The sequence below is a fragment of the Mirounga leonina genome, unplaced genomic scaffold (genome assembly GCF_011800145.1).
Source record: "Mirounga leonina isolate KUSES-001 unplaced genomic scaffold, KU_Mleo_1.0 Mir_168, whole genome shotgun sequence".
NCBI lineage: Eukaryota > Metazoa > Chordata > Mammalia > Carnivora > Phocidae > Mirounga > Mirounga leonina.
The window spans coordinates 70,672,080-70,960,437 of NW_023270426.1; the positions used below are offsets into that span (position 1 = coordinate 70,672,080).

Sequence of the window (288,358 nt, forward strand, 5' to 3'; positions counted from 1 at the left end):
ATCATGGAACACTGCATCAAAAACTAATAATGTAATGTATGGCGACTAACATAACAAAATAAAATTTAAAAAAAGTATAACTAATGGTGAATAAATAGTACAATGTTACTTTTGGGACAACTTTTATTTCTTCTACTTTTGAAAATGATAAGCTGATATAAGAAGAAGAAAGGTAAAAATAAAATAGAACAGCTTTATTATTGACGAGGATTCTTAGAGAACTTGATTTGTACATACAGCCACATTGGCTTTCTAATTCTTTTCTCCTGTTTTGAACTTGTTTCCCAAATGGAAACCTTCCTCTGCCTGTCTCAAGGTGAGTACTGCATAGATGACCAAAGAATCCAGGATTCCAAATGGTAAGTGGTTTTGAAGAAAAGTACCCCAGAAGGGGGTGATTAGAGCATGCTTAATTCCTTATCCTAAACTTAGCAGTTTGATGAAGTAGTAGCCATAGTCACATGGTATTGTAAACTTGGAAGTCTATGGAAATGTGAGGAATGAGTAATAAAGTTATACCTTAATAGATTTTATTGAAGCCAGGAACAAGGTGGTGATTCCTACATTATATCCACTATTTGATATTGTACTAGAGAACCAGGACAATAGACTAAGTCATCAAAAATAAATGGTTTAAGGAAATGAAAGACACAAAGGTAACAGATGCAAAATCAAGAAAAATAGATAAGAAGTTAGAAACATTAAGAGAGTTCCATAAAGTTGCCAGATATAGTATAAATATTGAATATTGAAAAAATAGAAGAATATTGTAAAAAGGGTAAAAGAAAGCTTGAAAACTGGAGAAATATATTATGATTATTAATGAGAATACATATTTTATAAAGGTGACAGTTTTCCTTCAAATCATTCTATACATTAAATGCAGTATCAATTACAGTCCAAAAGTAATTTTTTGTGTAAATTTACAAACTGATTTAAAAATTTCTGTGGAAGAGTGACGGCCCAATAATAGGTCAATAAGAAAAGGTAAGAATATGGAGATTTGCTGATAAAATATACTAGGAACTCAGAAACAACTCGTGGATCTCATGGAAATTTGATGTATTTGATATGAAATAAAGGAAGAGAGGTAGATTATTCAATAAATGGTGTTAATTCTATTGATTTTCATGTGAAAAAAGAAACATTACCAAACTGTGTACAAAAAGGAATTATTTAAGTTATAGAACTAATGTAAAACATAAAATTTTAAAACAATTCGAGGAGATTATGGGTGGATCTTATACTTTTTTGTAGGAAAGTATTTATTAAACCAGACATTAAAAATATCAAACAAAAATGGAAAATTTATAGGTATGTCTATTTCACAATTTTAATATACTGAGAATATATTTCAACATAAATGAAAAAAGATTACAATTAAAATTTTATGCATTTTCATGGGCCCCTGAATCCTTTGAAAATTATACAGAATTGCAAAATTATGTCACAGGCATTTTATCAGTCTGTAAAATGGGTGTATGACCCCCAAAATTAATTATAAGAATCACTATTTTAGGCGATCTGTACTAAGCTATACACGTATTCATGTATACTCAGGAGAACAGGAGAGTGCTCTTTAATCTATTTGTTCCTCAAATTCTAACATTTTTTGGCACTTGTCTTTGCTCTTCCACTGGTCCTTGGCTTTTAGACTCAGTACATGTATACCACTCTCCTTTTTAGGAAGAATTTGATTGACTTTTCAAAGGTGTACCTGTTAATGATAGTCTAGGAAAGACATCTGTTTCCCTCAGTTTTGCGATAGAACTATGGTGAGGTCATTCCCTCTGAGAATTAGAAATTAGGAGCAGATATATCTGACAGCTGTACCTGATAGCTTGAGTGTTAAATTCAAATTTCTTATGAAATTAAAAAACAATGAATACTTCTTAGTATAAGTATATCCTATGAAATATTTTGAGCATACTTCTAAAAATGTGTGGCTAATGTGAAATTAAAATTTAAGTGGTATGATACATTTAGCAACCCTACCTTTCTATGGTGTGAAGATCCTTATCATTGCCCACTCCTAAGTAACTTGGATAAGACCAAGGTGTCCATTCTTTGCAACATAAATAAGGATTTTATGAATATTGCTCTCTGACCCAGAAAATGATTCAGCCCTGGACTTCTACATTAAATTTATTGCAGAAGACCAAAACCATTCATCATTCATTAAGTCTATCTTCCTAGGTGATTAAAAACAAAAAACAGAACAAAACAAAACAAAAAACCATGATTTAGCTCACCAGGATTACCAAAAGTATTCAAATCATTTAAAACTGTAATTTGAGTCAAGTTTCTAAAACACCAAGAATCCTAAATTTACAGATTCTCTTTGAGAATGTTTCTTCTCTCATCATTACCCATCATGTCCCCACACATACACATTGTTATTATCTCCAAGTCTGTTGTTTGACTTTCAAGTTTTACATTCCAAATACATTTTTGGTGTGTGTTATGCAGGAAATCAGGGAACTAATACATAAAAGCAAGCCTTAGAAAAATCTAGTCAAAACTGAAGAATTTAACTGTACAATACCTTTTGAGTACAAGAAATTTAAGGTTCCTTTTAAATCTATGCTCTCTGATCCATAGCGTTTTAAAATATTGACTCAAATTATACTTTATGTGATTAAATTCTTTTGGCAATCTTGGTATTCTGTAGCATGATTTTATATTTTCAAATCATCCAGGAAGGTAAATTTATGAATAATGAATAATTACATATTTGAACTTAATTACTGTAGGAGTCCAGGGTGGGTGTGTTTTCTGGGACTGTAAGAAACATGAATAATATGATGATTTAAGGTGAATTGTAGAAACTGTCATTTTGCAATTCAAAGAATAACTTTAAGGATAGATGTTGTGGAGGCAGAATAATGGCTCCTCAAAGATGCTTGTGTTCTAATACACAGAAACTATAAATATGTTATTTTACATGCAAGGAGGAATTAAGGGTACAGATGAAATTAAGGTTGATAATCCGTTCACCTTAAAATAAAGAGGTTACTTTGGATTATCCAGTGGGCTATGATCACAGGGGTTCAAACTATAAGAGGGAAGCAGAAGAGAAATCAGAGTCTGAGAAATATTTCAAGATTCTATTCTGCTTGTTTTAGAGACGGAGAAACTATAAGAGGGAAGCAGAAGAGGAATCATAGTCAGAGAAATATTTGAAGGTTCTATTCTGCTTGTTTTAGAGATAAGTCAAGGAGCATAGGCAGACTGTTGAAGCTAGAAAAGGAAAGGAAACAGATTCTCCCCTAAAGCCTCCGGAAGAATGGAGCCCTGTTAATATCTTGGTGTTAGTCCAGTGAGACCCTTTTTGGACTTCTGACCTTCAGAACTTAAAGTTAATAAATTTGTGTTGGTTTAAGCCATTACATTTCTGCTAATTTTCCACAGCAGCAATAGGAAACCAATACAAATATATAATTTATATAACACAAAAGATTTTCAATTCTAGGCTAAAGTTTCTCTCTTCTTTTTTTTTTTTTTTTTTTAAGAATTTATTTATTTGAGAGAGAGAGAGTGAGAGAGAGAGCCCAAGAGGGGGTAGGGTCAGAGGGAGAAGCAGACTCCCCGCTGAGCAGGGAGCCCGATGTGGGACTCGATCCCGGGACTCTGGGATCATGACCTGAGCCGAAGGCAGTCGCTTAACCAACTGAGCCACCCAGGCGCCCCTAAAGTTTCTCTCTTCTAAGATAGTGCATTAAGATGGTATATTTACTTTTTAGCCATCATTTATTGGGCTCACTATATGTGAGTACTTTGCTAATGCACTTTACATATTTTACTTCATTTTTTCCCCAACCAATTAGGTTGGTTATTATTGTGCTCTCTTCATGGATAAAGAGGCTGAGCCTCAGCGAAATGAATTCATGTGCCCATCTTTGAAAAGCAAAATAGATCTATCCGAATTTAAAAGCTCCTAAGTATTATATTTCATCTTCATTAGTGGAAATAGCTAATGTGTGATATGCCCATTGTTAAAACAAATAAATTTTTTGGGGGAAAGGATACACTGTTCTCAAGGGCAGAAAGATTAAGGAAGATTTTGGAAGAACTTTGGGTTAAGAAAAGTTTGCGTGTATTGTTTATAATATAATCTGGGTAGACATTTCTAAAATTTTTTTTCAAGATTTTACTTATTTATTTGACAGAGAGAGAGAGAGAGCACAGCAGGGGGAGTGGCAGGGGGAGAGGGAGAAACAGGCTCCCGCTAAGCAAGGAGCCTGACACGGGGCTTGATCCCAGGACCCTGGGATCATGACCTGAGCCGGAGGCGGATGCTTAACCAACTGAGCCACTCAGGTGCCCCTGGGTAGACATTTCTAAAGAGACACTATGCGTGTTTTCTGGTGTGCTAGTACTGAAAGAGATATATTTTACATGGGTTGAAAGTTGTGACTTTTCTTGCTTCATGCTAATGTTGGCATTTTGTTATACATTTAAAAGGAAATTCTGATATTAATTCAAGTTGTGACCTTAACTAATATTGGTTGTACTTTTGGTCCTGATAAAAATATGAGTTGTGAACATGACACTGGATGTAAGATGGCTAGAAGAGAAATTGAATGATCTAAGCAGTTCACAGGAATAGCATCATATTGGCCTAAATGAAACAAAACTTAATTTGCCCAACCTTAACTATATATCAGGGCTTGCTAATGGAACAAAAGATGGGGGAGAATCTGCTTTATCAGTTAATTCTAAAATTCTCTGATACTACTTTTCTACTTTGTTTTATTCCATTTGACTTTATTTTAAAACAATCAGGAACCATGAATAGAATGTCTTCTGTTTTATTCTTTGCCTTATTTCCTGCCTGAAGGCAAAATCCCGTTCACTGCTGGGGTTTATCTCATCAACTCTTTTTCCAGGATGAGAACTTAGTGGACCACAGTTAATGATAAATAAGTGTATGCTGTATTTAGATAAAGTTTATATTACTTATAACTGGTATTTCAGAAAGTGTTCAGACTCTGGGGGGGGAAAGGAATTGACTGAAAACTAAGAAAGCAGTTAAATTGCTTTGATAGACATCTTTTTTTTCCTTTTCTTTTTATTAATTGAATATTGTGATACTTCGCTTTCTTGTGTCTAATGTTTTGCATCTGATGGGTGATGTCTCTATCTTTACCAGAGTAGATTTCAAGAACTTTTTGTTTTCCAATTGTGTGGCCCAAAGCATTCCTACTATTTCTATGAAAGAAACTCTGACCCGATCTGGCTGAAGCAAAGAGACTCAGCTTACTGAAAAGTCCTAGTGTACAGCTGTCTTCATGGGCTGAAACATCATCATTAGAATTGACTTCCTCCCATCTTTTAGCTCTATTTTCCACTGTTTGGGCTTTAATCCTGTGGGGGCATCAAATTCCTATCATCGCAAAATCAGTTTCAGGGGAAAGAGAGCTTGCTTTCTAGGTTTGAGATCTGTTGATATAACTGGTTTAATGTAAATCTTGTGCCCTCCCTGAACCAGCCCTGTGGTTGAGCAGTGGAAAATCCTAAGTAGCTAAGCAGAAGTTATGTATTTCATTTGTGGGGGCGGATTCAGCCTCAACAGATCCAAATAGTAGGAGACTAGTGGCATCATTATCGTAAGAAGTGGAAATGGATGCTAGGTCGAAACCAATGAATAATCACGAGGTCTTATTTTTCTAGACCCTGCTTTACAACCAAAGTGTGAGGAAAACAGTCATCCTTGATTGTTTTGACAAATGGTACTGTGCATTCTCTTTGCCTGGTTAGGATGAGTTGAGTTTAGTGTTTCCTTTGAGGATCGTGGAAGTGACTTGACCTTTGTAAGAATAAAAGTAACACCACTGACATCAGCTCAAATGAAACTAGTTCTCCATAGTCAAGTGAAAAGTTGCTGAACAGTGCCTATTCTAAAAGCAGATTACAATGAAAGATGACACGCAGAAGAATTAAAGTAGCTGTTAATTTTAGATTCTTGCTAGTTTTAGTTACAAGAAAGAATTTAATTAACTTCAGTTTAGGTAGATAGCAGAAGAGAACATCTGCTTTCTTGATCTAGAGGGAGTTAAAATCAGTTTTGAGCCATTAAAATAGAAGGGTTGGGAATCCTGATTGAACTTTATAGCAGATGAACAAGTATAGGAATATAACTTTCCTAAAGCTACATACATGACTAGCTCGAGTTTTTTTGGACTGGTTTAATGGCAGGATAGGTTTATTATTAATTGAGTGAAACCCTAAACATGTTCAACGTCATATATAAGTACCACATCATTTAAAATTATGAGTAACTTTCTTAGAAAAAGATTCGAGGAAATCAAGTTTGATAACTTGGATGACCACGTATATTTACTCACTGAAGTGAACTTTTAATCAGTTTGTTTTAAATGACAATGCAGTTGGGATCCAAGGAAATGAATCTCATTTACCACTCCCATTATCCAACTAATTGAAGTCAAATGAGTCAGACTTAAGCACTGCCTTTGGTGCTCTGATGTGTATAGTTTTCTGGTTTGATTTCTAATCCAAAGAATTCATTGATGTGGCAATTTGGTATGCTGAGAGCTCAGCCAGCTAACAGAAAAATGGTACACAATGTATAAGAGACTCCTCTGAAATCCAGTTCAATGAAAGATAGTGTTTAGGGCTTCCTGAATGAATTACAGCCTGGTAAGATACTGCTATAAAAGCGGCGAAACCATTAGCATAGACAGTAGAGATGCTCGGCTGGAATGCTTTTATATGCCAATTTAATGTTTGTGATTATGCTGCACAGATTCAGTCCTTCATAAACCCATTTCTATGGCAACAGAGAAATGTTGAAAGCCCATGGCATATAACTAAGACTTTTGTGAAAATTCTGACTAATCTAAAGGAATACGTTATCTTCTTTTAATGCACAAATTTTGAGAAATTGAAAATTACTGAATAACACATGAAGCAGAAGATCTGACATCTTATAGTTAAGCCTGCTGAAAGCCTTATTTGATAGCTTATTAAATGCAGCTGGTATATTTAAAAGTAAGACTAGAGGGGGAAAAAAGAGTTGAGTCTGTAAAATGCTTTCGTCCAAATAAGCCTTTAACACCTTGGTGATAGTAAGAAAATTCAGCCAATCTTCCTGCAGCAGTTTACTTTTAGGATTCATTTTCAGTTTTTGAATGGGATATTGTGAGATGCAGCACAGAGATTTCAATAACAAATAAATAAACAGAAGATAACCCATGGAAACTTTTAATAATCTGATAGCCTTGTAAATGCTTTCTTCAGAAATCAACTTTGGGGACTTTGACATTTATTTTCTTATAACAAGGGTGAATCGATTATTGAATGGTTGAAAGCACACAATGCATATTGATCTGTTCATGCGTAGCCACTTTCTCCCAGCAGGCACCTTGCTGCCTGCAACATATTTTTAAATAGGATTACTACTCATTAAATTACAATGACCTGAAGCAATGGTCAATGAAAATGAAATTGCCTCGGTTCATCATGGTTTGGAGCATTGCCATGGACATTCAGTGGCTTGCTTTCCCTGGTGGAAGTCGACCTGAAGAATGTACATAGATGACTGCTTCAATGTCTAGAATTTAGCTAAGCAAACCCCAAATTTTGTGCCTATGACCAAGACTGAAATATGATCAAAGCATTATATCATAATGACAACTAGTTTTAAGGAATCTTTATTAAGCAATATATATTTTTAATCAGATATCTGATATTTTGTATAGCAGTTTACCAGCTACTGATGCAAGAGATTAGAGTTTAATTTTAGTCAATATCAGAATGCTGATGAATACAAAAACCTGTTTTCTTGCTGTGAAAATAAAGCATGTTTTGTAATCTGTACTATACAAGGCACTCTTTTGAAAAACAAAGTAATTGTCCTCCCTGATTTTATAAGCTAAGAGGAATTTTTTCCTTTTTTTTTTTTTTTTATGGCAGAGAAAGCATATAGGCAATCACTTTAAAACAGTGTCCCAAGATATTAATGGAGGCATCTAGATTAGATGATCATAAGAGGGTAGGAAGAGGTATAATGCGGACGTAGTAACATTTTTCCAAGGGTTATGTATTATTCACATAGTAATTCTTTTTTTTTTTATTTTTTTTTTAAAGATTTTATTTATTTTTTTGACAGAGAGAGACACAGTCAGAGAGGGAACACAAGCAGGGGGAGTGGGAGAGGGAGAAGCAGGCTTCCCACGGAGCAAGGAGCCCGATGCGGAACTCGATCCCAGGACCCCGGGATCATGACCTGAGCCGAAGGCAGACACTTAACCGACTGAGCCACTCAGGCGCCCCTCACATAGTAATTCTTGACCATCAGGGATAAAAGGCCTTAAGTGTCTTGTTACTCTTTTCCTGCTTATATTTTATTATTCTATGACTTAACCTATATTTACACATTATAATCTGTCTAATAATTTCCACCTTCTTAATTCATTTGCTGATATATGAGGACTTGGTATTCGTATATGTTTCATATCTTTCTCTGAGAGATACAGGGCCTAGGTTATGATAAAAATTTGGGGGTCCAAAGCCCTCATTCAGGTATCTTATAACTCTCTGTCTACTAGGACTTCCCATTGTATACCTTTATGCATTGGGAATTTGTTATTGGTAGATCATGTAATCTCTTCATTTCCTCTGAGAAATTGGGGCCAAGTTCAAAAAGCTCTTCTGATAAAGTGTCAGGACCATAAGGTCAGTCACAAAGTGTGAATTTTCTTTTCTTTTCCCCTTTCTTTACTTTTTTCTTTTCTCTTCATTTCTTTCTTTCCTTTCTTTTCTTATCACATGTAATATAGCTAGTTAAACTTACAGAAGCACATTTAGTTCCACATCTTCTGTCTCTCTAAAGTTCATGTTATTGCCACGTTATCTTCATTCTGGTGTGACTCTGACTTCTATGTCTACTTGAACTATTGTAACTCTTTGGAAACTCAGAGACTTCACTATTGAGTTAAGGCCCTCGGGCTCTGGGCTGGGGTAGCTATGAGCTTAGAGTTCCTTGATGGCACATTAGTGACCTTACTATCCAGGCGTGGTCTTAGTGTTTACATGTTGTCTCTGTATCCATACTATTTCTTTACATTCAGAGTGAGCTTCACTTTTTTCTGGGGTATCCATAATAGGACCTTTAGCACCCCACTGACTGTCCTATACAAAGTGACACCCTCTCTCCACTCCAGCATTCCCTGTTGTGTTACTCTGTTTTGCTTTCCTCTATAGCACTTCTCATCTGACATACTATACATCTAATTATATATTTATTTATTGTTGGTTTCCTTCCATCTGAGCCCCTTTAGGGCAGAGACTTTGTTTACTGTGGTTTCTCCTGTTCCTAGATATAAATGCTAAGTAAATATTAGTTGAGTGATTGATTATATGCATGAAGGGCTGAGTTTTGAGGGTTAAGAGCCTAATCGCAGTCTCATCTCTGCTATTAGGAACAATTCATTGACAATGAGATTCATGGGTCTTTGAGGAGGATATAAAACTGAGAGATCAAATTGCATTCCTGATATTTATAAAAATGTTATAATTACTTTAGCTTAACAGTTTCATGTTTTACTGATTGGCACCTTCTGATTATTTAGATCCGCATAAATTGATATTATCTGTGTTGCAAAGAAACAAGAAAAAGTGGAAGGTTAAAAACTGATTTCTATCTAAGAATGATGTTGCCCTTTTGGAGAATAATATTAGGTAATATAGGTAAGAAGTTTCTGTGTAATAGCTTTTGCTTTATTTCTGGTGCTGAATTAAGCTATTCACTTTTATTGTTCAAAAGTGTAACTACTGTTTGAATGCAAATATAAATGGATTATGACCTTGATAATGTAATGTTTGGAAAACTTAACAGTTCTTTCACCATAAATCCCAGGAGAAACTAGCTCCTCGTGGTGGGTTCTGTGCAACCTTTCTGTTGTGGAAATAAATAACATGACCACTTATGAGAAAGAACTATCACCATAAAAGAGAGATCATTGCTCAATCAGGGTGAATTTAAGGATGGAAATTTAAAATGCAATAAAAAATGTCAGCTGTTTAGGAATAATTGGTCAAATGGAACATTCAGCCTCACTTGAATGATTTTAGATTATGAGTCATGACTTCATCTCAAAAGTTAAGTATTGCAAACCCCTGTGAATTTTAAAGTCTAGTAAATAAACCAAAAAAAAAAAAAAAAGGAAAACTAAGCTGGTTGGAGTATAAAAAGATGTTAACAAATGAAAGTTCGCTTGAGGATATGAGCAGATGTGAAGTTCCGGAAAATATCTAGAATTGATGATCTTTTCTTTATGCTGTTCATCATTTCCTTCTAGAAATTGTGCTGCTTCCCTTCTTGGAATTCTTCTCTCCCTGATTTTATTATCCAAATCTTACCCATAACGAGGGCTTCCTTCTCCAGGAAACCTACCCTGTCATAATTTACGCTGAGGAATCTCTTCTTTTATAAAATCTGGGAGACTTTATATTTATATATAATATTTCTAAACTTTAGTTCTTTGATTCTTCAATAGGATTTTCAGTAACCAGGGGGCAAGGACCACAGTGGTTTTGCTTCCTCATCCTTTTTCTCCTTCTCCTCTTTCTTCTCTTTTTTATTTCATTTGACTGCTGGCCCATTGATAGAGTTGAATGTGTTTTCTATTTCAAGGTGCTTGATACAGTTTGGGGAACGTGTAGTACAGTTGAAGGGTTTGGAGTCACACAGGTGTGGCATTTAATTAATACTCTGCCAAAGATCTAGTAGGTTCTTTGACCTTTGGCTAGTTTCTTCCCTTTATTTTTAAGTGACCACTTTAAAATGATATACCTGTTAATGTCATTGTGAAATTAAACTCGATAATGTATGGAACCTGTTTGACATACAGAATGTACTCGATCATGTCCTATCTCTTCTCATCTTTATTTTCCTCATTTGACTTTGTGTTGATCCTAATTTTTTGTTTGAGTCATGAAAACTTGTATGGCAATTCTAAATGAAGATACTCTGCCTGATCACTGTGGTGCTACCTAGAGGTGCTTGGTAAAGTGGAAGATAGAAAGAATTATTTAGTCAAGTAAATGATCATTTTGGGGGTATAAATATTGTTCTTTCATTTCAGTTTTCTGACTTTTCTTCCTCTCTTCCTCCTTCCCTTCCTTCCTGCCTGCTTTTTTCCCCCAAAAGCTTAACACCTATATCCAGAGATAAAAAGCAATTTTTAAAAAAAAATTTTTTAAATTTATTTATTTGACAGAGAGAGACACAGTGAAAGAGGGAACACAAGCAGGGGGAGAGGGAGAGGGAGAAGCAGGCTCCCTGCAGAGCAGGTAGCCCGATGCGGGGCTCGATCCCAGGACCCCGGGATCATGACCTGAGCCGAAGGCAGACCCTTAACGACTGAGCCACCCAGGCGCCCCAATAAAAAGCAATTTAAAAACTTTAATATAGTGGCTTATAAAGTGGGTATAGGAATATAATTCATTTTATAACAGCTCAGGAAAAAAATGGTATTTCATTACTTCAATCCTTCCTTAGTTTGACAAACAGAAGCAGTATACACATAATACATTCTTTCCATTGATGAAGATATTCTCCAGAAGCTCACAATTGTGAATTTGAAACTATACATGACTCTGATTAGGCACATCTTGCTATCATTTCAAATTCTTATCTAATTCCGGTGGTTAAACTTGACATTTCTTTCCTACATTTCCCACAGGTGATTTACATTTCATATGATATATAAAATTAACATCAGTTTTCCTAAACTTAATCTAATTTTATTTCTTGTCCACATTTCTTTTTACTCAGGTCCATTTGTCTAGCTTTTCTGTCCTTACTGAAATTTGCAACACCATCTAATTTATCATGAACTGAACATTTCATTTCCTAATCGTTCTTCCAAACCATTACCGATCATGTTAAATGAGACAGATTCATTTTCTGTCCACTCATCAATTCCTTAGTGGGCTCTATTTTCATTATTATTTACCTTTACTTTTAGCCCTTAAAATAGTTTTTATTCTCTATTATAATATTTTTATGGAGGCCATTTAAAATTTTTGAATAAAATTTTATGATACACAAAATGTTACCAGAACTGGAATTTGTTATGTCTCTGGTACTTCATTTACTCTCTCTCACTTTATATATATTTATATGTATATTTTTTAACTAAAATTAAAATGTGAAGAAATTGCACTTTTCTCTTACGATGAACCAGTGTTGTTTCTTTGTACTTTTATTTCTTAGTATCTTTTCAATTTTTATCTTGCTTTTTATTTGCTCATTCCAGAATGGAAAAGCTTTGTGCACTAGAAAATATGGACAGGATTAGGCTGTTTATTTGCTTTATTTCACTTTTGAGCAATATGTTTAGTAACATCTTTCTTGAGAAAAATTTATTTAGTTGATTTTTATAATAACTACTCTGGCATAAGAGAGAAATCTCTATACTTTTGGGACCCTAAAATAACCTTGTATAATTTAGAAACAGTATTTCTAATTACTGAGCTTTTTGTAACTTTGATGATAATATTTATTTCTAAACTTTTCCCATATTCATATAAATAGATCTGTACTTACTATTGATCTTGTGACCTAATTTTTCTCTCTGGGCCATTTTTTTTTTCTTTTTGTCTGAGAAAAAAGATGCATTTTCAAAATACCTAAGGATCAGATTAAATTTAAAAAAATATTTCCAGCATTAAAGTTTTAGTTGCATCTACAGTCATTTTTTTTTTTTTTTACTAACCATTTGAAATAATTTTGCCTAAAGCAGCTCCTTTTTATTACTTTCTTACTGGCACTTAAAAAAAAATATACGTGTTGCCATCTAAAACTGGCATCCCTTCCTCAACCTTAATGTATTCACTAAGGAGTGGTTGTAAAATTTTAACTTAAAGTACTTTGGGGTTGTTTCCCATTCCAACAAGCTCTACTGGAAAAGAAAATATCTGGGAGGGGAGCATACCTAGGAATGATTTAAATATAAATATGGTAACTAATGTTAGTCTCACTCTATGAATATATTTATCATTTTAATTGCTGCATAGGGATTCTAATTATTATTTGTCCTTGCCATTATTAATAATTTTTTTCATTTGGCTTCTTTTGATACCAATTTAAAGAAATGTTTTCTAAGAAGTAAGGCTCTTGTAGGATATTGTGATCTTTAATAATACAAACAACTATTCAGACAGATTTATAATCAGAGATTACTTTCAATTTCTGAATTCCTTGATGTAAATTGGCACTTGACTATATATTTAAGTTTTTTAAAAAATTTGGGTATAGTTGACACACAATGTTACATTAGTTTCAGGTGTACAACATAGTGAATACTCGACTATATTTAATAAAGCTTCTAATTTTACTGCTCCAGGCTAGTCTTATTCAAAATTTAAAATTAAACCTACTTTTCTTTAAGGCTCCTAACCTCTATTTAAATCATTTCTTTTGAATGTTTAACAACTTAGTAACCAGGTACTAGGGGTGTTTATTTCTTGTATCCAGTAGATCTGGCAAAGACTCAAGATGGTTCCAAAAGTTTCAGCAAGAATAAAACTTTCCTGTGTTACATTTCTTTGATTCCCTGAGCCTAGCTATAATAGATTGTGTTAAATTATATGGTCTAATTTATGTTAATGTGTAAACTAGCCAATATGTTGTAAACTAGCCAATATGTTGCAAACTTCTCCCCAAATAGTTTCTCCTCTATCTTATCAACAGAGAGAATTTCAGAAAGTGCAATTTAACAGAAGAGGTAAATTTTGCCATCTTGATATATATTGCATCTCCCACATCATAAGGCTTTTTTATCTGCCTATTTTTCCCACAAGTAAAATCAGTTCTGTTGAGGAGACTTCAGTGTTAGGGCCTCATCTGGGTTAACTGAACCTGATCATGTTTATCTCATGAGATTTTAATTGGTTTGATACAAGTATGATGCATTATGCATTCAGCCCCAAATTAGTGATAATCTATCTATGTAGTACAGTATCGTTATTGATTGCATTTATCACATTTTAATATACTAGCAATGTAATATTTCTAAAATTTTAAAATTTAACATTTTTGAATAGGTAATCATTTACATGGCTTAAACATTCAAAAACTGTAAAATGATAGTAAAAATTTCCCTAAAACCAATGTTTTTCAACCACCTGATTTTTCTTCATATAGACAACCACAGGTATCCTTTCATTTATATCCTTCTGAAAATATTGTATGTATATGTAAGAAAGTACATAAATTCACACACATCCTTATTTATCTTTTTTAAACCAAATGGTTGAATATTATACTCATACATATCAGATATCATTATTTCATATTAGTACATAAAGATGTAGGTTATCCTTTTACTATGGATGCAATATATAGATGTACCACGGTTTATTTAACTAGACCCCTATTAATGGATATTTAGTTTTTTCCCAAACTCACTCTAGTTTAAACAATCCTACATTGAATAACCCTGTACATAAGTTATTTGTACCCATCTGAGTTGAATTATATTTGAATTAGTTGAATTAATAATATTTGATCCTGATTTAATAATATTTGGTGCCTTGCCTTAGTTTATGGAAGTTTAACTTCCCTTTTATTGAGTTAAATTTATAAGCATTTCCAATTAAAACATTTTGTCACTGAAAATAGAAGGATGTTATACCTTTTTTAAAAATTACCTTTTAAAGAATGAAGTATGAAATGGTTGATTTAATTAAATTTAAGAAAAAGGACAACACATTCAGTGTTGGATCTGACTTATTCAACTAGTATAGCATGAAAATATTAGAAGTAAAAGGATTTCTAGGATGCTTTTCTGTAGTAAGCCAAAGAATCAATGAAGGGGGATAAAACTGCTTTTCTTCTTATTTCTAAAGCCAATTACAGCATGAATTTGAATCTGGATATGGCAAAGTTTTTGGTTTTCTTGCTTCCCAGACTTGGTGTTTACTATGAGAAAGAAAAGCAGGCACTCATTTGAGGCTGATTACATTTTGGATACAGGGACAAAATCATAACATCTCTCTTCCTATAATCACATTTTCACCTCCTCATGCAGTGCACACCTGTGCCTTGTTGGCAGTTGTACTCAATGGGAAGTCACACATCACATAGCTCCAATAAGGGAGGAAATTAGTTTCTTGCAATATGTGTCTTTTCAGATGACACTGGGTGTTTCTTACTGAAGACCTGCAAACTAAATAAATAAAAACTCAGAAGAGAAAGTTTGAACAGAATTCAGTGCAAAGAGCTTCTGGCATGATGGGTACAGATCTCCACGCCATGGGTAATGGAATCATAATGACTTTAGTAAATGCTCATGCCTCAGTTTATTTAAAATTTAATAGCAATCCAAGGAAGAAAGTGTTAGTATAAAATTATGTATACTAACTCTGCACTTTGCATGAATTTTCAGGCTGGCTCAGCTGAACAATTAAGATGTGGCAGTGCATTCATTTGCCATATGAGTTCAACATTGTCTTCCCCTACCCCACCCCCTGCCCAGCCCTCACTGGAAATATTTTGCAGCTGTGTGACTTTCACATTGTAAGACTCTGTCTGAATTTCTCTTGTGAAGCCAAGATAGTTCTTGGAACTTTTACTTTGCTAGATCGTTTTCAGCTTGCCAATTATTTAATCTTCTTTTCATTTTTGTCTTATTGCTATTAGCTACTTTCAAGCTATCTTTGCTATCTATGACTTTGTTTTACATATTTTACAATCTGGACTATCACATGCTTGGATGTGTTTTGCTACCTCCTTAATACAATTAATGTCTGTATATAAAGGGAAATTACTGCATTTATGTATTTAATTTGTCAAGTTGGATTACTCAACAAGCATATTAGATATATGATTAGGGCAAAAACAGAGTGGGAAAATCATTCAAAATTTTATTTGAAGTCATATGTTTATTTCACAATAAACACAAAAGTAGTCATAATTAGAAAAAAAATCAGGATTTTGATGGAATTATTTATTCTTATTTTGTGACTTAGTGTTGTTTTATTTGGAATTATATCCAGGAGACCATGAAGTCTCTTGAGATCCTTAGGATCTTTAATAATTTTAATCTGATCCTACTCATGCATTCTCCCAACAATTATTTTGTCTTCTTCCCAAGTTCCCAGATATTAGAAAAGAGAAAATCTATTTTTCTTTTCATTTGTCTACCTCATTCTTTTTATGGGCAGGTTATTGTGTCTACAGAGCAAAAATGTTCATAGTTCTAAAAGCTTGATCTATTTTAGGGGTTGGCAATGATGGCACATGAGCCAAATCCAGTTTGCCACCATGTCTGTATGGCCTACCTGCTAAGCAGGGTTTTACACCTTTTAATGGTAGGAAGAAAATGAAAAGATGAATAGTATTTCGTGATAACTTAAAATTATATGGAATTGGGAGACCTTTACTTCCAGGAAGAAGGAGTACTCCTCCTGCTAAGTATATCTAAAAACATTACATATGAAACAAACAAAAAGACCCTGAAAAATAGAGAGGAAAAGACAAACAAATTAGGGTCCTCAGGACCCAAACAATAACACTGTGATGTTGTGATGAGTTTCTTTATTTTTCTTTTTGGCTCATGTAGCCTACACTTGGAGCTGAAAGAACCAGAAGCCTGGAAATGTCATTGGTCACACAATAACAAAAGCTTCATCTTTCTAGCCAAACACTAGGAAAGGGACAGCCTAGGAAGAAAATTTTCTGACAATAGCTGCTATACTTCAGCCAAACACCACATAAAGATTAGTCCAACTCCCAACTTTTCTGGCAAAGGCTGAGTATGAAACCCTTGCAAGGCTGTAATGAGGCATCCCAACCTCAATGGTTTTTCTACCAGGGTCCATGTGGTGGTTCCCTACTTCCATCTCCCTAGCATCTGTGGAAACAATGTGGGGAGCCTAGACTCTTATCTAGTAGTAATGAGATGCGTCTCCTCCTTCCCACTGTGGTGGTGTCAGAGGAAGCTTAGTGATGATTCAGGATTTTCACCAGTACCCAGTTGTAATGAGTCCACCCCTTACCAACCCATGGTGTCAGTGGAGGCACTCCTGTTCCTCCCAGCCATGATAGTATTAGTGGAGGCCTAGAGGGGATCTAGAACTCCCACCCTGCCAGCAGTATCAAGGAGGCCTTTCTGCCCTTGAGAGTCCGTGGATGTCAGGTGGAGAACTTGGATTTCTACCCTCACTTTGAAGTAATGAGATGGTAAAACTCCACATTTTTCCTTTGGAGCAGTGTCTAAAAATAGAGGATTTAAAGAATATCTAGAATCTCATAGGATAATACTGAAAATGTCCTATTTCCATTTGAAAATCTCAATTTGAATGAAAAAAATCAGTATCAATATCAATATGACAAAACCTTAGAATATCTGACAAAGATTTTAAAGCAGTCGTCATAAAAACGCTTTGATGAGCAGTTACACAGTTGAAATAAATGAAAAAAACAGAAAGTCTTAACAATGAAATAGGAATTCTCATCAAAGAAATAGAAGATATAAAGAAGAACTAAATGATAATTTTAGGATTAAAAAGTACAATAACTGACATAAAAACTCAATGGGAGGACTCAACATCAGAATAGAAAGATCAGACGAAAGTCAGTGAACTTGAAGATAGAACAATAAAATTTACCCACTCTGAACAACAAAGGTAAAATTGCTTGAAAAAATAAATAAAGCTTAAGGACATGTAGGACTGTAACAAAAGATCTAAGACATCACTGGACTCTCCAGAGGAGAGGAGAAAGAGGGTGGGTCTAAAAAAGTATTCAAAGAAATAATGGCTAAAATCTTCCTAAATATGTTAAAAGTCAGCAAGTTGTTGTTCAAGCCCAGAACCCAGGGAAATCCACACTGACACATTATAGTCAAACTTCTGAAAATTAAAGGCAAAAAAACCCCCAAAAAACAAAAAACAAAAAACAAAACTCTTAAAAGCCATGGGAGAGAAATGAGTGTTTATTAATAGGGACAAACAATTCAAATGGCAGTGTGTTTTTCATCAGAAACCATGGAAGCCAGAAGAAAATAGTACACATTTTCTAAATCCTAAAAGGAATGGGGTATTAACATAGAATTCTTTATCTGGTGAAAATATCCTTCAGAAATTGTAAGGAAATCAAGACATTGGTAGATGAAAGAAAATTAGCATAATTTTTCACCAGCAGATTTACTCTAAAAGAATGACTGAAGAAAACTCTCTAAACAGAAAAGAAATGATAAAAGAAGGATCTTGGAATATCAGGAAGAAATAAACAACATAAGATCAAAAATATGGGTGAGTACTATAAAATTTTCTTCTCCTCTTGAGGTTTCTAAAGTATGCTTGATGGTTAAAGCTAAAATTATAGTACTGTCTGATATGGTTTTACAAATATGTATAGGGAATATTTAATCTAATTACATTACAATATAGGCAATTTTATCTATAAATTATAAATTATATTATAATTGGTAAAATGTTAACACCAGTAGACTGTAATGAGTTACTTATATATAATGTAATACATAGCACTACTACTACATAAGCAATGCAAAGAGCATCCTGAAAAACTGTTGGAAAATCAAAATAGAATTCTAAAAGAATGTTCAAGTAACCCATAGTAAAACAGGAAAAAGAAAAAATGAACAGAAACCAAAAAATAAAATGGCAGACATAAGCCATAGCATATCAATAATTACACTGAATGTAAATGGTCTAAATATATCAGTTAAAAGGCAGATTGCATAGTGGATTAAAACACACACACACACACACAAACTTGACCTTGCTTGTATGTTTTCTATAAAATCTCACATTAAATGTAACAAAACAGTTAGGTTGGTATTTATAGATCATGTGACTATTAGTATATGAATAGCATATATAATCCTAAATATGTATGCACCAAACAACAGAGCTACAAAGTATGTGAAGCAAAAACTGATTGAACATGAGGAAGAAATAGACAAATACATAATGATAGTTGCAGACTTCGACACACTTATTTAATTTCCTAAAATGTCCATAACAAAGAGGGTGAGACTAAAAAAGTATTCAAAGAAATAACAGCTAAAATCCTCCTAAATATGTTAAAAGTCAGCACGTTGTTTTTTGAGCCCAGAACCCAGAGTCATCATAAAAATGGTAGCTTAAAACAATAGAAACTTACTCTCTTTGAATTCTGGAAGCCAGAAGCCTCAAATCAAGGTGTTGGCATTTTTTTTTTTTTTCTGGATGTTCTAAGGAGAATCTGTTTCATACCTCTCTTCTAGCTTCTGGTAGTTGCCCAAAATTCTTGGCATTACAGACACCAATTCAATTTCTGTTTCCATATTCCCATGATCCTCTAGTGTGTGTCTCTGTGTCTCATATCAATCGCTCCCTTTCTCTATTAAGGACCCTTGTTGTTGAATTTAGGGCACATCCTCTCTTCAGTATGATCTCATCCCAAGATCCTTAACTTAATTACACCTGCAAAGAGCCCCTTTTACAAAATAAGGTCACCCTCACAACTTCTGAGGGAAAATGTCTTTTCTGAGGCCACAAATTAATCTATTACAACTCCTATATCAGCAACTGACAGAGAAAATAGACAGGAAATTGGCAAGGATAAAATGATAACACTGCTAGCAACCAGTAAGATATAATCAACATTTATAGAACATTATACCAAACAGAAGAGTACACATTCTTTTTAAGTGTCCGCAGAACATATACCAAGATAGATCACTTTCTGGGTATAAAACAAACCTCAAAAAATTTAGAAGGATTGAAATCATACAGAATTTGTTCTTTTATCACTACAAAACTAAACTAGACATAAATAACAGAAAGAAAACAGGAAAATCTCCAAACACTTGGAAACACAGAGTTCTAAACAACACATTTCTAGATAATTTATGGGTCAGGAGAAAGACTCAAGAGAAATGACAAAAGGAAACATTTAATTAAATGAATATTAAAATAAAACAAATTTGTGGGACACAGGTAAAGCAGTTTTGGGAAGGACATTTATAACACTGTTTAAATTAAATAAGCAGAAATGTCTCAAATGAGTAATCTAAGACCCTATGTAAAGAGCCTATTATATAAGAAGACCATAATTAAACCCAAAGGAAGAAGAAGAAAGGAAATAATAAAGATAAGAGCAGAAATCAAGGAAATTGAAAGCAGAAAAACAATGGAGAAGATCAATGAAACCAAAACTGGCTCTTAGGAAAAAATAAAATCGACAGACCTCTAGCAATATTGACAAAAGAAAGAGAGAAAAGACAAAATATTATCACTACCAAGAATGAAATGGGACCTGTCACTACAGACACTTCAAATATCAAGAAGGTCATGCAGGACTAATACAATTATATACACATGTATTTGACAACTTAAATGATTTCTGAATTCCTCAAAAAGTACAAATTTCCACAACTCACCTAATATGAAATGGGACATTTGTATATCCCTATAAATATTAAGGAAACTAAATTTGTAATTTAAAAACTTCTGAAACAACATATCTAAGCCCAGATGCTTTCACTGGAGAATTCTAGTAGAAGTTTAAAGAATTAATGCCATTTCTATACAATCTTCTTCAGAAAATAGAAGAGGGAGAACATTTCCTAATTCAATTTATGAAGCTCTTATTACCTAGATACCAAAACCAAAAGCAGTTAGAAAGATAGAAAAACTATAGAATTATATCCATACCATGCCATACTACTGAGCAGGAAAGAGGTACAAATGTGACGCATGCAACAATTGGGTGACTCTCCAGAAAATTATGCTATATAAAAAGAGCCAATTGCAAAAGGTGTATTATAGCATTCTTGAAATGACAAAATTATAGGATGGGGAATAGATTAATGGTTGCTAGGAATTAAGAATGGGGGTTGGGGGAAAATGAGTGTGGCTATAAAAGGACAACATGAGGGTTCTTTGTGGTGCTGTAGATATTCTGTATCTTGACTATATCAATATCAATATGTTGGTTGTTATATTGTACTATGGTTTTATAAGATGTTACCATTGGGGAAATAGGGTGAAGGGTGTATGGGATCTCTCTGCAGTATTGTTTACAACTTAAGTTAATCTACAATTATCTCAAAATAATCAAAATTATAGAAAATTCAAATTTCAGTGTCCATAATTAATTTTTTATTGGTACTCAATCACATTCATTTTGTCTATATATTGTCTATATGTGCTTTTGTGCTGAAATAGCAGAATTGTTTAATTGTGACAGAGACTTATGACCTATAGAGTCTGAAATATTTACTATCTGTGTTCTTATAGAAAATGTTTGCTGAGCCCTGATCTATTTGATGAACTTCCCTCATCTCTGCTTCAGCAGCTGTCTTTTTTTGCCAGTCTTTAACATTTTCTTGGTGGCTCAGTCCTGCCCCATACTTACCACCTGATATTGTTTTCAGGCTGAGAATGTAATGCCCTTTGGCTCTCTTGATTAGTGCTCTGCTGTTAACTTTACTTCTGGTCTATTCTAGAGCTTACCTTGTATTGTTGGTCTGGAAACTCATCTTTTGCTTTATTTCTGAGGACAAGCCTTTAAATTGTATCCCATTTCTAATAGGTGATTGCTATTTGGCTGCCTCAAGAATATTTGTTTTTGAAACAGGATAGTACCTTGTTTGGATTTCTTCATTCAATAAGTACTTATTAAATTATTGTTATGTCAGACCCTAGAAATTCAGGATCAACAAGGCAGACAGTTTTCACTCTCATGTAACTTAAATTCTTGTGGGATAAACAGACAACATTCAAGTAAGCAAATAAATAAACAAGATAATTTCAGAAAATAAGAAAGTGTTGTGAAGAAAATAAACCAGTGCGTGAAGAAAATAAACCAGCGAGAGGTGGTATGGGCGGCTGGCCTTAACTAGGCAGGTAGTGGTGTTCTGTCTGAGGAGGAAGCTGTTTCACTGTGCCCCTATGGAAATATAGAGCCAGCAAGAGAATATCCTGGGGAATAGCATCACAAACCCTTTTAATAGCAATTACCAAAGGCCTAAAATGCCATTTGCTTGTAAAGCTTAACTTGTTTGAGCAACAGATATGTGGCCATTGTGGCTAGTATGCAGTGGGTGGTATATGAGATGAATTTGAAGAGGTAGCAGAGGCCAGATCAACTGGAGCCTTATAGGCCGTGATGGCAATGAGTTTAGATTTTACCATAAATGAAGAAAAGTCATAGGAAGATTTTAAGTAGAGGAATAACATGAACTGACTTATGTTTTTAAAAGATCATGTTGACTACTTAATGGATCTTGTGATAATCTGGACAAGAGATGATGTCTGCCTATGTATTCTCAAACTGAATTAATTAAAAGTTCACGTTAAGTAAATAAAGGAAGGGGAACATTAGAAGTGGTTAATTATTTCAAAAGTTCTCCATGGGAGCAAGAACATGAATAATGGAGTCTTAGCTCCTTGGTTATTTGATCAGTTGAAGGCTGAGTATCCTGGGAAACTGGAAGAAAAGGAAGGTTCATGTTATCATTAAATATTAAGGGTTACTTCCAGAATAGTCAGGTATGTGATACATCTAGTGTGGTGTAGTGGTAGGGTTCTTCAGAGAAACAGAACATATATACATTATGTATATGTGTATATACATATATATGTATATGTGTGTATGTGCATACATATATACATATGTGTGTGTGTAAGAAAGAGAAAGAGAGGGAGAGAGGGTGCAGGGTTGATTTAAATAATTGGTTTACACAATTGTGGAGGATGGCAAGTTTGAGATCGGTAGGCAAGCAGGGAAGAGCTGATGTTGCAGCTTAAGTCCAAAGGTAAACAGCAGGTAGAATTCCCTCTTCCTCAGGAGTGATCAGTCTTTGTCTTAAGGTCTTCAACTGATTGGATGAAGCCCACTTGTGTTATAGAGAGTAATCTGCTTTACTCACTCTACTGATTTAAGTACTAATCTTAAAAAAATAACTTCACAGCAACATCCAGATGTATTTGTTCAAATATCTGTGTACCATGGCCTAGCCAAGTTGACACATAAAATTAAACATACCTAGAAGCCCCAGTCGCCTAATGGATAAGGCTTTGGCCTCCCAAAATTAAACATACCTAGGGAAGTTGGACTGTAGATACCACAGCCCTGAAGAGACCATGTAGGCCAAAGCATAGGAATCTCAGGAATAATAGGTGGAGTCAGATGCTTAATGACGAGACGGAGACACCTTGACTTTGGGGCTGTACAAGTCTTGTCATAACTATTGTTGAGGTATGACTAGAACCTTGGAAGTAATAATTAAGATTAGATTTATCAGCTGTTTAGAGAGATGAAGGCTTAGAACTGGATTTAAGTTGATTCAAAGAAAATAAAAATATAAACATGACATAGAATGCCAAGGAGGTTGAGAGTAGTTCATAAGTTACATTTTAATTTTATGAGAAAACACCAATTTAAGAATTAAAAAGGCACAGGTAAAACCTCTATTATTTGTGCTGCTAGTATTGGGGTAGGATGTCTCTTTTACTGCTAATTCTAGTCAACTTTGGTTCCTGTTTCCCCTCTGAGACTTGGAGCACTTCAGGAGGCAAAGAATAAGAAAGACCACTATCAGAGTTTTTATGATTAATTTTCAGAGTTCTCATTACAACAAATATACATTAGTCATCTTCTATTTGTAAAACACGGGCTGTATACTCAGGGCAACACAAAGACATAATTTCTGCACTGAAGGAATTAACACTGTAGGTGGAGGTCAATAAGGAGGCAGTGTATATATTGGCCACTTTGGCTTTTGGGTCAGACCAGTAGGGGTTATAATTCCATACTTTAACTACTAGCTGTATGTCCTTGGGCAACTAATATATTCTCTTTGAGACCATTGTAAAATGGTAATAATACAGTGGATTCACATGTTATACTTGAGTTACTTTCTAAAGTAAAAGATAAAATGATAATCCCATCTAATCAATATTCTGCTTGAAAATATCTCATCGCTTATGAAATACTGCATCCACAGTTTCATATATACAGAGCTACACGGTACCTCTTATGTAGTAAAATTTGGCAATTTCTAAATTGGACTTATGAAAGAATAAAAGGATAGTCTGTAAATAAGTGTCTGAGCATTCAACCATTTTTCTTTCAAAATGGCCATCAATCCCCAGGGAAAAAATGGGGAGTTATGTAGGGAATTATTTGTTTCTGCTTTCTTAAAGCATTTTCTCCATAATAAATCTTTTTAATTATGTATGTGTGCTTATAGATTTGATTTCATTGTGAGAAGTAAATTGAATAGTGAAATAGCTACATTTTTTAAGGAGTCGAGGGAGAGGAGATTTACTGGGAATATGTTCTAAAGCAAGTCTAACTGCAACTCCAATGTTATAAGACCATTGTGCAGAGTAAATAAAATACTTAGATAAATCACCTATTATCACACATGACATAGGGTAAACACTCAAATGGTAACTATTTTTGGTTATTTTAATTGATTTATATATTGTAGATATAATTTGATCATCACAAGTTTGATTGAACTAGGTGATGTTTATAGTTTCATTCAGCCTTAAATTTTCTTAAATATTTTTAAAGTCTAATACATGATTGATTCTGACAATTCACACAACTGTTTAGAGTATCTTGAAAAGGGAAAAAAATGATGCCTGGTTTGGAAATCAGGAAGGGTCTCATGGAAGGTGGAGGGTTTTTGAGACACCCTTGAATAGTGGTGTTTAAAGGCTAAAGAGTGATGTTGACAGCCACCTTTGGTCGAATATACAATAGTCACTCCTCTCCCTAATCTAGCCTTTCCCTATGGCCTTGCTGGTAGAGCCCTGACTCCACAACAGACCAGAAGCTTTCTTTCCCAGCTTTCCGTGCAGCTAGGCATAGACATGATTTATAAGTTATGGCTGTTGGGTAGCTTTGAGGAGATCTTTTATCTCTGATTATCAGAGAGAAAGGAGAGACAGACAGACAGACATTTTCCCATGAGCACAAAAATATAGAAAACATTTCTGTAATTCTATGTGCCACATGCCATTTTACAATTTTTACAGTTTTTCATATTAGAATATTAAATCCTCACTTTACATATATTAAGCCATTAGACCCTAGAAACTATTTTTATCTCTATTATAGATGAAAAAAATAAAGCTTGGAGAACTTATATGTATTCTGAAGGTTATAAAGCAGTAGATTTTATTTTTAACTCAAGTTGTCTAATTCCAGCAGCTGTGGTCTTGACTATTAGCTATGTAATGAATCCCAGCAGATTGAAAGAAGGAAAACACTGGCTCCTTGAAAACTGTTGGGTCAGAAAATTAATCAAAACATGCAACTGAGTTCCTCTGCATTTATAGAATTTAGGAATATTTAAGGTCTTTATTGTTTAACTCATGGTTAAGTGGATTTTCTATTATTTGCAAGTAATAGAGATAATCTAGGGATTCCTTAGGCAGTACTGGTGGTAGTGTTGGAGTGGGAAATGAACATTTCAAGCAGAGCAGCATGGACAAATTCAAGGATGGGTTGGGTTTAGGGATAGTTATTAACCTCCATTTGCTGGCCCAGAGTCCATTTGAGAGAGGCGTAGGCAGTGAGTCTGGAACTACAGGATGAGTTTTAAAGTAACAGCATCTAATTCCAATCTTCACTAATTCCAGGTAGCACTGAGAGTTTCTTTTTAAGGTCATTAATGTGAGAGCAATGAATGGAGAACATTGCTTTAGGAAAACAACCAGATAATGCAGAAGGTCTTTCTTCCAGAGATAGGGACAAAGCAGCAATTACATTTCATAAATATGGCTACAGAAACAAATTTCTCTATGGCATCTGTAACTGAAGAGTTATCTCTGGCCCTGAATTGTAGTTATATATATGCAAACTCCTAAGAAATATCTGTGCCAGGACTATGTGCTGCCCATTATGTTTGCGTGGAGATGTTTGATTTCTCACTATTTTCTCTTTAATCTATTGCAAAATGTTTTAGAGCAAAATTACTTCCATTATCAAGTCCTCTAATGCTTTTTTTCTTAGAATCCATATAACGTATGCTTTGTAGTTCCCCTGTCTAATGAAACACTACAGCAAAGGCTCTAAATCAAACTTGGGCTTCTCTTCAGTCCTCCCATTTTGCTGAAACTGAAGGACAGATCATCTGTATTACCAAGATTGGCTGTTTTCTTTTTAACATTACCTCTATTCTCCTGATAGTAGAACATTCTTTCCAGTATAAAGTAAAAAATGGGTTTTGATTGAAACAGAACTAATTTCAGATGTGGCTCTAACATTTCTATTTTATGTCCTTGGATAAGTTCTACTTAGGCACTCCAAGCCTCAGTTTTCTCATATGTAAAATGAAAATAACAGTTCTTTCCTTGTAAGGCTGTTGTGAAGGATAAATGAGTCCATATATGTGTTCAGTAAATGCTAGACATCTTATCCTTTTTTCTGACTCCTAAAGAATAAGTGGAAGTAATTAAGAGTTTTTGGAATATATCCTGGAAATGTGAAAGATTAAAATTATTTTTAAAAAAGGAATTAATCATTTTGAATCTGTTTAAATGTTACTTTATATTATATAATTCAAGATAAAGTGTCTGCTTCTTTTGGAACTCTTTGTAACTTGTTTCTTTAAGATTCTTGTATTACATTGATTTGTAGAGAGCTTAACCCATAATTTTTATATCTAAAAAAATATCTGTTTCTTCTATAGTCATCTGCTACCTGTTTATGATATCAACAAGGCAGTCACTATCAAATGGTAGCAAAATGGAAAATCAAATGAAACATGGAGGTCATTCTTTGTGTCCTATTTGTACTGATTAGTTCTTTGAAAAACAAAGATTTTATCATAGGTTCTCAAGGAAGTTCTTACTAAATTTGAATTTATGTTCACAGATTGATAGTAACAGATTTTCACTTTGTTTTGACAAAAAGCAACCATGACATTTAACAGTGACTCACCTGCAAGAGAATGATAAAGAAATCAGGCAGTAGATCAAATGAAAATCAGTCACTAAGTCATATATAAATCTGATTCACTCTGATACTCACCTTTGGTTGGATTTTCATGGGTATCTCTGTCTGGAAATTCCAAATGTATCTACTAAAAGCAGATACTTTAATGGTTATAAACTTAGGGATACTCTGAACGGAGAAGTTCAGGAACTGGGAGACCCATAGGCAAAGGCATGAGATAAATAAGTCTAAATTCAGGACAGGTCCAGGACAAATTTTCTTAATAATGTGATATTTTTCACAGAACTGATAACTTCTAAAAAGAGCAACAAAACTAAAATCATCCTTGGAAATTGAAAGCAGTTTCATAATTTCCTACTAAATAAGTATTGATTTAATTTTGACATTCAGTATTTAAAATTGGTTTCACCATGTGTCATTCAGAGTTGAATTTATCCCAGGGACATTTAAGTAAGTTGCTGGTAAGTGTAGTGTCAGTACAGTAGTGATAATGGGAAGAAAATTATAAAAAATCCATACATTTCAAACTTTAAAAAATTTTGTAGCACAGTTACATTACATATTCCAGATAGAGCCCTTACCATCCCTGTGTCTTCCCTTAAACATCCAAGGGAATTATAGATGCAGTATCAAGATTTAAAGAAAGGTCCAAAAAGCATTTTAGATCCCCCAAATAACACAACTGGAAAGGACTTTTTTGATCCAACATACTCATTTCACAGGAGCAGAGACTGAGGCACTGAATTGACTTATGTTGAATGACAACAATAACAAGGTTTAGGAAGATTTTACAATCCAAGTAAACAGGCAATCACTGTAATCACATTATTTGCATGTGAACATCAATTATAAGGAGAAACTTGGAGGTGATGGTCTTTCCGATAATACTTGACATAGAAAAGAGAAGAGAAGATAAAAGGACCACCAAATATGACAAATAAACATGTAAAAAATGCTTCACATTGTGTGTCATCAGAAAAATGCAAATTAAAACACCAGTGAGATATCACTATACACCTATGGGAATGCCCAAAATTCAGAACACTAACACCACCAAATGCTGGCAAGGATATGGAGCAATGAAGGGGGACTCTTATTGCTGATGGGAATGAAAAATGCTACAGCCACTTTGGAAAAGAGTTTGACAGTTTCTAATCTACTAATCATACACTTACCATGTGATTAGCAATTGCACTCCTGGTATTTCCCCTAAGGAGTTAAAAATTTATGTCCATATGAAAATGTGCACATGAATGTTTATAGCAGCTTTATTCATAATTGTCAAAACATGGAAGCAATCAAGTCCTTCAGTAGATGAATAGTATATAAACTGGTGTATCTACACAATAGGATATTATTTAACACTAAAAAGAAATGAGCTATCAAGCCATGAAAGGACATGGAAGAACCTAAATGCATATTACTAAGTGAAAGAAGCCCATATGAAAAAGCAACATACTGTATGATTCCAATTATATGACATCTGGAAAAGGCAAAACTGGACACAGTAAGACCCAAGTTGCCAGGGGTTGGGGTGGGGAGTGGAGGAAGAAGGGATTAATAGGCAGAGCACAGAGAATTTTTAGGACAGTGAAAATACTCTGTATGATACTATAATAATGTATACATGTCATTATACGTTTGTCCAAACCTACAGAATGTACAACACCAAGAGTGAATCCTGAGGTAGACTATATGGACTTTCGGTGATTATGATGTGTCCATGTAGGTTCATCAGTTGTAACAATTGTACCACTCTGGTAGAGGATATTGATAACAGGATGCAAGGCCTGTGTGGGGGCAGGACATATATGAGAAGTCTCTGTATCTGTCTCTCCATTTTACTGTGAACCTAAAATTGCTCTAAAAACATAGACCTGAGGATAGAAAAGTTTGAGAGAGATAGTAATGGGTTAGCCTGATCCCAGATTGTCTTGGTGGAGTTTGTGATGAGCTCAGTCTAATCCAAAGGAGCCATTGTTTTCACTCCTATAATTTGTTAAAGACAAATTGCACCAAACAGGTTAAACTGGCAAGGAAGACTTTATTCAAGACTATTGTAATAGGGATTGAGGTTATTGAAATAAGGGAGACAGTGAACTCAATTCTGTTGAAACAAAAGGTAGAAGAGTTTTTAAACACTGGGGTAAATTATTGGAAAACTACAGGAGGACACACTGGTCAATGTGATTAGATCATCTGTGTTTGCTAATTGTTGCTTATCAAAGTTAGGCTCCTACCTTCCCACAAAGACTCAGAGATAGGAATACTATCTTTCTTGATGATTACTTCTCAAGGGGATGGTTCCTGGGTCTTAGAGGAAAATATCTTTGGGTTACAAGAGTCTCAGAGAAGATTTATATCTGAGAGGCAGAGAAAGAATTTACAATTGCAAGTTTTCAATAAAAAGGGGGATTGGGGCTTATATTCAGGAAGACACCTGTCTAAAGTATTATCAAGGTAAGGGGAATGGTAAGGCTCTCTTGGCATGATACCACTATTTTGTAAGTCACCTTTTGTACATATTCACATGACATTTATGATTGTCTAGATGAGTCAGATGCTCAGGGAAGTACATGCTTAGAGTCTCACAATAAAGACTTGAAGGAAGTTGCATTTAGACTTTTCACTAGTACTTATTCTACTGTGTTAGCTTGTTTCTTTAAAATAACAACTAATATTTGGGTAATATTTACAGTTTCTATAGCACTTTCATGTAGATTATCCAATTTGCATTTCACACTGAAGCACAGGTAGAGAAGCAATAATTACCTTTAATTATAAATGAGGTAATTGAAACTCTGAGGAATTAGGAGACTTTCCAAATAATGGAATCGGAATCCAGATCTCATGATCCCATTAACTAATGAATTAAGCACATATTTAGACAAATACCCAATATGTGTTCAAGTTCTATGTCAAGAGCTAGAGATTCAAAAGGAAGCAATGTTTCTGCCCTCGTGGAGCTTGCATCCTAATGAGAGATGAAAAGACAGAATGAAAGGAAAGAAATATGAGAAGGAGATTATGACAGGAACCAGTGAGGGCATTGAGGGAAAGGGTATCCTGTCAGGGAGGCTAGTTTTGCTTCTTTGAATGAGATGTTTGGGAAGGCTTCTCTGAGGAGTGGACATTTGAGCTGAGAACTAGCATGATAACATTCCTAAGAGAGGGGACAGTAACTATACAAGTCTAGAGGGGGAAGCAATCAGCAAAATACTTATTATGTGCCAGACATACTTCCCAGCCCTTTATGAATATGAACTTCTCTAATGCTCAAAGCATCCTTTGAGGTAGCTTTTTTTTTTTTTTTTTTTTTACTCCAAAGTTATAAATGGCCACTAGAGGTACTGGAGGAAGGCTGGTGTGGCTGCTGCATAATGGGAAGGTAGGAGTATAGATAAAGCTGAGGTCAAAGAGGGACATAAGAGTCAGGCTGCTCAGGGCCGTGAGCCATTAGAAGGACCTGGGGTTTTATTGTACAAACTATGAAATAAACTAGAGTGTTTTCAGCAGGGAAGTCATGAGGTCTGACTTACCTACATCACATCAAACATTTGTTTATAGACTCCAGGGTGCCTGGGTGGTGCATCCGTTAAGCGTCTGACTCTTGGTTTTGGCTCAGGTCATGATCTCAGGGTCATGAGATAGAGCCTCGTGTCGGCCTCTGCACTGGGCTTTGCACTCAGCACAGTCTACTTGAGTTTCTCTCTCCCTCTGCCCTTCCTCTCCATGCATTCTCTCTCTCTCACTCTTTCTCTCTCAAATAAATAAGTAAATCTTAAAAAAAAATAGGTATTCCTTCTCTCTAATGTTTGCTATTTATATTCAGGAACTACTCCTGAGGCCAACTATTATAAGCCCTCTACCTTAGAAAATAGGTGAGGGGAAAGAGTAAAAGGGTTGGTTGGAGAGAGGTGGGGCTGAAGCTAGACCATACCTTATTGTGTGGAAACCCTCCAGCAAAACACTGGGGCATGTGTTACAGTATTGATATTGACAGATATCTGTGTCTTGTCAACATGGGAGAGCTTTGGGGTATAAACATTATAGTGGTCATTTCATTTTACTTATTTTTTTTTTTAAGTTTTTTATTTATTTAATAAATCTCTATGTCCAACATGGGGCTCAAACTCAGGACGCTGAGATCAAGAGCTGCATGCTCCACCGACTGAGCCAGCCTGGTGCCCCTCTAAATGGTCATTTCATTTTAATACACTTACTGCAACTCCTTATCACTAGTAGCATCATTCTGGATATTTTTTCAACAAGCACATTTATCTCTGGTTATTCAAAGTAGTTGGCATGTTGATCTGCAGATTTATGCCTCTTTGAAGAGACTGTGTTTATTATTACTATGTTGAGACAGTTTATCAAGGTTAAAGTATAAATGAAAATAACCAATATCTTACACAGGAGATTCAGGAGGAAAGTTGCAATTCGTTCTTGATTCTGAGTACATGGAGCTTAGGTTGATACTTGATATATACCTGGGAAAGAATATGATGGATGTATTGAAAGTTAATGGGAATAAAAAAATAAAAGGTATATAAACTGCAGTCTTAAAAATGAAGTTAAAATTTTTTCAGCAGTTTGTATTATAGATTTTATAATCCTTTAACATCCTGAAAATAGAAGAACTTACACAGAGATTTAGTGACTTTCGAGTCAAGCAAATTAGTTGATGAACAGGGATCATACAAGAATATCTTTCTTAATAGAAAAGCCTGAGATGAATAAAAACCCTTAAAATCAAAACACTAAAAAGATTAAGCCAATTGAGTTCCAATCAGCATACTTCTCAGTAGGCAGAAGAGTATTTTCAGCAGTGTTCAATGAGTTCTTTTTAAAAAATGATATCTGAGTGATGAAGTGACTGATACTATTACAATATAGGGAGAAACACTGATGGCACTTCTCTCCCTCCTTATTTGCAGCACTTCCTTCAGTGCAGTTGGTGGTCTTGTTACAGACAGAAGAGCCCACTCAGCATATCCAGTGTTAGATATTTCCAACTTCTAACCTTGCATCTGGGAGAGATTGAGGATGAATGCCCTGAGAGCTCTGAGTGTCACAGGATGAAGCTCACGTGAGTGCCAGTGTGAATACATTTATTCCTGGGAGTAAACATTCTTTTCCCTTTCTCCCTGGACTTTGGTAGAATATCTTCTTATGAACTTCTAGGTGGGTACTGTCCTTACCTAACAAATCTGGATTCTGGGTCGTCTGTTTAGTAAATGCTCTCCGAATCTCCAATGTGCCAGACCCATGCAGCTGTTCTTGTTTGATTGTCGACTTAACTGTGAACTGTGCCTCCTGACATTTGCTTGTGAAGATAACTTTGGCAGAGTTGTTAAGAAGGAGAGAAGGAGATTTTGTGTCAGTTAAAATGCATCAACATTTTAATTGTTTTAGTTCATTTTCTGTCCAGAAAGCTCTTGAAAGTTTGCCCATTGCGCCTGGAAATCCTGGACATTTATTCTGCCCTGGGGGCTCTTGGTGCTCGGGTATATCCATTTGGCCCTATTTCTCTTTGGTATGATTTCATGTTTATAAATTATTGTTTTTCCCTTTTGTAATAAGGCACAGGACAAGATACTAGGGAGGAAGAGGGAATAATTACTATTACCATTCATGGGGAAATAGAAATATGGCAAAACTGTCTTGCTTCCTTGGAGCGTTTGGGATGAACTACCATGATTTGGAAGCATTTTGTGAATTTGCAAAGATCTTTAAGACTAACCATAGGTTTCTGTGTTAATTTCATATTGATTTTTAGCAATTTCAAAAGTTTGAGACTTAGCTTAGTATGTGCTTCTAGGCTTTTTAATTAGATCTGTATATATAATTCCAAACTGTTGATGGAAACTTTATGAATTGTTTTAAGGTTTAGGAGAAAGAAAAAGAAAGAAGCATTTTATCCTTTTACTTAGTGGTGATTTTCCTTATGGTGATTGAAGTGAATACAATGGAGAATTTTACTCTTGTTAGAATATTTTGAATATTTTAAAACTTTTATAATACTGGGCTTTCATATCATTCCACTGTGTTAGAGCATGACATTTTCATAATCCAGTGTTAAAATAAACTTCATAAAATAAGAAATTGTTAAGGCTTTATTTTGTTTTAGAAGGAATGTGTATATTTTTCACTTAATTTTCTAGGCTGCTAATTTAGTTACTAAGAGCTTCATAGATTCTCTTTCTATAAACTAGAGAATTATAGGATGATTTACTAAAGGCAGTGCATGTGGAACAAAATCTAAAGGTTTTACAATAGCTGCTTTTCAGTGAAAAATGTGGTTTAACTTTTTTTACCTGGATAATTTTGCTTCCTGTATCACTAAGACATGTCTCATCTTGTCTCCACTTTGATCATCTTTCACAGGGATTAATTCACAACCTCCCCGACTTGTCATTTCCTCTTCATTCTCACACACCACCAGCTAGTTCATTCTGTATTTTAGTAGAAAGCCTGCTGTACTTTAGTAAAGGCTTGGCTCTGAGTCTGGTTTATGCCACCAAATAACACTATGACTTGGGGAAGATTATTTGATAATAATCTCTTCATGCCTCACAGAGTTTTGTGATTAAAGACATGAGATAAAATACATTGGGACGCTTTTTAATGTTTAAGTGCCATATAAGTAAGAGGCATCCCACCCTTATTTATGTCATTCCCTTGCTCAGAAATCTTCAACTGTTTTCTGTTCTTAAGTAATCAATTCAAACCTTTCCTATCATTCAAGGACTCCAATCTCCTACCTTAATATTGCCCCTTAATATTACTCCTTCTTTACTTTTCCAATCCTCTTCCATTCCCTCTCATGCACTATTGATTTCAGTGATGTTTTCCAAATTCTGAGCTTTTGTACATGTTAGTTTTTCTACATAGAATTTTCTGGCCCAAATATTCAAATTGTTGTGCATTCAGGAGGTTTTTCATGACTGTGTTCCTACATATGGAAGCAATCTTTCTATTATCTGAAAAACCAAATCTGTTTTTCTTTATTTCATCACTTTCTATGTTATTTATGGTCAGACCTTATTTCCTGTACTTTAGTTTCTTGAAAGGTTCTTTGTACCCCAAAGTACCTAGAATTTCCCACTGCACATTTTAGTTGCTCTGTAATATTTGATGAATAAATATAAAAGAGCATATTGTTTTTCTTTTTTCTCTCTCTTTAAAATTTTTTTTAAGCTTTGACGTATAATTGACAAAGTAGTAAGATACTTAACATGTACAGTGTGGTGACTTGATATACATATACATCATAATGGGATTCCCCTCATTGAGTTCATTAACATATCCATCATTTAACATATTTACCATTTTTGTGTGTGTAAGAATATTTAAGTTCTACTCTCTTAACAAATTTCAATTATACAATATAATATTATCAACTATAGTCACACATTAGATCCTCAGACCTTATACATCTTATATTTGAAAGTTTGTACCCTTTTATCAACCTCTTTCTATTCTCCCTCTCCCCAGCACCTGGCAATTACTTTTCTACTCTGTTTCTATGAATTCGACTCTTTTTTTTTTTTAGATTTCACTTATGAATGATACCCTGCAGTATTAGTCTTTCTTTGTCTGCCTTATTTTACTTAGCATAATACTCTCCATTTGCAACCATGCTGTTGCAAATAAGATGATTTCCTTTTTTTAAAGGCTAAATAATATTCCATTAAATGTATATTTGTGCGTGTGTGTATATACATAGATATATAATATATAGATAGATAGATATATCAAGATACAGATATTCTTGATCCATCATCCGTTGACGAACTCTTAGGCTGTTTCCATACCTTGACTATTGTGAATAATACTGCAATGAACGTGGGAGTACAGATAACTCCTCGAGGTGGTTTTGTTTCCTTTGGATATATATCAGAAGTGAGATTGCTGGATCATATGGCAGTTCTGTTCTTAATTTTTTGAGGAAACTCCATGCTATTTTCTATAGTGACTATACCAGTTTACATTCCTGCCAAAGTGTATCAGGGTTCCCTTTTCTCCACATTCTTGCCAATATTTATTGTCTCTCATCTTGTTCATACCCATCCTAACATACTGGTTTAGGATAACTTCATAGCGATTTTGATTTGTGTTTCTCTGATTAGTGATGTTGAGCACCTTTTCATGTGCCTGTTGGCCATTTGTATGTCTTTTTTGGAAAACATCATCTGTTCAGGTCCTTTGTCCATTTATTAATTTGGTTATTTGATTTTGTTTTTTTTTGCTATTGAGTTGTATGTGTTCCTTATATATTTTGGGTAATAGCCTCTTATTGAATGTGTAGTTTGCAAATATTTTCTTCATTTCCCATTCCATAAGTTGCCTTTTCATTTTGTTGATGGTTTCCTTTGCTGAGCAAAAGCTCCTAAGTTTGATGTAGTCTCACTTGTTTATTTTGCTTTTGTTGCTTTTGATGTCAAATCTGAAAAATCATTGCCCAGACCAATGTCTGTGGAACTTACCCCTATGCTCTCTTCTAGGAGTTTTACAGTTTCAGATCTTACATTTAAGTCTGTAATCCATTTTGAATAGATTTTTATGTATGGTGTAAAATAGGGGTCCAGTTTCATACTTTTGCATGTGGCAATCTAGTTTCCCCAACACCATTTATTAAAGACACTTTTTTTTTTAAAGATTTTATTTATTTATTTGAGAAGAGAGAATGAGAGACAGAGAGCACGAGAGGGAAGAGTGTCAGAGGGAGAAGCAGACCCCCTGCTGAGCAGGGAGCCTGATGCAGGACTCGATTTTGGGACTCCAGGATCATGACCTCAGCCGAAGGCAGTCGCTTAACCAACTGAGCCACCCAGGCGCCCTAAAGACACTATCCTTTCCCTACTGAATATTCTTGGCTCATTTTTCATAAATTAACTAACCATATATGTGTGGATTTATTTCTAGGTTCTGATTCTGTTCTATTGTTCTATATGTGTATTTTTATGCTACTAACATACTGTTTTGATTTTGATGGCTTTGTAATATAAAGTCAGAAGTGTGATGCCTCCAGCTTTGCTCTTCTTTCTCAAGAATCCTTTGGCTCCTCAGGGTCTTTTGTGGTTACTTACAAATTTTAGAATTGTTTTTTCTATTTCTGTGAAAAATGCCATTAGAATTTTGATAGGAATTGCATCATTGAATCTGTAGATCGCTTCGGATAGTGTGGACATTTTAACAACACTAATTTTTTGTTTCTTCTTCAATTTCTTTCATCAGTGTCTTATAGTTTTCAATGAATAGATCTTTTACTTCCTTGGTTATATTTATTCCTAAGTATTTTATTCTTTTTTAATGCTATTGTAAATGAGATTGTTTTCAGATGAAGATTTTTTCAGACTTGAAGGATTAATAAAACATTAGTTTCAGAGAAATTAAGACTATCATTTTTCTTATTCCCCGAACTCCTTTCAAGAAGTTTCTGTGCTTAATGGACCCTAAAGAAAAAAAAAATGTTACTATGATGATGATTACAAGTATGTACAGATTGCAAAAATATGTCAACACTAATTTTTTAATTGAAAGTTAGATAATGAGCAAATTTTTCATTAAAAACTACTTTTCTGTGTAGAGATTTGTCATTGAAGGTTATCAATTTCTTCTGACAATCCCCTCAAGTTAGTAATATCTCTTGCTTAGACTTTACTTGCAGGGACAAAATGCTGGAATATTGTGAAGGCAAGGAAAAATTTTTTCTGTACCCTCAACGTCTTCCAGAGAGACAGATTAACAGGAGAAAGAACAACAGCTTTAGAACATGTGCACAGAGGCCCAATAATGAAATTGAGTCCTAAAGAAATGACCAAGGCAGGCAGTTTTTGTACTTTTTAGAAAAAGTAACAATAAATCTGTGAGGAGGAGTTGACAGGACAAAGAAAACTTAACTTTGTGATCTTCAATTAGTAAATAATTCGAAACAGAATTTGTGTTGTGTAAATTAGTAAGAAGTAATAAGGGTTGTTTATACAGCCTTCTCAGCTCTAAATTTCCCATCTCTGACAATAAGGATGTCTCTTTATTTTCTAGTACCTGGAGAGTATCGTTCACGTGAGAGATTTATTTCCTGCTTTCAGGGGGACATAGGAGGGTCCAAGTGTCCTTCTTGCCTCGACTGTCTCTTAAGTTAACTTTTATTTGAAATAATCGATATGCCAAAGTGGCCCAATTGCGGGTAGCCTACCCCTGACTCCTACATTTGGAAATAAGAATGAGGAATAAAAGGGACATGTATCTATCCTATTATTTATCTCTTGGCCATATTAGGGATAGTGTGTGTGTGTATGGGAAGGGAGGTGTTGGGGTTGTCCCAGGAAATGTGGGCAAATGACAGGACTTTGAGGCTCATTTGGGAAGATTTTACATTTCATTTGATCTTAATGATAGTTCAAAGTATTTAATAGGCATTATGTTATTTGTATTTGTATAATTGATGGGACATGCTCTTCTCTTATTTCATTAAGGAATTGAATACCTATTTGGAAATGTTACACCATTCCTAAAAGGCAGTAAAAAATGAAGGGAAGAGTTAGATTCACTAAGTGGAACATTTGTCCCAAGTTTACTCTATATTTCTTTTATGTGGGTGTTCTAGTCACTATAATGGCATAGTAAAACTTCCTAAAACTTTAGTAATACAAAACATCATTTATTATTTTCAGAGATTCTGTGGGTCAGAGATCTTTTCAGGACATGATGGGCTGCTTTGTCTCTGCTCCATAATATGTAGGGCCTCACCTGGAAGATATGAAGACTGGAGGCTGGAATTATTTGAAGGTTTCTCTGGGCATCTCTGTCTCTAGTCTCTCTATGTGACCTTGCTAACTTGGTGGGTTTAAGGTAGTTGGACTTCTTGCAAATTGGCAGAAGACTCCCAAGGCTCATGCCCAGAGAAAGAGAGGGAAAGCCAGGAGAAGCCAAATTGCCTTTTTTGACCTACTCTCAGAGAAGTCACACAGCATCTCTTCCTGTATTCTCTTCGTCAAGGCAATCACAGAGTCCTACTCAATTTCAAGGGGAGGAGAAATAGACCACACTTTTGGTGAGAGAGCAGCAAAGTTCCAGAAAAGCATGTGGGACCAGAAATCTCACACTGGCCATTTTTGGAAGACTGTGATGTATGTGTTGAACTTTCAACTTAAACTATGGTATAGGATTCCAAAATTTAACATGAATTACAAGGCCTTGGTTTGGGAGTGTAGGTCTATTTCACACTACTATTCTAGCTTTATTTATTTATTTATTTTTTTGGAGGGTTTTAGAATTTTTTAGTTTTTCTTGGTAAGTTGCTTCAGCAATGGTCATATGCTTGACAGCAAAAAATAAAAATTAAATGGCCATATTTAAACAAACATATACTCCTACAATGATTTCCCCAGAAATAATGACCGTGTAGAAGTAATTAGAACTTCAACTGTGTTAAAGTTGGCTTCCTTTTGCTGACTTGGTTCAGCAGATGCTAATCAAGCTTAGGAGATGCTAATACAAGCTTGTAATTTCAGCATACAATATCCAGAAATGAACGTGAAGAACTCTGTGACCTTCAGAGATGGAATTATGCCCTTTCTAGCAAAGCCTTTTATTTCTAGAATGTGTGCTGTTTTCAGCAGGCCTGAGTCATTAATGTCTGTCTCCTTTCCATGTTGTTCTGGATGGCCAAAGCATCATTATTGAGAAACTACTTTGTGCAGGGCACACTTTTTTCCTAATTGCTTTGCATGGAGATGAGTGCTTTTTCAAGGTTGAAGCCTTTGGATGAGATAGACTGCTACTGAGCTAATCAGAGCATATGTGAGGAGGGTAAGGGGGTCAATGATGTTCTAAGAACAGAGCCTTTTTCTATTTACCTTTTTCTCTTTTCAAATACAGATCTATTCTACAAACTTTAACATTTTCTTATTGTTGTTTTGCTTTATTCACACCTGTATATTAATTTTCTCTGTCACAGTAATACCCCTTAGACACACACATGCGCGTGTGCACACACACACAAACACACACACATATTAATTCTAAGAAAGATTAAAATCAGTATTTCCATGATATGGGCCTTATTTTAGAAAACGGTTCTTTTGTGTTGTTATGAATATTGCAATCAGTTGGTATATTTCTGTTAGCCCACTCTAAGTATACACTTTATAGAACTGAAGGCAGAGAATACATACTTCGGCCTGCAACTTTATGCTTCTAGAGTAGTCAAGATTTTAGTATATGTCATGATCTAACTAACTTTTAAGGCATAGTGGTAGACCACTTTTTTTTTTAATAGACTTTACTAGGTTGATAGTAAAGTAGTAAGTTGATATGTTGACCGCTTAAGTCTATACTTCAAGTGCCATTTTTTTATTCACTAATTTTTATGCATTTTGATTTAACTCATTATATTTTTGCCCTGAAATAATTCATGCAAAATGTGCCATTCAGAAAAGCAGAGTATATCCTGCATGATTGTTAATGTATTTTTTACATGGATTTAGATAGCTGAAGTGCAAAATGAAAATGGACTTCTTGCTTCAATAATGAATATTTTAGTCCTTGTCCTCAGGGAGGTGAAAGTGCTGATGATGTAGCTTCATGACGTGCAAGTCTTGGTATTAGCATTACTTGGAGTGGAGAAACTCAAATGAGGTATTTGTGATGCACTTTTCTTACCCACACCCATGTTTGTGTGGCCCAGTGACATCTGTAATGAGGTGTCTCTCAGGGTCAGGGTGCAATATTAGTTACCAGCATTCTGTGATTTCTCCAATGGTTCAGTGAACCAATGGTGTTTCTAGTAATAAAATAGGAAAAGAAAAAAGGAAAGAGGGACAATGCAAAAATGAATAAAGGAAAATACATCTATGTGTAGGCAAGAAAGCGAAGATTAGATTAGCCATACGGAAGCAATTCCTGTCTGATTTGTTGAATAATATAATTTGAAAAAATGAAAAAGGAAAATTGAGCCAAAGGAAATAGCATGGGCATATGGACCAAATTGAGTCAAGATTATAAAATTAGAATTTAATTTTTTTTTGCCATCTTCTGTTTCTCTAAATGTTTATTTCTGTTCAGAATCTATGGCTATAAAGACATATGCATCTTTTCTCTGCATGTTTTGAAATGTTTTTCTGAAGTCTGGGCTATACCAAAATTTTAGTTGTTTATTATGAACTTTAGGTTGCTTAGTAACTTTCTATATTCAATAATAATAATGCCAACAGTATATTAAATATCTACTCTGAACCAGAAATTGAACACACACACACACACACACACACACACCCCTTAAGAGTAGATGAAGGTGTGCAGAATTTACTACCTCAAAATATTCCTTTTTGGCATATGGGTTATTTTAGGCTGATTATTTTTAGGAAACAGAAGACAGGAAAAGCTCTGAAAATAGTAAAACTTACCCTTTTGTAAGAGACATTTATATATATAGGGGAAATCCCTCTCTGTACCATGAAGTGAAGGATGACCCCAAATCCCTAGAGACTGCTATTAATGAAGAAGGTAATGACTTAAATCTGCATAGAAACCTTACCCTTGTTCACTGTGCTTTTCTTGGTAACCTCCCATAACTGGCCCCCCACTACCCCAACATGTTCTTTTGTCTTTAGCTGGAGATGGTATTTAAGGTGGTAGCTTGGGCCATTTGGGGTAGTTACTCAGCTTTCCAGGGTGTCTCTCATGTATACTGGAGGTACACATGCTATTAATCTTCTGTTTGTTTTTCTTCTGTTAATCTATCTTATTTTACAGGGGGGTCTCAGTCAAGAAACTTGAAGGATAGAGGGAAAATTATTTTTCCTTCGCCACATAGATCATTTTGATTTCATTATACATATGGCAAAACTGAGATTCAGAATGTTTGCCCAGAAGTACATATTTTTTAATTGGCAGGCCCCAAACTACATCTTCATAAAAAGTCTGTCCTTTCCCTACTGTTCTGTCATATCTGTTGGTCACAAGTAAGTCATAAAATTTAGAATGATAGTTCTTAATGTAGCTTCTGCTTACCAGATGCAATTATTTATAACTCTGGTCAGATTTTAAAAGGAAGTTCCATTGTAAGTGGAAAAAGGCTTAAACTTGTGTCAGGATATTTGAAGTTGCCCATTGATATTATGGTTTTGTTTTGTTTTGTTTTGTTTTGGTTCAGTTATGTCATCTTAAAAAAAAATGTAATCTTTATCTTTTACCGGCTAATCTACAGTTAAAAGGTCCTTTTAGAAGAATGAATTATAGATCGGAGGTTTATATTATAAGCAAAAAGATCAGAAAAAAGGGAATTTAGTTGTTGCCTTAATAACATTGATAGCAAACAGATATAGTCTCTATGCTTCTGCTTTCTCCATTTTTCTGCTTTTACTAATCACACTAGAATTTAATCTTGGTCGTATCCTCCTTCTCTTACCACTCAATTTTCAAAAAGACCTAGTTCAAATGCAGCCTGTTTCCAAAGCTTTCCTTAATACCTTTCTTCCTTCCCCAAATAAAGCAAGAATCTAGTTTCTGTTTTCCTGTAGCATGTTGCTTGGCTCTTACAGCACGGTTCTAAACTAACATCGTTGAGCAAGAATTCCTGTCCCCTCAGTGACCCTTCTAGCTGGACTACGAATCACACTGACATGAGACAGATTAACAGGAGAAAGTCAAATTTAATAGGTGTACGTATGGGGAATCCACATAAATATGGAAATTCCAAAGACAGGCAAAATGAGGTATAAATGTGATTCTGAGGGGTAGGAGTCTGGGATTTCAGATGAAAGGAATGCAATTCTTGGGCCAAAAGAAAAGTAGTATTTGGTAATTAGATGTTTGCCCTGCCATATAGGTAGGTCACCCAGATAAAGTTTATCTCTGCTAATAACCCTTATTCTGGGAAAGACCCCCAATTCAGATTCTTGTGTGTGATTAAGAGAGGGACAGAAGTTTCTCTTGAGCCTCCAGGGTTTCAAATGCCTTCAGCTCAAAATAATCCGTATTCTGGGGGAGCTGTCCTGAACCCCTTCATGGTTGATTAATTATTAGTTATTTATAAAAGTCTCTTTTCTGTCTTTTAAGAGTAGCCCTAGTGTCCTCCCCAAAAATTCATCTTACTGGTTCATCCTTGATAACATCTCAAAAAAATGTAGGTTAACCAAAATATTTGTTACCATCTCTCTGTGACTTCCTTTTATCCTCATACTCTTAATTATGTTTCTGTTGATGTGAAAATAGCAAATAGCCTGTTGGCATTTTTAGCATTTGCCTAGCACACCAGTAGAAGAACATACTGGAGAAGAATTATTAATTGAAATTTCAAAATCTAATATAAGTAGTCATTATGGGGGGAATCTATCTCTGGATAATTTTTATACCAAGTGTATAATTTAGTATTATTCATGAATTACATATGGAGGGGATGAGGCTGGAAATGAGGGCTAGGAATGACACCTTTAGGTTTTATTTATAAGATATTAATTCCTCCTTGATTCCCATTCGTAGGTTCACAGATTTCCATTCAGTTTAGATCACAGTTCGTACTACTCACTTCTCTCCTGCTTGATTTTCAATGTGGGTTTTCTCCATCCTATATCCTATGAACAAAATAAATCCTTCTATTACTTCATTCAATAGATCAATGTCCTATGCCATTGTATTTATTTCCATATGTTAGTATTCGCAGCTGCCTTTGTTCAGTACCAGCAATCAGGGCAGTTTGATATTGTTTGGTTCTCTAGCACAGAAGGGAAGTGGCCCTGTGGCTAACTAGAATGACCTGGTGGTAACTTGTGGATATTTATTCAGGAAGGTACGTCCTTTAGGGGCTCCCTCTGTTCGTCTCAGTGCAGAGCTGGACTTCCTATTTAAAACTTGGGCTATAATGGGCTGCACTGTAGTTATTCTTTTAAAAAGAAGTGTTGATATTTCATTCAATTCCTATATTTCTGAGAAAGGCCAACAAATATTTCTCTTTTCTATAACATTAGTTTAGTTGTAATTTTAGTGGGGAAAATGCCTTAAGTAATTTAACTTGGGATTTACAAAAATTAGATGAGCAGGAACAGAGCTTGAAATGTAAGTGGAGAGCTGAGCTGCTGTACCGGGTCTTTGTTCTTGAGAAAGTTGCCAGACTGCTTACGTGTGAAAGAGAGAATGTGTTAGGGTCCCATGGTGCCTATTAAGGCTTTCAAAGTAACAACTGAACTTCACTGGGCTCTGAGTGCTTGAGGTAGATAGATGGCTGATGCTCGGATTCAAATGCTACTCCTGCCTGAAGGCCCTATTTTTTGAAATACTGAGATAGCTTGTAAATTCGCTGAATGCAAGGGAATAAAAGTGACTGTTATTCACCAATTAAATTCCTTCCTCCCAGTGCAGAAATCAATCCTGTACTTTAGTCAGTGGGGGAGATAAAACTCTAGGACAGCAACCAGCTGTGGTGGCAGAAGGAAAGGCAATGAGAGTTTAGAGACAGGAGCCATGCTTGGCTAAAACAGGGGAAGAGAATGGACTCAAATTGGCATTGGGTGTTCACTCAAGGGCATGTATCCTCTGTCCTCGGCATAAGCTGATAGAATAAAAATAGACCACATGGGGCAAAGGGCTGACTTAAAAAATTAGTTCAAGCAGCTTGGTTGCCTCCCAGAGATGTGGAGGGGCATTCTGCGGTTACATCCCAAGGGTGGACAGGAAGCAATACTGTTTTCACTTTGTTTGCCATGACTATTAAAGAAAAGTCCAGGAGATGGCTGTTGGAGTAATGAAACCAGCGTATTATGGGTGAGTGGATACCAGGTGACTGGGAGCATTGTGGACTGAATGCAAAGTACATTAGAATGAATAACCCAAGGCAGTGATTGTAATTGAGTGAGATTAAATTGGAAAACTTTCAGGGGCCATGACGAAGGCATTATATTGCTCACAGCACTAGAAGACAACATGCATGTAAATTAATTGAGCTCATGTAGGCCAGAACCTGGATCAGAACATCTATATTTCGAAAATGGTATTTATGGAAAATTATGTATTTGATGGGTAGTTATGAGTAATTAGTGGTAGAAAAGAATTCTTTCCCTCTTGAGTGAAAAAGCAACCCAGGAGTCCTGGAATAGTGAATTCGCTCTAGAATTTTCCCCATGTTCAGTTTCCCATCCCTAGCGGATCCCTGCCTTACAGAAACAGGGACTGTGATTTATCCCTGCTGTGGAACAGGTGGCTCCACGTCCTTCATTATACCTGAGCAATTTGTGATGGTTCTGTCACACTCTCAATTTGCTTGCCCATGGATTGGTGGGTCTTTTTGGGTCACAGTAGAAAAAAAGCAATCCCAGAAGTTCCTCCTTTTAAAATGGTATTCTTAGGATAATCTAATGTTTTCACTATTTTACATCAAACGCCATTGCAAGAATAGCTCACAGGATTGCAGCCTTGAAGAAGCATGGGGTTGGAGCTTCAGAAGCCCCAGCTTACCTTGTGTTCTTTTTTGTAGGGCTCTGAATAAGCCATACACAGGGAACATCACAGTGGTAACTCAGCTTAGTGATCACAATTTCCTGCTTTGTATTTTTGAAAAGTTTTACTTCTCAAAGGGCCTAGATCAGTAAGCCCTCTACATCAAACTTGGACAGGATTTTTGAAATTTCATTTAAGCACAGAAATTTAAAGTTGCCTGTGATTGTAGCGTGCATTATCCCCAAAGTGAATTATTTCACATGTTGTGCTTCTGTGCAAAACAAAAATGCACATGTCCACACATGTGTACATCCACACACATATGTTTAAAAGGGTGTTTATTGATGAAAGTGTTTTTGGTGACCACGTTTTCAGGCCATACGTGTAGCAAAAGATGCAGTCATGTTTTACCCTGTGAAGTGGGGTAGGTAGCCCTATTGTGTCTATTTGCACTTTGGGGGAAATGAGTTTATTACACAAGATAGCCAGTTATGAGCAAGGACGTGAGTGAACAAGAGGCAGAGGATGATACGTTGAAGAAAGAAAGGAGAGAAAAGGATGGTAAGGAATGTGTCTTACTTGGGGGTAGTGCTTATATGACCTGAGAGATAACATCATGGGAGGTGGGAATGGAATTTGGGAAGCCCAACTCTTGACAATTATATGTAGCTTTAAATGATCTCTTGCTGTTAGTCATCTATACTTAATATTGAAGGGGAGCAGAATTTGCCACTCCAAAATATCTCTTTGGCATGAAGATCTTGAGCTGCTTATTTTTAGGAAACAGCAGACACAGGAGAAGCTCTGAAGACTGAGTAGAAGTTATCCTTTTGTAAGAGACATTTAGATTTATAAGGAAAAAAATCTCCATTTGTAAGAGTGTTTCCCTCTCTGTCCCAGGAGGAGGAGGATGACAAAATCTACCCTCATTGGTGGGGCAGGCAACTAACTTAAATCTGCAAACAGCCAGACCTTTATTTACTGTGCTTTGCCTGATATCTCCTATACCTGGTTTCCCTCACACACAATATCTTTCCTCTTTAGCTGGAGATGGTATTTAAGGTGGTAGCTTGCTTTTCTCCTGTTAATCTGTCTTGTATTACAGAGGAGTCTCAGTCAAGAACCTAGAAGGGTAGAAGAAAAAATTATTTTTCCTTCCTCTAATATATTTTTCATTCATTGCATTGGAAATTCAAAGTCCACCACCTTTCTCTTTCTCCCTTTCTCTTTTTGGTGAGTCACCCCATTGTTTTGTCTTTCTTAATCTGGAAACACAATAACCAAAATAACATCATCAACAAAAATAATAATTCTTCTCTTTGCATTTTTAAATTCCTTTCATTTTGCTTATTTTTACTGCGTCTTTTGGTGTTCTTCTGAAAAAAGGTTTGCATACAGGAGGTAGGTAAATATGAAACTGGCTGCATCAGGGGTCATACAGTTGAGTCTAGTGATCATGAGTTTCTGATTTCTGGCCTGTTTCTTATGCTTCTTCTTCTTTTTTTTTTTTTAAGATTTTATTTATTTGACAGAGAGAGCACAAACAGAGGGAGAGAGAGGGAGCAGGTTCCCTGCTGAACAGGGAGCCCGATGTGGGACTCTATCCCAGGACCCTGGGATCATGACCTGGGCCGAAGGCAGCCGCTTAACCGACTGAGCCACCTAGGCGTCCCACTGTTTCTTATGCTTCTAAGCATAATGGCAGAAAACCTGACTTGTCTTTGCTCTGTTTCCTATACATGAAAAGCCCTGTTGCAATGACATTGGTTTGATGTCTTTAAATCACATAAAAGTTACTAAGTGTAACACATTTTTCCAAATTTTATTTTGCTTTTTAATTCATTTTCACTTTTTTTACATGATGCTGTTCAAGATTTTACATATGTGCACACACACACATGCACATACACATAAATATGTTTCTTTTCCTGAGTTATTTACTGTTTTTTAAGTCCTTGCTGTTTCTGAACCAGTTCTATAATAATGTCTTCAGTTTTTTGATACACTTTTTTTTCTTTAAATTAAATTGTCTGAGATTTGTATCAAAGTATGCTATGAAGTGTAAATGTGCTTTTTAAAAAAAGTAATTGTTTATACCACCTACTGAATAATTTACCCCTTTGTTATTGGTATCCATGATCCTTTATATCACATATTAAATTCTTTTGTACACAGAGGTCTATTTCAGGGTATCTTTGTGGTTTTCATTATGTCTGTAAATTTTCTTGCCACTATCACACGATCTTATTATTATAGATTTTAAGTACACTTTTATATTTAGCACAATAAATTTACCTCCATTATTTTTCTTTGTCAAAAATATATTAACTGTTAGACATGTCAATTCCAGTTTATATACAGGGAACCACTGTGATAACTTCAAAAACAGTTCATCTGAATTTTATAGGCAGTGGCATTAAATCTATATATTAGTTTAGAAGAATGTGTATTCATAAATAAATCAATTTTCTTTTTAAAGATTTTATTTATTTGTTTGACAGTGAGAGAGAGCACAAGCAAGGGGAACAGCAGGCAGAGGGAGAGGGAGAAGCTCAATGTGGGGCTCGATCACAGGACCCTGAGATCATGACCAGAGCCAAAGGTAGACACCCAGGTGCCCCAGTAAATCAACTTTCTGATTTATAGTAGTGGAATAGTTTATGATTTACTCAAATTTTAATATTTTATATGTTTTTTATGAAGATCCTACTGAAATTTTGCTTGCTATCTGAAAGGAATTTTTTATTATAGTTTATAGTAGCTAATTTAAATTATTTGCTTTTATTATTTTTTTCTTATAAGAGGCTACACTAATTAATTCCATTGTTAACTATAAAATTTTATAGATCATATGGGGTTTTCTCAGTATAGAATTATACTAATGAGAACACTGTTTCTTTGTGTATTTGTTAGAGCATTTAGAAAAATGTTAAATAATATTAGGAAATTCAATATGTTAATCTCATTCCTGAAACCTTTAGAATTTGATCACCAAAAATGGTTTTGGTCTGATTTTAAGATACATTAATGGTGAATTGTTCATTTCTTAAAATATGTATTGATAGTAAGTATTGAATATTATCACATGTCTTTTGGAGTCTATTGAGATTATTAAAAGTATTCTCTTATTTGAATACTGCTGTTAAAAAGATTTTCTATGATTTGTATTCCTGAATTAAAACCGGCTTGGTCATGGTAGAAGCACTGTTGAATTTAATTTGCTTGTATCTTATTTAGAAATATTCATACCTATATTCATAAATGAATTTTCTTTAAGGTTAGTTCTATGTGTCAAATGTAATAATATTAGTCAAATTGAAGTTTAATATTATAACAGAATTTAAGTGAATATAGAGTAGCAGGACATTTTCAAACTTTTTATGCCATTCTCTGCAAGGCACCTGACCATGCTTTTCTTAAGGCAGCATAGTTTTGAAAAGCCACACATTTGCATAATGTCTTTGCTGTTGTTCCTTTGTTCTTTGAGTTGTACTGAACTAATTGCTTTAGAAAGTTATTTCCCAAATTCTTCCCACAGGAAACATTTAGGTAAATCAGGCTCTTCAAAGTTAGAATCAGGGACTTGGTACTGCTGGTGTACATCCTAGAACATCAAAGAGCAAGACTAGAGACTCTGAAGAAACATAACATCAAAAATTCCTCCTCCCACCACTCCTTTGGTTAAAATGTCCATTCTGACTAGAAAGGAATCAAGAAGGAACCAGGAAAAAGGCAATATTGCTGCTAACAAAGGCTTAGGAAAAGGCATTCCTTCACATTGATTCTGATGAGGGACTTACATGCATCAGACCATCAAACTTTCTTCAGATACTTCCATCCAAAGTCCCTTTTTCCTAGCTTCTTTCTTTAATGGTGTGTATTGCAATTATCTATTCCTTAGGAATGTGAAAGAAGTTACTGAACTGAAAGAAGTTACTGAAAGCTACTGAAGTCACTTTCTTTTGAGACATTTTGTAATCTTTTCCACAATTCCACTTTTTATTATGGCTTTTTTTTTTTTTTTCAGGTTTTCTACTTCTACTTGAACTAGATTTTGTAACTGTGTTCCCAGAAAGGAGTACATCTCATTGACACTTTTAAATTTACTATTGCAGAATTGTACATACATAATTTAAAAATCTTCTCTGTTGTTGCTTATATAGGTCCTTTGATGATTAATCATTAATTTGGTAAACTATTTCAGGTGGATCCCCCTGAGCTATAGTTCACTCTGAAGGTTTTGCTGAGATTTTTCCATTAATTTCTAATTACAACAGTAGAATTAAATTTCTTTTTATAAGCTTTCTTGTACTATATATGGCAGTTGTAACTTTGACACTCTTATCATGTCACTTGGATTTCTGTGTCTGGGTGCTCTGTGGGCACAGTGTCTTTTCTTCATTCAGAGTTCTAAATTTGCCCTTGGCAGTGAGCTGTCTCTATTTTATGACATGCTGATCTATGAGCTATATCTCTCCTTTGTCTCTTGTTGTAAACAAACCTGAGATGACTGGGAGTATTTCTCTAGTGAATGAATAGTCTGCTTAACATTCTACAGTTTCAAGCATGACAATATAAGACACTCATAAATACCCTGGTTGTCTTGCCTCATCACTGACTTTCAGGAAATCATACTTAACTTTCATATCTTTCCTTTGGAATGAAAACTTGGAGGCCTTCTGAGAAGCTTGAAAACAATTTCATTGAAAGATGAAGGACTTCTTTGTATTAGCCAGGTATGGAAGTAAAGTATATCTGGTTGTTTTCTACTCTTTCAGCTTTCTATTGACCTTCATTGGATATGAGATTTAATTCCCTCAGACTCCTCACAACATATGGTAAATGATTAGGAACCAGTGATTCCCATCAATTGTGGAAAGTGACAGGACAAACATCTGAAAATGCGAACATTTTTTTTTTTGTATGTGTAATGATTGATTTGCCATGAGCCACCTACATCTCTCTGTTTTCCCTTTTACAAAGACATGGATCTGCCAAGCAGCTCATCTCTCTATTGGGGCATGGAATAGAATTTTTCTTCCAATTGGTGATTAAAAACCTACTGATTGCTTTTACTTGAATCATTCTGTAGTATAGAAGCATAGACTCTACTTAAGACTGATCTTTTTTAAAGTAAACCTATCATCCATGCTATACTGTTTTATTTAATAATAGCCTTTCTCACTAGCTGAAGTCATATTTTATATTTTAATTTATTGATTGGTATTTATTCTATGAAAATATAAGCTATATCAGACTAGGACTTGTCTGTCTTACTCTCTATCATATCTCTGTTGTCTAGAATAGTGCCAGGCATTCAGGAGTAAATCGTTCCAAACTTTCTGATATATTTGCCCTTCTTTTTATTGGCGTGGATTAACATTTACATTTTAAGTTGAATAGTCTCATCTATATGTATGTTAATATTATAAGCTACCTCAAATCTTTTTAAAATATATTAGAGTACAAATGAATAATAATTAAGAAACCAACCAGCATAATGTACTTAGAGATATGGCCTGAATTTTCTTAAATTATGTTGTTATATTAAAAATATGTCAAGAGAAAAGGGAAATAGATATTCTCATGTACTGTTGTTGAGCATATGAATTGGTATAACTTTATGAAAGGCAGTTTGGCAGTATCTAGCATAATATAAAAAGCACACACCTTTTGACATAGTGATATCACATTATCAGTGTTAGAAATGTTTATAAATATAGTCATGCCAGTGCACAAAGATTTTTGTAAATGAATATTTATTTCAGCATAGTTTTATTTATTTTATTATGTTCAGTTAGCCACCGTATAGTACATAATTAGTCCTCGATGCAGTGTTCAATGATTCATTAGTTATGTATAGTTTTAATAGGGGCACTGGGTGGCTCAGTCATTGAGCGTCTGCCTTCAGCTCAGGTCATGATCCCAGGGTCCTGGGATCGAGCCCTGCGTAGGGCTCCTGCTCGGCGGGAAGCCAGCTTCTCCCTTTCCTACTCCCCCTGCTTGTGTTCCCTCTCTTGCTGTGTCTCTCTCTGTCAAATAAATAAATAAAATCTTTTTTAAAAAAAGTATAGTTTAATAACAAACAAAACAAAACAAAATCAACCCCTCCCCTCCACCAGACAAATCTGGAAGAAAATCTAATGACCAAGAATCATTGAAAATTATTATGGGGTATGATCTGATGTAAGATTATGAATCAGTTAAAAAAAAAAAGGAAAAGAAGTAGTTCTGCAAGTTCTGACATGAAAAGGTGCCCAAGACACAAAATAAACAAGTTGCAGAATAATGAAGTAGTATAATTTTTTTAAAGATTTTATTTATTTATTTGACAGAGAGAGAGCACAAGCAGGGGGGAGCAGCAGAGGGAGAGGGAGAAGCAGACTCCCTGCTGAGCAAGGAGCCCGATGCGGGGCTCGACTCCAGGACCCTGGGATCATGACCTGAGCTGAAGGCAGATGCTTAACAGACTGAGCCACCCAGGCACCCCGCGGTAGTATAATTTCGCTTTTAAAAGGTTTTTATTTTCATATATACATAACAGTAATTTAACAAATACTAGTAGAATTACCAAAGTAGTTAGATTTTGTATTTTAAGATTGAGAGCCAGTTTGTCAGAAACATAAACCAAGTAAAAAGAACAGTGTAATGACTTAACTTTTGGTGAATGTATCACAGAATCATGGATATTCTCCAGGTGAGGTTCTAAGAAATCATTTAGTTGAAGGAGTGGAAGAAATTTTCCTCAGTCCAAGGTTCTTCCAGCTGGACAAAGAATTAAATTTACATGAGAAAGATTAACAGGAGGAAAAAAACAAAGTTTTATTATGTGGGCATGGAGGCCCAATAATGAAACTGAGTCCTGAAGAAATGACCAAAGCAGGCAGTTTTAATACTCTTTAGACCAGGAGACAATAAATCTGTGAGGAATTGACAGGACAAAGAAAATTTAACTTTGGGAGCTTCAGTTAGTAAGGAATTCTGAACAGAATTTGGGCTGGGGTAGTAAATTAGTAAAAAGTTATAAGGGTTTGTTTTGTTTTGTTTTTTTTAAAGATTTTATTTATTTATTTGACAGAGAGAGAGATAGTGGGAGCAGGAACACAAGCAGGGGGAGTGGGAGAGGGAGAAGCAGGCTTCCCGCAGAGCAGGGAGCCCGATGTGGGACCCGATCCCAGGACCCTGGGATCATTACCTGAGCCGAAGGCAGACGCTTAACGACTGAGCCACCCAGGTGCCCCGGTTTTTGTTTTTTTGTTTTTTTTTTTTTAATGCACCATTCTTGGCTCTAAATTTCTTCTTGTTGGTGATAAGGATGTCTCTTTACCTTTTGGCACAGGAGTGTACCTTTCACGTGAGAGATTTATTTCCTGCCTCCAGGAGGACAGAGGAGTGTCTGAGTGACCTTCTTCACAGGCTGTCTCTTAAGTAACTTTTATTTAAAATAATATCCCCAGGTGGCATATTTGGGGGCAGCCTGCCCTTGACCTCTACATAGTGTAGTGGAAAGGAATGTGATTTGGGGACTATAGACAGGGTTGATTTTTAGCTATGACCTTTGATTGCTATGTAATTTCAGATCATTACTTACATTCTCTGAGCCCCACTTTCCTAATATATAAATCGGAGATACTAAGAATGGTTGATGTGCATTGAGGGCTTACTATGTGCTTGAATACTTATTTAAAGCCTGTATCACCAAGCCCGTAAGGAAAGTAATTATTTCCGCTTTACAGATAAAGAAACTGAGGCACAAATTAAGTAACTTGTCCCAATAATATAGTTAAGCAAGTGTTAGACTTGACATTCTAACCCCTGCAACTGGACTTTGTATCCTAGCCACTTAAGCAACATTCCATACTATTCCCTGTTGATACTCATAGCTAGTTTGCTAGAAAAAAGATATTTTATTTGACTGTCATAGCAGAATGCCTGACATGTGGTAAGCTGTCATTAAATAAAGTTATTTTCTTATTCCAGAAATTATGGTACTGTGTTCTGTTGGGTCTAGAGAGCAGAGGACTGAAGAGCCAAGCCTTTGTTTAGTATTTTAGACTTCAACAATTTAATTAAATGTATGCTTGCAAAATATAAATTGTACAAAACTGATTCATATGTTACAACTAAAAAATAATTAATACCCAGGCTGGTGAAGTTTTTCCCCATAATCAACCAGCTAATGAAAAGCAGAACTTTTCCTTCATTTTCCTTCCTTCCTTCCCTCCTTCCCTCCTTCTTTCCTTCCTTCCTTCCTTCCTTCCTTCCTTCCTTCCTTCCTTCCTTCCTTCCTTCCTTCCTTCCTTCCTTCCATTTCTCTCCCTTACTCCAGTCTTCTTTCTTTCTTTCCATACATAGGGTGTGTTGGGATGGCATATACTTGGAACAGGGGTATATGCTACCTTTAACATTAAAATCTGAGCACCTAAGTTAATGAACTCTTAAAGAAACTGCTGCAAGTTTGGCAAACCCATAAAAATAGCAACATGATTTGGAGCTTGATCACAGACAGCCAGAAGTGGGGATCTGAGGGTGGGAAAGGGTCACTCTACGGCTGCCAGCCAGATGACTGTACACCTGCAGGAAGGATGGGTGCCAAATAAACTCAGATGGAATCCTGATACTCAGCAGTGGAAGATAAAATGGATCCCTAATTAGAAATGTACAATTGGGGGCGCCTGGGTGGCTCAGTTGGTTAAGCGACTGCCTTCGGCTCAGGTCATGATCCTGGAGTCCCGGGATCGAGTCCCACATCGGGCTCCCTGCTCGGCAGGGAGCCTGCTTCTGCCTCTGACCCTCCCCCCTCTCATGTGTTCTCTCTCTCTCATTCTCTCTGTCTCAAATAAATAAATAAATAAATAAATCTTAAAAAAAAAAAAGAAATGTACAATTGGGAGAACATAATATATTGATGGTAAGCATACAGTGATGTAGCGTGTGAGATTGCAATGTGCCACGATTATCACACCTCACATTTGAGGGAGGTTAGCAGAGCCATCTGAACAAATTGAAGGATGGAAGGGCATAGCTACTGGAAATGTAGTCTTTTATTAACATAGACTATTAGGTAAAAAGCAACTTAGAATCCATGTTGGTTTTGGTGAGCACCAGGTGTTTTATGCAACTAATGAATCGTTGAACACTGCATCAAAAATTAAAGATGTACTATGTGTTGGCTAACTGAACATAATTAAAAAAAATAAAAACAATGGTCACCAAAAAAAAAAAAAAAAAGGAATCCATGTTGGTTCTTAAACTTTGCCCAGTAGCAGAGATGAATGACTTTATAGTTCTCAGGAATTCATTCCTGGAATGCTTCAAAAATGTTTTAAGAATTTCTAGCATGAGGGTCTGCGGTAAGCTCAGAATGTGTGTGTGTGTGTGTGTGTGTGTGTGTGGTAGGGGAGGAGGCAGTGAAGCGACGATCCTATAGTAGTGTTGGGCAGGAGCAATCCAATTTTATTTCCCGATTCTTATGAACCATATTGGTAATTTGACACAGAGCTCATGTGATGGAATTAATAAACTTAAGTGATGCTCTTATTTCAATTTTGGTTTATAGAACTTTGAAACCTTGCTATTTTATTATTTTGCTGTCAGTTTTCCCTGGAGTAAACCTTGGCATAGGTTCATTTGATTTTTTTGTAATGTTAATACTATTACTGCTAGATATTTATTTTTAGCAACATTGTGAGCTTTTATATGATGTATTTTCTCTGCATCTTTGCAGGATACATTTTGAGTTTTTAAGGTATATTTTTGGTTGGCATTGTATCATTGTCAAATGCATTATCACACTGCCATCCCAATTCTTATTCAAAATGTACAAGGTAAAACAATTCAGTTTGTTTTCTTAACAAACTGAACAACAAAACCAAAAAAAAAAAATACCTAATTTGTAATAGAGTGATCTCCAAATTGAGGAGGTCAGGAGGGAGAAAATATTAATGCAAATTTGATGTAATTTAGAACATTGATTAGCTTAATCTGTGAGCTGTCACTCAGGTATTGAAAGTAAACTTTTCCAAACACTAGGATAAAATAGAATGTTGCATATTTGCATTAGAATTGTTTTTTTTTCCAAACTGAATTTCTATGCAACTTTTCTTTTAATTCAAAAAGGCATAGTAATTAGCTCAGCTGATGATCTCGACGTTGGTCACACTAATTTTTCTTAAGTGAATTAATTTTTGAGTTGTGTAAAAATACTCTCAAGCCTATGGTATATTTTTTAGCTTTTTAAAATTGAAATAATACCAAATTTTTTATTGTTTATTTTTTCAAAATAATTTTTGATGTTATAAAATCAAATCCTTTCTACCTACAAGTGTGTTATCATAGAAATTGTATAGTTTTGCTCTTTTGTACATGAGGATTTCTAATGAAGAGTGTGACAAAGTGTCCATTTCTCTGGGAACAGTACTGTTTCTAAAACAAAATGTCTCCCCTCCAGGGTCTAAGGGTCTAAAGGTCTGAAAAGGTCTATGGGTATGGGTTTACCTAATGAAATGTAAAAATAAAAGAATCAAAGCTAAAAGCTATGTAAATGAAACAGGATGGCTTTTGTTAAAAATAAAACCAATATGTGAAACAATTAGCAAATATAAAAATAGACTCATGAATAGAATCCCCTCTTAAATTAAGCCCCTTTACCTAAATTTTAGTATCAACCATGTTGATATCATGGAGAACTGTCAGGAGAGCTGACATTCTTAGAAGACATAACATCCCCTGTAACCTTTAAAGAAAGCTGCTTTCTGAAAGCCCTAAAGGCATACTGGTCAGACTGGCATTTGTATAGTGTGGTAGGAGATGTTAAAATAGCAACACATGGAACCCTTTCAAGCAATTTTTATGCCATGGGCAGTGAGGCTTTTGGAAAGAAATCTATAAGTAGTGATTTGTCACCACTTATGTAAAGTGGAATAATTTCAGACAGTCTTTTTTTTTCTTCCAGATCAGAAAGTGCTATACCCAAAGTGAATAATAAATCAAATTTGAATCTTTTTGTCTTGATATATACATCTCTGAGGATATTATTTTTAAACCTAACATTTATTTCTTCATTCTCCACAGAACTAAAGTCCAATTTTATAACTTTGCAAATTTTTTCAATCACTTCCTTTGGTATAACAATTACAAGTGCAACATATTTGTAATAAAACTGTCAACCATGGTTCAACTCAAAATGTATCATGGGGAAGTCAGACTTCTGAAGTGGGAAAAATCTGGTACTTTTCTTTGAGAAGCAGTGAAGGTAAACTCACAGGACACTTCAGAATCAAATAGAAATTTCCCAAACTCAGGGAAGTTTGGAATCCAACTTTTCAAAATTACAAAGCAGACTTTAAGGGTACTTATAAACTATTGTCTGCACCTTTTAGAGCCAATATGGTGTGCAACTTCTTCAATTGTTGTCTACCCTGAGAAAAGATTGACTGCATATTAGAGAAAAAGATGAATATCTATTAATAATTCACCCTCAGTCAGCTGTATTTTTACTATCAGTGAGGCTTTTGAGATCATTGTGACTTTTGTGTGTGTTTGTGAAGTCCAAAAATGAAGCTGTATCTCCCCACCACCTAAAATATCCCTGGAAGACTTGTAAGTCCCCTATTTTGTATACTTTATAATCTGAATATACTCTGTAATTATTTACTGAGATTGTCCTCTTGAGTTTTACATCAGAGATTTAACTTTATTGCTCAAGATTCTACATTTGTTCACAGGATTCACAATTTCAGTTATTCATAATTGAGTATGTGATGATGTGTAGTATTGATTTTGTTTAATACTTTCATCTCAACAGTAGTTTATAAGGTAGATGGAGGAGATATTATAGCTGAGGTTTTGGTTTCCTCGCCATCAACATTTTGTGCTACAGTAGGAGAACAAGCTGAGATTACTGATGAACTTTTTCTACTTAAACCAGGTTACTGATGAGGTTCAATGCATAAGAAGAATTTGGGATCTGACAACTCAAGAATACATTAATGGCTAGGGTTCAAACCATAGTTTAATAAATATGCATAGTTAGGGGTTTTACTGTTTGAATGCTGTCTCTTAAAACAAACATCTATTTGTAATTTTCATATTTATGTCTTCTACTGATTAAATTTTAATTCCTAAAGTGTAGAGGTCTTATTTGTGCATGTTGAATATATATATATATGAGTAAGTATTCAGTTCCCAAAGTAAAACTCCATTTTTCTATCGACTCTGAAGATTTACTAAATTGTGATATGGGTATTTCGGTAGGGCATATGGAATTGCTGAGTATAAATGTCAGGATATTGTAAGATTAAATGTAATGGCCTCATGCCTTCTAAAGTAACCAGGCAATAGTAACCCTATGTAGACGTTTCCCTGGGTGAACAACCCATCGATGGCGAATAAGGTTAATTATCACTTCTTCCTTGCCTCTTTGATCATTCTAAACCCCTGAGTTATGTATACTTTACTCTGAAGATTCATCATCTGGGAAGCTTTCCTGAATCATCTTTAAAGAACTGAACTTCCCAATATGTGATTCTTTAGGTCATCTTCTTACGTTGGAAATGTGACCAGTAGCAGTACATTAGTACTAAAAGATAGAATGAAAATTCTTTTATATTGAAATCCTTTAGGAGTCATTTTGGAAATTACTTGTGAGTGAAAAATCTAAAACATGGTTTTTTATTTTTGGTTAAATTTTTAGTAAAGTAAATTCTTTTTTTCGCAAAGTAGGTTTATTTACCACTGTGAAGTCCATAATTTAATTTCGATAGAGGATCCTATTTACCAATAGCAACATAATGTTTTGAAAACATTTATTAAATTGAGTTCATATTTCCACAAGTGACTCGTTCAACACCAAAAAAGATCATTACATACTAAGAAATTCTTTATCCTCTGAAGTTGGAATAATGTAGAATGTCCCCTCATTCCTAGATAGTGGTGACACAAATCTGATCCTTTTAGTTTTCTTGTCAGAAGGAAAAAAACCTAGGCGAGAATTTGCACATTAGTGAAGTTACTTTTCTGAGATAAGCTTATATAATAAAGAACAGCCTTTACTTGAGATATTTGAGACAGTGCCTTTTTCCTAAAAGTTAGACACACACGCACGCGCACGCACACGCGTGCACACATGCATAGCCTTAGAAAAAATATGTTGATCTTATGACAAACTTTTAATTCATTAAGTTACTTTTTTGGTAAAGTTCATTATGATCATGTGAAAGAGAGAAAGTGATGTTTCCTGACTTTGAGATAGCTATATCAACTCTTTTATGGCATCCAAGTAAGATATAAAATTAAGTGAGAGCCAACCGGCCCTATCTGCTTTCATGTTTCCTACAGTAGATCTCAGTCTTTTGAACCTTAAACTTTTAACTTGACTACTATTTCTGTTATATCTGGGCATACTTCTTGCATTTTTGGTCGCATTTCAATAATTCTAATTATTGAATGCTGTCTCTTAAAACAAGCATCTAATTATGTTGTTTTCCTTCAAATTGAAGGGGACTTAGCCAAAAGCAATTTGCTCAACACAATATTTTGTTAGAAAATACATATTCCTAGTTCCAGGGTTTTTTTTTTTTTTTTAAGGCTTTTTTAAATTCTTCGTTGTTTCATATTCCTCTTTTAGTAATTTAACTTTACCTTGTGCTCTTTCAGTACTAAAATGTTGTAGTACGGAAATATAACATGTAAGTATACTAATCAAAAAAATCTATTAGAAAAACAATAAATACATATATTACATATTAGAAAACTACCCTGAAGAGTGTGACTTGTGTATGTGAATGTCCATACATATGTCTGTGGACACAAGCCAGTAACAGAAGTCGACACTGGATAAGTTAGAAGAATTATGGGTATTTTAGATTTTCATATATTGATTTCTCTTGAATGAGCCTGCATTGCTTTCATAAAGTGAACTCTGCTTCCATTTCTCATTGCTTCAAGAGAAAGAGGGTCTAGGCCTAGACTTTGCAAGATACCTAAAATGAGAGTTGCAAGACAGAATTGAGTTTGAGGTAGAGAATGAAAATACCACGGGGAAAATGCCAGTGCTACACAAATGTGAGCACACGTCCATATGTGCACATACACACACATACCACATACACACAGAGTTTGCTTTTCTCACATATCATTCTGGTCACATAATAAAGAAAGCAGTACTTTGAGAGAAAGATTCAGCTAATAATACTCAAATGCTTTGTAAATATTCACAATGGTTTGCAAACTGGATGCTGATCCATTAGGCCCAGTAGTTTATTCACCCTGTGCCTGCTTTTCAGTACAAAGGAAAAGATACTTGACTAAGCAGATGGGATCAGCATGATGCAAGTACTGGTAGGAAATGCATAAAAGAATGTCGCTTGAAGAACAAAGTCATACCTCATTTCAATTTCAAAATATTTTTAAACATTCTGTAATTTTGGTCAGTGTGTGGTTTCGTATTTGCAGTTATAAAGCATTATATTTACACATAAATTGCAGACTCAGCACTTAGTGAGCTATTGGCTGGCATAAGACATTGACAACACTTTAGAAAGCTTGTGTGTTTGTATGTAAGATAGTCACATATAAGGGATGAGTTCCTGAAAACCAAGCACAATTCAAAGTTATCATATTTCAAGAAAATTTTCTTAGAAGAATAAAGGTAAACCGTGAGGGCCTCCTTTGAATGCATAAATATTCAAGTTTGTAGCCTATTTTATTTATTTTATATTTTTTTATTTTTTTAAAGATTTTATTTATTTATTTGACAGAGAGAGACACAGCGAGAGAGGGAACACAAGCAGGGGGAGTGGGAGAGGGAGAAGCAGGCTCCCCGCAGAGCAGGGAGCCCGATGTGGGACTCGATCCCAGGACCCTGGGATCATGACCTGAGCCGAAGGCAGTCGCTCAACCGACTGAGCCACCCAAGCGCCCTCAAGTTTGTAGCCTATTTTAAAAATTATTTTTATTTTCTCTAAAATAGTCGGAGTAATTTCTCTGATAGTAACATTAGGGAGAATCATAGTCTTTCAGTCATCATTTGTATCAGTCAGCGTCCATTCAGAAGATAAAATCTATGGAATGATTTGAACGAGGAAAGTTGTGTTAAAGGGTTTGGTAGTTAGAATTCTAAATATTATAGTATTACTGATACAAAGAGCAGCTCCTACCCCTAGGGATGAGATAGAGCACCCAAGGAAGAGTTGCCTCTGGATGACTGAGAGGCAGACATTGAAGGAGGTGGCACAGGTGGGGCTCACTGGGTGACAGAAAAATCATTGTACTGCTGCACTGGTAAAACTTGCTAGAAACCTGCCTTCTAGAGCTTGCCAGAACTCCACCTCTGAGAGTGCTGGGGAAACCTCTTCACCATGAGGTGTCTCTCCAGAAAGTTCTCAACTACAGGACTGCCTGACCCAGGTGCTATGGAAGCTCCTGCGCTCTGGGTGCTGGTGGCTGGTACTAAGGAAGCTGCCTGCAGTGCAGGACCCTGTCCAGGAGCACGCCAGAATCAGGAAGGAACACACTTTTCTCATGCAATGTCCTCCTAGCACCCTCCTGACAAAGCTTAACGTTCTGCCAGCAAGCAGAGGAAAAAAAATACTTAAAGGGTTCTATTTTTTCATTGAGCAGGCAATGAAAAATGTATTTGGAGCGAACAGACAGTAAGTTGATAACAGGCACAGTCTTTATCTTAACATTTCATTGCCTCTAAATTTTACTACCAAATTACGGATTTCCAGATTTTTTTCCCCCTACCACCAAGCACCATTATGGCCACTTCATCACTTGAAAAATAAAGACTATAAAAAGATTTTATATTACATTGAAGGTGTACATTAAAATAATGGCATGAGATGCACTCAAATCATTAATAGATGTATTTAAGCACATAAAGATGTGTTGCCCAGATAATAGGAATATTCACCCAATGAAATGAATTTATAATTTATAGTTCAGTCACCATCATTTTAGAAATTAGGCAATTCTTGATGTGTTTAATTTTTCAGTATTTGTGTTACTTTATACTTTGCATACAATAGATTCATAAATATATTTTTATCATATTACTTTAAATTTCTGAAGTCAAGTTCATAGAAAATGTGATTTCACTAAGGATATCCTCCATCACGTGGTTAAACCATTATCTTACTCTTCGCTGTTGGAAGAACAGACAAGAGAGTGTAGATTGATTATCCTAAAGCTAATCACTGTAAGGGAAAGAGTTGTTTCATCTTCCATCCATCCCAGTGATGACTTGGTTATTTTTCAACACTCTAACATTGTCATTCAACCTGTGCTTGACTCATTCTCACTTACATAGTTGAAATTATACTTGGGGGGATTTCTTCATCTTCTTAAGCCATTTTACCTTTCAGAGTTTCACATTATTTTTAGAAAATAGTAGTTTGGGGTTCTGGGCCTGGAGCCCAGCACTCTATCCAAAACCTCTAATCTGAATTAATCATTCTGTAAAATCATGCAGGTCATTTAACCCTTCTCTTCAGCTTCTCAACCTCTGAAGAAGAGGTGCTGTTTTCACCAATAATGCTGAAATCGAAGTCATTCTACTTTAAAATGCCATTAAGTTTAGAAAAAAACAGGCTTGGGTCATATTTTAAAAGCAGTTTTCTTCAAGTCGAGCTTTCCTTCTGTAAAACCAGTGCTAATATTATAAGGAGAAAGCATTTTCCAAGACGGATACTTGGTCGACATTCCTGGCTCATGAAAGACAATGATTTCATGTAAGAGAGTGCCAGGGATGCCTTTGGGCTTTATATTAATTTGTGAAACATTCCTTTCATTATGTTTCCTGTTCAAAAATTATGCACATTTGAATCAAAGCCCAATGACAGTGTCTAGTAACTGAAAAATATTTATTTCTCCTTGGAAATCTTACCTGCCTAATTATCCAATCTTTTGGGAACACAGCCAAAGCCTAGAGTGAATTTTTTGTTGTAGGAAGAAAAGTGAAAAAATAATTTGGTGCTAAGGGGAAACAACTCTCTTACAGCTCTTGTGGATCATCTTGTCATGTTTGGAGTCACTCCTTCTAGCTGCCATCGTTATCTGGTCTTGTGTCATTACAGTTCACATCCTATGATAACCTCAAGGTAAAGAACTCATTTCCTTTACCACCCTTCTTTTTTCTTCTGCTCTTTCATATTCGTGTCCAACTTGCTCTGGCTTGTTCATATTCTGGGAGTAATGGGGTGAAGTTAATATAAGACTGTTAACTCTCAGCTACTCAGGGGCTAATTATCCAGTCTATTGATTGCACAGTCCAGCCTTTGCTTTCCCTGCCTTTTAAAGGGTGGTTGACTGCCTGTTAGGACTTGAACAAGACAAGAGTAGGCGGTGGAGAGAGACAGGGATAAAATTCAAATCTATCTCTTTTGCAGCTTATTAGTGCTGGTTAAGAGCATAGGTGAATGGCAAAAATACAGTTTGGGGACACTGCATGTTAATTTCGTCTTACTTTTCCTTGTCATCTTTTACCATGGGTAATTGAGTTGGCTTCATTACCTTCTGTTCATATAGTTAATTCTCAGAAGTTGGGTTTTTTATTGCTTCAGGGCCGTGACTTAATGGATACTTAAGGCATTTGAGGGAGCTATGGGTAAGCTACATAAACTTCATTTTTCAAATAAGGAAATGGAGACACAGAGTTTTCAAATTGAAGAAGGGCCCTTGGTGGAATAATGGGTCAGAGAGACTTTTCACTCTTTGGTCTGAGTTCACAGATATATAGATCTGATAGAACTACTTGATGCTAGTTCGTCTCATCCAGTGGTTCCCTGACAACGGTCAGCGAATCTAGTATAATACGGCCATGAGGAGTTCTGAGGAGAGTTGGCACAGGGTTTGTCTCTTATTTGTGCAACTTGTGGAGTCTGATATATAAATATATTTCACTTAGCGGAATGTTATGGAATGTAGTAAGCACTCAGTAAAGGGTCAGCTTAATTCAAATTGTAGTAATCATAGGTGTAATGGTATTAGTACTACTACTGATGAAGTCTTTGGTTTTTTAATATTTCAAGAATAATAGAACCATGCATTTACCTGTGGCAAGGCTGTATAGGTTATTAATTATATCAATTAATTATGTAGTAATTTAATTTCAGATTATGGTTTTATGAGGTTTTCCTTAGTGCAACTCCCTTATTTTATAACTACAAACACATAGGCCTGAAGAGTATAATTATTTTTCTAAGTTCGCCCAACAAGGGCAGAGATGCCAATGGAATAAAAATGTAGGACTAAGCGGCTCCTAACTCACTTTTTATTTTTTACAATTGTACTGATGTTGGATCACCAGTGATTTAATTCCTAGAATTAATAAGTGACCTACATTGCCTGTGTTCTTGATGTCTTGATTGGAAATGGGACAGAAGAATAACTTTTATGAACTAAGAGACCTGGGAGAAAGGATAATAGCAGCAATCCTTAGGTGTTAGTAGTCAAACAAAATGCAATGGAATTGTGGTGGAAGTAATGTGTGTCACTTCTAAGGCAAGCCTTTTAGAAAACAGATTTGCCCTTCTCATATTATTTCATGTTCTACCAGCTGGGTGCAGAGAACCATGAATTCTTAGGGGATAGAAGACCTACAAGATAGATATGTCTTGGGTCCCTGGATTGCTACATGGAGGAAAACAACTTTCTAAACAGGAATATCTGCATCAAACTATGAGGACGATGAGAAACTTCCATCATCATAACCTAATGACATTTGGGGGCTATGTTAGTAATACTCCAAATAACATCTACACTAATTTTTTACAAAAGATGTTATAAACTCGCAATGTCTGAACTATAATACATATGTGCATAAGTAATATATTTTCTTATAAAAAGAAAATTCAGTTTGGCATAAGTACTTAACTGTTTATTTTCAAGAGGCTTCTTGTAGTTAATTTGATAAGGCATTCATATAATACTATCAAATTGTAGTTAATTTGATAAGACATCATATAATACTATCGGAAATGCTGAAATATAAATCTACATTCTTCTCAAATAATATTTTGTTATGGCAAACAAAACAAATTACATTTCAAATTATTTGGACTAAAAACAATAGTGAACAGAGCATGCAGAATAGCACATACAAGGTAGGCAAGAATGCATGAAGTTAAACAAAACAATAGTCATGTACCATTATTTGTAATAAGTATAATACTTTTTTTTTCTGCACAGCAAAAAGTCACCACACTATGAAATTTATGTGAATTTCTGTAACTAATATTTCTCTTTCAAAATGAAATCAAATTTGTAGGTTTTTTTGTTGTTATCATTTCACAGTGTCTCAAAACTATGGTAATGTTCACAGTTCCTCCTAATGCCACCTGCTATTTAATCACATATATTCACACACAGAGGCGTGAGCACATTTTAAAAGAAAAAGTCCTACATTTGACTGTCACCATACCCTAGATCCCCATGCTTTTGTCTTTAATGCTTAGCTAAAACCTAATGTCCAAGCTTTCTTCATGTTCCTCTCTTCCTGCCAGGCTCATTTATTCCTTGCTTCTCATCTCAGAGATTCTTTAAGAGTATAACCAGTGGTTCCTTTCCCAGAAGTACCCGTTTAGAAGACTGAGATTTAGAGCTGACTTAGAGAAGCAGAGTGTCTGGGTCAAGAACCTGTGGGTGCTCCTGGTGGGGCAACAGTTAAGTCATGCCAGATTGGGCTGATCAACCAGTTCTCAGCCGGGAAGCTTCCAGATTTCATGGCTATCAATGTGAACAACTGTGCTGGCCACTCCATCCAGTAATGTTGTTGCACAGCATGACCTGAGATGAGATTCCACTCCTCTCAGATTCAATTGCTGTGTGCCTCTCACAGTGCAGGCATATCACAACCCTGAGAAGGAGCAAAGCAAATATTTTTCATATAACATACCTCCCATACTTCATCTAGTACTCAACTAAGAGACAGTAATCTGCTTCCAAGACTGGAGGGAAAAAAACAGCCCTGCGTCACTGTTGAACTTACTGAAAAGATCATCATCAAGCAAAGTTGTTAATGGTTGATTCTACATGACTTTCACTCTCTCTATATAAAGAGACTTTAGAACCTGAGTTCTGAGTAAGATGTGGGAATCCTGGTCCACTGGGATTGGAAGTAACAGATGATGCTTGCATATGGCTTTCTCATGCCCATTGTCCCCAGCCAGGAATGCCTTTTCCCCTTCCTTCCTCTCTCCCTCCATTCCTTACTTCCTTTTCTTTTCTTTTTTAATGGAGACAGCTGCATCACGTTTGTGGAACCCAAGAATAAGTATGTAGCCCTTCCCAGGTTGATTATTTCTGTACACACTTTCCTTCCATTTCTCTGATAGCACTGAATCAAGCTTGCCTTCACAACTGATTCTGAGAGGTAGCTGGTACAATTTTTGGCAAAACAAAAAGATTCGCCTTTCTTCCAAAAAATCTATTTTGTTCCACTTTCAGCCTTACCTTTTGCCCTTGAACAATACATTTTACCTTTCTCCCTCTCTAATTGGGGATAGTTTTTCTGTCTCACAAATAAAAATTTGGAAAATGCAGATATCTCAGGAAAAGTCACTTCTTTGACTTAAAATCATTTGTTCTGGGAGTCAAAAATTGCTATAAGTCTTTGACCTGAAACAAAGAGGAGAGGGAGTTTGAGGTATGTGTGTCTGTGGGGGTGGGGGAAGGCCTTGGAGGCTGGGGAGAATTCATGACTCAGAAGGATTAGAGACCACAGAAAGAAGCTGGTTTAGATTTCCAACTTCTTTTTGCTCACGGCCAGCTCTGTTCCTCTTCAACTATGTGGATGCAAATAAAAAAGAGGCATTGAAAATATGCTACTGGCACAGTCTACTCTTTCATATTCCTTTGTAATATGGTTCTCTATCAAGTTACAGTTCTAATGAGAAATTGCCTCTTTGCAACTATGGAATATGTACCAATGTTCTGGAATAATCTTGCTGAGAATGCAGGAGGAACACAAGCAATAGACAGAATGTTGCAAATCAACCCATCCGAGTTTTTTGTTATGGGCGGGGGAGGCAATCATACTCCATTCCTGCTGACAGAACTCTTGCTCAGAAATAAATATTGGCAACATCTCTTTTCTATACCAAATACAATGAATATTTTTTTTTCAGGATAAATGCCATAATAACCTTGGTATGTTAGGAAAGAACCGAGATGAATGAAGCTTGGCGTTCCCTGGTTTATACCCAGAGAATAGCTATTCATTGTGTTTTATTCTCATGCTACAAAGTAAAATATGCAAGTTTATCTTTTAAAATTACTCAGGGAAAAAAAATAAAATTACTCAGGAAATGACAATGAATTGCAAAATATAGCACAAGAATCCGGAGCAGAGAAAATAGAGGATATACTAATTAATAGAAATGTCTTGTCTCCCCCATAGGAAATCAAGCTAAAATATAATAAATTTTTCTGTAACATAAATCTCTATTAATGATCAATAATTCAATGTCTTGTCTGTTTATGCTTTTAAGCCTCAATGCAAATTGCAGTGGTTTGATATCCAGTCTGAATCTGTTATCATTGGGCTGATGCAGTGGGAGAAGTTGCATTCTGCCCAAGGCTCTAACAAGCCTGCCTAGTTTTCCATCAAAAGACTAAAAACAATCAGCGGCTTTTTTGTTGTTATTTAAAAAGAATCTGTAGTGGGAAAAAAGACTGTTCTGGAAGAAACAGTTAATATATTCAGTGGTTTGTTCAATTAGACCCACAGTTTCTTGATGGCCACCGTGGTGTTCAGCAACACTCCATAAAATTAACATCTAAAGCACAAAAGACCCCCAACGAATAGTTTTAACAACAACAACAACAACAACAAAAACCACAACAATCCCCCAAATTAGCAAAGAAGCAAAATGCGAACTGAGGTGATCCTTAAGTTAGAGACCAACCTGTCAGGAGATGTTTCCAGTTTCAAATCATATAAGGTAAGAAAAGTATGAGATTGTACAGGTGCTATATCATAAAGCTGAACTTTAGCACTGTACTTATTTTTTTCTTTAAAATGCAGTACAAAATGGACTCATCTTTATTGTAGTCTTTAAATAATTATTAGGCTTAATTGCCACAATTCATAGAAATTTTAAAATTAGCTAGTGGTGCTTATCTCTCTGCAGTGCTCTGTGTTAATAAAACATGCCGCTCCATAAACACATTTCACATCATATTTGTCCATGATTATTTCATTGTTTTTCCAAGTACAGATGCCAAGAGACAAAGTGTTGCCGAATTCCTGTAATTACCAGCATTTCCCTCGATTTGTGTCCATGAAGTATGTAGTCAATCTCTATTGTCTTCTGCCTTAGTTTTGAATCTGTCCCCAGTGCAGGAATGTCAAAAACACCATTTAGCTACACAGCCTGCTCAATTTAAAAAAAAAGGAAAACCGCATGCAAGCTACTAATTAAGAAAAGTAGAGGAGTGAGCTGTGAATAAAAAGAACTGCCTTCTAAAAGGCTTTAAAGAGAAACTTGCAACTATGCTGCTTTCCAAAAAGGGATGATTCTTAGTTATCAAAGCTAAATTCTAATATTGCAGTTAGAGGCAAGATTTAACTAACGCCTTAATATTTTAAAAGCAGTGATGTGAATGAGAATTCAGGTAATGTCCATTTCTTCTCTACCTTTAAAAGGAAGCTTAGTAAATTGATTTTTTTTTTCAGTTATCAGACACTCCTTTTTCAAGAAGCTGCTTCCTTCTCTTTAAGGTCATTTTGACAATTTTGTTAAATGTGCATTCCTTTGAAAAAAAATACAGTGATGTCCTATAATGCACAGATATTTGGCAAAGTTGTCAATAAAGTTGTCTCCTCAATGGATAATTCTTCCAAATGATTTATTTCAATAGCTCTTCAGATATATTTAGAATAAACCATATTTTGATCACCGTAGATATAGGATAAATGATTTAGACAGGTCAATAAATAGCAAATAGTAAAAAAGAAAATTCTCCTTCTGTTTAATGTTGCAATATAGAACTTCCCTGCAAGAAAGTGGTTAAAAATTCCAGGTATAGATCTAAAAGTAGAATCTAAGCAGGCTCTGTAACTATATCTACCTTGAGAGCAGGAAATATATGTTCTCTTGAAATTAATTCTTCATTACTTAAAGCTCTGTTTTATTGATTGACAAAAATATGAAAAGGTCTATATATTCAGCAGTATGTTACTGATTTTGGTTTAACTGGATAACTGTGCTGGAAGAATACAGCTATATTAAACTATTTGGATATCTTATGTTTCTTTATGTTCACACCATGATACTTTGAACATGGTAGTCTAGTCACTTGCCCTTATTTCCACTGTTATTCTCCCAGAAATGAGAAACCCATTGAAGTCCATCAATAGTTCACCATGTTTATTTAGGATCTCATTTTCTACCTTAGGACCTAGGTCTAGGGGCACTTACATAGGAAGGCCACTAGATGCTGCTAGTATTCTTTCCATTGCTCAGTATTCTGCAAAGACTTTGTCTTCCAGGATGAGAGTCCTCAGATATTGAAGTCTGTCTTCTCAAATTGGAGCCATTTGGCTTCCCACCTTTAGGAGTAGTTTGGTTACTATCTTCAGACTATTCCTTATTTTAGGCAGGAGGAATTTAAGAAGGTCCAATTTTTGAGACTTATTGTCAAATGACCTTGTAGGATATTATATCAGTTTTTACCAAAATTCTGTGTTTCCTCCATGCCTGCACTTCTGCTTTGGACCTCATGCAGTGTCTCTGAGGGGTTGGATTCTTAGCAGTCTCCATTTTCCCTTCTACCTTCAACCCCAAAAGACTGGAGTTTTATTTTTCAACTTGATTTTGACAACTGGGTTCCTGCTAGCTCCTGAGGAATGGCCTGTCTTCCAGTTGCTGATAACCATGTGAAGCTTCTCTTGGCTAAAATACATGTACTGTGCATATATTCAAAGTTAGTTCAGATGGAAGGACAATATAGCTTCACTGTGGTGACCAGACCAATACAAGGGTTTCATCTGCTAATCTGCTAGCTGGAACAGTGTCCTTTTCCTTTCTGTAAGTACTCCTTACTTCTACCTCCCTCCACTAACTTATTTAATAGAGTAAAATCAATGAAGATAATGTCCTTTGATATAGGAAATTGTTCTTTGCCCAAGGTTATGGAAGTAGCCCCCTTTCCTGTGATAATATTAAAGCTTTTGTTCTTATTTGAGTGAATTATGTTTCCTAAAACTTAAAACTTAAATGTGTTGCTTGTAATGAGATTATTTTCTAAACTAGTAACAGTTCTTGAGATTTATTGTAAATAATATATTGTTGTTTCAAAACTTCAAAAGGAAATTGAAATAAGGAAAACTTCAAAACTTCAATTATCTATGCTCTTGTATGATATTTCCATTATAAATATATCTAGAACCTTTAACGCTGTGCCAATATCCTATTAAACCCTTTATAAGCAGTATCTTTTTAAGTCACATAACCATATTAAGTAGGTACAATTATTTGCTCTATTTTTCAGATTAGAAAACTATAACAGAGAGAGGTTGCCCCAACTTATCCACTGTCTCACAGTTCAAGGTAGTAGGACTTGAATTAAAATGTAAGTTGGATACCAGAGTTCAGTCCATCAATCAATGTAATACATCCTTCATCTACTTAAACCAAATTTGTTTGCAAGAATTAGAATAGCTAATAATTCATCACTTAAATTCTTCGCTTTATATTCTTTAAATATACTTTGGTGAAAAATTATTAAAAATGAGCTTTGTTAAATTATTTCTTTTAAATATGTATTTGCTCTTTCTATGCTGGTAGTCAGGCCCTTACACAGTCTCATCTTTCGCACATTTTCAGTGGAACTATTTGGCATGAAAGGTCCATGAAGTTCTTAAAGCAAAAATATGTCTTTAAGGAAAGGCTAGTATTATGTTGAGAAAGTTATTTTTTTCTCATGGATTTCTGAGTTCTTCAGGGATCTGGATTTCGCTTAAATTAGTGGAGTTCCTATCAGTCAGATTGTTCACTTTTCACTTGTGATGCTTGCTGTCTATCACTTAAGAGAAATGCATGGATCCATTTTGTTCAGTGTGGTCTCTAAAGGACAAGTTTGATATGGAAAGAATTGAAAAATGGTAGCATGTAGTAATTTATGGATTTTTTAAATATACCCTCTATAGTAATTAGGTTTCATCTAAAGACTGCAAGGAGAGTGTTTTCCCCTAATTCTGACAATAACAATTATTCTTATCTAGTTTAGTTAAGAAGGAAAATAATTCAGGTGCTCATAGCTCAGAAACTAATGACAACTTTCAAACCACTTCACAGCTCTGCAACAACTCCATAGGCTATAAAGAAGATAGGAACATATCCTCCTGCAACAAATACTGAGCTTTATTGGGTGAAAATGAATTGCCTATTATCATTTGTTGGAAAAAGAAGATTCAGATGTAGATTTGAATATGAGGATATGCGGCAGAAAAATGCTAGGTGCCATTAAAGATAACATACTATGGTGTCAAAGGAAGAAGCCATATTTTCTATCTGAGATGATTTTGCAAAATATACCTGGGTTAGTGGACATCCTTCAATAAATATTTAAAATGTGTGCACCCTAACTACAAGTAAACTTAACAGAAAAAATATTGTACATGGCACACGATACTGTAATAGATTTTAAAGACTACAGAGTCTATTCAGTTGCTTTTCAGTGTTTCTGTCTGATTTGTTGATATCTGAGCCTGGTTTCTTAAGTGTGTATTAATCAATGTAACTTGGAGGTTTACAGTAGATCTCAAGTAAGAACAACTGGGCTCTATGTTTAGACTTAACATGAATTAATCATGGTAACTTTGTTAATGATCTTTATGCCTCAGTTATTTTACTTCTAAATTTGGGATACAGTTAGTCCTCAATATTTCAGAGAGAAAATTGTGACACCCTCTAAGTAAAAGCTAACATGAATTGCTCACATGGGAAGAGAGTCTACCAAGGGAGATTGTTCAGGAAATGGGTAAGAGGGAAATAAGAGAAGGTGATTAAAACAAAAGGATGGAATAGACAGAGAGAGAGAGCTGTTCCCAGAATTAAAGAGGAAAGAGAAAGTTTCTTAGGGGTGGAGAACTAACCCCATCTTTCAATGGACAATTCATCAGGATATCACCCATGAGAGATCTATGAATTCCCATATAGGTATTATGTTTTGGAACTGATTATGAAGTCAAGAGGATGACCTTGGAGGAATTGTTTTCATTTATCTAAATACCAAATGTAACTACAAATACTAACCATAGCTTTACTCAAAATGACATGAATTATTACTTTCAAATTGATACCTGGAAACCTGTATTTAAGCACCAATGATCTGAAGGACTGACTACTCCAAAGCAAGCAAAGAAAGAAATAAAAAATCGTTATACATATTCATTAAATAATTTCTACACATCCTTCAATTTTTATAAAGATATTGAAATTTTAAAGTTATCTAAATATTTTAAATGGTTGGATTTTGAATGTGTAAAACTTAACTCCCACATAGAGAATGAGACTATTTTATTCTAAAGAAAAGGGCCAAGGAAGAAGATAGTTAATTTATATATTGAGACAAAGTATTTAAAATATAAGTAATACATATTTTAGAAAGAAGCTGGTCATAATGTGACAAAAGGATTGTCAGAGATACTTACATTAGATGCAAATCCATTTCAAAAGAAGCAAACAAGAAACTTTCCTCATATTGGCTAAAGGCTGATGAGGGGAGGGGATATTTGTATTCTGGATATTGTCACTTAACTGTAATCCTGAGCAAGTGCCTTCATCCCTTTGAGTCATCTTTAAGGGGGAAAGAGTAAGAGGATCATTAACTGCAGATACTTGGTTAGAAAGCTTCATACTGAAAGCATGGCCTCCAATAGGAGGGAAGACAGGATGAAAATATAGCAGAAGTACTGCTGAGGTTTGCTATTACTTTTTTAAAAAAGTTTTTGTTGACATATAATCCATATATAATACAATTCACCAATTTAAATTATATAATTTGATGTCTTTTAGTACATTCACAGACTTAGACAACCATCCCCCAATTCAATTTTGGAACATCTTCCAAAAAGAAACCTCATGCCTATTAACAATGATTCCCCATTTAGTAACCTTCCTTTCAAGGCCTTCCCTAGGCAAACACTATATGTACTTCTATCGATTTGCTTCTTTTGGACATTTCAAATAAAGAGACTCCTACAGTAAATGGTCTTCTATTACTGGTTTCTTTCATCTTGCAAAATATTTTCAGTGTTCACCCATTTCATAGCATGTATCAATACTTTATTCCTTTTTGTACATATGCCACATTTTGTTCATTCATTTATCAGTTATTAGACGTTTGGGTAGTTTTTACTTTTTTGCTATTATGAATAGTGCTGCTATGAACATTCTTGTCCAACTTTTTATGTGGAAATATGCTTTTATTTCCATGATTACTTTTTGTATCAGAAATATTTTATATCTGAGTAGTTTAAGGTAAATAGATTAAAAAGTATGACAAAGACAATAAAGGAAACAATATACATTTAAGTTTGTGAGGAGTAACCTATTTACTACATTGTCCTTGTGGAAAATAGTTTCTTCAAGATAAAATTTATAAAGACATGAAATAATTATAAATGTAAAAGTTTTTTTGAGCTACTCAAATGAAAGGCAGGATATTAATTTAAGTTTTGGGGTACTTATTACTGTGACTCTGGACTAGAAGATGTTGAAACTGAATTCTATCATAAAGGAGGAGATAGCTGTTATAATTAAGAAGAATGTTTTGCCAATGAAGTCAGGCTTCTGCTTATGATTTCAGTGTATTTGAGTTTGGTATCCCTTGATAGTTTATACTATAGAGGTCATACTGTTGTACATCTGGCATTGTGTCTTTTAGGGAAATTCCATCTCCACAACACCAGGTGGACTTTCAATACATGATACATCCCTTTGGAGCAAATTAGCTGGGAATAGAAAGATGTGGGTATATATTTTCTTCGTACTAAGTGATTAGTGAAAATAGACATAGTGATGAATATAAATAAAAATTAAGAAAAATAAACAGCTGTTCTCTATTTAGATGTGGTAAACAGATTCTAAAATGAAAAAAAAAACAGACAATTTTGATAACCAAGGAAATACTTAATAAATGGGTCAATAAATTTCTGACTTTTCAAGTTATCCAAATAACTAAACATTTTAATTCCAATACATATGTTAACATAAAAATCAAATCTGAATTTAAACTAAATGCTAAGATGTTTGAAAAATGTCTTTAAAAAAGCTTTTTAAAAACTTGTTTAAGAAAAAATAAAGTTGGTTTTATCTTTCTATCCTTGAAGATGTAGGCTCTGGTCCCAAATAATAATAATCACATAAAATTCATAAGCATACTGAGAAGAGTGGCTAGAGAAGTCCTAATAAATGAATAAGCACATGTGTAGTGCTGCAATTAGAATATAAAGCAAAATCCTGGGGTGTCTGGGTGGCTCAGTTGGCTAAGCATCCAACTTTTGATTTCTGCTCAGGTCATGATCTCAGGGTTGTGAGATGGAGCCCTGCCTTGGGTTCTGCGCTGGGCATGGAGCCTGCCTAGGATTCTCTCTCTCCCTCTCCCTTTGCCTTTACCCCTCTGTCTCCCTCTCTGGGAAAATAAATAAATAATAATAATAAAAAAAAGCAAAACTCTGAAAGGCATTCTGTTGAAGTTAAGTTTCAAATATCTAAATATGCTTTTTCTGGGACTGGATTTTTAACATTAAAAGTTGATACTTTTTCAGACACATTATCTCAGAGTACATCATATTCTGATACTCATATGCCTATCTGAATATCAGATTCTATATTTATATTTATTCTCCAATTGGTATATAGCTCAATTTTGCACTCCCAATAAGAAATCTTTTGTACAAGACTTCATACAGTTTGTAAAAAATATTTCTTCAAAAATAAAGTAGGTGATACTGCTCTAGCTCTTGTAGTTCTAAGCATGAGACAGCTTGTCATTGGTCTTCCCTTGTCAACCCTTCTCAGATATAGGAACCATTTAGATAATAATGACTAAGGTTCTTAGCAATTCATTTTATTTTAAATTTTTCTGGGGGAGGGAGCTGGATTGAAGGAGAACAGTAGGAAAAGCATGAAATGATATGATTTGATGGATTTAAGAGCATTTATAGAAGATATAAGCATAATGAAAATAATAGACGTTTGCAGGGTTTTTTTTTTTTTTTTGAATAAAGACAAGCATAAAATCTTACTTCTTTTGTTCTTTAAATTTTCGTTTTTCATTTTGATTGCCTGATTGCTTAAGTTTATATTCTAGTGGTATTAACTACCTTGTTCTATTTGCATTAGTGCAATGATAATCATAGCTAAAATTTCTACTTAGTTTTTCATACATGCTGGGCACTGTTCTAAGTACTTTCACATACATTATAATAATTGTTATCATCAAAACAAATTACGAGGGAGAGAGATTATTTTCACGTAAGGAAATGAAAGTGTGGAAAAGTTAAGTAATTTGTCCAAGGTCACCATACAATTAATTGTCAGAGATGGGATTTGAATTTAAGCAGTCTGATATCAGAGGTAAATAGTTAAAAATTACTGCATCTGTCTTTCATATGTTAATATTAACAACAGTCTCATTTGGGTTTTTTTTTTTTTTTTTTTTGTGGATAAAGGTGGGTGATGTAGAGAGTATCTCTAAATATAGATTCATTATTTGCCACATTTGTGTGTGTAATATACTTATCCCTTAAGAGTATTTGCCCATTAAAAAAAAACAACAACATTGTATTAAAGTCAAAATAAATTATTCTGATTTTACCTGAGAGAGAGGAAACTTCTAAAATAAAATACATTATTCAGTCCCGGCCTTGCCAACACCAAAGTTTAAGGTTTCAGGTTCCTAGTCCTGTTCATTACATGGCACTTCCCTCTAGGAATTAAATATAACATCAGCTAAATGTGTCAAATCTAACTCAAAACCTAAAGTTATGTTGTTCAGATCCTCTAGAAAAATAATAACCTTTGTGGAATAGAGAAAATGAAGGTGTATCATTTTGTTTTAAAAATAGGTATTATGATATTTTAAATATACCATAAAAGATAATGTCAGCATTTTTGAAGGAATAAGACAAAATAAGTCAAACTTATTTGCTAAATTCTCCATAGTGCTTCAGTATCAATGTCTTTCAAGTACATTTTTTTCATAACACCTCTTCTGAAGACATATCTTTCATTACCCCAATGTGTACCCTAAAATTAACTATCATTTTTTTTCTGATATGAATTTGCATTTAAATTAATATAGGACATTTAGTTTTGTTCATGTGAACTTCATAACTGGACCCTTATTATCATAATGTTTTATTATTTTTCTTCACTTGAAATTCAGGTTCCATTTTGTTTTCTTTTATTCCATGTCAGGATGCAGTTACTTTCAGCAATGATGAGAACATGGCAAAAGGCTAATTTACAGTGTCCACTACTGTGTCTGTCTCATCATTCAGTTAATGAGGGCCCCTTTAGGGATCCTAACTAGAAGCTTTGGCAATTTTATAAACTCAACAGAATCAGTGTCAAACCATGATTCTAAGGTGGTGCTGTTTTTTTTACCTTCCAAAGCATTTTCCTCTCTGATTATGGAAAAATGACTTTGATGTGGTGTGATAGACTACTGGGTATTGATGCCTTTTTAAAAATCTACTTTAAAACAGAAAGATACCCAGCTGTGACAAAATGACAATGAAGAGGAAACAGGTTGATTTAGTTACTCCCCTGTGTATCTCTTCAGGAACATTTAAAGATGACTTAAAATTCAGGAATTAGGAATGTGTGTGTGTGTGTGTATCATATATATAATATACGATGAGTGAATATTTACACTAGTGCAGTGAATGAAGCTCCTAGGGAGTCATGGATAGCTTTCTCAGCTGTAATTTGGGATTTAGTGATGGTACTATAGTAAACATTTTTTTTCATGGAACTGGGTTTACTGATCTGGAGTTTCTCAAGGAATGTTGGTCAAGGCATGTTTAATTATGCCATCAGAGAATTCACCAGTGTGCTGAGTGCATGCCACCACTTGCTGCACATTAAAATATTGCAATGAAGGCAGATGATCAAGTTTTGCAATACTATCCATACCACAGAAGCAGTTTGTGTTTGACCAAAAAAAAAAAAGTAGATTAAAAACATGATATTTTTATTAAAAATAACTGGAATAGAAGCTTTTAAGACAAAGGAATTATGACTTTGAATAGTGTTTTGAATAGTCCTTGTAAAGTGTAACCACTCAAATGCAATTAAGTAGCCACTGTGGTAATTATTTCATCTATATTTTATTTTTTCTCTCTCTCTCTCTTTCCTGTGAACACTCTGCTCTTTGACACAGCAGACTGTGATACAAGAACTTTGTCAAAAGCACTTTGAATATGGTTCTCACAGCCTTAGTGGCTAGCATCTTTTTTGCCTTTTGAGGAGACAGAGTCATAAATTGCTGGTCACAAATACAAATGAACATTGCTTGCCAAAACTAACAAGCTAAAAACCAATAAATAAATAAATATTTGAATTTTATTCTAATCTCATATAAACCAGACTACATGCTTTCTAAGAATGGGAAGACCTGTAGCTTTGCAGTTCATCTGAATGACAAATATTAATTAGGAATACTTCACGAATAATTTATATGAATATTTAAACTGTACAATGTTAGGAAGCAAGGTGTCTGTAGAGGTAGTTGGCAGGTATTTCTCGTATGTGTTAAGCTACCAAAATTGGGCTGTTGAAAAATATTATTCTTTTATAACTACATCTTTATTAGAAATGCAGGAAGTACTTACAATGTTATTTGAACAGCCTCCCAACATGTAAGTTATGTGGCAAAGCTTAGATGTGGTAAAAACATGATGGATTAGAAAGAGGCTTTACATCTTTAAAAAAGAAAGATGTTCAATTGCATTGTCAAAGGAACCATACTTATTTGAATTAATGGCTGCTGACTTTTGCCTGGGGTTTTTTCCAGATGTCAACAGAAAGGATAAACATAATCCTCAATTAACTCCCCCTGTATCTGCCAAGCAGTCAGGCCAAGTCCAGGTGAGCAGCAGAGAGAATCAAGGGGAAAGGAACCCTGCCATCCCCTTCCCCATTCCTTTAAAGCAGAATTAATGCCATGCTAATTAAAATGGTTTCATTTTGTTCAGAGTATTTCTTGAAAGTTCAGGCACTAGGAAATGTCAGTTGTTATGTTTTGGTTGAAAATGGATTTTAGAAATACTTTAAATGGTATTGTTATTGATCTCTTGAAAGGAACAGTTGAGTATACTGCTCTAAAAACACACATACACAATAAAATCCTAATATTTTCCATTGAGATTTAAGAACACAATGACAAATCTTCCCTCAAGTGGTCCATGGGGTTCTCGGAAGCATCAGGATTCCTTGATTAGTTTTTTCAGAGTGCCTTGAGGAAGCAAATTTCAGGAGCAAGAGTATTCTCTAACAGTGTGGTACCTGAGAGCAGTTAGATAATGTAACATTGACCAAGCACCCATAACTGGGGTTCGATTTCCATTTGTAAAACGGAGAGGAGTAAGGTCCTTTTTGGTGGGTACCTTAACCACCTTGAGAGGACCAAATCTCTGAAGATTCAGTCTTATTCTCCATCTGTTAATATTTGTAGATTTTGCAAGAAAATGGCTGTAAAAGCTCCCTTTAGGGAGTGAAAGGATACATTTCTCTGGTTCAGTTTTCTTTTGTACTACTCAGACTGAAGCATTTTTTCCATCTTTTCCACTTCCCTCCCTCCCTTCCTTGCTTCCTTTTTATCTTTATTTCTATTTTTGGTCTTAGATGCTTATTAAAATCAATAACAACTGAAACATCTGCTTGAGTTAAGATGCTTATTGGTTTTCTTAAATTAGAAGTTCAGAGATACACTGGATTCAACTGATATTTGATCAGAGACCAGCGCAAGTACTTAGTTTCTTTCCATTTCTGTACTTTACCTTCTACAGGGTCAGCTTCATCTTAATTCAAGCTTGTCTTTAAAGACTACCTCTTTTCTGATAGCTTTCATGGGAGATCAGGAAAAACTTTTTCCTTGAAGCTCATCTCTTCTCATAGCCAAAATTTGACTGGACCCAAACCTGAAGTCACTGCCAAGCAGGTGGAATTTCTGATTTGCTTAAGCCAAGGCATTTCACTTAGGGCTCAATACCACCCCAAATGCCTGGCCCCAAATGGAGGAGATGTGATTCACTAAAAGGAATCTGCATGCTATACTCAATTTCTAGCCAGTTTTACCTGGTCCTGATACTTTAAATTTAATTCAACAGCAGTGACTCTATTATATATATTATTTTACATAATATTTTACATAATAAAAAGCAGTCAATTAGACCAGTTCCTCCCCTTCTTCCCCTCTCTAGATAGATAGATAGATAGATAGATAATTATGTTGAGTTTGTGTACTCAACACCTTCACTTTAATGTATAATAGGCCCTTACAATTTAGCATGTCTCAAATCAAACTCTTTTTTTTTTTTAAAGATTTTATGTATTTATTCATGAGAGAGAGAGAGGCAGAGGGAGAAGCAGGCTTCCAAGGAGCAGGGAGCCCGATGCGGGACTCGATCCCAGGACCCTGGGATCATGACCTGAGCTGAAGGCAGACGCTTAACCATCTGAGCCACCCAGGCACCCTCAAATCAAACTCTTGATTTCCATTCCCTGTCCACTATTTTCCACCTCTACTCATTCCTGTCAGTAAAAATTCACCCAGTTGCTGAGCACATTTTGAAGTTAACTTTGAGTGCTTGCTTTTCTTGACATTTCAAATCTGTTTGGCTCCATATTCATTATGTATCCTGTCTTCTCCTCCCTCCACTACTACAGCTCTCATAAAGCTACCAGCACCTCGTTTCTGTAATGGCCTCTTACTTTACTTGGGACTTCAACTCTCACTCCGTTATTTTACTCTACTCACTATAAACAGGGTGATATTTTAAGATTTTTTCAGAAACACTAATGGCCTCCCATCACACTGAGAATAAATTCCAAAAAAGATCCTTCATAATCTGCCCCTTGGATATCTTACTGCTTACATTGTTTCCCCACTTATAAGTCCTGTTTCAGTCTTATATCTTTCTGGTAGTTCCTCAAAAGTAATAAACACATTTACTGTGAGTATTTCACTAAAAATCTATTTTCAAATAGATTGATAGGCCGTCTTTCAAAGTTGTACCACCTTACACTCACTGACAATGTGTAAGAATTCTTTTTGCTCCACATTCTTGCCAAAACTTGGTCTTTTCAGTCTTTTGAATTTTACTCATTTTGGGTTCTGCTATTCATTCCTTCTTTTTCCTGCTGTTTTTCTTTTCTTTTCTTTTTTCTTTTCTTTTCTTTCCTTTCCTCTTTTCCTTTTTTTCTCTTTTTCTTTTCATGTATGAGTGTGTATGTGTGTTTGAAGGGCTTGCCTTTAGCAGTTTTGCTTGTGCATAGGAACCATTAATGAGTAGAAATTAGGTATCTGGGAAATTACTTGTAATGATTAATCATCTGTTTTGTTAAAGATGGATTCTTTTTCTTCTTTCGGTGAAGTAATATTTACTGAGCAAAAATAGGGTCTGCCTAAATAAAGTGTCTTGAAGTCCTAGAGTTCATAGTCATGTCAATTTATTATTTTTTTCTGGATATTTTTGTTTTTATATAAGAAGTAGCAGACTCATTCATTTTTTATTTAAGCTATCTTGCCTTTCCTATTTGCTCGGATGTTAAACATGACTGAGAGTCTTTGGGTCTTGTCCTGTGCCTTTGAAACAGGAATATATATGTGGGATAGCATTTTAAGAAGGTTTTATTTTACACCATCTATTTGTTATGTTGTAATTTACTAGTACCTTATTGGGTCCTCTCTGTTGAAACATGATAAAGTATAATTAACTATAGGCAAAGTCCAGATTTGGGTATTCTTTCTTATATCATTAGAATAAAAAATTGCATGGACACCATTAATTATGTAGATTCCAAAGTGTGGATAAAACATGACATTATTTCTCTAAGTCTGGAGGTATTAAATTATCTTATTATGTAAACAAATAAATACATGGTTTAGGAAAAAAGAGTTTTATGTCGTATTTCTCTTGTTATTTTGTAAATACTTAATCTTTTGGAATGATTACAAATTTATTGAAAGACATAAACTGTTTTCTGTTTGATGAATTTTTATTATTTTTGTTTCTCTTTAAGAGGTTAGAGTAGTGTGGATTTGGAAGAAGAGATGGAAATAAAATCTTTCTGAAGTTCTTCTAAATCCTTCAAGATAAAATATGCAAAATTTGTTGAAACTGCCTTTTATATGTAAATCCTAATATGTAGCACATAGTAGATTCTCAATAAATATTTGTTTTATGGCTATTTTAATGGTTGAGTAATATTCCACTGGATGAAGAAACCACAATTTATCCTCTCCCTTGTGATAGACATTTGGAATTATTTTTTCTAGTTTTGGACAATTATAAATAAATCTGCAATGAAAAATAATATTAAATGTATATATATATAAATAGCTATAAAACAAATATTTATTGAGACATATCTAGCAAAATGTTGCTACAGCCAATGTCAGAGAGATTACTACATGTACTCTCTTCAAGGATTTTTATGGTTTCAGGTCTCATATTTAGGTCTTTAATCCATTTTGAGTTTATTTTTTGTATACGGTAAAAGAAAGTGGTCCAATTTCATTCATTTGCACGTGACTGTCCAGTTTTCCCAACACCATTTGTCTTTTTCCCATTGTGTATTCATTTCTCCTTTGTTGAAGATTAATTGACCATGTAACTGTGGCATTTTTTCTGGGTTTTCTGTTCTATTCCATTGATCTATATGTCTGTTTTTATGTCAGTACCATACTGTTTTAATTAGTACCACTTTGTAATATAACTTGAAATGTGGAATTGTGACATCTCCAGTTTTGTTTTTTCTTTCTCAAGATTGCTTTGACCATTTGTGATCTTTTGTGGTTCCATACAAATTTTAGGGTTGTTTGTTCTAGATTTGTGAAAAATGCTGTTGATATTTTAACAGGAATTGCATTAAATGTGTAGATTGCTTTGGGTAGTATAAACATTTTAACAATATTTGTTCTTCCAATCCATGAGCATGGAATAACTTTCCATTTCTTTGTATCATCTTGAATTTCTTTCAGCAGTGTTTTATGGTTTGCAGAATATAAGTCTTTCACCTCTTTGGTTAAGTTTATTCCTGGATATTTTATTCTTTTGGTGCAATTGTAAATGGTATTGTTTTCCTAATTTCACTTTTTTTTTTATTAGACTCCACAGTGGGCCTAATGTGGGGCTTGAACTCACGACCCTGAGATCAAGACTTGAGCTGAGATTAAGAGTTGGACTCTTAGCTGACTGAGCCACCCAGGAGCCCCTTGATTTCACTTTTTACTGTTTCATTATTAGTGCATAGGAATGCCACAGATTTCTGTACATTGATTTTGTATCCTGTGACTTTCGAATTTATTTATCAATTCTTGTTGTTTCTTGGTGGAATCCTTAGGGTTTTCTAAATTCAGTATCATGTCATCTGCAAATAGAGTTTTACTTCTTCCTTACCAATTTGAATACTTTTCACATCTTTATGTCACTAATTGCTGTGGCTGGGAGTTTCAGTACTATGTTGAATAAAAGTGGTGAGAGTGGACATCCTTGTCCTGTTCCTGACCTTAGGGGGAAAGCTCTCATTTTTTCCCCATTGAGGATGATGTTACCTGTGGGTTTTTCACATAAGGCCTTTATTATGTTAAGATATGTTCCCTCTAGACCTACTTTCCAGAGGATTTTTATCATGAATGATGTTATACTTTGTCAAATGCTTTTGTCTGCATCTATTGAAATGATCATATGGTTTTTGTCCTTTCTCTTATTGATGTGATGTATCATGTTGATTGTTTTGTGAATATTAAATCACCCTTGCATCCTGGAACAAATCCCACTTGATTGTGGTGTATGATTTTTTAGATATATTCTTGGATTCAGTTTGCTAATATTTTGTTGAGGATTTTTGTATCTATATTCATGAGAGATACTGGCCTGTGGTTCTCTTTTTTTGTGGTATCTTTATCTGGTTTTGGTATCTGGGTGATACTGGCCTCATAAGGCACCTCTAGTTCTTAGAGTTCATGAAGGCCATTAATTATTTTTTCCAGTGAAAAGACAAAGTCAATTTTTTCTTCAAATTATAGTCACATTGGCTTCATGATATATCCATCAGCCTAAGATTCCTTAGGACAAGGACATATCCTGCAGAGATGTGAGTTCTATGTCCCTGGTGACACTGTTTGGTACTCAGAAGTTGTGGCATTGTCTCAGATATTGGAGGTGCAAATGCACCTTGCAGTTACTAAGGAATTACATTCTCTGTTGCATTTGATTCTGTGTTAAATCCTTCTGTGAAAAAGAGGCAGATAAGTAAGAGACTCTCTTGGGTATAGCATATATGGGAAGGGGCATCTCAACCAATTCAGTGACCATTCTTAAAGTCAGTCCCCCCAGTTCCACTGAAACAGGGCTAACACAGTATTTTAAAGATCTGAGATTAAATACTGTGTCTTTAAGTTGTATCCGCTGCTTCTTTAAACCTCTGGAATTGCTTTCATGATGATGAATTCTGGTTCTACTGATATGCCACATCACAAATGTGACAGGGGACACTTGAGAATTATAGCAGAGTGTACTTTGGAGAGGTCCCATTTTCTATATGTAAAAGCCACTGGGTTCACTCTTTATATAATTCTAACTTGAAATGAAAATTAATATATGGTAATCAGAGTTCATGTCATGAGAATACTTATCTTGAGAATACCTCTTTTATCTAAGTGTTCATTAGCAAAGGTAATAAATCTAATAATCTCTCCCAAATAATCATGCATTAAAAAACTATTCCTGAACAGGGATACAAATGTATGTCACCTGAATTAACTAAAGAACAATTTTGAAGAATTTAAAGATCAATTTTAAGCAGGTGCTAGGATTTTATTAACTATTTTTTACTTGCTAGAAAAGAGAGCCATCTCTCTTTATCAATCAAGGCTCATACACTTCATTTAGAATTTTTGACATTTGTAGTTATAAATAGAGCATGCGAACAAGAGCAGGACATTTAGGTGACTCTTTTGGTAGAGTTCTGAAGGATGGGGTTATGCACACTAATAATATGATTATCAAAATTGTTTCTGATGATGTATAGTATTGAAAAATGGGTCTGATGATTTCTTAGTCTGTACTCTACCTAAGGGAAATGGAAATAGATGAAAAGATGTATAGCAGTTAAAAAGATCAGGATACTGAAAGAGCAGTTATCATTATTACAGTAAATTTGGTCTGGAACATTTGAAAATGAGCCTGAGCACTTGGTTGATAACCATTGCCCTGAAGAAACCTACAAATGATTTCCCTTGGAAGTAGGCTAAGGAAGATAATTCCAAAAGAACCTTCTTGATTATAGTTAATAAGCTTTCAGCCTGTAATGATGTCCATGCACATGGAATGAACAAATTCCTGAAGTGGACTTCTGAATTCAGTAAGTCCTCAGGATTTTCTTAAGTAAAAATTGTCCTTTGTGTGTCTTAACAGTGGAAGTCCATATGTGTGGGTCCATTTGTATATGCAAATCAGAATGCACATGTATGCTGTATTTAGAGAATACAAATTCTCATTCTCTTGTACATTTAGCTATTTGCATTGATGTCTGTGAGATTGGATATTATTCAGTAGGAATGGCATAGTAATTCTCATTTCATTTACATTTTATAAGTTTGTACCAGGTGTGTGTCACTCCATGTATAGCATTTATGACTCAGAAACAGCTCTATTTCAAGTCTGTATTTGTGAGTAGACATGTGTTTGTAGGTTTCTATTTTAGGAATTTAAAGGTTAATTATATTCACCTGAATAGTGTTATTCACCTTTGGATGGGATAGCTTAAGTCAGGGAACTATATTAGGCAAACATCATGGTAATGAAAATCTCAGAGGAGAGGAGGCTTTGGAGCAGGACAACTTGGCCTTGAATCCTGGTTATAATACTTACTAGCTACTTGGCTTTAGTCCCTAGTTTCTTCACTTATAAAATGTGAATAATGATGACAATAGGACCTACCTCATAGGATGTTTTTAAGATTAAGTGATATTACAAGTGAAAAGCACCTAGCACATTGCTTGAATGAAACACAGTAAATCTTGAATAGCTGGTAGATATTGCTGTAATTCTTTCTATATCAGTAAACTTCATGAAAGGGGTGGTGGTGGTGATAGAACTGCCATCTATTGTATTTCCAACCCAACCAGCTGCCTCACCATTATGTGCTATGGGCCAGAAGAGCAAAGAGATTACAGATGGTCTGGAACAAGTCATTCCTTCTGCCTGAGAAATAATTTAGAATGAATTTTGAGATTTAATCTTCACAGTACATCAATATTCTTTAATAGACACTTTAATAGACAAAATTAGAAGGCTGAAAGAGAAACAACACACTAAGTCTTCAAAATTTGGTATTCCAAGGTGTTTTGGAAGAACTTATTCAAGATAGACATACATGCCAGGGTTGAAGAATCAAAATGAAGCATAGAGTTATTTAGAGAACACTCACAATTCCAAAAAGGCAGTCTGGGTAATTCATAGCAAATAGTGGTGGCTTTATAAGACAACTATCATCAATAAACATTTATAAGCATCCACTAGGGCCAAGACCATACCTGGCACTAGAAATTACTGAATGATTGCTTAACTCCAAGTCTCACTTTAGTTCTGGAGACCTGGTTATACATTGGTGCTTAAGGGAACAGTCATGATGGGAAATGATCACAGTAAGCTTTTATTGTGACTACTGAAAAACACGTCACACATGGTTTCAGATTTTTGATGGAGCAACTGAAAATATGATTATGTTAAAATATGTCATATTCATCAACATGACTTTATTTAATGTACGAACTGTTTCAATGAAATTTTTAGAAGACTTGAAAACAACATTTCTACACACACACACACATGAAACCATGGGGGAATTCTTGCAGAGAAATATTTAAAGATCCCAACTTTATTTCAGGCTACAGCAGAATAACTTACAGAAGACAGAGTGAGTACTAATGATTATACTAAGTGAGACTCTCTAAACTCTATTTTGCCAGTGGACTTGGTGTAATTCATGTCAGCATGGAAAGAATGGAGTAAGAATGGACAGTTTGGGGTCACTCATATATTGTGCTTGGCTCATGAGCAACATTAATGTACCTTGTTAGGTAATTCTACATATCTCAGCATTGAACGCTATGCAAGTAACATTAAGATTACCTTTTATTTTCAGAAAGAAGCTCTTAATTACTACATTGGTTACATCTATCTTTAATAAAATGTCCCCCCCCCTTTTTTAGACCTAGGGCTTCTCAAACTTTGTATAGACACATCATGGGGACCCATTCTATTAAAATGCAGATTGTGATTCATTATGTTTGGGGAAGGATCTGAAATTTTGCATTTCCGACAAGTTCTCAGTTGATGCTGTTGCTTGTAGTTCATGCACCACATTTTGAGTAGGAAAGCCTGAGCCAACACATTGACAGTTACTTTATTTTAAATGGAAATGCCTTAAATTAGGGAAAAGTCTGCCTTGGTCTTTACTGGGATGTGGTTGCTTTCAGTTCCAGAACCATGAGGAAAGTCTTTCTAATGACATTCTATCAACCTGAGAGAACAAATCTTATATTCCAGGATATTCCTTGTTTTATGTAAGACTTCTTTCAGATTTCCTGACCTATGTCAATAGTGAAGCCACATTTTTTATTTTGTTGTAAATTTATGAGGATAAGCTTATCAGAAAGTAAGCATCATCTTGGAAACAAAATCTGAAATGTTTTATTTCCATTCCTTTACAAATTAACATGGATGGCTGTGTTTTCGATCTTGGATTTTCCAATCTATTATTTTACTTTAGTTTTAGTTTTTTTTAAAGATTTTATTTATTCACTTGAGAGAGAGAGGGAGAGAGTGCACAAGCAGGGGAAGAGGCAGAAGGAGAGGGAGAAGCAGACTCCCCACTGAGCAGGGAGCCTGATGTGGGATTCAGTCCCAGGACCTGGAGATCATGACCAGAGCAGAAGACAGATGCTTAATCATCTGAGCCACCCAGGTGCCCCTATTATTTTATTTTAGTCCCTCATTTATTATTGGGTTAATATTTTGAAAGAATACCAGAGGTAAGTTTCCCTTTTATATAGTTCTTTTTTCTTTGCATCCTGGAACCTTTCTCCCAGTAGAGCTAGTTCAGGAGGCTGAGGCATATTACCCACTGAAACAAGCACGTAAAATAATCTAAATGGAATAGTCAAATTCTTGACTTTTCAGCTCGTAGGTAGACTTTTATAAATCTATTGCGAAGTCAGAAGTTTGAAAGTCAAAACTCTTTTGGCTGGAATGGGTAGACTTTAGTCAGAGAGAACAGTTTTGTTTTGTTTGAATTCCAAAAGATGGGCTCTGAATATCAAGAGCAAAACCTAGAGAACTCAGGGCACAGAATTTACACAGCAAACCACAAGACTGTATGAATGCCATGAAAGCATTGTGCCTACTCACATGGAGCCAGTTTTGATCACTGGTTGAGAGAAGATCAGAGGGAATGTGACTAGAACTCAGAGGCTGCCTGGAATCATGATCTGGGTGGTGGGGGTGAGGAGTGGGGCTGGGCAGTTTATAAATACACAGATATGTTTGAGAGAATCTGAGAATAGAAGACACATGTGACCTGCTTCACAGAACATAGGTTGGTGAGAACTACAAGCCTCTTTTGGAAGATCTCTGTGTAATGTATTACTGAAGAGACGCAGCAGCGGAGGCTGAGAGGAGTACCTGTGATATACCTGGTGGACTCTCTTGAAGTCCTGTCCTCTTAAGATGGGGAAGGAGATCTTACAACAAAGAAGCCTAGTCAGAATGCAGAGCGGATACATGCTTGGACTGGATCGAGGCCATCAGCAGAAAATATCAGCATCTTATAAAGGAGACTAGAAGAGATGAGTTATATACAACACTGAGAGTGAAGAGTCCTGGGCCAGATGCCCAACAATACAAACGGCCTTTGAGAATATAGATTACCTCAAGAAAGAAAGGAAGGGAAGGTCAGAATGGGATGGAAGTGGTGGAAGAATCCTAAGGAGTGACCCCATTTGACGGAGTTATGCTACACGGAAATCAAGATTTAAACTAGAAGTGATTGTGCTTAACTTGAATTGCAGACTGAGTTACCATCTCATCACTGGGAATTGAGGAATTGAGGCTAAATGAGCTAAATTAAGTTTAGCAAGGTAATAATAAAGTTAAAATTTATTAACCTGAGTTCTGTGCCTACATCAATTCATAGTATCTATAGTAAGAGAATGATAATAATAATGCTAGCCCTACTTGCTTCAATTTTAATTAGGAGAAAAAAAAACACATTCCTATTGAAATTCAGAGTAGGAGTCAACCTCAGGGATAATCAAGTTTTGTCATCGCTCTTCTTACAATTTTTGAATACTTTCCCTCGTGTTCTGCATAAAGCTCTAAGTCCTTCATGAAGCCTGTGAGAGCCACGGGGTCTTGCTCCTTGCCAGCCCTGTAGCCCCATCTTGTTCTGTTTGCCCTGTCACTGTCTTTGTTCCAACCACACATTCTTTTGGTTTTTCAAACTTGACCTGCACTCTCCCACCTCAGGGCCTTTTCAGTTGTAATTCTCTCTGCTTGGAAGATTCTCCCTTCCAACCGCAGGTCAAGTTTCCTTGTTAAATGCTTCCAACATCACCCTGCGTTGCTTCTTTATAGTACTTAATCACAGTTGAAATATGTGTTTGTTGTTGTTGTGGATGACATGAGTCTTCCCTCACAGTCTGTGGACTTCCAGTGCTTCAGAGACTGAGCCTATGTTTTTTGCTGACATAGTCCCAGTGGATAGCACAGGCCTGATGTGGTTACTCAATACTTGAGGAGTGAGCAAGTGAATGAGTGAATGGTATGATCCAATTTTACACATGAAGATGTAGGGACTGATGAGGCTGAGTTTTCCAGATATTGCTGAACTATAACCAAAGGTGTTTTATTATACCTTGGGAAGAAGATGGGAGTAAAATTTTCTCTAATCCTCGAAGATATTCAAAAGAAATTCAAGAACATCACCTTATTTAAGAAATCATTACCCCATCTTCTACTGTCCCAGCCTTTTTAAATACATATTATGTTTATGTTTATTACTGAAACTTGTTCTTTTTTTAAAGATTTTATTTATTTATTTGAGAGAGAGAGAATGAGAGAAAGCACATGAGAGGGGGGAGGGTCAGAGGGAGAAGCAGACTCCCCGCTGAGCAGGAAGCCCGATGCGGGACTCGATCCCAGGACTCCAGGATCATGACCTGAGCTGAAGGCAGTCGCTTAACCAACTGAGCCACCCAGGCGCCCCTGAAACTTGTTCTTAAAAGAATCATTGGTCATACCTATATCATATCTTATATATAGTGTTATGGTTAGACTTTAACACATTTATTAACTGCAAGTTGGTCTCCTTGGCTAGCTTCTTAAATTTTGTGGGATTTTTTTGAAAGATGAATACCTATCAGACTGACAATTGCCTCTATAGGTATTTTTTTCTTCCCATGTTAGCCAGAAAGGTACATGATATTTTGAAAAGATGTTTGCTATACCATCAAAAGTGAAGCAATAAAGACCACGGAGACAGCCATACATGTCACTAGACAAAATAAGAGAGTCTCAGCTTGTATTCTCTTATACAAAATTACACAATTTTAAATTGCACTAAATTGGTACTAATTTGGCAATCTTAGCTTTGATATGCTTCCAGTCTTAAAATTCTAAGGACTTGAGGGAATTCACACCAGGTTTGAATGAAATGTATTTCCAGCACAGTGGGAGAAAAGTTTTATTCTATTCCTGTTTTTCTCTATGCTTCTTGGTGTGGAAGCTGTGGAACTAACCAAACCTTGTCAATATTTAGCATCTCTTATTTAAAATGACAAGCTTTCAAAAAATAATTCAGTATCAAGGTAAATAACCATAGCTCTGGCTGCCTAGGTATGTTTTAAACACTGTTGAGGAAAGGGAACATTTCTCCTAAGAAAACTATATGAATGTCAGGCAACTATTTTTTTCTATAAGGCCTTATAAATAATAACTAACATTGTGCTAGGACAATAGAGGATTTTCTCAATATCCTCTGGGTGCCAGGTAGAGTTCTGGCTGTTAGCTCGCATTTATGACAAAGTATTATTTTTCCGCTAAAACAGATAGATTTTGAATTGACATTTTGACATCACAGGAAAATACATACTGTCCTTTCAAAGACTCCTCTCAGATACATCAGGAAAGCAACTATTAAGTGAAATGTATGACAGCAGGACTTCATTCTACTTTTCTTATTCGAGTGTTTATTTGTTTAAATTGGCCATAGATAGGTTCCTAAGGATTTGAACTGTGTCAGAAATGATTTGATTTAAGTCAAACAATGAACATAGTCACACCTTGTCACCACTCCCCAAATGACTTTTTTGGGGGATGGGCCACCTTCATGGGCAAAACGTAATAGTTCAGTAAAGCTTCCCTGGGCATTGTCTCATTTGTAAGATATATTTAAGACTGGAAAATGACATAGGAATATTTATCAGATACGGATATTAACAAAACAATTTCTATTCCTATAAATGTGAATATGGAAGTGCTTAGAGGCAAGTATGTGACAGCTTGAAAATAGCATGTAAATTATATAGCATACCGGATAGAGATATTACCAGAATAATTTCTGTATCTATAAATATAGACTTAGGGATGTGTTGGAGTTTTCATTACAGAAATATTTACTTAGGGGAATTATCACAGTGGGGATTTTATTGTAACTGTGTGTGTGTAACAGGCAGTTGGTAAAGATTTATTGATTATTGTATTTAATTAGGTATGGGGGAATATTCAAATCTATTTTATTTTTTATTTGAGAACTTCCTGTTATTCTTCTGGTGCAGACTTCTCCAAGTTTTCACATATTTGTTTCTTGAACCACTTACTAAGTTCATTCCTTTGGATTTATTTTCTATTTAGATATGAGATTGTTCCTAATGTAAAAATATACCTTATGCATTTTGATAACCCTGTTGAAGACATGACTTCTGGTCACATTTGCCTTATCCACACTTACCCCCTGCCTGTATGAGCTGTTGTAGTAAGCTGTAGATCATTGCACCTTTTTCTTCAGTTCTTCTGAAATCATTTTCAATCATTTTGATAAAAGCTGTCTAGTCCTTATTCATTTTCCCATTCAAAAGGACCCAAAAGTCACTGGGTTCTCATTTGCATGCCTAATCCAGTCTTGTGTTATTAGCAGTATAATATGAGCTTAGATACTATTCTTCTCCAACATGAGCTTAGATACTATTTTGTTGAGATAGTAAATGACATTATAGGCAAAAGTAGTTTATTATTACTATTGATATTAATATTACAGACATTTAGTTGTGACTTTTTTCTCAAGAACTTTATTTGTAAAGCTGGCTAAAAATTATATTCATTTTATGTTAACTTTACCCTTTAAAAATCATGTTTCTAAATCTTGTGGTTAATGCTGTAATTAAAAAGTGTTTCAAGGTCCCCTTTCCTTTACGTGAAACCAGTTCAGTCAGCAAAGTGGAAGTCAGAGCTTTGATTCTCTTCTTAGGTGTCTCCTTATTTGAATGATCCAGCTTTCTCTTAGATTACAATGAATCACATGAAAATGAATATGCCAAAGTATATAATCCAGGAATTTTGGATATTTTTAAATTACTTGTTCATGTAATTTAGACATCAAATCCATATCAACCTTATAATTTAGTCAAAAGAAAGATGTTGTCAAGCAATTATTTTGAATTCCTAAAGTATGCCAGGTACAAGCACTTTGTCATTTCAACCATACTGTTGGGGATGGCTCCATGCAATGAGGATACAGATGCTTACCAAGGTTGAATAACTTGACTAGTTATTGTCAATATAATAACTTGACTTCTGAATGACAGAAGTGTGAGTCAAATTTGTGTCTTTCTGTTTCCAAAGACCGAGATCTACTGAATTTTTGGATTAGCTTCTTTCATGTTTGTTTTCCTCACCTCTAATGCTTTTAGACCTCGGGAGTGAACCTAGGGATACAAGCTGAATAGTAGATTTTTAAGGTTTCCATTGCCAACATTTTTCCTCCTCTTCAACAGATTTTTTAAATGATTCAATAAAAGAACTAGTTTGGTTGAAACCTAAAATTTGAGATAAGAGATTCAATATTCATGCTTTTCAAAATTCAAGCTTTTTACCCATTCTGTGCAAATATCTCTCATGGTATTTGGAGATAGCACTGAGAGAACCTCAGGTTCTCAGGTATCAACCATATTGTATATGGTTATTAATATTGTAAATATTTTACTAACAATTTAACTATTCAGTTTACTTCTGTTGGGAGAGGTCATCAAGAAGATATAACTGCCAGATGACCCGTGAGCTGGGTCTGGGCAATTAGAGGCTCTCCACCCTCTCACCTGCCTTGGAATGTGTGTTCTGCTTGCTTTCCCTGCTCCCAGAAGCTGCTCCAAGGTTCAGCCTTGAGATAGGAATGTGTTGAGGCTATCTGGACTGGGTATGTGACTAAACTCAGTTAGGGCCTCTTTATAAACCTCTAAGAGCTGGCTGGTGAGTGCAATCTACCTCTTTTTGCGGCTGTCCAGGACAATCCTCATGCATTAGTTTCCTTGATTATTAAACCGGTCATCTACCAATCTGGAGTCATCTGCCTCTTAGGTCTTTCCCTATCCTTCATGTATGGGGGCCAGTTTCAGATTATATTGGGAAGTTCCAGAAGAGGTTTCTAACCAATAACTTTTACCACTTGTAAGGACTAAAAGTGAATAGCTATTTTGTGGGATGCCTTGGTTACTTTGCTCTTTCTCTCAGGGACCCCTGTTATAATATTGGTCTAGAATTCGTTCTGAATTTCAGATGATGGTAGACAGTGAATAATCATTAATATTTTTAGGGTTTCCACAGAGTATGTGATACAGATGGTGAAAAAGAACATACATCAAGAGATTTGCTAATACATAGATGGCTTAATCAAACCCTCACTTGTATCATAGAATGATAGAGTGTGAAAGGTAACACATTCTTCTTTTAATTGAGGAGAATGAAGTCTAAAGGAATAATTAGTTGATAGTAGAGCCAAGGCAAAAACCTGTTCATCCACAGAGCTGATCAATGAAGGAGCCATGATTTAAAGTCTGGCTGCTTGAGTTCCCATCCCAGTATTCTATGTAGTCTCTGAGGACTGGATGTCCCCTGAGTAGGCCATTAAAGGGTTTTTAGAGGAGGATTGGGTCATATATTTCCTTCCAGTGAGTTCTGAGTGTGGGTTGCTCTCTGGAAGTGACCTCACATGGTGTCCCCCGCAGTTGTAGAGTAAGCTGCCTCCACACTGCCCCCACCCACTGCCCCGCCAAGCAGTTTGTGTTGCTGCTCGGACTCCTGGGTGGGGCTGCCAGTCCAGGACTATTCTGAACCTCTACACAGACAGGTTCAAGTTCCTCCTCGATGGTGAGCCACTGAAGTCACCACGGCTCCAACATCATCCATGCCATTCCTAGTCAGGCACAGGTTGAGAGTGTTTCCTCCTTATCCCACGGCTTGGGATAAGATGGAGATTGCTGGATTCACAGGGCAGATGAGGATACCAAGGTACAGAGAGGGGAAGGGACTTGCCTGCAGTCACAGAGCCAGGAAACAGCTGGTAAGTGCCAGGAATGGCCAGCAATCCCTGTACCAACGGATGAAAGATGACTCCAAACTTCGCCGTGAGAGAAGGCAAGGGAGTCAACGCACAGAGACGAAGACCCTTTGCTCTTCTTTGCTCCCACTTTTATTGGTCCTTTAGGATATCCTTATCACTGTTTCTCAAGCACGTGTTGTGTGACAAGAGGTCTTACTGAAACTGAGAGGATTTACGGGAAAGAGAAGATGCTAATCTGCGCCTTCTACTAAACGTAGCCTAAGGACAAGCACTGATGTAGCTGTTTCTTCTTTGCAGCAAAACTAGAAGAGGGGTTGATTTTCCCCATCTTACCCTCTGAGGAAGCTGAGGCTCAGAGGGCCTAAGGAACTTGTTCAAGGTCACAGAGCTGGTAAGGAGGACGAATAGTAACAATAACAGGAATAATAATACTTAGGTACACGCTTGATAGTTACTGTATGTCAACCATCATCTCACTGAATGGTCACAGTTCTAGGAAAGTAGAGATTATTTACCCCCATTTTGCAGATGAGGAAACTGAAGCCCCAGAAGTGGAGTAAAATGTGAAAGTCACATGGCTACTAAGTAGGGATGATGACTTTTAAATCATTATGAAGAATCTATAGTTTAATTGTATTTATTTGAATAAATGTAGAATCTTGTGTATGTACTAAGAGTCTTTTGTATATGGTAGCTATTCAATGGTTATTTGTTGATTTGAATATTTATTTTAATTAGAAAGAAAATGGAAAGGAGTATCTTCATACCATTTCAGAGAATCCAGGAGTCCTATTGATAAGGGGATTTATTTTATTTTATTTTATTTTATTTTATTTTATTTTATTTTATTTTATTTTTTAAAGATTTTATTTATTTATTTGAGAGAGAGAGAATGAGACACAGAGAGCATGAGAGGGAGGAGGGTCAGAGGGAGAAGCAGACTCCCCGCCGAGCAGGGAGCCCGATGCGGGACTTGATCCTGGGACTCCAGGATCATGACCTGAGCTGAAGGCAGTCGCTTAACCAACTGAGCCACCCAGGCGCCCTGATAAGGGGATTTAAACCAAAGGGCTATTCAAGAAAGGGTAAGAAAATAAGCCCCAAAGGTAGGAAGAAAGAGTATGCTAAGGATAAGGACCCTCATGCTATGAGATTTAGGGTCCTGATGGAGAGTGAAAGTGGATTTAAGAGGGCGTGAAAGCAAATGTGCCTATTCAGCTGCTGATCAGAAAATGACAGATGGATTCAACAAGAAAGTTGAAAAGGCACACCAGGAGAAGAAAACAATACTATTATCTAAGATAATGGGGACATTCTTCACAGATCATTTCTGGAAAAATCAGCCAGCAAGTTTATCCCCTGATTGGGGCACTGAATACTTTTCAATCAGAGCACAATGAGTTGACATAATAAAAGTTCTCAGAGCAAAAGTAAAGCAAAATAGAAGACATTATGGGCAGCAAGCGTTTTACCTTTGTACATTTTGCAGTGCCGTTGAGCAATTACATTAACTATCTTTTTTTAAAAAAAAAGATTTTATTTATTTATTTGAGAGAGAGAGAATGAGAGACAGAGAGCATGAGAGGGAAGAGGGCAGAGGGAGAAGCAGACCCCCTGCTGAGCAGGGAGCCTGATGTGGGACTCGATCCTGGGACTCCAGGATCATGACCTGAGCCAAAGGCAGTCGCTTAACCAACTGAGCCACCCAGGCGCCCCTACATTAACTATCTTAAGGCAGTGTTTCTTGAAGTGTCTAGAGGTATTCTGAGACCCTTTCAGGGTTCTGTGAGGTCAAAACTATTTTTATAGTAATACTAAGATGTTATTTGCCTTTACCAGTTTTACTCTCTTGTGGATACACAATAAATTTTTTCCAGAGGCTACGTAAAGTGTGATATCACAACAGATGGAATGCAGATTTGTGAATATAGCTGTCTTCTATTTAGTAAAGATACTAACGAGGTTTCCAAAAATATAATAGAATGCCCCTCCTTTGTTTTTTTGTTTCATTTGGAAATCTAGTTATTTTTACTAAAAAAATATTATTTATTTTAGTGTATGATGGGTATATTATTATTCTCCTAAAATAAATTCATATTTTTAAAATTCCTCAGCTTTAATTTCAAATATGATAAATATTGGTAGATAAAATAAACATCAGCAAAAGCCCTTAGCACCCTCAGTGATTTTTTTAAGTATAGAGAGAGCCCAAATCCAAAAAGTTTCAGAACCTCTGTCTTTAGGGATATGAGAATATTTCTTCTAAAAACTGCCTGTGGGTGCTAGAGATTGCACATGATCACCAATGTCCATTTCTCTTCTCCTTTTGGAAACATAGGAGGAGAATACTTCCTCACATTACTACAAATAAGCAGACTTATGTGACTAGTTCTAGAATGCTTTGTGGGTAGCAGTGATACCTCTGTGTCACTGTCTTTCAGAACCTTTGATGACCAATATGAGATTTTTAAGAACTCTCTTTTCCTGCCATTGTGACCATGGAGGCATGTGTTGACATAAATATGCCAGAGATTAAAGTGGCCTGGAATACTGAGCCAACCTTAGGAGGAGAGTGGCTCTGGGGGACCACCTGGACCTGGCATGAGTGAAGAAAAATTTTTTGTTAGTGATAAATTCCTGAAACTTACAAGCTAGTTACTACTCTTGAACAAACTAGCCTATCCTGGCTTGTACCAGCATCGACAGACAATATTAGGGGCTCATTACATTGAGAACTAAGGGAAAGTCCTCATACTATTAGAATAAAAGGTGATTCAGAATATTTTTCAAAATTCTCATTATTTTTTGATGCTTTAGAGGTAATTAAAAAATGACATCAGGCTCTGTGTACCTAATGTACATAGATAATATGTAGTTCCTTCTCTTGAGGAACATGTGACCAAAATGCTGTCCTTTTACTTTGGGTGGTTTGGGAAATCCAGAGCTCGGATGTAATAATCATTTGCGTTTATAGAAAGTAACGTTTTCCTAATGGTAGCTCACTGAATGATGGTTATTAAATGATTACTATGCAATATGCACTTTGTTGGGGATAACACAGCGATGAATACAGTCTTCAATGTCACCATTTAACTTACAGGCAGGAACTTGAGGAAAAAAGGGCAAAGTCTGTATACCAACTGAGTTGGCACATTTTCCAGTGCTTTCCAGGAAGTCCCTGCAAGGCCTTAGGCTTACATCTTATTGACCACTCTTAGCTATGAGGAAGGCTGGAAATCACAGGGTTTTCTTGTTAGGTACATTGACACCCTGCAGAAAATTGGTGGTTCTCAATAAGGTGGAAGAGCAGATAGATATTGAGTAGGGAGCCAGCATGTCTTCTATACTTATCCTTCGTTTTTTTGAGGATCTCTCCACCTTAATTATGTTAAAAACATGAGTTCTTGCATGCTGGCAAGGTATGGAGTCCTTAGTCCCCAGTGCTCCAGAGTATCACTGTATCACCCACCACCCTGGTTCACAGGGCTGCTTCAGGTCCAATGGCATTCTTCTCACATCTTACTTTGGAGGCTGGGACATCTTTGAAAACTGCCTATGGATCCATCTGCAGCTATGTACCACATAGTCCTACATCCCACCCGGACTCTGCTCTGGGAGTCAAGCCCAAGTTCCCTTTGCTCTTGGACCCACAGATTTCTGTTCTCACAGTTTCTTTATAATAGCAAGGAAATTGGCTTTCCTTCGTGTTGTAAACCCAGTCATTTTGTGTATACCTAAAAATCCTCTCCATTCTTTGGAAGCAGAAGAATTCATGGACTATTTTTTCTGATGCATCTCTCCATAAAGCAACATTTTCAGCACCAACTACCCATTGGAATAGAAAACAGGGAGAAGAAAATACCATTTAACATCACAGTGTCGGTCTACTACATTAGTGACTGGTTTTCAATATAATGATGTAAGATTTCTGATATGCATATGCACAATGTACTATGGGAAGCCCTAGGATTTGGTTCCAGGGGTTTTCAGTGATGACTTCCTGGAAAAGGTTATGTCTAAACTGAGAAGTTAGTTGAATCTATCCAGTTGAAAATAAAAGCGGGAGGGAGAGACTAAGAAAGGGAGAGAATGAGAAATATTCCAGAGAATGGAAACAGCACATGTAGAAAGAAGAAAAAAAAATATGAAGGAGTCAAGGGATTGTCAGTAATTCAGTCTATGGCTTGAGAGTACACTGTGAAATAGAGAGTGGTGGTGATGGAGAAGGAGTAAGAGAGGAAAAGCTCATTTGGATTTTATCCATGAGGAAACCAAGCAGCCCTAAAGGTTATATTTGGTAGTATCGCTCTGGTTACTGTTTGAAAAATGGATTCAAGCGGTGTAAAACTGGAGTTAGGGAGACCTTTTAGAGATCATTTGTAATTATTTTGATAAGAGATGATGTAAGGTTGACCTCATGCTATAGCAGTGGGAAGGAAATAATTGAATGATTTGGAGGGTTATTATGGGTATAGAATAATTGCAACAACACAAATCAACCTTTGTCTTTGGATTGGCAGTTGAGTGTATGTTGGTGACATTCTCTGAGACAAAAAACATAGGAGGAGGATCACATTCTATGAAGCAGCCCCCTTATCTAAAGTCCCTCCCCATTTCCTGCTCTATTTATTTTTATAACTTATCAATATTTGTTATATTTTATTTTTTTCTGAGTTTGTACATTGCCACTACAATGTAAACTCCTTGTGGGAAGACATTTGTGAAAGTTGAGTTCTCTACTGTATCCCTGACTTCTAGAACAATGCCAAGTACATGGTGGCTACTGAATAAATATTGGATAAATGGTTGAGTGACTGATTGACTGCCTAAATGAATAAGAATGGGCCAATAGTAAGATAAATAATGTTCAGTATTTAGACCTTCTGTGTGTGAGTTGCCTTTTGACATTCTTTTGGGGATGTCCAGTAGACATTAGAGATATTGTATAAAGCTCAGATGATGAATTGATGTAGATATAGAACTTTGTGAGGGTCTCAAACTATAGATGGCTTTTGAAATAATGAGAGTGAATGAGATGTCTATCCTGTGATTCAGCTCTTGGTTAAAGAAAATATCCCATCAGTAGTTATTCTTCTTCACAGCTACTTTTGTTCTGGATAGAAATTTCCTTTCTTCCTTTTTTTTTTTTTTTAAGATTTTATTTATTTATTTGACAGAGAAAGACACAGGGAGAGAGGGAACACAAGCAAGGGGAGTGGGGGAGCGAGAAGCAGGCTTCCTGCAGAGCAGGGAGCCTGATATGGGGCTCCATCCAGGACGCTGGGTCATGACCTGAGCCCAAGGCAGCCACTTAATGACTGAGCCACCCAGGCACCCCAGAAATTTCTTTTCTTTATCAAGACCATGGAAGACTACTTTTTGAAGGCACCTTTCCCACAGTTCACTCTCTCAATCTTTTCTTCACCAGGAATATAATCCCTTCATTGAGATGTATCGATTCTTATATTTCATATTATATCTTACATGTCATGTTCTATCTCATGGCTTAGGTTACTTAGGTACATGGGGACCTTATAAGATTTGGTGATTGATAACTAAGAAGTTGCCAGAAGCAAAGGCTACTTATCTTGCACTCTTTCCAGGCTTATTTAAATGCTCTTGGAAGATGTTATATTCATGTAAGTATTTTCCTAACACCTCCCATTTTCTTTCTTTCCAATTATTCCTTTTTACATTTTTTAGATGACCCACACCTAAATGATTTTTCTCAGGAAAAAAGTTTAAGATATCAGATAGATATTTGCTTTTTTTTTCTTTTCTCTTTTTAGATGGAATTAGCCTCTAATTTGCCACTGATTGTAATAATAAGGAACTCAAAATTCTTCCCACTAGTCAGAGCCAAATTTCATGAATCAGTTCTAGAAGGTAGAGGTTAGTGGTGGCTCTCTGTAGTAGTTATTTTGGGGGTAACTTAATTTTTTTTTTGCTTTATTTTTTAGAGTAAATGTGAGAGGAGTCCTCAGATGGAAAATGTTGATGCTCATAAAAGTGGCTGGAAATGTTATGTGGCTGAGGAACCGATGGGGGCCAGGCATCACTAGTATGTTATTTTCATCCCACGTAACAAGGTGCACTGCAGGGGTCTTGGGAGACTCAAGACAGATTCATGAAGTGGGAGATAAATTGACTGACTTTAGTGGTAAGAAGAAATATTTCCAGGTTTTATGTGACAATTGGAGTAATAGTTTCCTTATAGCTTCTAATTAATTGATAGTGTTTCTATGTAAGAGCTTAAAAGAGTTTGAGGGTTGGGGATGTGAAAAAGGGAACTATCTGCCTAGTATTATTTTTTTCAAGAAAATATGCCGTTATGTTGAGATTTCTTAAAAGTCATCCAGCCTCTTGTAGTAGGCTTCTGTTCACCCAGTATGAGGGATGGCTATTGGTTGTTATAAAATTGTTTGCAATCAACCTATAAATGACTCTGGAAACATGAATGAAACCATTGAAAACTTGGCTTTGCCATATAAATTGTAACATTTGTGAAGTCAGGGACTGTGAGTTATTTTTTAAAATTCTATTCATCATATGTCACAGCACCTCATCCCCATAAATGAGATTAAACAAATATTTACTGATCATTTGTTAATTACACAAATAATTTGAAATCATGCTTTAATACATGATCTTTTTTTTTTTTTTTGGTAGAAGCTCAGTGTTTGCTGTATGCAGGATGTTTGTTTTTAGCTTTTAATTCCCTAACTTGGAAGTCTTATAGGTAAAAATTTGAGGTACAGAGTGCTTTACCCAGAAATTTATTTGTAGAGTTTTAAATGGAACCAAGGACTTTATATTCTTAGTCTTTGTATTAGATAATAGAAATGCTTCTTAAAGTGTGTTTTTCCTTGTGGTTAGAGAAAGCCCTTTGGGAATCAGTTATTCCTCAACTGTACAATGAATAGTTTCCTCCTTATCTTGAAAAAGGAAAACTCTTAGAGATCAGCAGATATTCATTAAGGGAAAGGTTTGAGGGTGAAACATGGATCTACCCATTTGTAGTGCAGTTCGTAGATAGTTGTTTGAAGCTCTAAGCAGCAGTCTCTATATTCCATACCTTACCCTCCTTCATCCACAATCATAAGAAATGCTGACATAGTTAAAAAGCTTTTAAAGTAGCAAGTTCATCTTCTGTCTTTGGGGGAGGAGGTAATGATAAAATAATTATTGTCCATAGAAACAATACCAGCTCTTCATTAAAAATCTAGTAACAAATTGCTCATGGAGTCAAATAAAGATCATCTATTTCCTTCCAGTTTAAAAGTCCCCATAAGTTCCAAAAGCAGATTGTTCTTTAACCCTTCTTTCAAAAATATTTTTGTTTTAATCCCTAAAACCAATCGCTGGCATTGGTGAATAGCATGATTTTAGATTCAAGCTCGTTTCCTACCTCAGGCTTAACACTGAAAGTCACAGTTTTAATAGAATGATTAATTTTGGAGAGGTAGGCAGCCAAGCAATCATGTTAGATACTGGCTATTTATTAATAATAAATGTAAAATACCCAGAGAAAATATACATTCTTAAGTTAATCAGACAAGTGGCTTCAGGAATTACAACACAAAATCTTTCAGCTGTTTCTTGAAAACACTGGAGCACTGGAGTTCAATATTGATTGAAAAAACCTGTAAGCACCAGCATGGAATACACAACTAATCTCTTTGTATAGTCTACACAGTGAATGTTTTATGTCAGTGTATGTGCATGTACAGCCAAGGAATCTCTATCTAGGAAAGTGTGACTTGTGGTTAAAGGACTTGCTCAAGTGAGCTAAATTACTTTCAAGTACCTGGCTCTCAGAAATGCCATGTGATTTAATGTTGTTCCTCCTGATCCATTCACTTCTATGAGACAGAAACTTCCAAGGAAGGTCAGTGGTATATCTAAGAGATTATGATAGCTGAATTATGGTTTCAAACAGGTTTGGCTTTTATACTACCCTAGAAAATGAAATAGCTTTTGATTTAGAGTCATTTTACATTAATATGCATTTCTCTCTTGTATATTTCACTTGAAATTAGGCAGGCCCAGTTTATACATTCTACATTACTTCTTGAGATGCCTTCTGAATTACATATTTTAAACAAATCATTCTGTCTAAGCTGACATCAGGTGCAAACAATGAGAGAATAAGTAAGAGGCTCTGAATTTCCCTAGCTATTAATAGCAACACTAAAGGCATCGAGACCTCTGTCTGACATGCTAGTCACGGTATATTTCTCTGTTAATGATCTTGTATGCAGCAAAAATTTTAAAAGCACCAGATTTCAGGTTCTATGATATCCAACATATCCATCTATGATATCAAGTTTTTTTTAAAGTTATGAATAATTTGGGAAATAAATTTTCAGGTTTCTGTGACTTTGATGATAGGAAACTGAATCCCAAATTGTATAAACTTATCAGTAGTAGAAGATAATGCATTTTCTTCTACCTGCTAAAATGTACTATTTCCCTTTCTGGATGGTCTTATGATTTTCCTTATTATGCTTGACTGGATAGAAACTTCACATCCAGGTAGCATTGACATCTTCACAATATTTATTCTTCCAATCCATGAGCATGGAACGTTTTGCCATTTCTTTGTGTCTTCCTCAATTTCTTTCATGAGTATTTTATAGTTTTCTGACTACAGATTCTTTGCCTCTTTGGTTAGATTTATTCCTAGGTATCTTATGGTTTGGGGTGCATTTGTAAATGGGATCAACTCCTTAATTTCTCTTTCTTCTGTCTTGTTGTTGGTGTATAGGAATGCCACTGATTTCTGTGCATTGATTTTATATCTTGCCACTTTACTGAATTCCTGTATGAGTTCTAGCAGTTTTGGGGTGGAGTCTTTTGGGTTTTCCTCATAAAGTATCATATCATCTGCAAAGAGTGAGAGTTTCACTTCTTTGCCGATTCACATGCCTTTTATTTCTTTTTGTTGTCTGATTGCTGTGGCTAGGACTTCTAATACTATGTTGAATAGCAGTGGTGATAGTGGACATCCCTGCTGTGTTCCTGGCCTTAGGGGGAAAGCTCTCAGTTTTTCTCCATTGAGAATGAAATTCACTGTGGGTTTTTCATAGATAGCTTTTATGATATTGAGGTATGTACCCTCTATCCCTATACTCTGAAGAGTTTTGATCAAGAAAGGATGCTGTACTTTGTCAAATGCTTTTTCTGCATCTACTGAGAGGATCATATGGTTCTTGTTCTTTCTTTTATTAATGTATTGTATCACATTGATTGATTTGCAGATGTTGAACCAACCTTGCAGCCCAGGAATAAATCCCACTTGGTCGTGGTGAATAATCCTTTTAATGTACTATTGGATCCTATTGGCTGGTATTTTGGTGAGAATTTTTGCATGTTCATCAGGGATATTGGTCTGTAATTCTCCTTTTTGAATGCTACCTAGAGCAATCTACACATTTAATGCAATCCCTATCAAAATACCATCAGCTTTTTTCAAAGAAATGGAACAAATAATCCTAAAATTTGTATGGAACCAGAAAAGACCCCGAATAGCCAGAGGAATGTTGGAAAAGAAAAGCAAAGCTGGTGGCATCACAATTCCAGACTTCAAGCTCTATTACAAAGCTGTAATCATCCAAGACAGTATGGTACTGGCACAAAAACAGACACATAGACCAGTTGAACAGAACAGAGAGCCCAGAAATGGACCCTCACCTCTATGGTCAACTAATCTTCAACAGAGCAGGAAAGAATGTCCAGTGGAAAAAAGACAGTCTCTTCAACAAATGGTGTTGGGAACATTGGACAGCCACATGCAGAAGAATGAAACTGGACCATTTCCTTACACCCCACACACAAATAGACGCAAAATGGTTGAAAGACCTAAATGTGAGACAGGAGTCCATCAAAATCCTAGAGGAGAACAAAGGCAGCAACCTCTTCGACCTCAGCCACAGCAACTTCTTCCTAGAAATATTGCCAAAGGCAAAGGAACCAAGGGCCAAAATGAACTATTGGGGCTTCATCAAGATAAAAAGCTTTTGCACAGCAAAGGAAACAGTCAACAAAACCAAAAGACAACCGACAGAATGGGAGAAGATACTTGCAAATGACATATCAGATAAAGGGCTAGTATCCCAAATCTATAACGAACTTCTCAAACTCAACACCCAAAGAAAAATAATCCAATCAAGAAATGGGCAGAAACATGAATAGACATTTTTCCAAAGAAGACATCCAAATGGCCAACAGACACATGAAAAAGTGCTCAACATCGCTCGGCATGAGGGAAATCCAAATCAAAACCTCAGTAAGATACCACCTCATACCAGTCAGAATAGCTAAAATTAACAAGTCAGGAAATGACAGATATTGGCAAGGATGTGGAGAAAGGGGAACCCTCCTACACTGTTGGTGGGAATGCAAGCTGGTGCAGCCACTCTGGAAAACAATATGGAGGTCCCTCAAAAAGTTGGAAGTAGAGCTACCATACGACCCAGGAATTGCACTACTGTGTATTTAGCCCAAAGATACAAATGTAGTGATCTGAAGGGGTACGTGCACCCCAATGTTTATGGCAGCAATGTCCACAATAGCCAAACTATGGGAAGAGCCAAGATGTCCACCGACAGATGAATGGATAAAGAAGATGTGGTATATAATACAATGGAATATTATGCAGCCATCAAAAAAATGAAATCTTGCCATTTGCAACGACGTGGATGGAACTAGAGGGTATCATGCTAAGCGAAAAAAGTCAATCAGAGAAAGACATGTATCATTTGATCTCACTGATATGAGGAATTCTTAATCTCAGAAAACAAACTGAGGGTTGCTGGAGTGGTGGGGGGTGGGAGCGATGGGGTGGCTGGGTGATAGACATTGGGGAGGGTATGTGCTATGGTGAGTGCTATGAATTGTGTAAGAATGTTGAATCACAGACCTGTACCTCTGAAACAAATCAGACATTTTATGTTAAAAAAAAAGAAGATAGTAAGAAGGGAAAAATGAAGTGGGGGGAATCACAGGGGGAGACAAACGATGAGAGACTATGGACACTGAGAAACAAACTGAGGGTTCTAGAGGGGAGGGGTGTAGGGGGAAGGATCAGCTTGGTGATGGGTATCAAAGGGGGCACGTATTGAATGGAGCACTGGGTGTTATATGCAAACAATGAATCATAGAACATTACATCAAAAACTAATGATGTAATGTATGGTGATTAACATAACATAATAAAATTAAATTAAAAAAAAAACAGAAAAGAAACTTCACATCCATCTGCATCCTCTTTCAGTCTCTCTGGATGACTTTTAAGGGTACTTGAATCCAGGCTTTAGAAGGATAGGCAGAGTGTCGACTGATAGTCCCAAATCTTTGCACTGTAGTTGACCGCAACTTTTTGAGCTTGAAGTTATGCTATTCTGGATTCTCTTACGTCTAGGTTTTGAGTGTAAGAAGAAATGTATTTTATAACACAGGAATACTGACTTAGGTTTGCTTTCCCTTACTCCATTTACTCTATGGAAGAGTGGATCTAGTATCACTAATTCATTGATTTATTTAACAAATGTTTGTCATGTTCCTGTTGTCTACCAGGTCTTGTTAAAGACATTGAGGATACAGAGATGATTATAACAATGTTCATGCCTTATATCACTAATTTCTCACTAATGAATTAATAATGTTGTTAGTATTATTTGTTGAAATTAACTCTGAACACTTAAGTTTCCATTACATGATGAAATCTCACAACTTCTTAGTCATAAAAGGAAGGGCATATCAGGAGAGAAAGAATAGTTTTATGCATGAATAATGGGGGTTGAAAGGGAGGGAAAAGTTCTGCAGGAGGCAGTGATGTGGAGGCCCTCACCCATGTTTCATCCATCAGCAATGGCCTTTCTTTGGTGCTAGAACACTTTTCTTATATTTTAGTTCACATAGTGACTCATTCCTCAGTAAACCAAATGCTTTCTGCATGCCTGATATATTTATCTAAATTATGTGTACTAAGGCATCTCTTTATAGTATTCAGTATGCTCAGTTTGAGGACTATTTTAAAGACAGAATTATATGGTGTTTCCAAGGAAAGAGACATGGGACCCCATTAAAAAAGAAGATGACCTGTAATAAAGTTGCATGAAATATTCTCACAACCACCTGAAAAATATTTAAATGCAACTAAGTTCTTTGTTGATAGAAAGTTTGCAGTTATTTTGGAGCATTAGAAGCTTTTGGTCTTAGAGGGACCAGTTAACCAGGAGCTCTGATCCCCACAGCAGGAAGTATTTTTTCTTTAATATTACAGATTTATTCCTGAATGCACGAAGCAGTTTGTGCTGCTGGAGCTGATGATCCTCCTACTATCTTGTCTTTTCAACCAAGCCTCTTTTAAAGATCAGGTCTATGCTGGCATGCTTCCAGCTTAATCTGTTCTTCTCCATATAATGCTGTCTGCATCATTATTATTGATTTGCTATTTACTACTGTATTATATGCTTCCCTAAACATTGCTCTGTGCCTACCATGCGCTGTGTTTCAATCAACAAGTTATAAGTAAATAAGTAAAAAAAAAAAAAAAAGCCTTTAACATTGAAGTTTGCAGGTTAGTACAGTTATTCTTAACTATAGATGAACATTAGACTCAATGGAGGACTTTTAAAAAATGTGGATTCTTATTCCTCACCAAGTCTGATTGGAGAATTGTATCAGTACCTTAAAATTTTTCTCCATGTGATTTTACTGCATGTCTGCATGTCCCTTGGAAGTGGAAGAGATGGCCTTGACAACAAATAGGTATTAAAGAATACAACAGAAGCATTGTCTGGGTAGAGCATATAATGCGCTTACAGATGGGACGGTGCCTAGCTCTGCGTGGGCAGGTCACCTGACTGAGGAAATGATATTAGTTTATAGATGGTTAGAGTTATATCGGTAGAGCAGATAGGGAAGGTCAATGTATGCAAAGTGCAGGGAGGCACGAAATAACTAATATTATAACAGTTTTCTAGTATATAGAAAAGTTCCAAGAGTTGTATAGTGAATACACATTTACCTTTACCTATATCCCCAAATTGTTAACATTCTAAAATAACTCTTGGGGAAAAAACAAAAACAAAAACAGAAACAACCAAAACAAACAGAAGAACCAAAACAAACCCTAACCAAACAACAGACCTTTAGCTTCTTAATGCAAATTATCAATGAAATAAAGGCATTTGATGTTCTAGTTATACTTTTCTTTTTTAAAAAAATATTTTTATTTATTTATTTGAGAGAGAGAATGGCAGAGAGAGAGCATGAGAGGGGGGAGGGTCAGAGGGAGAAGCAGACTCCCTGACGAGCAGGGAGCCTGATGTGGGACTCGATCCCGGGACTCCAGGATCATGACCTGAGCCGAAGGCAGTTGCTTAACCAACTGAGCCACCCAGGCGTTCCCTAGTTATACTTTTCTTGATGCATAAATAATATGCCTTTTAAAAAATTAATGTCCCCCTATCAAAATAATCTTACTGCATTTATGAAACAACAGTTTAGGTTTTCTGTACAGTTTTGGCTAATTCTAAAAGTCTGAGTCTGTGTGTGTCCATGTTTTGCTAACAAAATAGGCTGAACATATGATACACTTTATATAAATGTATCTATTTTTAAGATAAAACTTTATGAAAACATCTCTTCCTCCTTCAATCCCAATTTGTGAGAATTTATTGCCATATCTCTTTGGGAAATTATTTGATATATTCCAGTTCTGAGATGCTTGTTTGCTCTCCATGAACATCTATGGTAATACTGGGGAAGGAAAAAGAGGACTGTCAATAAAGTTATTTCACAACCAATATACAGCAGTATGTTTTCCATTAGAAATTTGAGAATTAGTGACTCTGGAAAAAAGGGCAAGAGTTAATATTTAGGATGACAATTTTTTTTCTGGACATAAAGGTAAATGCCTAAGGTAGGAACTGTACAGCTTTCTTATTTTTTTGAACCATATATTGCTTACATTCAGGAGCATGTTGGATATTGTCTATACTCAGTCCTATGTTCTGTATTGAATTGTCTTTGATTTTAATTATGCAATGTGTGCTATTAGAGCATTGGTAATCTCTTGAAATAAAGAATTTAAACTAAAATGTTTCTCAATTACCTTCTAAGACATGTCTTATAACTCTATGTAATATCCTTTAGAAATTGTTCTAAAATATTATTTTGGTTCATAACTATTTCAAGATTTTTGGAATTATTCCAACCTTGCTCATTGATTTTCACTACTTACAATGTATCTCTTTTTTTTCTTTTTTTTTTTATTATGTTAGGATAGTCATCATACATCATAAGTTTTTGATGTAGTGTTCCATGATTCATTGTTTGCATATAACACCCAGTGCTCCATGCAGAATGTGCCCTCTTTAATACCCATCACCAGGCTTACCCATTCCCCCCACCGCCCTCCCCTCTAGAACCCTCAGTTTGTTTCTCAGAGTCCATAGTCTCATGGTTTGTCTCCCCCTCCGATTTCCCCCCCTTCTTGAGCAACACACAACACAAAATACACAAATGGTCATATTATGTAAGATGTATCTGTATTAAGATAATTATTAATTCAGGAAATAGAAAAGTCAGAACCACTGAGGTGGAATTTAGAGTTCTGCTCAGTGTTCAGCATTATTTTATTAGTTATCACATTAAATTGAAACCATTTGAATCTACTTTTGGTAACTTATTTTTGCTCAAAACAGATAGTGCTTATGAATTGCAGATATGTGAAACTTCTGCAACATTACGTGTTATTAAGGTTTAATGTTTGTGGTTGTCAGAACTATCAAATGCAAATTTCTCTCAGGTGTTCATGCAGTCAGGAATGATTTTCAGGATAGATATGCTAGTTTGAAGCATGGATTAAATCATTTCTGAGGTGATTCCACTTCTTTTCCTTTGGGCTGGACTAACTGCTATCTCTATGTTAGATATATGGTGACTTATAAATGTGAAGCCTGATTGTAGCTCTAGAAGGAAAAAATAAATTGTTGGTCACCTCAGGCATTTAGACTGCTGCTGTTAAGCAAAAGACATTTATAAACACTATTCACTTGAGGAGGGCACTTGTCCCAGATTTCCAGTGTATCCTCTGCTGTCTTGATTTGGGGACCTTTGAATAATGTATACACTTTCTTATATGTTAACAGACATATTTGCATTAAAGGTTAGCCATACATCATCATCATCATCATCATCATTTCCTTCAAAATCAATGCTAAGATTTTTGGCTTGAAGTGGATAAGTCTTTAAAATTTTGACTGCCCAGCATGAATTCCCATTTCTTAACAATACCCTGATTTTCTTTTGAAAAATTACCTCTCCCCCTATATTTGGTCTGGAAGGGGGAGTTAATCATATTGTACTGTTTTTTGGCTTACTGAATTCAGCTAGAAGTTCCCCCACATTTTAATACTCATATACACTCAAGGGGAACATGTGAAACCCAAGTTTAACCAAATAGAATCTCTCTTCTAGGATTTTAAATCTTGAGTAGAATGAAACAGGGTGGAAGAAATAGCTAGAACTCTTTGATTCCAGCAGCTTTTTTTCTTACAGAAAAGCAGTTCTAGTCTGGGTTTTTGCTTTGATTCCAATCCTAGTTCTCCACAACTCCATCCACTTGGTAATTCCCCGATATTTTTCTAATAAGTTCATTTTTATTTAAGTTTATTTAGAATGGGTTTCTGTTGTTCGCAAACAAATTAATATAGGTCACACTGAAGTTAAGTTACATAGTTAAGTAACACCAGTAATTTTGAACAAGGAAATTAATATAGCTTTTAGTCTTGTAGTCCAGACTTTTGTTGGTGTCTGGAGACTATCAATTAACTGCCACCTTTTTTGAATTTTTTTTAAATTTTGAAAAGTTCTTTTGCTCTTGACCTTCAGAAATGAACAATTCTAATAAAATATTAAAAGATATGGACCTGATTTATTTTAGTAGAATGAAAATGAAAGGGGAGAGTTTTTTTTTTTAGCTTGACAATATCTATATCTACTTTCCTCTAATTTTAATGCAGAAGCTGTCAGTGTACATTGGAGACAACTCAGTAAATCTTTACAGAGAGGAGACATTGAAAAATATTCTCCTGATTATCCATTTCCATCTTGAGACCAGAACTACACTACACATGATATACAATAAGTTTCAACCAAAATGGAAAATATAGCTAATTACCATTTTAGTCAAACACATCAGGGATTACCCCCGAAAAAAAGTAAGCAAATAGAGCCTATTTCTAATTATCCAGGAAGAGAAACTTCCGATTGTGAATTATGTTTTCATAGATCTTTTTCTCTTAGTTATTCTTCTCTGTTTCCCTCTGTGTGTGTGTGTGTTATCACCTATTTGAAACTTTCTTTTGCTCATTTGCCACAAAAAAAGAGGATGCATAAGCAGTTTAGCTCACAGTGTTCTTGTAAAGGGTAGATGGAAAGCAATTGCTTCTATTGAAATCATGGCCATTTTACTCAATTTCACTGATATACATACTTACATAAATAAGCCAGAGAGCTTCTTTAATATTCCGGCAATTTTCACTGTAGTGGAAAAATTTGGTCCTGGTTACACTGAAGCTGTTTACTTTCTGTATGACTTTGGATACATCACTTAACCTTTTTCAGGACTTGCTCTTTATGCTGCATAATGAAGTGCTTGGATTAAGTGATCTCTAAGGACTTTTTTCCTCTAAAATGAGAAAAGTAGATATTGTTACAAGTGATTGTCAACATATGCATCTCTAGGATCAATTTCTTCAGTTGAGTGAAGTCAAATTCTGGTAACTAATCTCCTTTTCTGTGGAAAAAAGCCAACAACAATGATTGTGTATAATTTGCTGTGTTTCATCCATATTAGTTTTAGGCTTAGATAGGGTGTCTCTTCATCCAGTGCAGTCTTCACTTAAAATATCTCATGAACAGGATGACTCATCTAGTTTTAAAATTAAATCTTAGTGGCCAAAACATGGTATTTGAATCAGATCCTCAGAGTTTTAGGATGAAATTGGAGGCTTAGTGCTTGCTATTGCTTTTGAGTGGTTTACTAGCTTGAATATAAGACCTTTATGCTCTGTCTGGGTGAGGAAAGTATTTTACAATGTAGAACACTATGTGGTTTATCTCTCAATTTAAAAAAAAAAATTCTTTTCTATATATCTCAGAATAAGTTTAATTTGACAAACATTTATTGACTACCAGGGATGGTTGTGGAAGATAATGGTACAAAATAAAATAATAGCTGTATTATGCAATAGTAAGCTGCAACAATCTACTTACTGAATATGCCTTTCCAACCTTCAGCTCCTTTTTTTCACTCTACCCATACATTAACTTCAAAGTAACTTTTAGATCCTTGATTTTTCAATTTTCTATTTCTCTACCCTAGCTTCATTTTCTTCTGCATTTCATCTTGAAACCATGAACCTCATTTTCATCTCCCTTTCTCCCATAACCTCAACAGCTTTGTCTCCTTATCTTTCTCAATATCTGCACGTTGAAGCCTCATTGTCAACCTGGATTATCTGTTTAACTGTGTTCGGGCACCTGAGCACTGCTAAAGGAAATCATATAACTATGGAAGGATGGGACAGAACAGATTTACAGTTTCTAGCTTCAGTTAGGTACTTAAATCTTCCTGGAAATCCTTTAAACTTTTCATCCGTCTCTCTCCTATGCATTATTATTCTAGGTTTCCATAACTCTTCCCAAATTCCCTAGCCTACTCCTATCCTTCGACTCACAGAAGTTGACTCTGCTTTGGAATTCATAGAGAAGACAGACCAGACTAGGAGGACTTTTCTAGTTTCTCAACATATCTGTATCTGCTCTAGCCTTTTCCCTCTCTTCTCAGAGGAAGTATTCTTTCTGTTAAAAAAAAATCCCTCCTACTTTGCTATGGGTGCCATCATCCCCATTTCCTCAGGGACATCAATCCATTAAATATCATGGCTGAATCTTGTAACTGCAAGATTCCTGTAACTACTCCTTTCAATAAATTTCCATCTCTGCAACCTAAAACAATTCATAAACCCAGAAATCACTTCAATCTTGTATATTTTTCTAGCCATCACACCATATAATTCTGTCCATTAACAACCAAGTTTATTGAAAGAATGCCCCTCATCTCTTACTCATGCCACTTATATATAGCTCACTGTGATTAGAATCCCATCCCTGGAAATTACTGGAACTACTTTTGCCAATATTTCCAAAAACTTCTAATTGTAAAATTGGATGGTTCTTATATAATTAATTTTTGAGTAGTATTTGATAGTAGAGTTGACTTTTTCATTTTCTTCCCTTTACAATGCTTTCCTCTCTTGGCCTCTTTGTTTTCTTTCTACTTTTTGAACTGTCTGTCTTAGCATCCTTTTTGGAGATATATCCTCCACCATATTCTCTATTTCTGTGTTTCCCATGGTTTCATCTGAAGCCCATTACCTTTTCAAAAAATATGCTGGGTGACAAAGGTGCAGATTCTGCCACATTTTCTGTTACCTCACTATTACCGTCAGCTGCTTTTGTGCTCTCCTCAGGACGGAAAAGCTTGGGAATCAGGTTTCTGAGAAGACCCATGGCTATAACAAAGAAATATAGATTGATGACTCACAATGCCTGACTCAAACACAAAGTTGCTCCTGTGCATCTTAGCCTATCTCCGACAGTTCTATGATTGCTCCTGTTAACTGGCCAGTGGCACCGCAAATTCAACTTGCATAAGACTGAACTCATAATGTCTCTCTCCTAAATCAACTGTTTCATTTTATCCTCCTTAGTAAATGGCACTTCAGTTTCATCTGATTTCATAAGCTAAAAATTGGAAGTAATTTTTGTATTATTCCAGCCCTCCTCATTCCTACTGTTCATTAAATCCTGTCAATTTCTAAATGCATCTTCAATAAATTCTGTTCGCCCTGTACTCAGACTCTATCTTAGCTATGTTAGCTTTGTTTAGCATAAATATCAACTGTATTATTTCAGTAATCTTATAACTAATGCTTTTGTCTCACTTAGCTTCTTTTTATTCTTAAAGACCTGATTGTTCAAACTCTTGTGTGAAATCTTCAAATTGTTCTTTATTACCTTTAAGAGAGAATTCAAGCAATCTTGGGTGTAAAAAACAAACAAACAAACATGTATTCATCTTATTTGATCTTTCCCATGTGTTTCCTTCCATGCAGCCCCTTTTTGGACCATACCCTAATGCATGCTTTTTGAGTTTTCTGTGGCTCTGCACTACAATCCCTTAATGCTTCCTTTCTTTGATTCAGGAATCACTATAAATATAATCTCTCAAAAGCACTTTGATGGTCCACTCCCAACCACACCTATTGAATTCTTTTGTGCTGCCCTTCTCATGCCTTGTTCTTATCTGCTAGGATAACACTAATGATGCAGTATCTTAAGTATATTTTAATAGTTTGGTAACTTTCTATTTAGTTTATGACAATGTGAGATCTTTGAGGACAGGAGCTATATCTTTTCCTGAGTGCCTAGCATCTTTCTTATATAGTGCCTATGAGATATAACTAATATAAAATAAAAGACTGATAAATGAATCAGCTCTAGTGGCTTCCAGAGTCCCATGAGTTCTATAAAAATACTTAACAAATTTGTAACATGAGTGAGATTTTAAAGGTAAATGGGCCTGGTCAGTCATGGACCTGGAGCTCTGATTTTTAACTGCTCTCTACCATAAACTTATAAATGACACAACCTTCTCTAATCTCATGTTAGACAGTATGTACTCGTATCAGAATTATGTGAACAAGTTTCTTGATGATTAATGAGTTCAATGGAAAAAAAAAAAGTGTACCTTGCAATGTCAGGATAAATAATTTCTTTGCCTGGACAGGTAGTCAAGTTTCCCACAGAAGGAGCTAGGGAGATATTTATTCTTAGTTTTTTTTCAGACTGGAATGGATTATTCAAGTTAACTTCTGAATCTGCTTTCTGCCAATGGTCACAAGTCATAAAAACTGTTCCACAAAACTCCTTCAGTTTGCAATATTGACTTTCCTGTCCACTAACTTTATTCTGTCTCTTGATTGATCTTATTTGCCCTTTGGATTCAGTACAGTTTTCTTGCTACAAACTTGGACAATAAATATTGTGGTTCTAAATCCCAGTTACATAGCCTCAGGCTTCCTTTTGGTGTAACCCTTTCTTGGTTAATCTAGCACAGTGTTTCCCACTATGGCTGTATACTATAAATATCTAGAAAGCTTAAAAAACACAGATTAGCAGTTTTCAGCCCAGACCAATTAGAGAAATCCCTGGATATAAGGTTCAAGCGTGGACATTTTTTAAAAAGCCAGACATGAGTATTATTGACAGAGACCCAATGGCCTAACACAGTGACAGTTTTGTTCTAAAAGCAGAATAAAAGACACCATCCTCTGTTCTTTGGAATAGGGAGTTGAGAAGAATCTATAACTCAGTGTGGAGGTATAGTTTTCGATCAAGGCAATATTCTACTAAAGGAATTCACAGATAAGTAGAGAAAAGTAGGTTTTAGAATGGTACCGTAAATAATTCACAAAAACTGCAAGATCATTGATTCAATTTAACTGTGTTTCAAGACAAACCAATTTCCTAAAATCTCACCTAAAACTTTTGATGTGGAAATACTTTTGTAATAATACATGAACTTTTGGGCGCCTGGGTGGCTCAGTTGGTTAAGCGACTGCCTTCGGCTCAGGTCATGATCCTGGAGTCCCTGGATCGAGTCCTGCATGGGCTCCCTGCTCGGCGGGGGGTCTGCTTCTCCCTCTGACCCTCCCCTGTCTCATGCTCTCTCTCTCTATCTCATTCTCTCTCTCAAATAAATAAATAAAATCTTAAAAAAAAATAGTACATGAACTTTTATTTTTCTCCTGATTACATTGAGTAGAGGATATGTCTAAGATTTTTAGTTTCCAGAAGTTCAATTAAATTTTCTTTCAATTCAAATTTTAAGTTTCCTCTAATTGAAATTCAATCTAGTGGTAGCAGTAGTAGTAGTAATAGTAGTAGTAGTACCAAACTGTTAAAAAGCTATTAGCAACATATACTCATTGGTTTCCATTAATGACATTAGTACAATAAAAGTTTGTTTCCAGCATTTTTGTTTCTGGGGAGCTCTAAAAGCTGAAAAGCTTAATCTCTGAACACATTGTTTTTATTTGCAGGACAAAAATGAAATAGGTTTACTTTGAAATTAGAAATTGCTAATCCTATTTCCTAGAGCTGTTAACAGTGAGTCACTGTTTACAGTTGGATTATCCACTGAACCAAGGGCCACATACCATGTGTGATGGAAATTGAAAAACCCTGTATGACTAGCTGCCATTGATTTTATGTTACTGCACAATGGTAAATGTGCCATCTCTTTAACACTATACTCTATAGCTCTATTAAAGTGCAATTTCACGATTAGAAGCATGTGAAAGTAAGTCATTGGTGAGGAGAAAATTTTAAATACAACTATAATATTAATGAGACTGACTTAACTTTTGGCTGCCCCAAATTATATATATATTTTAGGAAGGCATTTCATAAAAATGTGCAGGTGTTATCAAAGTCATCATGCCATTCTGGGAGATAACTATTCTTTTCATGTTGTTTTCATTACTAGATAACATATGAAACATGAGTTGATCTCCTGGTCCTCATGTTAGGATGTAAATGTTATCTTCAGTCGTCTTATGTAACAGTATATTACTCAGGGTACTGCAGAGAAATGGAATGTGTGTGTGTGTGTCTGTGTCTGTGTGTATAACGGCATCGGTACAATAAAAAATTCTTTCCAACGTTTTAGTTTGTGTATCTTCATTAGTATCTATATGTCTCTATCACTATCTATCAAGAGATTTATTATAAAGAATCGAGGAATGGGCTCACATGATTACAGAGGCTGGCAAGTCCCAAGATCTGTAGGGTGATTCAGCAAGCCAGAGACCTGGGAGAGCTGATGGTATAGTTCTAGTCCAAAGCCAGCAGAGTCAAGATCTAGGAAGAATCGATATTTTAGTTCAAGTCTGAAGGCAGAAAAAAAGCTATCTTCATAATTTTTCCTTATCTGAGTATCATCTGTAATTGGATTCTCTCTCTTTGTCTACACACACACACACACACACACATTTGAAATCAACTCTTTTTCACTGTGTTTTTTTATACTCTTACTTAAATATTGGCAATAATAGAGCATCTATATAGTATATATATATAATTTGGGGGTGGGGTGGGACCCACCACATCCTTTAATTACAAACACAGTCCCCCTTCCCAGCGTTATCATACACATAGTGGCAAGGGATGCCAGGGTCTGGGCAGGAACAAAACCCAGACCTAGATATTCCTGTATTTGTAAAAAACATACAAATACATTATATAAAATTATATATACATATATGTTTGTAGAGAATAAAAAATGATAGTTTGATTTAGGTAGGGCAGAGAGTTAGGTGAGGAAAGTGGGGGTGGGGGGGCAGTGCCCCAGTACATTGCATTCTTTAGAGAGTATGTTGGAGGATGTATGAGCATGAGTGGGACTTGATAGCCAAGATACTGAGAAATGTCCTTGTAGCCTGTTCTCCTTAATCCTATCCAAGGGAGTCTGAAGGCCTGGGTTCTGCCCAGGACCTGGGTTGGTCCTAGAATGTAGCGTTCTAGTTTACTTTGCCTAGCGGCTGATGGTGCCCTGGGTTTTGTATAGGTGACATCTCCAATTTAAACCAAGGTTTCTGAGGAAGTCAGTACTGGAGCAAGAGGCTGCCATGCTTGGGGGTGGCAAGTAAAGGAAAAGGTGAGCTAGAGAGCAGGACTGCCTCACTGCTAGAGATCTTGAGCTGGAGCCTGCTCCTCCTGCTAGAGTCAGAGAAGCAGGAGACCCAGGTGTAGGGCAAGCTGTAAAAGTTGAGATGAGGAGAAGAGCTTAGCACACAGGGTCCTGGAGTTTCCTTGTCTGCCTGGCTGCTTCCCACACTCCCCCTCCTCCTACCAGGGCCAAGGGTTCTACCTACCCATTGGTCAACACACCTGACAGACCTGACCACTAAGTACCATGTTCATTTTTTTCTCTTCTTCCGGAAACTTTCTTGTGGGGATGTGGGCAGAGGGAAGGCACAAACATTAACTTTGTGCCTCCTGGAGTCCAGACTGGGTTTGCCTTGTGCAGTGAGTACCAGGGATAAGAAAGAGTACCCCCACCCCTCATTATGGGGAAGAAAGTCCATGTCTCACAACCCCAGGGCTACAGAGGTCTTGGCTGCCCCTCTACTTGGGGAATGGAGCTAGATCCACCTCTGCTCCACCTCCCTGCTCCCCCAAGAGATGATCACTCCCTGCTCACCATGAGAAAAGGATGCCTTGGGATCAGTGACCCCCAGCTCCAGAGCCCTGAAGCAGTGGAGGTGTCAGTCATGGAGAGTCATTGTGGGGATGATCAGAAGAGAGAATACTTTTTCTTGAGTTTGTTCTGCTTCCACAGAACAGTTTGTCAAATTCTTCAGAAGATTTGGAAAGATATGGAAGATATGGAAAATACCTTTGATAAGTCCTCACTTGACAGACACATCTCAAACCTCATCTGAACCCCACCTGGAGGTGCTTGGTTCACCTCTCATCGGTTGCTACCAGCATCTCATAGTGACAGATCTGTAGGCCTGGCCTTCCATTCTTACTCCCCATGGGCCGAGGTCTGTGGACTGTAGCTAGCTCAGGGTGGTCTTGCCACAGTCAGAGAAAGAACACTTAGTTGTCCTAGGGTTCAGGGAGGTTCGAAAAGGTGTCTGATCCAGTAGGGACTGGGTTTTCTTCATGTAGGCAATGACTTTTTCATCTCTTCCTTCAAGATTATCTTTCTCAAGTTAGAAAGTCACTTTACTGAATTCCTGTCTTTGACCCTTCCTGAGAGCCTTCATCTCTTTTCTGGGGTTATCCTCTTCCTCTACCTCTTTCTGTGATGCCTTCTCCTTCTTTCATCCTATCTCCACAATGACCAGTGACAGAGGGCATGACCAATAATCAGTTTCAATCTTGGTGGGCTTGTTGGAGTCAGGGGCTGGGCTGCAGGGAACATGGATGGCTAAATGATAAACTCCTCAGTGAAAGGCTTGCTCTGAGAGCTGCCTTTCATGCAGTCTCTGCTTGTGGATGTGTAGCTCCTTATACGTATTGGAGTCTGAGTAGGATGATGATAGAAATGGGCCAGGGTGTTTTGGGGTGGGGTGGGGCGGGTCCCAGTGATTCTTGGGGCTGAAGTCTTGGAGATGGCTCCAGGGGTCTGGCTCTCTGCCCTGCACCTCTGGGGATGGCGGGGAAATACAGATTTGGATGACAGCGAGATCTTGGCTTCTGAGCAGTTCCATGTATTCCAGGAGGGAATAGGGACAGTGGCGCTTGTAGATCATGATGAGGTCAGGTCATTCATGTCCAGGATAGTTTTGTCCTTGGGGCTGGCAGCCAAGTCCCTGTAGCCCAGCACCTTAATATCCTTGGTGTTTGTGTGCTAGCTCTGTTTTTCCAACTGACTTGAGAACAAATGCACAACCAATAAAATATTTGTAAAAATTTGTAAAAATAAGCCAGATTATCACCAGCAGTTTGCGATAAATTAAAGTTTGGGAAAATTATTGTTAAAAGACTGTGATACAACTGTAACTTGAAAAGTTTAAAGCAACTGTTTTTTAAAAACAAATGTTTAATTTTGTGTAAATGCCTAATAGTAGGCTATATGTGGGATTTTGGTAAACTAGATGTAAGAACAATTTAGGTCTAAATAAATGAACATGGATGTATTCATAAATAAATTTAATGTCATATATAACATATATGACATTAATGTATTCAACGAGCTGGAAAACATTTACCAGAATTAAATTTTTTTTAAAGATTTTATTTATTTATTTGAGACAGAGAGAATGAGAGGGAGGAGGGTCAGAGGGAGAAGCATACTCCCTGCCGAGCAGGGAGCCCGATGTGGGACTCGATCCTGGGACTCCAGGATCATGACCTGAGCTGAAGGCAGTCGCTTAACCAACTGAGCCACCCAGGCGCCCCGAATTAAAAATCTTAACAGATGATATATACACATGAATTGAAGTGGATATATAAAAACAATTTTCCCTACAACTCAGTTAATAGTCTTGAACAACCCTTAGTGCTTATACTCCATTGGGTCACGTCTGTAAATCAACATCAAAATCTGACTGCTTCAATGAATCAGTGATTTCTTATTTTTTGAAGACTCTCCATTTTTTGCCTTGATCTCTTGAGATGCAGTTGTTTGTTTGTTTATTTATTTATTTCATTTATTTATTTTTAACCCCTCCCCACCCAATTTCTATTTGACTACTTTTATTTTAGTTGCGGCATGGTGGTAGCAGAACAAAAGAATAGATTGGGAAATCAGGAGAACAACTACTACAGAGCCAATGCAAGCAGATTTAGGTATACTAATTAGTGGTTTTCAAGAATGTTCAATATAGATGTATTTTCCTAGAAAAGCTTCAGCTACAAACAAAACAAAACATAGATAGGTGAATTGGCAAAGAGTTACTTTGCAGACTGCCAACTCAGTGTTACATTACTTCACGGTTTTTTACTATGAACTTAAGGGCAACCAGGACTTCTTCAGTTTTTGCTTATGAAAGCAAAAGGAAAACCTTCTGTTTTAAGTAGGATGTGGCTTGTAGAAGCATCTTATTAAAATGACATTCTCCCTGTGGGCATATGTATTAAGAACCAGTTCACCCAGCCTAAAATCAATTACTTCTGCCTATGGTAAAGAAAGTCTGAGTTAAACATAATTCTCAGAGGTAGTTAGCATTCCATTGAAGGTTATTGCTTCCATCCAAGAGAGGAGTTACCCAATTTAATCAATTCTCTGAATGTTAAACCTCAGATGGTAAACAACTTAAATTATATAAACAGTGCGATTATTAAGTGTAACAATTAAGACACTGTGTTTTAACTAGATAATTCACAGAGTAATCACTGGTTAGCCAGAGAGTTCTGGTGGTTTAATACTTATTTGGACTCTTACTCAGAAGTGAACACAAGACACCTTTGCATATTAACTTATTTCCATGGCTCCAGATTTGCCCTCCTCTCATATGTTTTGCATATAGCAGTCAGAATTTTCTTTCCAAAGGAAAAACTTAGGTTGCTCTTCTGCTTAAAAGAATCACTTTGCTCTTCTGTGCTCTTTTGGTAGAATTCAAACAAATTTATGTGGTTTAGTGGGTGCTTCATGATCACGCTATTTGCTTCCTTAGCATCATCTTTTTATCTCTGTGTGTCTTTCCTTTCTTTGACTTGACTTTTACACTCTGGTCATTCTGGATTTTTTTTTTTTTTTTTTTTTTTAGTTTCTCCAGACATGATAAAATCTCTCACTTCTGGACATTATTATAAGCTGTTGCCTCTATCAGGGACTTTCTTCTCCTACTTTTTGCCTAACTTATTTCATCATTTATTTTGCAACATAGTTACCAATTCCACTGGACATCTTTCCCTGACTGGCCAAGATGGAATTGATATTCTTTCTGCATAGTCCCGTAATGCTCTGTTTTATACCTGTGGTGAGTCTCTCCATGCTGAACTTGCTGGCTTATTTAATCCTATGCCTCTTCTTCACACTGTTGTATTCCTATAGGGTAGGCATTAAGCGGGTAGTAGTTGTTCAAACAAATATTTATTGAATGATTGCATGATAAACTCTTAGTTAATGTAAAGGTGTTTCTCAATCTCTTATGGGTAATAAAGAAATGATTCTCAACGCATCCTGGAAATTTGATCCACTTCCATTAAAAGCTATAGCTTACTTTGCAGTGGTTTTAAAGGAAAATGGGAGGCATAGGAACATCATTATAGGAGGTGTGTGTGTGGGGGAGGGTATATTTAGTTTGAAGAGTTCCCAGGTAACTCATACATTCCTCTGCAGCAATACGGCTTCTGAACAAGATTCAGTAATTTAAGCACAGAAGTTTGAGCTCTTCCTAAACCAGCTACATTTTAAATACAACTTGAAAGTCTTTACACCTAAACCTTGGGGAGGGAAAAAGAAAAAGACCTTATCATTTGGATGTTACAAGGAAAGAAGAAAATGGCTAAGCAATTACCTGTGCCTCCATTTTCCCATTCTAGTTTTAATAGTTTCATTTCTCACTTGGGAATTCTTTTACTTTCCATTAATGTTAATGGCTCCTTCAAGATCAGAACTTAGCTGTACTAGCCCCCTGTTTAAGAGGTATGTGGAGGTGCTTGTTAGGTCCTAGGGTTTACCCAAATAGCATGAATCTTAAACTACAGACAGAAATCTTATCTGTAAGCAGCTACTGTCCCTTTTTATAGTTAGAATTCATTAAAAGATTTGGGCCCTGTATTCATACTAAAAAATGAAATAATACATGGATATTAGAAAGTAAAATGTTTAGAGATTTTAAAAAAGCAAATAGTGGCTTTCGGAATCATCAGCTTTTAGGGAAAAATTAGGAAGGGGCTTCAGAAGGTTCAGAATTCTCTTTTATATCAATAAGGAATTGGCAGGTACTGTCTTAATCCTGGACAGGATTTACTTAAGTGTTGGGGAAGCATAAGGGAAAAATGGTTTTACTGAGCTATTTTTAAAATTTTTGCACCGTATATCTTAGAGACGGAATGCTTTTATAGAGAGGAACTTGCTATTTGAGAACAAATCTTTGAGGATCATGATGGATCAGTCAATTAATGGTATAGAGATAGGAGGCTCACCTCTTAAAAAAGCAAATTTGACTCCTATATCACACAATATAAAGTTGATGACTTAAATGTAAAAAGTGTTTTGTAGTGCTTGAGGAAAATACAGGTAAATTGTATAACTACTGACATTAGTAAGTCATCTAAAAACCTAACACCAGAAGCCAAAATCATCATAAACCTCTCTAGTAAAATTCACCACAAAAAATTAAAATAGATATTTTTCTCTCATATATAAGTCAGGTTGGGGAAGTGTTTGAAAAATATATATCTAACAAAGAATTTTCTTTTTTAAAAAGATTTTATTTATTTATTTGACAGAGAGAGAGAGAGTACAAGCAGGGGGAGGGAGAAGCAGGCTCCTGCCGAGCAGAGAGCATGACGTGGGGCTCGATCCCAGGACCCTGGGATCATGACCTCAGCCAAAGGCAGATGCTTAACCGACTGAGCCACCCAGATGCCCCTAACAAAGAATTTTCTTAATTTATAATGAAATTTCACAAATAAATAGGAAATAAAAATGGAAAAAAATGAAAATCTTTATGCTAAAGTGTTAAATAGGCATTTCATACATGCAAAAGAATAACCAGTGAAATGAAAATGTTGAAAATCAGTAGCAACATGAAAAGATGCATTATAGGGGTGCCTGGGTGGTTTAGTTGGTTAAGCGACAGACTCTTGGTTTCGGCTTAGGTCACGATCTCAAGGTGGTGGGATTGAGCCCTGTGTTGGACTCCATGCTGAGCATGTGGAGTCTGCTTCGGACCCCCCCCCTTGCCCCTCCCCCCACTTGCTTGCACACTCTCTCTCTCTCCAAAATGCATAAAGTCTTTAAAAAGAAAAAAAAAAGATACATTATAAAAAATGATATGTAATTTACATCCTTTTTGACAAAGGACAAATAGTTTGGTAATGCCATATGTTATCGGAGGTATGGGCAGAAATATACTCTTATACACAGCTTGTGGGGTATGCATTGATACCCTTAAGAACATTCAATTCTATTGGCATTGAAAGTTTGCATACAGAATTTATTGTAAAGATAAAAGTAAATCAATGATAAAGATGCATGTACAAAGATATTATTTTATATCCAAAATGTTAAGTTCCATGGGAGCCCAGAATTAGTCTATTTTATTCTGTTCTATGAAAATTATCTAGAACAGTGTCTGACACATGGTAGGTACTTAATAAGTACTTATTTTTGTTGTACTTGTTTGTAATAATGATAAAAAGCAATTTAATGTGGGGTGGCTGTGTGGCTCAGTCAGTTTTAAGCATCTGACTCTTAATTTTGACTCAGGTCATGATCTTGGGGTCATGAGATCAAGCCCCATGTCAGGCTCCGTGCTCAGTGGGGAGTCTGCTTGAGATTCTCTGTCCCTCTTCCTCTGTCCCTACCCCTGTACACGTGTTCTCTCTCTCTAAATAAATAAATCAATAAATAAAATCTTTTTTAAAAAAGCAATTTAATGTGTAAAAATATAGAAATGGTTATATAAATTAGGATACATTCAAGAAATAAACTTTTATGCAGTTATTTATTTATTTATTTTTAAAATTTTGTTTATTTAGTTGACAGAGAGAGACACAGTGAGAGAGGGAACACAAGCAGGGGGAGTGGGAGAGGGAGAAGCAGGCTCTCCGCTGAGCAGGGAGCCTGATGCGGGGCTTGATCCCAGGACCCTGGGACCATGACCTGAACCAAAGGCAGATGCTTAATGACTGAGCCACCCGGGTACCCCTTTTATGCAGTTATTTAAAAGAAAGATAGGAAAAGTGTGTTATGCAAGGACTTTTATTTTATATTATATATGTACATATATCATTTAAAAAGCAGGTAATTTAACATTATGTTCAGTATAGTCTCATGTTTCTAAGTGTTTTAAAATGGTGTACATTGAAAGGTTAGCTGTGGTGAGATATCATGTAATATTATTTTTTCTAATGTCATATTGTTACGTGTTACTTGCCAAATAAAATAATAAAATGAATTAGTGAAAAATTCATGTGAATAATTCTCCACAGTTTATGGAACACATTTCATACTGATTAATATTGCTAAAGGCTTCTGTGATCTTACTCCCATTGTCCTTTGCATTTTAATCAACTACTTTCTCTTCGTGTACCCTTTGTTTCAGGCAACCTGAGCCCCTAACTTATCTACAAAGATAACTTCATTCTATTATGTCTATTTTAACATTGCTTCAAATATTTTCTTTTTCTGAAAAGACCTTACCTTTTATTTCTGTTAAAATTCTTTTATTTGTCCAAGATGTCTTAATAATAAAATCTTCAATTTTTGAACACATAATTTTTAATTTAAATTATTTTCATTCCTCTATTTTGTATCGCTCTTGTGGCATTTAACTCTTTACATATTATATTTCTGTTTTCTAAACATGTAATTTTCACTATAGAATACGTTTTTTGATGATATGGACTAATGTCTTATTTATCACTTTACACCGTATAATGCAGAGCAAAACACCTTGAGTAGAGCAGATGATTTTTTTGAATTACTGAGCTGAGATGTCAGAAAAAAGTTCGAATACAGTCTTACTCCTATAGAAGAAAAAAAAGGAAAAAAGATAATGTTTATAAGGTAGCTTAAAGTTCTAAAGGGAAAGTTCAAAATATTTGGCAAGTTTTTATTTCGCTTACAAAATAAGAGTTTATGTATATATTCTTAAATTTAACTAATTCAAGTATAGAGCGTTGGAATGAGGGATATTTTTAAACCATTGTTTTATTCATTCTGGGTCATTGTTTTCTGTCATTTTACGGCAATTAATATATGTCACTGATCTTATCAGATCACACATGCAGGAATCAGAGCAAATGTGATTTTGAAGCTCTCCTGAGTAAGAGATTTGGACTGATATATGCCCGCAGAAGTTTTTGTGATTTTCTCTAACTTCCAAATATCTGAAATCTTTCAGAGCTGATCCATCTGAGAATTTAAGACCAGAAAGTTTAGATAAGCATCTTAGGAATTATGACTATGTTTTCTCAAATGTGGCAGGTGTGCAGCACTTTATTTTGGCTTTCATACAGAATCTTAATCCATGCAGGAAGTATGCCACTTTATCTGTCTCAGTCATTAGTTCTACTGACACCACTAAGTTGGGAGATCCAAATTGCAATCACGGATAGCACACACCTGTTTAACACTTAACAGCTCTTGTCATGGTGGTCATTTAAAAAGAAGGTGGTTTTAAATGCATCCTTGTTTTCCTGGGCAAGTCATTGTGGGGTAGGCACATTTCCTCACCGAGACACTTGTCTGACCTTGCTTCTGTGGCCATCGAGTCCTTCCACTCTGCCATTAGCAAGCAGTCATTCAGCTGTGAGGTCCCTGTTGCCTCGGCTGGACCCTCAAAGCACTCTGAACTTAGAGTACTCAGATGCTCCAGGACTGGCTATTTTTATTTCTGTTTTTCCCAAGAATGGCCAAGTAGGTATGTGTTAGACTTGAGTTTATGAAAGAGCCGAAGCAAAGCAGCCTGTTCCACAGTGAAAAACAGGGAAGTCTCACTATGAGTTGCCCCAACTCTCTGAGCTGGGGATGAGCTGTGCTGATTTATTTTGAAAGGGTTTTTGCTCAGATCTCATTACAGTGCTTAAGAGGCTGCCCCAACTGTCCTCAGGTATGAACAGGAGAATAAACTACAGCCCAGGGAGAGGGTTGAGCACAGATGTCCTATTGATATAGGGCCTTTTTCTTTATTATCAACAGCAACAACAATAATAGCAACCGTCACCATCACAAAAAACAAAGATATTTTCTATTTTTGCTTATACCCACAATGCATGTCTAGTCAGGTTGCCCATTTGCCTGGAGAACACCACTAAACTGCTTTCAGACCATTTTTTTTCATGTTACTCATATGATTATGTTGTAATGTTGCAGATGTGATCATGGATATTTAAAAAATACAGTTGAATTGTATTGTAATTTGCTTTTTTCCCCTCGGTTTTCAAAGCTCAGGCACTTTAACAGTTTACAAAAATATTTTAGGGTTTCATTTTTTTCCAGATTAAGACAATGTATGCCTATAGCATTATTTAAGAAAATGGTGTTTTTCTCTTTCAGACTCATTATCAGAGAGCTGAATTCTAAATCAGAGACTGCGGAGGAGAGATGTGCAACCTGAATAAAACATTTCCAGAAGAGCCTGAATAATGGTCCTGAATAAAGGGAACTGAAATGTTCTTGAATTATAATTGGGAAAATTTTAAGTGTGTGTACTCAGGAACACATGTACTAAGAAGAGGTTAGTTATTATTATTCTTTGTGCTATTTAACATTTATGGGGCCCCCAAAGTATTTTTAGTTCTGAATTGAACAGAAGTGGTCTGATAAGTGAGCTCCCAACTAAATTAGCCATGTGGAGATTCACCTGTAATCATTCTCTGGGTGGAGAGAGGCAGTGTTGATAAACTACTCCTGAATAAGTGGACTGTTTATACAGCCATAGAGTCTAACTCACAGCAAAATAAAATAATTAGTTCAGACAAATATGGCCTTTAAAAATATCACTTGACCCTTTTTTTCTTTTACCTAATTTCTCTGTGGCAGGGCATTCAGAAATTAGCAAACACATTTGTTGGGTTGATACAAGTTTACTGAGAAATTGGAGAAGGAAGTAAAGATGGAAAGATGAGGAAGACTAAAGATTAGGGTCAATCTCTGACTCCAACAGCTTTATGCTCCACAGGTAAGTAATTTAATATTGTTTCTTCTTTGTCTCATATCAACAATATAGAATAAAGAGTGATGGCGACTTTTGAGAAACTGCCTCTGATACTTAATTCTGAAAAGCTATGGTAGAAAAATTTCTGAAACAGTAAATATTATAGCCCAGAGGAAATTAAAAAATAAGAATGCTTAATCCTATGATAATTGAATACTAGATAGAGTTGAGAAAGGTAGATATGTGAGCTGTGATAGAATCTATAAGAATGAATACATGCTTCTAGATGTAAATTTCTGTGCCTGTTACTTAATAGGCACAAAAGTAAAAAGTGGTCCTACCACCTAAGAAGAAACCAAACATCCACCCGTAATTATAATATAGGGGACACTTTGAATTCTAAGCTAAGAAATATAGACTTTATTCTCTAGCCATTGGGGAGCTGTTGAAAATATTTGAGCAGGTGAGTGGCATGTCCAGAACTGTGTTTTATGAAGATTAACCTGATGGCATTTTCAGGATTGATTAGCATGAAGCCTGTATTGTGACAGAACAGATTGTGGTAATGCAAGTCTGAAATATGGTGGTGGCAATGAGAATAGAAAGGAAGAAATTGATTTGAAAGATCCATGACAGTGGACTACAGGACTTGATTATTAAATATGTGACCTGCAGTAGGGACATGTCAGTGATGACTCCAGATACTTTGAGACTGGATGAGAAACCAAGTATGGAAGTTTCAGAAAGAATGTCCTGACTTTCAATGGTTTATTATTATCTCTTAGATGCTGTGAGTCATGTAATCGATTACATTCTAAAAATCTTGGGCCCAAATCCATGTTCCACATCTACTAAGCATGCTGTGTCATCCTGCCATTTATTTTTTGCACAGTCATGCATTGCCAACCATAGGTATGACATTACTGAGAAGTATAGCATGTGGGAAAACTATAGTTGACTACACCAAGAGAATGCAGAGAAATTTCATTTAATGTATTTTTAAAAATTTAACTTCAGTAAATAAAAATTTTAGTAAAAATCCACTTCCAAAATAGACCAGATCATTGAGTTAGAAATCTTTTGTAAATTTATCTATCTCACTGAAACCAACACTAAACACACACACACACACACACACACACACACAGGTAACTTTTCTCTGAGATCACTGTTAGTTGTTCAGGAAATATTGCTGAAGTGGTGTAATGTGCTAGGGCAGATTCTTTTAGAATTTTTATATTATGCAATGTGCATTTCATTTTAAAGAGTTCAAACCACCCCTTACTGACTCGAAAGTTAATGTATCTCACACTTACATTCTCCTTTGCATTTTTAGCAAGTTTCAGCCGAGTGCTTATTTAACTGCTTCACATGTTCACAAATTGCCAAGATCCTGAAGGACATGTATTTCTACTCTTCTCTCCACATATTAAAGCATACGGGTTTTAAATAGATGCCTTATACTTGAAGCATCCCCTAGACTCATTTAAATGGTTCAGAAAACTGGTAAAGTAATAATTCCAGTAGACTCTTTTGCTTAAAGGGATTGGGACTATTCTTTGTGGAAATATATGTGTGCCATTTAAAAATTTTATTCATAGGGGTGCCTGGGTGTCTCAGTCATTAAGCGTCTGCCTTTGGCTCGGGTCGTGATCCCAGGGTCCTGGGATCGAGCCCCGCATCAGGCTCCCTGCTCGATGGGAAGGCTGCTTCTCCTCTCCCACTCCCCCAGCTTGTGTTCCCTCTCTCACTGTGTCTCTCTCTATCAAATAAATAAATAAAATCTTTAAAAAAATAAAAAAATATAAATTTTATTCATATGTAATTATTCTGCAGAAAAACAAAAACATGATTGGTAAAACCACAGTTAGTAAGGCATTTTACTAATTTCATTTGTGATTTTAAATATATTCCACTTTTATTTTCCTCTTTTTAAATTTCTTGTCTTTAAAACTTTATTTTCTTTAACAATATGTGTTTTCATTCTCAAACTGTAGAGGTATCATGGTGGTACAAAAAGCCAGAGGATAAATGTCACTATCTTTATGGAAAGTATGAAAATGTTACTCTAATTTTTGGGGAGAGGTTCTAGCAGTAAAATAAAGCTTTAGCAGTAAAATAAACATTTACTGTTGTTTTTGTGTGTAGGCAGCATTCACAGGAATTTAAGTGATAAACTCAAAATTTCAAAAGGATGTAAGGTTTGGAATAGGCAGCTTTATACTCTGCCCATGTTTCTGGAGGACTTGCTCACAAAGTGATGTGAGCTTCGTGGCCAAGACTTCCAAGTATTAGGATCAGACAAATTTGTTTGTGTTCTGATTCCATTATTAACTAGCTGGGAGGCCTTGGTATTTATTTAATTTCTGTAAATGTTAGCTTCATTGTCTGTAAAATAGGAGTATTACTATACTATGTGGTTACAAAGATGAAATAAGATATTGAGTGTAAAATACTTAGTACACCCTGTCACATGATTGGTGGTTCACCTATGTTGCTTGTATTAATTCGCACCTGCTATTAGCATTATATGGTGCTCGTAAGAGAAGATACCTGTTTGATATTGTGAATTTTAAACACCTTCCTAGGGCACCTCATAAGTTGGACAGTTGTTTTTCTGTTCATTGCTGTGTCAACTTTGTGTTTTTTCCTTCACTACCCCATACATCTCTACATTGTCATTGTGATTTAATAATCTGGTTGCCTTTGTTACTACAAGGAAAGTGTGGCTTCCTGAGTACTCGTTCTGGGAGTGGATATGGATCTCCCAGTATACACTAAGTGGGGATAGGTTTGTGTAAAATCATATCTAAACCTAAAATTCAAATATTGTTCATTACAAATTTTATTTGTATATTTCCATCTTGACTGAAAACCAAAATATTTTATCAACTTGATAAAGTATGGAGAGTGATCCTGGGGATTGTCTGGGTTTCTCTCCTTCAACACAGGCTTAATTTTGGAAGTGTGTGTGTGTGTGTGTGTGTGTGTGTGTGTAAACAAAGTTGTTTAAAATCACCAGTTAACATATTCTCCTTGTCAAAGATCAGAGTTAATGAATGCTTGGCTCTTTAAGGTTAAAGTATTTTGAACATTTTGAGGATTTCTTATATGTGGAAAGATTTGGAGTTGTCCTTCATTCATAGGTGGGTGTGAGATTATCTGAGGAGCTGTGTCCTTCTCAGACCGGGACTCTTTGAGTGTGGGTTCTCAAAACGCAGGGAATTAACCACTGCTAGGACATGAGCTAATTTTAGGTAGGAGAAAAACAAACACTTTTTAACTTTAATAGCTGAGATTTTTAATTTAAGTGTGGGGTAGTAAAATAACAGCTAGTGAAATAAACCAGAGATTTCATGAGATAACTGGAATTAGTGTGAAATCAAATAGGTAGTGTCAGTAGCAAATATCTGTATTCTTTTCTCATGATACATGACATGTCTTATAAGGATTTGGCCAGAATTATGAAGATATTATATAAATGATTGAAGTTTTGTTAAAACTGCCCTTAAAAGGGAAAAAAAATCAGGTGAATCATGTATTTTTCACTCCATCTTATTTCAGTGATGGATACTGAGCATTTTGTGCTTTCACCACCAATGAACAAGGGTGAATGCATTAGACTAATATCTTCCAATGGAGAGAATATAAGCAACTTTGTATGTACTGTCTGCTAATGCATTTCTTTTGCTTACTTTGGTTTAAGGTAACACAGCAACTCATTTTAAATTGTACATTGTGAAGAAAGCCGATCAGTTTTAAGTAGGGTTCGTATTCCACGTTAGAAAATTTAAATATCCAGAGAACACATATTGGTTAAATCTGTGGGCACATTTTTTCGTTGACTTGTACATTCAACCAATACTGATTAAGCTTCTATTTTCTCTTTGAATTAATAATATACTTATTACAATATTCATTTTTTAAAATTTTAGTTTAATTTTTGTTGATATCAGGAAAAAGAAAGCACTCACACTTATTTGTTAGGTAAAATTATCATAGATTTTATTATTTTTCTTGTTGTAAGAATCTAAAGCAGTGTTTTGCAAGTATTAGGTCATGCACCATCTTAAGAAGTCTCCTGAGATACCTTCCAAAATGTAAGTTCTCTACAGGTGGGGTCTGGAAGTCCATAACTGTAATGAGTTCTTAAGGGATTTCTATTTGTACTTCAAAGATTGGGAGCCACTGAAGAAAAGAGTACGGACTGAATATAGCATTTGTGCAGAATTCTACATATAGATAGATGTTAAGCACACTCCTTAAATAATTAATAAATATGGTTCTATAATTGGAAGAATAGCTGATTGGTTTTATTCTTCTTTCATTCTCAACTCCCCTCTTTTCCTTTCCCTTTCTCCTTCTTGCTTCAAACCCCCTCCAAAGGCAACCACACATAGGTCCCTAACTCCTTAACTAAGACTACTTTGAAAAAGTTGATTCCTCCACTATTATCTTTATATACTCTTGGAGACCACCCAAGTACAATGTTTCAATTTCATTTCCTTTTCAAAAATGCTTAAGAAGTGAACAATGCACATACAATGCTCTCAATCTAGAAGCTGAAAAATAAAGTGCCTTGTTTCAGAGAATGCTGTGGCTTGAATAGGTGACTGTGCTTTAAGATATTTTCATTGATTCATTTGATTCACTTTCTGTTGAGCTGATCACAAATTGCCAGAGCAATTGTCAGTTTCAGGATAATAATATTACTACTTCTAGCTGTACCTTGGTGAGGAAAAAAAAAATAAAGGGAAAGTTAAACACATCTTGTTCTAATGCAGAGATGAATAGCACTGAAAGAGCCCCATTGTGGTGCTTCTGGCATTGGTCAACAAAGCTGAAAAGCAACATGGGACAAACAAGGAAAAATGGGGCAATGTTCCCATAAATTCAAAATTAAGTTCCTTCTTCAATTTCCGTGAAGCAAACTCCCCGTGGTGAACATCTGGCAGGCCATTAACTTTTGTTACTTTATTTTATTAAAAAATCTTAAGGTGAGAGAAATTTCTCCATTTGGAAACTTGATTTAGCATTGAGGCTAAAGTCTGGGCCATCGTGTTGTCATTTGCATAGTACCCATGATCTGAGAGAACATATTGTCCATACAACCTTTACTAAGCTTTCTACCAAAGGTTGCAATTCTTTGTCATTTTTAAAAATCATTAATCCTGAGAGTTATATTTTTAATATATAAATCAGCTGATCAGTGGCCTATATCTACTGGAGGCAAAGTGACTGTGAGATTCTTCATACTTTATGGCTTCTCGCTTGCATTTTTTTACTGTATTATTTTCCTACAGGAGCTTGAACGTCAAAACTATTTACACAGAGCTTTTTCAATGATCCATCAGAAGGATGTGAACTGTTGATTGCACCATTTTCTTTATTTGTACAGCTGCTATAACCTTCACTCTAAATCATTTTCTTACTGTGTCTTCCCTTTCTCTTTTCCTTTTCTTTTGTGAGCTGTCACTTTCTAAAGTAAACATTTCATATTCCACCATCAGAACTATTTGTGCACATTAACTTTAAAGCCATGAACTTGCTTATTAGTCAAGTTATTTTCTGTAAAAAATACTGGGTAAATGTTAGAGAAACAAATGATTTATGTTTTGTTTAATTTAATGTAATTATGAACTTCCGTCTTTATAATGTATTTGTTTGATTGCATGTATGCATCTATCATATCTCTGTCATCTATCTTAATTATTTGACATACGATTTTTAACCTAAGCAATTTAAAGTTGAAACATTTATTCAGTTTTGGGAATGATTTTAATAGATTTTTCTCTAAAATAACACAAAAATACAGTTTCTGCTTATTATAGTTACCTTGTCGCTGAACATTCATACAAGAATTACATCAAGCTGCTAACCAACCCTGTATCTTTCAAGAGTAGAAACTTTTGAATGTTCTTCTTTCAGTCTTACAAAACCTTTTTGACTATAGGCAGGCAGTGAAACTTCAATATTGACTTCTGAAACAATTCCAATAACTTTTTTTCAGTTTATAACAATTTTTTGATGTTAATATTTTTAGACATAAAAGATTAAGTAGCTGAATCTTGAGTTTTATTTTTGAATTCTAGTATAGTTCTGCATAGTGAGTTACATTAAAAACAAAAAATCATTGGTTGTTACGTATTTTTCCCCAATAGTCTCAGCTTAACTTAAATATGTACATCTGCCCAATCAGTGTACTGAATGCTGTGCTGTTTGCAAAGTGAATTTTGTAGAATTACTTTGTATTTGGCAGTAGCTCTGAAATTTGAGTTAGGGTAGATATGATTATGGAGATGAGAAGTCAAGCAGGAAAGACATGATTTTGAATAGGGAAAACAGTTCAGATTTTAAGGGATTTTTATAAAGGTTTATATGAAAAGTAAGTGCAAAGTTTTATGGTTCTAAATGTGCTGTTCTTTCCTATATAGTGGAGTTTATTATATTTTTGGAGAATTTTTAATTTTATCAAACAATTTTTAAACATATATACAAAATAGGTTATAAGAATTCAAACAATTTTTGATGTATAATTGAATCCCATAGCTCTTTGAGAGAAATATAGGACCCATAAAGTATTTTATATTTGTATTACTTTTTAATTATATGAGTAATACAGAAACACTTGATAAATTATTCTGAAACCCTGAAGTATATAGAATTAAAACAGGCAAGGCTACTTTTAAGCTTTCAGCAACAAATTCTAGTTCCTTCTACAATGTAACAATGCAATTTCCTTATCTATTTACTACTACTTGATTTTTTTCTTTCATTTAAAATGTCTTAGAGTTCTTTTCATATGACTTATCTTGTTCTTTTTAATTACTTCAGAGTTTTCCATAGTAACAATATGATATAATTTTATTTAGAATTCCCTCATTATTGAGCAATTTATTCATATTTTTGCTATTAACAAACTGTGCTCCAGTGAACTTCTTTTGTGATATGTCTGTATACATAATATTTCTAACAGATATGTTCCTAGGAAAAGAATTAATGGTTCACCATCATTCTCACTTTTGAGTTTGACACATCTTGCTACAGTACCTTTCTCTATTAACAACATATAAGCGATCATTCGTCTCTACCAGTGCCAAACCAGATAAAATCAATTATAATTATTTTCTACTAATTATTACATTATTACCTCAATTTCCATCTCGTTGACTGTTGAGAGTGTAGATCAGCTTTTCCAATATTTTTCCTAGGAATTGTCTATCCCTTTTTTTTTTTTGACCATTTTTCTGTCAAGTTTTTTTTCTTATTGATATGTAGAAGTACTTTATGTAATCTAGTCAAAATCTAAACATAAAGGAGATAGAAGAGTGAGGTAAGTTCCCAGCCCTTTCTTCCAGCATCTGCAAAATATGGACATTCAAGGCACCTTTCTCATAATAAGGGCTGAATAGTTATTAGGTGTTATATCTTATGATTATATATCTAAATCTACAGTGCTCTTTCTAAAGAAGTCTATCAAGACTCTTTAAGGAGCACAAGTGTACAAAAGAGGGTAGACAAGTTCCAAAAATGTTAATTATATGTATTTCTCTTACCTAACTTGCAGATTCCCAAAGGGCATCTTTAAGAGGGTCTTCGGGCACTTGTCAAATATTAAACAGACACTCACTGTCTGATTCATTTAATCAATATGGACACAAAGGGAGTTTGCTCAGTCCTCCTCCCCAAATAGATATCTTTCTGATTCACTTAAATTTATTTTTGTATTGGATAATTTAATCAGATAATTGCTGATTGCTAATTAATTTATTATTTATAGATATAACTAATATGCCTATAAAATGGGAATTTATTTTCAAATTTAATTACCAGCTTATTTCAGATTATTAATGTTTCATGAAGTCCCAATATTAAGTCTTTTTTCAATGACTCTTTGCATTTTCAGCTCCACTGTTTATATTTGTGTATAAGTATATATTTATATATATTTGCATATTTTATCAGAGAAAGATTATTTAGAGAAGTGGAGGAAAAATGAACCTACATCTGACCAGAAGACATACCTTATTCTTGAAGAACAAGAATCTAATTCTAATGTCTGTGCAGACAGATTGTAATAGGTGATTTTCTTTTGTGAAAGAATATGTAAGGACTTTTCCTTTACAGTGTTCTCATTTTGTAATTCCCTAAAATTCCTAATAATCCCAAAGACTTGAATACTTTTATCACCTTACTGTACTTTCAATCTTTTTTGAAGTTTCTTATGCTGTTGCTCTTTTATTTGGAAACTTGATTCTTACCCACTTGATCTGTTAATTGGGGTTTTACCTTCTGAGGTTCTTGGAACTGCTTTTTCTTACCAGCTGACTCTTTGTGCTCTCAACATGCATCTTTACGCTCACTCTCTGCCTTTTCATCTCTCAGTTTATATCATCTCTCTCATTCCTCTTTTCTTCAGCTGCATTGGGCTTGTTTTATTTTGTGCACATAGACGAAAAATGCCCTCATGACAAGAAATGTCACCACTAATCTTATTTTCCATTTCTAGTGTGTATTTTATTAATTTTTTTTTTCATTTCTTAACCTACATAGCGACACAGTGCCAGGCTTATTTCAAGATTTTTAACTCAGTCAACACCAACTGGGATGTGTTAAACTAGGAGAAAAAAAGAAATCAAACAGAATAAGAATTACCAGAAATCAACTGCACTTTCTGGATGAAGAACTTTGGTAATTGAATTGTTATATAGCCACTAGGTGTAGGGAAAGGAATACAGAATGCCCAAGATAAAACTGAGGAGAATTCTTGAGTCTGTTAAATTAGATTTGAATTTGCTGCTGTGATAGAACCTATTCCTATAGGAAAGCATCATAGGACTAATCCTGAAAAGAAAATTACTGTCAGTCCTAAAGCTCATTGACAACACAACAGCATTGCCAGACATGTAGCACATTAAGTAACATAACCAAGTGCCTGGTTATGACTGACCATTAGCATCAGGAAACAAACGTCGCATATGTATTAGGTTGAGAGTAGCATTTGTCTTTTTCCCCATGTGTGAATAAGAATGGGCAAACGGAAAGATTTAAAGTTTTTCTGTTTTTGGTATTTTACTGAATAAATTGAGGCTAGCCTGGAATTTTAAAATATCTTGAAAATGTATTTTCACTGTTTTCATCACAAGCTAACTCTTTGCACATTTTGGTGTAAACATTTGTTTAAGTAACCCTACACATGTGGGTGTATGCCGTAAGGTGAGGGGGAAAAAGAGTGTCAAATAGCATAATTTTCTCCAGAAAGAACTGTTGATTTCTAATGATGAAAAATGAAATTAAGTTTTAAATACAATGAGAAATACTGACTTATGTCGTATCACAACACTGCATTGTAACGATCTTTTCCAAAGCTGGAAGTCGTCCCAACGTAATTCTAGTGTTTCTGAAAAGGATTATTATTATTTATACCTTATAACCTTTCAAAAGAATCTCATATTTTGATGCTTACAGAATATCCTCTACTCAGTCAGGTGGTTTAACACAATCCTTGAGGGTCAGATCCCTTGTTGCAGGATGGGTTTGCTGGTCTTCCATAACAATAACAGCTTTGGGTTAGGTTTTGATGTCTTATATCCTAAAAAGAAAGAAGAAGAAGGAGAAAAAGAAGAAGAAGAAGAAAGTTGAGTTTTCATTTTTTAAATAAAAACTATGAAAAATATGGTAATCTAAAAAATATATAGAGCAAAGAGTTGGGATGAAATTTAAATGTAGTCTTACATAATATGGATAGATTTTATGTAGCTTAGATTCATAATACTATTAATCTTTTTATCAAGCTGATGAAATATATCTCATCAAAAATATGTTGCCATTTTCTTGTATTTCAATGTAATTTGACTACTTCCACTTCAAAAACCACAGTTGCCTGATGGGTTTTACTAGTTATGTCTTGTGAAAGAGGCGAATTTATGCTAAGGCCATCCCAGTTTCCCTGCATTTATTGAGGATTAGCAACTGATTGGTAGATAAATGATACCCATGGAAAGCTAAGGATACATTGAACTTATAAAGCTATTCTTTTGTTTTGATTTGCAGGGATAGGGTTGGCATCAAAGGCCTGCTGTGTCTGCTTCCAATGCTTTGTACTTTATCAGTATAATCAAGAATGGCTCAAGCCTAAAGTAGCAAGGGAGGAGTCAGGTCCTCAGTTCAGATAAGGTGTTGGAGATGTAGGAGAAAACCCCTACTTGCTCAGGGCTCTGGGCTTCAGCTCCCCTATCGTTACCATGTACTTCCTCAAATGTTAGAAAAGTACAATTAGAATGACATTCCACATGGCTGGTGCACAGGATAACAATGTCGATACAAAGGATAAACAAAACCTGGACCCACATATTTTATGAGAGAATTGGGAGAGAAACACTAGCTAAAGAAAAACAGCATATAGATTTTATTACATGCTGAATACTGAGAAAAATAGAACATTTTCTTATACATTAAATTGCAGAAGTAGATATTTAGAACAATTTTGAAGTCATTGTTGATGATGGGAACAAATAGGTAGTGTTTTATATATATATATATTTTTTTTTTTTTTCATTTTCTCCAAACTGGTAAATGTTTTCTATCCCTTCTCAGCTGATGATATTGCCTTTTAGATGATTGAGGATGACTTCCTTCTAGGAGTTCAGATTATAATATAATATTTATATAAGACATTATAATTCACAAATACCTTCACATTCACTGTCTACTTAGTATGGCCTTTATTGTGTGTGTTGTGCATCTTATTCCTTAATATTTAAGGACTAAAAGGAAGACATAGTTTAGTATTCCCCATCTTACTTCACACTATTTTCTGTAAACCAAATTTTTGATCTCATGAAAAACTCCAGAGCTAGACACCAAAAAGAAAATAAAAGGACTAATCAATTTGAATAGGTAATAAATTTTGTTTCTGAATGGGAGAAACATAAAACCCATATGGAATGATGAGGAGAATAATGATGTGACGGTATATGATTTTTGAATTGCTATCTATTCTTTTAAATTTCTTTGTCCTAATGAAACTTTTTCATTCAGACAGCTAAGCATTTAGTGTTTTTGCTTCAAGAAGGGATGAGATCACAGAAAGTAAAGAAAACAAAGCACATTACTTCTTGAGTTCTGATATTCAAATTGCCAGTTCACATTAAGAGCCAATAATTATGGTTCTTTTTTTAAGATGTTATGTATTTATTTTGAGAGAGAGAGATAGAAAGCAGGGGGAGGGGCAGAGGCAGAGGAAGAGAGAGAATCTCACGCAGACTCCATGCTGAGCATGGAGACCAACGCAGGGCTCCATCTCAGGACCCTGAGATCATGACCTGAGCCAAAAATCAAGAGTCTGATGCTTAACAGACTGAGCCCCCCAGGTGCCCCATGGTTCATTTTTATATCCTACACTCCAAGAAGAAAAATAGAATTGGAAGAGAAATAATGTGTATCACAAAAGATTAAGTGAATGGGTAGATACAAAGATAGGGTGGATCCCAAACAAGAAGCTTTCAGAGCCATTGCTTGCCAGGAATGGGCTTGGGTAGAGCACTGAGGTTTCAGGGCAATTTGAGGGCATAGATGACCTGCCCTTCCCTTTCTGTACAAAGTTCAGGTAGCATCAGGACAGAGGGGAAGTGGCTGTGAGGTATGTCTAGTCAGGGAGAAACAGATAGGGAGCAAAGTAGTTCATGCACTCCAGTGAAGTTTCCAAATAACAGAATGAACTCATTTGTCTCTGGCCAGCTTATATTAGTAATGAGTGAAAAGGGGTTTCTGAAGAGACCATGTAATTGGGAACAGGGGTGGTTTAATGTTCTCTATAGGTAGTGATGTTTGTACACCTGATAGAGCTATGTAGATGGTTCTACGCCACCCCTGGCAGAATGTAATCCCCTTAGGGGTGCCTGGGTGGCTCAGTCGGTTAAGCGTCCACCTTCAGGTCAGGTCATGATCCCAGGGTCCTGGGATCGAGCCCCGCACCGGGCTGCCTGCTCAGCGGGGAGCCTGCTTCTCTCTCTGCCTGCCACTCCCCCTGCTTGTGCTCTCTCTCTCTGTCAAATAAATAAAAGCCTTAAAAAAAGAAAAGAAAAAAGAATGTAATACCCTTAAACCTAACGCAACCCTGGGTATAGTTAGGAGGAGGCCTAGATTGATTGGAACTATGCTTCTATCACTGAGTGGAATAGAGATTAATAAATAGATTTTTTTCTTAAATTAGATTTAGCAGATTAAGGCTGCCCTGTTAAGTAGAAGGCCTCCTTTCCCTGACTAAAGGAGGTTCTTTGGCAACATGGTTGTTAGGCTTGAGAAATTTGGTATTAATTTAAAAGGTTGAAAAATTAAGTGAAACTAAAAATTAAAACAAAACAACAAAAACCTGTCACATGTGCTGGTTCAGATGAGTTATTAGTTACTTGTATTTAAAATTCAATGCTACTTAGTATGTGATTAGTAGGTTGTAAGTGATTACTGTGTTGTAACTAAGAAGGAATGGTATAAAATAATGTGTAATTTTGATGACAAATTATTTAAGGCAGCATCTTATTAGTTTTAGTGTTTTAATGGGTTTGACTATCAATTGCATACTAATTATGCTTCATATTTCTGAATTTTATCTCTGGTTTATTATGTAGATTTTAATTTCCTCTTATGAGTGTAGCCTTTTAACTGTTTCAGAGTGGGTCTTTTTTTTTTTTTTTCTGTACTTTTGCTAGACTTTCGATTTTGTTTAACCGTGTTTCAAAAATACATATTCAAATAAATTTTCCTCTTTATACTGGTGCCCTGCTGGCTCATTTGATAGAACATGCAATTCTTCATCTCGTTCAGGGTTGTGAGTTCAAGCCCCACATTAGGAATAGAGTTTACATTAAAAAAAGAAAGAAAGAAAAAAGACACCATTTTAAAATGGGCTATCTGTTACTTCCATGTCTAAGTTATTTTCATTCAGCTTAGCTAATGATACATAATTTTGAGTTTCACAAGCATACCAGTTGGCTTATTTCAGTTGGAGATTAAATTTATAGTAACTTATGGAAACTCAAGGCAATTGACATCATTCAATTACTTGACTCTTCCAACAGTCGCATCTTCTTCATGAGAGAGAATTTGTGTATAATAAGAGCTAAAAAATCTTCAAGTGGACCTGGGAAAAATGGATAACAGGTAAATACATGCAGAAGCCTGAATGATCTTTTCAAAATGCAAATGCAATCATATTATTTCCCTCTTAAAAACGTTCTATGGCTTCTCGTGGCATTTAGAATAAAGTGGGGAAAAATATTTACCTTTACCGACAAATCCTGGTATGATCTATTCCCTGCCTACCTCTCAAACTTCACCTATGTCTCTTTGTCTCCTTCTGCAGCTTTATTGACTTTTTCAGTTCCTCCAGTGTCTCATGCTCTTTCCTGCTTTGGTGTCTTTTGTATGTACTGCTTCCCATGCTTGAAAGCTTTTCTTCCCGGCTTCTTCAATCTGGCTTTTACTCATCTTTCAAGTCTCATCTTGAAATATAATTTCTTCTGGGGGCGCCTGGGTGGCTCAGTCGTTAAGCGTCTGCCTTCGGCTCAGGTCATGATCCCAGGGTCCTGGGATCGAGCCCCACATCGGGCTCCCTGCTCGGCGGGAAGCCTGCTTCTCCCTCTCCCACTCCCCCTGCTTGTGTTCCCTCTCGCGCTGTGTCTCTCTCTGTCAAATAAATAAATAAAAAATCTTAAAAAAAAAGAAATATAATTTCTTCTGTTACTCTGGACACTGGAGTGCCATTCTATAATTCTAGACAGAATTATGTAATTTCTCCTGAATAGTACTTTTTCATGGCTTTTTCTATCACCTAGCTCATATCTTGACACATTAAGGGCATTCAAGGAATGCTTATTGACTGAGGGATCGTTGGACTTCTGAAGCCTCTCAGACTATATTTCTTAAGTATCAATACATCTTTATGTGAGAGTTACTGAGATCTTTGCTATTTCACTACCTCATCATACTTCATACCCCAGTGACTGTATACTTCCATTCCAAATTAGTGTTTAGTTGCAAGTTCAAGAGCTTTTGATCTCCAAATTCATTGCTCTAATCTTCAACACTCCAATTCCAAGTCTTTAATGTTTTCCCTCTTTCCCCAAGTTCTATCATAAGGGCCGATTGGGAAAGACGGTGCTGGGAAGGAGAAGTTGAGCAGAGCAGCTCAGACATTCCTCTGGAAATTTCCATGTTTATGGCCCTTTGAGATGAGGCAACAGAACATGCTCATTTCAGCCATCAGATAAAGAAACTGCTTCCTAATGTTTTATATCCTGATGTAAATGGGTGAGGAAATATGAGGACGGATAGGAGTAGATTTCTCAGTCTGTAAATTTACCTAAAAGCTTGATGGCAAGCATTACATCATGGGGTATTTATATCTATGGAAAAAGAAACTGCATTTTTTTTTCATTATTTTATTTTCTAGTTTAAGTTTCTTTCTCTTGCATAACTCATTGTGCAGTGAGAGTCCCCACGGATCAGTTGGCTGAGCAGCAGTCTGGAAACTCAGGTGCTCTGTAGCCCATCCCCTGCTGGGTTTTTAATGTGCTGTGTAACCTTGAACATGCCTCTTAATATCTCTGTGCTTCAATATCAGGATCTGTAAAAGAGTGGAAAAAAGTATTAAACTTTGGGCATATTTGTGAGGAAAAACTAGTAAATGTGGTTGAAAAGCACTGTGAAAATATAAAGTCCTGACCATAAGAAAAAGAGAAAATCAGCCAAACCCTAGAACAACTGAGACTGTCCTTCAATGTACTTATAGATGCTGATGGAGAGACTGAGTTTTGATGTGAGGAAAATTTTCCTGACAGTAAGTTGTTAAAATAGGCTACCTCTTTGGCTTATAATATTTCCCTGCTGTTTCACATTTTATTATGACAGTGCCAATCTCTCATCAAAGTATATGTGGAAGCTATAAAATAGAAATTGTCATAACTACAACCAGTTATATGAGACATGGCCAGGCTTTGAGTAAACAGCCTTTGTTAGTGGTCACGTTTTATCTGTATCTCAGATAACTACTAGGCTGGTACTAGCAGAATTTGTCAGGAAAAATAATGGGTTTTTTTTTTTTGTGGCTTTAGAATTTTACAGCTTAAAGTATTGTTCTTTCCAAGAATATTTGCTTAATTAAATACCAATCCAGAAATGGCAAATTGTTGAATTTCAGGCCCTTGAGAATAGGGGAAGAATATTATATCTGTGTACATTTTAGGGGCTACAGGAACCACATCCTATGTAGTCATTTATTTTCTTCTTATTTCCAAATGTATTACCAGATGTATTTAACCTCTTTCTAGAATACATGGGAAGGAGCTGACATCTGATAAGGAATGACCTTCTGGAGGAAAGGATTAAAATAGTGATTTAGGAATTGATGTGGATATGAAATATTGTTTAAGGGGATTCTAAAATATTTGCCTTTAGAAGTCATATAATGATTTCATAGAAACACATTAGTTTCCAGAAATCCACTGTTGTTCTCTTGAACTTTAATATTAAAGTTTATTAGATCTACTTTTTTATAGTTGAAACATCGGTCTCCTGAATGTGTGCATGATCAAAGACCCCACCTTTGAAATCAATGTCTTTGCAGTGATATCTAAGCAAGATTAAAATGTTGCTAATAATATTGAAAGTCTTAATTAAATGTAAAAGCCAATGTAAAAATTCTGTGGCATTACCATATGGTTAAGAGGTTTGCTTTGCATTTTTAAAGATTGTCCTAGATATGTCAATAAACTCTGATGGATGTGCATAATATTTCCATCAATTTATCTGAAGTAAATCTTATGATTCTTACACAAGAGAAAGGAGCTTGAAGATTGTGAGATCATTTTGGTTTTATCTACAGTTTTTAAGTTGAAATATTTAGTAGTTTTATTTCAAGTTTTTGTCCCTAACTTGTCTGTCCTTGATGAAAAACCTCAAAGAATTTGGAAGCATGATTTCAATAAATTAGTCAATTTGCAGTTTTTCCTAATTGAAATCGAAACTTTTAAGCATACAGCTTTTACTTGTAGCTATAGTATGTTACATTTGATTGTTTAATTGTTGAACGTATAGTGCAGGCCTTTCTTAACATATATTTCACATACAACTTTCAGTTTCTGAGCTATGGTCATATCTTAAATGGATATTAAATTATCTATCCACTCTTGGCCTTGAAGTTTCTTTTTGATATGGCCCTTTTCTTTCTGTTTTTGGTTTTTGAATTTATAAAAAGCAGTGGTGGCAAATGCTTTCCTTTGAATTATGGCATGTTTAAAGAAGTTTAATTAATATCCAATACAACGTATAGAATTAACAGCATTTTAGGCTCTTCATTTAGTTTTCTTCATGATCACAGTAAGTATATCTTTTTCCAAGAGGAATATACAGTGTTTCCCTTCAACAGCATAGGTTAAAATGAGAGAATCTTAAAGGAATAATGGAAGAAAAGCAGATCCAATGAAGGCAAGAGCTATATCTTACTTAGAAAACCAGGAGCAAAATTTATAGTGCACTCTTTAAATAATATGTTAGTTTGACTCCTCCTGTGCTATATAATTTCATGCATTTAATGTGAACTTGGGGACTCATTTATATGTAGACCAAGTTAATCTTACCTGCGTCTGTACCAAGTGAAGTTGCTGCAACTTATAGGACAGGCAGGAGAAGCAGTAACTTATTCATATCAGTTCTCTGAGACTAGTTGAATCTTACTGGCTTATCACAAAACATTTGTTTGATAGAGTGTGCAAAGCAGCATTTAGTATGTTAAGACTTTCTCGTGTGGCATAAAATCCTATTGGTCATTAATAATATTAAGACTTCTGTAATTCATATGATCACTAAAATTGAAATTACATGCTCTATTCATATTCTGTTCACAAATTATGTGCTCTTTCACAATGGAAAGTGAAGAACTGAAGAACTGACAGTTATTTCCTGGAATATACTCTATTGGCTAAAAAAAAAGTTAAATAAATATCTTGCCTTCAGATTTCATCTATAGGACAATTCTTTTCCTAAGATCTGTTTTACACATACCTCTCAGTACATCACGATATTGTTCATTTTTTCTTTCTTGGTGAGGATTGACTAGTTAATGTTTACAAAGTATTTTGAAGGTGTAAAGTGCTATGCAAGTGCTAAACCCAATAAAATGTATTTTATACTGAATCTGAGAGCTGATTTGTGCAGCATCGAGCTTTGTGAGTGAATAGAGCAAAGATGATTAAAATCAACATCATTTGTAATTTAAAATACTGTGAACAACAAAGAAGATCCAACTATGGCTTTCGTTTTGGCAAGCTGCAAATATAGATTGCTGAACAGCGGTAGTCTGTCAATATAAAGCATTTAGCACTTCACTAAGCAGCTTGAGAGTTTTCTACATTAGGAAGAAAAAATATAGATGAAGTCAGATTTGGTGTAACATTATTTTGATGGATTGACTATATCATTATTAAAAAGAAAACTAAAACTCAACAAAATCTAAGAAGAAATAGTCTTTGCTATAGAACTTATCAGCGTGGTGAATGTTCAGAATGAGACTCCATGAAGGCTCCCCACTCCATTCTAAATATGCAGAGGGATGATGACAGAAACCAACTGCACAGGAAAACAAAGCACAGAATTCATAAAGAAAGATTGAGAACAGATAAGAGATTGACAGCCACTCATATGAGAAGTTGTTTTGGAATCCAGCTGGGCAGTTTCCACGATCAGTTTCAAAAATGCACAAGATGTTTTATTAAATAATAAATGTTGATTGAGTCCATAAAATATTCTCAGAACTTTGGGGAACACTTTTATTATATTTATATAATGCCAGTCTTAAAAATAATTTAAGATTGCTCTTAAGGGATATAAAATGAGTAGGACACAAATAATAAACTCACGGAAGAAATAGTTGGGGAACTATAATACAATGCCTAAGTATAATATCTATACTACAAAAGAGAATGTGGAAGTTACATGATTAAGATATTGATTTGATATTTTGGGAATTCAGAGGAAGAGATACTGCATCCATCAGGGGAAACTGAAGAATACTTCTTAAAAAGTGGTGCAGTTTTGCCAATATCTCTATCTATCTATCTATCTATCTATCTATCTATCTATCTATCTATCTATCATCTATTGAATTGTTTCTGAGAGAAGAATTTAAGGTAACAACAGCAATATAAAAAGATTAATTTGGTTCATTAATTCCACAAATATTTAACCTGATTCTTATATTTAAAAATAAAAGTCTTGTATTTAGAAAATGCATTACTTTGTTAATAAGTCAAGGTTGTGCATTTACAGTTCACTGATAGTTTTTTGTTCTGTTGTGAAACATTACTAAGACTAGTGTGTTTAAGAACAATCCACACATATTTTTTGAAAAGTTACAAGATTCATTCTCATGTTTCTTCTTAAGTTTTGGGCAGATAGGTAAAATCATTATGCTTCAATCATTCCATTGGCCAGTGGACTTCCTCAGTAACAAAATTGGAGATATGATCTGCCAAAAAGCTAAAGACAACTAGACACTATGATAGTAGTAAAACTATAGTTTTATTATTATTCTAATCCCTTCTACTGATGCTTTTATTCTTTAGATTATAATCTTTTATACCTAGGACCCCCATACTGCTTCTTAATTTCCTGCCATCCATATTCCTGCACTCCCATCACTTACTTGTTTTCTTTCTCCTATTAGAGTTTCTTGTGTATCTATTTTAATATGCACACTCATTGAGGAATATTTTAAAAATTTAGAAGTATAAGGATATTAATAAAATCTCTCATGATCTCACCATCCAGAGATATTTTTTAATATTTTTGGGTGTGTCTTTCAAATCATTTTTTTTCATCCCTACACTTTTAAAAGTTAGTATATGGAACTAGAGGGTATTATGCTAAGTGAAATAAATCAGAGAAAGACAAGTATCATATGATCTCACTGATATGAGGAATTCTTAATCTCAGGAAACAAACAGAGTTGCTGGAGTGGTGGGGGTGGGAGGGATGGGGTGGCTGGGTAGACATTGGGGAGGGTATGTGCTATGTTGAGCCCTATGAATTGTGGAAGACTGATGAATTACAGACCTGTACCTCTGAAACAAATAATACATTATATGTTAAAGAAAAAAAAAAAGATAGTAGGGAGGGAAAATGAAGGGGGGAAATCAGAGGGGGAGATGAACCATGAGAGACTATGGACTCTGAGAAACAAACTAAGGGTTTTAGAGGGGAGGGGGGTGGGGGGATGGGTTAACCTGGTGATGCATCTTAAGGAGGGCATGTATTGAATGGAGCCCTGGGTGTTATACGCAAACAATGAATCATGGAACCCTACATCAAAAACTAATGATGTAGGGCGCCTGGGTGGCTCAGCCATTAAGCGTCTGCCTTCAGCTCAGGTCATGATCCCGGAGTCTTGGGATCGAGCCCCGCATCGGGCTCCCTGCTCAGCGGGAAGCCTGCTTCTCCCTCTCCTACTCCCCCAGTTTTTCATTAAACATTGGGCTTCTTGAGGCTTAAGATAGTTTAATTCATTTTTAGATCAACAGCACCTAGCACAAAATGTAACATATATGGGGTGGTTAATGAAGGGTCCTTGAACTGAATGACAGGGCTATCCTAGGTTACTTTAAGATGACTTGAAGTCCATTTTTGATGAATGATTCCTAGGTTATATGTGAAACACTCATAACTAAAACAATAACTATTAATTCTATTAACTAACTATTAATAACTATGAATTCTGGTCTTGCCCACATGGCAAGTCCTTATGCTGTAACAGTCAGTGTGCTTTTGTATATATTGGCTGATATCACCTTCAGAAACCTTAAGGAGTAAGGACCCTTATTGTCATGATTTTACAATAACTGAGGTTCAGAATCTTAATTTTCTCTAGTTCATGTAGTGAGCAGGTGGGGAACAGTATGTGGACCCAGTTCTGACATGAATGTAACCATTATACCAGACTGCCTCACAGAGGGCACCAACTAAAAGGAGGCACCAGGTATAAGAAAACAGAGCTTCCAGAACGTAAAATCACCCATCAGTTTAGTTTAAAAGTGATCTGAGAAGGTCCTTAAACTCATTTGCATTTTCAGCCCCCCCCCCCCCCCCCCGCCGCTTTTGGCCAAGAATTGTGATGTGCTATGTTAGATGAAATAACTAAGTTCTGTTAAGTAGAGGTAAGACATACTAGGGAGTTTTTTTGTACTGTATTCATTTCTAAATACTTAATTCTAAGAAGGATATTTTCAAATTGGGATTTATCCCACAGAGAGTGAAGAAACTAAAACCCATTTCATTTAAGAGTTACAGTAACAGGGTTTTAAGAGCTAGGAGAAGAAAGAGAAAAAAGAAAAAAAAAGAGTGTGTGTATGATTTTGAAGGAAGGTTGTTTGAAGGATGTGGGGGTTGCAGTGAAGTTTGGGGATGTTGACAGGAATGGAATCCTATTCAAAATATTCCACATTGGAGTGTGGACTTGCAGAAGTCTGAATGGGAATCTATTCCATGTGACTGTGGAGTTCAGACTTAAGAACAGCAGATGAAAATTCCTAGGAGACCAAATCTAACTGTGTATAAGGAGTATCATTTTAACAATTTCAGCTGTCCCTGGCCACCAGATGGCAGGTGACTGTGCTTTTGATCTTTTTTATTACCAAATGCCTGGCAACATGCCTGACTTGCAGTCAACTTCAGTGTTGGTTTACTAAATACATGAATGGGTGTTCAAAAACAGTATAAAGAGCTAAATTATGAGGTATGGATTCCTATTAATGTAAGGTTAATTCATTCACAGGCATTGACAGGAACTGTCTAGTATGCTGTGGAATGGTTCTTTAAGAGCCTGGCAAAAGGAAAGCCTGGCATCAGGCAAAGTGCAGAGAGTTTGCTACAAAAACCTGGTTGCCAGGTTAGAGTGGAGCTGCAAGCTGGACAATGAGCTATGGATTCCTGCTTAGAGACCAGATGAATCCTAGTGCTTGGGTGGGGCTGAGGCTGTAGATCCGCACTAAGAGGTTCCAGCTGTCAGAGAACAGGCAGGCCATTTACATGAGTCAGTCTTAGACAACTTTGATATAAAAGATTTTAGCATTTTGATGAGTTACGATTACTTGAACACTTGGAAAAATAAAATTGCAGATCTTTTCATAAACTGTTAGTAATTACTAAAAGAAATCATTTCCAGAAATAGTATGTTCAAATCAGTGGTTCTCAAATATGACAGCATAACTCCCAACTGAGAGCATTAATTCTGATTTAGGAGTGGGATGAAATTATTTCTAAGTTAACTTTTCTCTTTTAAAAGAAATTAATCAGCCTCCTCTTCTCTTTCCCCAACCAATAAAATATAATTATACAGTTTTTTAAAGTTTTGGGTGTTCTCTGATATATGGAAATGTTTTTTTCCCTTATATTTATGAACATCAGTGAAATATTCAGTTTAAAAATGAAAGTTTAATTAGCTTTTGTTTACATTATGGTAAATAATAGATTGTTTTCATTTTAATTAGACTGAATCATCTAGTAGTTTTTTTCCCCTAGGAGGCTAGTAGTCTGTTTTTAATGTTTTTAAAGTGAGAGAAAAAATTCTGTCCGTTCCAAGTATCAATTCTTCTCTTCTTATTAATAAGAACCCCAAATTTTAGCTGACTACCTTGCTGCCCAGCGCAAAAACTAGAATTCCTTTGAAATGGTTGTGGCCTTATGAGTAAATTTTGACCAATGAGAACTAAGTGTTATTTGCAACTTCCAGCAAATATCCTCAAAAGGAATGAGGTTTCCGTTCTGATTCTCTTTCTTTATTCCTGGGATGTGGAATGATGTGGATGATGACCAGACACAAGCAGCCATCTTGTGAAATGAGGCAGCACACTAAGGATGGTAAAGTAACAGGAAGCTGCCAAACAGCTCTGGGCTGCCTAAATCTATTACTGAATGAGAATAAATGTTGTCCTTGTTAATCCTATTTTATTGGTGGTTTTTGCTGCTGTTGTATATTGCTGAACTTATTGCTGCTATACCAGATTTAACTGTCAAGGGCACACACACGCACACACACACACACACTTTCACATTTGTGTAACACTATTGTAATTGATTTGTGTTGGAGCTGCTCAGTAACCTTTACAGTTGTGACAGTGATTAAAGTTTACCAAACACCTTTGGTGATTTGAACTGTCACAGATTGACACCAGTGACTGATGTATTTCTTGATTTTGCCTTCTGGGAAAGAGGAAAGCTAACCTTGAATCTTCCTCCAAACCAGTATTCTCTAAGTTGTTGAAATCTGTGTTTGGAAAATAAATCATACATGGGAAAGAGAATTTAGAAGAAAGTAATAAAGTTTTTAGTTAAATAAAATGCATTTTTGGCACTTTGAAGTCTATAATAATATAAGTTTGTGATAAATATTATTTTATTTAAAAGTACTACAGCTTAGGCTGTTCATTGAAATGGTGTGGAAATGATGTAGAGTAGTGTAGGGTGGATTGAGTCTCAAGTTTTTGCTTCTTCTCGTGGTCTGGTACCTTTTTATCCCATGGGTTTGCTCTTTAGCACAGACTTGACTGCAATTAATTAACTGAAATCTTGCCGAATTCCGTTCATGGAAGCTGGAGCCAAAGGCTCCCTCTTTGCCTTTGGGTGCTAAGGGCATTGTGCTGATACTTTGATTTGAGGTCATGTTTATTCCTTTATTCATGCTGTTCACAATGTGACTGCTAAATGTACACCTATATTAAGAATTCCTGCTGTTAGCGTAGGTGTACCAAATGGAGTCCAAATAAATGCTCTATAGGGAAATTGGGCAAAGTCTGTGAAACTTTTTTTTTTTAAGCCCTAGGAATGTTTTAAGAATATCTTTAGTAGAAGCAACTAAATTAGATTTCTATTTAAGTCTTGTTTTAAACAATAGTTCATCTGAGGCAAGAGGAATATGTAAAGATTTTTGTGACTCTAAGATCTGTGAAAGAAAATAATTGAAAAAACACTTTACACCAAAAGTAATTCTAGCTAATTGTTTTTAAAACCCATGTGTTAAAAGTAACATCTGAAAGAGTTGTGTTGCAGAGAAGATTTACAATTTGTTATTGTGCAAAAATTACTAATAAATGTACTGCTACCAGGTATATATAATACCAGACTCTCCTTGTATACATTCATCTACACAGATGGGCCATGTAGTAGAGAGAGAAAGTGAGATTTGTAATTTCATTTTAGCTGATTCCGATGTGGGACTAGGGAGCACAGTTTGAAGAAACTGACTTGTTTATCTCATCACAAATAGAGGGAGAGCTTATGTCATATAGTCATATATATATGTATGTATATATGCATATGTATATGTGTATAAATATGTTATTCACTTATTCTTAGTCTTTTAACCTGCCAAGTATAATATATCTATATAAATGTGCATATATCATAAGTGTGCAGCTCAATGGATTTTCACAACCTCAGAATACCCAGGTAACTAGGACTTATGTTAAGTAAAAGAAAATTTCCAACTTCTCAGGTGCTCTTGCTCTCTTCCAGTCCCAACTCATCATGAGGGTAAGTAGTATCCTAACTTCTAATAACATAGATACTTTTTTTTGCATTTTTCTTAGTTTTAAAAATTGAGGAGTAAAATATTTTCTTTCAAGTGAAGAAAGTACAAGGGTTTTAAGAGTTCAGCTTAACAAATGTTTATACATATTATATACTCATGTAACCATCATTCAGGTCAAGATGCAGATCTCTCTCATGCAAGAAGGTTTCTTCCTGCCCCTTTCCTGTCAATTCTCATCTCTTCCCCAGAGATAACCACCACTCTTACTCTTAATTATTTATTCAATGAGCCCTTATTGTGTTAACTGCTGTGCTGCCTGCTACAAATGAACAACATGTCTCTGCCTCTGAGGAGATCACTGTGGAGAATCTAGATCTATAAGCAAGAGATTTCAGTATTGTGCGCTAGGAGCTATGATCCAGATAAGATGAGAGTTACCTGGGAATACCTAGAAAGAGCGCTAAATCCAGCTTAGACATTCGGTAAGGCATCGCAGTGGAAGGGTTGACTACACCAGAGGTGAAAGCCGGGGAGGAATTAGCCAGGGAGAGGAACTACAGAGGAAGCCCTTCTACTGAATCCTAGAGGCTTGAAATTGAATGGCTTGGAACTCAGAAGGACTGGATCTTAAAATGTTAGGTGTAGAGACAGAGAATGAACTTCAATGATAGTCAGAGACCAGGCCACATAAGAATCTGGGCTTTGTCGCAAGTTTGTGGCAGATATGATATGAGCAGATTTGAATTGCAGCAAATTCACTGGCTGTGATTTAGAGATTGAATTGAAAAGAGCAAGAATGGATTTAGGGGATTTAATCTTGAATTGAAGAAAGGGGATTGTCTCAGTATTCTAAGTGACACTAGAACCAGAAACAGGAAAAATAAGAACTACATTTAACATTATAGCCCACATTAACCAAACCATTAACCTCAGGCACTGCCATGTGCTTTCATTACTGACCATTTGTGGATCCTCAACATAGCAACAGGGGCAGATATTACCAACTCCATTTTATTGATGACAAAACTGAGGCACACAGCTGAGCAACATGCCTAAAATCACACTGTGAGTGATGGAGCCAAGGTTCAAACTCAGAAAATCTAACGGTAGGACTTGCCTTCTTAACTACTCTGAACAGAACTTCTCTGTTAACACATTTAATTCAGCATTGGCAAGTGTCTTCAGTTCACATGCGCTGTGAGCTGAGAGGACTTTTCTCTATGGGGAGAAACCTGTTGAGTTTTCTCTTGTTTAACTTGTACTCCCTTCCTCACTCCCATACATATAAAATGTTCTTGGGCGCCTGGGTGGCTCAGTCGTTAAGCGTCTGCCTTCGGCTCAGGTCATGATCCCAGGGTCCTGGGATCGAGTCCCACATCGGGCTCCCTGCTCAGCAGGAGGCCTGCTTCTCCCTCTCCCACTCCCCGTTTGTGTTCCTGCTCTCGCTATGTCTCTCTCTGTCAAATAAATAAATAAAAAATCTTTAAAAAAAAATGGGGGCGCCTGGGTGGCTCAGTTGGTTAAGCGACTGCCTTCGGCTCAGGTCATAATCCTGGAGTCCCGGGATCGAGTCCCGCATCGGGCTCCCTGCGCGGCGGGGAGTCTGCTTCTCCCTCTGACCCTCCTCCCTCTCATGCTCTCTGTCTCTCATTCTCTCTCTCTCTCAAAAAAAAAAAAACTTCTTTACTATGAGCTAAGGTGTTATAATAATAAAACTCTTGCAATTTTTTGATTGTTCAGTTAATAATTAGCTTGATGACCTAAGCATATCATTAAAGAGTTCTCGTTTTCTTTACAACAAACAAATAAAACAAAATAAACCTTGTTTTTTTCTATGTTCTAATTGCCATCTGAATCCAGTTCACACTCCCTAACCCAGTACCTCAGATCCTCCAAAATTCTGAGGCAGTCTATGGCTACACTCATTTTTCTCACTCCAAATCTCAATATATCATAAGTCAAACTCCACCTGAAATTCTTGCTTTTCCTTGTGCTGCCCTATTCTCTCACACTTACTTTTGTTGCCATCTTGGATGCTCTCTGCCTCTCCGTTGAAATCCAAGGCACTGTTCAGGGCCCAGCTCTGGGAATCATGTTTAACCCCTCATACCTTTTCCTTAGACTCCATTTAGGCTTCCTCCTCTACTAAACCATTGTATTTCCATAGTATTGTACTTTGTTTATACCTTTATAGCACTCAGTGAGAATTCTATTTGGTGCCCTTTCAAGGAAATTAGGAAGGACTGCTTGCCTGCTAAAGTGATCTCACCATCTGGCTCCTATTGCCTAAAGTTTTACAATTAAAACCAGAAGCAGATTTGCCACGAAGCTAACAAAGTTTCAGCTTCAGTGCCCCTCATTTGAACAGGCCCCTGTGAGTGCTGGGAGTTGAGGAATGTTCTAGTAGAGAATGGAGGCAGGTTGCTTTCAAGAAGCATGTATATATAATCACATTTGTAAATTTCCTAGAGATCTAAAAATATAAACATGCATGACTCTCTCAGGTCTTCAATGTTTTGTTGGCATTCTTTTCTTATTCTAAAGCCATGATCACTTTCATACCTGATTTTGCATTTATAATTTTATATATTTTTTTTAGCCCCACAAATTATACAAGCTTCAGGTTTCCCCAAATCTGGATCCATCCCTAATTATCACATTATTTCACTCACTTAAGTCAAAGTAATGCCTTGCCTGGTTTCATGTTCTAACATATTCCACTTTTATTGCTGAAGATACTTAGCCATCTTTCAGATAAATGCCAGGCCTGGTTAGAAATCAGTCCTATTCCCAGCCAAAGCTTGAAAGCAGCAACTCAGTCTATCTGCAAAGGTCAGCGATGTTTGGATCCTCTTCTGGTCTTGTAGTCAGGTTCTAGGAATCTGGTACCTTTCCTCTGTTTATTGTCATTGCCTGGCCTATTCTAATGACTAAGTCACTTTCTTGTTTCCCTGAGTCCCTGCCTGGGATATTTGTTAGGGAATATCATCTCAGAACTGTAGAAAAGGACATACTGCTTAGGAAAAGCTTTGACTCAAGCCTCTAGAAAGACTAGACACTGGATTATTTTAACACACACAGCAACAGCAAAACAACAACAACAATGGCAACAAAAAGTCGATATTGCAAGAATGAGGAGTAGCTTGAGTGGAATCAGCAAGGTGGAAATGTAGGACAAGAAGGGAGCTGACTTGCTAAGAGATGGGTAAAAGGGGCGAGGTAGGAAATGGTTTGTCAGGGCACTGGGACATTTGAGGGCCTTGGTAACTAAGAATGAGAATTATCATTTATCATGACTTGCCCTGACAGCACAGTATCAGAGAATATTTCTGACTTTTCTTGCTTAAGTGAGCCCCTGGATATACTTTGAGCTATTCTGAGTCACACTAAAAAGTTAACATCTGTTTATAGATAAGGGGAGTATATAGGATTCAAAGTATATTGATAGTACATGAACAAAATTATCTGTAAATTTCTTTTGGTTACGTTTATAGATGATTGATTGCATTTTTTTTCTTTTTTTGCTCCCTCTGCCAATTGTTCTGCATTAAGCATTTAGTTATTTTTTAATTAGGGCAAAGCAAAACTATTACTATTAAAAACTGTTTGGAGAAAAAGATATAAAACTAAACACAAAAAATGGACTCAAAGATCATATACCAATTTATTTACAATGATTATCTTTAGATGGTTGAAATATATGGGTTTTAAAAACATTACCTTATTATTATTATTATTATTGTTATTATTTTACTTTGTGTCAGTTGATATACCCATGTTTTCATATTTTGGTATATATTATTTTTGATTAGGAAAATGAATAATATTATATAAAGAAAATATGGGAAGAAATACTCTGAAATATTAAGAACGATTATCCTTAAGTGGAACTATGTGACAAGATTTCCTTGTTTTGACATTTTCTTTTGAACAATTTCTATAATGGAAACTGTGTGCATTTCAATTTTATTTAAAATAAGTCAACATATTAATATCTATTGTATATAACTATTTTTGTGTATAACTATTTCTAGAAGAACAACCATCTTTTCAAAAAGCTATATTACTTTGTTACCATATATTTTAAATAAATAACTAGTATATTTCCTATTATGCATGTCTTTTTGACAATATCATTTTGGATGTCTCATAAATTTTTTTGAAGTATTGGATGAATTCATTGCAGAATGCAGTAAGCATAAAGTTAACATGAGTTAAGAATTAAATAGTTATTCATTTCTTCTGCAATAGTATCTCATACTTCTTTCATTTTAATAGTGGCAATATGATAATAAATGAAAATATTTTCAAGAATGATTCCATCGATAGCCACTCTAACACAAGTGATTAAGTAGAAAACCATAGTCTGTAGTTACTAAATGATAGTTTGATTCCCTTCAAAATAGATATTCATCTTGGTTGGCTACTCCAGTAGAATTTTGTTTAAGACTCTAAGACTTGCATTAGAAGGCAGATGTGACTTAGTCTAGCTTTAAATTCTTGTTAATATAGTACACAAGGAAAGGACAACTAGTCAAAGAATCAAAATGTATACGTCTTAATCCTGAAAGTGCTATCACTTCAAAGTGAATTACAGCACTCTACGGAAAAAGGCTTGCATTGTTATTTAAGTTCATCCATTCATTTCAACAGGATTAAAATAAATGATGCACTTACCTTACATAGCACTGAAATTCCTGGTGATGAAAGGAAAGGGTGAACTTCAAAGGTGCAATGTGCAAGAGTTAAGATTTGATGGAGGGATTTACTTCTCAAATTGTCATTGCCATTGATTGGATTTACTAATCAATGAGCAAGAGTTGACTGAAATGAGGAGCTGTGCCTAAAACTGGCAAATCTATATTTCATATTTTACTTTTGCCTTTTGAAAGACAGGGCAATTTTGATCAGTGGCTGAGATAACATTATGTATGAACCTCCAAAACTTATATCCTGGATCCTTACCTAAAACCACTTCAAAAAGCACATCTAAATTTTTTTGAAATCTATTTATTTGGAAATGTTTTTCTAAAACAATGTTTTATAGTTCTAGATTTTAATAATGCCTAGATTCAAGTCATCTAGCCTTGTGACTTCATTTTTGTATTTCTACATTTTTATAGCCTTGACATAACTTTCTGCTTTTGTTTATTTTTATTGTTTGAGCTATTTTTTCAATAGTTAGTATGATTTTTGAGGACATCAATCGTAATCATTGAAATTTTATATAACAATGTATGATCAATTAGATGAAATTAATCAAAACTACTGTATGTATTTTGCAGGTTTAGTGATGAGTTGCAGTGGTTTTACACTTTTCCAATAATTATTTTAAGCTAATTCCCTTCTTTTTAGAAAATATATACGTGATTACCAATCATATTACTTTGAGGTTGCATTGATCATACCTTATGGCAGCCATGATAGCAAAACCATTCTTTAAAAACATTTTATTTTACCAAGTTTCTGTTTGGTGTGGTGAAAATGGTTTGGAAATACAGTAGTGATGGTTGCACAACATTGTGAATGTAATTAATGCCAGGGATTTGGACATTTAATAATGGTTAAAAGGGCATATTTTATGCTATATATTTTTTAGTACAATAAAACTAAAAACCTTCAGAGAAAAATTAAGTTCTGTGTATTTTGCAATCAAAATAGCATTTAGAAACATTAGGTTTGGGACAAAAGACTGCCACTATATCACGACAGGCTCGTGTCGATGATTCAAGGTCTTCAACTGAAATTTTAGAAAAGAAAGAGTTTGTAAGTTGCTCTCATTGAGAACTTTTTACCGAGTTCCCCATGGTTGAATATGAACTTGACTTTTGGAGTCTTCTGAGTGACTGACTCTGTGGAATTTTCAGTAGATAATGTTTTGTAATTTTTCCATCTGATTTAATCAACAAAGGGTTTTTAGGAGTATCCCTCTCCAATATGGAGGTTGAGGTGGTTGGCAACTTGATCCTCTTATTGCTGTTGGCCACCCTCCCCCTCGCAAGAATCCCCAACTCTCCACAGCAGCCAAGTGCTGCTTAGAGGCATGTGGAGAGGCCAGGAGTGTGACTCCCACATCCTCTTAAAATTCTGTCTTTCTGTTTGGACTAGTCATCCCAGTCCTCAAAACCATCCCTGAGAAATGGGAAGGGGAAAGCTCAGGGTGAGAGAAGTGGGATATTTCAAAATTTTGCCAGAAACAGCAAGACCGGAAAATCCTTGGCAAAACAGAAGAACTGGCTACTTTAACACCTTTCTCATTCCTGAGATCCCCTGTTAACTGCGGTGCTACTGTCCCCAAAGGTTCTGTTTTTGCAGGTGGAAAAGCAGTTGGAGCAGTAGCACCTTCTCTCCAACTCAAACATATTTTTCCAGGCCCTCTGTGGAGCAGCTTGCTCCAGTGAGCACAGCCTTCAGCTATCAAATCCCAGAAGACCCATTAGACCTTAACCAAACGACAGCCTGTAAAGTTCCTTGGAGTGAAGAATTAGGTTGAGCTGTTAACCTTCCCCATGCAAAGGACAACAAAGAAATTCTAGTAAGAGGTAAAAGGACAGAAACTCAATTTACTGTTTTACTATTAAATTCTCATACCTTGCTCATGGAAAAAAAAATGGCGTCCGCTTTCACAGCCATTTTCCTTTGGCAGTTGGCATAGGAGTCTACCTGCAGCATCAGCCTTTGCTTCTCTGCCACTTATTATCCCATTGCCGCTTGCTGCCTACTCCACTCAAGCACCTTATATAAAGTGATACTGCTTAAGCTGAAGTGCTAAAATCGGCCTGCCCTAAATGGGATATGAAAATGTGGGAATATTAGCCCTTAAACAGTAGGCTAGAATTTCTTTCATCCATCTATCCCTAAGGCAAACTGGGTTTTAAAGCCAAAATCACAGGTTGCCTTTTGCTTTGTAAATCAGCAGTTGGATGTGTAATTGGGATTTTTTTTTTAAATGTCAAAATGACTCTTGGGTGTTGATCTGGCAAGTGGAAATAACATAGAAAGGCTGTATAAGTAGTTTTAGAATGGCAGTTAAAATCTCATAATCTGACTTTAACAATTGATTTTGCTCCAAATTTCCATATTGGTATTATTCAGCTTTTGGCTGAAGATCTGGAAATGGAACTTTTCCCAGTGAAACTTGGACTAAACCTAATATTGGACTTATCGTGTTCATAGTTTGGGTAGGTAAATTTTATACATCTAATTTGCAGACCAGCTTATAGAAACAGGAGATGAAAAGACCATTTCATTTATTGCCGTGGTGGGGTGGAACATTTTCTCCCAATATGTTTTCCAATTTACTTTTGAAATTTATGGAGCTTAAGAAAAGTACCATTCCATTATCTAATAGTTCTTGCTAATAGGCAGTTTCCTTAAATACCCAGCCTCAATTTTCCATTGCTCATCTGACTTCAAATCTTCACCATTTTCCAATCTTATGGACTTTATAACTTAATGTTTGCTAAATCCTTAGTTAATAGCCATTCTCAAGATTGTGATTTAAAAAAATGTATATTAAGTGATTTTCCTCCCTTAGAAATTCTATAAACTACTGATGGAATGTGCTAAACATTTATGCTCAATTTCTAAAAGAGTAAAAACTATTCACAAACTATTGCTCTGGATAGCAAGGGATGAACCCATTTCTTTTGCCTTGGTAACAGAATTGTTTTGCTTAGTTTGATGCTATCAAAGTATCTCTAAGAAAGAATAACATGTGAATTGATCATGTTTGTGGTTGTTTTCGAGGTGGAGCCAAGAATGGTACATGTGGAAGGACATAATACATTTAACAGAACTGGAAGGCAGCAATTTCTTTCAATCATTGGTAACCTGCGGGGTGTTTTAATCATTGACCTACCAGCAAAAGGCTGCATCTTCCATTACCAGTTCACTGATATATTTGGACCTTTTAGTCCACTCACATTTCAGCATTTTTTTCTTAAGATTTTACTTCTTTATTTGACACAGAGAGAGAGAGAGCTCAAGCAGGGGGAGCTGCAGGCAGAGGGAGAGGGAGAAGCAGGCTCCCCTCTGAGCAAGGAGTCTGCCATGAGGCTCAATCCCAGGACCCTGGGATCATGTCCTGAGCTGAAGGCAGATGCTTAACCAACTGAGCCACCCAGGCACCCCACATTTCAACTTTTATATTAGATATTGAAAATCTGTCTTTACTAGACTTGTCAATTTGGCTGCTTTAAGGATAACAATTGTGAATATTTTCTGCATGTTCCTCTTTATAATTAATTTCAGCTATTTGGTAATAAGAGCTAAAATATATTGAATACCTACTATGTACCAAGTGTTATTTGAAGTGCTTTGTCTTTATTTATGTAGTCTTGACAGAAATCTTATTTGTTAGGTATATTTATTATCCCCATTTCACAGGTGAAGGAAATGAGATACTGATTAATTCATTTGCCTAAGGTTTCAGCACTACAATGAGGCAAATCCAGAATTAGTCCCCATGTATTCAGTCTCCAGAGCCTATGCTTTTTTTTTTTTTTAAAGATTTTATTTATTTATTTGAGACAGAGAGAATGAGAGAGAGAGAGCACATGAGAGGGGGGAGGGTCAGAGGCAGAAGCAGAGTCCCTGCTCCCAGGCAGGGAGCCTGATGCGGGACTCGATCCAGGGACTCGATCCAGGGACTCCAGGATCATGACCTGAGCTGAAGGCAGTCGCTTAACCAACTGATCCACCCAGGCGCCCCAGAGCCTATGCTTTTAACCACAACTCTACAATGGTCAAAATGTGAATATTTCTACTATTAAACAATACTTCACAACAGCATTTATGGAGTATTCTTGCCCAAAGTATTAAATCTGAATTCGATTAAGCTTTTAGATGCAATTTCCAATTTATAGGAAACACGATAGTGTTAAGGAACCCACAGTGACACTGTCAGTGAAATCCAGACTATGGGAAATTGGTGGATAATACAAGGAATCTACTTTCTTCAACAAATAAAATTGCAAGGAAGAGAATGTATGCATGTTAAAGGAGTAGAAATCTGTAGATTAAAAAAGACTTAAGAATCTGTACTCCCATGTTCATTGCAGCATTGTTCACAATAGCCAAGAGGTGGAAAGTACCTAAATGTCCATCACTAGATGAGTGGATAGAGAAAATGCGATATATACATACAATTGAATATTATTCAGCCTTACAAAAGATGGCGGGAGATTCTGCCATTTGTGACAACATAGGTGAATGTGGAGAATATATTATGATAAGTGAAATAAGCCAGGCACAGAAGGACAAATACCATACAATACTACTTATATGAGGAATCTAAAGTAGTTAAACTCATAGAAGTAGAGAGTAGATTGGTGGTTTCCAGAGCTGGGGAGGAGAAGAAACAAGGTGGTATTAATCAAAAGGTACAACGTTCCAGTGACACAAGATGAATAAGTTGTAGGGATCTGCATGGCATAGAGACTGTAATTAACAGTGCTGTGTTGTATACTGAAGAATCTTTTAAGAGAGTAGATCTTATGTTAAAGGTTCTTATTACAAAAATAAGATAAAATAAACCGGGCAGGAGGAAACTGTTGGAGGTAATAGATAATGTTCATGGCATCGATTATGGTGATGGTTTCACAAATATATACTTACCTCCAAACTCATAAAGTTATATACTTTAAATACTTACATCTTTTTGTATGTCAACCATACCTCAATGAAGTGGTTTAAAAGAAAGTAGGAGGTTTAGTAAATTTAAGCCACTAGTAACAATTAGCATTGTTGACTTTTTTTTTTTTTTTTGAGAGACTTAAACATGTATCAAACAGTAACTATGCAGGGAATTTTATTTGGATCCTTATACAAGAAAAAAATTAATAAAGACATTACTTAGACAATAAGAAATTTGATCTGGAGATTTGATGATATTAACAAATCATTGTAAAATTTTTGAAATGTAATTTTAATGTGGTAAGTTTAAAAAAGGAATCTTCATCTTCATTTTATATATATTTGAAATGAACATTTCAAATATTCATTTATATTTATTCATATATGTATTCATTTCAAAAATATATATTCATGTATATGAAATATTTAAGAATAAAATTATATATGATATCCAAGATTTATTTCAAAATAATATTGGATGGGACAAGGGAGTAAAAGTAGAGAAGATAAGAGATTGGCCATGGATTGAAACCAGTTGACATTATGTGATAGGGATATGCAGGTTTATTCTATTTTTGGTTTCTTTTGTGTATTTGAAATTTTTAAAAATTAAGAGAAAAAAACAGAAAAAGGATAATTAATGACAATCTTTTCAGTCATTTTCAAAAACTGTGTGATTTATAACAATGTATGAAATTAATTACTATGTAAGAGTGAGCCAAAAGGTTTCAGCTGCTTGTGGTTTTATGTTTTTATGAGCTGTCATTTTCAGATTTGAATCAGCTTATGTTTTCTTTCATGAAGAACTCTGCAAGCATCATTGTGACTTTAAGGGACGATAGTGGGAAAATTTATTTTCAAAAGGAGCTGACAGCAAATAAAAAGATTGCCGAAATCCTTCAGAACAGAATATGATCAGATTTACTCTAAGTGGTACTCATTTACCAAAAGTGATTAAATTATAGTCAGGATGTACCCTGAAGTACCCACTTCAGTAGACAGCTGGGAATATATTTAGGAAATATATAACACTGCAGTACCTCTGTGTATTATCTCGCACAAACTACTCTTATATTTTCATGATAGTAGAACACATGACTGTGTTTTCATTGCATATTTCTTTGGGGCTTAGAACATGAAACTTGTTGCAAAGAAAGATATTTTTCTTAAGAAAAATTGATCAAACTTTGTTAAAGAAAAGGCACTATGTGCACTGTTAATTTTTTTTTCTGTAGATATTAGAAGATAAACGTCCTAAGAAAGGTAATCTCTGATTTAAAAGGAAAAAAAGGTAGTATAATCATAAAAGTTAGAAAATGCCACATATGGGAATAACTTCAGCCACAACAGAAGTGCTAACTTTTGTTGGTAATGCCTGGCTGACTTCCTTCAAGCAAGCATAACTATATGCTTTGGGAAAACCATGCCCTACTGGTTATTAAATGTATTTTCCTTCAGGAATGGCAGAAATAACTGCTCTTAAAATTAACTATCAAAGTAAGCATTCCAAAATATATAATCTGTCAAAAATCATATTTTGGCCTTCAATACCCAGAAGGAAATCATTATGAATTTATTGAGCCAGAGCCATAAATACATATAACATCTGCCATATACTATGCTTATGAGAACTACTTCATCTGCTAGATTAAGGTTACATTTATTGTACTTGAGTATAGTTAAGCAGAATACTTCAAAACCTTATTTTACTGCAGTTTTACCTCTCCGCCATAAATTACCAGCACTTGTAGCGGAAGAGACAACTTGAGAGGTGTGCAACTCCTGATCCCCCTGTTTATCTCTGTTCTCTGTAACAGAAATATCAAGTTTACATTTTCATTCAACAGTCTGCAGGGGAGAGGAATCAGACAGATCGTGACGAAAGCATGTGCCTGACAAAATGCCCTTTGCACTGTAGGACACAGCCTTGCCGCCGCCGGTAATGGTGGGGTGAATAGCAAAGTTATACCACCAGATCAGTTCATGCCAGTTATTTCAACAGGTTTTGTGCATTAATATATGATACGCTGGTTCTTAGATCACATGGCAAGATGCTAGTGAAATCCTTTTCCAGGAAAATGCTAAAGACCCCTAATTGGCTATAATATTTTAAGTCAAATATTCCACTTATTTTTTAGCTGCTCGTGGATAGGTAGAAACAGAAGTCTTTTTGCCAAAGATACTTGATTTCCAGGAAATTCAGTGTTTGCTGATTATGTTTGGTTGTCTAAAGGATTTTTTTAGCATGATTTTTAAAGCAAATATTTTATTGACAATGTTCTGGGCAGCGTTTTATGTGATTTATTTACCTTAGAGAGATAAGGTAAATTATTATAAACTTTTGTTATTTGCTTTGGACACAAGGATACTTTTCTATCAATTGTAACTCATTTTTTTCCCTCAAGAAAAGGATGGTTTAAAGTTAAAAATAATTATTAATTTATATTATGACAATTATGATTCCCGAGAAAATAATCTTCCGTTATCTATACATATCTGTGAATGAACAGTTAGTGGATACATTATGCAATTAAAATGTTTGTGATTATTTGATTTATCCCTCTGTGTCACCTGTAAAATTACCAAAAAATGAAAGGATGAAACAATTGGATGAAGATTTCTTTCCGACCTTAAGTTGGTTTCAAAATGAGGATGTATTATGAACTGAGTGATGGGAGATGCTATCATTGCCTGTATCATTTTACACAAAGTTCTGATTTTATGTCCCTGTCATAAATACTAAAAGCTGGAAAAAACAATGATTTGTCACTTTCTAGTTTTTCTCAATTCATAAGTTCCCCTTGAAAAGCTGATTCCACTTGAAATATTTCTGCACATACCAAACAAATATTTTGTTTTACAATCAACCATTTGCTTATCACAGAGTGACCATTATTTCGTTCCTGGTTTACAACTTTTCTAGCTGTGTAACTATTATTAGCACCCATTTTCACTCTAAAATCGTCTGGATTAGAAAATAAATCTTATGGTCAATCAAGTCCACAGCTGTATACATAACTAGTTCAAAAATTCTAGTTGACTTTAGAATCCTGCTCTGTATGAAATGAATCTTATGCAGTTACAGTCTGAGTTGTGAATTGTGATGGGGTGCAGGATATGCTCCCTCCAAATATGGCAACTCGGCACACTGATTATTTTATTTTATTTGTTTATTTTTTTAAAAAGATTTTATTTATTTATTTGACAGAGACACAGCATGAGAGAGGGAACACAAGCAGGGGGAGTGGGAGAGGGAGAAGCAGGCTTCCTGCTGAGCAGGGAGCCCGATATGGGGCTCAATGTGGGGCTCGATCCCAGGACCCTGAGGTCATGATCCAAGCCAAAGGCAGACGCTTCATGACTGAGCCACCCAGGACCTAACACACTGCTTATTTTAAGTTGAAGAAGTTTGAGAAAAAGCAGAAGCAAGGTCACTCTGGGAACTTTCTCCCACCTTCTCCCTGAAATAGGTTAGAAAACCCTCATGTGAGAAATGCCCTCTCTATTCCAGGAGTAAAGGAACATCCTTAGGAAGACAAAAGGATGCCTAGGATAATCCTAACAAACTTTCCTTGCTAAGTTTCCCCCAATTTATTGCACTTACTTCATACTCCTTGATCTATCATATTTCTCCATGACTGTCCATCGTTCATCAAACCCAGTGTAGAAATAACTCATTTATTTCTTTGGGTCTTCATTTCCTTATAAGGGCTCCGTGTCAGGTAAAACTTACATTAAATACATTTGTATGCTTTTCTTCTGTCAGTTTGTCTTTGTCAGGTTAATTTTCAGTCCCAGCAAGGGGCCCTAAGAAGGTTGAGGAAAACTTTTTCCTCTCCTACATTTGTGTTGCCTTTTCTATGAATATCAAGGATAAAACAAGAAATGCTGAAAATTTAAAGGGCTTTAAATAAAGTATGACTTTAAAGAAATCAGATTATAAAATGTGAATCAGAAATTAATATATTAAACATGTTTTATTAATTTTGGAAAAAAGTAGAATATAATGAGTTGTAAAAATATATTTGAGCAATAATATGTTGATACATACAGGAATTTCTCAAAAATGAAAGTACATTAGACTGACAAAAATTTCAACAAATATTTGTCTGTAGCAGTCTGTTCAGCAATGTCATATACATAAAATACTAAAAGTAGATAGAATTCAAAGTATTACAATGTATTTTTTATGTAAATTATATTGGAAAGTTAACATTATGCATATATATATTTTTAAATGGGTCAAGTACAACACCTTAATTGATCAATGGGGAAATCAGCTTATGACATTTAGATTCACCCATGACCTCCTGTAAAATAGAAATTGTTTCCTGTGCACTTTTTAAGGACATTGGACTGGCATCAATTATCTGGGGAAATGGAAAAACCTGAACTGACACTTTAAAGGATAAAGAGCCTTTTAGACACCTCTAAAGTGTGTCTTAGTAAACCATGCAGACTGATGCTATAGTATCCTGAATGTAACTTGCAGAATGAAATATGGATAATAATTAGGTAAAATGTTATTTTGAGATTTTTTATTCCCAAATGGTTTATTGCTTTCATAATCTAAATTCCAGTGCCTTTGTAGGTCCAATTAAGATGCTTAATTGACGAATTCCAAGTAAGCAGACTGCCTTGGCAAACAGAGGGGATTGTGCCTTGTAATGATAATTCTGAATTGAACAGAAAGAATATTCACAAATGTTAGCAGAGGAACATGTATTTAATAATGTGACATGTATTTTCTAAGCCTAAAGAAAATCAAGCCTGAGAATCAGGGGTTCTGTGGTAACCTAGAGTGCCCTTGTTTTCTTTTTTCAGGTCTATTTTTTTTTAATTGAAGTATAGTTGACACATATGTTACATTAGTTACAGGTGTACAACATGGTGATTCGACAAGTTTACATATTGTATTATGTTCACCACAAGTGTAGCTACCATCTGTCACCATACAATGCTATTACAGTATTTTCAGGTCTAGGTTTAAACTTCAAAGGTCCTTCATTCTTTCCTCCACAATGCCTTCATTCTTAAGTAATGGATAAACATAAAGGTAGAGGTAGCAAATTTTAATTCATTAACATCATTTTCTGTTTTTTGTCAGTAACTTTCCTTGAAATGCAGGGTGAGGCAAGCCATTCTATGACTACAAGGCACTCCTTCCAAAGTAATCTATTAGAATAACCCATGCTTTAGTTTGACTGAGGGCACTAAAGAGAGAATTGCATACACATATTTGATTTTGACATGCGCATTAGCACCCAAGGATACAAGGCCTTGTGTTGAACCAACCCATCGTCACAATGCACTTCAACTCTTTTATGTAGGGACTTTTATTATTTTACATGTCTTCTGTCATATACATGTGGAGGCAGGTGTTCTCTGTACTGTGGATGAATAACACACAAAACATGGCAGAAAGGTAATTACTTGTGTAGTATTTACATTTCTCTGATAAATTGTGTGACTATAACTGTGTTGTGTCTTTAACATTTCTCTGTTACGAATTATATTTACGTCTTATCAGAGTGTCATTCCAAAAAAACAGGAAAAAAGGGTAATCACTAATAGAGTATCATTCATCTTTATAAAAGTTTAGGACTTTATCCATGACACATAATTTATCCATAAATTATATATTTATAAGTATATATAAATATATATACAAACACACACACATATAAATGAATAAGAATAGAATAGAATATAAGGTCCAAAGGTATTTTGTAATATCTTTTAGGTATATTTGACCATGGGTTTGTCCAGCTATATGATGAGAAACAAATGGAAAGCTAAAATTGGATATAGTCATTTTCTACTTCTATCTGAAGATGATTAACTTATTAATATTTTCTTATTGTGAATAATTGTATCCTTGTCCCCACTGCCCTGCTCTCCTTGTTTGAACTACCCCTTCTGTGTTTGAGAGTCATTCATTTTTCCATCTATTGGCATTTTAACCCAGTACTCAGACCAACTTCTGTAATTTCCATACACTAATTTTCTCTGGAAGTAGTACGAGTGGCGCTAATGTTCCTCTCACTGACCAGCAAGTATTAGTAGTCCTTAGTCACCACGCAGAAACAATCTCTGCCATATATGCTGCATATAAAACTAGTGCCTTGCTCACGGAGCAGAAGGCAACACTACAAGTACGTTTGTGTTGTTAGAGCGCTGCCTATTGGTCAAATCTCCCTGCTCATTGCTTGTTGCCAGATTCATTTGTCTTCTGATTTACCACATTTTGGAATCATATGTCTGAATAAAACAAATACTGCTCATGTTCAAATAGTTTATAGTTGTCAAGAAGTTAAATACATTGAATTAAATCACTTCTTATTCAGTTTACCTCTTGAGGGACAAAAGCTAGAGGAAAAATTATCATGCTTTTGAAGCCAGTTTATACAAGTCTTTTTGCTTAATTTACATGAGGAATTGACTCGTGGACTTTTCTTCCTACAGGTGACGTTTGTGTGTTTTTAAAATATATAACAGAAAAAAAAAAAAAGAATTCAATTCAAATAATTCCTGCCAGCCAAGCCACTCTATTTGACATAGGTTTGCATCTTCTGTATACTCTGCTCCAGAGAGCTGGGACTAGATGTAGTTTTGCTTCAAACAGGTGTTATGAGAGAATTTTTCAAAATCAATGGGATTCAGCTTTCAAAATTTGTTTTAGTCTTTCTGTTTGCCCTTCTTGTTGAAAACCCATATCCTCAAAATAAAAACCTTCCTTCAACCTCCTGACTTAAATTATTGGTATTTAGTTAATGACTGCTATTAGGCGTTACCAAGACTCCTGGGAACAAACTTGGTGAAATAGAATATAGAAAATTATGAAAAAGTAGAAAAAAACTAGTGTTAGGAACATGGTGTATAGCAAATAAGAACTTTTCACCCCAAAGAGATTACTTTAGTTTCTTGTTTAAGTGGTTTTGGTCCTGGAAAACTTGATCAGATAGAAATAAGATGGCTCTATTTTCAATAAGAGTAAAGAATGCTTATTAAACATACTTTCTTTTGTATTAACTTGTGTGTTTAGCTTCCTTATTTCAGAGACAGCAAAATGTTACATTTTTCCATTTCAGCATAAGCTTTAGTCCACTGAAATATTTATTTGCCATCTGATAAGAATGGGAATACCTTCCAGGTGCTATCTCAATCAAGAGGGCATCGCTACAGGCAACCTTTGCCTCTTATAACTATACTTTCCTGAAGATAAGAAAAAGTATAAGCATCTGGGTTAGACAAATAGTGCTCATGTTGAAATAGTGCTCTTCATTCTACATCTGGCAGGCAGTGGAATTTGAATTGGCTTGTTTCTTATGCAATACTACAGTGTCAGGATTTACTGCTTTAATGGTCACACCAATACAAAATATGTAGGTGTGAATGTGGTATGGGTGTGTGTGTGTGTATTGTGTTTGATAAAGAAATGTTTACAGGATACTTCAATTGATATTTTATTGAGAATGTGTGTGTAATTCTTTTTCAGTAATGGCTATCTATATCTAAATTTTATTTTTATTTTATTTATTTTTTTGAAAACCCTTTTTATTTTTCATCTTTTTACTTATATTTTTATTTAAGTATAATCAGCATAAGGATTATATTAGTTTTAGGTGCACAACATAATGATTTAATAATTCTATACATTATTCAGTGCTCATCACAGTAAGTGTGCTCTTAATCCCCTTCACCTGTTTCACTTATCTCATCCCCCTCCATCTCCCATCTGGCAACCACCAGTTTGTTCTCTATATTTAAGAGTCTGTTTTTTGTTGTCTGTTTTCTTTGTTTATTTTCTTTCTTAGATTGTACATATGAGTGAAATTATATGGGATTTGTCTTTCTCTAACTGACTTATTTCACATAGCATTAAACTTTCTACATCCATCCATGTTGCTGCAAATGGCAAGATTTCATTCTTTTTTTAAGGCTGAGGAATATTTCATTTTTACATACATACCACTTCTTCTTTACTGACTGTCTATTGATGGACACTTGGTTGCTTCCATATCTTGTCTACTGTAAATAATGCTTCAATAAACATATAAGTGCATATATCTTTTTGAATTAGTGTTTTCATTTTCTTTGGGTGGATACCCCAGTAGCGGAATTACTGGATCATGTGGTAATCCTATTTTTAATTCTTTGAGGAACTTCTGTCCTGTTTTCCACAGTGGCTGCATGAGTTTACATTCCCGCCAATAGTTCAAGAGGGTTTCTTTTCTCCACATCCTCACCAATACTTGTTATTTCTTGTCTTTATGATTTTAGCTATTCTGACAAGTGTGAGGTAATACCTCATTGAAATTTAGCATCTTTTCATGTGTCTGTTGGGCATCTGTATGTCTTATTGGAAAAATGTTTATTCATGTCCTCCGCCCATTTTTGAATTGGATAATTTGGTTTCTTTGGTGTTGAGTTATATAAGTTCTCTGTGTGTTTTGGATATTAACCCCTTATTAGATGTATTGTTTGCAAATGTCTTCTTGTATTCAGTAGGCTGCCTTTTTGTTTTGTTGAAGGTTTCCTTCACTGCATAAAGTTTTTTATTTTGGTGTACTCTCAATAGTTTAATTTTGCTTTTGTTTTCCCTGCCAGAGGAGGCATATCTAGAAAAATATTTCTATGGCTGATGTCAAGAAATCACTACCAATGTCTCCTTCTAGGATTTTTATGGTTTCAGGTCTCACATTTAGTTCTTTAATTCATTTTGAGTTTATTTTTGTGCATGGTATAAGTAAGTGGTCCAGTTTCATTGTTTTGAATGTAGCTGTCTAGTTTTCCCACCACCATTTGTTGAAGAGACTGTCTTTTTTTCATGTATCTTCTTGCCTCCTTTGTTATAGATTAATTGACCATAAAAGCATGGGTTTGTTTCTGGGGTCTCTATTGTATTCCATTGATCTATATGTCTATTTTTTTGTATGTAATTATCATACTGTTTGATGACTACGGTTTTGTAGGATATCTTGAAATGCGGGATTGTGGTACCTCCAGCTTGTTCTTCTTTCTCCAGATTGCTTTGGCTATTTGGGGGCTTTTGTGGTTCCATACAAATTTTAGGATTATTTGTTCTAGGTCTGTGAAAAATGTTGTTGGCATTTTGATAAGGATTGCATTGAATTTATAGATTGCTCTGGGGAATATGGATATTTTAACAATATTGGTTCTCTCAATCCATGAACATAGTACATCTTTCTATTTGTTTGTGTTGTCTTCAATTTCTTTCAGTGTTTTATAGTTTTCAGAGTACAGGTCTTTCACCTCCTTGGTTAAATTTATTCCTAGATATTTTGTTTCTTTTGGTGCAATTGTAAGTGGAATTGTTCTCGTAATTTCTCTTTCTGCTACTTCATTATTAGCATATAGAAATGCAACAGATTTCTGTATATTAATTTTGTACCTGTGACTTTTGATGGAGTCTTTATGGTTTTCTTCATGTCCTCCATGTAATATGGTTTACATGTATTAAGTATCATGTTATCTGCAAATAGTGAAAGATTTACTTCTTTCTTATTGATTTGGATGGCTGTTATTTCCTTTGCTGTCTAATTGATGTGGCTAGAACTTCCCATGAAGTCCTAGTTCTATGTTGAGTAAAAGTGATGAGAATTGGTATCTTTGTCTTGTTCCTGATCTTAGGAGAAAATCTCCCAGTTTTTCATCATTGAGTATGATGTTAGCTGTGGGTTTTTCATATATGGCTATTATGTTGAGATACGTTCCCTCTAAACCTACTTTGTTGAGAGTTTTTATCATGAATGGATATTGTACCTTATCAAATGCTTTTTCTGCATCTATTGAGATCATTATAGTTTTTATCCTTTCTCTTGTTAATGTAATGTATCACATTGATTGATTTGTGAATATTGAACCACCCTTGTGTCCCAGGAATAAATTCCACTTGATTGTGATGAATGATTTTTAAATGTATTGTTGGATTTGGTTTGCTAATATTTTATTGAGGATTTTTGCATCTATGTTCATTAGAGAAGTTGGCTTGTAGTGGTTTATTGTTATTTTTATTGTGTTATGTCTTTATCAGGGTGATGCTAGGCTCATAGAATGAATTTGGAACCTTTCCTTTCTCTTCTACTTTTTAGAATATTTTGAGAAAAATAGGTATTCATTCTTTAAATGTTTGGTAGCATTCACCTGTGAAGCCATCTGGTCCCAGACTTTTGTTTTTTGGGAGTTTTTTATTTTTATTTTTAATTTTTATTTTTTTAAAGATTTTTTAAATTTGAGACAGAGAGACAAAGAGATCACAAGCAGGGGGAGGAGGAGAGAGAGAGGGAGAAGCAGACTCCCCATTGAGCAGGGAGCCTGATGTGGGGCTCGATCCCAGGACCCTGAGATCATGACCTGAGCTAAAGGCAGATGCTTAACTGACTGAGCTACCCGGGCGTCCCTGTTGGGAGTTTTTTAATTACTGATTTGATATCATTGATAGTGATTGGTCTATCAAAGTTTTCTGTTTCTTCCTTATTCAGTTTTTGAAGGTTATATGTTCCTGGGAATTTACTAATTTCTTCTAGGTTGTCCAATTTTTCATAATATTCTCTTATAATTCTTCATATTTCTATGGTGTTGGTTGTTATTTTTTTTTCCTTTATTTCTGACTTCTCGCTCTCTGTCTCTGTCCTTCTCTCTCTTTCTTTATGAGTCTGTCTAAAGGTTTATCAATTTTGTTGATCATTTCAAAGAACCAGATCCTGGTTTCATTGATCTGTTCTGTTGTTTTTAGTATCCGTTTCATTTATTTCTGCTCTGATCTTTATTATTTTCTTTCTTCTGCTGGTTTTGGGCTTTGTTTGCTCTTATTTTTCTAGCTTCCTTATGTGTAAGGTTAAATTGTTTATTTGAGACTTTTCTTGCTTCTTCAGGTAGGTTTGTATTCCTATAATCTTTCCTCTCAGAAGGGACCTCTCAGAAATTGACCCATACATTTTTTGGTAGTGTGCTATCTCACCTCCATGTATTTGTGTTCTTTCAGATTTTTTCTTGTGATTGATTTCGAGTTTCATACCATTATGGTCAGAAAAGATGTATGATATGATTTCAATCTTTCTAAATTTGTTGAGACTTATTTTGTGGCCTATTATGTAATTTATTCATGAGAATATTTCATGTGCTCTTGAAAAGAATATGTATTCCACTGTGTTTGGATGGAATGTTCTGAATGTATGTTAGATCCATCTGACCCCATATGTCATTCATAGCCACTATTACCTTGTTGATTTTCTGTCTGGATGATCTATCCATTGCTGTAAGTGGGATATTAAAATCCCCTACTATTATTGTATTACTATCAATTTCTTTCTTTATGTTCATTAATAATTGCTTTATATATTTGGGTGCTCCTATGTTGGGTGCATAAATATTTACAGTTGTGACATCTTCTTGTTGGATTGCTCCCTTTATCATTATAGGTGTCCTTCTTTGTCTCTTGTTACAGTCTTTGTTTTCAAGTCTGTTTTGACCAATGTAAATATTGTTACCCCAGCTTTCTTTTCACTTTCATTTGCATGATGAATGCTTTTCCCATCCCTTCACTTTCAATCTGCATGTGTCTTTAGGTCTGAAGTAAGTCTCTTATAGACAGCATATGGGTCTTGCTTCTTTATCCATTCAGTCACCCTATGTCTTTTGATTGGAGCATTTGGTCCATTTATATTCAAAGTAATTACTGATAGGTGTGTATGTATTGCCATTATGTTATTTGTTTTACGATTGTTTTTATAGTTCTCCTCTGTTCCTTTCTTCTCTTCCTCTCTTGTAGTTTGATGGCTTTTTTTAGTGATATGCTTTGATCCCTTTCTCTTTATTTTTTGCATATCTATTACAAGTTTTTGATTTGTGGTTACCATTGGGTTTATATATAACATCCTATGCATATAGCAGTCTATATTAAGTTGATATTTGCTTAAGCTTGATCCTGTTCTAAAAGCACTAAATGTTTACCCCCCCCACATTTTATATATATGATATCATACTTTAGATCCATACTATTTGCCATTTTAATTACTATATATCTCGGTGTGGGCATCCTTGGGTTGATTTTGTTGGAGGGCTCTCTGTGCCTCCCGGATCTGGATGTCTGTTTCCTTTCTGAAATTAGGGAAGTTTTCAGCTATTATTTCTTCAACTAAGTTTTCTGCTTCCTTTTCTTTCTCTTTTTCTTCTGTGATCACTGTAATGCAAATGTATTTACACTTGATTATGTCACCAAGTTCCCTTAACTTATTCTCATTTTTTATTATTCTTCTTTCTGTTTGCTGTTCAGCTTGGTTGCTTTTTATTACTCTGTTTTCCAGCTTGCTGATCCATTCTTTTGCTCCCTCTTCTCTACTATTGTTTCCCTCTAGTGTATTTTTAATTTCAGTTTTTCAGCTGGGATTGGTTCTTTTTTATATTTTCTATCTCTTTGTTGAAGGTTTCACTGAGATCCTCCACTCTTCTCATTAACCAGATGCCTTCCCTCATCCCATTTGCTGGAACTGTGGTTGCACTGAACTATAGGGTGCTTTCCTTGCATCATCCCCTGAGAGGCTTTTATTGGTGGGCATGGTGTACAGTTGGACCAGATGTCTGCTCCCAGTCTATCTGTTGGGGTTGCAGTGACCCTAAACTACAGGGCTCTCTCTTTTTGCTACCCCCTGTGAGGTTTTTGATGGTGAATGGGCCAGGAGTCAAATCAGATGTCTGCTCCCAGCCCACTGCTCCAGCTGCAGTGGAACTAGTGTCTTTGATAATCTGCCACTCTCCCTAAGGCAGGGGTCACTTTGGAGTGGTGCTGGTCACTATCAGGGTATCAGGAGAGCTACTTTGGAGGGACTCCTGATGAGTGGGGCAGGTTAGATGGGGTAAGTCAACAGGAGAATAAATGGGCAGAGTGGGGGTGTTAGTAAGCCTAGATGGCGAATATTTGTTCTGGTTTCCAAATATTACCTAGGCTGGGGGTGGAGGGAGAGAAATGACACTTGCCAGCTCTTTTGTTCTTGGAGAAGTCTCCCAAAGATCTCTACCCCTTCAGTGCACATTCTGAGATTAGTAAATAAATCTTCCCATATAGTGCAGGCACTTTTCCAACTCCTTCTTCTATGTGGGGTTGTTTGTTATGTGGTCTCTTTAAGGGTGGGGACTCAGTTTCCTACTGCCCTCTGGCTTTCGCAGAGCTAAGTCAGCTGATTTTTAAAGTACCCATATTAAGCTCCATTGATTGTAAAAACTGGTGAAGTTAAGCCTCACTGGTTTTCAAAAGCAAATGTTAGGGGGACTTGTCTCCCAGTGAAGGTCCCCCATGTCTGGGGTGCCTGGCTTAGGGTCTGTTCTTCTCCCTTTTCCATGCTTGTGGTGTCCCTGCCATTTGTGGTTACACTCCCTAGCTGTTTGATTTCTGCCCATGTACCCACCCCTCCTACCCTTTTAGATGTGACCTCCTCTCTATAATTAACTGTGAGGAGTCTGTTCTTCCAGTCTTCAGGAAGTTTTCTGGTTTAGTTGTACTAATACAGCTGTTACATGGGTGATAGTATCTGTGGGAAGAGGTGAGCTTAGGCACCTCCTACTCTGCCATCTCCCCAGGCTTCCTCTCCTATATCTAAATTGTGCATTGTAAAATAATTTTATGTTTGAATAAAAGTTAGGTGAAGAATATTAAGTAAATTCCCATTTAGAGCAAATTGTCTCTAAAACTTGCTTTTAGACAAAGCTGTGTTTTAATTTGCACTAAGCATCTTTTTAAAAACTATGACTTAATATTAGCAGATAAATTCCCACCCTTTGAACTGAATTACAAAATTCATTACTTTGGGATCAGAAAAAAAAAAAAAGACAACAAAATACTAAATAATACCTTACATAATGTACAAATCAGTTACATGGGTATTTACTTTTCTGTTTTTAGAAAGAACTAAGTCTCTTATTTTTTGAAATTTCTTATAAAAAAGGAAATGCATATTAACTTTTATTCAGGTCATTGTAAGTAAAATAAACAGCCTGACCTTAATAACTAACTCCTGTATTAACTTTGTACGTGCTCAAGAATTATAGGCACAGCTGAGTAAATTACAGGAAGAATAATTAGAAAAACAAGAACAACAGGTGACAGTTTGGTCAGGCTGCCAAAATCCTAGATTATTAATTTATTTATCTATCCTTTTCCATTTTACAGTTTTCCTCTTGATATTGGATACTGTGCTCATTCCCTATTGCTCATTTTAATGAATACTTAACCATATAAAATATTTGTTCATTTCAAGGGAATTCCCTCTGGTTTCAAAAAAGAATGCAGAAGCCATTTCAGAGCTTAATTAGGGAGATTTGGAACCTCTATGCTTGTTCAATCGATTTTATCACAAGTAAAAGCATTTTAACTATTCCCTTTGTCTACACATCATTTGCAACCCAGCAAAAATATTCCATTCCTTCCACAGTAAGCTTAACTAAGCAAGACAGTCAGTTGGAGTGAGGTCACACTGGAAAATGTTTTTAAAAGGGTTTTATAAACCCTTTAAAATTTTAAGTTAAGTTTTAATGAGCATTGCAGAAGAGTTAGATTCCCCGGGGGCAAATCAATTTTGAGTGTTACAGTGCCTGTTCCTTTTAGCCTGTGAAGTACCACCTTAACTGACTTCTCCCTGGTTATGTTGAGCCAGATATTTAAGATGAAAGAATGCAAATATACAGCCTGTGAATTTCTCCCTTACCAAGGGGTCACCAAATCCTTCAGCCATTTTATTTTTTCAAGTGGTGAGAGGGATGGAATGGGTAGAACAAAGTAGTTGGCTATTTCAGCACTAAGAGAAGTGTGAGGTTTAAGGTGGACCATGCAGGGTTTCGGAAACTGCATCAGGAAATGTTTAGTCTTTGTTGTTGTTGTTGTTGTTGTTGTTGTTTCCTTTCCCCTGAGTCTAGATCAGCTCCTGGTATATAGTAAATTTAAAATTCAGTCTGGGACCCACTGGTTTAACGTGACTACTGAAGGATGAAGGAAAGCTGCCTAATGAAGTTCAGAGGCCATGTTTACTTTCATTTTTTTCTCGCAGATGTGCTTTGTTCTCTGGATTTTTAGGCTCTCATAATGTTGGACGTATAGGATTCTCCCCTACACAGTTGCACAATTGCTTCTTCATATAGTACCTCAAATAAACTGACACCATGCATCCTCCTAAAAGGGCATTATGCTCCAGAGTGTACTTCTCTGGAACTGTTTACTACATTCTCTTGTCTCCCTGCAGTAAGGAAATTATATATTAAAGATTAACTGAGCATATCATTTCCTCTCTCTAGGCTGCCATGAAGTAAGTCTACAGACTACTGCTCAGTATTTTTGCAGCTTACCCCTCTGAAAGAAAAATTTTAAGGCTAGATGAATGCATGTTCTTTAGCCCATCTGTGAATAAATATTTAGCCTTCTACAAATGCTAAATAATGTACTGTATTGAGCCCTAGAATGTATTTCTAGAATGTGTTCTATTACTACATTTACCTGTTATCTTTTCAAATTTTTGTTTAAAGGTCATCTTCTCAGTGAGGCCTACAGAACTGTCCTATTGAAATTTGCAACATGTACCACAGCCCACTCTTTATTCTCCACCCTTACTCTAGTTTTTTTTTTTTTTTTTTTCTCATGGGATTTTGTAGCACCTAACACAGTGTATCTTTATTCTTATTAGTTCTGTCTTTTCCCCAGGGAAAAGACATAATGCATGCTGCCATGGGCCGGTAGTTTTGCCTGTTTTGTTCACTTACATATCCTAATTATCTAGAACAGAGCCTGGAACAAAGGGAGTGACAAATAAATGTTACATTGTGTAAATGTATTCAGTAAATATTATTATTAATAAAATATAGATTCTAGATACATAAATAAATATAAATTGATAAAAACTGAGCTCATATATTATTATGCTCATTTTTTTCATAGCTGCATTTCACACATGATTTAAAATTTATACCAAACCTATGAGTAGCTGTTAGTCCCATTTCATTGAAGAGGAAACAGGGAGGTTGAATAACTTGTTTGAGGTCACGTGGTTTGTAAGAGGTCAAGGTGGACATTAGGCCCATTTGTATCTGACTCCAGTGTACATATTCTTTATACTTCCTATGAGATTTTGTTTATCTTTGATATGTCTGAGAGAAGCCCTTGAATAATATATGTAATCATATTAGTTTCTTCTTGATTAGAACCTTCCTTTTTTCTATCTGAATTTGCTTTGGATATTTCAGTTCTTCTATAGGAGAGTAAATAATCCCTGACTTTAGATAGCTCAGTTTCTTCTCAAAACGAGAGTCTAATCACTGACCAGAATTTAAAGCTGAATTTAAATCTGTTGGCTCCTTAGCATTTATTTGACTTTGACCTTTATATAATCCTTGGGCTTCTGGTGCTAAATGACACTAAGGATGACTGGCATCTTATTCTTATACTTAGCTATTTTGTAAACATTCTGTAGCTGCTTCATAAGAAATTGCTTGCAAGTATAAGGAGCATAAACAACAAAAACTGTAGCTAATTTAATGTAATTTTTCCTGGATGAATTATTTTAAATGTTTTTAAAGTGAGGATGTAATTTCTTTTAGAATTCCTGATTGGATTCATCCCCCAGTTTGGAAACACAAAAAAGAACATAAGCTATTTAAAATCTCATCACCAAGGGGGAGGGAAGGATTAAAAAGCTATTTTTTTAAAATGACTTTTTCAATACATTGTTACATTAAACAGGATAGATTAGATTATACTGAGGTAACAACCTGAAAAATTGAAGTTGTTTACAGCAAAACTTATTTCTTCCTTCCATCCGTCCCTGGTCAGTTACTGTTCTGCTCTATCCTATTCATTTCAGGACTCAGGCCGATGGATCAGCCTTTAGCTAGAACAGTACCACTGGTTGTTCCAGAAAGACAAAAGAAACCTGGCAACTCACATGCTGGTTCTTAAAACTTTTGCTCAGAAGTGGCACTTTATCAGCCTAAACAAATCACACGTTCATGCCTGAATTCAACAAGGCAAGGAAGGAGCCACCTGCCTCACTTGATGACAATAGGGAAGGGGTGCATGATAGTTTTTAAGGGAGGTGAAGAGTAATTTTAAACATTAATAAGATCTACTTAAAAGATCTTTTAAAATTTAATGCACTGGTTTTTTAAAAAATTGTTTCTGTCTCAGAATAATGTGAGAATGTTTTTCCTTGATTTTTGCTGTGTCTTAAACATAGCTAGGCAAGACTATATTGTCCTATATACACACTTACATAACTCTCTAAGACCACCATGCTTTCCACTGATGGTCAAATTAGGTAAAAACATTTCCTACTACATTTTTTTGGAAGTAACTTTGTATTTACAATGAAAAATAGAGTTTTTGTTCTGAAAATCACTCGTTTGGATAACCCCACCCTAAGCTGGCTCTCCCAGTGTTCAATTTCACCTCATATGTTTACACATACACATTTGTTGTCATACCTCTGCCAAATGGGAATAACCTGTGTCAACCATGCTAGCCAAACTGTAGTGCCTTTTACATAATGAGAATGCAGCTGGCCCAATGGATTGATTCCACATACTCTGAACATATGGCTTGGAGAAGGCCAGAGGAGCTCTGATCAGGAAACTCGATTCCGGTTAGAAAAGATGTATTAGAGTCCATAGTCCTGTGAAGAAAAATATTGTTTTATAAATATAGGCTTCCTTAAGCACCTGTCTGCACAATTTACCGAGGTTATTCAAGTTTAAAGTAAGAATAGCAATGAGGGATTATGCGTCAGTTTGAATATCAAAATTTATTTTGACTAAGGTCAGGACTACAAAGTAAAGTGAAACATAAACCTCTTTCATGCACCTCTTACTACTGGAAATCTGAAGGTTGACTTCAGTGTCCATTTGGGTTTCCAAATCACTAACAGGCTGATATTTTTCCTCTTTGACCAAAGAGACATTTAGACAGCTTTTGTCCTCCTGCCTGAGATATTCCAACAGTAAAGGTTACATTCCTATTCCAATTTATTGTGTTCCCCAAGAATGTGCTCGGGGTAGGTAGGAGGGATAGGGATATGCTCAGTGTCCTATGGGCTTAAGGCCTTGGCTTCAGCACAGATTAAGACGGCTGCTTGCATTGCGTCATCTTCTATCTCAGGCATTATAGGCTGCAGGTACTTCTTTTTTAAAAAGATTTTATTTATTTATTTGAGAGAGAGAGAGAAGAAGTAGGGAGGGCAGAGAGAGAGAGAGAGAAGCAGACTTCCTGCTGAGCAGGAAGCCCGCCCTGGGGCTTGATCCCAGGACCTGGAGATCATGGCCTGAGCCAAAGGCAGACGTTTAACAGACTGAGCCACCCAGGCACCCCGGTTATTGGGTACTTTTAAGGCAAACTTTTTCCTCACTGTAGGAGTTGGGTGTTAGAGTTCTGTCAGCTGCTTCTACAGCCTTTCCCTTATTAGTCTTGAACTTCCAACATCCTTAGTAGAAAGCTGCTCCCAGGAGCTCCTGGTCAATAACCATGTGGCCCCTTTTGAGAAGTAGAGAGCAATAATTTGGGGCATAGACTCTTCCCCTCCATCCTCAATCAGTTACTTTATTCATCAGTTCTATCATCTAGCACCCCTTGGGATACTACATTGCAGAGCTTTATTCCTTCAGGCATCAGCTACTTAGGAAGCTCTTTTTGATCTTCAAGGATTGCCTGGTAAAGTTAGATTTGGAAACACAGCATGAGATCATTGTATTCCTTCCACAGCCTGTTAGTTAAAGGTGATTTCTAACACGGCATTAGTGAATATTTAATATTGGAGCCAAATGCTTCCTCTGTTGGTGGTTCTCCTTAGAGGTATGAGATCTAGAAATAAGTGGTCTTGTGCACAGAACTTGGTGGGTGCTCAAGGAATGGCTCTGAGTTTCCTACAGCTTGTGAAGAGCTAACTGTGTTCCAGAGATTTTCCAGGTATTCTCCATTTATCCCACCACACCCATCATTCTCCACCTTTTCCTATGCCTCAAGAGGTTATCATTTTGAACTGCATCAGTAGGTACACTTGCCCTCTGGCTTCTGGTTTGGTCAAGGAAGGCACTGGCAGGAGAATGGAAGATGAAAGGAGAGTAAGGTAGGGACATTTAGTCCCATGGCTCCCACCCTATGCCATTTTTTATAGTGGCTGCTCCATCAGTCCTGAAAGATGCAGTACCTTTCCATGCTCCTAAACCCTGGTAATCTGAACCATTCCTTCTTTGGATTAACCACACATCTGTAATTCGTCCCTTAGGTAAACTCTCCTCCGTAAACCCTTTTGATAGATCTCCTTCTTTTGTGGCTTTGGATGATATGAAGGCATTTTGTAACCAAATGATTGCGACTGTGAATAACTGATCCAACAAATTATGCACACCATTGTGTATGGTACATTCCTGAAATGCTGTTTGCTACAACTTGTGGATGCAGTTGATATTGTTTAATTGTATCTCATTAACTTTTATTCTACCTTTGTGTTCTTAGTTTCTTGAGATAAAATCTTTCCCTTCCCTTACTACCTAGTCTTCCAATTTTGATAAGGTATGTTCCTGGATTTGGAATCCAGCAGTGTAGGGACACTAGTTTTCTATTCAGGTTGACCAGAAGCAACTCTTTGTTTTCAGGAGAGTTTGGGAAAAATGATTAGAGTGGAGAAGGGTGAGCTAGTTCTCTGGTTGATTTTGTAACTCTTGAGTAAGAGTTTTAATGTCTCTAGATTATAATTTCCACTTTTGTGAAGTGAGAAAGCTGGGCCAAACAAGTGCTTTTTTCCATGACTACAGTTTTATTCCTTTATTAAGCCTCATCTATATACTAGGCACTCAGAAGACTGCTGATGGTCTATTAAAAATCTAGAGCAACTTAATGGAGAATTGCTCTAGGAAGTACCATTTTTGCTCCTAAGTTATTTTCCCTGTTTCTAGCATTTCCTAAGTTGGGAATCTGTCATCTTTGGAAGGTCCATGGGTGGTCTTTAGGTAGGGTATATAGTCCTTTGAAATAGTATGTTAAAAAATGGAGTCCATGCATGTTTTTCTGAGGTGAATGCCTACATTTGTCCTGATTCTCAAAGGACTGATGACTTCCTTTCTCACAAAAAAATCAAGGACCAGTGTCCTTTTCCTTTTCCTCCCCCTACTCCTTTGAAGGCATGGGGATGTTGCAGTTCCAGATTTCCAAATACATAATTTATGTATAACCTACTGCCCCAATAAATGCATTTATCATGTACTGTGAGCCATCTTCTTTTCACAAGTTTTCACATTTCTTTAGAATCTACTGATGGATTTTCAGATCAACTTTTGACTTGCAGATATGAGAAAGAGGCTTTTTGTCTATGTGACTTTCTTTTTAGCTATAAACAGCAGAAATATTCAAAGATTCTGTTAGGATAAAGAAAAGAAGCAGATTTCTCTCACAGAGAAAATCAGATTAGGAGACTTTATTTTAAAATAAAGTGTGTATGTTCTGTTTCTTACTGTGTTTTTCTTTCTCTGAAGTACTAACTGATCTTACAGAATTCTCATTGAAGTTTCTGTCTCTATCACACTGCTCTATCAAGACTTTGTTTTTTCTTTCATTGATTTTTTTTCTCCTGTTCTCCTTATAAAAGGCATCAGGTCACATCTACATAATAGTAAGTAGAGTAACAGATCAGTACTTTCATACAGAATCAAACTCTAGAGGAGGTAGAAAATTACTTGCCTATGGGTGGTGTTTCTTTTTTCAAAATATCTCCCTCTCTCTTCAGTATATTTCAATCCATTTTCCGATCCTCAAAATTCACCCAAAACATTTTAGTTTAACCAATGATTGTCTATCTATCTCCCTATCTATCTACTTGCTGATCATCCATTTTTTTAAATCTTTGTCATCTACTTTTCTATCATCTATTTGTCGATCTCTGTTTATCAATCCTGAGAGAATTTTGAGACATTGTTTTAAGTACTTTACAAGAATTAACTCATACTTTATAAGAATTACCTTATTTTATTCTCAAAACCTGTAATTCTCATTTTTTTTCATTAGAGACCCTTTATGCTCTTAAAATTATCAAAAATCTCAGAGGGTTTTTGGTTCATGTAGGCTTTCTCTATTGATTTTTTTTCATATTTGAAAATAAAATTGAGAAAACTTCAATATTTATTAATTAATTAAACAGTAGTGATAAAGCCATTGCAAGCTAAAATAAATAGTATTTTTATGAAGAATAAAAATATTTTCCAATACAAAAACAGTGTATGAAAAGAGTAGCACTGTTTTATGTTTTTCTAATCTTTTCAATGCCTAGTTTAATAAAAGACAGCTAGATTCTCATATCTTCTTTTGCATTCAGTCTGTTGTGATGTGATATTTTATAGGAAGCATATGAAGATATTCCAGCATCATTTAAATATCTAGTTGGAAAATGTATGACTATTTTAATAACCTAAAGGTTATTTCAGTGTTGAGTCCAAAATCATGTCAATAAGTATTTTATAGTCTGTTACATTTGAATCCACTGGAGTATTTTTCACATGGAATGGATATTTTTACCCATGTAGAATTTTGGAACATCATGCATTAGTCATTTGAAAAATGTTGTTTCATGGATATATGCAGACCTTGGTAGTGTTTACACATTTTGTTGTATAATATAAAAGAACAAAATGAAATAAAATTAATATTTTTTACTGCTTTGTCAATAACATTCTTAAAGGAAAAAGGAAATTGGCTTTTTTTTTTTTAACTTCAAGTGTGTTGTGTAGAAGAATAGAATCATAATATATGTTACTGCTACTACCTTGGTTTGTAGAAGTCAACGCAGTGAAAAAGACAAATAATGTTTTAACATTATTATGAAAGTGGTTTTAAGCTCACACATCTCCTGAAAGGGTCTCTAGAATTCTCTCACATCCACAGAGCAAACTTTGATAAGCACTGCTCAAAACAGCCTTTTGAGGGGTGCCTGAGTGGCTCAGTCATTAAGCGTCTGCCTTCGGCTCAGGTCATGGTCCCAGGGTCCTGGGATCGAGCCCCACATCGGGCTCCCTGCTCTGTGGGAAGCCTGCTTCTTCCACTCCTGCTCCCCCTGCTTGTGTTCCCTCTCTCGCTATGTCTCTGTCAAATAAATAAATAAAATCTTAAAAAAAAACAAAACAACAGCCCTTTGAGTAAGGTTACCATTATTTCCATTTTATAAATGAAAAAAATTGAGGCAAAGGGAGTTGTTGTGGCTTACTCTAGGACCAAGTAGTAAGTGAAGGAGCTGGATTAATAACTGGGATAATCTGCTACAAAATTCATGTCCTGGACCTCCATTTTGATAAATGCAATAACATTTTTCAGCCCTCACCTTATTTGACCTACGCTATTTGTCATTACTGTTGTTTCCTGTCTCAACTATTTTCTTCCCTCTGCTTGCATAGCACAATCCTCTCCTACTTTTCCTATACTGCTCAGGCAACTGGTTTATAGCCTCCTTTGCAGTTTCATTGTCCTGTAACCATCCATTCTCAAGCCAGAATACCTTAAGCCTTCCTCTTTCCTCTCCTATCTTGCTCACTTTAAACTCTCCTTAGGCAATATCCATGTGCAAGCTTCAATTACCATTGATATGCAAATGACTCAACGATTTATATCTCCAATTCTGATTTCTCATCTGTGAAACATTTTTTATTTTTAACTCATTTTACATGATTTCTTCTCAAACACATTCTAAACTCCGTAGGACTGTAAGCAGAACTAGGCATCCTCTTTCCACCCATGACTCCAGCTACAGCTATTTTTCTGTTTCCTATTGAATAAATGTTATTTCCATCTACCCACTTGTAAGATAGGAGCTTAGGAGTTACCCTGGTTACTTTTTTTTCCCCTCATTCCCACTCCTTACCACCTATAATACTCCCAAGCTGCCATTGTATCTTATGTGGCTACCAAAATTGTCCCCCTTCCACCCATTTTCCACAGTGCAGGCAGAACGTCATGTAAGTTCAGACCTGTTTCCTTTCTTCTAAAGAAATTCAGGGACTCCTCACTGCATTTAGGATAAAGCTTAATACTTTAAGATGGCTGATGAATAGGATGTTACCCAGCAACACAGTTAAGCCTGTTGTTATTAGTGGGAACCTGTTTCACCTTCAGAAGTGCCTTGGTTTGGATGATTAACCTACATGGCCAGCCTACCTAAGGAGATCCTGCCTGATTTGGTCTCTGAAAACATATACAAAGCTCCCTCTTACTGTGAAATTCACCATGAATGCCTTTCTTCTAGTCCATGAGTTACAAGTATTTTTATTAACTTACATCCTATTATTTTTTTTCAGATTTCATCTCAGATTTCATCTCACTTTTTCATCTTGATAGTTTTGAAATTTTTTGCTCAAATTTTATAAATGTTACATTTATAAATGTTACATTTTAGGGTAGGCTTTCAAATTCTACCTGATTCACCCCATAGCACCATAAACACTCTCTATTGTAGTTCTTGTCTCATTTTGTAGTGGGTGGTTTTGTGATAAATTTCTATAATCAATTTTAGACTATAAGCTTTGTGGGGGCAAAAAATGTGTCTTTTTTAGCACACTGTTGTATCCTCAGTGCTTTTCAATATTTGGACAGAATGTACATTCAGTAAAATTTTTCAAATAAATAAATTTTCAATGCCTGAGATAGCAATTCATAATCTTTGCTAAACTTTGTGAAAAAAATGTTTAATTATTTTTGGATACTCTTTTAAAATGCAGATATGACTAGCTTTAAGCAATGTTAAGATCTCTTTTTTCTGAGTTAGTTCATCAGAGAATTTTTTCCTCTTTCTAGGAAGAGCCAATGGGATAAAACTGGAGGGGGAGAAAGGGAAAGATCACTCAAGAATACGGAGATGGCAAGAGTTTGTGTGTGTGTGTGTGTGTGTGTGTGTGTGTGTTTAGTGTGGCAGGAAGCTGATGATTTCTGCCTTGTAGCCCTACAGGGTAAGATGCAGAGTCCCATGCAATTTTAGAGTTTAACCAATAGAGAAAAATATTTGGATACAGGCAAGCCAATGGACATTTTTGTTTTTCTATTTTTCCATTCTTGGCTCTCTGGTCCCCCAGCATGATGGCACTGCAGTTCACTGAAGGAGAGGCAAGAGGAAATGGTACAGTTGTATGCCAGATAAAGAGGGTAGCTGGAGACAGGTCACTGTAGCTTTGTTTAATGAGCACATGGGAGGACACAACCTCTGCCCCCAAGTCATCAGAATTTTCCAGGAGTTCAATATTGATATAATACCCTGAGTCATAGGTAATTTGATAAAGGCCTTTATTATAAATGCCTTGAAGAAAGCTTCCTTAAAAGGGGTCAGTCTGGGATCATGCTAAATTTGATAAATGTCCTCACATATTTTAGCCCATTGGTTGGCAGTGGATCGAAAAGTATAAACACTGGGCACACACTTTTTTTAAGCTAAAATTATGAAAACATCAAATGACCTCTGATCTATAGGACAGCAGGAGACACTTCACATTGCTTTGCTGACCTGCGAAGTGGCACATGACTCCTATAATTACATGAGTCAGAGCTCTTCCTGAGCCTCTCTACTTCCACCTTCAAGGCAGATGATGTAATAGCCACATGTCAAAGCATCTGAGGATATATTGAAGGCTTCTGGTATTTAGTTTATTTAGCCCCAAGGCGTGGTATGTAATCTATTCCCTTGAAAGGTACCAGACACATTTGAAATACAGTTTGGTGTTGTGCATTTTTTGTGACTTAATGGTAGTGCTTGTTTAGCTTTTGTGTAGAAATCTTCCCAATGACTAGTATTCAGGCATAAAGACAGTGACTAAAAGTGTTAGACATTTTTATAAAATAAATAACAAAGCTTGTCTCTATCAGTCAAATTTTTTTTCCCTCATAATTTTCTATAACTTTTCATTTGGTGATTACACCCTTGTAACTTTGAAGGTTTAATTTAATCATTGGTAGCAATATGTAGAGAAGGAATTCTTTTACCTCTGTAGTCTCCATTATTAAATGTGTAGGAATGAAGATTATTCCTACCAATCTAGAAAACTAAAAAAATGAATTTTAATTAATGCAGATCTCATCATAAATTCATTATTAAATTACTTGTTAAATTTCACCTTACTTTATATTTTTGTTTTATAAACAAAATTATCAAAATAAATCTCTTCTAGAATTAGGGACTAGAAATAATTAAAATAATGTACATGTAAAACTCAAAGCCTTGATAGTTTTGAAATTTTTTGCTCAAATTTTATAAATGTTACCTTTTTTTCCACTTAGAATATAAATTAAATGCCACCTAAGAACATATTTGGAAATGAATGATTCAGTTTGGAATTTGATTTGTATTGTTATACATTTGTCCATAAATTTTAAAATAAATGCTCTAATAATATTTGTTTGACTGATAAATGTTTTTTAAACACTAGCAATGTTCAGAGTCATAATTAAAACTATCCATTTTTAATAAGCAATGTTCATTAAATACACATTTTGACATCCCTTTATTATAGAATGTGACATGCTGAATTGTCATTATTTCTGCAAATGTCTCTCATCACATCAACTATAAGAACATCTATTGGAAAAACATTGCGATTTATTTAAGTTTGTGTCTACTGAACAAGCACAATTTCTGGTCCATGGCCAGGACTCAATAATCCCTTGTTGAATGAATAAAATATCTACAATATATACATAATTATAAGGGGGTAAACTTATAAGAGGGAGAATTGACTACTCAAAACCCAAATTCAGAAAGATAACTCAAACACAAATATGTCAGCAAAGAGAGTTGATGATATACTGTGGAATCAGTAGAATTTCTACATTGAGTTTTGCTTTCTGGTATGTGTATGTGTGTTTGTGGGGCTGAGGGGGCTGTCAGCATGACACGGTCAGGGACAGTGGAGGATGAGCATACCATAGGGTCTGAGAAATTCAAGGTAGATTTAATATAGCAACATCATCCTAAAAGTGTGTTATTTCGTTCAACAAATATTTATCAAATGCTTGCTATTTGTACTGTTTTAAATTGTGAGGTTGCATCAGTAGATAAAACAGGGCCTCTACTCAGAGCTCACTTTCTAGTTAAAGAAAATAAGTTTTGGAGGATAAAGGGGGTTCATTTGTTACAGAGACAATATGAAGATATTTTTCTCACTGTAAAGATAACATTTAGATCATCTCTGACAAAAAGAGATGCTGAGAGAAAAGATTCCTGGATTTCCATCTAATTCTCTGAATGCTGAACAGATTTACCCAGAAAGAAATTTTTCCCATTGTCTTACCATGCCCCGCCCCCCCCAAACACACACACTGCATTGTTAGCCAGTTTCTTTAGCATCTGTGCATAATGGGAATGAAGGTAAAGGAAGGATAAATGCTAGGATTAAATAATGGACAGGAGAGGAATGTTTATCAGGAGAGAAGAATTAGGGGGAAAAAAAGGATATTAAACTACATTTAGATTTTATTTCCAGAGCAAGTAGAAATGAGAAAAAAAAATGTTTGTGAAAACAGCATCCTGCTTGGCTAAGATCTCATGTGATTATATTCAAACCTAGGTATTAATTTTTACACCCTTTTCTTTCTTTAGTATATTTTCTCAATGTGTTGAACAAATATTCTTTAATCCACCCTTATTTACTTCTCTGTAAAGTTGAACACATTATAATTTTCTTTACCATTTAGGTGTAGATTTCCTTTACCATCTTTTGCAATCTTTACCTATTTTTCTATTTACATGTGATCCCCCAAATATACCATGGTTATCAATTTTGCAGAAAATTGTTATGTTTCTTTCTCTCTATTACTTTATGCTTATTAAAAATCATCTATCTTTTTTAAACACTAGAAGTTTTACATTTTTATATTAGGGAAGTCCTGAGATTTCTTTGGAGGGCTGCTTGAAGCTATCTCTTTATTAAAACTCTATCGACATATTATTAAAGAGACATTTGCTCATGTCAAAACTTGAGAGTCACTGGAGAATGCAGAAGGCCTACCTCTTCCCTCACTGAAGCCACCAATATATACCACATCTCTCAGTAATATATGTTGCTACCATGATCACTCTACTTTCCATATCATTCAGCATAGTGCAAAAAATAGTCATTTTCCTATGCCACTTATAATTTTATTGCTTTGATTTTCTATTTTTTTCTTTTGCATAAATGTATTTTAATAAGCTAACACATTCTAAGACAAAGTATCATTCTAAGACAAGGTAAAAATATGTAGTCACTATGACCATTTTTTTTTCTCCTTGTACTTCCAAATTCACTTATTGGTTTTCATGTACTCTGTCTTGAAATTAAAATCTTGTTACTGTCTATAAACCCAGTCTTCTTTCTGGATAGTCTAGTTTTATAAGGGCAGAAACATTTTTGTAGGTAGATTCACCAATTCACTGAAAATTGTGTAGTTTAACAGCCTCCGGGCTATGAAAATTTAAAGACTTAGGCATTCTTCAACTCCAGTGCAGTTGATTAACCTAAGGATTTAGTAGTTAATACAAGTTACACATTTGCACAGTCATTCTTAATGTTTATAAAGGTGTAAGGTTTGCATAACATTTGCATTGTTATCCTTGTCAATCAGCTTTAGCCATTCTTAGTTTGATAAGACTAGACAGGTGTAGTTGGGATATGTATAGAGGCATGAGGCTAGGAAAAGCAGTTAAATGTATTTGGTCACGAAAGTGAAATAAGATGAATTCAGGGTCAAGAGTGGGTTCCTTAGTGACCACCAAATTTATTGGACATTATTCTTTCATTTTAAAAGTATTTAGGACTATTAGCCTGATTCTTCATTTTCTCTTAACTGCAGTATTTTCACTAGTTGTGGTCCTACTTTGCCCTTTCAAAAAGTTACCTTCCTATGTGGTTGCTCTCTTCCTTTTCTAATGATAGCACACAAGAAAGTCATTTAAACCGTAACCTCTAAAGCCACTTAATCAAATCTTACCTATAAAGCGGAGTGTGCATCCTCACCACAGTACATTCACATTGGCATTAGAAAAGTGAAATCTTAATTTTCAGACTTATGTAGTTGAAAGGACTCTACCACAAAATGTGCATGATGACATTTACACAGCCTCAATGACACAACACTTTAGAATGAGAGCTCCAATCTCGACTGTGGCCCACCTGCAAGTCATTAGAGACCATAAAATGTTTCTCAAGTCCTGACCACGTTATTTATAGAGCTTGACCAGCCTGTCAGAGAATAATAACAGCATTTTATACTTCTGCTGTGCCCTACATCTCAATGTTCCTTACCAACATGAATAAATTCTTATATCACTTCTGTGCGGTATTGGATAAATATTATGACATCAAGTTTTACAGATGGGGAAGTAGAAAATGAAGTACAGATGTTAAATAATTTTCTCCAATCCCAAGTCACTATGTAGCACTTTTCTACAGGCCATATAAATAATATCAAGGATCAAAACTGATGTGTAGGGAAGTAGGGATGGGTGGAGGGAAGTGGGGCTCATTTAAGTCAATTGAATATAGAAAAGCCATAGTGGGAGTAGTTAAGCTAAGAAAATGATTGAAAAAAAAAGAGGGATTAAGTCACTATGATTTATTTATAGCTTCTATCCTACTAACTTCCAAAAAAGGATTTGAAATTGGAGAATTAGGATATCTCTCTCCCCAGGGTATTTCTGCAGGGAAAGGAATGGGAATGGACACTAGGAGAAAATTGTGAAGATTCCTGATGAGGGATTATTGCTCAGTTGGTCTGATTGTATTTTTTGGTAATGAGTTTGTAGATGGACTAAGCAAAGTGTTGGTTGAGAATTGATATTTATTATATCTTTAGCCCTAAAACTCTCATCTTCATTCTTTTCTTCCCCTTAATCTTTATCCACATCTACTCGTAGCTGGTCACTTCCCCACTCCTGTATGTAATATATATGATTGATATGTACTTAATAATATATAATTAAATGTTAATATGTAAGTAATATAAAGTTAATTTATATATAACTATATAATATAATAATAATATATATAGAATATATACACAGTATGTATTATATATCTATATACCATTATTTTTGTTTTAATATTTTGATTTTCTTAGAAACTCAGATTAAACCAAGGTTCACTCCACATGCAGATCCCACATGATTAAATAGCTATTTGGATCATTAAGTCTTTAATATCTATCACCTACAATGGACTCCATGACAGCAGCAGGAACCATCTGTCAAGTTTCCAGCTCTACTTCTTTCTCTGATATATACCACAGGGTCTGGCATATCATAGGTGCTCAATAAAAGTTTTGTGAAAGAGTCTCCCATGGGGATAGAGCATACTGTCTCCAGTGGAATATACAAGGCACTCATGGAAAGTGACTTTAGAACAAGATAGTAAAAGGGCTTTAACTTTTTTTACCTGCAGAGAAGCTAGGCTTCAATTGAGTGGTATAAACAATAAGATGGAAACATTTGAAAGAAATCTCTAAAATTAAATTCATATGGAATTTATCATCATCCTGAGAACAAATTAAATGGGAGAATTCACAGTTACCCACTAGAATGCTCTAGCAATGAGAGGATTAAGTGGGAATACTTATTATACAACAAAAAATGCACTGAATACAATTTGGTTCTATTAAAATGCTACAGATAGTTTCTTGATTATTCTGAAGTAGCATGGATATTTTCTTGATTGCTTTGTTTTAGACAGTGGAGATTGACTAGCAATCAAGATTCTGGACTTTGTGGAAGCTACGTTTAACCACATGGAATCAGATATTACACACCTAAACAAGTAATATAAATACGGTCATTTTGGATAGTAGAATTACAAAGAAAATAATATAGTGTTTTATTAAGAAGTAACTAGAGTAAAGATGAAGATGGATAGCATTTTTCAATACAGTTGCCTGAGATAGTTTCTCCAAGGACACTGCATTTGAAGTGAATCTAAAGGGATAAAAAAGAAATTAGACATATTAGGAGCTGGGGGCAGAACATCCTGGGGTGGAGGGTGGGGTGGTGGCTGTAAGCACCAAATGCAGAGGACCAAGGTCGAAAGAGGCTGCCATGGCACATTTGAGAAATACAAAGGCGGTCAATGTCATTGTAAACATAGCTGTAGAGAGAGAGGACTATTATAAAAGGAGGCCAGAGACATAGACAGGAACTTTATTGAGTCCATGTGTGGTCCATGGAAAGTTGTTAAGCAGTGAATTTACATGGTCTAATTTACTTTTTTAAAGGATGGTTCTGGGTCTTATGAGAATGGAATGCATGAAGACCATAGGAGAGGTGGAGAGAGGTAAGAAGTTCTTGAAGAAGTCTGGGTGACATTACGATGACTGGGAGTAGGAAGATGGCATTAGAGGTGGAGATGTATAGGAGTGAATATCAGTAGAACTGGGCAAATACTGACGGGCTTATTGTGAAGAAAGATGTTTAAACTAAGAGATATTCCAGAGATATTTGGTTTAAGCTATGGATGTATGGTAGTATCATCCTGTAAGATGAGAAAGACTAAGAGAGGAACAGATAATGAGAGTTATAACCAGGAGCTTGAAATTGGACATGCAAAAATGTCAAGTTGGCCTTTGTTAAGTAAGGCTTTCCTAGGAGATAACTGTACTGCAAATGTATGTTGTTTAAAGCCATTGGACTATGTGAGAATACCTAGAGGTGAAAAGTGAGGGATATGCCCAACCTAGGCCTAAAACACACTAGCATATGAAGATTCTGTAAGTCCTTGTTACTTAAAATACATTTTATGGACGTACAGCGTCAGAATCACCTGGAATCTTACTAGAATTATAGAATTGCCAGACTTACTGATTTATGATCTGATTTTTTACAGGAAGTTCTACTATACAGCATTATATTATAGTCAACACTAAAGTGGTATAATGATTGAAGTAGAAGGAATAACTAGGAACATGTGGTAGCAGAAATGGCAGAAGAGGAAAGGGTTTTAGGCTTGACGAAGTTGTCAAACTTAAGGAATGCCCCTGATAGGTCAGATGAGGTAAGGACATTCAAATTTTTTTGAATTTCATCCCGATTTACTTTCTTAAAGAATCAGTTTAAAATTTTACTTATTATTATTAATAATCCTCATCAACATAAAACATACCCTATTGGCTCTCATGAGGTCCTCTCTTTGTCTTGTAACCACCTCTAGTACTAACTCATTATTCTCCTTTTTTCAGAAAAACCTTCAAACGAACTGATAAAACAATTGTCTCTGTGTCTTCATTTCATATTTCCTCTTCAAAAAATTCCAATCTGGTTTCTCCCCTTATTGTACCAGTTATGGAGGATAGAATAATTTTACGGCTGGACTGGGAAAGTTTAATGCTTTTGTTGGGGAATCTTAGATATTTTCTTTGAGTATGAAAACTATTTCTTAAAAGTACTTTTAAGTAAGTATCGCTAAGTAGGCCAATTTTATGTTCATTATGGGTATAACTTCTATTTCCACATAGCAATCATATCTAGGATTGAATGGTGCATCTATATACAAGCATAGAATAAAAATGAGTTTAAGTAATCACCTTCATGGTAAAGTGGATAAAATTAATACTGCACCAAGGAATCTGTCAAGATAAATAGAAAGAGGAAATTGAAGATGTTGACAGCTATATCTATCTGGGTCATGTGTTGATGGGGAATTTAGCAGAAGAAAAAAACTAGAGTGTGTAAAAAATAGTCATCATTAGGTGAAGAGCTGCTAAAAACAAGAAGAAAGGAAAAAAATAAAAGAGCTATATAATTCTACCATCCTGTCTCCAGCTGTGCAAGTGCCACATGTCTGAAAGATGCCACTAAATGCTAGGTGAGAGCTCTAGGAAAAGGATGTAATCTTTAAGTAACTCAAGGTGCAGTGAACAGAAAATGCACTCAGCTCTACTGATACATTATACTTGGGCTGAGTTATAGTCATAGTGTGGCAGTTATAGGGCAGGTAATGAATAATTCAATTAAGTTTAATTCTTTTTCTCAAGTTATAGAGCTAGGCCCTGTTCTAAATATCAAGATTTGTAAGTTGATGGCATCGCATTTAATGGCAGAGGAAAGGTATGTTTATCAAAATGTTACTAGAGACAGCAGCAAATGGAAATTCCCAAATTACAGATGAAGTGTTGTGTCTTTCGGGGACTGAGGAAAGGAATAATCACATTAAGTTGTGGGGATGAAAAGGCATCTCATGAATAAGAAATCTGCATTTTCTATGCATCCCCAATACCAGTTATAGGACCTACTACATAGGCATACACAAAATATGAGTTGAGTGCCTAACTAAATGAGATAGAAGTTTAGGAAAATTTAAGGAAGTGTCTAAATGTATAAATGGAGAGAAGGAACATGAATTAAGGCACCAAACTAGGGAATAATAGAGGGTCCTTTGAAGAACAGGAAATGAACCATTGTAACAGGAACATAGAGTGTGTTATATAAAGTGTTTGGTTTTGCACTTTGTGATGTCCTACCATGCTCTACTAGATGAGGCATGTGCCCTGGTATGCAGGGTATGCTTATCCAAAAGAAGAGGACAAGTGGTAGTGTGCTCTAGCCCAAATGTGTGCCTGCAGGATTATATCCTCCCAGAGTTAGCGTCTTTTTCTAATTTGCACAAATGTGCCCTATAGACTAGGGTGGTTTTGTATAAGAAGGTATTAGGGAATGAGTCTAGGAAGGTAAGTTAAGGGCACATAGCAGAAGATCCTGAATATTTCTGGGAGCAATCTGTTCTTAATTCAGGAGGCAGTGGGCAACCTAATCAAGGACAATTTTTTTTTAGCAGAGAAGGGCCATGTTTGGAGCTATAAATCAGATCTTATAAATGGTATGGGAAGCAATGGGATTGGTAAGATCAATTAGAGGAGTAGGTCACAGAGATTTAGTTAATATAAGAAGGCAGTATATTTTGTGGATTAAATCACAGATTATGGTAACTATGTGATTCATTAGTCAAATGTGAAAGCACATCTGCATTACTACACATATAAAATCAATGTCTATGACTAATAGAAAAATAACTTCTACATATGTACATGTTACACAAGCAAGACAAAATTTGCATAATTTAAAAATGTATACATAAGACAGTTTCTACAAGCCAAGCACTGGCCAGCTTGGTTATTAGGGATATTAAAATTAATAAAACAGGGGTGCCTGAGTGGCTCAGTCAGTTAGGTGTCTGACTCTTGATCTCAGCTCCGGTCTTGATCTCAGGGTCATGATTTCAACTCCCGCATTGGGCTCCATGCTGGGTGTGGAATCTACTTAAAAATAATAATAATAAAATGAAATGGAATAGAATAAAATGAATGAAACATAGTCCCTGCTATGGTGAATGACAACACTTAACACGCTAATAAATATCTTCTCTTGATGTTTCTGGAATTTAATTATTTTAAGCTAAATGTTTACATAGTGATGGTAAGGTAAGAGTATTCTTTTATCATCATCAGTTGTTCCTAGTTTTCACTGGTATTTTATTCTTTCATTTTTACATGGGAAAGTCAACTTTATTTAAAATGGTATGATAAGAGTTTTTATGATACTTAAGTGAATAAACAACCTTTAAATCTTATGTATAAACATAAGAAAGTTTCATGAATATGTTACTCCTGATTCAGATGCTGTGATATCTATAGTCTTTAGCCTACTACATTATTAATAGAAGCACCAAATGAAAGGAGATATATATTTAAGATATGTCAGTCACTTCATTTAATGTTGAACAGGTATCATAAGTTATTTTTTGTTCTAACACTATTGTTAATTTCCGTTATATCTGGATAATCTATATTAGTACCAGAAACAATAGAAATAATTTAATTAAAAATTGATTAAAATTAATTAAAAATAGAACTGGATTCAGGACAAAGAATTGGGATGATGAGAGTTCATATCAGGGTGAGAATAGATTGGACCATAATTCAAATTTGCAGGGAGGGAGATTATTAGATGGTTGCCATTTATCCTTCCCAGTTTGCTCTCCACTCTTTCTCACTCTGTTCTCATAGCCAGCAGTACTACTCATGTGGATCACAACAATGGGCTTTCTTGCTACCAGTTGGGTTTGGCTAATGGGAAGGGTATTTATTCTCCTGACTTCCTCTCTGCAGGACCATCTTGGGTTGGCTATTTCCCTCACTGCAGTTCACTGCTCTTTCAAATGTGACTGACTTTCACCTAATGTATTCTAGTAACCATTCCTTCTTGTTCCTTTGGTTCTTCCAGGGCTTAGAGCAATTCTGATTTTACTAGCTGGGCATTATCCTACAGTCCCTTACAGTATTGTGAAATTTTGCAAATAATCTCTTTTTAAACTCTCTTCAAATTATCCTAATCTGAAAATGATATCTCTTTTCTTTTGGGGACACTAAAGGGACAACAATAGAGCAGGAGGTTGTAAGAGCATGTGCTGTATTAAGTGGAAGGAATATCCTGATCTTGCCAAGAGGGCAATATTCAGATATTATTAAGGTTGAGAACACTCAGCCAGGCAGAGGAACAGTCCCTTGGAGAACAGAAATTAGAGATTAGAGAAAATAGGCAGGTCTAAAGTTCTGGGAAACCATCAGAACACAAGAATTAAAAGATAAGGACAGAACATGTGGTAAAACAGACATGATATCAGTGAAAAGGAAGATATTAAAGGCAATCACTTTATTTCCCCCTTATCTGAATGACTGCAGGGACAGGGACAACATGTATGTATCTATGACTGTTTGAGCTTCTGATTGGAAGCACATGGCTAAGATAATCGGGGTAGAGCATATATGTTAGTCTTACCCAGATCTCTTCCACCTCTTCTACCAAGTCTGAATCTCAACTTTTTGTAGTTCCTAGGGATAAGCTAAGAAACTAATAGCAAACGAAATTAAGAAGAATTATTCAGGTGATATGGTAGGCAGAATGATAACCCCAAAGAGGTCCACATCATAATCCCTAGAACCTGTGAATATGTTACCTAACATAGCAAAGGGACTTTGTAGATGTGATTTAAGGTCAGGAATTTGAGACTGGGAAATTATTCTCATTTATCTGGGGGGCTCAATCTATTCACATGTACTAGTCTCCAAGAGCAGAGAACCTTTCCTGGCTGTGGTCAGAGAAATGGATGAGACAAGGAAGAAAGAGAGATGTGACTTTTCCGGCTTTTATGATGGAGAAAGAAGACCACCAGCCAAGGAATGTGGGTGGAATCTAGAAGTTGGAAAAGACAAGGACATAAATTCTCACCTAGAGCCAAGAGAAAGAAATACAGCCCAAGCAAAACCTTGATTTTATCTCGGTAAGATCCATATTGGACTTACAGAAACATCGATGATAAATTCATCTTGTTTTAAGCTAGTAGGTTGGTGGGGATTTGTTAAAACAGTGATCAAAAACTTATACCAAATGGGTTCACAGAGTATGGAACTTAGAAATTTTGGATAAAGAAATAAAATACAACAGATAATCCCAGCTCTCTTGGGAAAAAGTTGATAAGGGTAAATGCCTATCAAGAAAGACCCTATACTAAGGTGAAAAAAAGTGATAAAAAAGACGACCAATAGGTTAATGATCGGTTCTGCCAATAACTATATAAAAGGTCAATAACTTATTCATAGAAAGTTTGGTGTTATTCAGAAACTCAAGAATATTCACTTGTTTGGCATATGTGGGATATGACAGTGATGGAGATGAAGAGAAGGAACTTAGTTTATAGTTAAGCAAGGATCACTGCTGCCACCTGAAGTCACCAAAAATATGCCCTCTCCTACTCACTTTTGTGTGCTCTTAACTGTTGCATAGCACACCTATTTGCATTTCTTAATTGCCCTTGCTAGGGGTAAACAAGCCCATTTAGTGTACTCTTCCCAGCAGTGAAACTGAGGTTAGTGTTGGCAATGCTTATAGAGATTTTTATTTTGATCATGCTGTTTTAGTGTTGATTTTCATTTTGATCACACCATTTTAATGTTGATTTCTCAAAAATTGTCAAGAATTTAACTCTGCCTTCTACTTTAGAGAAGAAATAAAATATTCTGACATGTTGTTCTGTCCATTTCAAGAAGAGTGGCTGCAGGAATCTCTATATGCTACAGGGAATGATTTACAGATAAAGATCCATAGGTTCTCTATAGCCAATCAATTTCAGGAGAGACTGTAGAGTTGGAGAATGGGATTCTTCTCTCATTTAAGGCTAGAGAACAAGAAGGTTTTCACACTTAAAGGAAGAAAAGTATAAGATATGTTAATAAAACAAGCCTGTGTATACAATTCATTTCTACAGGTCATAACCCAATTTGAAAAGCAGTTAGACCAAAAGAGAAGGAATTATGGAACTTTTTCTAAAAGCATTCAGTATTTTTAAAAATTGGTGCTTTAGATTTTGTGATGAGTGTACATTAAAAAAACAGAAGTCAGCTGGATAATTCAATGAATGTAGATTTTTCCCCCACATTGTCGTGTTTCAATACAATTCACAGCTGTATAAATAATGCCATTCATAAGCAGAACTCAGGCAAATTCAATTCTGTTTCTATTAATGTGGAATGTGCTAAAATTTTCCACTTTTGTTTGCTTAAAGAACATGTATGTCTTGGCACACAAAAGCTCTCTTGTGTTCATATAATTGTAAAAAAAAAAGTTAAACACCCACCTCAAAATCCTAAGGGCATTAAGCAGTCATCCTTCCAAAGAGGTCTATATTTTCAGACATGACGTGTATTACTGATTGTGGAACAAAATCCACTGTATGATTTCTGCGGTTGTCTAAAACAGACAAAGCAGCTGGGAGAAAAATCTTACTGGTTGCTATTTCCCCAGATTGTCTTTCATCTCCCTCTGAGGAATTTGTTTTCAGAGCGTACACAACACAATCCAAAAAGGGAGCCTTTTTTCAATGAAACATGTTCTGTCTTAAGCGAGTTCTAAAGTGACCTAAATGTGAAGCTTTAGAATCTGATGATACCTACCCCATGGAGGCCTGACAGTAAGTCATGTAATACATCGATGAGTTTATGGGTTTCTCGGTTAGTAATTCCAGATGGTGTATCTGTGCTCTGGCTGTGCACTCTGTTTAAATCATCTCACTCACAATCAACAGATATCCAGAAGCACTTTAATTGGAAACATTTATTTTTACCAGTTATTTATAACTTTCAATAGAATCTCATTCAAGAACATGGAGCCCCTTGTTTTTCATATTAGCTGAGCTCTTTCTTTTTCTTTCTATCTTTCTTTTTTTTTGGAGAGCAGGTTTTGATCGGGTACATACTGCCTGAAATGATATTTTTCCTGAGATTTTTGTATGCTCAATATATTTGGGGCTTATTCTTAAGAAATGCTCCTATCAAATCTTCTGCCCCTCTCAATACCACCTTCTTCTTGCCAACTCTTATTTTGGACTAGGAAAGACTTCAAAAGAAAAGCATGTTTGCCATCGTTGAAAAATTATTGCTCTTAATGCCAGGGTTTTGGTATCAACTCTTCAAACCACCATCATTAATCTTAATTAGAAAACTAAAGCAAAGGTTTTTACCATTTGCAATTAATATGGGACCTAATTTGGATTCAGATTCCAAACTGAACTCACTGTCTGTCTGTGTTGGAAAGCGTGTTTTATACCTGCCAGTACCAATATTGTTTTAGTAACCAAGGAAAGAGCAGTGCCTTGACTGACATCAGAATAATCTGTGTCGACCATAAACATTAATCTTGTTTAGAAAGTCAAGCTGAACTTTGTCAAAGAAGAAAGGTCTAGGAGAAAACACACACACACACACAAAAACACAAAACAAAAACCCAACAACCAAAGAAACAAGTTTACTTCAAGGCTATACATAGTATCAAAAACACTGAGCTACATCTTCACCTTTTTCTCCCTGGAGAGGCAGTAGATTTGGCCATTTGTAATGAAGGCCCTGTACTTTGCTCTTTCTTAAATTGTTCTACATTCTTTGGAGGAAATATGACATCTGAGCTTGTCCCAGGAACATCAGGAGACCTACTTATGATGCTCTGTGTTGAAACGATGCAAAAACATTTGTATAAAATACTAATCAAGAGAAAATATCTCTAAATTCTCAGAGACGTTACTTCCAACTTGGCAAACATTTCAAGTTGCTTTTAATTTTATTGAATTTAGATGAATTTACTAAACACGGAGATATCTCTAAAGAGATATTGGCCAGACTATTTATTATATTGGAACCACCGTTTATCTCACCTTCAGAGTGAACCTCTTAACACTGATGGTCTATTTTTTTTTTTCTAAAAGTCTGTGAGTGGGGTTGTGAGGACTTTTCAGGGATGTTGAAAATGGAGCTATAGTGTTTGAACCTACTGAAAATTATCTAATGTTCAGAAGATTTTATTTTCAAAAATTTACCAACTGCTATAGTAAACTGATACTTGTATGCATGTAAAGAAACACACATATCTTGGTATTTATATGTGTATAAATATCAGCTTATTAAAGCACATGTACATGTGTGTATATATATATTTATATATAATATATACATATATAATATGTTACTTGTGTTTTATACATTTTTCAAATGTGAAAAAAGAAGTTTTTAAAAGGTATATGGTAGCAGGCAAATCAGGACTAAAATTCCTAGTATCTGATTTTTAGTATATTGATAACTAACCTGCCTTTCAGTTTTAGCATACCCAAATAAACAAAGCTAATGATTGTTATTTAAGTGTTTTACCTAGTTTTATTTGGCTGGCAGAGAGGTGTGTGACTGCTAAACATTCTCCTAAAAAGGCTTAGAAATTTCTGATAATTTCTGATGCTGTTTTCGTATGGTCTGTATTTAACCAAACTTTTTGCATCTTGATCCTAATAAAGAATAGAAAGCATCATATGTTTGAAGATGGATATTATATATATGGAAATTCATCATAGTAATTTGTGTATGTTTTGCCCATATTTGAAAAAAATCCATAATAAAATATTTTATTATTTTATTTTTTAAGATTTATTTATTTATTTTAGAGAGAGTGAGAGAGCATGAGTGAAGGGAGGGGCAGAAGGAGAGGGAGAGAGAGAGAAGCAGACTCCGCTGAGAGCAGAACCCTCCACAGGGCTTGATCTCATGACCATGAGATCATAACTTGAGCCAAAATCAAGAATCGGATGCCTAACCAACTGAGCCATCCTATAATAAAACATTAAAAAATATATTAATATGGTCAATAAATAAATATGGTCAATAAATTTATTCTGATTGACCAGAATAAATTAAATAGATTCTCAAACATGACAGCTGACTCTATTGACTTCAAAATATACTGCAAATATAAACCTTTCCTCAAAGCATATCCTTCTTACCACTCTCTTGGGCCCAGAAACTTACTCCAGCCAAATATAGCTGAATTTCACCCATCCCTAAACACTTGGTAATATCAACATTAAGGGAGGTTGGCAACTGTGAAGAATTTTGCTCTTTCAAAGAGTATTCACTTTTACCTTCTCAATTTCATTATAAGAATGGCGTTTCTCACAGTTTTATATAATATGGTTTTATGTGTATATACAAATGACTTTTCAGTGTTAGACATTCACTATCAGAATTCTATTAAAATAGTGTTATCCTGGTTTTGAAGGATGTTAGATGAATTAACATGGGGATCATTTATGTAGACAATATTCATTATTCTTATTTAGAAGCTCATATTTTCTGATGGCCATGAAAGGGTTTTATTTTGTTTTTGAATTCTCAGTTGGCAACTAAATCAAAAACCCATTTCCAATAACTGCCACTACATAGCTCACATATTCCTAGGCTTCATTTTCTTCAGTTATCTTATAAAGTGTAAGTGTGATAAAGCTGTGGAATAATCTTCTCTTGCAAAGGGCATCAGTAGACACCTAGTTTGTATTTTCTTATCACTCTATGTTTCTCACTAAATACCGCATTGGCTTTATCTTTTAATCTCTAGTTGTAAACTCCTTCATTATTATCTGAGGGGAATTGTGCTAATAAACATGATGCATTAGGAAATGTCTTTAAAATCTGTAGTCTAGTGAATAATTCCAGCAGCAGGCTAATACTTTGTAATAAATTTAAAAATACTTTAACTGTGGAGTATCTTACTGTCTGCTTTCAGTGTTTTTTTCTTTTTTTTTAGACTTTCGATCTGTAACGTTTTGAAATAGAAGCAAAGAACGTCTCAGAAGAGATCTTGGCAATCCCAAAGGCAATCCCTGTTTTGCATATAGTACCATATGTCAAAAGACATTAGTGCCGAATGGCCCTATTGTGGCAAGTTGTACATTTTTCTTACTTGTTGGGGTTTCCTTTGGAATCAATACCTTTTTTTTTTTTGTCAGAATAAGGAAGAGATCCAATTGATTGAAATATAGAATGTAATTCAAGTCGTGTAACATTTCAAAGATACGAACTAGCTAGTCAAATATTTCTTGAAGAACATATTCGTAAATTAGTTCACAATTTGATTAAGCTTAATTAGTCTTCCATTTATGGTCTTTCAACATACAGTGACTCTGAATAAAGATGCAAATAGCAGTTTTTCATATTAAACAAAGTGACATTTGTTTTGATTTCTATCGGCTTATTCTGACTGACCTAGTGTTATGGTTTGTAAATGTTTCAGAAGTTTGGGGGGAAACTAGGTCATCATTTTAAATTGAATTAATTAAAAATGAGTTTTTGGTTAAAAATAAAATGCCTAGGGGGGCCTGGGTGGCTCAGTCAGTGAAGCATCTGACTCCTGATTTTGGCTCAGATCATGATCTCAGGGTCCTGGGATTGAGCAACGCCTAGGGCTCTGCGCTCAATGCAGAGTCTGCTTGTCGCTCTCTCTCTGCTCCTCCCTTTGCTCTCTCTTTCTCTCTCTACAACAAATAAATAAAATCTTAAAAAAAAGAATAAAATGCCTATAACACTCCTAACAAGCTTTAATAATTTGACTACACCCTTTTGAAAAATAATTGTTACTAACTTAGGGGAAGTATCTTCTTATAAAGTCTAAATATTGATGCTGACCTCTGGGGAAAAATGTAAGAAATAGCATGAAGAGAAATAGAATGATTATTTCCATATCATTTTCCTATAAATATATGTCTAGAAGTAGCAGGGGCTTTGGAACAAGTGGGGCCCAAATCTAAAACTGTTACATAAGAGCATTGTATTAAGTCAAAGTCACGCATATATAATTGTTTTAAGTTCAGATAATACTCTGCTGAGTATCTCGGGAGATAGTGGTATAAAGTCTTGCAATATTTTCATTGTATGTTTTTTCCATATACCACTAGAGGCCACACAACTCCAAAAATAAATGAATGATTACATAGACTGCTAATGAAAGCATAAAAGAAAATAAGAAGTTAAATGAAAGGATTACCACTGTCTGCATGGTAAGGTTTTATATTCAGGGATTTTCCTGGAAGAGTTTAGATGGCTCTTGTGAAGCCACCAAGATTTGTGCTTTTTACTTCTTTCTCTGTCTGCAACATACTCTTCTGTTGCACACCCCTTACTCAAACCTTCATGCACAGAATATATGAATGTGTGAGTAAGTGCAAACGGCACACAGAACTTTGAAAGAAATATAACACTGAACCTAATAAATTATCTACTAAGAAACTGAATTAGAACAAAAAAAAGCACTGTATTATAATTTAGACTGCTAAAAATTTGCTTGCTTGCTTTTTATATTAGGATAAATAACTCTGTTTACATGTGTGACAAAAATATGACCATTCTTTGTCAAACTTTACATTATGCCACAAACATATTTATATAATAATTAGGTAAAGAGCCCTGGAGATGAGCTGCCTTATTCCTTCAAGAGCACACCTCCTCCCAGATGATCTGAGAATAGCGCGGGGATACACGTTACATTGCCAGTAAACAGACCAGTGTTCTGGATCTCTTCTTATATCCTAAGTAAAATTAGATGTAGCGTTTTCGGCCTGGTTTCTAACTGTTTTGTCTGCCAGCCGGCAGCTTGTCACCTTGAGCAGACTTAACCAATTCAGTTCTGTGGTTCCTGGCTAGACTTGAATCATAGGAAGCTTTCATACCATCTCAGAGGAAGTTTAAACTGTGATTTCTATGGTGAAAAAGTAGTGTCTAGGCTCTGGGAATTTATTTTATTAAAAACTAATAGCACCTGTGCTCATTTTTATAGAAGACGTGGTAATGTTAACAAGCATTTCTCTAAATGCCTTTTACTCTGGGCATTTTTTTTTTTTCATTCTCACATAATTTTTCTTTTTTCTTTTTTTTTTTATTATGTTATGTTAATCCCCATACATTACATCATTAGTTTTTGATCTAGTGTTCCATGATTCATTGTTTGTGTATAATACCCAGTGCTCCATGCAGTACGTGCCCTCTTTAATACCCATCACCAGGCTAACCCATCCCCCCACACCCCTCCCCTCTAGAACCCTCATTTTGTTTCTCCGAGTCCATAGTCTCTCATGGTTCGTCTCCCCCTCCGATTCTCCCCACCTCATTTTTCCCTTCTTACGATCTTTTTTTTTTTTTTTAACATATAATGTATTATTTATTTCAGAGGTACAGATCTGGGATTCAACAGTCTTACACAATTCACAGCGCTCACCATAGCACATACCCTCCCCAGTGTCTATCACTCTGGGCATTTCTAACAGTTTTCCTGATGAGTAAACATAATTTTTCTTCTTTTTCAGCTAAGAGAAGAGTAGTTAAGGGATGTTAGATAGCATTGTGATAGCAAACTAAGATCTAAGGCAAAGTGTCCTCGGATTTTTCAACTATAATAGTTCATATTGACAATTCATAAATGATGTTATGTCAGAATTAATAGATCAGAATCCTACAGGACTTCTCTTATGTCCAGAACAGTGTAGACTACTCAGGAGATATAGAGATATGTAAGGCCCAGTTCTACCTCCCCAGAAACTAACAATTTAGATATAAAACTAAAAATATATCTTTAATACCAATATAACTATATGCTGTTTACAGAGGTACATCTGAAATAGTTAAAAAAGGCTGGTCAAAGATAGAGGATTACCATAAGCAAAATAAGAAAACAGGATGGCAATAGTGTTCTTGAAGAGGAACACAAAATAGAAAGAATTAAAGAAAACAAAATGTTTACCTTATAAAAGAGACTGCAATCTTTGCTGAAGCTCAAAAATATTAATATTTTCCCTCCAAACAAGATAGCTTCACAACACAAGGATATTATAAATACAAGGAAATATCAACAAAGAATATTGATGAGATACTTTGAAACAACATTATCAATGTTTGGAAAATCAAAATGAGTTAATAATAAAGAGCTATATTGTCTACTTGAGTAATATAAGTAATTGTGGATTATGTAGATATCCTTGACATTTTATATTACATATAATTCTATATAGTATGCACTTTATGTTAGATATTTATAAATACATTATATATAATTTATCTATGTATATATATGCCTTCTTCTCATACCTAATATATATTCATATATTTTGTGTTACATATTATATATATCACATATTTGTACATAGTAATATTTCAGAGAAAAAAAAATCTACCTTTCATCAAATGGTATAGAGAAAGGATTAATATATTCCAAATTTCAGATATTATGTTTCTTTTTAAATCCCATTGGAAATAACTATAAACTAATAAAAACTTTAAAAATGATAACTCTTAGCATTCATAAAAATTATCATATGGGGGGCGCCTGGGTGGCTGAGTCGGTTAAGTGTCCAACCTTGGTTTTGGCTCGGGTCATGATCTCATGGGTCATGAGATTGAGTCCCGCCCGCATCAGGCTCTGCTCTCAGTGGAGAGTCTGCTTGGGGATTCTCTCCCTCTATCCTTCCCTTTTTTCTTTCTCTCTCAAATAAATAAATAAATAAATAAATAAATAAATCTTTAAAAAAATTATCAGAGTAATTCTTACATCAAGACATATATTTGAAGAGATATTTAATGTTTATGTATTTTAAAAACTTTTAAAGTGTCAATACTGCCTAGGTATAGATTCAAGGTTGCTCAAACAAGTTTCTTCTTTTTTTTTCTTTTAAAGATTTTGTTTATTTATTGAGAGAGAGAGCGAGAGAGAGAGAACGAGTGGGGGGGGAGGGGTAGAGGGAGAGGCAGACTCCCTGCAGATGCAGGGCTCGATCCCAGGACCCTGGGATCATGACCTGAGCTGAAGGTAGACACTTAACTGACTGAGCCACCCAGGTGCCCCAAACAAGTTTCTTCTTAAATAATAAACTGTTTCTAAAATTTGTATGGAAGTACAAAGGGCCAAGAATAGTCAAACCTCCCCAATAAAAGGAAATTAAAAAGGAAGCAGATTAAAAAGCCTCTTAGAAAACAAAAATATTAGGATTGTTTAGGAGTGATTTGGGAACAGATAATTGCCAATAGTAGAGAGTAGAAGATTGTGAAAAAGACTTCTATTTAAGAGGAACTTTGCTTTATGAAAGACATGTCATGGCAGGTTATTGACCAAAGGAGTGACTATTACCTTTGGGGATGTGGAAAACGTAGATTTCTTATACAAGAAACAAGGCAGCAATCATAAGTAAAAGATTGAAAAACTTGGTAATATCAAAATTAAGAACTTTAGCACTACAACAAAAACTTATGATGTACTATATGTACATTAACTGATTAATGATTAATTAACTATATGTAAATTAACAGAACATAATGAAAAATAAAAAAATTTAAAAAGGGAAAAAAAGAACTCAGGCTTGTGAAAATGCATTTTAGGGTAAGTTAGAAGATAGAACATGAACTGGGATAAGATATTTGCAGTATATGTAAACAAAAAGTATTAATTTCCAAATCTTTGAAGACTCTTAGAATCAATAAACAAGTAAACAGAACTGAAAAAAATCTTCAAACTTGATCAGGTATTTTGCAAGAAAAGTAATACAAATGGCTAAAAAAGATGTGATGTGTTGAACTTCGTTAGTATCACAAAACTGTATGTCAACTATATGCCCCAGTTATCTTTATTATACTTTAAAAAGGCTTTTTAGTAACAGATGGTAGATGTGAAAAGACAATTAATATAAAAATATGACTAGAAAGTAAAAATGTAAAATATTTAGTCAAGCAAAGGGTACAGTCTGATAAACACTTTTCATTTTTGATGGAAGGGTAAATGGAGACAATCTCCCCGCAAAGCAACATATTAATATCTAAAGAAACTTAAAATATTTTCTTCTTTAAGGAAGTAGTTCTTAGACTCAGTTCCTAAAAATAATCAGTGATACAAAGATTTTATATAAAGATATTCATCACAGTGTGATTGACAGTAACAAAAAATTAGAAATGAAATGTAAACTATTATAATTATATATAGTATATACACAAAATGCACATTAGGCAATAGTTAAAATTATGCTTCAAACTTTTTAGAATAATCAGTTAATTATTTTATACCAAACAATACCTAAATATTATTTTAAGAAGCAAGCAGAAGGGGCGCCTGGGTTGGGCCTCTGCCTTCGGCTCAGGTCATGATCCCAGCGTCCTGGGATCAAGCCCCACGTCCAGCTCCTGGCTTGGCAGGGAGCCTGTTTCTCCCTCTCCCTCTGCCTCTCCCCCTGCTCGTGCTCTTGCTCTCTCTGTATCTCTGTGTCTCGAATGAATAAATAAAATCTTTAAAAAAAAAAAAAAGAAGCAAGTGGAAGAATCAGGAAATTAAAATATGTCTCCATCCAGAAATAATGCATTAGGAGAATATTGTTCCTAGTTACCCCATCCCCCTTTCTCTCTTTCTTTTTACTTATTTATTTATATATAAAAATAAATGAGTATTAAATATAATATATATGTCTTTATTTTACACACAGATCCCTCTGATTCATGAGTTTTCAGGAATATCTCTTTTACCGCCATTGTATGTGAACAAAAAGTTATCACTGTTTATAATATTCTTGCATCAACATATATTCCTTTCAGATATATAGATAATTCGTTCACTGCTATCTGAAATTCCTAGTGGGAAAACCTGAGGCCAGTTGACTAGGTCCACCTCTAACCCCCAATGGTGACATTTTCTGCAAGGATCCTGAAGAATTCTTTATTTTTCAAGTTTGACGGTATAATCACAATATTTTCAATATTTTATTATATGTCACATTATTGAAAAATGCAGTGTGCCAGTTTAATATTTATATATACTTTTATGATAAATGTTTGTTCATTTGTTGAATTTTCCTTTTTCAGCCTCATTTAGATCAATACTATGATTTTGGGGCATAGCTATCTATTCCACAGGTTTCTAAGTTAGTTTTTATTTCTGTAAGATTTATTTTGGTCCGCTTCACTATAATATTCCTGATTTTTCTTGATTGTGAGGCACTCTCAACGAGCTGTTGCTTTTTTTTCTTTTCCTTTTTCTTGCATTGTGTTTCCTTTTAGATTGGACTCTGACAGTTTTAAAAATGTGTTGTTCATTTCTTTTATCCATTTCTGTGGTATACTTGTTTACTTGCTAAATATTTTCTTTCTCTCATCTCACTCTGCCAAAACCTTTGTTTGTTGTTATATCATGTGGATTAATTCTCCTTGATTCCATGACTACTATGTCTGAAACCCATCTTTTACCCTCTACCCACCTATAGTTTGTGACTTGAGATGTGACTTTTTGGTCCATTTGGGAGGAAGAGCTTTGCTGGAATTACATGTAGCTTCTGTTTGATATCCTGGACACTTCTTACACTTCTTAGTTTATGTGAGATGGTATGAACTAGGGTTGTCTGTACTTAGCTAGAGGGAATATCATGATCCTTTGGCAGAAGACTTGGGTGCCTCAAATCACTCCCCCTAGCTCATCATGCAATACTTGTAAATGGCTAGAGGCTTTTATTCTGTAGGGGTTGAGCCTCTGCTTTTCCTAGACTACCTACTTATCATGTTTATCTACTGGTCTTCAAATTGGTGGGTATTGATGAGAATTTTGGAGATTTCCTTGACTCACATTCTCTCCGGAAATGATGCACACATGTTATAACACAAACATTGCTGTAGCAGAATTCTTTTCTTGGTCCAGATTTTTCAAAGATTATGGCATGAAATTTGACTTCTAACTTGGTTTGTTTTGCAGATGTTGAAATTTCTATTTGCTTATTTCTACTTTTCAAAATTTTGTCTAATTTTGAGGGATGTAGATTTTGTAATCCTGCATTGTTATCTGGAAATCTCCTTTTATTTTTTATGTTTCTTTTTAAGGTATCATTTTAAGTAATCTCTACACCCAACGTGGGGCTTGAACTTATAACTCTGTGATCAAGAGTTGCATGCTCTACCGACTGAGCCAGTCAGGTACCCCAGAATTCTCCTTTTAAATGATACATTTCTGGAAAAAGAGACATCCATATGAACAGTAAAATCCCCATATTGTAAAACAAACAAACGCTTAGAAAAACAATTGTAAAATAATGAGTAATATATTTTGTTAGGGCTTTACTGGTTATTTTATTCTTTATTTTATAATTTTCTCTGTTTTTCAAATTTATTTTTCTGAGTATTTGCTGCTTTGATTGTCCAAACAAAAACTGAATTATTTCGGAAATACATAAAATTCCTCAATCATATCAGAACAAATAAAAAATAATAATTACTTGCATTTTGCAAGATTTAATTATGTTTTAAGCTTGATGTAAAATGTTGACTGACTGGTAGAACCTTGTTAATGAAGTCTATTAAGTATATAGTATGCAGAAAGTTTAAACACAATAGTATGCAGATAGGAGAAATTCTGAGGAATGTGAAACCTCAAACGACTTTTACAAATATCAAAATTTATTCAATTATATACCTAGTGCTCATTCCATCGGAAATCAATTCTGTTTAATTCCCCTTATTTCCTGAGTCTCTGTACTTGAGGATATTCATGTAAGTTGTTACCTTGCACCACTACGTTTCTGTGATTTTCAGATTTCTGGTTTCCATAGACCAGGCTCATTTTAAAATCCATTTTGGAATTGTTAGAATATTGCCAACATTTTGTTTTTCCAAGCTCCAAAATGAAACAAAATATGACTAACATCTCTTTTTACCATCTTAAAGAAAAGATGGTATATACCTGAATAATCCCCAATAATTATAGGCTTTGAAACACAAGACCTATTTTCCACATTTGGTTCCCCTCACTTAAAAAAAGTTTGAAACAGGACACTTTGTGACTCTCCCCAGAAGTTAAAGTTTCAGTATTCAAAAGTGAAGTGCTGGTTTAAGATTAAAATGATGCTGGGGCACCTGGGTGGCTCAGTTGGTTAAGCGTCCGACTCTTGATTTTGGCTCAGGTCATGATCTCAGGGTTGTAAGATGGAGCCTTAGTGTGGATTGAGCTCTGCGCTGGGCTCTGTGCTGGGCTTGGTGCTGGATGTGAAGCCTGCTTAAGGTTCTCTCTCCCTCTGCCCCACCCCAAACCCGTCTCGCTCTTAAAAAAAAAAAAAAAAAAAAAGATTAAGATGATGCTAATAGTAAGTTGTGGAGTTGTGACTGTTAAAAAAGCTTATAGCTTTGTCACAAGCTATTGGATTATAGGATAAGTACAGTAAGAAGTATGGGGCTCTTGAGCACATTGTTGCAATGTAAGGTATATTACATATAACACAGCACTTTCTGCATTAGGAGGTGAGAGATGTATATCTTGGTTTAATTGGAAACATCCTTTTCCTCTAGAAAAGATGATTCACATACCCCACTGGGTAGAGCACACTCACAATTCAAGATACAAAATGGACTTAGCGCAGTCACAGAAACAATGAGGAACTGAATCGACTGCAGGCAAATCATTTCAATTCATTACCAAATGAAAGTTAGGCCTGGACTATTTCATTTTGGATTGCCTTTTGCAATCTCATAATCTCTTTAATGGAAGTGATTTGTTAATAAAACAGTGGTAATGAAACAGAAGTATCTGTTTACAACAGTCCCCTTATATTTCTTGTGCTTATGCCTGCTTTCATTATTCATAGAGAAAGGTACACAATTTGGTCTGGTATATATCAGTAATAGAAAGCCACTTGGGAGGATAGGAAAGGACATCATCAATAGAGTATAATCTCTGTTTCTGGAATCATTATTGCCCTCTTTGGAGTGCTTTTTCAACCTCAAAGGCAATGGATCTTGAAGCAAGCTAAAAGCTATAATAAAAACATATTTTACCTTTAGTCCTTTAAACAATATTTCTTTGATCTAAATGGGCTCTCTGCTTAAGCAATTACCACTTAAGTTTTTCTCATTTCTTGACTTGGGAACCTATATTCTAGTCTTATCCAATAGTAAAATTCTAGAAACAAAAAATTCTCTTTTAAAGATAAATGAATTATTTTTCTTCATGTGGCAAAATCCCTTTATAACACAACTGATGTTGCAATATCTTGTTGTGTCTTGCATAAAAGTCTGAATTCTCTTAAAATTAGTGGATAGTTACTGATAGAGGGGTGGTAAAAGCCTTATCCAGGATATTAAGACAAGCTATATTAATTAAAACTGGGGCAGAGAGGAGAAGACTTTTGATCTAAAGCATTAAGAAGATTAATAGATTTTTTATTTTTGAAATGGCATCTCCGAACTAAAAATCATATGGGAATCTTATATTCCCGCATGATTCCCCAATCAAGGATTTTCTATATAGTACAACATTTCCAACCTTGCCAGTCTATAGATAGTGTTGCCTGTTGGCCGTGATGTGATTCCCAACTCCACTACGTAGCTGGTGACATATAACCCTCTTCAGGCAGTTTCCTCATATCTAAAATAGAACTAATGATTAATTCCTATAATAAATGGATTTTTATGGTTAAATTAGATAATTTATCAGAGCACAAAATCTGAAATAAACATTCATTTAACATAAGCTTATCAATAGCATATTTCAAGGAGGTGTGAACTCACCATTTACAATGATGTTTCAGGATACTTCAGTCATTCAATTCATAAGTATTGCACCTTATATAATTTTCAATCTGTAGCACTTAAGATGTCATAGACAGATAGAGACACAGAACTATCCCACTAGAATATCTGTGGGAAGGGAGGGGGCATTTGTCTATGGAAGAATAGTGGAATGTTCTTATGAACCCTCTGCATAATCTGCCAGATGGAAGTGAGTGGCTTAAACTCTTCAGGTCATTTCCTGTTGCTGAGAGCTCAGAGCAAGATCAGCTACATACTTTGTGGGGCTCAATGCAAAATGAAAATGTAGGATCCTTTTCAAATAGCAGGAAATAAGTGCTAGTAAAAGTACTAAAATATAAAATTCTTTTCTTCCGGCAGTCTTTCTCCCTCTTTCTCAACCTAAGGATGTAAATATAGATATAAATACATAGTTTTAAATTTACTGTTTACTTGCATGCTCTTTGGGCAGGAGGATACCTGGAGGGTGATTGCAGACATTCCCAGGCCCCTCAGGGCCCTGTCCCGTGACTGAGTGTGCTTGCATGGCTCACCATATGCTGGGTCCCCACCTCTGGCCAGGCTCCAGACCAACATGCCGAATTCATTGAGCAGGGAAGTCAGGCCAAAACCACAAAGGGCACTAAGACCCCTGCTTCTGGAGGCCCTAGCTACCTAGCTCAGGGTGAGTGAGAGACTACTGTGGAATGTTCCAAGGCTCTGCCATCTAGGGAGGAGTGATCACCACCAAGTCCCACCAGGGTGAAGGTGCCTGACCTCCACCCTCTAGATGCTCATGACCAGGCCCTAGCTGGTGACAGAGGGCCAGTGCTATCGTTGGGCAGGCAGGAGAGGAGGAGGCTGAGAAGTGGTCCAGCAGAGGTGGAGGGGGATGGGACTGCAGGTAAGGAGACATTCTAAATCCTTGAACTCTGTACCCCTGGGCATCTGAGGAGGCAAATCTGATTATTCCTAGTGTTTAGGAGGTGCCTCCCTGGAGCATTAAGAAGAGCTGGGATGTGGGGCGCCTGGGTGGCTCAGTTGGTTAAGCGACTGCCTTCGGCTCAGGTCATGATCCTGGAGTCCCGGGATCGAGTCCCCCATCAGGCTCCCTGCTCGGCAGGGAGTCTGCTTCTCCCTCTGACTCTCCCCCCTTTCATGTGCTCTCTGTCTCTCTCATTCTCTCTCTCTCAAATAAATAAATAAAATCTTAAAAAAAAAAAAAAGAAGAGTTGGGATTGTGGCTTTTTCATTTCAGTTTGAAAAAAAATACCAGTTTCTTTTTAAAAAAATTTTATTTGTGAATAAAAATCAAGCAATATCCTCTGAATGAGGATTGTTTGGAGTAAATTCTCTTTGCAATTGTATGCCGACCTGATCATGATTTGGTTCCCCAGCCAGTCTCATACTGCCTTTTGGATCGACCAATAGGGAAATTTGTGTTTATTACCCAACTGATTTTCCTGACTGCCATTCCACTGCCCTATTGACTAATGTGCTTTTCCTCCTGTTTCAGTAGATAGCCTATTAGGATTCTCTGTGTGATTTAATTAAATAAGGCGCTCCCCAGAATTCAAAGACAAAGTCAATTGACATTGAAACAATTAGAAATACACATAAAATATGTGAAATTAGGTGGAAAGATTTCACGGGCACTGTTTCTATTACTTTTCTCCATAGAGAAGTCTGTTCCTTCTCTCATCCCCCACATACTTCATACTGAGGGTGAGGATGGGAATGCATCTTCCTCTCATGATCAAAAAGCCTCCTTCTTTAATGCTCAGGATATTGTTTTCTTACATCCCACCCACTCTTAGCCAATGCTGTCCATATATTCTTTTGAGAATTTGACAACTAACTCAGGGTCCTTCTTCTCCTTCAGTTTTCTCAGGTTATCCTGGGAACCTCAGGGCTGTTCGCATGATGAATCCAGCACCTTGCCTGTTTGATTTTCCTGGTGAATCTCTATTCCACTTCATCAGCAACCCACACCTAAGGGGTCACACAGGACAGCAAGTCATAACTGAGTTTTTTCAGTTGTGAAATCTTGGAGTCCGTTGCTCCACTTTTACAGTTTTCTGTTTCTTCAGATTTCTCACCAGCTTGCTCTCCTTACTTTTGCTCTTCCACACCCTTATAATTCCCAGTCCTTTGCTTTATTTCTCTGGATGCTACTAGTCCTTACTGTGTTCCGTTTCTTCCTTGGGCTGTCACCTTAATCTTACCTGATTTCTGTTTCATCACCACCACCTTGCAAAATTTCAACTTTGATTCTGTTCACACCATCCTTCTCTGTTTCTGTGCTTTGTAAGGGGCATAATAGAATGAAGGGGGAAAAATCTAACTCTAGGATCGAGTTTTACTTCAAATTTATAGTTTCAGGTCTTTAGCTGAGCAGGACCTTCATTGTTCCCCAGGATTTATTGTTTATTTAAATTCAAAAATAAAATTGTTGGGGCACCTGGGTGGCTCGGTTGGTTAAGTGTCTGACTTCGGCTCAGGTCATGATCTTGGGGTCCTGCAATTGAGCCCTGCAGTGGGCTCCGCATTGAGCAGGGAGTCTGCTTGTCCCTCTCTCTCTCTCTCTGCCCCTCCCCCTGTTCATTTTCTTTTTCTCAAATAAATAAAATCTTAAAAAAAAAAACAAAGAAAACAAATATAAAATTATGTAGCCAGCTTTTTCTCCCATTCCCTGTATGTACATGCTCATATTTTTGTCACTTTCCTCTGCATTTAATTCTATTTAAGCATTCATTCAACAAACTGCTTTCCTACTTCACAGAAAATCTAGAAGCTAATTGCCAAGATTCCATATATTCATTCCTCCTTCCTTTTCAAACTACAAAGTTATGTATGTCTCCACCAGTTCTTTCTCTCACCATTCAAACTCTGGCATGAACACTCTGGTCTCTCTTTGGGAGTTGTACTCCATCAGTCATCCCTTCTATTTTTATCTTTAACAATATCATATCATTTGGCCCCTCTCCTCTAACATATAAGCAAATGATAATTTCCCCTACCTTATAAATATGGAAAACAAAAACTTCATTTCTCATACCATTATACTACCTACTATCCTTTCTTTCTCTAGTTTACAGCTGAAATTTATGAAAGAATATTCTATATGGGCTATCACAATGCTTACATCCCACTTATAAGTAAACATTCACTTTTACTTCATTTCCAAACATACTGTACCTGGGGACTCCAAAGATATCTTAAGGACATTTTCTTGTCTGACTCTACTTATCTGAGGCATTTGGCATCATTGATTACCCCTGTCTTCTTGATTCGACTTAAACTTTTGCTATTCACCCTTATCTGAGAAAAAAAATTACTGGAAGGAATTAATGGGAGACCAGATATTACAAAAGATAATATAGTAAATGTGAAGCTATAGGAACTCTCCAAAATGGGAAAAAGAAAAAAAAAAGAGAGAATAAAAAGTACATATAGACCTGTGGGACAACTTCAAGTAGCCTAATATATTGACTTTCCTAAAAGAGAGTGGGAAACAGAACATTTGTCACCAAAAATATTCCTAATTTGATGAAAATTATTAACTCATAGATTCTAGGAACTAAGTAAACCCCAGACATATACACATGAATTTCAACTTCTGCATATTTGTGGAGGACTGTCAACTAAGGAATACACCATTTTATTTTTTATTTTTTAAAAATTTAAAAGATTTATTTATTCATTTTAAGGGGGGGGGGCAGAGGGAATGTGAGAGAGAGAAATTCAAGCCCACTCTGCCCTGAGCACCAGTGGGAGGCAGGCTTGATCTCACCACCCTGAGATCATGACCTGAGCCGAAACCAGGGGCCCCAGGCGTAACCCACTATGCCACCCAGGTGCCGCCCGAAGACAGGCTTTTCGATCAATTACTGTTTTATATAATGGACAACCTATTAGACATCTTTACCTGGATGCCCCGTGTTAGACTTTAAAGACAATATGGCTACTCCTTTACCTATTTGTTTGTCAACCAGCATTTATTGAGATGCTGATAAGTTCCAGACACGGCAATAGGGATCAGAATTACAAAATTGAAAAGAATGGTTCCTGACCTCTAGGTGTCTACACAAGGCAGACAAGGTATTTAAGATGCGATGTGTTAAATTCCATAATGGTGATGACTAAAAGGTAAAAAGTACCACAGATGAAGGCATAACTGAATCGGACTGGGAGAATCAGCCAAATGTACTGTTATTTCAATTAAATGCTGAAAGTTGCACACTGACTGTTGTATTCAGAAAGTCATTTGTGAGAGCTCTGCTGCAGGCTTTGCAAGGGGAGCGTCTTGCGACCCTGGCTGCTTCAGCCACCAGAGGGCGCTCATTCCCCGCCCGGAAATCCGTCTGCTCCCGCGGGAGGCCCGGTTGCGGCAGGCTACACGAGTCTTGCTGGAGCGTGGACGAGGTGCCGGGCCCCAGGTGGTTCGGGGGAGAAAGGCGAAGGCTGAATGGGGGCACTTGAGGGAAGGGTACCTGAGAACAAGATCTAGGGGCCAGGACTGAGCCAGAGGATGGCCCCGGGAAATGTGGGGAGGGGGCTGGGAGACGCGGGGGGGTGGACGCGGGCTCCTTGGGCTCGGGCGGGGGTGCTTTTAGAGGCGGGGGTCTTGGCCTGAGCAGATTTCTTAGCATCGAGAGAGGCGAGGAGGTCCCGAGAGTATAGACGTGAGAGGAGGAAGCTTGTGTCTGGAGAGACGCCCGCCAGTAGCTGCGAAGAGTCCTGCCCGAGTCCAGAGCGTTTGGGGGAGGCGGGTGAGAGAAGAAATTTGTTAGAGAGAGAGAGAGAGATCATTTGTAACTTAGTTAAAACATATTCATTAGAAGAGTAGCGACATAAGTCCGATTACAGTAGGATGAATAGGATATAAAGGAATGGAAACAGGAAATACAAATTACTTTTTCTTTGCGGGTAGTTACGTAGGAAGGTTAGAAATGGCATGATCACCAGATCAGAAAGTAGGGATGACACCTAAGGGGAGAACCATAATTTTGCATAAACATTATGGGATGGAGAGTGGTAGTGCTCACCAGTATCTGAATTCCCTTCTTCTTGCAACTCTTACCCTACATCCGGCTACAAACCCTTGCCTTTAGTGGGGCCACAGGACTGACTTCTGATCAGAGAAATTTGGGCAGAAATTATGCTCAATACTACCAGATATGACCTCTAAAATCTCTTATGGACTCTTCTGTGTTCTTTATAAAATTAAAATAATTCTTGTTCTCTCATGTGGTGCAGATGATCCAGAAGACTTGGTGAAATGGTGGAGCGCAAGGGGGAAAAAGCCTTGGTCCCTTAACCACAGTGTGGAAGCTCATCTACGGACACGGTACTGTGACATGACTATCTTTAAATTTAATTTCTATTTCTTTAAGCCTGGGGATATTTGCTTTGCAATATTTCAGGTTGCAGCAGTTTTCAAAACCAGAGCTTCTAAACTCTTTGAAGGGTTTTAATAATTCCTTAACATGTTTTATTGGGATGTCCAAGTATATTCTTTTATTTACTTGTGATTTATTGCCTCTGGATCCCAAAGTCCCCAGAATTAACATTCGTGCAGTTGGGTGCAGAGAGACAAGCCAGCCCCTGTGTACTGCCCCCACCAGAAGTCACTCCTCTCCCTCCCCTTCGTTCACTGCCACCCATCTGCTGTTTCTGCACCTGCTGCTGTGGATCTGTACCCAGGTCCTGGCCAGCTTTTTCTCTCAGAGCCCCAGGAGTCCTGGAGAGGGCTAGAGAGGCGCATTTTGCTTTGACAAGCCCACCTGTGCTAGTTGCTGCCAAGTGTATCTTTTTTGCTCATAGACAAGGTCTACTGTTACAGAGGATCTCACTTAGAAACATAGGTCCTGAGATGAAAGTATGTAAGAATTTCAAGAAGGCAACAGCAGAGCGTTAAACCAAGTGTGGAGATCCCTTCTGGGCATGGAACCTTGTACAACTGAGCAGATCACCCGGAAACGGAGCCGTTGAAATTCCAGAGGTGGTTCAGGTTTAGGTGCTGTTTGATCCAGAGGTTTATAATGTCAGGTTTTCATTCTGTTTTTCTCTGCAGTTTTCTCTGATTTCTCACTCTGAGTTATTTCCTGTATTGGTTCCATCCTTTGACTAGCTTCCTGCCTGGAAGAAAAATGATCTCTTATGAGTGTATTAGGTAGTCCTAAGCAAAATTGTATTTTTGTTCCAGATATCTCATTCCATGTCTTGAGATTCTCACCAGTCAATTAGGCATGGGTTACATGGCGTGTGCTTAGGGGATAGGCTACCTGATTGGCTTAGTGTAGCTTATGTGCTTCACCACTGTAGTAAGGTTTCCTGGAACCAGTGGCTCCCAGCATGATAACTAAGGACTTTTGAAAAGTAGGAATTGATACTATGGAAGAAATCAGAAATGTCCACCACAAAACATTTCTTGCGTTAATGATTGACAGATTGGAATACTTTATCCTGGGACAGGATTTGTAAATATGCTTCTTGTTTCCAAAGTCTTAACTGAAATTGTAACTAGGATCATATAAGCTGCTCTCTAGGTAAATATCATATGACAATTGTTAAAAAACTGTGATGAGAAACATCTGTCTATTTAGGGATATTGAAAAGAAGCACTGGGTACAAAAAATGCTCTGTGTTTTTCCAGCACTGCTGGAGGAAGATGTCTCAAGGCTTCAGATGACCAGTACTAGTTACATTCTAGATTTATGTATCTCTGAAGATATAAAGAATAAAATACTAGCCTGATGTAAATATCCTTGAAGCAAGGGAAACATTTCCTATAATTGTTCTGTGGTTAGTGGACAGATTCTCTTATATGATTTGGTTTGCGTAATAAAACTGCACACCGGGAGGAAGTGGTATATACAAATTAATAGTAACTACTAATAAATTATCAATCTAGCTTAAAATAAGCCTTTTAAAAGAGTTCTGAGGTGTTCCATCTCCCAAGAAACTGAATTTCATTCAGGAATTGAAAAACCAAAGAAAAGAACAAAATTTAAAACCAGGTAAACAAAAAGATCTTGATGATGGTCTTAGCTTGTATAGCTGAGGATCTGACCCCTGGTAACTTCATGCATTTGTTTGTCCATTAATTAGTTAATTAATTAATATCACACATTGGGCACTCTAATATTCTCAGATTTGTGCTGAGATGCAAAGATAAGGCTAATCTGATGGAGTGGACCTTTGATCATTAGGCCCCAAATCTTGTTTTCTCATTGTCTTAACAATAAAACCTAGCCACTGTCCCTGATTCCTATGCTTCACCACCAGATTGCAAAAATGCTATTATATAAGTTTAGCTATGAGAATATATACTTTAACTTATACATTAAATAGGAAAAACAGGCATGGAATGAAGAAAATTTTAATGTATTTGTTTTGATTATTAAATAACGCAGCATATAACTTGATTAATTTCAAAGGCATTTATTTTTTACTATGATAGCCACTGAATTTCGCTTTTGGGGGCTACGTTATTTTTACAAAATAGATTATTAGATTATAATTCCCCTCCTCAAGTCATTTTTGGTTTGGGTTTTCAGTTAGCAAGACAAGCAATTACTACTGTTGAATCTGGCAGCTAGCCACTGTTTTTAATTGAAATGGTATTTTGCAAAATAAAGAGCATGAAGTTATTCAAGGAAGTGGTGTTGATGTGTTAACAGGAGCGAAGTATAAGGAATGGTGATTATATATTTTTAACATGCTAAAAATGTTCCAAATTAACAGTTGGTAAAATTGTTATGAATGTTGCAGCAAATTCATCTACTTCTTGGAGAAACTTGAATAATATGAGGGCACTTGCAAAGATGCTTTTTAAAAGAGACAAACAGATCATAACAACATCACAGGAAAGCAGGGACTTAGTTTAAATAGAATTGGCATGGCTTCAGAGTTAGATTGACCTGGATGATCCCATATTGTCCATCATTTAGGTGAATGACCATGATTAAATACTGTAAACACTATGAAGCTTCAGTTCTCTCACCTCTAGAAACTGGATACCAATTTTACATTACAGATTTTTTGAGTGTGTGTGAAGATTAAATGAGATAATATCTGGAAAACACATATCCCCGTGTCTGGTGTGTAGGTTTTCAATAAATGATAAATGCTATTTTTATGTTTGCTTATTGGGGGCATGTTGACAGAAATGTATAGAAAAACTGATAACTTGTATAAAGAAGTTTTACATTCTACTGATGTTGTCTATTAATATATATCCGTATTCAAATCTCTCAATATACTTCCCTCAGTTTAATTTAGCTTCTCCTTCTGCTTCTTTTTTTTTTTTTTTTTTTCTTTCTTGCTCGGTTTTGTTTTGAACTCATCTAGAATGAGTCCAAAGTCAGGATTTAAATCTTGCTAAGCCTATGAAGCCTATGCTGACCTCTGAAGTTCAAGTAAAAGTTATATTACTTTCTGTAAAAAGTATGGACTACACAAAAGAATGATTGGTTGCATAATCAAAGTAACCAAAGTCAATTAATTATTAACTTATTAATTAATTCATTTATTTTTTCAACAAATTGTTGTCTTGTGACTGTTGTAAGTCAGGAATAATTTGGGGCACTGGAAGATTAATCTTGTTAGTTTAATGGTTTTCAGCCCTGATCTCACATTAGACTCATGTGGGAAGATTTATAGAGTACCAGTGCCTGGGCTCCATACCCAGAGATTCTGATTTAACTAATTTGTGTGAAGCTCAGATGTTTTTAAAACCTCCCCATGGCAATTCTAGTACGTAGCTGTGCTTTGAGAGCCACATATTTAAAGTAGTGCTTCTCAATCTTGTGAACAATTGTAATCGCCAGGGAAGTTTTAGAAAAATACTGATGTCTGGGTACCATCATTACTGGTGTAAGAGTCTGCAATGTATGAATGGAGGTCTAGGTCCTTGGATTCCCCACAAGAAGATTTACATGGGGATCTGTGCTGGAATATAGACAGCAGGAAGGAAAGCAGCAAATACAAAGCAGTTTATTAACGCGAACGTACTCTCAAGGTGGGATAGGGGACAGGTTCTAGTAGGTGGAACTGGCCCCTAGGTGGTTTTGGCTATTATTGGGTCTCCCAGGGCTAGCAGCAGCTGTGAAGTACAGAGGGTGGTAATGGAGGCTTTTTCCAAACATTTGGGAGACTCCTCCCACAGGTTGGGAGAGGGAGTTTATATGTGTTTATATGTAGCTGGTATTTTGAAATTAATGTACTTTTTATTCTTGTTCATTCCTGGGAGTTCCTTTTCCTTTTCCTTCATTTTCCCTACTCATTTTCACATTTTTATTTTGCTTTTTTAAGGTATAATTGACAAAATTGTAAGACATTTAAAGGGTATAATGTGATGATTTGATATAGATATACATTGGAAAAGGATTTCCCTCCATTGAGTTAATTGATATATCTATCACCTCATATGATGTGACTTTGTTTTTGTTTGGTGAGGACATTTAAGTTCCACTCTCAGGAAATTTCAATTCTATAATACAGTGTTATCAGCGATAGTCATCATGTTAAACATTAGATCCTCATACCATCTTCACACTTTGAATCAGTAACATTCATTGCTTAAGGCAGATTTATCATAGAACAAAGAAAACATTGCTCAGATTTGATTGGAAAATCAGAGATTTTTACACTCATAGTATATCAGTGATAATGAATGCACTGGTTTATAAATTGCCCAAATTAGTTATTCTAAAGATCAGTTATAAAACAGAAGATCATAGGGGAAGGGAGGAAAAAGTAAAACAAGATGAAATCAGAGAGGGAGACAAACCATAGGAGACTCTTAATCATAGGATACAAACTGGGGGTTGCTGGAGGGGAGGGGTTCAGGGATGGGGTAACTGGGTGATGGACATTAAGGAGGGCACATGATGTAATGAGCACTGTGTATTTTATAAGACTGATGATGAATCACTGAACTGTACCTCTGAAACTAATAATGCATTATGTGTTAATTAATTGAATTAAAATAAAAAATAAATAAAAATTTAAAAGATAGTGGAAAAAATAAAGATCAGTTTTACAATCTGTTTTTTTCTATATTAAGGGACTGAACCTTATGAATCTTTAGCATAAGATTTTTCAAACCAACAGACCGTAAAGTCAATGTAGGAAGCTAATGCAAGAGCAATTGTCCTGGGCTTGGGAGATCAATTTATAGGAAATTAAGAGAAAAGATTCAAAAATGTACTCTGGTGTTTGCCTGGGGAAGACCTTTTGCCACGTGACTATCTCTTAGAGTGACATTCCTTTGGAAGAGAGGGGTAGGGTCGTGATAGAACTACTCAGGTAGATTTGGGAGAATCCCCAAGCCAAAGACTTTTACCTTATTTCTCAAGGTAGAGTCCAATCCTATTAATGAACACTTGTACCAAGATGAATCTAAGTTGATGGACTTGAAGAAAGCTTCACAGAGTACCATACATTTCAATATGGCTTCAGAAACTACAGCACATGAATCTCCGTGAAAGAGATGTTGTACTACTGGGATAGAGGAGGGTAGTGACCATAAGAAACTAGATTTGGGGATGACAATGGACAGCAGCAACTGTTAGTCAGCAGCACTAACCAGCATCAACCAGAAGGTTGTTGTGGAATGTCTTTAATTTATTATTAATTTGATTAATGTAATATAAATTTTTATTGAGATATATAAGCATAGAAGTACACTGATCTTAAGTGCACTGATGAATGAATCTTGCCTATGTATATCTCTGCATAATGACTGCTCTGGTCATTACATTTCTTCCACCCCAGAATATTCCCCATGACTCTCGTAATCGATAATCTATCCCTCCCAAATAATTACTATTTTATCATCTTTTGTTGACAGGTAGTTTTGCCGGTTCTTAAAATTCATGTAAAGAACTGTACAGCAAGTTCTCTCTTGTGTCAGGCTTTTTCTCCTCAGAATAATATTTTGAGATGTATCCATGTTTTGATGTGTACTCACTGTTTTTCTTCTCAATTTCTAGGTAGTATTTAATTCTATAAATATACTACAATTTATTATTTTTTTCTCCTCTTGATGGACATTTGGATTATTTGCTGGTATTCCTGCCCTTGTATGATACCCTTCCCTAGAGTGTGAGCTAGATCTAGTGATTGTTTCTGATGAATAGAATATGACACAGATGAGACAATGCTACTTCTATTAGGTTAAAGTTAGAAATGACTGGTACTTCTGTCTTTTTGGCATTCTCTGTTTATTGTCTTACTGTTTTGTATGCACTGATGAATCAAGCTGCCATTTGAAGATCTGGGGTAGCCGTGGCCAACAGTTAGCAAGAACTAAGGGTTTCAGTCCAGTAGACAGGAACTGAAAACAACCACCTCCTGTGTTTGGAAGCAGATCCTTCAGCAGTTGAGTCTGTGGGTGATACCAGAGCCATGGTTGACATCTTGATTGTAGCCTTGTAAGAGACTTGGAAACAGAGGGCCCACCTTAGCTGTTCCCATGTTTTGGATACACAGAAACTGTGAATTAATAAATATGTGTTGTTTTAAGCCTGTAAGCTTTGGGGGTAATTTGTTATTCAGCAAGAGATAGCTAGTTAAATTGGGCATATTGTTTTATAACTGTCAAATTTGTTAATACTGTTGTTTAGATTCTTACTGAAACAGGTAAACAACTGGACCAATTACATGAAAATAGGTTTTCTTAAGACTTTGGACATCAGACAGTCACATACAGTGATATTTGAGAGATGGGAAACTAATGAGGTGAAGTTGTGATTGCCCAGTTTAGTGCCTTAAAAAGAGTTTTCAGGTGACATTGAAAGGAGGGGAAACTTACATGGAGCCTAGAAGACTCCCTTATTTGAGGAGCCAGAGCAAACATTCTGGGAAGAACAGGGCAGCTTAAGTCCTCAGAGCAGAATATCCACAAGGAGAAAGGAACAAAGACAATTCTGGAATCTTCATCGGTTTCCCTCTAGTGTTTGGTGGATGCATTAACAAATGCATGGTGTAAAACTATGTTAAGTCAGGGAGAGGGCCACCTGAAAAAAGTAGAGGGAATAATATTCAGAGCTCACATAGAGCCAGGAAGTGTCTGTTTCTAAGTCCAACTGTGAACAATCACAGTTCATAGGGCACTGATTAGAATGGTCACGTTTTGCCTCTTGACAATAATTAGCTTTAGAGAAAATACTGCTTTGGTTCCACGAATTTCCAAGTATTTTAACTATGTTCTAGAACAAAGCTTGAGCATATTTATAGAAATTACATTATATATAATATATATTAATGGATATACAGATGTATGTGTGTCTCTTAGCCAAAATCTAATAAGGTAAAATTCACAATGTCCTTCATCTAATGAAACATTTTGAAGCATGCAAAAAAGAATCAGATATGTATGATTATGAGGAGGAAAAAAAAAATCAGTCTAAACCTACCTAAAACTGACACAGATGTTAGAAATAGCATACAAGGACTCAAGCAGTTATTATAACCCTGTTCCATAAATTCAAAAAGCAAAGGGAAGTTGGACATTTTATGTAGAGACATGAGTTAAAAAATACACGAGTAAAACACTGGATGAGGTTAATGGCATGTTAGATATGGAAGGAAAATAATGTTAGTGAACTTGAAGACATAGTAGTAGAAACTATCCAAAATGAATGCAGTGGGGAAAAGGGAGGGAAAAAAAGGAACTGAGCCCAGGAGACCTGGAGGACTACAAGTGGTCTAATATATGTGTATTGGAGAAAATCAAAACCCAAACCCAAACTTCTTTCCTCACCATTTTATCCCCAATGTCAAGCACAGAGCTTGGATTATGGTAGGACTCAATAAATATTTCTTAGGTGAATGAGTTAACATTTAAAGTGAATCAAATTGTGAACCTTATGTTAAAATTTATTGATTTGAAGTATATTTATTAGGCAAGTGAAAGAGAACCAAAATCCATTTTGTGGGAAATACTGATTATTATATATTATATACACAAATATATATATTATTGCTTAAACAGATGTTTAGATCACTATTTTGAATCTTTAGTAATTAAATCTGTTTCTATATGTTTAATAATCAAAAGGAGAAAAATATACAGTGAAGAAAGAGTTCACATTTGAGCAGCAGATATACAGATATGCCACAAACCTGCAAACACAGTAGAAATACACATTTATTCATAGAATAGAGACAAATGTATTTATTGTATGAATGCAATAAGAACAGGACTTTTGGGGCACCTGGGTGGCTCAGTCCTTAAGTGTCTGCCTTCGGCTCAGGTCATGATCCCAGGGTCCTGGGATCGAGCCCCGCACTGGGCTCCCTGCTCGGCAGGGAGTCTGCTTCTCCCTCTGACCCTCCGCCCTCTCATGTGCTCTCTCATTCTCTCTCTCTCAAATAAATCTTTAAAAAAAAGAAAAAGAAAAAGAAAAAGCCCTGATCACCCTTGCTTTTTGCTTCATTAAGGTATAAAGTCACTTTTACTCAAAATCCTGCTGTTTTCAAAGCATCTTTCTTTTCTTAGGCCATAATCTTTTTTTTTCCTTAATAAAGTCATAGACTATTAATGTTAAAACAATAAAAGAGATACTTAAGCTCATCCATTATATCTTACTAACTCATTCACGAGTCCCATGTGGAATAATCTGAATCAAAGATCATCTACCGTATGTTTGAGCACCTTTAGGGATGGAAAACTCAATATATTTTGGAATAGCTTAGTCCACTGTTGTAACAACCCAATTATTTAAAATGTTCTTTAATAGTAACTCTTAGTTTTGCTTCTAGTCATTTTTCATTTATTATAGACCTGCCTTTGTTTCTTTCAACCTTTAAATAGAGGGCATTAAAAAAAAGCATGCATGTAATTTAAAATTTTAATTACTTTGCAAGTACAAATGGCAGAATAAATTCATAAACATCAATGAAAACATATTTTATGCAGCTTTAATGTAGTACATATTTAATAGCTATCATTTTAGTGGCATATCATTAAATATTATTTCTCAACTTGTGGAAAGTGTGTTTCAGTTAATGTTAATAGTTCATAAAAATTTTTAAGACTATCTCCAACTCATCTAAGAAATGTTATTTTGATCAATAAAAAAGTGCTTTAAATGGCACCATAAAGAGTAATCTACTAGAACTAGGTTAAAGCAAATAAAGTAGTGAAGAAATTTTTCTTTATCTGAAAAATTCATTGAAGAATATTTGTAGGTTTTAAGCACATCATTAGGAAGCATTATCATTAGGGATGTGGTATGGAGAGATACATTTAGAGTGTATATTTATCTAGCTATCAAAGGTAGAATAAAAATGTGACTTGAGGAATAATATATTACTCTTGATTGTTGCATCTATTACAAAAAAGAAAAGAATGAAACCAATTATGTGTGATTTGAGATTTCATAAATATTAAATACAACAATAAAAATATTAACCTAAAGAAATAGTATGAAAACTTTTTTCACATTCCTTCACATGTTTGCAGTTAGTGTTTATAATATCTATAAAGTTATTCAATTTTAATATTCCAAAATGAGGATTAAACTCTGTATTTAAAGAACAATTGCATACCTTATGCAAAATTAAAACATAAATTATACTTGTTCTTCATTTGACATAATGTTTGTTCTCAATTTTGACTGGCCAGCCCTCGATATTTCCTTAAGTGTTCTACAACCTTGATATATACAGAATTGAAGAACGCCAGATGTGGTCAATAAAATGCTACTAATTCTACTCATGTACTTCTAATAATGCAAGTTAAAATTAATTCTCTTTTTATTGCTGTCTTTCTGAATTCTCTGTTTTGGACTTATGTCTTTCACATTAGTGATTACTTTGTCTGATGTACCTACAACTATGCTCACTTTAATTGCAGTTATCTTTACCATGAATATAGGTCTTTACTCTCATCTAAATTTATTCTTGTTGGCCTTATATTATTCACTGTAGGGCATATATCCATATATTTCTATGGATCTTTATATCCTCTACAGATATAGATATATTCTGTAGATATATCCTATCTATTCCTATAGATATAGATATATCTCCTACAGTGAATAATGTGATGGTTAACCTTATTTGTCACCTTGACTGAATCACGGGGTGCCTAGATATTTGACTACACATTATTTTTGGGTGTGTCTGAATCATCGAAGCAGATTGGCTTCCCCAATATAGATGGAGATCATCCAATCCTTTGAGGGCCCTGATAGAATAAAAGATGGAGAACGGAAGAATTTATTCTTCTCTGCTTCAATCATTTAACCAGGACAAGAGTAATCTTCTCCCTATTGATTGAGATTTATAGCCTCAGCTCCCTAGTTCTCAGGCCTTTGGACTCAAACTGAATTATATTTCCACTTGAATTACACCAAGCTTGCAGGTGGTCTCCATAGTCATGTGAACCAACTTCTCATAATAAATATATAAGATATTTTAAGATTTTTAAATATTTTAAATATTACAATCCTTCTATATATAATATATAATATGTATTTTTATATATTTATTTATATATGTTTTATATATATTTATCTATCTATCTATATATCTCCTATTGGTTCTTTTTCTCTTGACATTCCTATAAAATATATGCATTTATGTATGTGTATATGTATAAAAATAAGTTTCTATCATAATATATCACAATATATGTATCATGATATCTATCTGTCATAATCTATCTATCATGCCTATGTTTGGGCTTCCAGGCAAGTTTCAGTAGTGAATTAGGTCAGTGATTTGGGTCAAAAGTTTGGGGAAAACAAACAAACAAACAAACAAAAAACAAAAAAAACCCTTAAAGGATAAAAACAAAAAGAAAGGATAATTCTGAAATCATTAGTGTAAAGATGTGATAAGTTTTTTAAATAGACAGAAAAATTACATTAATTTTAGTAAAAGAAATATATATGTTATTTTAAGTAATTAATTTACCCTACAAGTGGGATTTGAGTTTCTAAGGCAAGAAATGAATGAGTTTTCTCTCAGATTGTTTCCTGAAGACATTCTAATATACTCTTTTGGTCAAATACTCTTTTGGTCAACATTATGAAAACTCTCAAGTCCTCTGGGAAATCTGTAGGAACCATGATGTCAAAGGTAACACTAGAACCTCAAGTTCACTAGGACTCTTCTCCCCATCCATCTTCTGTTTCTACTTGTCTATTCTTAGCTTATTTTGCAGGCTGTTTCCCTTTATATGGTTGGGACAATGACCATCGTTAGCCATTCCCAGTTTTAATCATTTTCCCAAGAAAGACAGCATTTTTTTTTCCCACTCTCTTCAAATCAGTCCTGGACTCTGATTAGTATGACCTGTTCCCAAACCAATCCCCATGTCCAGGAGAAATGAGCTAATTTATGTTGATCAACTCTGTATCAATATATGTATGCTGAAACCAGGGAATTGGGCATTAAGTTTACAATGAAGAATAGAAGGATGAGGAAAAATACATCAGGTGGCCAAAAACAATAGACACTACACTCCATTATGTATAGTAACATACTGGATGTAATGTGTCTCAGTCTGTATTACTAAGTATGATTCTGGTTAACAAATTTTAATAAATGCAAATCAGAGCTTGAATTAAAAGGCAATATTGTATAGTGATACATTTATTGCACCAGAAATCAGGGGTTATAGATCCTAGGTTAGTCCCTTAATACTCATAAAGTCTTGGACAAGTCGTCTAAATGTTGTGTTATTTTTTATTTTTAAAATGAGAATTTTACTGCTGTAAACACAATTTTCTTCAAAGTATCTTTGAAAATGTTTAGAAAAGACTAAATAAAATGGTAAAGGGGAGAAATAGTTATAGACCTAAACTATTTTATCTGTCTATATACCTATCTGAAGTAATTATGAATATTATAGCATTTAAAATGCTGTCTTCTCTGTAATTCTTCAATGACATTTAAGGTGGGCAGAGACTATTGCATAGATAGATATCTATCTATGCCTAAAGAGAAATACTTTGTCAAATTATATGTAAAGTTTATTTAGTTAAATAATTTTACTTCTTGCTTTAACTGTTAGAGCCTTGACACTTGTACAATTTTACCATGCTGAATTCCAAATACAGAGTTTTGAATAAAACCTCAATTCCCCTCAGACTATTTACAAGCTTACTCTGAACTATACAAAGTACCCCTGATCAATAAAGTAGCACTAACCAGACTTGCCCTGTAGTATGCAATCTTCCAATTTTGTTAAATATTCAGAAGCCATCCGTGATAGGAAATCTGAGTGGTCTTCACTCTTTCTTTGTCTCTAGTATCGACTTTTATATATGATAGGAAGGAGGAAAAGGTATATTTGGTATGCTCCTCAGCTCCTTTCTTAAATATTTCATCTTACCAGATACCCAAATGCCAACTCTACTTTTATGCCTGAATGACTGCTGTGGCTAGACAGTTACCTGGAAGCTCACAACTTATACAAATATCTGGAAATGTAGAACTAGAAATACCATAATGCTTAGAACTGTAATGATATGGGATATTATGGACAGAGAGTCTAGGGCCAAACTTCTCCCACCTTCCAGAACTTCCAGTTATGCCTTAAATATTCAATAAGGAGAGGAGATAGAAAGGGTAGATAAGATCATCGGTATTCATCACAGAATGACTTCCCCATGCATTCATAAGAAAACTATAAGGATAATCCTGTTAGGGCCATTTGTTGTATTTTCATATGACAGCTTAGGACCATTTTTCTTTCTTTTATCCTGTGGAACAATACAGTAGTATTTTTCTCAAACAAAAAACTCTACAGCTAGCTTAACTTGCACTTAGATGAATGTCTACTGACATGATGGTTTCTCAATTTGCTATTTATTTCATACTTACAATTGTAGTTAATGACAAGAAAAACTATCTTGTATTACAATTATATAATAGTTACATTAAACTATAGAACATACACAGTCTTTACAGTCATTGTCATTTTCCCAGGAATAGCTGATACAATAATGAAAATATGACAAAAGAAAAACTAGCCATTGGAGTCACAGGAACCTGGTTTTAAATCATGGCTCTATCCATTTCTAGCTCTTTGATATATGGAATTTACCTGCCTTTATGAATGTGTACTTTTTAATCTATATATAGCATAACAGTATCATAGCATTTGTGTTAAGAATATATTGTACTGTCTAGAATGTTAGCTTTCTTCCTTCCTTCTGTAGTACTCTCATAGAGAGCCCAACTGTCTTTCACTGATTTCTCCCCAAATTAGAGAAGAGTGTTTCTTGTATTTGTATACGGTGTTTATGTTAAGAGGTAATATTTTATAATTTACATGCATCAATGAAATTATTGCCTTAAAGGGGTGATGTAAATCATGAAATTGCCTAAGACTGTACATGTGAAACCAAGTTTCTCAATGGAATTGCATGTCTGTCTGGGAATAGGAGGTAATTGGCAAGTGGTACTTCACTTCTTTCTATATTTTATTATTACAACATTTCTTCGTGCCTTATACTTTATTTTGGCTAAAATTAGCATGCTCACTCATGCCTCAGAACTTCTCATGTTATCCCTTGGGGTGAGAGAAATAGATTATGTGATATGTGTAAACAAGGATTAATTTAATCGTAGTCAAATTCACATTTGCTGTGTGAGTGAGGTTTGCAGAGGATTGTATATATGATGACGTTAGGTACAGTTTGACATCTTGTTTTTTGAGGCTAACAGTTTTTGAAAACGTTTATAAATTACTTATTAATTGTGTTTTGCAAAGTCACAAAAAAAGAAATCAAAATGAATTGAGCAACAAGTCAAATTTACTTTGAATTGAATGTTAAAAAATGTTTCATATCTATTAGAATAAAAATTAAGTTTGATGTGATTCTAAAAGCCATCTCTATCTTCTTTGCAAATGGCAGTTTTCTTGCGTAGGGTTGTATGTCAAAACAGTATCATACTTGGGACATCCTGTTCATTTTTATTCTCAGCGTTGTTCATCACTCAACAGCACAACACTTACTTAGTGGCAGTCTATGAACTCTATAGAGTAGGTAAGTTTAGTGGTAAGGGTGTGTGTGGGGGGAGACTAGGAGAAAGAAGCCTAACATACACATGGCTAGAAATGACATAAGAGGAAATCTTAAGCAATCATACTCATCCTTGGTTTAAGCTTTAGCTATTTTGTGGTAAAAAAAAAAAAAAAATTGTTTGGGGAGATTGGACTTTATCCAAAATCAATTTACAACCCTCAATTTTTTAAAGCCTTCACAGAGGGAGACATGAATTTGACACCTCTATTAGAGCTAAACTTCTGAGAATATCAGGAATTGACATATCAGTTTAATAAAGAGCGAAAAAAAATCCAACCAATGCAACATCAAGGTTTGGGATGCAATAGAGTAAGTTGGGGATTTTCTTTCAGAAGACTGATAACAAGGTAGTGTTAACTTGTGGGATGTTGAGAGGTATTGGAAACTGGATTGTATAAAAGAATTGAAGATATCATTAAAATAATAGAGATCCCATTTGTTTTTAATATCTTGTAAGTAAAAGAGTAGTGAAAGTGAAAGTAATGATGCTTGAAGTCATTAAAAGTCTTGACTAGTCAAAGTGTAGAGGACTGTGAGCCATAAAGGGTTATAGCTTCTGCAGAGTCAGAAAATCACAAATAGAAGCGATACTACATGCCCAGTATAAATGAATTCATCTGTGATTACGAGCATGAGCTGTCTGCGATTAGAATCAAAACTATCCTGTCACAGTTGCAGCCATTAGAATGGGCTTGGGTGGGATTTAGAATGTGAAAAAAATCTGAGTTTGAATCTTGAGACTGTCCTTCAAATTACAGAAAGTCCTTAAAAGCTTGTTTCCCATAGAAAATTGTACGGTTAAACTAGAAAAGAAAACAGGACTTTGACTATAGGTAGGCTAAAAGTCAGCATTTAGGTTTAATTTTTTTTTAAAGATTTTATTTATTTATTTGAGAGAGAGAGAATGAGAGAGAGCAAGCACATGAGAGGGGGGAGTGTCAGAGGGAGAAGTAGACTCCCTGCCAAGCAGGGAGCCCGATGCGGGACTCGATCCAGGGACTCCCAGATCATGACCTGAGCCGAAGGCAGTCGCTTAACCAACTGAGCCACCCAGGCGCCCCATTTAGGTTTAATTTTAAAAGAACAAATTTAATCATTCTTGAATGATCCCATAAAAATCTAAAGCTCTAAATAGGAGAATGTGGTTTGTGAAAAATTTTCAGAAAGGAACATTTTCGTGTGTGTATTTTTTTAAAAGAAAGGTAAGAAAGTTATTTAGGGTATAGATTGAGTAAAGAGTTAAAAATTTTGTCATGATCCTAAAAAACTCATTCTGGTTTCAGCCATTTAAGGAGTTTCTATATATGGTTTATTAAAAAACATTTTCCTTAATTAGTCACTGTTTAATCTTTACTATATCCTACATATTCCATTCAAAGATCCATAAAAAGTAACATCATACCTATTTGGCTATTTTGGCTTTATTCAAGGTGGATTTTTTCCTTTTATTTTATAGCTACCCTAAATTTGGGACCATTATTCTCTTGATTTTATTACCTCAGCAGGTGCTGTGCCCAGGTTTTGGCTACCTAGCTTTGTTCAGGTTAGATTCTCAGAGGCAGGAACTTAAAAAAAGAAAAAAATAGTGTGATGGCTAAAATACAGATCAGGCACCTGCTGTCAAATAAAATCAACATGGAATAAATCACCATTGCCTGTGAGTCAAAATTTTAACTTTACTTTGGCATCTGCAGAGCATAGCACAGCACCTGAGACATCATTATGGGATGTTTTTGTCAAAGAGCACCATTGCCCTTTGATATCAGATGCCAAAGAGTTTATGTATGCCTGGGATTTATAAGACTTTCTTTGGCTCCGTCTTGGTATGATCATGATCAGAGTTTATTTTATTATTATTTGTCTATTAACCATTATTTCATATTTTCTATTAGGTTTGATGAGAGATTTTTAGCCATACAAGTTACCCTTATATAAAAATTTTTAGGAGTGCCTAAGTGACTCAGTCAGTTAAGCAACCGACTTTTGATTTCGGATCAGGTCATGATCTCAGGGTCCTGAGATCTAGCCCCTCATTGGGCTCCATGCTCAGTGGGGAGTCTGTTTGAGATCCTCTCTCTCTGTACCCCCGTAAAATAAATAAATCTTTAAAAATTGTTTTTAAAAACAAGTAATGTATTTTGCTAAGTAGATTTTATGAAAGTCATCCAATTCATAAAATAAAAAAATTGATTCAATTGGCAAAACTATACTCATTTCAAAATGTAATTTTTGCTGAAGTAGAATCATATCCCTTGTTTTGAACCACTTAAAATAATGTAGTGATATACTCATTCAATTTTTGTTAACACCGTTCGGGCCTCTACTATATGTAAAGTTCTTTTTTAGACATAGTAATTTAAGATGATGGGTAAGAGTCAACCCTCCTGTCTATAAATTTATAATGCACGGTGATCAAAGAAAGTAACATATGCATACCCATATGCATATTTGAAGGAAAATAATTTAAGTGACATAATATAGAGGTTCTCAAAGTTTGTTTTTTTTTTTTAAAGATTTTATTTATTTATTTGACAGAGAGAGACACAGCGAGAGAGGGAACACAAGCAGGGGGAGTGGGAGAGGGGGAAGCAGGCTCCCCGCAGAGCAGGGAGTCCGATGCGGGACTCGATCCCAGGACCCTGGGATCATGACCTGAGCTGAAGGCAGTCGCTTAACCAACTGAGCCACCCAGGCGCCCGAGGTTCTCAAAGGTTAATCCTTGGATCTCAGTATCAGCATCACCTGGGAACTTATTGGGAATGCAAATTCTCAGATTGTATCCCAGACTTACTAATTCAGAAACTAGAGGGTCCCAGAAATCTGTATTCTAACAAGCTGTCAAGATTATTCTGATACATTATTCAGTTTGACAATCACTGTGCAGTATATTTACGAACAATATTTTCATATTCAGGAAGTAAAAGAGAGCGTTTTTCTTTTTTATTGAAAGGAAGACATCTTGAGGAGGCAGTTTTGAACCAAACTTTCAAGGGAAAGTAATAAAGGAATAAAGTTTTATTAAATACCACCTATGAGATAGAATATTTATTTAAATATTACAATAATCTATGAGATTACTTTCACTTTGCAAAAGAGGAAATGATCACAGACTTTAGTGAAATTGCCCAAGGTCACAAACCTAACTCTTGACCAAGACAGGAATTGAAACTTGATATATTAAGATCTCAGTGAGAAGAATATATAAGAAAAAAAAATCTTACTCAAATACAGTTTTCTCAGCCTCATAAGGACTCTAGTAGGCAGAATTCTAAGATGACCCCCAAAATACCCAGCCTCTGCTGTATCTCCCAATTATTCATTCAAACAATATCTAGACACTGCTATAAAAGGATTTTAAAAAATCAGTTGACCTTACAATATGGATATTATTTAGTTGAGTTTGGCCTGTTACACGAGACCTTTAAATCGAGTCAAGAAGTCAGAGAAAGATGAAATCACAGATCTGAAGCATGAGAAGGATTCTAGGAAGCCTTGCTTGTTTGAGATGAAGGGAGCCATTTGGCAAGGGATGTAGTTGATCGTTAGTAGCTGGCAGTGGCCCCTGGTTGATAGCAAGAAAGAAGAAACCCATTCATATGGCCACAAAGAAATGAATTCTGCCCACAACTAGTTAGCTTGGAAGCACATGCTGAACCTCACATGTGAATTGCAGTCTCAGCTGAAACCATGATTTTGGACTGGTAAGACCTTGAGCAGAGGGCCCAGGTAAACTAACTGGACTCTTGACTCCCAGAAAGTGTCAGTTCATAAATTTGTGTTGCTTTAGCCCACAGAGGTTATAGTAATTTGTTATGCAGCAGTAGAAAACTAATACAGATTTTGGTTAACAGAGGTGGTAAGCTGCTATAATGAATACCTAAAAATGTGGGGAGTACACAGTTGGAACTGGTCAGTATGGAGAATGTGGGAGAAATTTGGGGAGTGTACAGAGGAAGCCTAGATTCCCTGGAACATAGTGTTAGGAGAAATATGGATGTTAAAGGCATTGATGGCGAGAGGTCAGAAGGAAATGAAGAACATGATAAAGCCTAAATAGCCTTGGACAGATTGTGAGTGGAAATCTGGACTTTAAGGATGCTGACAATGAGGGCTCAAAAGGAGGTAATGTATGTGTTATTGGAAACTGAAGGAAGGGTGATTCTTACGTAGAATGCTTAGCAAAATTGTTTTCTACAGTTTTGGAAAGAACTTTTAGGCAATGAACTTGGATGTATAGCTGGGGATGTTATAGGAAAAAATACTGGAGGTCCTGCTTGTTTTCTTCTTGGTGCTTATAATAAACATGAGAGGGGGAGACAACTGAGGAAAAACTGGTTAAAATAAAAACAACAAACGAAACAAAGCAAAAACCAAACCCCAAAACAAAACAGAACAAAACAAAACAAAAAAACCCCAAATGCTTGATGATTTTGGAAATTAGCACACTATCTTTCCATGTGGCAAAAGATTATAAAATTAAGATTTGCTCTCAAAATATGGCATAGAGTAAAAGCCGAGGGTATGGCTATACAGTCTTTTGTTAAAACCACAGGAAGATAAAAGATCAATCACATGAGAGGATCTTTTAAGAGATTAAGGGTGTGCCTCACCAATCTTCTCAAACCAGAGCATCTCTAGGTTAGGAGAGTTGTCCCTTAGCCATCTTAGCAGGAACAACAAGAACAACTATATATGTATATATATATAAAATCTCCAAAAGATTGTAGTTGTGGATTTTATGTAATGGAGTGAAGCCGAGTATAATTCACAGAAGATATTTATGATTCTTGAGAAAATTATATCAACAGAAGTGTTTCTAGGTTAGATTTTAGAGGAAAGAGGGAGAGGGTATACAATGAAGAGGCTGTCATACACCCAAAATTCTGTTGGGGAGCAGGCTGATAAAACTGTTTAGCTGCCAACACTTTCTATTTGTAATGACTCGGTCAAATCAGGAGCCCAGAGAGGGGATGGAGCTGAAAGCCCAGAAGGCTTATTCCTAGGCCTTGAAACCTGATCAGAGAAGTCTGGTTGGATTTTGCCTGGCTGGATATCAAAATTGCTTTAACCCAAACTCCTTTTTAACTTATATTTTCCTTCTCTTTAAAATCAACTGCCTATAATTTTTATCCTATACCAATTCCACCATTAAAGGTTGTGAGTGTGCATAACTTGGACATATAACTTTATCTTCAGTTCCACAGGTCCACAGATAGAAAGTAATTGTGATCCAGCAGGGGTTTGAACTTAGAATCTGATCAGCCCTAATTCAGATCATGTAGATAATGAGATTTAGATGATGAAATTTTAGACTTGAGCCATTGTTTGAATGGGGTGAAATTCTTGGAAAGCTTAGGAAGTGGTGAGCGTACTTTTGCATTTGGGACGGGCATGAGTCTTTGGGGGCCAGAGCACAGACTGTGTTAAGCTGGATTTTAAGATGGCCTCCAAGATGTACACACATGTTTACTATTCAGTCAAACATTCAACTAGTTACTGCTGTGAATGGGTTTTTTCCAGAAATAATTAAGGTCCCAAATCAGTTTTCTTCTAAACTACCTGGCAAAAATATGTATTATTATTATTTTTTAAATTTCAATTCTGGTGTAGTTAACATACAATGTTATATTAGTTTCAGGTGTACAAAATAGTGGTTCAACAATTCTGTATATTGCTCAGTGCTCATCCTGATAAGTGTACTCTTATCTCCTTCGGCTATTTCACCCATCTCCCCTCTAGTAACCATTAGTTTGTTCTCTACAATAGTCTGTTTTTTTTTGTTTTGTTTTTCAGGCATTTTCTGGGGTATTTACATTGATGTGAGTGTTATCTAGTTGTATCCATGGGACAGTGAGTTTAAAGTCCTTTTACTCCAAACTCTTCCCCAAAAGTAAAAAAAAAAAAAAAAAAAAAAAAAATGTATTTTTTTAAGAGTAGATTATTTGTGGAATATAAAGTTGTTTTGAATAGTGGAGCCCCAAATAGCTGATACAAATGGACCACTGTTTTCCTAAATTAAATATTATTTGCTTTCTTCTATATTGTTCCAAATTATTTCATAAATTACCTCACTTCAAGAGAATCCTTTAATTTGTCACCTGAAAAGGTAATCATTCCCTCTGTCTGAATAATCTGCTTTATCTTCCATTCATTTTTAGGTCACCATCATTAATGTCAAATGCCTTTTTTCTATTTTTTCTCTTTTCTGTTCCTTTTTGTTTTATGTAGTTGTTTTTGGAATTCACTTTGAGCCCAGAGTTATTTTAACTTAAAAATACCTAGTTTTTGAAAATATTTTAATGTATTTTTAGATTTTGTCTTAAGCAATTTCATTGTATACCTTTGTGTATTTAACAGAAACAATTTTAATGTTTTGTTTTAGGTTATCTTTGGTACCTTAGAATTTTGGGGCATTCGTTGAAACAGATATATACTCACTGTTTCTCTTGTATTTGCAGTAGTTAGTAGCAGTACATGGGTTCACATGCAATAAAAGTTTGACCTTTCTAGGTACTACAGAGATATAGTCCATGTTCATCTTATAACATAAAACTAGTGCCAGCCAAATACTTTCCTGAATTCGACCATCAAATCCATTACCACATGAATTGGTAACCAGATTTTTTCTGCTGAGAGATCTATCAGTAGAATGGACTATAAATTTAAATTTGACTTAATTAAAACCGGATGACCTTTTTAAAAGCCTCTTGGACATTGTTGGAGAAGGAAACAAGAGAGTAAGTACACAGACCTTCAACTGCCACATTATATACAATAGCTGATTTAACTACTTTATTTAAGTACCACATTTCAGATTGATTTAGACTCCCTAGAATGTATGCATGGGAACTTCACTTTTGAAAAGATCTGTTTCTCAAAATTACAAGATGACATTTATTTTTCAGATGAAACCCACTTGGAGAGGGTTATCATTTCCAGGTAAACTTAATTTCTTCCTTTGGTTTGAGTTCTATCTGTGAAGCTATATTTGTTTAAACCACTCTATAATGTTGGTAGCACTAGACTTGATTCTCTTTAATTGTGTGATCCCTGTTGTAGAATAAAGTTGATTTCTCTACATCATGAATGAGGTATTGGCAGTTTCTGATGTAGGAAAAATTTCGGTGTGGAGAGAAACAGAAAGATGGAAGAAGGGAGAGAGAAAACTCTTAAGATAATTTGATTATTAAATTTTTCTTCTTAACCAAGCTTATTGGCAAAATAGAACTAAAAGCTATTGATACTCTAACTTATTTAGAACCTTACCCAGTGGACATTTTCTACATTAAAAAAAAAATTATTTATTTATTTGAAAGAGAGAGAGAGAGAGAGCATGAATGGGGGAGAGGCTTAGGGAGAGGGAGAGAGAGAATCTCAAGCAGACTCCCCACTGAGCACAGAGCCTGATGCTTGGCTCAATCTCACAACCCTGAGATCATGACCTAAACCAAAATCAAGAGTCAGATGTTTAACTGACTGAGCCACCCAGGTGCCCCAACATTTTCTACATTTTAGGGTTTTACCTCCACAATTAATAATCTTTGTTCATGGGTTTTACTTCCACAATTAATAATCTTTGATTTGGACAAACTATTACCTTATTAATTGTGCTTTTGGTGGATATAATGTATACATAGGTATACATATATGCACATGCATTTTGTTTATCATGTAGACTCTCTGAAACAGCCCTAGAAATGTCAGCAAACCTCCTGGAGGCAGGAGGTGAGATTCATTTCAATTTTAAACTACATTAATTCTGAATGAAATCAAGCCTATTTTCACATTTATTATGGTAACATGGCCTGAGGAAAAAATTGCAAATTTTTAATAAGGGCATTTCCATTGGTTTCCTTCCATTCCCAAAACTCATAAATCAATTCCTGTCTGTCAGCCATTATAAATTTGTCAGTTGTTATGAGTAAATGTGACAGCCAAATACTATTTAAATCTAAAAGTTATATCTCTGTTAGTGAGCTAAACACAATGTTGGCCTCAATGATGCCCTCTTTGTTTTTTAGAGTTTATTTTTTTTCCAGCTCATTTAAACTATCTAAAACAACAGAAAGACTTTACCCAAATTGAATATATTCCAAGTACCAGTGGAGTATATATTTCTTTGAATAATCTAGCAAAAAGTAAAATTAAACTAAAAGTCACAATAAAGAAAGTGGGAATAGCAAGATATTTTATCCAAAGTTTTTTTTAAAGGATAAAAATATATATTGTACTGTATTATAGAAACAAATGACTTTTAGGATCTTTAAAACTTAACACTTCATATCCTTAACACCTTTGTATACACATGGTAAACGTTAATTTTGGGGTAATAAAAATGTGATTTAATACCATATCTACAGCTTTATGCATATTCTGAAAGTCTCAGCAGACTAATTAGAAGTATCACATTTTATGGAATGAGCATTCCTCCTTATTGGCCTCTAACTACTGTGTAAAATTTAAATAAGGGATGTGTGTCTACAGCAGAGAGAAAGGTGGAGAAAATGCTAAATAGAACTGCAATTAAGATAATAAGGTGAATGTTTTGGGTCTATAATTTTTGCACCAACAAAAATTCTTTAGAAGGGTCACAGTGAAAAAGTGATGATAATCAGACAAGTAAGATATTTGAACATTACAGAATTTATGACAGTATCCAAGGCAGTCACTCCTTAGGCCAGCTGAATAGATGTTAAGAAGCAGTCAATAGTACTAATTTGTGCTTATTATTTCTTACTGCCAGTCATGGAGCTCTGTAATTGAAATGCTCAGTAACAGTTTTCTACCTAAATTTTAATGATGCCCTTTATAATTCTCTTTTTAATGCAGTTCCTGAACTTTAGAAAGGTTCCTCACTGCCAAATGTCAGTTCATTGTGAAGTGCTGCATTGGAAAACCTTGTGCTTAATAAAAAGGGAAAAAAAAAGTAGTATTGTTCATTGTATCTGTTGAAAATCACATTGTCCAGTCATGTGCTAAAATTGTTGATCAGTCCTATTTTACCGAAAAAAAAAGTAGAGAAAAGATTACTTAAAATTAACAATTTGTTGGGGTGCTTGGGTGGCTCAGTCATTAAGCGTCTGCCTTCGGCTCAGGTCATGATCCCACGGTCCTGGGATCGAGCCCAACATCAGGCTCCCTGCTCGGCAGGAAGCCTGCTTCTCCCTCTCCCACTCCCCCTGATTGTGTTCCCTCTCTCTCTGTGTCTCTCTCTGTCAAATAAATAAATAAAATCTTTAAAAAAAATTAACAATTTGTTTTCTAATGAAACAATTGTCATGTGCAAATTATCTGAAAAGAATATTTTTAAAGTAATACTCCCAATTAATTTATTAAATGGCATGTGGCTGTCATAAACAACAATTTTATAGTTACTTAGAGAACTCTAAGAATTATTATCATGGCATTTACCTTTAAAATTTTCCAGATAATTACCAGATAAAATTCACCAATTGTCACTTTTTACCCAATTCTTACCTTCTGGGAAAGAATTTTCTCTTTTCTTGTATATTTTAGAATCAAAAGGCCCCTTTGCCCATTCTACTTTTTTGATCTACTGTGCAAAATCATGTGAAACTGGAATTCCTGATACATACAAGTTACTAATTTTCATTTGGTAAAAGGAGTGCTTGAAGAGCAGAAAGAGACCACCAGAATTTTTCAGAGTAAATGAATTATTTACTTTGCTATTATTTTAAAACTTGATGACAAATTGACAGTTTTGTAATCTGGTTCTGCGCTGAGCAAATGTAGTTTAAATTTAGTTGAAGAGACAATAATGTTCATCTTTTGGACATTTGGACATTTATTAAGATCCCTAAAAGTAGGAGATCAAAATTAAAAGCCAACTGCAGTCTTATTTATCATTTCAGAGAGAAGGTTTATTATAATGTATTCTGTTTATACCTATTTAACAGTTGTGTCTGCGGACTTATTGAACAAAGGTACATGTGTCTTTTGGGATTCACGGCTTTGGAGAGATTAGGACTTTCAGATTTGCTTTTCTTGTGGAGCTCTGCCAGAAGTCATTTATAGGCAAATTATTCTGATTAGGAATAGATCGTTTCTCAGGACTGCCATAAAATAAATCTAAATGTCTCAGCTGTGTTTCTGGTCCAGCAACACCCTCATTAAAGAAACACCACACAGTTGCTGTGTTGGCAGCCCCAATTTTAAACACCAGTCTAGGCTGCATGCAAAAGAGAATAAATTGCCTTCTTATTCCTCTAACGGTCAGTAATGCTTGCAATTTAGGATTGAGAGGCTCTCTGAGAACAATGTCCAGAAGCATAAGCTACTTCTCCTGTAAGAGTATGATACCTGTGAAACAGATGTCATTAACTACAATTCTCAATTTTTCATGTTTGACAGGCAAAGCCAAATATTTTAGGGATTATGTAACCATTCTTAATAGGTAATAAGTGAAAATACTCCCAAGTTAAATTTCATTTCCCAGTTTCAGAGGACTTCATTATCCTTAGTAAAACTAGTAAGTGTAATGTGAGAAGAAGAAAAAAAAAAACCCTGAATTTGAACACTCAAGATGCTAAAAAAATTAAGATTTCAGTGGGGCTTCAGTCATGTCGTAGATCAACTGCAGTGCTTTTTTGCAGTGCTGATTTTAGAATATAGGCTCTATAGCTTGTGTTTTTAACCAAGACAACCCCTTAGGGTTTGAGAATATGAGAAACTGGCCCTGTCAGAAAGCAGACTGCTTAGAGGTAAATTTTCAGTATCAAATTCACCCTTATTTTTAAAATGTGGCTTTTGGGGTAGTTGTTTACCACTTACTATGCTATTTCTAGCTGTCATTTGTGCTGACCTGCTTTCAAAATGAGGAAAATTATATATGTCTCAAAGCTAAGGAAAAATACCAGAAGTGAATGAAGTAATATGTTTTGCCATAGAATTCCATTATGAAAACTGAGCAAATATTAATCCATTTTAATTACCTATGCACATACCATGGATTCACATAATAAAGCAGAAAATGAACAAATGGCCTGTGCATGATAAGATACACATTATATACATTTTGTATCAAGTTTTATGTTAGTAATTGACCTCACTGACTTTATCCTTTTTATCATAATGACAGAATCACTGGACTAGGACCTTTGAGAATACTTGTAACATTTTGATTCTTTGTTGAGAAGAGGAAGAAAATGTTCAGTTCAGCCCAGCAGACATTTAATGAGCACTTACTCTGTTGCAGTCACCACATGGGACCCTTAGGTACACAGTGAAGAGAACAGTTTCTAACTCCGATTTGCCTTATAGTCAAAAATAATTTACATATTTATCCAGACTAGAGTGCATGTTCAACTCCTAGGTTCTTTCCAGCTAAGAACAGTAACAACAAAAATCAAAACTACTAAACAAAAATCTACAAAGGATGCACCAAACATCAAACCATTAACAGTTTCAACATGAACATTTTGTTTTCTTTCTCTGATCCTCTCTTCACTACAACTTTCGCACTACATAAATAAAATTACTTAAAATTTTTCCAGTCAAGAAGAGGAAGTAATGAAAATTAGGTAATTCATCTGGCTTTTCCAGAAGCTTTTAACAGGTGTGGGAGAAGGAACCCAGACCTCTGGCATTTTATTGAATGGAAGAATTGAAATTAGAAGACTGTGCCCTGAATCTGGTCTCAACACCTCCTATTTATGTATCTTATTTCTATAAGCTGTATGACTGAAGAAGTCACTTAGATTTGTAGCACCGTAACCAATTCACCTATAAAGTGGCCTATGATACTTTTTCTTCCCACCTTACAAGATTGAAATGATTGATAAATAATATATAAGAGCAAACACAATTAGATATCTCAGTTTTGTAATATATAGATTTTAATGTAAAATATCCCCCTGATATTTACTATTTCTCATATTAAGAAATGCCAAAAATTCTGAATGGTCAACAAATGGAAGTTACTAATTTTAATAGATTTAGTTAACATGGTATTTTTAGAAACCAATGTTCTGAGTTTTTTTTAAGTTATTATAATCCCAGTTAATCCTTAAAATGCCCTGATTTATACTTTGAAGATTAAAAAAAATATTAAATGTTGATATTTTGATCATCTCTCCCAACACTATTAGTCATTCTATAGTCTCACTGGCAAAGTGCAGGCTCTAGCAATAGAAGTAAACCCTGCTGGGATGCCTGGTGGCTCAGTTGTTAAGCGTCTGCCTTCAGCTCAGGTCATGATCCCAGGGTCCTGCGATCACCCTGCATCGGGCTCCCTGCTCAGCGGGAGCTCCCACCTTCCCTGCTTGTGTTCCCTCTCTCACTGTTTCTCTCTCTGTCAAATAAATAAATAAAATCTTTAAGAAAAAAAGAAAAAAGAAGTAAACCGTGCAAATGGAATGGTCTTTCAAAGGAGTTTCAGTGCCCAACTATTATTGATGTCATAGAACATGAAAATTGAAGCCAAAGAATTTAATTCCAAAGCTGGAGAGCATATTCTAATCATTGGATTTAATTCAGTTGTCACTATAACTATTATATGAAAAAGATATATATCACCAAGGTAATAAATATATAAATGAGAGTGGCTTGGCAGATCAATGGAAGAATAATGTTGACTAAAAATTGAATTCTTGGGGCGCCTGGGTGGCTCAGTGGTTGGGCGTCTGCCTTCGGCTCAGGTCGTGATCCCGGGGTCCTGGGATCGAGCCCCACATCGGGCACCCTGCTCAGCAGGAAGCCTGCTTCTCCCTCCCCCACTCCCCATGCTTGTGTTCCCTCTCTCGCTGTCTCTCTCTCTCTGTCAAGTAAAATCTTTAAAAAATAAAAAATAAAAAATAAATAAAAATTGAATTCTTGTGGTTTTAGAGCTAAAAAACTTTCTAAGGTCTGGGCCGATACATATTTGCTATATTAACTCAACTGTGTAGATATTTTGGCTTATTCACATAATTGAATGTAATTAATATAGAATTACATTTATCGTTCTCTTTAGATAGAAAACAGTGTCTATCTATTTTGAAGGTCAAGATGCAGGCCCTAGACCCTTTTTGATAGTTTTGAATGAGGCAGTGGGAGTTGCTGCATTTGCCTGTCCGTGTGTCCCCCAAAAAGGCTTTATAGAACAGCTGAAGACAAACTGCCATCAGTGAATGAAAGAAATTTCACAGATACAAGGAAATTATGAGGATGTGGGTCAAAGGGTCAACTGATGTTTGACTTATAAATCTTGTTTGGGAAATACCAAAGGAGTGAGTGAATGTGAAAACTCCTACCTTGAGCTTTTCTTTCAAGTATGTCAATGAGTTTTTCAGACAATGAATAAAAAGAAAAGGAAAGATCAGAAAAGGTCACATTTGCTTTGCATTTGGGATGTCGTGCTTTTATCGGAAGAGTGGAATTCTGACAAAAACCAAAAACCAAAAAACAACAACAACAAAAAAGATTTCTGGTTTGACAGCATAGCTCTTGCACTCCAGGTTGCAACGTCTGAGTAAAGGCGATTTGCTGACATGGAGGAATACTGGTCCAGATAGTTGGTTTGAGGGTGAAAATGGCAGGTGTGGTAAAGGTAGCAGCTGAATATTAATCGCCCACAGGATTGTATCCCACTTGTTCTCTTTCAAATATAAGCTTTAAGCCACAAGATGACTTTCAAGTACTGTATCTCTCACTCTATACACTTTTGTCAGATGCCCAAAACTTCTAGTCAGATTTACTTATCTATTTTTTTAATTAAGCTATTAGTGCTAATAAACAGTAATAATGAATCAAATACCTTCTTTTCATTTTTATCCATTTTATACCTTGTAACAAGAGTAAGTAGTAAGATAGGAAAAAAACAGATTTTGTAGTCATAAAATCAGTCTTGGAGTGTTTGCTCCAGCATTGAAAAGCCTTAGATTTTCTTAAAATCATAAAATCCGAGTTTCAGTTTCCTCTTCTATAAAATGGGAATAATGATTTTAAGCACATCTTAGGAGAGTACATATTAAGTAAAATAGAATTGAATTCTCTGGACAATCACCTGGCAAACAAAAATTGTCCAATGTTTGTTTGCCCAATTCTCTTACAGAAGGAATTAGAGACACTTCTGATTTTATCTACCTAATTACTTATTATAAGTTTGCTTACTATCTCATGAGTATAAGAGAAACATCTTATATCTCATTTTTCTCTGTGTTCACTTTCTTTCAACTTGAAAGTGAAGTGTTCAATCAAAATCTAATGTGAGTCTTTTTTAAGTATGACAATTTTGTGCCCTTGTTTTCTCCTTCATTATATACTTATTTTTTAGTGGAAACAAAATAAATTGTTTATTATGTTATTTATTCTAATATATTTAGAATTAATTTGACAAAATTTCCTAACACTCCTTAAAAAGTTAACAGCTGTAGGCAACAGAATTTCATTTCACATTTTCATTTTACAACATCACAGTATAGCATATGTGATCTCCCACAGTGTGGCAAACTTGTCAACAGTTCATCAAAGAGCAGATACATTCCTCATGATAGAGGAGAAACAATCCTCAGAATGAAACAACTATAATTTCACTGTGGTTTTTTTTTTTTTCCAATGAGCTTTAAGTGTTACTTTATTTTCTGATTAACCCAGTGAGGGTAATTCAGAATTTTGTGTCTATTTTTCAAGTCATGTGAGTGAATATTATAAAAGGGCCCAAATTTATACATTTGTTAACATTTAAATATAATATTGAGTCTTTATTTGCACTAAATGAAAATCAGTTATTGATGATGAAGAAGAGGCAGTGATATCAATGGAAAAGCTGTATGCTATAGAGTAAAACAAAACTTTAAGTTCTTAGTATCACTAGCTGAGTCATCTTGAGAAAGTAATTTAACATCTCTAGGGCTCACATTCTCATCCATAAAATGGATAATGATAGTAGTACCCACCTTATAAAGTTGGTTTAAGAATAAAATGAGATGAAGCTTAGAAACAGCACAGTCTCTGGGACACTGTGATAGGTATGTTTTGTTTTCATTATGATAAAATAATAATAACCATATAATTTTTATTCCCACAGAAACATATTTGGAATGGCATGGACATTAATCTAGTTAAGTGTTCAGTTGATATTAAAGGCCTTATTTGTGCCATCTGCCTTTTTGGTAGCAGTGAGATACTGACTTGCTCTTCAGTTATAATACAGGATACTGGCATTCAGGGGGTTTGGTTGGATGACAGAACTGTGAATTATCTGCTAGCTAGCTTCTTTCAAAATTTGATATAAAGTGTCATCTATAAAGCATTCTTCTTATATAAGCAAACAAAAAAAATCTGAATCTGATCAAGCCTCTAGAGTTATTTTATATTGTCGATTTTTTATATGTATATATTATTTTAAAGTATTTAGCAACATATTAAGCTCGTTTATATGTAATGAAATTTCAGGTGATTTGGATTTTCTAAAGTCTATGGAAAGTGTAATAATATCTAAGATATGGTAATAGAGGGGGTGCAAGGAATAGAAAGATGGGCAGATTTAAGAGAAATTAAATAGAGGAGTTGCTAGGACACAGTGGTGAGTTGCAGGCATTATTAGAGACTGGAGCTGACCAGGTTTTCCTAGATCCATAGAAAAGATTACTACAGGTTTGATGGCTCCATAGAAGGAAGAGCAGATATGGGTGCTGAGGGAGGTAGTTTATCATAAAGACAATTGGTGGCATGTTAAAGTTGAAGTGCCTGTAGGATATCTGGAATGAACTTGAAATGGCTTAAATTTGGAGAATGGTTTAGGCTGAAGATACAGTTAGTACAAACCAGTCAAACAACAAATTAATTGATCAATAAAACATTTTCTAAATAAACTACTTTGTTTTTTTTTTTTTTTGGATGCCACATAAAAGTATTGTATCTTCTGCAATTAGCTGAACTGTTGATAGCTAATACAACATTTTTATTACAAATATTCTTTCCTCATGAATAACTATTTTCTTAATCCATTATTTTCTTATATATTGGGAATGTCTATACACCCTTTAGGGAAGAAAAAGTAATGCTTAAATAAGTTAAATTTGGTGAGCATACTTTGAAAAATATTTTCCAGTTGGTTACCAAAAGGAAAAAAAATTAATTGCTTTACTGAAATGAAAATATTTTACTTTTTCTTTTAAAACCAGGCTTTGTTTCTCTTGCCCTTCTCCTGTGGAGAAACAGCAGGGAGTAGATTTTTTTAATACAAGAATTCATTATCACTCTTGTATTACCTCCCTGTGGTTTCTGGAAAAATGCAATCCCGACTACAATTCCTGGCTGTGGTGTTTGTCTATGCATGTTTTGAAAATGATTGTAGCTATTTTATGTCATCAGGCCTCTAAATTATACTCTTCAAAAAGTTGCTCAACTTATTTTCCTCATCTTTTACCTTGGTAAAAGAATTTTAAGTCCATGGTTTTTGTGGCCATCTTACACATTTTAAGTATCCACCTTATTTCCTTTTCAACCGCAAAATTATTTCTACTTTATGGAAAATATGTTTTCTCATTGTACCACTTGTCTGCCTCCCCCCAAATTCATCCAAAATCAAAGCTTTGTTATGGTCTTAAATATTAATAATTCATTACTGAGATGAATTTAGAAATGGAATTTGCTGAGGTAGAGTACAAGAAATCTACATGGAAAAGATAAATCAGCTCTTACGCTGAAGAATTTTGTGGTGAAGAAAAACTAATATAAAGAATTGTAATAAGTTCTTTGTCAGTAAGAAGGACAATTGAAATAGTTGGAAGTTCAGTAAGAGTAAATAAATCCTGGGATTAATGCCTCATGCATGTAAAGTAAATTATTTTTGATTACCATTTAGTTCATTTGAAAATAATTTACTTTAGCTACCAACATAGCTGGTATACCTTAACTGCAATATGGCATAGATAATTAAGGATTATTTTGAATGAGAATAAGAATGAATTACAGAGAGAGAAGAAGATGACAGCGGAGTAGAAGGACCCTGGGCACACCTTGTCCAACAAACACAACTAGACGTCTATCAAATCATCCTAAATACCCCAGAAATCGATCTGATGACTGATAGAACAAACTCCACAAATAAAGGGAGAGAAGCAGCCACATCAAAGAAGGGAGGAAGTGTGGAGAGCTGGCTTAAGGGAGAACAGATCGTGGGTGCTTTGGAAGGGAGGAGGCCATGGTTGTAGAGAAGAGCGAGAGGGGAAGAGAGCGGAAGAGAGAGAGACACACGAGAACACACAAGGAGAATGTCCCCAAACCCATTGACTTGGAAAACAAGAGGACCTGAATTTCATGAGTTCTTGCAACCAACAGGGCTTAAACCCAGGAGTTTTAAAGGTCAGTGGACTTGGCTAGGATAGAGCCCAGATGGCACTGCACTGCTCCTGGAGAGAAGGCAGGCAAACAACCTAGGAACAGACAGTGCTCAAACAGTTATCTGAAGAGTGCCTGGAGCACGTAGTGGGGAGATATTTTGCTCTTCTCAGACTGCTTTCTTGAGAGACAGCATTCATGGAGACAGCTCTCCTGGAACAAAGGAGCTGGCTGGTGCCATTTTCCTCCCCCACCCCTCAGCATAAACACAGAGCCACCTGGGGGAAGCAGCACAACACCAACACTGGCTGCCTAACTTACATACACCAAGCCCCACTCCCCTGTGCTCTGGTGGGACTGCCCTTCTCAGTCACTTGCCTCAGTCTTAGTGCTGCAGTGGGCCCTTCCCCCAGAAAACCAGCACAAACCCTTGCCCACACCACATCTCCCAACCAGAGAGGTCTGTGGGGCCTCAATTCTGGTGGAGGTGGTAGCAGGTCTTATTTCACAAGCAGAGGCAGAGTACAGCTAGTTAAAACTCACTACATTCAGGCTAGGGACCAAGCACTGCCCTCAGCAGGCAAAAAGAGCCTCTGCAGATGACTGGCTTGAAGGATAGAGCAGCCAAACACAACAGCACAGTGCACACAGCACACACTAGAGACACTCCCTGAAGTGCCAGGCCCCAGGAACTACATGACCTCTTCTTCATAAGGCCATTACTTTAAGAGGCAGGAGACAGAACTGGCTTTTCTAATACACAGAAGTCAGAGATTTAGATAAAATGTAAAATGGAGGAATTTATCCCAAATGAAAGTACAAGATAAGGCCATGGTCAGAGAACTAAGAAAAACAGATATAAGTAACATGCCTGATGGAGAGTTTAAAACAACAATCATAATGATACTTCCTGGCCTTGAGAAAAGAATAGAGGACTTCAGGGAGACCCTTAACACAGAGATAAAAGAGTTAAAAAAAGATTCAGCCAGAGGTGAAGAGTGCCAATAAACGAGATTGGAAATAGGCTTGATGCAATGAACAAGCTGGAAGAAGCAGAATAATGAATTAGTGACCTGGAACATGAAATAATGGAAAGTAATGAAGCTGAACAAAAGAAGGAAAGAATTAAGCAACACAAGAATGTAGTTAGGGAACTCAGTGATTTCTACAATTGTAATAACATTCATATTATAGGAGTCCCAGAAGAGGAAGAGAGGAGGGGGCGGGGGGAGAAAATATATTCGAAGAAATAATAGCTGAAAACTTCCCTAATCTCAGGAAGGAAACAGATATCCAGATCAAGGAGGCACAGAGAATTCCCATCAAAATCAACAAAAAGAGGCCAACACCAAGATATATTGTAATTACATTTGCAAAAATACAGTGATAAAGAAGAAATCTTAAAAGCAGAAAGAGAAAAGAAGTCCTTAACTTACAAGGGAAAACCCATAAGGCTACCTGGAGATTTCTCAACAGAAACTTGGCAAGCCAGAAGAGGGTGGCATGATATATTCAAAGTGCTGAATGGGTATAATCTGCAGCCAAGAATACTCAATCCAGTAAGGCTATCATTCAGAATAGAAGGAGAGATAAAGAGTTTCCCAGACAAAAACTAAAGGAGTTTATGATCCCTAAACCAGATCTGGTTCCACTCATAGAGTGGAAAGAGAGACCCAAAGTGACAAAGACAAGAAAGGATCAGGGAAAATCTCCAGAAACAATAACAAGTAATCAAATGGCAATAAATCAATAGTTGCTTTGAATATAAATGAACTAAATGCTCCAATCAAAAGAGATAGGGTGTCAGAATGGATTAAAAAACAAAAAACAAAAACAAAAATAAACAAAAAAAAACAAGACCAATCTATATGCTGCCTACAAGAGACTCATTTTAGATCTAAAGACACCTGTAGTTTGAAAGTGAGGGGAGAAATATTTATCACACAAATGGATATGAAAAGAAAGCCAGAGTAGCAATACTTATATAGGACAAACTAGACTTTAAAACAAAGACTGTTAATTAGAGACAAAGAAGAGCACTATATAATCATAAGGGGGACAATCCAACAAGAAGATAAAATAATTGTAAATATTATGCACCCAACATGGGAGCACACCAATTCATAAAGAGTTAATAATAAACACAAAGGAACTAACTGATAATAATACAATAGGAGGGGATTTAACACTTCACTTACATCAAAGGACAGGTTTTCTAAACAGAAAATCAACAAGGAAACAATGACTCTGAGATCATGCCCAGAGCAGAAATCAAGAGTTGGCTGCTTAACCCTCTGAGCCACCCAGGCATCCCTCTACCAAACATTTAAAGAGGAATTAATACCTATGGTTCTGAAACTATTCCAAAAAATAGAAAAGGATGGAAATTACAAATTCATCCTATGTTGCCAGCCTTACCCTGATTCCAAAACCAATAAAAATAACACTAAAAAAGAGTAGAGGCCAATATTCCTGATGAACACAAATGCAAAAATTCTCAATAAAATACTAGGAAACTGAATCCAGCAGTGCATTAAAAAAAATTGTTCACGATCAAGTGGGATTTATTCCTGGGTTGCCAGGGTGGCTCAATATTCACAAATCAAACAACTTGGTACACCATATTAATAGAAAGAAGAATTGGAACCATATCATCATTTCAATAGATGCAGAAAAAGCATTTGACAAAGTACAACATCCATTCATGATAAAAACCCTCAACACAGTAGGTTTAGAGGGAACATACCTCAACATAATGAAGGGCATATATGAAGAACCCAGAGCAAATATCATCCTCAGTGGGGAAAATCTGAAAGCTTTTCCTTTATGGTCAGGAACAAGACGGGGATGTCTACTCTTACCACTGTTATTTAACATACTACTCGAAGTCCTAGCCATAGCATTTAGACAACAAAAAGAAATAAAAGGCATCCATATTGGTAAGGGAGAAGTAAAACTTTCACTATTTGCAGATGACATGATAATATATAGAGAAAACCCAAAAAACTCCATCAAAAAACTGCTAGAACTGATAAATAAACTCAGTAAAGTCACAGAATGTGAAATCAATATATAGAAATCTCTTGTATTTTGGGGCGCCTGGGTGGCTCAGTTGGTTGAGCGACTGCCTTCGGCTCAGGTCATGATCCTGGAGTCCTGGGATCAAGTCCCACATCGGGCTCCCTGCTCGGCGGGGAGTCTGCTTCTCCCTCTGATCCTCCCCCTCTCATGCTTTATGTCTCCCATTCTCTCTAGATAAATAAATAAAAATATCTTAAAAAAAAAAAAAGAAATCTCTTGTATTTCTATACACCAATAAATGAAACAGCAGAAAGAGAAATTAAGGAATCAATCAGTCCTTTTTACAATTGCACCAAAACCAGTAAGATACCTAGGAATAATCCTAATCAAAGAGGTAAAAGACCTGTATTCTGAAAACTATAAAACACTGATAAAAGAAATTAAGGGTGACACAAACAAATGGAAAGACATTCCATGCTCATGGATTAAAAGAACGAATATTGTTAAAATGTCTATACTACTCAAAGCAATCTACAGATTTAATGCAATCCCTATCAAAATACCACCAGCATTTTTCACAGAGCTAGAACAAACAATCCTCAAATGTGTATACAATCCCAAAAGACCCCAAATAGCCAACGTGACCTTGAAAAATAAAGCAAACCTGGAGATACCACAATTCCAGACTTCAAGTTATATTACAAAGCTGTAATGATCAAAACAATATGGAACTGGCACAAAAATAGACACATAAGTCAGTGGAACAGAATAGAAAACCCAGAAATGACCCCACAACTATATGGTCAATTAATCTTCAACAATGCAGGAAATAATATCCAATGGGAAAAAGAATGTCTCTTCAACAAATGGTGTTGGGAGAACTGGATAGCAACATGCAGAAGAAAGAAAATGGATCACTTTCTTATACCATATACAAAAACAAATTCAAAATGGATTAAAGACCTAAATGTGAGACCTGAAACCATAAAAATCCTAGAAGAGAATACAGACAGTACTTCTTTGACATTAGCTATAGCAAGTTCTTTCTAGATACGTCTCCTGTGGCAAGGGAAACAAAAGCAAAAATAAACTTTTGGGACTTCATAAAAATAAAAAAAAACTTTTGCATGGCAAAGGAAACAATCAACAAAACTAAAAGGCAACCTACAGAATGTAAAAAGGTATTTGCAAATGACATATCTGATAAAGGATAGTATCCAAAATATATAAGGAACTTATAAAACTTAATGCCCCAAAACCAAATAATCCAAATAAAAATGGGCAGAAGACATGAATAGATATTTTTACAAAGAAGACAATCCAGGTGGGCAACAGACACATGAAAAGATGCTTAACATCACTAATTATTAGGGAAATGCAAATCAAAACCACAATAAGATATCACCTCACATCTGTGAGAATGGCTGAAATCAACAATACAGGAAACAACAGATGTTGACGAGGATGTGGAGAAAGGGGAACTCTCCTGCATTGTGGTGGGAATGCAAAGTGGTGCAGCCACTCTAGAATATAGTATGGCAGTTCCTCAAAAAGTTAAAAATAGAACTACCCTACAATTCCACAATTCCCCTACTAGGTATTTACCCAAAGAATACAAAAATACTAATTCAAGGAGACACATCCCCCCAGTGTTTATAGCAGCATTACCTACAAAAGCCAAATTATGGAAACAGCCCAAGTGTCCATTGATGAATGGATAAAGAATGTGGTATGTATATACAATGGAATATTACTTAGTGATTAAAAAGAATGAAATCTTGCCATTTGCAGTGACATGGATAGAGCTAGGGTGTAAAGCAAAATAAGTCCATCAGAGGAAAACAAATACCATATGATTTCACTCATATATGGAATTTAAGAAACAAAAGAAATGAGCAAAGGGAAAAAAGAAGAGAGTGGCAAATCAAGCAATAGACTCTTAACTATAGAGAATAAACTGATGGTTACCAGAGGGGAGTTGTGTGGAGAGATGGGTTGAATAGGTAATGGGGATTATGGATTGCACTTACTGTGATGAGCATTGGGTGTCATATCGAGGTGTTGAATCACTGTATTGTACACTTGAAACTACTATTACATGGTATGTTAACTAATTGGAATTTAAATAAAAAATGAAAAAAAGTGAATCAAAGTGGATTTGCTTGGCAGTTTTTCTCCTTCATTATGTAAAAATTTTTAAAAGAAAAAGACTGAAGGGAAAACTTAGTCTATATTTATAGGTGTAAGGTTTCCATTTAGTTAAATGACTGATGTCTTGATGTTTTCTGACTAATGTAGAATTTTTCCTTCAAATACAATCTTGGTATCTGCAGTATTCCTGATATATTTTACTTTTACATTGGACATTAAGGATATTTAAAAAACAAGTTGGAATGGAATAAAAGAAGTAGTACCTTTGAAGATCCTAAAGACTGTTACCTCTGAGTAAGCTTACAAACAGAAAGGAATGAAGGAAGAAAAAGGAAGGGAGAAATGCCCTAAAGTATTTGAACACCAGATAAAACTGTCATGTTGCTAAAGGTAGAATTTTTATTTGACAGAAGTTTACATTGCCTACTTTATTTAGTACATTTTTTAAGGGTGAAATAAGGTAATTAAAATGTCTGGATTTAATTTTTAACTCCGTGAGAGACCACCAACCTGATGATATGAATGTGCTGGGAACCTTAGAAGGAAATTTGGGCATAGGCAGATGCATACTTTATATTTCAGAAAAGTAAATTCTGATGAGGCAAAAATTATAGGTATGGTCCAATGACATGGAAATGGAAGGCCACAGAAATTCTAAAATTAAATCTCTTTAGTTAGGAATCTCAAATTTTTAGATCTTTGGAATTAAGATTAAAGATACTAATAGTTAGGGTGCCTGGGTGGCTCAGTTGGTTAAGCGACTGCCTTCAGCTCAGGTCATGATCCCGGGGTCCTGGGATCGAGTCCCGCATCGGGCTCCCTGCTCAGTGGGGAGCCTGCTTCTCCCTCTCCCACTCCCCCTGCTTGTGTTCCCTCTCTCGCTGTGTCTCTCTCTGTCAAATAAATAAATAAAATCTTTAAAAAAAAAAGATACTAATAGTTATATAGGATATTTAAGAACTTAACAAAAAATGAATACATAATCTTAAATTTCTTTCATGTTTTTGACTATTGAAGTTTAGGCAGGAACAGGCAATTCCATTAAGAAAATACATCTTTCTATAGCATTTCTTACATTCATATGTTTTGATAAAATATGGAGTTAAATACAATGACTTATCATGACATTCATTATTATTGAAAATAAATTTTAGACCCTATGGAAGCTAATAAACTTATCCCATTTGCAAACTTTATATTCTTTGTAGCAAGTATTTTATTTCTGACAGTATAAGAACAGTTTCCCGAGGCATCATTCTCTGGGCTTCTCAGAGCAAAAGGACCATATTCAGTTATCCTTCTCATTTCAATTGAATTCAAATTTCCAGAATAAATGACACAATATGCATAATAGGCAAAACTATCAAGATTGACACATTAAATGAGCCTACAATACACAGATGCAACTCAAGTACTAATCATTAAAATACAGTGTTATGAATTACAGACCCAGAGAATAATAATTTTTTTAACCATACCACTACAAACAGAAATTCCAAACTGTCTGTGATACCTAGTCTCCAAAAGTGGTCCCCAGTGAACTATATCTCCCGGTATGCCCTTCTGTAGTTCCCTTCCTCTCTGAATCTGAGGTGTTCTATGATTTGCATTAGCTAATGGTATATGGAAGTAATGGTGGTCTGCCAGCTGGGGGCCATGTCTCTAAGAGGATGGGCAACATCCATTTCTTTGCTCTTGGAAGACTCACTTTCATAAACCACCATAATAGAAGTCTCATTACACTTCTAGAGAGATGATATGGAGTAACTGCCATAGAAATATTGGTATAAATAAGGAATGTGCCAGAGGTGGTTGGTTGTTTCTAACTGTACTGGAAAATTGGAGCAAAAGAAGTACAAGTTCTGGACTTGGAATTCTCAACTCAAGGAAGATACCCAAAAACATTCACAACTTCTTCAAATAATACCTTTATTTCCTGTAGTTTCATGGTCCAAATTTCTGAAAAACAAACTATGACCAATAATCCAGATAGTACTTTTTAACATCAGGAGAAGCTCAATATCATGCACAATGGTCACTGAAAAAATGCTGAGTGAATAAATTTAGCAAGAAAGGCATGGTTCAAGACAAATAAGGTAAAAAGAGAAGCAATGTTTATAGATAAATACACTCAATTTTAAGAAAAATGGAGAAGGAGAAAACATATGGCCCCTTTCTTATAAGACTTTAGAAATTATAATTTTGACTCTTTGATTTGAAGAGACTTACGGGAAAATATATATTTTATGTATAATAATGGCTTTGGTGTTACTTTTTGGTTTCTTATTATTTTAATTAAATATTAACTTTAAATATATTTTGGGAGGATGTTTAAATTCAAATGATCAGGTTTTTAGATTCTGCCTCCAGTCATGGTAATTCAGTTATGTTTTTGAAAAAGAGGAAAGACTCATTTCAGTATCCCTTTCTCATTTCTTATTTGAAAATGATTCTTCAACTTATATTTTTTGATGATTATTTTTAAATAACAAGCAGCTGGCATTTGTGACCTGACATGAAAAGCATGACAGTTGAGTTTTTAGCCACACATACAGAAACCCAGCTCACCATAATCTCGGTGGAAGGATTAGATTTCTGTTTTTATTAACTTTTCCTCAAGAGACCGACACTTGGCTGTTTACTTCCACTTCCACTTTGGGGGGTATCATTGTTGTTGCTTCTGGGTGACATAAACGACCTGTTCAGTTTAAATTCACTAAACTTTTAGAATGCAGTTTAGTATCTGCTGGAGCCTTAAGGTAAACATACATGCGAGACAATATTTCATACTGGAGTATTCCCTATCCACCTATGTTATGAAGAGTGATCTTCATAGACGTAGTTGCACTCTATTCTCTAAATTGTTTTTAAATTTCCTTGTAGCTGACTTAAGTCAATAGAGCAGTGTAGTGCACCTTTTGAAAAATCTCCTGTCTCACTTCTCAATACTCCCCATTTTTTTTTTCATTTTAAGCAAGAGAACTCACCGTCATATACTGTATAGTTATCTGTGATCTATTGGTCCAACTCTGCTGGATTAACGCCAGATTTCAACACTTAGCTCCCCACTGGCAAACTACTTTCCCACCAGTGGTTAAAAAACGATCACTTTTATGCTTAAGCACACACATTGACATCTCCCGTCTTGAATTCTTCTGAAAAAGAAGAAAAATAGCTAGAGAAGTCTACCATAGCAGCCCCCTCTGGCAGGGATTCGAAAGTAAAAGAGCATTTTCAATTTCAGTCAAAACCAACTGGTTCAGAAAAGTTCAGGTACTTCAGAAGTTAACACAGAGCTCCCTTTGGTCCCATCAGGATTGATATTCCTATCTGCCCAGTTTGCTTTTACTCACTTCAGCTGTTTTGTTATTACTTATAGAAAATGTTGCCTCAGCTGGAAAGCAGAATCATATCAGAAAGCATTTTTAGAGGAGTTTAATGATGATATTTCAGTGGGACAAAAGGAAAAGAGTGCCCCCTCAGGATTTCTTTAAAATTCATAAAGCTAAGGTTTTGAAAAGAACATGATTGGAATGCAGCAAGAATCCTATCCTTAACAATTCCTCTTCATTGAATTGCTTCCTGGTTGTTCTTTAAATGGCAACCCTTCATAGTATGGGGCATCTTTACTTACTGGAAAAAAATGGCAGCCTTCTCATGACACAAAACTATTAGTTTCACACAAAGAATTGAAATAAATTATTTTCTCCCTTTCCTGTTTTAGGATGAAATTTTCAGCTTTGGTCAAGAGTGTTTGACTTACTTCTCAAGGGTAAATGGGATAAGAAATCTTGAAATTAAAAAAAAAGTGCCAATTGAATTTGAAAAAAGAAGTCGATAGTTTTTTTTCTTGAATTTGAAAGTTTTGTGCTTTCCTTGATTTCTTAAGCAAATGGAGTTGTTAGATTACTGTAGGTTTTTCATGAGTTACCAACATACAACAGATTAAAAAAACACAGTATTTTAATGAGGCTTTAAGAGAAAATCCAGAAGTTTTCTTACATATTTATGAAAGATATCTAAATAGAAAATTGGTGCTTACAAAAAAATCACAGTAAAACCAGAAAGGGTACAACAGAACAGCAAGGAGACAAGAGTAAAAGAATGGTGTTGAGACAGGTGTTGCCTTATATGAGACTATCGATACAAAAGTACTTACAGAAGTTACCCTTGTGGACTTGTGAAGATAGAGGTACTTCAAGAAACAAGTGTTGAAGTAGTCAGTGGAAGAAATAAAGAGCTAGGTTTCATATTAGAAGCCATACCTTAACTTTTTCTAAATCTTTACAATAAAGAAATGGACATTTTTATAAAGGCAATGTATAAGCAAACAACCCTGAAAGTCCTAAGTCCAAGTTAAAGGAGAGGAACACATTTAAAGGAAATATTGGGAAAAAAAAAAAAAAGAAACTGAAAGAGTCTAGGAGGAATGAGAAAAGGAGATACACAAGAATACTGTCTTTGCAGACAAAGGAGACAGCATTCAGGAGGAGGAAGTCATAAACAGTTACAGCTGTAGAGTAGAGGTCAAGGAGGGTGATAACTGTTGGGTGGCCAGAGAAAGATGGAAACACATCAGTGAACTTTGTGACAAGGTTTTGTTTTTTTGTTGATCTTACAGGAATTTCAATGGAGTGATTGATGGAAGTTTGAAGAGAAAAAGGAAAAATCAGGAGCAATATTTAATTAATGTTATTTAAGAATTTTAACTGGGGGGCGCCTGGGTGGCTCAGATGGTTAAGCGTCTGCCTTCGGCTCAGGTCATGATCCCAGGGTCCTGGGATCGAGTCCCGCATCGGGCTCCCTGCTCCTTGGCAGCCTGTTTCTCCCTCTGCTTCTCTCTCTCTCTCTGTCTCTCATGAATAAATAAATAAAATCTTTAAAAAAAAAAAGAATTTTAAGTGGGAAAGGGGGGTTGATTAATAGGATTGCAATCAGAAGTAATGATAGCAGAGGATTGTGTTTGTGTGTGTGTGTTTTGATATAAGGTATTTTATAATATTAAAAAATACTTCTTATCTGAATTATAAAAAATGAGGAAGAAATAGAAGCTGAGACAGTACCACGTAAGATGCTAGTGAGAAGATATTTAGAAATAATATTCCTCAAAATTAATAGAAAATCTAATAAAGCACCATAGTAGAGAAGTGAGTTTTAACGAGAAGAAGGAGTCTGTCTTTCACTCTGAGATCACAGGGATAGAAAAAGAAAAAAAAAGTAGAAAAATGGTGAGGATATATATGTGAACACACATGAAATGTTTTTTGGGTTTGTTATTTTTTTTCCTTTGGTTTTTTACTTTTCAGTGTTTTATTGGTAAAAATCAAGTGTATAGAAAAAGTAAAAAATTTGTATAGCAAACGCCCATATACTGACATACAGTTTCAATTGTTAACATATTCCATTAATTGTCTCTGTCTTTGTCTCTCTTTCTCTCTCATTCTTTTCCTCTTTCTATAGCTGAAAAATTTCAAACTTGAAGGTATAAAGACATTTCATAATTCAGCATTCATCTTCTGAAGGTTGTTCATCAAAAATTAATAAATTTAAGGTCATTTCCTAATATTTAAGATCCAGTTTGGAGTGATTTTGATCAGGTGAACAGAGATTGCAAGTGAAAGTGGAAACAAGAGGTTGGAATTTGACCAGGATCAGGAAGTTGGAATGTTACTTACAGACTAAGAGCTAGAAGACGTGAGGACTAATAAGCGAAGATTGGAACAAAATTGTAGTTTTACAGTCTAAACATTCAGAAAACTATGCCTGCTTTATAACAGAAGAAAATAGACAAATCTCTTTTATGTGAGTTTTGAGTGCAGAAAATTCCTCACCACTTTCCCTATCCCATTCTTCTAACTCTGCCATTGTTCTTGAACTTTTCATGTTATATATTATTTTAGGTTAAATGAGTTGACAGTCTCTGTTAAAGAGTGAAAATAGTACCATATAGTTACTGTATCATTAGTATTGTCATTCAGTGAACACTACTTATATCTTAACAATGCCTAGCATAAATAAATGGCTCTTTAATGCTGAATCTCTGGAGCCTATGGTATTCTACTTATAACTAATTTTGTAAATGAGATCTCCAGTGGTGTCTTTAAGACACACTGTGTTTTAACTGCTTTCATTGTGTGGAGGATTGGACCTTCCTTCAGTTGACTCTTCATTTATAAGTAACTAAAATGACCAATGAAATATTTTCACTAGTTTGTAATATAAACATATACATCTCTTTTATTTTTTAATAGTTATTTATTATTAAGTGTTATTGTTTTTATTAAGAAGAATACCAGTATCTGTTTCTGGAGATTTCCTTGCCATGAAAGGACCAATAATCTACGGCATACCCAGGGTTTACTCATTCCTAAATGCATTGCCTCTTATACCAAACAAAGGAGAAAAAGTGAGAGAGACAGAGAGACAGCAAGGCAATCAAAGAACTCAACTGCCTGATGATTCCACAGTTTTTACACTTCATATGCAAAAACCAAGGTCATTGGGAGAAAGTCTTAGAATAACTAGAGGAAATTGCTTTTATAGCACACAAGAGAAGTGTGCAGATATAAAAAGGAAAAAATAATATTTCAAAAATATTTCACTCATATTGTCATTGTGAAGTTGAAATGAGTTGATACATGTAAGCCATTTAGAACAATACAGACGGGGTAAGAATGCAATATAAATATTATGTGATATAGTTGTTTTCACTACTTAATGCACTTGCACATACCATTGATTTAGAAAATATTTCCCTTTTCTCTTTTATTTTTTATTTATTTATTTTTTGATTTAGCAAAAAAGGAAGTCACGCAGCAAAAAAAAAAAATTTTAATATTTCTCCAGGTTATTTGGCCCTCTTAGATTTTTTTCCTGTCCATCATGAGGATAGGAAGGAGCAGAGAGGAGACACAAAACAGCCTCAAAAGCACAAGTCCTGATGTGAGCATTTTTTTTCTCTAATGGGTACTAAATGGAAGGAAAAAAAAAATCCAAAATACTTGTATATTGCTTTTTACCATTTTTATAAGAAAATTCAATAGTTCTATAGCATTTAAGCAATTTTTATTATTTACCTGTCACTGAAGCCTTAAGAGGAGTCAAATTACAGGTAACATCCACTATAGAGTCTGATTGTAATGTTGCACCTTGGGTGAATTATATTGTTTTTGAAGACATGTTTGAAGAAAATCCACTAAATATCATACTTTTACAGTGACTGTCGAATGTTTCAGAATATATATATATATGTAATATACATATGGACTCATCAGAAAAATAAAAATTAGTTCATACCAAATTTATTTTATTTTATTCTGTATTCTTGAATGTTGGTCATTCATATTTATTTATGTCAAATAACAAGAAGATTTAATTAACCAACATTAATAGGCTTCTGCTATTTTAAATTCTAAATATAAATTTATTTTACATAAAACATGTCAGAAGCAAAGGGACTTCCAAAAATTTGATGTGGTATTATGATTTTTCCCCTGTTATTTTGAAAGTGAAACACAAATTTCATATATTAGACTATAAAGATGAAAAATAATACTAGGTGGCAAAGATTGAATTCGGAAGAACTGCCTTCCCTGTGGAAGTTGCAAATTTGCCTCCGATACGAGAGGAGTGATTGTTAAAACAAAATACTTCCCTTGCTTTCTAAAATACATCAGTTCTATTAGAAGTCTCTTATAAAATATCTTTACATGTTAATCAGTTTTTGGGCTTTCAAAGTTGAAACCTGAAATTCAGCCTGTGTGATTAGGAATTCCTGAACACAGGCTTTCCCTGAGCACAAACCCTTAAGCTTGGATGTAACTTGGATCCTGGTAACAATGGACAGATTTTTAGTATCAGATACTTCAGCATTTTATAAATTTAGTTAAATATAGAAATGTTCCATCTGTCATTTTCTAAATTTGGTCTTGTTTTACTTATTTTTTTAACAAAACATATGCATGCTCCAATAAAACAAAATCTGATTATTATTCATTAAATACCTGCAATCTGTCACAACCTTAAGGATGTTGTATTTTATTTTCTAGTCTATTATGATACAATGAATCTGATTATCAGTATGAATCAGATTATCATCCAGAAAGTAAAGTTAAACAAACAAAACACCAGTTGTCTCAGTCCTGAAGTTTATGTGAAATTTGTCAGTTGGCTGATTGATTTACAGCATTCTAAATATCATTAAAAATATATATATAAATGTTGAAGGTACACTTTTTTAAAAAAGATTTTATTTATTTATTTGAGAGAGAGAGAGAGAGGGTGTGCATGCATGCATGGAGGGGAGCAGAGGGGGAGGGAGAGAGAAAGGGAGAGAATCTCAGATTCTGTGCTGAGCACCAAGCCCAACACAGGGCTCTAACCCAAGACCCTGAGATTTTGACATGAGCTAAAACTAAGAGTCGGGTGCTTAACTGAGTGAGCCATCCAGGTACCCCATTGAAACTACACTTTTGATACTTCTTCATACTTAGAATTATGATGTATTCCTTAAATGCTCTCATTCTGTGATTAGTAAATATTTTTGTCTTATTATTCAACCAAAGTCTCCCTCACTCTTATTTTATTTATAAGGCAATTAAAATACAGCTAGAAACAGAAAACTGCAGTGTAGACCAACCCTAGCCACTCAAGAGATGAGAAAAATAAGATTTACATAAATGGGGAGATCTTACATTTGCACAGGGATGGGAAGTAAGCTCCATCCAGTTCTATAGAAGGTAATGCTATAGCTGTGCATAACATTTGCATTCCAAAATTTCTTCATGCCTAAACCAATGCTGAGACATATCTTCATGAAAGCTATTTCATTTTGTAAATGCTAAAGAACGAGTAAAGGAACAATTATTCTGGTTATCAAATGAGTTTGTTAGGGGCCGAAAGAGTCTTTAGATCAAAATATAACAAAGAAAATGGCTGTTATTGTCTCTGGTAGTTTGATTTTAATGTGCGCAGATTTTCACTTAGTAATTTTATATTTCAGTAGCTTTCAGAATAGGACTTGGCATTTGTGTTTCACTTTTTAATTTCTTTGGAATATATTTAATTCCGAAATCTAATAAATAGCTATCTGTGCACACATTTAATCAGTCTATAAAATATTTAATACATATGCATTGCTCTTATCAGAACAGATACTATACAGAGTCTGCTCTTTGCATCATTAGCTTCTGAATCAACGTCTTAAGTGGGTCCAATTTTCAGAGTTAGGCTCCTTGCTTGAACTTCAGCCTTAAAGGAGCCCCAGAAATTTGGTTTCTCATAAATATTTTGGAAATTTATTATTTATTACAAGGGCTAAGTTGCTATAGCAAAGATATCCCAAAGTACAGGTGCTTATAGAAAAGACAATAATTTTCATACGGCAATCCCAAGATGAGTGTCCAGATTGCAGGGTGGCTGTGCTTTGCATTTTCATTCTGCCTGGACCTTCCTATTTCCTTGCTTGGCAGTCTACACGGTTGCTATCCTTATTTGTATAATCAGAGCTTGATTGCAAACACATCATTATTTTAATGCACAGAAAGAGGAAAGGAGAACACTAGTAAAGAAGGGGGCTTTTACATTGGAGATGACTCAAAGGTTAGCAGTCAGTCTCCTTAGAATCTATTTTCAGAGGAGGCTTTTTAGAAAGAGACTCTTTCAGAGGAGGCTGGGAAATATCTCTTGCTGGGCAGCAGTGTACTCCATTACAATTCCGTTACTGTGGAAGAAGAGGAGATGTCCTCCTTACCCTAACATGGGAGCGTCTGTCTCCAGGAATTCTCTAAAGTTGGTAAAGATGTGCTTGCATCACTGCATGCACCTTTGAATCAGCATTGTCAATTCTTCAAGTAATCTGTATAAATTCAAATTCTACAGTAGAAATCACTTACCTATAAAACTTAACATGTATATTTTATAAAACATTTTAATGACATTTTTACAGGACAACTAATTTACAGCTTTCATTAATTCCTGCATAACAAGAGTTGAAAAATATGAATATAAATGTATTAATAAAAATACGGGGCCTTTATTGGATCCTCAAGGTCTTAGTTTATCTTTCAATATGACCAATGAATGTACTCCCATTTACTCATTTGTTCTTCTAACAAATAGTTATTGAAAGCCTATCTTCGTATATGTGCCCATGGAAAATTAAAAGTAACATGTTACCTACTTAACAAGGACATTAAAATTTAATAGGAAATATAACACATATTAAAGAGATCTTCTGAAGACAAAAATAAAACAAAAATGCCCTTTTTGTTTGGTTTGTGAGAATTTGATTTCCAGAGGTAAATAGAAAATTTAAGTTCAGGGAAACAGTAATCCATTCTAGTTAGGTTCCAACTATGGAAACATCCAAGAATTATTTGTTAAACTTGGGAGAATCACTTTTCTATAAGAACTGATTGATCAGAGAATGTTATTTCTGTATTTTTCACAATTACTTGAAATTTTCAAAAACTGTTTCTCAGCAGTTTTGCAGCCTCAATGACATATGAGTTCAGAAATCCCCAGACGGTTGTGTCTTCTCAAATAGAGATAAGGAGACTGTCAGGATGTCCATCTTCTCTTCGAAACTGCTTTAAGAATGATAGACCACAAATCATTCTGGACAGGAAGAAATGAAAGTCTATGTCAACTATGTTCTTTCCCCTCTGGGTTTGAAGATGAAGAAATCCTCTTAAACTATACATTAATGTGTAGTAATTGATATATTGAGATCAGCTTGGATGCTGTCAGTCTCACTGTGTGTGTATCTAAAGTTAGCAGCTTACAAATAGCCATTTGCCTTCTGCTCAAGGAGCAGAAACAGAAATTTGCATGATATCCTACCAGTATGTAAATATGGGTAAAGACCAGTGTTAAACCATTTCTAGGGACTGCTTTGTTTATACTTAGTAGATGTATTATGTCCCTGTGACAATAATAATTATCTTTACTTTTCTTAAGTTCAGCCTTTTCTTAAGGAACTGTTTTGGTAATTTATATAGGAAAAACTTGTGAGACACTGAGGCCCACTACATTGATTAAAAACAACATGTTCATGGCATGCCTTCACATTAAAATCTATAGATATTTTAAGGATTTTCTTGAATCAATTGGAGCCAAGTCCATAATGATGTTTACTGTAAATGTAGCAAATGATCTCTCTTTCTCTCTCTCTCTCTTTAGATTCTACTTATAAGTGAAATTGTATGGTGTTTGTCTTTCTTTGACTTATTTCACTTAGCATAATACCCTCCAGGTCGATCCATGTTGTTGCAAATGACAAGATTTCATTCTTTTTTATGGCTGAGTAATTTGCTAGTGTGTGTGTGTGTGTGTGTGTATGTGTGTGTAAAGATGTGTATACCACATCTTTAGTCACCTGTCAATGGATACTTGGGTTGCTTCCATATCTTGGCTATTGTAAATAATGCTGCAGTAAACATAGGGGTGCATCTATATTTTTAATTAGTGTTTTTATTTTTTGGGTAAATGCCCAGTAGTGGAATTAATGTATCATATCATATTTCTATTTTTAATTTTTTGAATAGCCTTCATACTGTTTTCCACAGTGGCTATCCAATTTATATTACCCTGCATTCAGGTTATACTAGCCTTTCTGACTGGCATGAGGTGATATCCTCTTGTGGTTTTGATTTGCATTTTCCTGATGATTAGTGATGTCGAGCATCTTTTCATGTGTCTATTGGCCATGTGTATGTCTTATTTGGAAAGAATATCTGTTCAGGTCTTCTGCCCATTTTTAATTATTTTTTTAAGATTTTTTAATTTATTTATTTGACAGAAAGAGCATACAAGTAGGGGCAGTGGCAGGCAGAGGGAGAGGGAGAAGCAGGCTCCCCTCTGAGCAAGTAGCCTGATGTGGGGCGTGGGGCTCGATCCCAGAATCCTGAGATCGTGACCTGAGCTGAAGGCAGACTCTTAAGCGACTGAGCCACCCAGGTGCCCCTTCTGCCTGTTTTTTAATCGCTTTGTGTGTGTGTGTGTGTGTGTTGAGTTGTAAAAGTTCTTTATGTATTTTGGATATTAATCCCTCATTAGATATATCATTTGCAAATATTGCAAATATCTTCTTCCATTCACTAGGTTACCCCATCCCCCCACTGTTTTAATGACATTTTTGTCATTGAAATGCCCCTCCAGCAACCCTCAGTTTGTTTCCTATAGTTAAGAGTCTTATGGTTTGTCTCCCTCTCTGATTTCATCTTACTTTATTTTTCTCTCCCTTCTCCTGTGCTCCTCTGTTTTGTTTCTTAAATTTCACATTGAATGTAATCATACGGTATTTTTCTTTCTCTGACTCACTTATTTCACTTAGCGTAATACAATCTAGTTCTATCCATGTCCTTGCAAATTGCAAGATTCCATTCTTTTTTATGACTGAGTAATATTCCATTGTGTGTGTGTGCGTGTGTGTGTGTGTGTGTGTATCATGTCTTCTTTATCCATTCATCAGTCGATGGACATTTGTGCTGTTTCCATAGTTTGGGCTATTGTAGATAATGCTGCTGTAAACAGTACAGTTACACCTTTGAGTTAGTATTTTGTATTCTTTGTGTAAATACCTAGTAATGCAATTGCTGGATTGTATGGTAGTCCTATTTTTAACTTTATTTTTTAACAACATAGCTGTTCTTTTTTTTTTTTTTTAAGATTCTATTTATTTATCTGACACAGAGAGAGAGAGCACAAGCAAGGGGAGTGGCAGGCAGAGGGAGAGGGAGAAACAGTCTTCCCAAGGAGCAAGGAGCCTGATTCGGGGCTCAATCCCAGGACCAGGGATCATGACCTGAGCCGAAGGCAGTTGCTTAACCAATTGAGCCACCCCAGGCGCCCTAACAATATAGCTATTCTTAGTGACTCACCATTTCTAACTCTTGCCAGCCCTGGCAACCACTTATCTACTTTTGTCTCTATGAATTTTTGCATTCTGGACATTTCATTAATTGAATCATATGGACTTTGAATCGCATTTAATCATATTGAAAATGTGGCCTTCTATGTTTGATTTTATTATATTTTCAGGGTATTACTCATGCTAGAACATGTGTCATTCATTCCTTTTGGGTGAATAATACTCCATTTTATGGATTTACCACATTTATATTAGTCAGGATTCTCCAGAGAACCAGAACCACAGAACCAATAGGTATTCTTATTAGGGCATGTGTATGTGTATATATGATTTATTATATGTTACTTCATGTGATCATGGGAACTGAAAAGTCCTACAGTCGGCCACCTGCAAGCTGGAGACCCAGAAATCAGTGGTATAGTTTATAGGCTTGAGAGCTGGAAAGCTGATGGTATACATGTCAGTCCCAGTCTGAAGGCCTGAGAATCAGGAGTGCTGAGGAAAAGATAAGATTGTTGTACCAGCTCCATCAATAGTTAGAGCAAGAACTAGTCAGGCAGAGTGAGAATTCAACCTTCCTCTTTTTGTTCTATTCAGGCCCTTGATGGATTAGGCTATGCCCACCCACTTTGAAGAGGGCTGTCTGCTGTATTCATCTCACCAATTAAAATACTGATATCTTAGCACACCCAGAAATATTATTTAACCAGTTATTTGAGCATCCCCTGGCCTACTCAAGTTGACATGTAAAATTAATCATCATATACATTTTGTTTTATTCATTCATTAGTTAATGGACATTTGGGGTTACTTGGGGCATTTGGTTTTTATAGTGACTTTTCTGAACTAATTCTGTAAAGTCTACATCCTTCATCCTCTGTGACCACTGGAATCTCTGCTCATTTAGCTTAATTGTCAGCTAATGTTTGGATAGAGATTTTGTCGTTGTCTTTTTTGAGAGTGATTCTGTGTGTATCTTGAGGTATATCTTCAATACCCACTTAGACAGTTGAAATATTCCCCCTTAGCCTTCACTTACTGCTTGAACAAAGTCTCAAGTCAGCCAGAGGTGAGATCTTAGGGCCTTCTCAAGTCTTTCCTGAGTATGTGCAGAGTCCTTGGCAAGTGCACAACCCTGTGACTGCACATAGCCTTTAGATTCCTAGTGATATGTTGGAATTTTTCAAAGACCTTATGGGCATCTAATTCTATAGGTTTTCTTTATAAAGGTTTTGGTTTGCCTTTGGCTTGCCCTAATTATTGTCCACTACTCCAGGGGGTTGCAAAGTTAAATAATTACCTGTAACTTTTTCAACATATACTCTATTGGAAGGCTTTTCACATTGGGTTAGTTCAGAGTGAGATCAAATAAAGGCAGTTTTGCAAGTGAGATCATCTAAGAATTACCACACAAGTCAAATACTTAACATTTGTCTGGAAATGGAGCTTTGGAAGTGCTCTAACACTGTTCTGCCCCCTCTGTTGGCTTGGCTGCCTTACTGCTAGTTTTCACTGTGACTGCAGCCTGGTGGTTTTCAAGGCTACCATCAAGATGGGGAGTTAGGATTGTGATCCGGACAACTTAAAATGCCACAAAGCTCACTGGTTTTACTGAGATTCAGCTGTTTTTCTTGAGTAAACACTCCCAAGAATTGCTGCAAGTCTTTGCCTAATTTCCAGAGTCCTGAAGATGTTGATTCTGACAATATTTTATAGATTTATAATTGTGTATATATAGAAGAGAAGTTTTGGAGATTCTTACTAAGACTGCCATTTTTGCTAATGTCGTCTGGTTCTCTTGAGAACGTATTGACATGGAAAGTAACTTTATCTCTCGCTTTTTGGATGCAGTAACAGATATTCATTATGTTTTCAGTCCAACTGTTTTTTCCGCCAAGGGGGCCATGGACAAACAGGACCCAGATCACTGTTCACTATCATTATTCCTGACAATGTAACTGGCTTAACAATCCTTACAACAGGACTCCATCAGCATTAAGAAATAAAAAGAATCAAAGTAAATGTTTTGAAAGATGAAAGTAGTCTCATAATAACCTCTTATTATAAAAACACACATAACCTAGAAAATCAGTATTAATTAGGAAAGCATGGGCCCTAAGACATTGTTAGGAACCAGATTGTACACTACTGTACATACTCTGAAATATGATAGTAGCATACTAATCATGTTCTTTGAAAGTGTGAAAGGCACCTTTGTTGCCTTTGTTGTCTTGCAATTTGTTCAAATTTAAAAATTTCCTTTTGAAGACATGGGTTGAATTCGAAGGGGAAATGATTGCTTTATTTTTATCAATTAAAGTTTCTCACTTGAAAAACAGAAGATTGCTGTCTCATGTAGACACTTGCAAGAAAATCATAATCTTTGGTTTAGAAAAGATATTTAAAGAAAACTTAAGAGTACCTGCCTAGAAAACAGAGGTAGAACGAATGCAATTTAAAAGAGAAAGTGGATTTTATTAATGTTTATTGTAGCAAATCTAATAAGTATGTTTGTTGTTCTACAGAGATATCTTAAGTTTAAACAGTTCAATTAGAAATTTCTGTCAGGTGATTCATAGTGAAATGTCTAGAAAGGAGTCATTGTATGAAAGTTTCAATAGTTGTGTATTCAAAAGTGGTATGCTAAATTTTGAGAATGAAGGTAGGAAAAAAGTGATCTAAAATTTTAAAAAAAATATTTACATTTTTCTTTTGATAAGAACTTTTAAGTTTTACTCTCTTGGCAACTTTCAAATATGCACTACAATATTATTGATTATAGTTATCATGCTATACATTACATCCCTGTGACTTATTTATTTTGTATCTTTGACCACCTTCATGCATTTTGTACCCTAACCCCCCTTCCCCTCTGGCAACCACCATTCTGCTTTGTGTATCTCTGAGTTTTGTTTTGCTTTATTCATTATTTTGTTTTGTTTTAGATTCCACATATAAGAGATGATGCAATATTTTTCTCTGTCTGATTTATTTCATTTAGCATAATACCCTCAAGGTCTGTCCATGTTGCACATGGCAAGATTTCATTCTTTTCTAGGGCTCAGAAGTATTTCAGTGTGTGTGTGTGTGTATGTATCATATCTTTATCAGTTCATCCTTTGATGGACACTTGCATTGTTTCCATATATTGACCATTGTAAATATTGCTTCAGTTAACATAGGGGTGCATATATCTTTTCAGATTTGTGTTTCCATTTCCTTCTGATAAATACCCGGAAGTGGAATTGTTGGATCATATGATAGTTCTATTTTTAATTTTCTGAGGAATCTCCACACTGTTTTCCATAGTATTGAACCAATTTGTATTCCCATTTAATAACACATTAAGGTTCCTTTTCCTAACAGTCTTGCCAACACTTATTTTTTCTTATCTTTTTGATACTCTACAGCATATGTGTGAAGTAATATCTCATTATAGTTTTGATTTGCATTTACCTGATGAAGTGTGATTTGAACATCTTTTTATGTGCCTATTAGCCATCTATATGTCTTCTTTGGAAAAATGTCTATTCAGATCCTCTACCCGTTTTTTAGCTCAGATCATTTGCTTTTTTTGGCATTGAGTTGTGAGTTTTTATATATTTGGGATATTAGCTCCTTATCAGATTTTTATTTGCATATATTTTCTCCTGTTCATTAGGTTTTCTTTTCATTTTGTTGATGGCTTTCTTTCAGTGCAGGAGCTTTTTAGTTTGATAGTCTCACTTGTTTATTTTTGCTTTTGTTGCCTTTGCTTTTGGACATTTTAATCATAATGTGTCTTGGTGTGGATCTTTTGGGGCTCATCTTTTTTGGAATTTTCTGGGCTTTTTTAATCTGGATATCTGTTTTCTTCCCCAGATTAGTCAAGTTTTCAGCTGCTGTTTCTTCAAATAATTTTTCTACCCCTTCCTCCCTTCTCCTTTGGGACTCCTATAAATGCAAATATTTTTCTGCTTGATGTCATCTATTGGTCCCTTAAACTCTCTTAACTTTTTAATTTTCTTTTTTTATTTTTGCTGCTCTCCTTGAGTGAACTCCACTGCCCTGTCTTCTAGATTGCTGATCCTTTCTTCTACCTTATTTAGTCTGCTATTGAATCCATTGAGGGGTGTGTGAAGACCTGTCAGTGTTCCAAAGGGAGGGATCTCATTCAGCACCTAATTTCAGGCTGATTGGAAGCCAGATCATTATGCAGTAGCTTTTATTTTTTTTTTAATTTTTTTTAAAGATTTTATTTATTTATTTGACAGAGAGAGACACAGCGAGAGAGGGAGCACAAGCAGGGGGAGTGGGAGAGGGAGAAGCAGGCTCCCCGCAGAGCAGGGAGCCCGATGCGGGACTCGATCCCAGGACCCTGGGATCATGACCTGAGCCGAAGGCAGTCGCTTAACCAACTGAGCCACCCAGGCGTCCTATGCAGTAGCTTTTAAAGTATGCAAATATGTACAATCCTATGAGACCACAATTGTAAACCCTGCTGGCCTCTGAACCATGTGATCTGGGGATGGCTCTTGGGTGACAGTTGCAAAATTTATGGCTCCAGATCAATGTATAAGTTCCTTTTTAATAGGTACCAGTGTGCTATAGTGGGCTCGGGGAGAGTGCAAAGATAGAGTCCCTCAGCCTATGTTCCCAGAGAGTACATCTGTAGCCTCTAGATGTATGGCAAATCTGAAGTCTGCCCCTCAGACTGAAGCTCCAAGACAAGTAAATAGGCCTTTTGCACAGAAAAACTTGATGTTTCAGCTTGTTATATATTGCCCTGGGGATGGTAGCCTGCCAAGAACGATTTCTCTGATTGCTAAAGTCCCAGGAGAGCCAGGAACACAAGTTCCCCTGACCACCAGAGCCAGGCAGTCAAGGAGCATCCCCTATGTGGACTGCGTGTTTCTACCGACTTTCCCAGAGCTACGGGAAAGCACAGGTCCAGGACATGCTTGCTGTCTTTAATGGGGCAGTGGAAGAGCACCTGGCTGGGGCACTCCCAGTAATGTTATCAAGGTAGGGGAACACAAATATGGTACCGGCCAGCACCTTCATCCCCGGAGAGTGTCCCAACAAACCCCTGCCTCTCCGGCAGATGTTTTCATATTAGCAAATAAATATCTTTTGCCTATAGTCTAGGCACTTCTCAAACTGCTGCTTTTGCATTATTACCTGGGGTCATTAGTCTGCTTGCAGGCCCTTTAAAAGTATCTAATTTCTCTGTAGTCCTTGGGTTTCCTAATTGTTTGCCCTGCTGATTTTCAAAAACAGATGTTTTGGGGGTTCATCTCTCTATTTCAGGTTTCAAGGGTTGGGGTGCCTGATGTGGGGCACAAACTCCTCACTCCTTAGGGGGAAACTCTGGATTTGGGAGATCCTCCCAATTGTGGTTGCTGTTCTGGGCATTGGGTTTTTGGTGGGACTGTATTTCTGCCTCTCCTACTCATCTCAGTTTGGCCCTTTTACCATTTGTTGTAAAGGAACTGTTTAGCTAGTTTTAAGGTCTTTTTCAGAAGGAGTTGTTTCTGTGTAGCTACAGATTCGGTATGTCTGTGGGAAGTGGTGAGTTCAGGATCTTCCCATATAGCCATCTTAAACTACCTTGAGACAAAGTGATTAAGCTTCATCTGAGGAAGACAATATATTTTTTTCTTTCCAAATAACTGAAGGCCACCAAGTTATGAGTATTTTCAGCTGATTAACTTTTTGTTTATGTTTTGCTTCACTTGCCAAATTATCCTACATGCAATCTCTAAAGCCCCTAAACTACTTGTCATTTAAAAGCTATTTGTCAGTGGCTATTTGACACTTGGAATACATTTTTCTCCTAAAATAATGTTATAAATAGTTGCTTGGTCTTAGACTAGATCACAATTTCTAAAAATAAAATGTGTGGTTAATATACAGTAATGGTGATAAAGGCTGGGGGTATGAGACCCTAGAGCATTTGGGTTTGATTTAAGAGAGGATGAGTTGCCTGTTGTATTTGTGAGGCCTGACCAATCTTGGGGAATGTCAAAAGGAAAATAAAAGATTTTTTTTTTTAAATATACCTACCGTCACTTTATTCCTCCCTTTTAACTGCTTCTTAATGTCTGTTTTTCATAAATACTCAGCATCCTTAGCCATATAATTTATAAACGACTCCATGCCAACTTACATTACCCTCTGTGCATCAAACATGTTCATTTCTTTTGTACTAAAATCTACTAGGTATTATCTAGAAAGTGACCAGACACCATAATTCTCACCAAGTTATAATTGATATTTATAGTTTTGAATGGTTATATGTGAGAAAGATACCTCTCTAGTCTAGTTATCTATTAGCTTGAACCTATGCAGTACCTCTTAATAATTGCTTGATGTTTGGCAGGTTTCTTTCCATGCCTGAATTTCTCTATATCAAATATCAAATAATAAGAGTGACTACCTCTTTCTGCCTTATCTCTTTGGGAGTAATAAATGATATACTCTATTACTATCCTTAGAACTGTACATAAAATAGGGTAAATATCAATAAATGTGAACTTTTACTCTAAATATAAGCTTTTAATTTGTGAAATCCCATTGTACCCAATACAGTGGAATGAAAGTAAGAGGATGGCTTGAAGAAAATTTTGATCAAGAGATCGCAAACTCAGATTATCTTTGCTTGGGAATAGTTCCTTTAAGCTTTTCATAGCTTCTTTGTTTTCTTGGTTCTCCTTAAAGGTTCATTTAGTATGTTTTAACAGTAGGTTCTGCATTAGTTTCCTATTGCTACTATAACAAATTACCACAAACTTAGTGGCTTAAAACAACACACATTTATTGTATTACAATTGTAGTGGTCATAAGTCCACAACTGGGCCTATATTCTTTGGCTTATGAGTCTTCCATCAATGTCATTAGCTTCCATTAACCCATCTCCTTATTCTGACTTTTACCTTTTGCCTCCCTCTTATAAAGACCTAGGGATTACATTGGGCCACCCTAGATAATCCAAAATAATATTCCCCATCTCTGGATTATTAAATTAATCACATCTGTAAAGTCCTTTTTGCTGTTAAATGTAACATATTTACAGATTTGGGGGACTAGAATACAGACATCTTTGTGGGTCCATTTCTCTCTCTACCACAGTTCCATTAAAGCAGATGAGGAGATTACAAAATGACTGAAGCCTTCATAAATATCTTTTTTTTTTTATGTACAACAGATTGACTAATATTCCTTCAACATTTATTCTCCGAAGTAAATGGGAACCATATTCAAACTGAAGTTTTCTTTTTCTCCAAAGCCCTTGCTTTCTCCATGTTAGTAATCAACTGTAAGTGATTTTTTGAACATACTCTAAGAAAAATAGTTCTTAGGTTCAGACCATTCTGGTTTATCTATCTATGCAGATGGAGATAATTCAGTAATATAGGGTGTCCTATAAGAGTTAATTTGAAAACTGACTTTGGAGTGAGTGAAACTGTGTAAGCTCCACACTAGTAAGAGAATAACCTCGAATAAATAATGCACTATTCTCTCTGATCCTCTCACTTCAGTACATATGAATGGTTCAAAATTATTTTCAATACTCTAAACTCTAAGACAGCAAGTGCCTCACCTCTCTTAATCAAATATGTATGTCCATAGCCTTGCACAGTAGATGCTCAATAAATATTTCTTGAATTAGTATCTTCTCTCTACCTTATAGGCCATGGCGTAATATATTTTTAAGTAATACGAAATATTTAAATGACAAGTCTTATAGTCTGTACATACTGATATTTCCATTTTGAAATGCCCTAAGGAGTACAATATTACATAAATCTTGGAAGTTATAGCTGATTGTACAGCTATATTCCTAAAAGAATTGAAAGTTTGAACAATTAATTATGTCTTTAAAGAATCATATGAAAATAAAAAGCAACATGTTTTAGTGAAGTTGAAAAGTATGTGAGAAGAAATAGGGAGGGTAAAAAGATCTGAATGAAAGCTGAAGAGAATTCCCAATTCCTTTCTAATATACTGTAATGTTGATTAAAGAAATCAGGAACAGATAGGGGAATTAAAATAGAGATTAGAGCCTGCGTAATATTTACGAGACGTGGAAAAAGGCTCAGAAATGTAGTTCAGGGGCACCTGGGTGGCTCAGTCATTAAGCGTCTGCCTTACGCTCAGGTCATGATCCCAGGGTCCTGGAATGGAGCCCTGCATTGGGCTCCCTGCTCAGCGGGAAGCCTGCTTCTCCCTCTCCTACTCCCCCTGCTTGTGTTACCTCTCTCGATATGTCTTTCTCTGTCAAATAAATAAAATCTTAAAAAAAAAATGCAGTTGAATAAATAAAGAAGAGATGGTGTGTGTGTGTGTGTGTGTGTAATATATATTTCACTATGTGTGTAAATACTCCACAGTGGACTATTACTGAACCACAAAAAGCATGAGATCTTGCCATTTGCAGCAACATGGATGGACTTACAGAGTATAATGCTAAGTGAAACAAGTCAGTCAGAGAAAGACAAATACCATATGATTTCACTCATATGTGGAATTTAAGAAACAGAACAACTGAACAAACAGAGGGAAAAAGAGACCAAAAAGCTCTTAAATACAGAGAACAAACTACATAAGTTTTTTTACAAAACATCTCAACAATATATATATAGTTATATATATATGTATGCTTATAATAAGTATAATTATGTAAATTTACTAGGCTGATTGAAAATCAGAAAAGGATTAAGTGTAGGCAGAAAAGAGATTCAAAGGACTAACTCTTAGAACTTTAAGGTTTATAGATAAATGAATAGCAACCAATAAAGTTGACTAAGAAGGAGGTGGGTGGGGGAAGAGATAAAATATCTAAAGGGGATTATAAATTTATATATATATATAAAATTATATGTAATTATACTTATAATAAGTATACTTATGGTAATGAGCACTGAGTATTGTATACTGATGTTGAATCATATTGTACACCTGAAACTAATATAATACTGTATGTTAAGTATACTTCAATTAAAAAAACAGTGATCAGGAACAGAGATAGGGAGGTTATAAGGAGAGCCTGGATAATTGGGAGATGGGGCGAAAAAAGGTGTAGAAATAAAGTATGAATTTTGCCTTAAATCTGTTATAATGATAGATTTTCTGGAGGAGACAGGTACTTTGTGTTTTGAAAAATGAATTTCACATTTACACTATTCCTGCAGTAGTCATAGTAAAATTTTCATAAAAAAGTATGTGTTACTGAATCACAAATCTATGTATTATTCATACACGAGAACATGTTCTAGTTCAGGTCAAGTATCTAGTTGGACCTTTTATACTTTGAATTCCATTATGAGAATGGAGCAGTTTCTTCCTTTGGGAAATGAAAAGAAAAAAATGATAATTTTGTACAACCCTAAAATGATTTTTTTTGTTTTTCATAAGAAAGATGTATTTAAGAATATTATTCCTGACTCACTTGCCTAGGAGTTAGCCTCAATAACAATCAACTAGGGGTAGGATGAGAAAAGTTGAAGTCTTGCTTCTCCCAGAAAGAGCCTAAGGTCAGGAGCTGCGGACAGAGGAAGCCCGGGGAACCATTTCCAGAGTCTTTAAATGATTGTTTTTTAAAAATAATTTTCACCATTCCTACCTTGAAGTGGGTCAGCAGAGCTCTTCATCCTGTCATACTGAAAGTCGATCCAGTCCTACATATATTTTTCTTAATGTGTTCTTGTTAGTTTTAATTACAAAAATAGCACACATTTTTTACAAAACATCTCAACAATACAGAACTTTGTAAAGTAATAAAATTATACTCCCTTCCAGCCAGTTCTGCTCTTTAGGATAAACCACTGCTAAGTTAAAGTTAATAAGTTTTAAAATGGCGTAAAATGAATTCTACAGGAACAGATAGCCCTTGTAAACAGCATGCGACACTTTTGTTTTAACCTTTCTTATGTTCCACAATTGTCCTGTTGTCTAACTTGGGTCTCAAGCACAAAAGCTGTCCCTTGTGCACAGGACTGTATCTGTGCTACCTGTCTCAGTCTTGACTTATTTCCATAAATTTTAATGAAATACAATGACCATTTCTCAGAACTCATCTTACCTGATTTACCAGTAGTATTTGATAGAGATGAAAACTCTCTTCCGTGAAAATGCTTTCCATTTTCTGCTGACCCACAAATTGCCTGATTTTCCTTTTATTTTTATGGTTACTCCTTCTTAGTCATCTTTATTGGTTGCTATTCATATATCTATAAACTTTAAAGTTCTAAGAGTTAGTCCTTTGAATCTCTTTTCTGTCTACACTTAATCCTTTTCTGATTTTCAGTCAGCCTAGTAAATTTAAATGCTGTCTGTACACTGATGATTCCCAAATGTTCATGGCCAGACCTCTTACCTCTTCCTAAATTCCAAACATATATCTTTGTTGTCTAATGGGCATCTCAAAATTCACATATTCAAAACTGAGTTCTTGATATCATACTTCCCCAGAACTTGCTGTTTTCATAGCCTTCTCTATCTCAGTAAGTGGCAACACTATTCTTCCAGTTATTCAGGTCACAAGTCACGGACCTATCTCATTGTCATACCCCAATTGTATTCACTTCTTTGGCACCTGTTGCCTCATCTTCAAAATTATATTCAGATTAGTGACCACATCTCATTAACTCTATTGCCAGCATTCTAGTACAAGTTACCACTGTTTCTCTTATTGTATATAACTAGGCTCCCAACAGGAAATAGATGACATACTCAAATACAATAGTTAACAAAGTTTTTTTTTACAAAGACATTGTACATAAGTATGAGTACGAAGAAAATCAGAACTGGAGCTAGTGGCAGCTAGGTAATTTTCATTCCTGAGCCTGGGAGACTAATTTTATGGGTTGAATCATGTCTTCCCATGGGGAGTGGGGGTTGGGAAGATACTGAAGTCCTAATCCCCAGTACCTATGAATGAGACTTCTTTGGAAATAGGTTCTTTGCTGATAAATAAGTTAAGATGAGGTCATTAGGATGGGCCTCACTCCAGTATGACTGGTATCCTTATAAAAAGGGGAAATTTGGACACAGAATTGACATGTGCTGAGGGAAAACAATGTGAAAACACAGGGATAGCATCATCTGTAACCCGAGAATACCTGAGGGTACTGGAAATTAGGAAAGAGATTTTCCTTCATGGCCCTCAGAAAGAACTAACCCTGCTGACGCCTTGATTTTAGGCTCCCGTCCCGAGAAATGTGAGGTGATAAATTTTGTTATTTAAGCCTTTCAGTTTGTGGTACTTTGTTAGGACAGCTGTAGGAAACTAATACAAATGAGGAGAATTGGAATAACCCAGAAGTTTAGAAAGTTGATTTAATTTGGTGGTTTTGAAAGGATCAGTGACCTTTCATTGAATAATATAACCAGCCATAGGCAAACTCTAAATCCAAGGAAATACCGACCTTACTCTTCTTCCTTCCTCTGATCTCTTCCCAGGTTTTCCTGGGAGCTCTGCTGGTCAAGTATACACAGGTCAGCTTCCTATGGCAGAGAAAAGGGTGAAGAGGGTAGAGAGTAGAGGTGGAAGGACAAAATGAACCTGTCTGGGGTGGCTTCCAGCTAGTCTCTCTTTCATTTTCTCTTTCTCCCACTACCTGCTCTCAATACAGCAGTGAGGGTGTCACCCCTCTGCTTAAAACCCTCATGTCATTAAAAAAAAAAAAAGTCCTTAAAAGGACCACTAAGGTCATACATATATGGCTGGCCATTACCTCTTACCTCACTTCCTAGTACTCTCTCCTTTGCTCATATAGTTCCAGCCAACTTGGCCTTCTCTTTTTACATTTGTTATTTCCACTGTTTGAAATATTTATCCTACAGATATCTGCATGACTTCCATTCTCCTTTCATTAGGGCTTTACTCAATAAGGTCTCCTCAGACCACTCTAACATTTTATTTATTTATTTATTTATTTATTTATTTATTTATTTATTTATTTATTTATTTTGTTTTGTTTTGTTTCGATTAGCCCAGTTACAGTACATCATTAGTTTCTGATGTAGTGTTCAATGATTCATCAGTTGTGTATAACATCTACTACTCGACATATCACGTGCCCTCCTTTTTTTTTTAAAGATTTTATTTATTTATTTGACAGAGAGAGACACAGCGAAAGAGGGAACACAAGCAGGGGGAGTGGGAGAGGGAGAAGCAGGCTCCCCGCAGAGCAGGGAGCCCGATGCGGGACTCGATCCCAGGACCCCGGGATCATGACCTGAGCTGAAGGCAGTCGCTTAACCAACTGAGGCACCCAGGTGCCCCTCACGTGCCCTCCTTAATGCCCATCACTCAGTTACCCCATCCCCCCACCTACCTCCCCTTCTGCAACCCTCAGTTTGTTTCCTGGAGTCAAGAGTCTCTCATGGTTTGTCTCCCTCTCTGATTTCCTCCCATTCAGTTTCCCTCCCTTCCCCTATGATCGTTTGCAGTATTTCTTATATTCCACATATGAGTGAAACCATATGATAATTGTCTTTCTCTGATTAACTTGTTTCACTTAGCATAATACTCTCCAGTTCTATCCACGTCAATGTAAATGATAGGTATTCATCCTTTCTGATGGCTAGTAATATTCCATTGTATATATGAACCCATCTTCTGTATCTATTCATCTGTTGAAGGACATCTTGGCTCCTTCCACAGTTTGGCTCTTGTGGATGTTGCTGCTATGAACATTGGGGTGCATGTGCCCCTTCTTTTCACTACATTTGTATCTTTGGGGGTAAATATCCAGGAGGGCAATTGCTGGGTTATACGGTAGCTCTATTTTTATTTCTTGAGGAAACTCAATACTGTTTTCCAGAGTGGCTGTACCAGCTTGCATTCCCAACAACAGTATAAGAGGGCTCCCCTTTCTCCACATCCTCACCAACATTAGTTGTTTCCTGTCTTGTTAATTTTAACCATTTTAAATCCTTATTGTCCAAACACATTTCCTGTTCCATTTCTCTGTAGTGTTTATCACTATCTAAAAATTGGTACACATCTTCCTTGATTTACCATGGGGATACCTACTGATAAACCCATTGTAAATTTGAAAATATACTAAGTTGAAAATGCATTTGTACACCTAACCTACCAAACATCATAGTTTAGCCTTATGTACCTTACACGTGTTCACAACACTTAACATTAGCCTACAGTTGGGCAAAATCATTTCACACAAAGCCTATTTTATTATAAAATGTAATTTATTGAATACTGTACTGAGAGTGTAAAACAGAATGGCTATATGGGTTTAGAATGGTTGTAAGTGTTATGGATGTTTGCTCTTGTGATAACGTGGCTGACTGGGAGCTGCGGCTCACTGCCACTGCCCAGCATCATGAGAGAGCTTCGTATACCTTATCACTAACCTGGAAAAAGATCAAAATTCAAAGTTGGAGATATGGTTTCTAGTTAATGTGTATTACTTCTGTGCTATCATAAAGTCAAAAAGGCCTATGTTGAACCATAAGTCAGGGACCATCTGTTTATTTTATGTGTTTATGCTATTTATTGTCTCCTTCCTCCAGGAGCCTATAAGTTCTTCGGGGAAGTAATGCTTGTCTGCTTTGTTCACTGCTGAACTCCCAGTGACTGAAATAGTGCCTGCCTATAGGCTTTAATGAATATATTTTTGAATGAGTGAATAGTATTTTGTATTTTTATTGTTATGTTTTACTGTCTTATGAACTTAATATTCTCTAGTAACTAGTTTTTTTGATTAGTATTATTTTATTATTTTTTAATTATAATATTTCTATCATCAGATTTCCTGGTATGAAGAGATCCAATGGGACAGGTGGCTTTGTTGTAGTTGATGTTTAATGGTTTGCTGTAATGAACACAGAATCCCTAAAATCCAAATATATGCACAAATTCCATGTATGGTATCTTTCTAATAAGCCTGCATTCCTTGATGATAAACAATGTGACTTCAAAGGGATTATTTATGTTCTTTTAAGTTGGGGAACCATTTTATCTTTGGTCTTTCTTTCCATTTCACCCTATTTAATGCATTGAACTGTGTTCCTTAAGTGTAAGCAACAATGGCAGACAGTATTTATTGTTTTGTTCAAAACTATTTTGAAAAATTTGGTGAGGGACATTGTATTTCAGCACACATTTCTTTTGGAAGAAGAAAATGTAAACAGCCAGTACTGCCAAATTGTACTGTCAACTCCATGTATAACTATAAAGAAAGAATAATGCTATTTTTATTGCTATTCTCTATGTAGATCTGATACAATAGATCCTAGGTAAATACGTTATTACTAAAAGCCTAGAGGAGTTGACAATTTGAAATACCACTATTTGCCAGGGTTCTGAACTCCAGTATAGATTATACTGATTTTGTGGCTAATGATCCTTGCTATTTCTTTCTTCTTCCTAGTGTTCTCATTGGCCTTTTGTCTTTTTTATTCTAATACAAATCACTGTCATGTTTTAGAGTCCCTGCCTCTAAAATGTAGATCCTTCTAAGTCTCTTATGCTGTGTCTGTACAAACATTCAGGCTTTCCAAAAGAACACTGTGTGTTCTTTATTACAGAAAGAGAATCAGAATTAGAAAACACAAAACAAACAGCATCTATAGCTTTTAAGTAAGTTTTTGATGGCCTAAAGTTTACAAAGATTTTACATTTTCAGTGAAATCCAGAAAATCTTCTAGGTGATGTGTTAATCATACAGAAAAAAGATATCAGCTCTTTTTTGGGACAAAAGTTGGTTCCTTTTAACAATATAATGAGGTTAACAGGTCATAGATGCTTATGTTGTTAAATTAAGCCAATCGGCTTTGGTAACAGAATAGTGTTCATAACAGTGTTTTATGCAAGGCACCCTTCTCTGAGGAAGAGAAGGAAGTCTTGATTTTTTTTTTCTTTTCAAGTTTCTCTTCTTTCCCTGACACTAACCTCCACCAGCCCCCTCAAATTCTGAATTGCTTCTCTCTACACACCCTATAAAACTTCCTTTCTTTCATTATGGATAGTCATAAATTGCAAGTATATGGTTTGCATACTCCCTTTGCCCATTGCCCTTGTGTGTTTTTTTAAGGATATGAATTAAAAATTTTCTCAGTTCATCTATAAACTTGAAAGCAATCTACTTACAATTAAATGAGGGATACTTGTCCCTCAACATCTTTGGCAGGCATATTTGGTTTAGAGAAGGCAGGGTGGGGTGCTCAGAATGTTATTTAAATTCAGTTCTGAGATAAGATCCTTTTCTATGGTCTCCAAGGCACAGATGGAAGCACCATCACATATTGAAAACCTTTCCTAGGGCTGTGACCTTGAATGTCTCTTCATAAAATGAAACAACTAATTTAAAAATGAAATGCAAATGTGATTTGTGATTTTTGTGCCCTATATCATGCATCTCACAGAAAAAAATGTCATTTAACTGAACTCAACTTTTTATAATGAAAATTACTTAAAGTGGTATAAATAATAAGCATAGTTTTTGAATGTACCAAATTCTTGTATAGGGAATTGTTTTGGTGTACCAGTCATAAGAATAACATAGGAAAGAACAAAGAAGTCTCCTGTTTTTAAAATAAAACACTTTCTTAAAATTAATTAAAAAATTTAAACAGAGCCCCACTTAAGAGGCAGTAAGTAGATGCAACCAAACCCATTTTAAAGTAGCTGTAAAAGATATTCATTATTCCACATATTTGCCATTTATCCTTTAGCTTCAAGGGCAATGCTTGCTGCTCAGCCTTAGATTTGCTGAAGTCATATGTATGAAGAAATGGGCATGATTGCTCATTGTAGGCTAAGTGGCAGCATAAGTCTTAAAGGCACACATTTGTGAAGTTCAGAGCACTTTGAAGTGTCAGTTGGCATGTGCTTGATGAAGAAGCTCAGCGAGAAAGCCAGCTGGCCTGCAGTCATACTAACTGCAAAATAAACAATTAATACCAAAGTATATATATTCACATATTCAAAAGAGCAGTTTAATCTTGTTGAATCCCTTATTGTGCTGCTCTCAAGCATTTGGGGTGACAGGTGCCATAAGTCAGCCTACTGAGTAACAGCAAGTGATTGTAACAAGAGAATGAACAGAACAAGCTTGCAAAGAACAAACAGAAGGCAGGAAGGGTGGGTGGTGTCAGAGAGAAAACTGAGGGGAAATCTCTTTTTAATGTGAAACTTTAAAGCTGTTCTCATAATTAGAAAGCATATAGAATACTTGGATATACTTTTTAAAAAAATCTATTGCCAGAAAATTATGAGATGACATATTTATTATTGAAATAGATATTTCTCAGTATGGATATAATACTTTCCATTTTGCAGTATTACAAGAAACTGGGAAGTGAAATATATTGATAGAACACCACCTGTAGAGCATTCATACTTAAAATTTTATAAAATAAAGTATAACACTTTAGACAATTTAAAGGGAAGCTATCCCTTTTCTCTCTGCAGTCATATCTAAAGTGTCCCAAAATATGTAGAGAACTGAATAGGAATAAGGCACATTTTTTCCCCTATATTTATTTCCAGTAACTAACATACATACCACTTAATGACAGTTAATGTACCATAGTGGTTAAAACAATGCCAAAAAAATAAATAAAACTCTGAGCAGTTGAATATTAAACCTATCCAAATCTAAGGGTTCATAAAGATGTTTTGAGGCTTAAAAGAGAACAGTTTTAAACTTTTTTAAAGTTTTTTTTATTTACTTCAGAGAGAGAGAGGGAGTGCACACGTGTGCGCAAATGGATGAGCTTGGGGTGGGGCAGAAGGAGAGCTAGAGAGAGAGAAAATTTCCAGCAGACTCCCCGCTGAGTGCAGAGCCAGACTTCGAACCCTGGGGCTCCATCTCACAACCCCAAGATCATGACCTGAGCTGAAATCAAGAGTCAGATGCCTAATTGACTGAGCCATCCAGTTGCCTCAACAGTTTTAAACTTTTAAGTATTTGGTGCAGTTATTAGCACATTTAGTGATCAGTAAATGATAGATGCTATTATGTGAAAACATGTTAAATTATACGTTTCAACTTGGATGTCAAATTATAATAGATAAAAAATTCCATAGAGAAGTACCACATTGGATTACCCATTTTCAAGTGATATAAAGAAATACACAGTTGTAAAATCCACGGTTGTATAATTCACAAGGAGTGGATAAAAGGGTCAAGGAAGGAAGATTTGTGAAGAGATTTATTTTGGATACAGTTCCTGCACTGCTTTGCGTCTCATTCACACCTCCATAAGAGATAGGTTGGGTTGTTTACTTCTAATTTCAATCCTTGTGTGCACTAATTTCAAATCTGAAAGCTTGGTGTGTATGTACTCCAGGAAATATGGAAGCACATTGATTGGGGTGTTTGACACACATGTGAGATAACTAAAGGTTCACACAGCCTGAAACCACGGTGTAGAGAATGCTACTGCTACTTCAAGAAGCAAGTGACCAAACTGCTAATGGTGAATAAAAGTGCACCATCTCCAGGGATTAGTTGTGCAACACCTAGTAGGGTGTAGGTATGTATTAAAAGGGATCTTGTCCAAAATGGTCTCCACTAGAGGATGCAGGGCCCCCAGAAAGGAATCTAGAAAAAAACCCTGAGGCTGATGTGATACAAGAACAGTCAGCCAAAGCAAAAGGGTTAGGGTAAGAGGAGTCCATCAGGAGAATTTCTTAAGAATATACTAAAATTCCTTCAAGAGAAAAATTCAGCCTTAATTATCAGCCATTCCCAGAGGGTATAGAATCCTGTTAAAATAGATAAGATTTTTACATATTCCTTTCCCTCATCCCTTCCTCTGTTCCAGTTCCAAGGAACCAGAAACTATGTGTATACGTTAGAGTAGGTGAGTTCATATTACAGTAACAAATGCTAAAGCACACTGGCCTAAAACAAAAAGGTTCTTTTCTTATTTGTGTCACATGCCTTTTGCAACACGATAGGAAGTCACTGCTTTATTGTAGTTATTTGGGGACCCAGAAGGATTGAGCTGGGACTGTCACAAACATTGAAAATTTTACATAAAAGAGACTCAGGAAGAGCTCACATCTTGTCCAGAACTAGATTGGCCACAGTTTCAATTGCAACTAGGTTGGGCGGCCCACTTAAATACAATATGCCAAGAAGAATAGTGCTACCATATATAATGAAGATTGAGTGTGAGAAATATTTGATAAACATCACTAAAAACTTTTATAACCTGCCCTTCTAGCCAAAAATAATTTATATGCTTTCTCATAGTTAAAATATACGACCACCTTCTCAAAAGGTGCCACCCCAAAGTCTTACTCATTTTTGACATCTAACTCCAAGTGTAAGATTCTTGGGTGATGACTAGTAGTCTCTACATCAGGTTTGATGTGTTTTTTTCTTGACATGGAGGCCAGTGAACTAATAAAGAAGAGTTATCTGCTATCCATATAGCCAAATTACAACAGTGAAAGATGTGAACAGAATAACCATAATAAAAAATCACATTTGGAAAAGTTCTTGCATATGGCAGACTTAAAAATAGGTGTTTTTTTTCTTATTTTTTTTTTATTAACATATAACGTATTATTTGTTTCAGGGGTACAGGTCTGTGATTCATCAGTCTTACACAATTCACAGCACTCATGATAGCATATACTCTCCCCAATGTCCATCACCCAGCCACCCCATCCCTCCCACCCCCCTCCACTCCAGCAACCCTCAGTTTGTTTCCAGAGATTAAGAGTCTCTTATGGTTTATCTCCCTCTCTGGTTTTGTCTTGTTTCATTTTTTCCTCCCTTCCCCTATGATCCTCTGTCTTGTTTCTCAAATTCCTCATATCATTGAGATCATGTGATACTTGTCTTTCTCTGATTGATTTATTTCACTTAGCATAATACCCTCTAGTTCCATCCATGTCATTGCAAATGGCAAATTTCGTTTTTTGATGGCTGCATAGTATTCCATTGTGTGGATCTTGTCCAAAATGGTCTCCACTAGAGGATGCAGGGCCCCCAGAAAGGAATCTAGAAAAAAAACCTGAGGCTGATGTGATACAAGAACAGTCAGCCAAAGCAAAAGGGTTAGGGTGGTATAGGTTGGTTCAACATAAGATGTGGTATATATATATATACTACATCTTCTATATAGATTCACCTGTTGATGGACATCTTGGCTCATTCCATAGTTTGACTATTGTGGACATTGCTGCCATAAACATTGGGGTGCACGTGCCCCTTTGGATCACCACATTTGTGTCCTTGAGGTAAAAACCAGTAGAGCAATTGCTGGGTCATAGGGTAGCTCTATTTTCAACTTTTTGAGGAATCTCCATACTATTTTCCAGAGTGGCTGCACCAGCTTGCATTCCCACCAACAGTGTAGGAGGGTTCCCCTTTCTCCATATCCAAGCCGACATCTGTCATTTCCTGACTTGTGCATTTTTGCCATTCTGACTGGTGTGAGGTGGTATTTCATTGAGGTTTTGATTTGTATTTCCCTGATGCTGAGTGATGTTGAGCAGTTTTTCATGTGTCTGTTGGCCATTTGGATATCTTCTTTGCAGAAATGTCTGTTCATGTCTTCTGCCCATTTCTTGATTGGATTACTTGTTCTTTGGGTGTTGAGTTGAGAAGTTCTTTATAGATTTTGGATACTAGCCCTTTATCTGTATGTCATTTGAAAATATCTTCTCCCATTCTGTCGGTTGTCTTCTGGTTTTGTTGACTGTTTCCTTTGCTGTACAAAAGCTTTTTATCTTGATGAAGTCCCAATAGTTCATTTTTGCCCTTTTTCCCTTGCCTTTGGCGATGTGTCTGGGAAGAAGTTGCTGCAGCTGAGGTCGAAGAGATTGCTGCCTGTGTTCTCCTCAAGGATTTTGATGCGTTCCTGTCTTACATTTGGGTCTTTCATTCATTTTGAGTCTATTTTTGTGGGTGGTGTAAAGAAATGGTCCAGTTTCATTCTTCTGCATGTGGCTGTCCAATGTTCCCAACACCATTTGTTGAAGAGACTATCTTTTTTCCATTGGACATTCTTTCCTGCTCTGTGGAAGATCAGTTGACCATAGAGTTGAGAGTCCATTTCTGAGCTCTCTATTCTGTTCTACTGGTCTATGTGTCTGTTTTTGTGCCAGTACCATACTGTCTTGATGATTACAGCTTTGGAATAGAGCTTGGGGTCCAGAATTTTGATGCTACCAGCTTTGCTTTGCTTTTTCAACATTCCTCTGGCTATTCGGGATCTTTTCTGTTTCCATAAAAATTTTAGGAATATTTGTTCCATTTCTTTGAAAAAAGTGTATGGTGTTTTGATAGGGATTGAACGTGGAACATTTTTCCATTTCTTTGTGTCTTCCTCAATTTCTTTCATGAGTATTCTATAGTTTTCTGAGTACAGATTCTTTGCCTCTTTGGTTAGATGTATTCCTAGGTATCTTATGGTTTGGGGTGCAATTGTAATTGGGATCGACTCCTTAATTTCTTTTTCTTCTGTCTTTTTGTTGCTGTATAGAAATGCAACTGATTTCTGTGCATTGATTTTATATCCTGCCACTTTATTGAATTCCTGTATGAGTTCTAGCAGTTTTGGGGTGGATTCTTTTGGGTTTTCTATATAAAGTATCATATCATCTGCAAAGAGTGAGAGGTTGACTTCTTCTTTGCCGATTCGGATCGGATGCCTTTTTTGTTGTTGTTGTATGATTGCTGAGGCTAGGACTTCTAGTGCTATGTTGAATAGCAGTGGTGATAGTTGACATCCCTGCTGTGTTCCTGAACTTAGGAGAAAAGCTCTTAAGTTTTTCCCCATTGGGAATGATATTTGCTGTGGGTTTTTCATGATGGATTTTATGATACTGAGGTATGTACCCTCTCTCCCTACACTGTGAAGAGTTTTAATCAAGAAAGGATGCTGTAGTTTGTCAAATGCTTTTTTCTGCATCTATTGAGAGTATAATATGGTTCTTGTTCTTTCTTTTATTGATGCATCGTATCACATTGATTGATTTGCGGATGTTGAACCAACCTTGCGGCCCAGGGATAAATCCCACTTGGTCGTGGTGAATAATCCTTTTAATGTTCTATTGGATCCTATTGGCTGGTATTTTGGTGAGAATTTTTGCATCCATGTTCATCAGGGATATTGGTCTGTAGTTCTCCTTTTTGATGGGGTCTTTGTCTGGTTTTGGGATCAAAGTAATGCTGGCCCCATAAAATGAGTTTGGAAGTTTTCCTTCCATTTCTATTTTTTGGAACAGTTTCATAAGAATAGGTATCAATTCTTCTTTAAATGTTTGGTGGAACTCCCCTGGGAAGCCATCTGGCCCTGGGCTCTTGTTTGTTGGGAGATGCTTCAATTTCCTTAGTGGTTATGGGTCTGTTCAGGTTTTTTTTTTTTCTTCCTGGTTCAGTTTTGGTAGTTTATATGTCTGTAGGAATGCATCCATTTCTTCCAGAGTGTCTAATTTGCTGGCATATAGTTGCTCATAATATGTTCTTATAATTGTTTGTATTTCTTTGGTGTTGGTTGTGATCTCTCCTCTTTCATTCATGATTTTATTTTTTTGAGTCTTTTCTCTTTTCTGTTTGATAAGTCTGGCCAGGGGTTTATCAATCTTATTAATTCTTTCAAAGAACCAGCTCCTAGTTTTGTTGATCTGCTTTACTGTTCTTTTGGTTTCTATTTCATAGATTTCTGCTCTGATCTTTATTATTTCTCTTCTGCTGGGTGTAGGCTTTATTTGCTGTTCTTTCCCCAGCTCCTTTAGGTGTAAGGTTAGGTTGTGTATTTGAGACCTTTCTTGTTTCTTGAGAAAGGCTTGTATTGCTATATACTTTCCTCTTAGGACTGCCTTTGCTGTATCCCAAAGATTTTGAACAGTTGTGTTTTCATTTTCATTTGTTTCCATGGATTTTCTTATTCTTCTTTAATTTCCTGGTTGACTCATTCATTCTTTAGTGGGATGCTCTTTAGCCTCCATGTATTTGAGTTTTTTCCAACTTTCCTCTTGTGATTGAGTTCTAGTTTCAAAGCATTGTAGTCCAAAAATATGCAGGGAATGATCCCAATCTTTTGGTACCGGTTGAGACCTGATTTGTGACCCAGGATACGATCTATTCTGTAGAATGTCCCATGTGCACTAGAGAAGAATGTGTATCCTGTTGCTTTGAAATGGAATGTTCTGAATATATCTGTGAAGTCCATCTGGTCCAGTATGTCATTTAAAGCCTTTATTTCCTTGTTGATCTTTTGCTTAGATGATTTGTCCATTTCAGTAAGGGGGGTGTTAAAATCCCCTTTAACATACAATATACATAATATACAATAATATTGTATTATTGTCGATGTGTTTCTTTGATTTTGTTATTAACTGGCTTATATAATTGGCTGCTCCCATGTTAGGGGCATAGATATTTAAAATTGTTAGATCTTGTTGGATAGACCCTTTAAGTATGATGTAGTGTCCTTCCTCATCTCTTATTATAGTCTTTGTTTTAAAATCTGATTTGTCTGATATAAGGATTGCCACCCCAGCTTTATTTTGATGTCCATTAGCATGGTGAATGGTTTTCCAACCCCTCACTTTCAATCTAGGGGTGTCTTTGGGTCTAAAATGAGTCTCTTGCGTATCAATGGGTCTTGTTTTTTTTTATCCAATCTGATACCCTGTGTCTTTTGATTGGGGCATTTAGCCCATTTACATTCAGGGTAACTACTGAAAGATAGGAATTTAGTGCCATTGTATTGCCTGTAAGGTGACTGTTACTGTATATTGTCTCTGTTCCTTTCTCGTCTATGTTACTTTTGGTCTCTCTCTTTGCTTAGAGTCCCCTTTCAATATTTCTTTTAGGGCTGGTTTGGTGTTCGCAAATTCTTTTAGGTTTTGTTTGCCCTGGAAGCTTTTTATCTCTCCTTCTATTTTCAATGACAGCCTACCTGGATATAGTATTCTTGGCTGCATATTTTTCTCATTTAGTGCTCTGAATATATCCTGCCAGTCCTTTCTGGCCTGCCAGGTCTCTGTGGATAGGTTTGTTGCCAATCTAATGTTTCTACCATTTTAGGTTACAGACTTCTTGTCCTGAGCTGCTTTCAGGATTTTCTTTGTCTCTGAGACTTGTAAGTTTTACTATTAGATGTCGGGGTGTTGACCTATTTTTATTGATTTTGAGGGGGGTTCTCTGTGCCTCCTGGATTTTGATGCCTGTTTCCTTCCCCAAATTAGTGAAGTTCTCAGCTATAATTTGCTCCAATATACCTTCTGCCCCTCTCTCTCTTTCTTCTTTTTCTGGGATCCCAATTATTCTAATATTTTTTCATCTTATGGCATCACTTATCTCTCGAATTCTCCCCTCATGGTCCAGTAGTTGTTTATCTCTCTTTTTCTCAACTTCTTTATTCTCCATTATTTAGTCTTCTGTATCACTATTCTTTCTTCTGCCTCATTTATCCTAGCAGGTTAGAACCTTCATTTTTGATTGCACTTCATTAATAGCCTTTTTGATTTCGACTTGGTTAGATTTTAGTTCTTTTATTTCTCCAGAAAGGGATTCTCTAGTATCTTCTATGCTTTTTTCAAGTGCAATTAGTATCTTTATTGTTGCCATTCTGAACTCTAGTTCTGACATCTTACTAATGTCTGTATTGATTAGGTCCCTGGCAATCAGTACTGCCTCTTGTTCTTTTTTTTGAGATGAGTTTTTCCATTTTGTCATTCTGTCCAGAGAAGAATAGATGAATGAGAGAACAAAATGCTAACAGGGTAACAATGACCCCAGAAAAATATACACTAACAAATCAGAAGAGACCCGAAACCCGGTGGGGGGGGGGGAGGAAAAAATAAAAAGGAATATTATCAGGCTGGTGAATAGAACAGAGCCACACAGTAGAATTTGGGTATATTTTGGTCTGTTAGAAGAGACTGCCTCCCGGGCGCCTGGGTGGCTCAGTTGGTTAAGCGACTGCCTTCGGCTCAGGTCATGATCCTGGAGTCCCTGGATCGAGTCCCGCATCAGGCTCCCTGCTCGGCAGGGAGCCTGCTTCTGCCTCTGACCCTCCCCCCTCTCATGTGCTCTCTCTCATTCTCTCTGTGTCAAATAAATAAATAAAATCTTAAAAAAAAAAAAATGAAGAGACTGCCTCCCAAAATTTTAAAGAAAAAATATATATATATATATACAAAAATAAGGTTAAATACAATGAAGGGATAGACTATGAGTGTAAGGATGAAAATTAGAAAAGACTTTAAAAAAGGAATTGATAGGAAGTTGGTTGAAAAAAGAAAAATTAAAAAAAAAAAAGGAGAGAATGTAATCAGGCGGGAGACTAGAACCAATCCATACACTAGATTTAAGGTATATTGTCTTCTGTTAGAACAAGCTGTACCCCAAAATTTTAAAGAGAGAAAAACATATATGTACAAAAAATAAGGTTAACTATAACAAAGGGATAGAATATGACTGTAAAAATGAAAAAAAAAAGATTTTAAAAAAAGGAATTGATAAAATGGTTGAAAAAGGGAAGAAGAAAAATTTTAAAAAATAGAAAAAGAAAAAATAAAGAAAATAAAAAAAATAACTTTGAAAGACTAAAGAATCATGGGAAAAAAGCCATGAATTCTATGTGCTGTACTCCCCTATCATTGGAGTTCTGCCGTTCTCATTGATAGGTAAATTTGGTCTTGGCTGGATGTTCTTGCTAATCTTCTGGGGAGGAGCCTGTTGCAGTGATTCTCAAATATCTTTGTAGAATTGCACCACTCTTGCTGGGGGCCAGGGTAAGTAATCTGCTCAGGTTTGCTCTTGGGAGCTTTTGTTCCCTGAAAGTTTTCCGTTCGATTTTGGAGGATGAGAATGAAAATGGCGGCCTCCCAATCTCCAGCCCTGGAGGAGCTGAGACCTCGGGGCCCCACTCCTCAGTGAGCCCTCAGAGAAAGGCAGTCAATCACTCCTCTCTCCCTGGTCTCCGGCACACTCCGTGCTCACCTGGCCTCTCATCAAGCATTTCTGTCTCTGGCACATGACCCCATTTGGAGTCTCCAAACCCAGCAGATTCCTGAAGCGGGCTCCCACGCTACTCCTTCTGGGGGAGGAAGGGGAGTCTCCCCGGATCTGCTGCTTGTTGAGTTCGAGCTCGAAGAGCAGTGGCCCAACTGTGCCGCAGATCAAGGTTTATGGCAACCCCGAGCTGAGAGCCCACTCCTTGGCTTTGTCTTTGAAGCCGGCTTCCCTGCTTCAATATTTGGGAGCTCTGCCACACTCAGGCAACCCTGGTCTTTCTGTAACTCTGAACGTCCTGAGACCACACTGTCCCAGCGAGTGTTCCACCCTCCGCTTAGCCACTGGAGTGATGTCCCTCAGAGGAGCAGACTTCTAAAAGTTCTGATTTTGTGCTCCGCTGCTCGATCACTTGCCGGTAGCTGGCTGATGGAGGATCCCTCCCCCCACAGTCTATCTTCCCAAATATCACCTAGGTTCACTTCTCCACATGTCCTACCTTCCAGAAAGTGGTCGCTTTTCTTTTCAGACAGTTGCTGCTGTTCTTTTCTTCAATCTCCTGTTGAGTTCGTAGGTGTTCAGAATGGTTTGATCCCTATCTAGTTGAATTCCTGGGCCCAGACGAAATTTAGGTCTCCTGCTCCTCTGCCATCTTGCTCCTCCCCCCCAAAGTAGATGTTTTAAATGCTCCCTATCCTGACAATGGGGAATGGATGGGGCTCTGATTTTTATCCCCCTCCCCCACCAAGTACCTGTATTGTTCTCTTTGGCCCCCAGATCCTCTCTGTTTCTATTCCAGTAACCTTTGACAGTATCAGAAACTGGTATTTGGAAGTTTGTTCTTGGGGTTAAACAGATTACTCAACATACCTCCTACCAATATATGCTAGGGGACACAAGGGTCATTTTCAGTCTTGAACATTCAGTTTCCTTTAGAACAAGCTGATGGTTCTTTTGGCAGTAGCACTGTCTAAATGACATAGGAAACCTCCAGTGATGAGAATCTGATATGTTTGATTCCAGTCATCACCATGTTGCAATAGCCAGAATTCCCATTCCTTTCTAGAATATCTCTTAGATGTATGTCTGTTTGACATATCAGACACCATTGCCAGTGACCACCTCTACCATCATATCATCAGCAGCTGCACTTATGTTTATGAATGCTTTAGATTGATAAACATATTGGGTTAATCCTTCTTAGCTGCTATCAGTCAGTAATCCATAGATAATG

General features: G+C 35.7%; 1 long non-coding RNA gene across 1 annotated transcript; it reads left to right on the plus strand.

The window, feature by feature from the left end:
• The first annotated feature begins 9,689 nt into the window (after positions 1-9,689).
• Positions 9,690-214,626, plus strand: LOC118017064. Its single transcript, XR_004681046.1, has 6 exons — positions 9,690-9,711; positions 18,173-18,285; positions 31,894-32,045; positions 124,082-124,262; positions 124,568-124,706; positions 213,062-214,626. It is a non-coding gene; the product is annotated as an uncharacterized LOC118017064 (long non-coding RNA).
• Positions 214,627-288,358: the final 73,732 nt, after the last annotated feature.